The sequence below is a fragment of the Bos indicus x Bos taurus genome, chromosome 9 (assembly GCF_003369695.1).
Source record: "Bos indicus x Bos taurus breed Angus x Brahman F1 hybrid chromosome 9, Bos_hybrid_MaternalHap_v2.0, whole genome shotgun sequence".
Taxonomy (NCBI): Eukaryota; Metazoa; Chordata; class Mammalia; order Artiodactyla; family Bovidae; genus Bos; species Bos indicus x Bos taurus.
The window spans coordinates 18,626,189-18,900,715 of record NC_040084.1 but is presented as its reverse complement, the minus strand read 5'-3'; the positions used below and the strand labels follow the sequence as shown (position 1 = coordinate 18,900,715).

The following is a 274,527-nucleotide window of genomic DNA, read 5'->3' as shown; positions in this document are numbered from 1 at the left end:
TGTTATCATTGCTCTATGTGTCTCCAAATTAAGCTAATTGGACAGTGTAACCCAAACATATAAACCACAATTCAGGCTCATATTCCTTGGAATTAGTGCAAAAATTAAATCATCTTTATTTTGTGTGAAAGTCGCTCAGTCATGACCCCATGGACTATACAGTCCACGGAATTCTCCAGGCCAGAATACTGGAGTGGGTAGCCTTTCCCTTCTCCAGGAGATCTTCCCAACCCAAGGATCGAACCCATGTTTCCCACATTGCAGGTGGATTCTTTACCAGCTGAGTCACCAGGGAAGCCCAAGAATACTGGAGTGGGTAGCCTATCCCTTCTCCAGCAGATCTTCCCGACCCAGGAATGGAACTGGGGTCTCCTGAGTTGCAGGCGGGTTGTTTGTATTTAAACTAAAGCCTTTTAGAATCCAGTTTGGGACTTCCCAGGTGACGCTAATGGTAAAGAACCTGTCTGCCAATGCAGGAGACATAGGAGACGTGGGTTCAATCTCTGGGTTGGGGAGATCCCCTGGAGGAGGGCATGGCATCCCACTCCAGTGTTCTTGCCTGGAGAATCCCATGGACAGAGGAGCCTGGCAGGCTACAGTCCATGGGGTTGCAAAGAGTCAGACACGACTGAAGCAACTTAGCATGCACGCACGGAGGCACATCATAGCTTTAGGAACATCGTTTTTGGTTGTGGTACTATTCTTGGGACAATACTAGTTTGACCTGTGTGCTCACATTTTCTTTTTTAATTTAGACCCAACTTCACTTTTCTACAAAAATTACACCATGTTCTGTGTAATATCTTTCTTTCTAGATTACAAATTGCTTAATAATTTAACAGGAAATATTCACATAGAGATAAATAGACCTAGGTTGATGGGTCTCATTGAGTTGCTTGAAGCCAGGTTATCAACTCTGAAGATGGGAAGAACCCCTGAGATCATCTTACTCCCTTCCAAGGAGGTTTAAATCCCCTTTACAACATGACAAAGAGTTTCTTAGACTTACTGAGTTCCTTCAGTCTTGACATTATCACTCAAACAGCTCTATTACAAAGTACTTTCTTATTGTTGAGCTAAGAACTGTATCCTTGTGGGTACCTGCTCAGTCGCTTCAGCTGTATCTGACTCTTTGCAATACTTTGGATTGTAGCCTGCCAGGCTCCTCCGTCCGTGGGATTCTCTAGGCAAAAACACTGGAGTGAGTTGCTATGCCCTTCTCCAGGGGATCTTCCTGACCCAAAGATCGAACCCACCTCCCTTAAGTCTCCTGCATTGCAGGCGGATTCTTTACCCACTGAGCCACCTGGGAAGCCCTATCCTTGTACCTGCCAACTATTGATGTCAGGTCTCCCAGGATCAGGGATGTACAGAACTAACATTCTTCATCCAGTGACCCTTCAAGTGTCTGAAGACACCTATTACATCCCCTTGGAAACACTGTGGTTTCTCAAACTCCTCTATAAAGATAGGAGGAAAGATCTCTTTTTAAAATATAATGTACTTAAATTAGTCTTATAAATTCACACTGATTGAGAAATGAGAGCAGAACATTTTTAAAACATTCACATTAAACTGTTAAGAACAGAAATTGGCAGTCCAGGTTCGATGCAGGATACAGGAAGCTTGGGGCTGGTGCACTGGGATGACCCAGAGGGATGGTATGGGGAGGGAGGTGGGAGAGGGGTTCAGGACGGGGAACCTGTGTACACCCGTGGCGGATGCATGTCGATGTATTGCAAAACCGGTACAATATTGTAAAGTAAAAAAAATAATAATAAAAAAAATTTTTTTAATAAAAATAAAACAATCACATTAGGCCTAACTGTATGAAATGCCTATCCTATTTTCTCTTTGGACCTTCAGAAACAGCGATTTCACATGATTCAACTGATCCTTTTCCTCAGTCTTTCTCCTTTGTGGAAATTTGATTTAGTGTGTCTTCTGTGAATTCATCCTGATTTGTAATACATATGTTTTCAGGACAAAGGACATATCAGGGTTGCACCAAAGTCTGTCTTCCACATTCATCTATTCATCAAAAACATACTGAACATCTAAATGCTGGGCATTTTGCAAGGTATTAGGGATGCAGTATTGAGAAGGTCATTGTCCTGCTGTTACGGAGCTCAGAGTCTAGTGGGGAAGCTAACATTATTAGTTACTTAGTAACACAAATGTGTATTTATAAAAGCCATTACTGAATCCTAACCTTTTCCACTGTAAAACCTTCATATAATTACTCTAATGGATTTCATTTTGAGAACGGATTTTAGTCACAAACAAACATACATAAAACTAAGTAAGTTAATTTACTGAATAGCACTTTAAAATATTATTTACCTGGTTGCTGTAGAGTGCCTGTGAAAAATGACTTCTTGGACTTGGAATAAATGTTTAGCTGTATTTCCAGGAAATAATTGATCTTGAATAATACTTCTTGTGGCTCCTCCACTGATGTCTTTTTGGGTTGGAAGACTCCAGCCCATCCCACCCAACGACCTGTGGAACTGGAGTGATTTGAAAGGCAAAATGGAATCTGGGGAGAATAGAGGATGGAAGGAAGGAAACCGAGGTGGAGCTGACCTGTATGGGTACCTTTATTTTTAGAGCCAAGTCTCCTTTGAATTCCAAAATAATTGCTTTTTTACCTGTGAAATCTTTAAGGTCTTTTCATAGTAGCGTCTAAATCAGGATAAGGTAAATTTTTATAGTATTCATTCTTTCTTTTTGGTTGAATTTAGCTTGAACAATTGGTAATGAACAGTGCTCTTAAAAACTGGTTTATTTAACATATACAAAGCCCCCAAGAACTACATTTAACCAGCAGTTGCTGAGCTGCTGCTGTGTTCTGAGCACTTTGCTAAAGAATTGATAACAGCCCAAGAAGAGATGTAATCTGGGGCTTCATTCTTACGAGTCCAGACAGACCTTTGGCCATATACACTTCTAGGTTTTTTGTTTTCCTTTTTTTTTTTTTTTACAGTGAGTTGAATAATGATTAATCAAATTGTGTAAAATCTTCAGTTGGTCAGTAGCTGTTGAGTGGCTGCAATGTCCCCATGACGGCAAGAAAGAATTGGACACTTGACTGATCTTTTCAGTCACAATGCATTGCTTTGGCCTTTTGCATTCTTAGAGCACCTTCTTGACCTATATTTTATACTGATTCCATTCTATCTGATACTATAATACCATAAAAGACTCCAGGGTAAAAAAATCAACCATTATATATGTGTGCTGCTGCTGCTGCTGCTAAGTCGCTTCACTCGTGTCCAACTCTGTGTGACCCCATAGACGGCAGCCCACCAGGTTCCCCCGTGCCTGGGATTCTCCAGGCAAGAACACTGGAGTGGGTTGCCATTTCCATCTCCAATGCATGAAAGTGAAAAGTGAAAGTGAAGTCGCTCAATTCAGTCTAAAAAAGACTCTGGGAGACCAGAGCAGGGAACCATTTTGAGTAGCTGTGGAAGGATTATGGTGTATTATGCACATATGCTCCTGATGTTTGAAGGAGGTCTGGACGAGTCTTGAGAGTAGCAGGAGAACTTGTCAGATGGGGAACAACCTTTATAAGGCTGGAGGGAAGTACGTGGAGTCACATCTGGAGTAGGTTCATCTCCTAAAACCATATTTTGGGTACCTGAGCAAAAATAGATTCACTGTTTCCTGCTTCCATTTTTTTCTGCAAAATGATAGGTTGGGTTTGATTAATGGCTTTTAAAACCATTTTTCAAAGTAGTGCATGCTAAGTCGCTTCAGTTGTGTCTGACTCTTTGCAACCCCATGGACTGTAGCCTGCCAGGCTATGTTTTTGGAATTCTGCAGGCAAGAATGCTGGAGTGGGTTGCCATGCCCTGAACTAGGGGATCTTCCCGACACAGGGGTCAAACCCGCATCTCCTATGGATCCTGCATTGCAGGTGGATTCTTTACCACTGAGCCACCAGGGAGCAGTAGGATACCGATAATTCTTTGGGGATGGTGTGAGGGAGGTGGACCCAGCCCGAGGCTGTCACCTCACCTCTTTGGGCAGCTCCTAAGGCTCACTGGGTGAGCCCACGGGACACGATTTGAAGACTAATGAACCAGGGGAATCCTAAAGGCCTGAGTGACAGTTTGACTCCTCCCGGCTATCAGTGTGCATAGACGTGCAGGAAAATGGAAAAATACCATGACTGGAGGAGAGGGTTGCTGGTGGGAAGCAGAGAGAATTGGAGCTGGGCCTGGCACACAGTAGGCACTAAGGAAATGGCATGTCAGTGTCCGTGGGAATGTACTGTCGTAGGCTGGGAATGGGCTGTCCACATGGTCAGAGAGGCCTTGAATTGTCACCAGCAGCTTAGCTTTGAAACATGGAGCCACCCTAGATTCTTCCACGGGAGACTGACAAAATGAACATGGTATGCAGGGAAAAGGAGCCCGGTAATGAACTGGATTCCTCACTTAACTCCTATTTTCCTTTAATTAGAATGTAGTCTGGATATTGCATACTAGGGAACTATAGTTAGTTTTCTAAGGTAAAATATAGTATTGTAGTTATTCTTAGGTAATGTGTGGTGTGCTGCAGTTTTTTGTTTTTGTTTTTTAGGGGTGAAAGCATGTGAGAGCTGCAACTTATTTTCAAACAATTCAGATATAGAAATATACCTATATCTCTACATCTGAATTGTTTGAAAATAAGTAATGTATATAAGTATATAGAGTGTATATAGTATATATATGGGGCTTCCCAGGTGGCACTAGTGGTAAAAAATCTGCCCGCCAATGCAGGAGACCTAAGAAACCATTTCAATCCCTGGGTCAGAAAGATCCCCCAGAGTGGAAAGTGGCAGAGGAGGAGGACAGAGGAGCCCGGAAGGCTGCAGTCCATGAGGCTGTGAAGAATCAGACACAACTGAGCACATAGTATACATATAATGTATCTTTATACATATAATGTTTATGTACATATAATAATGTATATACTATATGAATATATATAATGTGTGTATAATATATATGAATATATAATGCATGTATATACAATGTTTATTATATGTATTCACCCATTCGTACACATATATTTATCTACATGGATACTACAAATATGGCAAAATGTTAATTTTTGGATCGAGTGGTGGGAATACAGGTTCTCCTTACACTGTAATATAATCATACCCATTAGGACAGTACTTAATCTGTGCCAGTAAAGAATCTGGCCTATGTCTCTAGCTTCTGAGGGGTAACCTTTAAACCTTTGAAATAGTACTCTCGCCTGGAAAATCCCATGGTTGGAGGAGCCTGGTAGGCTGCAGGCCATGGGGTCGCTAAGAGTCAGACATGACTGAGCGACTTCACTTTCACTTTTCACTTTCATGCATTGGAGAGGGAAATGGCAACCCACTCCAGTGTTCTTGCCTGGAGAATCCCAGGGACGGGGGAGCCTGGTGGGCTGCCGTCTATGGGGTTGCACAGTTGGACACGACTGAAGCGACTTAGCAGCAGCAGCAGCAGCAGTAGCAGCAGTTGATACTAGTGTCTTTGATATTCAGGGTGAGCCCCCGGGCCACGTGGTTTCAGTCCAATTTGGGGGTGGGGAGAATGGAAACCAAGTTCAACCACAAGGGCAATCAATCACCAAACATGCCTCTATAATGAAACCCCAGTAAAACCTCTGCACATCAAAGCCCTGGTGAACACCCCGGGCTTGTAATCCTCCCTGTGAATTGTCAAGCAGGAGTGCCAGGACTTGAACACTTCCTGAGGACAATGGAAGCTCTGCCTTTGGAACCCTCCTAGGCTCTTCCCTACGTGGCTCTCCCTTTAGCAGGTTCTAATGTGTATCCTTTATCATAAACTATAACCATGCGTGTAATTGCCTTCAGTGAGCTCTGTGAGTCCTCTCAGGTTTATCCCATTAGCAAATCTGGGGGTGGCTTTGAGAACCCCCAAACCTACAGTGTTCAGGGGTGAGGTTGGGGTCAGAAGTGAAGATTGTTTTGGGGACTGTGTCCTTAGATTTTGCAGTTTGGCTACCCAGGGCTCAGGCCTCCTACGTTATACTTGTGTATGAATATTTAATACTCCTAACATGAGCATTAGTGAGTTGTGAAGGGGCCTTCTATTTGCCTGTCTTACAAACTAGAAAAATTTAGGAACAGATAACTAACTCCCTTGCCCAAGGTTATGCAGTGAGTAAATGGTGGAACTAGCATTTAACCCTTGCCAGGCTGCACCAGAGCTTGTACCTCTTGCTAATAAGGAAGCAAGCTCATCTCAGGGAAGTAAGTGAATAGAATTCCAGAGTAGGTAGGTCCAGGTTAGATCCTGTCTCCTCCATTCTCTAACTACAGTTCTGTACAATAATAATGGACCTTTTGGATAAAGACCCTAAGGCATAATAAGACAGCAAGCCCTGAAAGAAAGATTCAGTGATGTTTAATACTACACACTTTGTTTGCTAAGGTCATTAAGTGGACTAATTAATTTTGTAAAGAAGTCCAAGAGTTCTAACAGAATGGGCTTTCTCATAAACTTCTCCCTTGTCCAAGTAACGAGACCTCCACATTCTCTAACCATCTCGGTTAACAGGAGGCTTGCTATAAAATGTCAGTGGCATGGAAAAAATGCTTTAAAGAGAGAGCAGTCCCACACCTCTCTCTACTAATTGATAGTTGACAATAATCCAAATCAGAATGGCATGCTCTTCAGAATTCAAAAATAAGGGTGGTAAAAATTTCAATACCCTAAAGAAAGTATATGAGGGAAGAAGATTTAACAAGTGAAGCTCCCGAACGCTCTTCTTTTGCAGGAAAGGTTTAATTGTAACAGGCCACAAATGTCACAATTTTGTCAGCACGTTGGTAATTTTGTAAACCCAACTAGCTGAATGTGCATTAAATTTTAATCAAATCGTCACAAAAGCTTCCAGATAGATGGTACTGTATAGATGCAAGCAAAAAAATGTGAATGACCCTCTGCAGTAGTCATGAAGTTGGGCATTTGCTCTTTGAATGTGTGCACTGATGCGTGAGCAACGTCCTGACGCAGGTTGTGAGGGTACTGTTCTTCCCTGGCCACCCCCCAAAAAGCCGGAGGTAAGCAATTCACTAGTTGGGGGAAAACTCGGCAATGCCAAGAGCACAGTAAAACAAGAGAAATCCAAGAGATTAAATCTCTCTGCTTTATTCTGCTAACGTGATCCTGCTGGCTGAATGAATCTCTAAGAGTTTTTAGTTTGGGCTCTTCCATGGACTTCCTAAAGTGGCTTATATTTCACCCAAGACAAAATGAAACAAAAAAATCCCTGCAACTTCAAACATTGTGGTTTGAGATAATGCTTTGCTCTGATCTCATTTTCCAGTTTTTTTTCAATGATTACAAAAAGTCATTTTCCAATTTTCTCAATGACTAAAAACTTGGTTTCAAATTTTCCGTTTTCCAAATTGTAGTCATTTTCCAATTTTTTTCAATGATTAAAAAAAAAAAAAAATTGGTTCCAAAGTGTTACTAGGCACAGTCCTAAAACCTTATGTAGGGGAAAAAAAAAAAGAAGCAGAAACAAAAAAAGAAAAGAAAGGAAGAAAGAGAGAAAGGAACCACCACCAAAGGAAATAGGAAATGGTATTTACGTGTTTCCTCATCCATTAAATAAGAATAAAAGTGCTGATCTCATAGGGCTGTTATGAGGGTTAAATGAATTAATATTTTTTAAAGTGCTTAGAAAAAGTGCTGGTCATGTGGAAAACTATATAACTTCATTTAATAAAAATGTTTAAACACAAGTGAAAGAAACTCTGCAGGCACCAGTGGAATGAAGTGACCGTCAGAGAAGCTGCCTTTGTTTTCCGTAGAAGTGATTAAGTACTACGAGGCAGTTCTAGAGGCAGAGAGAATTGAGGTGCAGCGGGAGAAATGTGTTTCCAGCAATTCTTAGCTACGTGCGTTATTTCTGGGTTTATTTTCATAATATGAGTTTTTGATTCCTGCATACTTTGAAGTTTGCCTCAGGGAAAAAGTTGAATTGGGACTCTTTGTGACCAGAATCTTTTGGCCTGGCAGGTTGGCGCCTTCAACTGGTTCTCATGCCAAGCCTGGGAGATTCTGTTCCCATTCCAAAAGCTGACAGGAGCTTCCTTGCAAATTTTTCTGAAAGAAATGAATGAGACTAAACTCCAACAGATTTCTGCCTTTATGGACCCTTAACTAGCCTAATTAGCTTGGTGAATTAGCAGTGCGAAGGCCAGAATACACAGTGCAGTGGGCCCAGCCCTGGGGGTGGAGACTCAGGAGGCTCCCTGATCACGAAGCACGAACCGTCCTGCAGCTGGCCATGGATGCTCACAAAAGGCTGCAGTGAGAAGACTGCAGAAAAGCTGCTGCCATCTTTTGGCTGAGTCCACAGGAATGTGGATTTTGAACGTTGAGCCATGCAAAATTATATTTATACCCAGAAAAGACTTCGCAATGCCAATCCTGGCGAGCGTAAGATATTACATCATTTACACTTTGAGACATAAACAAAGAGAATTTTAAGGTCGTTTTCAGTAGCTCTTTTCCATCTCCAAAGGGAGAGGGGGGAAGACTGAAAATGGAAAATGGCATTAAACTGTGGCAGGAGGGATCCAAGTCTAATACAAAAAAGAACCTTCAGGCCTTCAGTTGAATAGTTGTGTTCAACTCTATGGGACCCACCCACTGTGTATAACAAATATTTGTTAACATTCCTTTTACTGTCCTGAGCTAAAGTTCACAGACAATACACCATGCCTACAGGCATTCAGAAGTTAACGTCATTGGTGGGATTGTAAATTGGTGCAGCCTCTATGGAAGCAGTATGGAGGTTCCTCAAGAAATTTAAACGTGAACTACCATATGATCCTGCAATTCTACTTTTGAGTATTTATTTGAAGGAAATGAAAACAGTATCTTGAAAAGATATATGTTCATTGCAGCATTATTTACAATAGCCGAGATATGGAAACAACCACTGATGGATGAATGGATAAAGAAGATGAGGTATATTAAAATGGAATACTATTTAGCCATAAAAAAGAGTGAAAGCTTGTCATTTGTTGACATGGATGGATTTGGAGGGCATTATGCTACGTGAAATAAGTCAGACAGAGAAAGACAAATACCACATGATCTCACTTATATATGGAATCTAAAAACCAAGACAAGTAAAAACAACAAGAAAAACCAAGATCGTAGATAGAACAGCTTGGGGCTTCCAGGGTAAGGGTGATTTGGGAACAGGTCAAGGGGTCAAAAAGTATAGTCTACTAGCCAGCTATAAAAAGAAAGTAAGTCTTGGGAATATAGAGTACAGCTTTTGTGTTGCATATTTGAAAGAGAGTAGATCATAAAAGTCCTCATTACCAGAAAAATGTCTGTGATATTATGGTGGAAGGACACTAACTAGACTTACTGTGGTCATCATATAACATTGGATACAAATATAGAATCATTATGTTGTGTACCTGAAACTAATATTGTATGTCAATTAGACCTGTTTAAAAACAAAAAACAAAACAAAAAAAACCTTGGTAGGCTGCTCTAACTGTAAAATAAAGAATGATGTAAATCAAAGTCATTTATGATGACCTATGTATTTCAATATGTAAATGTTTGGGTGTGACTTCATAAGAAGATATAATAAACTATAGATAGATGTATAAAATAAGGTCATATCTAAGAAAAGTAAGACATATTCAGTGAGTTATCAGCTTATTTCCTTTACACTTGAGACTTTAAAATAGGAGATAAATATGTTTATTTCTAAGCTTGGAATCACAGCAATGCAACAGCTGCAGTGGCATCAGAGATTCAGACGCTACAAATGGCGTTGCTCTTGGTGATGTGATTTCCTGAAATGGTGCACAATGCTTGTTAAAGTTTTCAAACTAAGCACAACGGTTGCTGCTGCGGCTGCTGCTAAGTCGCTTCAGTCGTGTCCGACTGTGCAACCCCATAGACGGCAGCCCAACCAGGCTTCCCTGTCCCTGGGATTCTCCAGGCAAGAACACTGGAGTGGGTTGCTGTTTCCCTCTCTAATCCATAAAAAGTAAAAAGTGAAAGTGAAGTCGCTCAGTTGTGTCCGACTCTTAGCAACCCCATGGACTGCAGCCTACCAGGCTCCTCCATCCATGGATTTTCCAGGCAAGAGTACTGGAGTGGGGTGCCATTGCCTTCTCCGAGCACAATGGTTAAAACTGTACAAAAAGCAGTCAGAATACTCAGTGTGTAGATGTCAAACCAGAGTTAGATTCTAGGCTCAGAAACTTATAAACAGGATTTTTTTTTAAATCCTGGACTTTATACGTGAAAGCCCAGGTGGACACGTGAAATTCATGAGAGATGCAGAAACAATGTGACGTTGTACAGGACTGTTCACACGTGGCGGAATGTCTGGCATCCCTGGTTCCTGCTCAGGAAGTGCCCGTCCTCCTCTGGGGACCACCCGCACTCTCCTCCCGACTCTGGCCATTGTGACAACTAATGTCTCCACACCCTCTGAAGCAGAGTACAACCCATGGTAAGATGTACTGCTCTGAAACCCCAGTCACCTCCCCCGTGAAGTCAGGGTGAGAGGTCAGGCCCCAAGGGGTGAGATCTGTGCTCTTCCTTGGGAGTAGGATGGAATGAGAGGTTTGAGATCACAGATAAACTTCCTTCTCTATGTTTTTCCATTCTGTCTTAAAAATTTTAATTTACAGTAGGTCCCCTACATATGAACAAGTTCCATTCTGATCATTTTAATTACACACTATATATAATAATATGTTGTAGGTTATTCAAATAATTTGTAATCATAAATATTATCCATTGACTTTCAAATAGGGAAAATAAATTTTCAGAACATGTGTATAGCAGACATTACACTTAAGCTATTCTCATATAGTGTTTTAGAATTTACAAGTGAGTGTACACAGACATTGTATCATGTGACCCTTGCAAAAGTTTTGAGAGGGATATCGTGAGTGTCATTCTCATGTAAAAGATAGGAAATGGGAACACAGATAAGTGACAGCCCAAGACCACATGATTGTAAAATAGCCAAGACAGGACTAGAGCCCAGGATGTTTGCTTTCTTAGGCTGTTTTTAACCTTGCTTTGATAGCTGAAGTGTCATGGGACTATTCTGCTTAGATTCCCTTCTAACAAAAACTTCTTTGAGGTCCCCATTCCCATGGCACCTTCTTCCTGAAACCTTTGGTGATCCTCCCCACGCAGGTCTTTTCTCTGAGCTTCAGTGCATCCATCTTGACACTCATCACAGTAACTCATAAGGTGTCTTTTTCACACTGCCCTAAGTCTTTTTCACACTTCCTCCTCTTTCTGTCTGCAAACGCCAGAAGGTCATCAGCTGGAAGTTGTGGCATCTCTGTGCTGGGTATCAGTTGGAAGTTGTGGCATCATCTGTGCCCAGCTACACAGACCAGGACAGAACACCTTCCCTCCTTCCAAGCCCCCAGCTGGTAAACCTATGAATGTGTGATATACTCTCTGAAATGGAGACAGGACCAATGACTTCAGTAGGACAGCTACACAGAGACCAATGTCTTCTCAGATTTGGCTGCTTTGCACTTCAAACTTGCAAGATTACACAAATCAGACCGAAAGAGACTAACCTGATTCACAAAATCATGAAGATCCTGCTAGGGGACTGAAGTTAAGAGGAGGCCATTAACAGTCTTTTCTTATAAGAACAACGATGGAACATGAGTTTTGGTGAATGGAAGTGATTTATAAGTAAGGCTAACTGGACAAGTTTACTTTAATCAAGGTGGGAAATGGTAACTGTATGAATGGACATTTTTTCTGGAACAATATTGAGTAGTTTTATTTACTTATTATTATTTTATTTTGGCTGCACTGGGTCTTTGTGGTGGCATGCAGGCTCTCTAGTTGCTGCATGTGGGCTTAGTTGCTCCACAGCATGTGGGATCTTAGTTCCCTGACCAGGGATCAAACCCACGTCCTCTACATTGGGAGGCAGATTCTTAACCACTGGACCACCAGGGAAGTCCCCTTTAGTAGTTTTAATAATGGAGAAAATATCATTGGCTTTTTAGATGGTCAAGGAGAAAGAGGGAGAGGAACAATGAAAGTGATCAGGTTAGCAGCAATATGGTGAGAACAAGGAGTGGGATTTAGCACTAAATTAGTAATGGACATGGACTTAAAGGGGGTTGATGAAGTTATCAAGTGCTGTTGAGAAATTATGAAGGAAAAGAAAAGAGACAGTTTTGTAGGGGGTGAGTGATTCTTTCATTGCCCAGTTGGGTAAGAAGTAATGTGATGAATACCTAGTATCCATAGTGCATACTGAAGTATAGTGCATAGTGCATAACATATACTATGTACATAACATATAACATGTTATCCCCATGAAAGACAGGTTACACCATAAATGCCATTGAAAAGTACTTGAATTGCCAGCTTTTCTTTTTCAACCTAAGAAGGAAAACATCCTCATTAACTTTGATAAATAACCACAGTTATAAATAAATAACTGTGAAGGGATAGCCTATTCCTGAAACCAAAGAATAGGCTCTTGATTTTTATCACTTGCCATACACCAGACACGACTAAGTGACTGAGCACGCACACGTTAACCCTCTGAAGGCTTGTATGAGCCAAGATCAATACCTCCTGCAAGCACCTCCTTCCCATGAAAAGACCAGATTTGATGTATGTGATTGGATTAAAAGTTGGGGGAAAAGTAAAACTGTCTTTATTCACAAACAACAGGATACTGTATATAGAAAATCCTAAGGGAAACACACACACACACAAACTGTTAGAACTAAGGAGAAAAAAATAAACTCAACAAGATCTTAGGATGCAAGATCAATATACAAAAATCAATTGTATCTCTACGTACTAACAATGAATAATACAATTATGTTCTAAAACTGGGACTTTTGCAATGGTTGCAAAACTTGATAAACTAACCCCCTAAAAATCATTTTTCACTTAAAATGAATATATTTTATGGTATGTAAATTATTCCTCAATAGTTTTTTTTTTTAATTGGGAGATGTCAAAAATCAATAAAAGGTTTTTTATTTTTTTTCATAAAAAGAGGATTTACTCATTATCTATTCCTGATTTCTATGTTGTAGTCTCTTGTGTCAAATACTCTAGCCTTGAGGGGTGGAGCCTGGCCTGGGGTATTTCTACGTCACACCTGGAGTGAAAGTTGAGGTTTGAAGCATCATAAACTTCAACACTGAAACCAGTGGGCAGGACTTGTTTGTTTGGCAAGGCACTTATGAGCCTGATCACACACACACACACAAAATCAAGGACAGTTCTGAGGGATTAGGATCGGTATTCCCTGGGGTTGGATTGCACCCTAATGGGACAAGAGGCCCTGGTTGTTTGGAAGGAAATCATATCCTCGACTTCTAAGACACAGTCAGCCGTTTATACTGGAAGAAAAGCTATGACAAACCTAGACAGCATATTAAAAACCAGAGACGTCACTTTACTGACAAAGGTCTGTATAGCCAAAGCTATGGTTTTTCCAGCAGTCATATACAGTTGTGAGAGTTGGACCATAAAGAAGGCTGAGCGCCAAAGAATTGACACTTTCAAATTGTGGTGCTGGAGAAGACTCTTGAGAGTCTCTTGGAGAGCAAGGAGATCAAATTAGTCAGTCCTAAAGGAAATCAACCCTGAATATTCATTGGAAGGACTGATACTGTAGCTAAAGCTCCAATACTTTGGCCACTTAATGCAAAGAGCCAACTCACTGGAAAAGACCTTGATGCTGGGAAAGATTGAGGGCAGGAAGAGAAGAGGGCGACAGAGGACGAGATGGTTGGATGGCATCACTGACTGGACATGAATTTGAGCAAACTTCAGGAGATAGTGAAGGACAGGGAAGCCTGGCATGCTGCAGTCCATGGGCTCACAGAGTTGGACATGACTGAGCGACTGAACACCAGCAAGGGGTCCTGACTTTGACAGTCAAAGTGAATAGAACACACAACTCTCAACACTTGACTCTTTACAACTCCGAACATCTTTGCACACCAAGTTGAAAACACAGTCCTGAGCACCTACAAATGATCCTTGCAAAAAGTGTAAATGGCACCATTCCTACCAATGGCCCTCTGCTTTAGGCTTTTCAAAGCCCTACACACTTATAATTCAAATCACGTTTGTAAACATAAAACATTCCTAGGAACAACTGTAAGAATATTTAATACTTTCATGAAGAATGTGTAGTTCCTGTTTAGAAATATCATGAAAACCATCAGTGGAGTAAAGTTACATTCTGGGCTCAGAGACAAAGTTTTTAGATACAATCTCTCATTCTTTGGTGATTAAAAGAAACAGGTGCTCAACAAAAAATTCTCTTTTTCTTTTAATGCAACAATGCAATTCATGAACTGATTCTATGGCATTAGGCCTATATTTAAGCTTGGTTTTGTTCTAATTTTTTTGTATTTCAGAACTATTGAGAGACTTACGATAAATACACTAATTCTTTGTTATCAGTCATATTTTAGGAGTACTATGTTAGCCAAATACTCTGGTTCAAAGAGAGTTGACTATTTGCAAAGAATAATAATAATAATTGTATATAGATAGATAGATAGATAGATAGATATGTATGTACTAGGCCTTGACAAACTTGTCCTAATATTGTGGAAATGTTTCAGGAAGGGGGACCCCTTCCAGGGCCCGAAACTGGGCTCTTTTCTAACACTTGGAAATGAATTGTCCAAGGAGACACACGTGCTGACAAAGCAAGAGATTTTATTGAGAAAGGGCACCCGGGTGGAGAGCAGTAGGGTAAGGGAACCCAGGAGAACTGCTCTGCCACATGGTTTGCAGTCTTGGGTTTTATGGTGATGGGATTAGTTTCCGGGTTGTCTTTAGCCAATCATTCTGACTCAGAGTCCTTCCTGGCGGTGCACGCCTTGTTCAGCCAAGATGGATGCCAGCGAGAAGGATTCTGGGAGGTGGTCAGACATGTGCTGTCTCCTTTTGACCTTTCCTGAACTCTAACTCTTCCGGTTGGTGGTGGCTTATTAATTCCGTGTTCCTTACCAGGACATCCTGGTCGTAAAACAACGCATTCAAATTGTTACTATGGTGCCTGGCCAGGGTGGGCGGTTTCAGTCAGTTTGCCTCCCTGACAGAAAGATATTTTACTGAGGAAACTAACATCTAGTCTGGGGTCACAAGGAGCAGCTCATAGATTTTCTGTGCCAGGTACTTTGCTGAGCATTTTGTTGACATTATGAACTTTAATCTTCATAATAAATCTAAGCAAGAACTTACTCTTATTTTACAAATAAAGAAACATGAATTTAGGAATAATTCTTATCCAAAACTGTTAATAAAAGTTGTAGAAAGAGTCTCACCAGAGTCTACCTGGTTCTAAAGTGTATGCTTTTTCTCTTTTATGCGACATCTTGCAATTCTTATTTTTTGAGAAAGGATGTAAGATTGTCAACATGTCAGGTTCAGCAACGTTGTCAGTGTGAATGGTTATACAATGTCCAAGAAAAGCTAATTGACTATACTCTCTTTTACCAAAAAAGTATCAGCATCATTATTATCATTGATAACAAACATTTGCTATTCCCCACAAAGGTCACACAACTTCTTTTAATGATATTGAACTGTGAAAATTCCTCAAACATGGCAAGTCAATAGCCATTTTGGACTTAAAAAATGAGCTCAATAAGAAGAGCAGCAAAAGGAAACAATTCTTAAAGCTTTAATGCAAAGCATTCACTAAAAATGTAATTTATGAAAAAGGCTACTGAATGAACTTCAGGATGAAGTAATGAATGTTAAATTAGGCTTTTTAAATCTCAAAGGAAGTTGCAGAGTAACCACATACCATACTGTTATATTTCAAATTTTCTTCTCTTATGTAGCATTTGTTTTAAGAATAGTCCATTATTCATCTTTAATGGGCATCCAAAATTAAACAAATTGATTTTAAAAGAGGGTTTTAATAAAATACATCCGTTCCTGATACATTTCTGTCTCCAACAGTGTCCTTACAGAGTCCAAGAGCTTAAGAGTAATTTGGGATTGTTTGCAATCATCTATGTGATGGAGTTAGCACAGGGCCAAATAGCTTTTCCTGAATTCGTGTGTAAAAGGCAAATTCACTGTGTGTGACTGAACTTCACTTTATTTGCTGCTAGATGATACACAGCTAGAGCAGGCAGAGGGTCTTTTTCCAAGGCAGACCTTTTTCCAAGGAAGCCACACAGATGGCCAACCTGCACATGAAAAGATGCTCAACGTCGTTAATCATCTGGGAAATGCAAATCAAAAACCACAGTGAGATATGACCTCACACTTGTCAGAATGGCTATTATCAAAACGACTGAAATAACAAGTGTTGGTGAGGCTGCAAACAAATAGAACACTGTGCGCTGTTGGTGGAGTTGTAAATTGGTATGCCCACTGCAGAAACAGTATAGAGGTGCCTCAAAACATAAAAGTAGAATCACTGGACTAATACAATCCAGCAATTCCACTTCTTGGTATTTACCTGAAGAAAACAAAACCACCAGCTCAAGAAGATTCATGCACCCCTATGTTCATTGCAGTATTATTTGTGATAAAGATGTGGAAGCAACCTAAGTGTCTATCTATAGAAGAATGGATAAAGATGTGATACACACAGACAATGGAATATTAGCCATAAAAAGAATGAAAGCTTTCCATGTGAGACAACATGGATAGATCTATATGGTATTACGCTAAGAGAAATAAGTCAGAGAAAGACAAACACCGTATGATCTGACTTACATGGTGAATCTAAAAAATAATATAAACAAAAGAAAATGAAAACAAACTTAAAGATATAGAGAACAAACTGGTGGTTGCCACAGGTTGTGGGACTGGGTGAAATATGTGAAGTGAATTAAGAGGTACAAACTTCCAATCAGAAAATATATGTTATGAGATATTATACATGATAAGAAATAGCATCAATGATATTATAATAAAATTGTGTGGGAACAGATGGTTATTAGATTTATCATGGTGATCATTTTGTAATATATTTAAATATTGAATCACTATATATTGTATACCTGAAGCTAACATAATGTTGTAGGTCAACTATATTTCAATTTTTAAATTAAAAAATATCCCAACAAGGTGAATCAAGGAAGAGTGAGTCTTCTAGTAAATGTCCTTTTACCCTTTATAATATGAAATAAAATCCACTTACACAGGTATTTCTAGAAAAGCTCTTGGATTTTACTTATTCATAATTGATTTGGGTAGTAGTAGATGTTACTGAGATGATGTTTCAGCCTGTAGAACAAGGAATATATAGGGGCCCAACCTCAGATGAGTCCCCATTAATTACTAAATTCAAACCCAAATCTCAGAATTTATTGCTGAAAGGTGATAGGGAACCTCTCTGAGAGACAATGAAATCAGACCTCCAGAGAGCAATAGAAAATAGCTTTCATCCACTTAGCCAAGAGAGACATTATCAAGTCTTTACCAAACCCATTTTACTTTCTTTCCTCTTGGGCCCCTTAGCAGTTAGGCTGTGGCCATGTGAGTTCTGGCCAGTGGAAATGAAGAGGTAACAGTGGCTAACCTAAACTCTCTGCTACAGATCTTAACAAAGGCAAAGCTCAGTCAAGGAAATCTAGCCTCTGGACAAAGCCAGACTGAGTTGGATTTGTAGGAGAGTATGGAAAAGGGTGTTAGTCTTCAGATAGCTAATTTTCATGACTTCCCATCAACATTGGACTCTTCTCAAAAATTCATTTAAGAGTTGCCATTCCCAGACTTCCCTGGCGGTCCAGTGGTTAAGAATCTGCTGTCAATGCAGGGGACATGGGTTCCCCTGGTCCCATGGCTTCCCTATCCCTGGTCCAGGAAGATCCCAGGTGATGCAGAGCAATTAAGCCGGCTAACCACAACTATTAAGCCTGCGTGCTCTAGAACCCATGCTCTGCAACAAGAGAAGCCACCACAGTGAGAAGCCCAAGCGCTGAAACGAGAGGAGCTCCCACTCAATGTAACTAAAGAAAGCCCGCTCACAGCAAGGAAGACCCAGCACAGCCAAAAATAAATAAGTAAATAAGAAGAGGTGCCAGTTCTCTTTGCTTTGCTTCTGCTTCTCCAGTGAGGGCAGCAAAGCTGAATACAGTGTTGGTGAAGGTAAAAAAAGGACTAAAATGAAATCAGAGAAAAGGGACCCTACTTAAAATTGCTGGACTCCTTTGATAGTTCCACCCCTGGAAAAGTACACCCTTCTACATGCTGAAGTCAGATCGCTGGGATCAGCCCTCCCCCAACCACCTTGAGGGGAAGCAAGCTGTGTAGAAGGGCAGCAGAGAAGAAGACTCATGCTCGCTGTTCTGGGGACCACCTGGCCATCACTGAGACACACGCTGGTGACAATCCCCTTCTGTGTACCAACAAATATGAATAGGCTGAACCAGATTTCACCTCCCTAAGAAGAAAACTCTAAAGCCTTTTAAAAGCACCATTTATATACAATTGCAAATATGTTTATTGTGGATCACTTTTAGCTGTTCATTAAACCAAATCCCCCTGGGGCCATTTTATGCCTATGCTTTGGAAATTAGTCCTTGTTACTTTATGTAATTGAAAACAATAAAGCTAAGTGCCTGTTATACTCTTCTGTAATTTGAAACAGGGATGCCCAACCTCCTATCTCCAGGCCCCTTGATGGCCTCAGAGGTAATGAGGGGAATCTGTGCATTATTTTCATGATAGCAGAAAACCTTTCAGAAATGGGAAATTTAACTTAAAGCTGTATGAGCTATCTGTTTTGTCAAGTTTCAGTCTTTTGACTGAGATTACATCAGCCTAGGACAGTAATTTATTGTCTCAGAGAATAACTGATTGATGATTGATTATCTCAGGCTATTTGGAAACCCTGAAGTACAGCCATTTAATGTTTTTGATTAAAATAAATGGGTTAATCACCAATAAAGCTTTCAAATTTTAAGAAATAAGCTCTATGTAGAAAAAATTATCAGTTTAAGCATCTATCCACCAAATGGAAATATTATAATAATCCAAATGTCCATGAATAAATTAAATATGATATAGCTCTACAATGGAATACTATTCAGCCATAAAAAGAATGAAATACTGATATGAACATGATATGATACAACATACTGGTATGATACAACATGAACAAACCTCAAAGAACCATTATGTTTAGTGAAAGAAGCTAGTCACAAAAGACCATATATTGTATGATTCCATTTATCTTGAAATGTGCATTAGACGTAAATCTTTCAAGACAGAAAATAGATTCATGGTTACCTGGGCTGGGGTGGAGGAGAATGAGAAGTGTCTGTTAGTAGATATGAGATTTCTTCTTGAAGTGAAGAAAGATTTTGCTGATGGTTGCACAACTTGGTATAGGATATATTAAATCATTTAATAATACACTTAAATGGGTGAATTTTATGGTGTATAAATTGTATCTCATAAAAGCTATTAACATTTGTCAGAATCATAAATTAAACTCCATAACTTTCCATTTAACTTTACACCAAATTTGTCTGCATTAATGGAATCTTGCAGCCTGAGTGTAAAGTTGGGTTCTTGAGAAAGAATGACAAAAGCAAACAATAGCTGTATGTCTTGCTTTGGGGGAAAAATGCTGGGCCCTCAGCCGTGTCTCCCCACACTCTCAGAACCTCTCCTGCACCCTGTTTCTTACTCTTGGCGAGAGGCTGTGAGACAAGCCTGCGGTTCAGGAACTGCTTGTCCTCACCCAAACAGTGCTCCACCCCCATAAAGGACCCAGGGCTTCGTAAATCTCTTCCACGCAGAGAACAAGGGCCAGGGCCCTTCAACCACACTGAGACCAATCCTCCTCCTTGAAAACTTCTGATTTTCTCCCTGAAGCCAGTTTTATCTGGCACTAGATTTGCACCTGTGAAACTTTTTCGTTTCACCCTTTGAAGCATTTAATAAAGTTCTACCAAAGTCATCAAGATACACGACAGCACTCTCCTAAAGATGTCATAAGTCGATTGTGAAAATTTCAGAAAATATTTGAAACTACAAAGAAAAAAAGATACAGCCATTACCTAATAACAACCTTAAAAAAAAAAAACATGTTAGCATGTTTCTCTCTAAGATTATATACATCATTTTCTTTACCTAGTGGAGAGCACACTGTAAATTCATTTTTGTGGATTTAGGAATCATGTAACTAGTCACCTTGTAGGCAGTAACTGCTGAAAAGCCTGGCGTCAAATGTACAAAGCCTTACAACATTCGTGCTATGGACAAAACTCACTCCCAGCTTAATTTTATGCTTTTCTATTCAGATTTCTTCTGTCCTACTTTCCATCTTCTCTTATTTCTATATTTAATCTTGTTTTATTATATGTATTTTTATAAAACATTCTAAAGGCTTTCCAAAATAAATAGTTTTTCCATCATAACTATTTCAAGTGTACTTTTTCAGTAGTGTTAAATATATTCACATTGTAATCTTGCAAAACTGAAACTCTAGACCCATTGAATAACGCCCATTCCCTGCTCTCTCTGTCCTCTGGTGATCACCATTCTACTTTCTGTCTATGAATTTGATTACCCTAGATACTTCATACACTTCCCCGGTGGTTCAGCAGTTAAAAATCTGCCTGCAATGCAGGAGACCAGGGTTTGATCCCTGGGTCAGGAAGATTCCCTGGAAGAGGGCATGGCAACTCACTCCAGTATTCTTGGCTGGGAAATCCCATGGACAGAAGAGCCTGAAAGGCTACAGTCCATAACATCACAAAGAGTTGGACACAACTTAGCACGCACACATGCAAATATCTCTTATAAATGGAATGATACTGTATTTGTCTTTTTTGTGATTGATGCTATTGTAAAGAATTGCTTTCTTAATTCCTTTTCAGATTGTTCATTGTTCATGTATAGAAATGCAACTGATTTTTGTGTCGATTTTTATATTCAAAAACTTTGCTGAATTTGTTCATTGGTCCTAATTTGTTTTGTGTCTGGACTCTAGGTTTTTCTATGCAAAAGATCATGTCATTTGCAAACAAATAATTTTTTCTTTCCTGATTTAGATGCAGTAAACATCTTTTAAAATAATAGTTGTTTTCTTGTTTGAGATATAGTTGATCTATCATATTGTATTTGTTTTAGATGTACAATGTAATGATTTGAAACATGTATATACTGTGAAATAATTGCCACAACACAAATTTGGTTAACATCCATCACCTCTCATAAGTACACATTTTTTCTTATAATGAGAACTTTTAAGATCAACTATCTTTATAACAGTTTTCAAGAATACAATACAGTATTGTTAGTCACCATGTTGTAGATTACATCCCTAGAACTTATTTATATAACTGAAAGATTATACCTTGTAACCACCTTCACGCGTCTTCCCAACTCCAGCCTCATGCTTCTGGCAGTCACCTATTTGTTCTCTGTGTCTATTAGGTTGATACAAAAGTAATTGCAGTTTTATATCATGAATTTTAAATCATTATATCTAAGCTCAAAAATATCTTTATTAATCAAAATAGGAACCATTACAACCAACACAGTTTTGCCAACAAGAAATAGCATAAAATCCTGTAGCATAAAAATCCGTTTTTTGGGAATCAGTGAAATCTTGGAAAGCATTTTCTGCCTCCTGCTGGGTGTGGAAGTGTTTTCCCCGCAAAAAGTTGTTGAAATGCTTGAAGAAGTGGTAACTGGTTGGCAAGAGGTCAGGTAAAAATGGTGGATGAGGCAAAACTTCGTAGTCTAATTCGTTCAACTTTAAAAAATATATATATTTATTTTTAATTGATCAATGATTGCTTTACAATATTGGCTTTATTTCTGCCATACATCAACATGAATAGCCGTGTGTGTGTTACTCGCTCAGTTGTGTCCCACTCTTTGTGACCCTGTGGACTGTAGCCGGCCAGGCTCCTCTGTCTGTGGAATTCTCCAGGCAAGAACCCTGGGGTAGGTTGCCATTCCCTTCTGCAGAGGATCTTCCCGACCCCGGGACTGAACCTGGTCTTCCATATTGCAGGCGGCTTTTTCACCATCTGAGCCACCAGGCAAGTGACATAGGTGTACATGTGTCCCCACCCCCTTGGACCTCCCTCCCACCTCCCACCCTTTCCCACCCCTCTAGGTTGTTACAGAGACCCAGTTTCAGTTCCCTAAGTCATGCAACAAATGTCCACTGGCTATCCATTTTACATATGGTAGTGAATATGCTTCCATGCTACTGTCTTCGTTCAACTTTTGAAGAGTTGGTTGTGTGACATGTGGTAGGGCACTGTCATGGAGAATTGGCCCTTTCTGTTGACCATAGCAGCTGTATGTGGTGCAATTTTCGGTGCATCACATTGATTTGTTGAGCATACTTTTCAGAGGTAATGGCTTCACCAGGATTCAGAAAGCAGTTGTGGATCAGACAGGCAGCAGACCACCAAACAGTGACCGTGACCTTTTTGGGGGGCAAGTTTGGCTTTGGGAAGTGCTTTGGAGCTTCTTCTTGGTCCAACCACTGAGCTGGTTGTCATCGGTTATCGTATAAAATCCACTTTTCGTTGCTCATCACAGTCCAATCAAGAAATTGTTCGTTATTGTTGCTAGAATAAGAGAAGATGACACTTCAAAACGATGATTTTTTTTTTTTATTTGCAGTTGCTCAGGGGGCACCCACTTACCAAGCTTTTTCACCTTTCCAATATGCTTCAAATGCTGAGTGACCATAGAATGGTTGATGTTGAGTTCCTCAGCAACTTCCCACATAGTTGTAAGAAGACCAGCTTTGAAGATTGCTCTTAATTTGCCGTTGTCAACTTCCAGTGGCAGGTCACTAACACGCCTCACCTTCAAGGCTCTCCTCTCCTTTGCAAAACCTCTTGAACCACCACTGCACCGTACATTCAGTAGCAGTTCCTAGGCCAAATGCATTGTCAGTGTTGCGTGTTGTCTCTGCTGCTTTACGACCCATTTTGAGCTCAAGTAAAAAAATCGCTCAAATTTGCTTTTTGTCTGCCATCATTTTCATAGTCTAAAATAAATATTAATGTAAAATAAGCAGCAAGGAATAAGTCATTAGCAAAAAACATGAAGTGATAAATGTGCATTACAATGATGTATAACATTTATTGAGAACATACTCCAATATCAAATGACAAATTTCAACAATGCAAAAACCACAATTACATTTACACTAACATGAGTTTTTTTTAGATTCCACATATAAGTGAGATCATACAATATTCATCTTTGTCTATCTAACTTATTTCACTTAGCATAATACTGTCTAGATCCATCAATGTTGAAAATTACATGATTTCCCTCTTTTATGACTGTATAATGTTCCATTATTTATATATATCACATTTTATTTATCCATTTATCCATAGATGAACACTTATTTTGTTTCTGTATCTTGGCTATTGTAAATAATACTGCAACGAACTTGCAAATGCAGATATTTTTTCAAGATAGTGATTTCTTTTCCTTCAGATGTACAGCTAGAAGTGGAATTGCTGATCACATGGTGGTTCTGTTTTTAAGTTTGGGGGAAAATTCATGCCGTTTTCTACAGTTGCTATACCAATTTCCCTTTTCACGAACAGTGCACAATGCTACCTTTCCTCCACATCCTTGCCAGATAAAGGTCTTTATCTTTTTGATAAAGCCTTTCTAACAGGTGTGAGATGCTGTCTCATTGTGGTTTTGATTTGCATTTCCCCGAAGATTATTGCTTTCCCCTTTTCACATACCTATTGGTCATTTTGTATGTCTTCTTTGGGAAAATGTCTATTCAGTTCTTCTGCCCAGCAAATATTAAAAATATTTTGTAACCATTTGTAATGGCCACATATGAGTCTATCATCCAGAACTGCCATAACTGACATGGACATTTCTCATTCCTCTATTGTTGGATATTTAGATTGTTTTAAATTTGTATTATAAAGAACAATATTCCAATGCATATTTTTATGTATAGTTCTTTGGTCATATTTAATATTATTTGCTATGAAAGAGTTTAGACATGGCACCACTGAGTTAAAGATTATGAATATTAAGACTTTTGACACATCTTTTCTCATTTCTAAAAAATTATAACTTAAAAAATATTTTTTCTCTTCTATAATTTCATTATTTTTATTGAAGTATAGTTGAATAACAATGTTGTAAATTAAAAAATAATGAAATAACATTTGAGATACATTATATCTATCTTCTAAAAATTTACATTACATATCATGTTTTAAAATGGTATGAAATATATCACATATGTGGCTTAAAATATACTAATACATGAATTACATTTTTTATAATGTTGAGGTCTTTTTAAGTTCATTTTTAATTGGAGGATAATTGCTTTACAATATTGTGTTAGTATCTACCATACACCAACATGAATCAGCCATAGGTATACACGTGTGTCCCCTGTCTCTTGAACCTCCTTCCCACCTCTCCCCACATCCCACCCCTCTAGGCTGTCACAGAGCACTGAATTTGAGCTCATTTCATCTGATGATGGACAGCTAGGGTACTTCCATGCCCTAACTATTATAAACAGTGTTATAATGAACATAGGGATTCATGTGTCTTTTTCAATTTTGGTTTCCTCAGGGTATATGCCCGGTAATGGGATTGTTGGATCATATAGTAGTTTTATTCCTAGTTTTTCAAGGAATCTCCACACAGTTCCATAGTGACTATATCAATTTACACTCCCACCAACCGTGCAAGGGTTCCCTTTTCTCCACATCCTCTCCAGCCCTTATTGTTTGTAGAATTTTTGATGATGGCCACTCTGAACAATGTGAGATGATATTTCATTGTATTTTAAATTTATATTTCTCTAAGAATGGGCAATGTTGCGCATCTTTTCATGTGTTTATTAGCCATTCATATGCCTTCTTTGGAGAAATGTCTGTTTAGGTCTTCTGCCCACTTTTTGGTTGGGTTATTTTTCTGATATTGAGCTGCATGAGCTGCTTGTATATTTTAGCAATTAATCTTTTGTCAGTTGTTTTATTTGCTATTATTTTCTCCCACTCTGAGGGCTGTCTTTTTACCTTATTTATAGGTTTCTTGTCTGTGCAGAAGTTTTTAAGTTTATTTAGGTCTCATTAGCTTAGTTTTGTTTTTATTTCCATTATTCCATCAGGAGATGGGTCCAAGAGGCTCTTGCCATGATTTATGTCAAGGAGTGTGCTGCCTATGTTTTCCTCTAGGAGCTTTATAGTTTCCTGCATTGCATTTAAGTCTTTAATCCATTTTGAGTTTATTTTTGTGCATGGTATTAGAAGGTGTTCCAATTTCATTCCTTCACATGTAGCTGTCCGGTTTTCCTAGGACCACTTATTGAAGAGGCGGTCTTTTCTCCATTGTAAATTCTTCCCTCCTTTGTCAAAGATAAGGTGCCCATAAGTGCATGGGTTTATCTCTGGGCTTTATATCTTGTTCTGTTGCTCTATATTCCTGTTTTTGTGCCACTACCATACTGTCTTGATGACTTGTAGCTTTGTAGTACAGTCTGAAGTCAGGTTAATTCCTCCAGCTCCATTTTTCTTTCTCAAGATTGCTTTGGCTGTTCAGGGTCTTTTGATTTTCTATGCAAATTGTGAAATGTTTTGCTCTAGCGCTGGGAAAAATACCATTGGTAGTTTGATAGGGATTGCATTGAACCGGTAGATTGCTTTGGGTAGTATAGTCATTTTCACAATATTGATTCTTCCCATCCAAGAACATGGTATATCTCTCCATCTGTTTGTGTGGCCTTTGACTTCTTTTATCAGTGTCTTATAGTTTTCTGCATACAGGTCTTTTGCCTCTTTAGGTAGGTTTATATCTAGGTATTTTATTCTTTTTGTTGCAATGGTGAATGAGACTTAATTTTTAATCACCTTAATTTTTATTTCTGATTTTTCATTGTTACTGCATAGGAATGCAAGTGATTTCTGCATATTTTTTTTATATCCTATGACTTTACTATATTCATAGATTCAGTTCAGTTCTTTCACTCACTGTGTATAATACCATGTCATTTGCAAACAGTGAGAGTTTTACTTCTTTTCCAATCTGGATTCCCTTTATTCCTTTTCTTCTCTGATTGTTGTGGCTAGGACTTCCAAAACTATGTTGAATAATAGTGCTGAGAGTGGGCACTCTTGTCTTATTCCTGATCTTAGATGAAATGCTTTCAGTTTTTCATCACTGAGAATGTTCGCTATGGGTTTGTTATATAAGTCCTCTATTATGTTGAGGTATGATCCTTCCTCAGGATTGATTGAGATTATCATATGGTTTTTATCTTTCAGTTTGTTAGTATGGTGTATCACATTGATTGATTTATGTATATTGAAGAATCCTTGTATCCTTGTTTCCCTGAGATAAAGCCCACTTAATCACAATGTGTGATGTTTTTAATGTGTTGTTGGATTCTGTTTTCTAGAATTTTGTTGAGTATTTTTGCATCTATGTTCATCAGTGATGTTGGTCTATAATTTTCTCTCTCTCTCTCTTTTTTTTTTTTTTGGCAGCATCTTTGTCTGGTTTTGGTATCAGGGTGATAGTGCCCTCATAGAATGTGTTCTTAAGTCTTCCTTCCTCTGCAATTTTATGAAAGAGTTTTCAAGCAGTATAGGTGTTAGCTCTTCTCTAAACTTTTGGTAAAATTCACCTGTGGAGCCATCTAGCCCTGGGCTTTTGTTTGTTTAATGTTGAGCTCTTTTGTTGACTTTTACATTCCTTTCCAAATCCAGCCCGTCCTTGTTGGGGTACCAGACAGCCAGTACTGCAAGTTGGGTTCCAAGGGGTCAGATAGGGGTGGAGTAGCTTCAACGGCACCCAACTCCAGTACTCTTGCCTGGAAGATCCCATGGACGGAGGAGCCTGGTAGGCTCCAGTCCATGGGGTCACTAAGAGTCGGGCACGACTGAGCAACTTCACTTTCACTTTTCACTTTCGTGCATTGGAGAAAGAAATGGCAACCCACTCCAGTATTCTTGCCTGGAGAATCCCAGGGACAGAGGAGCCTAGTGGGCTGCTGTCTATGGGGTCGCACAGAGTTTGACATGACTGAAGTGACTTAGCAGCAGCAGCAGCAGCAGCAGCTTCCTCTACTTGTACCAGGTAGGAAGCAACCATGGAGTTGGTTTTAAACAAAGGTCTAGGGGGCAAAGGCAAGGCAGAGAGTGATTTTTCTGAGGAAATGTAGAACTAGCCTGAAAGGCCTGAGGTAATTTGGATTTAAAATGCATAGCTGTGGCTTCAATAAGGCTGGTATAGCAGCTGGGGGGCGATTGGAGAGAGGGGATATTTGGGGTTGTCACAATGATTGGGAGCGTAGTGCTGGCATTTAGCGGGTAAGGGCAGGAAAGACTAGAGGTATCACATGGCTTGAGACTATTCTCTCAAAGTAATTTTTCAGACCCTAATGTCAGTAACTCTCCCAGTGACACACACTGGGCTAGTTTTGTGTTGATATGTCTAAACTCCAAGGGCCACTCTGTATTCTGTTCCTTTTGCCATTAAGGATCATAAAATCATAAAGTAGCTCTTTACTGTACAGTGGAAATGAACACATTGTAAATCAATTATATTGCAATAGATTTTTAAAAATGTACATTTCAATGATGATGGGTTGAGAATAAAAGGAGAAAATTTATATTTATTAAAAACCTATTATGTACTGCATAATTTTATTAGTTTCCTATGGTTGCTGTGACAGACTACCCTAAATTAGGTGGCTTAGAATAACAGACCTCTCTCACAGTTATGGAGGTCAGACCTCTGAAATCAGGGTGCCAGCTTTTGGAGGAGCTGTATTCCTGCCACAAGCTCTAGGGGAGGATGCGGCCCCTGCTCTTCCAGCGTCTGGCAGCTGCCAGCTTCCCTTGACTTGGGCTCCTTTCCTCCAGTCTCTGACCCCAGTGGCTTCCTCCTCTTCTCTCATCTCACTCTTTTATAAGGACACTCGTCATTGAATTTTGGATCCACCTGTCCAAGCCAGAATGACCTTCTAATCTCAAAGTCCTTAGCTAAATGTCAAAGGCCCTTTTCTCAAACATTTACAGACTTTGAGGATTAGAATGTGGCCATCTATGGGGCTTCCCAGGTGGCTCAGTGGTTAAGAATCCACTTGTTAATGCAGGAGACACAGGAGCCATGGGTTCGGTCCCTGGGTTAGGAAGATCCCCTGGAGGAAGAAATGGCCACCCACTCCAGTATTCTTGCCTGGAAAATTCCATGGGCAGAAGAGCCTGGCAGGCTGCAGCTCAAGGAGTTGCAGAGTCAGACATGACTGCGCGCCTGAGCATGTGTGCAGGCACACACACGTGGATATCTTTGTGGAGTGGTGAGGCATCTTTCAGCCACTACACTTTATTCCAGAATTGCGTTAAATTTTCCAGCAGTCTTGTGATGGGGGGACATCATTAGCTCTTGCTGATAAATGAATAAGATGAAATTAAGAAAGAATAAATACTTGGCGTAGGTGTCCTGGTGCCTTCCAGAGCCGAGATTCACCCTGAAGCTCCTGCCACCTGGATGCATTGTTGATAGGCTCTGCCTGGTGCCTGGTCAGTTACAGGGCGCTGTCCTTACTAATGCAAAGGTAGCAGCCGTGTTCACAGGTGACCCTGTACACTCCACTGATCTTGCCCTAAAAGAAGTAAAAGTTCTCTACTAAAAGAGCATTCCACTTAATATAAGAATAAAACACAGTCGAGCAATTAAATGTATTCTAGAACAATTCCAAATAGGTATCCGACTAACCTAAATTTAGACATTCATGCCATGTTCCAAAAGTGCCTTTTTCCATTTTCTTATCCCCTGAAAAGAAAAAGACACATTTCTTCAGCCCAGTTTAATTTATCCTTTCAACATTTGTTGAGTACCTACTATAATTTATGGTCTAACCTCCCATGAAATCCTTCTTCCCCTATTATGGACATTTTAATTTTAGTGTAAGAATACATTTGAACTCACATGAAAAAAGGTATAAAGATATTCTGGCAGTTTCTACATCCTGAATTATTTTTTAATCTACTTTATGGAGTATTAACTTTTTGTTTTACTCTTTTCCTTTGCTTAAATTTAGGATGTTTTAAATAGCGTTAAGATTTTACATAACTGCAACTGGTTAGTTCTAAAAATTGTTTTTCTTTAAATAAAGCTTATTTTTACAATTTAGATTTAGGAGAGGTTTGTAACGGGTTCAGGGTTCACATTCAAATCAGGTCCATCAAAGCAATTATAAAATAAAGAGAATATCATGATGTTTTCAAAGATAGCTTGTCCTTCTATCAAGGATGAGTTTTTCGACAGATATACATTCCAATGCCTCAGGATTGAAACATCTTACGTATTCAAAAAATTGTAATTTAGAACCATAGCACCTTTTAGGGAAGGGATAGATTTCTTGAAAGGCTTGTGTGTTTAAGGAAATAACATATTTAATGAACGCACACACACAAATAACATCTGTTATCACTGATTAGGGAAATTTAGTGGAACTGCAAAAATTGAAATGACATTAATTTGTCCACACTGGAGAGGATCTGCAGAAGAGACCCGTGTTTAGATGCTTTAAAATGTAAATAGTGCCCATCAGGGAGCATAGCCTTACTTCACATAATGGGTTTTCAGATAAACAAGTAGGGGGAGTTTGCACTAATTCTATAGGGGCATAATTAAAAATAATTAGAAAACAAACCCTACATATTTTATAAAATGACTTCAAGAAAAGAGATTTTGCATTTTCAGAGTGTGGTAAGCATGTAGCACAGGCTTGGGGTCTGAGGTCCCCAGTGACACAAGCTTCCTTCCTTGTGCAAACCTGCCAATACACTTTTCAAAAAAGAAAAGAAGAAAACATTTACAAAGGATAGTCTCCAGGGGTGAGAAGGTATGCCTTTAATGATTCAGACCTTGGCAACCATCAATAAGTATGCTAGTGAAAGGCAACAAAGAGTATAATACATATATTGCAAATCCAGGAGAATACTACTGTAGATAGACAGATGGATGGACAGATAGATAACTCGTGGTGAAATGAAAAAGTAGGCAGAATGACCACTGCTCTAGGTTTTGCTATAACGACAAATAATAGCCAAATCTCAGTGCAACTGCAACTATTCATTTCTTGTTCACATTACATGAGGGCTGTAGGTCCACTGGACTTGTGCTGAATTTGGCTGCACCCTATGTGTCTTATTCTGGGACCTAAGTAGAAAGAGCAGCTGCTATCTGGGGCTTGCAGTACTCATAGTGGGAGGCAGAAGTTGAGAGGTAGAGCCGAACCACACTAGAGCATCATAATTTTCTGCTAAAACATAGTGCGTTTCTCCTTTGCTCATCTTCTGTTGGCCAAAGCAAGTCCGAAGTGCAAGACTTTGCAAACTTTGAGAAAGTTTGTTGCATTACAAGGAAGTGTGGCTAAAGTGGAAAGGAATGAAAAGTTGTGAACAAATAAATATTTATCACACCTAACATGTAGAAAACAGCACAATAATATGACCAATACATTTATTTTAAAGAAAACATTATGATTATTAAACACTTAGGGAATTCCAACAGAAAACTCCAGTCAGTGGTGGACTCAAGTTTTAAATACATGCAATTTTTGTGATCCTCTTTAGAAAATGTGATCAAATACTCCTATTTCAAAACTAGAGACCCTGAAGTTTAATTATCTTCATGATAAATTCAATTTTGCCTTCAGAATATATGTTAGAAAAACTCTGATTCTATTCATCAGTAAAATTGTAGCAAAATATATATTGCTGTTGTTCAATTGCTCATTCATGTCTGACATTTTGCAACCCCATGGACTGCAGCCCCACAGGTTTCCCTGTCCTTCACTGTCTCCTGGGATGTACTAAAACTTGCATCATCCACTTTAAAACTTTTATTGGCACCAATTCTTTAAAGATAAAATACTCTAGTTTTTAATAGGCAAATGGTCATTTATTAATTTGGATTTAATATAATAAAATAATCTCTGTCTTCCTGAGGCCATAGAGGTCACAGACTTAAGGGAAGAATTCCCTAGAGGACTGCATCTGAAGAAAACGATTTTTGTTCATTCAAGGAATCCAATTGGTTGTCATTGTTAAATATATTATGACCCATGATGACCCCGGAAGATAGCTAATGTGAAGACCCAAGATTTTTACTAAAATTAATTGGTCTTTTTTTAGCCTACACAAAAAGTAATTTATTTCTTATAAATTTTCTGCACTCCCCAATATTGTTGAGAATAATGAAGGAATGGTATGATTTTCAAGCCAGGTAAGTTAAAACTGAACAATAAGAAGAGAATAAGGCTGACACATATTGAAATGTATGGTGGTAATCCCAGATCCATCAGTAGGTTAAGACCTAAGGATAATGTGAAAGATGGAGGTTAGAAAGAACACCTCCCAAGTCTGCATCACTCTACTCTTCACTGGGGGTGGTAGGCAATGTCCCCCCTCAGTGTCCAAATCTTCAGAACCTGTGAATATGTTAGGGACCTTGCAAATATGGTTCGGATTACAGACCTGAAATAGAGGAAATTATCCTCCAGACAGTTGGATGGCATCACCAACTCGATGGACATGAGTTTGAGTAAGCTCTGAGAGTTGGTGATGGACAGGGAAGCCTAGTGCACTGCAGCCCATGAGGTTGCAAAAAGTCAAGACACGACTGAGCGACTGAACTGAACTGATCAAGATGACATGCTTAGTCACTCATTTGTGTCTGACTCTGTGATTCCATGGACTATAGAGTCTGCCAGGCTCCTCTGTCCATGAAATTCTCCAGGCAAGAATACTGGAGTGGGTAGCCATTCCCTTCTCCAGGGGATCTTCCTGACCCAGGGATCAAAACCAGGGCTCCTGCATTGCAGGGGGTCTCCTGCATTGCAGGTGGATTCTTTACCCACTAAGCCACCAGGGAAGCCCAGGGAATATCCAGATGGGCCTCATCTAATGACAGAACTCCTTCAAAGCAGAAACCCTTTTCCAGCTGTGCTAGGAGAAAGAGATGTGATGACCAGAGGGTCAGTAAGACTTGGGAGAGAGACTCAACCTGCAGCGCTGACCTCTAAAAGCAAACACAGCCTTGCTGACACGTTGATTTTAGTCCAGAGAGATTCTTACCAGACTTCTGACCTACAGAAGGTCAAAAGTCCCATAAATGTACAGTAAGTGTGTTTCTTTAAGCCACAGATTTTGTTGCAATTTGTTACTGTAGCCGTAAAACACAAAAACACTTGGTGAAGCAGGGAAGTGACACACGCAGATGGTGCCCTCCATTTCCTGGTGTGAATGCTCCAGAGAGCTCAAATCCCCCAAATCTTAGCTCCCAGGTTTCTGGGTTCTCCCAAGTACATACGCCACCACTCTGCTATGGACCACCACTCAGGCGTGTTTTCCAAGCCAGAAATCTCTTCTGGTTTATCTCCTCCAGTTTCCTCAGTTTGTGTTTGGGAAGTGACATTTCAGATCCTCTTAGTCTGATTATTCTGTGTGAGACAAAGTGGGAAAATACACTTTGGCAACCCCGTGGGTCACATTCTTCAGTGTGATCAAGCTGTTTGTAGTGGATCAGGGCAATGTTTGGGAAGGACATTCATTTTCCATTGGTACAGTGTTTGACAATTTGGATTGTTCATGCTGCTGAAACAGAGAGCAGAGAACGTTAAGTGCTTCTGTGGTCCAGGAAATACTTGAACTGTTTGATGGCATTCTGATTAAATCCACTGAAACTTTGAGGCAACGCATGTCTGTATTCTTTTTGTTTGCTTTCTGCTGGACATAATTCTGTGCAAAGCAAGTTATCTGTCTCACTCCAAAGGGGATACACAGGAAAAAACCTTAGCGGAAACTTTAATTAAAAACAAAGGCCAGAGTGAGTCATTTGGGAGAATTAGGAAAAAATATAGAATAAATGCAAAGGTAAAGAATGGGCTGATTCTGAAGCATTGTTTAAAATAGTTTGAATGAAAATGGTCATTGACTGGAGGTAAAAAAAACAGTCACACATAAGCTATAATGAATGGTTTACTTTGCACACAAAATAGGCTGAAAAAAGGATTCAAGCAGCAGTGAAGGTGTGTTAAATAAATGGGCTAACTCTATTGAGAAACAAGTGAATTCCTCCTGGAGAAAGACACTGAAATAATAAAGCCATTTGCCAAATAATGAACCAGAATGATGAGCTTTGTAGTCATTGGCATTATACAGTTGCTATATAATATTTTAATATACCTTAATACATACTCGTTTTCAACATCAAAGGATTTAATAATGCTGAAAGAAGTGTTTAGCATCCTCACAGAGCTTAATTTCTGGATTTCAGCTGTGCATCACTGAACAAACAGAATGTAATATTAATGGAGCTCTGCTTTGCCCAGAATATTGACTATTTATAATATTACATTCATTAAAAAGAAGCACCAGTTTACTGATACAATTTAAATACTAGTGGTTGGAAAAAGAGAAGGTTATTTGTGTTCCTAAATTAGAGACATTTATTCATGCCAACTTTCTTTCCACTATAATGGAAGTGGGAGCGACAAGAATATGTTGTGTATTTCCCCTGGAGAAACACTAAGTGTAACACAGAGCTCTGAACTTGGTACCGGGACACCTGGGTTTCAGTCCCTGTTGCTCTGGTTCTGGCACTGACAACACTTGGATGCCTCCTAGAGCAGGCTCTGTACCTGAAAAACAGAGATAATGTTACCTGTTTTTGTCTGATTCACAAAATGAGGTAACATGATATACTGCAAGGTAAAAGTGCTTTGCAAATTTTAAAGGGTCCTATCCATTAGGGTCCTTACATTAGGCTAAAAAATATATAAAAAATAGTATTTAAATCATTGAAATACCAATTCAGCATAAATATAAATTGTTATAACACTTGGTAGAGTTTTTAAATATTTAATTTTATGATAGTTTCATGATTCTGGCCTTACCATCAACTTAGGCTGTGTTCATTTGTAGTGATGTTAACTATACAAGAATATCTGGAAAATAAATATTGTCTTCTCCGTAGTTTTGCCTAGAGTTAGGCTTTTCCCTTTGTTTTGAGTTCTCTTATATTGGTTGTTGACAGTCAAATCGTATATCCATAAAGGTGTAAGAATAAATGCTAAATTCATTGATTTACTGACCCAGGAAAATTGACCATATATTATGTGCCTAGCACTGTACAAGGTACTATTTAGTAAACTCGCAAAATGAGCAGTTTTATTTTTTTCCTCTTCTAAATTGACTCACTCTTTGTCTGAATTAATCAAATCAACCAGTAGGTTTTGGGTTTCCTGTAGACACAGCTTAAATGTCACTTTCTTTCTTCAAACTGCTATTTTGAGAACTGGTGATGTGTAGGTGGAAAACACTTTACTATTTAGAAATAGAGTACTATACAGTAAGTCTTATTAGACTGTATAGACTTACAAACAAGTTTTTTTCACTTTGTAGGTTTCATTTAACTTTTTATTATGGAACATTTTAAATGTGCATAAGCATATGATGCAAGAAATCCTCATATACCTAACCAAGGTTCAACAATTAATGATTCATGGTCAATCTTGGTTCACTTCTACCCTCATTCAACCCTTCCCTACCCCATATCATTCTGGATCAAACATCAGTGATCATGTAATTTAATCCTTATATTTTTCAGTATATATTTCTAAAAGATAAGGATTCACACCCCCTACCCCAAAATAACCACTATAGCATTAGTAGTAGTGTTGCTCATTCGTGTCTGACTCTTTGCGACCCCACAGATTGTACTTTGCCAGGCTCCTCTGTCCATGGGATTCTCCAGGCAAGAATGCTGGAATAGGTAGCCATTCCCTTCTCTAGAGGATCTTCCCCGACCCAGGAATCAAATCTGGGTCTCCTGTATTGCAAGCAGGTTCTTTTACCATATTAGCTACAGGGAAGTCCCTGCTGCTGCTGCTGCTAAGTCGCTTCAGTCGTGTCCGACTCTGTGCGACCCCATAGACTGCAGCCCACCAGGCTCCCCCGTCCCTGGGATTCTCCAGGCAAGAACACTGGAGTGGGTTGCCATTTCCTTCTCCAATGCATGAAAGTGAAAAGTGAAAGTGAAGTCGCTCAGTCGTGTCCGACTCCCAGCGACCCCATGGACTGCAGCCTACCAGGCTCCTCTGTCTGTGGGATTTTCCAGGCAAGAGTACTGGAGTGGGGTGCCATTGCCTTCTCCAAGGGAAGTCCCTACTAGTGCATTATTACAGCCAAAATAAAATGAACAAAACTCCTTAATAGTATCAAACATTCAGTGTGTATTCCAATTTCAACTATTTTTTAGTATTATGATTTTTGCAGTTTGTTTCATTTAGTATTCAAATAAGGGCCACACATTGCAATTTGTCGAAATGCCTCTTAATTCTATTTTAATCTTCAACTCTCTCTTTTTTCTCCCCCTTGCAAATTATTTGTTTGCAAGAAATAATTTGAATAACTGGGTCATTTGTCCCATGGTCTTTCCTACAGCCTAGATATTACTGAGTGCAATCTGTTGTATAGTTTAATTTGTTTTTCAGTCTTATGTGTTTCCTGAATATTAGTAGTTAAAAATATATCTGCATGTAACATCTTTTTTTTAAATAAACTTTTTATTTTAGAATAGTTTGGTATACAGAAAAATGTGAAGACAGTACAAAAAGTTCACACCCAGTTTCCCCTATGATTAACATCTGAAATTAGCATGATACATTTGTTGTAATTAATAAACAAATATTGATACACTATGATTATCTAAAATCCATGCTTTATTCAGATACTCTTAGTGCTTGTCTAATGTCCTTTCTCTGTTCCAGGACCCCATTTAGGAAACTGTGTTGCATTGAGCTGTCGTATCTCCTTGGCCGCCTCTTGACTATGACAGTTCATCAGACCTTCCTTGTTTTTGATGACCTTAACAGTGTTGAGGAGTACCAGGGAGGCGTTCTGTAAAATGTCCCCTAATTGGGATGTCTCATTAAACTGGGATTTAAGAGTTTTGGGGAGGAAGAGTACAGAAGTAAAGTGCCATTTTCATCAAAGGTGCATCCTATACACATGTTTTATCACTGTTGATAATAACCTTGGTCACCTGGCTGAGGCTGTGTTTTTCAGGCTTCTCCATTATAAACCTACTCTTGTTATCCCCTCTTTCCCTATAGTACCCTTGCGAAGGAACGCTGTTTCTGAAGCCCCTATTCACAGTGGAGATTTAGTCTGCATCTTTTTTAGGTGGAGTAACTACATATATTATTTAAAATCCTTCTTAATTTTTCTATTTATTGAATATATAATCATTTAATCATGTGTTTATATCAGTATGGACTCATGGTTATTTATTTTATACTTTCGGTTATAATCCAAAACTATGTTGTTTACTTTGTTGCTCAAAATATTCCAGCTTTGGTCTTCAGGTGGTTTATTTGTCAGACCCCCGCCATTGTGTGTTGGAGGGAGGAGGCAGGGTGTATGTTTTAAATACTTCCTTACTTTCTGGTACACAAGATACCCCAAGCTCATTAGGAATATTCCCTGCCTCCATCCTGCTGCTGCTGCTGCTGCTAAGTTGCTTCAGTGGGTTGCCATTTCCTCCTCCAGTGGACCATGTTTTGTCAGAACACTTCACTATGAGCTGTCCATCCTGAGTGGCCCTGCACAGCATAGCTCATAGCTTAATTGAGTTACACCAGACTCTTCGCCATGATGGAGCTGTGATCCATGCAGGGGATTGCTGCTGCTGCTGCTAAGTTGCTTCAGTCGTGTCCGACTCTGTGCGACCCCATAGACAGCAGCCCAATAGGCTCCCCCGTCCCTGGGATTCTCCAGGCAAGAACACTGGAGTGAGTTGCCATTTCCTTCTCCAATGCATGAAAGTGAAAAGTGAAAGTGAAGTCACTCAGTCTTGTCCGACCCTCAGCGACCCCATGGACTGCAGCCTAACCAGGCTCCTCCATCCATGGGATTTTCCAGGCAAGAGTACTGGAGTGGGGTGCCATTGCCTTCTCCTGCCTCCATCCTAGAATCAGTCATTTCTCCAAGGAGCCCTGGTTTCTTCTATTGGAAAATTAAAGATCTGGGCACCAAGTTTAAAAAAATATTTTAAAACCATTCTTTTGCTTCCATTTAGTTGGTTTTGAAAACTTTGGATTATTTTTGTTACAGTTTTATTGTAAGTTTTTGATACTTTATAGTTCAATTTTGGAGAAGGCAATGGCACCCCACTCCAGTACTCTGTACATGACTGAAGCGACTTAGCAGCAGTTCCAATTTGCAAAAGTCATTTTTAGTCGAAAATTTCTGCCTATATTGAATATGGAGCCTTTTATTTTAAGCAAGTAATTTGCATGGTTTTGTTTCTATGTATGTGTTTATTAAACTCAGAGTCTGAAAACATTAATTTTTCTACATTGTGCCCATTCAATCAGTTTGAGTGGCTATTTCGTTAAGTGATGCTAAGTGTATGGGACCTTTGACTGTTTTAAAAAAAATTTTTAGTGAATCAACTAAATATTTTGACATCTTATAATTACAAAGTATCTAAAGAAAGTAGATAAATAAGCAAATATCATAAGGAGTGATTATGTTTAGCTCTGTGAAAATCATCCAGTTAAAAATTCATGAATGTTTAACTTCTATGGTAGACTTTTCTGCATAACTAGGTAAATCAGTAGCAAAAATTTTCACTGTAAAATTTATGAAATGCTTCTTAAGAAAATAAACTGTGGACATTTTTGTACCTTATACCAGAAGAATAAAAGAAAACATTGTCAAGGAGTGTCATTTCTATACAAAATATACTAGCTACATTTTTTTCATTTATTGGTTAGAGGTCTCTTTATATAATTTATTTTTTAAAGCTAGGCTTATAAAAGTTATCAGGATTCCAAAGGCAGGCTACCCTAGCAAAAATCTTACCAACTATCTACAGGAGGCAAGTCTCCTCTGTAAAATGAGTTGTAGAGATAAATTGGTTCATATAGATAAAGTGAAAGTGTTAGTAATTCAGTCGCGTCCAGCTCTTTGCAATCCCATGGACTATAGCCTGCCAGGCCCCAGAATTCTCCAGGCAAGAATACCAGAGTGGGTAGCCATTCCCTTCTCTAGAGGATCTTCCCAACCCAGGGATTGAACCCACTGTCTCCTGCATTGCAGGCAGATTCTTCACTGTCTGGGCCACCAGAGAAGCCTCATACATGGAAAGTACTTAACATATACATCTACAAGTATGTGTGATATATGGTATATCTACACAATAGGCATACATGTGTTTTAAATATTTACATATGTGTGCTGTGCATGCTAAGTGCTTCAGTCATGTTCAACTCTCTGTGAAACTATGGACTGTAGCCCACAGGGCTCCTCTGTCCATGGGGTTTTCCAGGCAAGAATACTGGAGTGGGTTGTATGCCCTCCTCCAGGGGATCTTCCCAACCCAGGTATCCAACTTGCACATCTTCTGTCTCCTGCATTGCCAGGTATGTTCTTTACCAGTAGCTCCACCCAGGAAGCCCCATACATATATGTGTGTGTGTGTGTGTATACACAATATGTAAATCCTAGCCCTGGTGGCTCAGACGGCAAAGAATCCTCCTGTAATGCGGAAGACCTGGGTTTGATCCCTGGGTTGGGAAGATCCCCTGGAGTAGGGCATGGCAACCCACTGCAGTATTCTTGCCTGGAGAATCCCTGGACAGAGGAGCATGACGGGCTATAGTCCATGGGGTCACCAAGAGTTAGACATGACTGAGCAACAAAGCACAGCACAGCCCATCCAAATGTTCAATAACAGTAATCCTGTAGTTAATATGCTTTCTCTAAATCAATATTGTAAGGGTATTGTTGAGTTTTTCTCTTTTGCATTTCTTAGTGTGTGACCTTTGCTCATTCTGCCCAAGGCATTAGGGTTATGTTATATCTGGAATGCAAAAATAGAGGCTTTCAATTTACAGCTTTTCATATCCAAAGCAGGAATGCAAAGCAGGGGTTTTGAATCTGCAGGAAGAAAATAATCCTAAAATCCAGGTTTTGTCAAAAGACTCTGCAAGTTTCCAAATTGTTTTAGCTCCATGTTGACTTTGTCCATGGCAATTATCAAATGCCTGGGATAGACAGGATTCAGGACAAGACTTAAGGGAAGACCTCATAGTTTGCCAGCCACAGAGAATTCAGACTATCTCTTGTCCTGGGGAAGATTTGCAGCAAGAGGAGAGAGACAGAGATGACAAGACAGACCCACTCCCAACCATCACTTTGCAGGCAGAAGCTGCTCCAGAAGGGAAGGTGCTTTAAAGATGCTAAAGACCCTTAGAAGCAGAAGGCCTTTGCTTTGCTCCCTCTGCGGAACTCTGGGAGAAGACATGGGATGACAGTGGCACCCACATCAGTGTCTGGTGTAAAGAAGTTATCTAGACCTTTTGGGTCTGGACTCACGGCTCCTCTGGCCTGCGTGTGGCCTGGGCTGTGTGTGGCGAGCAAGGGATCCAGGAGTGAGTGTGTGTCCTGGTGGGGAAAACAGAGACCCAGAAAGGCCCAGTGTAAAATAGATAACCAAGGGAAATTTGTTGTATAACTCAGGCAACTCAAACCTGGCTCTGTAGCAATCTAGGTGGGTGTGAAGGGGTGGGAGGTGGGAGGGAGGTATGAGATGGAGGGGACATACATACACCTATGACTGACTCATGTTGATGTATGGCAGAAACGAACACAATATTGTAAAGCAATTGTCTTTCAATTAAAAATAAATAAATTCATAGAAAACGCACAATAACGGGGTGGTATGGGAGCATAAAGAAAGGACATGGGGGGTGCATTTTTTACCCTGACCCTGCCAGCATGTGTCTTGCTGATCAAACATTTCCTTAATACATATTCATGGAGGGCCTGCAATGTGGGAGGTTGTCCTGGAGAACATAGAAATGAATGGAGGGGGAGATGTTGCCAGAGGGGCTTCTTGGTAAAAGCAATATCTAAATTGAGACCATCACTTCATGGCAAATAGATGGGGAAACAGTGGAAAGTGACAGATATTTTTTTGGGCTCCAAAATCACTGCAGATGGTGACTGCAGCCAAGAAATTAATAGACGCTTATTCCTTGGAAGGAAAGTTATGACCAACCTAGACAGCATATTAAAAAGAAGAGACATTACTTTGCCAACAAAGGTCCGTCTAGTCAAGGCTATGGTTTTTCCAGTAGTCATTTTGAATGTGAGAGTTGGACTATAAAGAAAGCTGAGTGCCGAAGAATTGATACTTTTGAACTGTGGTGTTGGAGAAGACTTTTGAAAGTCCCTTGGACTGCAAGGCAATCCAACCAGTCCATCCTAAAGGAGATCAGTCCTGAGTGTTCATTGGAAGGACTGATGTTGAAGCTGAAACTCCAGTACTTTAGCCACCTGATGCGAAGAACTGACTCATTGGAAAAGACCCCGATGCTGGGAAAGATTGAAGGCAGGAGGAGAAGGGGATGACAGAGGATGAGATAGTTGGATGGCATCACCGACTCAATGGACATGAGTTTGAGTAAACTCCGGGAGTTGGGGATGGATAGGGAGGCCTGGCATGCTGCGGTCCATGGGGTCACAAAGTTGTGTCATCGGACACAACTGAGCAACTGAACTGAACTGAAATTGAGACTTGAAGGAATGCACAGGTGAATCAGAGGGTGAAAGTGATCCAAGTCAAGGAAACAGCATGGCCAAAGACCTGGAAGGGAAGAGGGTTGCTCGCTGGGGAATCTGCACAAGCTTGAGGCACCCTGAGGATGCGCAGAAAGGAGAGGTGGGGATGTGGCAGAGTGAGCAGAGACCCCCCGGTGACTGGGGATTCAGACTGAAGGAGCCGGGGAAGAGGGTGGATGCAAGAGCTCTTCAGCAAGTGCAAGTGACAGGGCTTGGGACTGAGTGGACTCGGGGCAGGTGAAGAGGAGCTCAGAACCAGTCCAGCTTTGTGGCTTGAGCAACGGGTCGTATGGTTTACCTGGAGAAGCAACCCCAGAGACAGAGCGAACAGGTGAGCAAGGCAAAGGCACACCGAGTTCAGCTGGCACTCGCTGAGTTTGAAATTCCTGGGAGAAATCCAAACGGAGCCCTGCAGAAACAGCTGGCTCCTTGGATCTGGGGTTCTAAAATGAGATCTGGGCTCGAGATGCCAATTTGACAGTGGTCAGTGTAATTTAAGATGCCCGACTATTGAAAAACAGTGACCGTGTCCTGTTCTTTGCCTCAATAGAGCTGTGGAAAATGGTCTTTATTTTTCAAATTGCACACCATAAAAACAAAGTTTCAAAGTATAGTGTGACCTAGGAATATCATTCTTAATATTAAGTAGGTACTTAGTAATTGAAAAAAAAGTCAGCTTACTGATTTCAAATGTTAGGTGCTTTTTGATATGACATATTTTCTAACAAAATCATTAAATGCATGTTTACTTTAAATTATATATTATTCATTGTAATCTTATAATTAAAATGCTTTAATTTCTCTAATTTCTTATTAATGTTAATGGAACCGGGATATAGATATTTTTCGAGCCAGAAATCAAGTTTGAATCATTTCTTACAGAATTCAGTCCTTTTGTGAGGTCATTTCATTTATTAATATTTCTGATGTTTTACTGGGATATAATTGGCATATAACATTGTGCAATTTTAAGGTGTATGTGAGTTTATTTCTTTTTAAACAAATTTTAGTTTTTGATTAATTTGGCTGCAGTGTGTCTTAGTTGCTGCATATGGGATCTAGTTCCCTGACCAGAGATCGAACCTGGGCCCCCTGCATTAGGAGCTCAGCGTCTTAACCACTGAACCACCAAGGAAGTCCAGAGGTTATTTCTTTACAGAGTAGCTTCATCCAGGCATACATAGTACCAAAATTTTGAGTCTTTCATTGTCAATAAATTGGGAAAATACTAGCATGGAACAACCTTGATTGGTATGATTGGGGCCTTATTTATAGCTATACAGTAAACTTGCCACAAACCCAGTAAGCTGCAGTACACTGGCAATGTCTTTGATTTTAAAAACCTAATCATTGTTCCCTTCTCCATAGAACCAGGTGGGCTGAAGATCAGACTGCCAGGCTTGAGCCCTGCCTGACCATGAGGCGCTGCATGCACAATCATGCCCTTTGCCCAAGGCTGACATTGCTTGACTGTGAGCCCAGTGTCTACAAGGTCAAGCCCTTACTAAAGCCCTGGACAACATGCCCTGTGTTCACTGTGGGTTTTTTATTTGATGCAAATGGAATAGTTGGGCTAGACAGAGAGCCAACTTATGTAAATGTCTTAAGAAGACAATTGTCTTGCCATGTATGAGTTTTTGTTTTATCATACTGTTACAAAACTTCCAAGGGAATTGTGACATACGCTAAGCACTTGAAATCTGTTTGCCAATCTAATGCATCCAGAATTCCTGTCTGCCATACATATTCATAGCTTGGCATAGTCCCAGAGGGTGAGAATTCTATATCAAACCTGGCGTGTTTGTCACTTGTGAAAGGTGAGTTTGGGCAACTATTATATGAGAATGGCATGAAAATACTATTTGGAGTTTCAACTTTAAATCCAAGTATCAGAGAAACTTTAAAATTGTTAAACTTTGTACAATAGGCAAAATTTACCCTTCTAGATCTACCAGCTGTATTCATTACTGTTGTTGTTCAGTCGCTCAGTCGTGTCCGACTCTTTGTGACCCCATGGACTGTAGCACTCCAGGCTTCCCTGTCCTTCACCATCTCCCGGAGCTTGCTCAAACTCAAAACCATTGAATCAGTGATGCCATTCAAGCATCTCGCCCTCTGCCGTCCCCTTCTCCACCTGCCTTCAATCTTTCCAACATCAGGGTCTTTTCCAATGAGTTGGCTCTTCTCATCAAGTGGCCAAAGTATTTAAAAACCAGGAGAAAGTCCCAAAAGAAAGAAAGGGTGGGGTTTAGTGACATCTAGAAAATGCGGCTCACTTACCAGAAAAGAGATATTTTATTTTTACTTTCTTACGTTAGCGGGGGACAATTGTTTGCTTGCTTTTTAGTTTATTTATTAAAATAGAGTATGAAAAAGATGTAGAAATCTATCAGCTTACATTTTTGGAATAATGATAAGACAGAACCTTTGCAAAGCTGTAATCATGTAGATATACATTTAATTAATCACACAGCATTCATTGGGCTTTTCCTAGGAGTAGACTGACTACTGAAAAAAAAAAATCTATGAAGGAAACAGAAGGCAAGGCTTATGTGGTCAACACTTTTTACACCTAAAACAATTTTTTGATTTAAATCTGACTTTCCTGATGCATTTATTCAGATATGGGTATAGATGGTTAATGTGAAATGTAACTCTGAAGTCACCTATATGAACATAGACTGCCAGACAGTTAAATACTGTTCTTGAATGAATTTTTTAGCCTGAAATTTCCATGTGGCTAAATATCCAAGGGCTTCCCTTGCAGCTCAGTCAGTAAAGAATCTGCCTGCAGTGCAGAAGACCCGGGTTAGATCCCTGAGTTGGGAAGATCCCATGGAGAAGGAAATGGCAACCCACTCCAGTATATTTGCTTGGAAAGTCTCATGGACAGAAGAGCCTGGTGGTCTGCAATCCATGGTGTCACAAAGAGTCGGGCACGACTGAGAGACTAACACTTACTTACTTATCTATGTGGCAGCTAGTTGATCAAATATCATATTAATACATATTTACTAAGGGCCTACTATGTGCTCAGTTATTCTAGAGGATACAGAGAAATCCTCTAGAACATTGTCCCTATCTAGGGAGCCTTTGTATTACAGCAAGATAATATCAGGGCTTCCCTGATGGCTCAGGGGTAAAGAATCTGCCTGCCAATGCAGGAAACCCAGGTTCAATCCTTGGGTTGGGAAGATCCCTTGGAGTAGTAATTGGCAGCCCATTCCAGTATTCCTGCCTGGAAAATCCCATGGACCTAGGAGCGTGCCAGGCTACAGTACATAGGTTTGCAAAAAAAGTCAGGCATGACTTAGTGACTAAACAACAAAAACAAGAACAAGATAATAACAATGTTACATGAATAACAGTCATTTACCATTCAGGCAAGGTGTGATGAAGGTCAGATAGACTGAAAAGAGTGGATATCCTGAAAGTTCAATGGAAGAAAAGGTATCTACAGGTTGTGAGGGTCTAGAAAGAAATCTGAAAGAAAAAGTTCAGGCTTTATAGTGAAGATTTTCATTATTTAGTGGAACATAATTATACAAAGACCAAAGAGTTACTTATCTCTTACCTGAGCTGTACGACTCTGTTGGGCTATTGTGTATGCCATGCTGTTTAATTTTTGATGATTTTAATTTCTAAATTCTTTCAGTTACCAGTGAAAACCCAACAAAACAATATTTGTCACATGACTATATATCTCCAGATAATGAATCTATATAAACTTATAGTTATAAAAACAAGTGGTACTAACAAAAGACTCTATAATGAATAAGAAGTTATATAACTGTTAATGATAATGTTATAGCTTAAATCTGAGTGGGAAAAGGTGACCAGTTTTTCTACAATTGTACATTGATATATTTTCCTTAAGATTTTCTTCACAGTCACAAGATTTTGTTTCTTACTTAGAAATTAGTATGACCCAGAGTCACTACTTTTCATTCAAAATAACCACACTTTCCAATTTTCAAAAGAAGTTTTTTCTAACCCCAAAAGATCCAGATAGATCAGATTTTTCCCAGTGTTTTCCTAGCCAAGTGTTAATTTCTGGCCAAAGATTCTGTCATAAAGGCTAACTTTGGGGAGATTTAGCCTTAGGGTAAAAAAGAAGCAATATAAAGAATATAATAGTGTAATTTAAAGAAGACTATTATAGCTATGGGTACTAATTTATTCTTTTAAACTGCCTTAGAATTAAGAATTGGTCTAAAGCAGACAAACCCAACAAGGTTTGTATTGGATGGTTGTTCAGTTGTTATGTATGTGCAGAGAAGTGACATACCATAGGGGTTAAATGCCCAGACCCCAGACCCTAGAGTTCAACTTGCCTGGCCTCAAATCCCAAACTCATTGAATTTTTAGAACATTACCTTGGGAAGATTGCTTCAACTCTTATCATTTTCTCAACTGTAAAATAGGAATAATAACAGTACCTGTCCAAAAATAAACTGGTACATGAAAAGCACTTAAAATTATCCCTAGCAAAGAACAATCACAAGTGTCAATCGTTTAGTATCATTCAGTTTTCATGTAGTGATAACTGTAGGTATACTGTTTTATTTCTATTTTTACTTTCTGTCTAAAACCTCTTTTCTTTCCTCTCCTCTGCCATCCTCACTCCCATCTCCTAGATCATTTGTCTTTCATTTGCATCGCCTAACACGGCACGGTGTCTTCACAAAGGTGCCCAGTAAAGGCTGAATGAATGAATGAATGAACCAGATTTCTAGTTCTTGTCTCAGTCTCCTCAGCACCATCCCCAGACCCCGATGCTCTCTTGTATTGGAGAGGGAGCCGTCCTTCTTGCTCCCGTAAGCCTTTATGAACACCCAGTAACTACAGTGAACACTGTAGGCTTGGTTGATCTGTATGACACTCTTTTCCCTTTACATTTCTTCAAATTCTCAAGTTCTTGTTTCTTATTTAGGAGTTATTTGAGCCAGAATCTGTGAGCTTCTTGAGAGTAGTAGCTCTCATCTGCATCACCTGCTGCTGCTGCTAAGTCGCTTCAGTCGTGTTCGACTCTGAGCGACCCCATAGACGGCAGCCCACCAGGCTCCCCCGTCCCTGGGATTCTCCAGGCAAGAACACTGGAGTGGGTTGCCATTTCCTTCTCCAATGCGTGAAAGTGAAAAGTGAAAGTGAAGTCACTCAGTCGTGTCCGACTCTTCGAGACCCCATGGACTGCAGTCCACCAGGCTCCTCCATCCATGGGATTTTCCAGGCAAGAGTACTGGAGTGGTATCACCTGATGCTTGGCAAATGATTGATTGAATGAGTGGATGAATGAATGATTGGACTCGTTGCAACTCCTCAGCAGAGCCCTGATAGTCTCTGACCACCTGTCAACTTCCAGGGATTGTAAGCACAGGTCCCTGGCTCCTCTGAAGAGTGGCCTGACCCTGGAAAAGGCTGGTAGGAATCAATAGCAGAGAACTCTGCCTGCTACCATCTGACCACTGAATGAATGCAGTCGCTGGGACTTCCTGTACCCTAATACCTTCGTTTTACAAATGAAGAAGCGAAACCCTCAAAAAGCTTCAACCCCCAACAAGGACCTACTGTGTAGCACATGAAACTCTGCTCAATGTTATGTGGCAGCCTCCATAGGAGGGGAGTTTGGGGGAGAATGGAGACATATATATGTATGGCTGAGTCCCTTTGCTGTTCACCTAAAACTATCATAACATTGTTAATTGGATATACCCCAGTACAAAATCAAAAGTTTAATAAATAAAAAATTAAAATTTTAAAAATTTCTAGATGTCAAGATCTCCTAGCATATTAGAGAAGCAATTGGAAATAAGTTTAGGTCTCCTGGCTTGTACTCTATACATATTCAAGTGCAAAGAGATTTTGCATAAGAGATTTGCATGCTCCGTGGAAAGCTTAGGAAGAAGGAGTTAATGGAGAAGGGAAATTGGATAAACAGGAAATATTCTTGTTTATCTTATTTGTTATTCTTAACAAGTCAGTGCTAGTTACAATATCCTCCTTTATGAATGTTTTAGCTATTAATGATCAAAGCCATATATAGAGCAATTATAAATAAATGTCTTGGTTTTAGAATCTTAAAACATGTACTGCTTTTGCCTACCTAGAATCTTCTCTCCTTTTTTGGTGACCACATCTAGGTGTCCGTTTTGGGGGGTATGTAGCTGCTAGCCTTCTTCATGGTCACTTCAGGGAAGAGGTCCAGATCGCCCCAGTCAAGGTGTGGCCTTGTGAACTTCGCTAAGCAGATCAGACTCTCTCCCAGGAATGTAGATCCTGAGCTGAGAGACAATGAGAAAAGGGCAAACACACATTCATTGCAATAAGCCTTCTATGGACCGTTTTGGATTCCTCCAAAGCTGTGGATTCTATGGATAATCTATGGATTTCTCCTACCTGGATCCTTGGAACTGTTCTAGGGTCTGTCCTCACCAGGGTGGCTTATCAGCTTTATCTTTGATTCTATATGCTGACCCATATCCTTCCAACAAATTTCTTTACTGTTGAAGTGGTAGAGTTTGTTTGCAACTAAACTCTACTGGCGGTTGGACTGCAAGTTGGTTTGTCTACAAAGCAAGCTAGCAGAAAAAGAAAGAAATGTGGAAAAGGTATGTGTGTGTGTGTGTGTACTAAGTATATAACTGCACAAGAGAAAAAGACTTTGTGCTACTATATATACAAAGTGGAGACAGGCCAACTATGATTTTACCATGGAAATGTGTCTGAAGATGGCCTTGAATTTTAATTACTCAACTTTCCTCGCATGTTTAAAGTTGTCATACTCTTTTACAAAAACATATTATGCAGTATTACAGGTTTCTTTCTATAGTTTACATTTTAAATTTAGGTTCTTTGTTAACTGACATATATTTCCCTTACAATTTAATATTGTAAAGAAATTACCTTATTTATATAATAATAGTAAAACAGTAAAACATATCAAATTCATAAATTAGAGAAAATAATATGTAATTGTACTTAATTTATTCATGTTTATTACATTAAGCTACAAATCCATTGCACTTTATGAATACATAGATATATGCAAAATTCTGTGTAAATCTTATGTTAATTATTTCACCATGAACTATGGCTGTTCTTTAATTTTTAATTCCACTTAATAAGCTAGAAAGTTCACTAAAGGTGTTCATGTAAAAAAAATTATGAAAATTCTCTAAGAATTAACCTACAAGAATAATCATCTATGCTCTCTATGAAAAATGATTTTTTTTTTTTTTGAAAAGTGTGACACAGGTCTTCAATAAATAACACTGGGGAATTTTTACCATCTCTCCTTTTGGTTGTGAAATTTTAAGACATGTAATCTATTAACTATTTCTAGGGTGACCATATTTTGCAAACAGAATGTTACATCAAGCACTGGAAATAATTCTGAAGCAGTATTTATAATGGTAGGAAAAAATTACCTACAAATTCACCAAGTATTTATAATGCTTATAATACACATTTATATAATATATATATACATACATCCTAAAATTTTTCTAATGGTTAAAATGTCAGCCTCTCTTGGCAAACTCTGGATATTAAAAAAATGCTTACAAGTCAATACTAGCTTTTATTTCTTCCTCAATACAGGAGCTTCATACATAATATTTACGACTCAGCAGAAAGATTAAAGAGATATGAGGCTGATATTAATACCATCTCCCTCTCCTTTATTTAAGGTTAGTTTCCATTGCCTTTCACACCCTGACCTGTAGAACAAGCTGAAATAACAGTTGTCAGCAAGGGTTTACTTTGAGGTTGTATGTGCAATATTGCTTAGCAAACATTCTCTGCTAGCACTTAGTAAAATGGTTTGGTGAGTTGGCTGAATCTTTAAGAAGACAGTCCTGGATCCCTTGAAATCTGTGCTTAGTAATTTTGTGAAAACTACTAGAAATGTGTGTGTGTGTGTGTGTTCCATTTAATCACCTGCTTGGTGTTGCTCTTTTGTGCCAGTTTTCAACTGAGAGTGGACCTTAAAAAAACTACTTTCTTATTGTTTGTGAGATAGAAATCTTTACTTTTAAACATAAAACATATTTTTAAGATTTTGAAAAAATATACAACAACAAACTATGAATTCATGGCTACACTGGTGGAAAAATGTTTTAGGGAAAGAAGGAACAATGGTCAGGAAGGGGAGAAAAGGAAAGATTTTTACTTTTAACTCAGGATTTTTTTCTTTTTTTTTTTTTGTTTTTCAGTAATTTCTTTTTTTGCATTTCTTGTTTTAAACTGAAGTATAGATGATATACAATGTTATATTCGTTTCAGGTGTAGAACATAGTGATTTGGCATTTATACACATTATGAACAGATCACAATAGTCGAGTAACCATCTGTCACCATACAAATTACAATAATGTTGACTTTTTTCCCTATGCTGTACATTACATACTTATTTATTTTATAATTGGAAGTTTGTTCACCTTAATCCCCTTCACCTTTTTTACCCACACCCACTCCCCTTTATTCTGGCAATAAGCAGTTTGTTCTTTATATGGGTCTGTTTCTGTTTTGTTTTGTTTGTTTATTGGTTTCTTTAGATTCCACACGTAAGTGAGAATATACAATATTTGTCTTTGTAACTTATTTCACTTAGCTTAATACCATCTAGACCCACATTGTCACAACTGACAGTACTTTGTTCTTTCTGTGGCTGAGTAATATTCCCTTCTATATGTATCTCATATCTTCTTCATCCATTCGTCTATTTGTAGACACTTAGGTTGCTTCCATATCTTGGCTATTGTAAATAACGCTGCAGTAAGCATAGGAGGCTGGAGAAGGAAATGGCAACCCACTCCAGTATTCTTGCCTGGGAGAATCCCATGGACAGAGGAGCCTGGCAGGCTACAGTCCATGGGGTCAAAAGAGTCAGACTTGACTTAGCGATTAAACCACCACCACCAAACATAGGAAGCATATGTGGTTTTGAATTGGTGTTTTTGTCTTCTTTGGATAAATACTCAAAAGAGGAATTGCTGGATTATGTGGTAGTTCTATTTTTAATCTTTTGAGGAACCTACGTACTGTTTTTCACAGTGGTTACACCAGTTTATATCCCCACCAAGTGTTCAAGGGTTTCCTTTTCTCCACTTTCTTGCCGGTCTTTGTTATTTCCTATGTCTGATAATAGCCATTCTAAGAGGTGTGAGGTGATAGCACACTGTTGCTTCAGTTTGCATTTCCTAAATGATTAATGATGTTGGAACATATTTTCATGCATCTATTGCTCACCTGTAAGTCTTCTTTGGAATAATATCTATCAGATCCTCTGCCCATTTTTAAACTGAATTGTTGATTTTATTTTTTAATACTGAGATGTATATTTTGGATATCAACCCTTTATCAAATGCACCATCATTTGCAAATATTTTTCCCATTAAGACTGTTGTCTCTTCATTTTGTTGATGATTTCCTTTCATGTGCAAAAGCTTTTTAGTCTGAGGTAGTCCCATTTGTTGTATTTTTGCTTTTGTTGCCTTTATCTAAGCAGACATGTTCCCCCCAGTTATGGCTAAGATCAATGTCAAAGTTTTTTTTCTATTTTCTTCTAGAAGTTTTATGATTTCAAGGTCTTACATTTAAGTCTTTAATCTATGAGTTTATTTTGTACATGGTGTAAGAAAACTGGCCTGGGAGCATGGTGTGGGGCTCAGACCCTGCCCTCCTTGGGGAGAACCTCTGTGGTTGGGATAGCCTACCTGCTTATGGGTTACCACACCAGAAGGGGAGCTCCTGACTCAATCTCATCTCCACCCCTCCTACTTATCCCATTGTGGTTCTTTCTTTATACTTTTTGTTGTGGGACAGCAAAACACAGGATCTTCATCGCAGAGTGTGGGATCTTTATTTGTGTCATGCAAACTCTTAGTTGTGGCAAGTGGGATCTAGTTCCCTGACCAGGGATGGAACCTGGATCCCTTGCATTGACAATGTGCCATCTCAGCCAATGGACCTCCAGGGAAATCCCTCAAGATACACTCAATGTTGGCTTACATGGGTAGGACAGAATTGGAGGTGGTCATGTTAGCTGTTGAATAATAGCATTATAATAATAGCTCAGGGATGGAAAAGAAGTGAAAGAGAGCTGCTCTAAGAAAGTGTCATGTGGGGGCTTTGAGTAGAAGGTTGAGATGACTGATTGCACTTTGAAGAGATCAGGAAATCTCCTGAAAGATATAAGTGAAAGAAAAATATATTGGACAGGTTTCAATCTAATTTGAAGAGCTGCATATTTTCAATCCTACAGTGCTTTGGGTTTAGGGGTGATCCTTTAGGGCTAGTGATTTGGAGGCAGCTTTGAAAGAGCTGCAATGGCAGAAGGCAATGGCAACCCACTCTAGTACTCTTGCCTGGAAAATCCCATGGGCGGAGGAGCCTGGTAGGCTGCAGTCCATGCGGTCGCTAAGAGTTGGACATGACTGAGCGACTTCACTTGCACTTTGAAAGAGCTGCCAGGGTACTCAGTGATCTTTAATTGCTATTCATCCTTAGGTCTTTAGGTCTAAAGATCCCAGCAATTTCCTAGGTGGAAATAGGAGGGTGGAGGGAAGGAAAAGTTTTGAGTCTCATGGAAGTTTACTTTCCTGGCAGCTCAAAAGTTATACTCTTTGGTGAGCTCTGCTTATTGATTCATTTATTCAAACTTTTTCATTGAAGACCTATTTTTGTGAATAGGTGAGAACTAAGGGTGTGGGATCTAGTTCTTTAGACATATGGGATCTAGTTCCCTGCCCAAATCAAACTGAGGCCCCTTGCAGTGGGAGTGTGCAGACTTAGCCAGTGGACCACCAGGGAAGTACCTCTCTTCCATTCTCGATTACAGCGCTGATTTTGTAACAGGAGACTCAAGTTCCATCCCTGGGTTAGGAAGATCCCCTGGAGTAGGAATAGCAATCCACTCCAGTATTCATGCCTGGAGAATTCCATGGACAGAGGCACGTGGTGGCTATAATAGTTCATAGGGTCGCAAAGAGTTGGACACTACTGAGTGACTGAGTGTGCACATTGCCTATCTTTTCTACTGTTCCTTTTCTGCATTCCAGTCATTGTATCGGTCTTCTCTTCACTTCCAAAACAGGCTACAGTCATCATCTTTTTCCCTGAGATGATTTTTTCTCTCTACTCTCCATTTAGACAATATCTACATACACTTTAGGTTTCAAATTAAATATCTCTTTTTAAATGAGTTGTCCCCAGATTCATAAGCCAGAAGAGATTCCCTTCTTATATGTTCTATCATAATAATTTAATTTGTTTTATTGCATTTATTTGTTGAATGTATCTTCTCTGTAAGTACTATGGGGGCAGGAACAGGGGTCTTGGCTTCTTCACTCCTGTCCTCTCAGCTCCCTAAGCTGTAGCCCAGGAATCTACAGGCTTCTAAGTCTCTTTACATTCCCTACCAAAGCCAAGGGATTCTCTGCCTAGTCTGGAAGCAGCTGAGAAAACTTCTCTTCTGACACTTTCTACCTTCTTCCAAATATTTTGTCTTTGCCAAGGCCAATGTTTGTAACTCAGAAGCAAAGAATTGATCCATTTGTTCTCTGCATTCTGCTGTTTCAACCTTCTGCAGAGACAATGGCAGAGAAGTATGGAGTATAGGAATGTGTATGAGGAGAAGGGGACCACTCAAATATTATCTCCACCTCATATCCATAGCCAACACCTGCCCCAGAGATGACACCTTTTCCCCATGACTTCTGGATCCTGTGCTGCACTGCCTAGAGTCCCCTTCCATGACTAAAGGTCTTCTTCTCTGGGGAGCCTAGGAATTTTGCATGCTGACAGCTATTAGCTTGGAGCTTTCTTTGGGAATTGCCCTCAGCTATAGAGAGCCTCCTAGCCTAGGTTCAAACCTCTTCCCTTCGATATCTTATATCCAGTATAAAGGGTGGCTCAATCTCCTAACTTAATCTCATCAGTTGGCTGAAGTCTTGTGATACAGCCCACCTTTTTAGTCCCATCCAGCCTCCTTACCTTTCCCCATTGGTGTCAATCCCAAGACTCATTCCCGATAAATTTTCTGCACACAAATCTCTATCTCAGAGTCTACTTCCTGGAGGTCTTATCCTGCAACAGTTATATCTGCGATTATATGTATTTTTCATCCATCTACCTCTCAATTGCAAACACCTAAAAGTGGGGAGGGGGAGGAGTTTAGATTGCTTGGAATCTTGCGTCAAACAAGTCATGTAGGGAAAGAATTATAGCTTATTTCTGTTGATTTTAGATTTGGGATACAGTCAGTGGGATACTATTGCAAGGAATGGAAAAGAGGAGGGAGAAAAAATTTTTCATATTTACTCTTCCTAGATTGCATTGAGGAGGATTTTATGTAGATAAATTGGGAGAACTTGTAGAATTAAAAGTAAGAAAGGAGTATAAGAGAAAGTTTGGAGAAGGAAATGGCAACCCATTCCAGTGTTCTTGCCTGGAAAATCCCAGGGACGGCGGAGCCTGGTGGGCTGCTGTCTATGGGGTCACAAAGAATAGGACACGACTGAAGTGACTTAGCAGCAGCAGCAGCATAAGAGAAAGTTGCTGATGATTTTTAAAGTACAAATTGTAAAATCCTATCAGATCATATCAGTCACTCAGTCGTGTCCGACTCTTTGCGACCCCATGAGTCGCAGCATGCCAGGCCTCCCTGTTCATCACCAACTCCCGGAGTTCACTCAGACTCAAGTCCATCGAGTCAGTGATGCCATCCAGCCATCTCATCCTCTGTCATCCCCTTCTCCTCCTGCCCCCAATCCCTCCCAGCATCAGACTCTTTTCCAGTGAGTCAACTCTTTGCATGAGGTGGCCAAAGTACTGGAGTTGCAGCTTTAGCATCATTCCTTCCAAAGAAATCCCAGGGCTGATCTCCTTCAGGATGGACTGGTTGGATCTCCTTGCAGTCAAGGGACTCTCAAGAGTCTTCTCCAACACCACAGTTCAAAAGCATCAATTCTTCGGTGCTCAGCCTTCTTCACAGTCCAACTCTCACATCCATACATGACCACAGGAAAAACCATAGCCTTGACTAGACGAAAAAATTCTCTAAAAACCAAAATGACATGTGTCATCTTGAAGAGTAGAGCTGATGTATATATGCAGATTGGGAAATCCCATATACCAAGACATTTAGTGTTAACTGCTTTTCCCTAGAAAACTGAAGAAAATCAAGTTGAAGAAAAGGTAAGACTATAAGAGACAACATTTGTTGTGTTTTTTAGTGCAAAGGAATAATAATAATTTTATTTTTCCCTGAGAGTTGGAAGGATCTTAGAAGTCATGAAGTCCTGGCCAGTGCAGTAATATCTTCTGGGAGTTATTGTACTTTTGCTTAGAACACACAAATATAATATTAATTTTATATTTTATTATTTTGAATAATAATAAATAATCTTTGCTAAATATTAATAATCTTTGCCAAATATTAACTTGAGGCTACAGGCACTACACTGCTTTTTCTTATTCCTCAACTGTGTTAATATTGATGCTTTTACCATCTTCTGTTTAATCTTGCCCCTGGGATCTATTACATTTAGTTAGCACAGAGTGTCTAAAGGAGACACATTGATTTGCTTTGGTTTGTCCTCAAATTCATACTACACTTATACATACTACATCCATGTTCGTGATTGTTCAGGTTTTCCCTTGTTGCTAAAAAACTACAAAACAGAGGTGGACAGTGTTCAAGTGATGTAGTATAATAACTGTCCTAAGCATTGCCTCATTCTGGATGGATTATGCTACCAGAATGCATCTGTAATTTGTTTCCTATGTGTAAGTACATGTGTACGAGGATCAGGGGAATGTCTCCTTTGCCACATGGGTTTTGTTTTTTTTTTTTTGCCTCTTTATGAACATAGAGCGATTTTATTCAGAACATGGAAATTAAAGCAAAGTAATAATCATTGTCACCTTTTTAAGTGGTTCCTATATTCTAGGCACCACGCCGAGTGCTTTACATACATTTGGCTCACTTTGAAGGCTCACAACCCTCTGAGGTAGGTAGCTAATACCCATATTTTACAAATTAAAAAACCCTGAGTCCTCAGAGAGGTTTAAGTAATTTGCCTAAATTTGCATGGCTACAAAGTTATCATAAGTCATAGCTGATTTTTTTTTTAGCCACTCTTTTCAAAACTTTTTTTGAAAAGAAAATTCAAAGATTTTCACTTCAGGTCTTGACTGACTTCTCGCAAAACAACTTCTGCGCCCGTAACTTTCCCTCTGTGTTTAAGTAACTCAATTCCACAGCTTTACTTTCTTTCCACATAAAAATGCCCCGCACTCCTTCCCTCAGCGTACTGTCTTCCCTTCCCCCAGCCATCTCGCTACTCAGCACTTAAGCTCTTTGTTATCTCCTAGACCTCGCTAACTGGATGACTAGCTGCCAAATAAAATCACAGGAGGAAAAGATAAAGCATCTCATCTTTCTCTCTTAAGCCTTTGCTCTCTTCCACTTCCTTGTCAGTGAGTGTTCCAGTTCTCCAGTTTCCCCAGGCAGGCCCAGTGCTAAAAATAGCCCACCCTGCCTGATGGCGCTGGTGGCATTTCCTGGGGTAGAAGAGGCCGAGGAAAAACAACTGGTGAGCTGAGATGATCAGACTGAAGCAGTCAGGGGACACCCCGCCCGCACCCACTGCTGAAATCCTGAGACTTGGGCAGGAACTGGTTCATCGTCGCTCTTGGAAGGATCAGATCAAAAGGAATTAGTGTGTTTCCTCTTCTTAGATGAGAGGGGCGTAACTTTTCATTGTTTCAAGGGCATAAAACAAGTGTAATCATAGAAATATAATTCAAGCCTGTCTGTCCACTCTACTGTTGTTTCAACTAAGTAGAGAAGTTTGATGAGAAGTAAATGTTAATTGAACTGTTAATGTTTAAGAAACCTAAGTAAACTCATTGCTGACTTTTTCTCATACATACATACATACATAATGTTTTGGGGGCCATCCCTCGTGGCCCAGTGGTTAAGACTCTTCGCTTCCACTATAGAGGGTGCAGGTTAAATCCCTGGCCAGGGAACTAAGATCCCACGTGCTGAGAGATGTGGCCAAACTAAGATTAAAAAATAATAATGCTATATATATTTAGGGCCTTCCTTGGTAGTTCAGAGGGTTAAGAATCTGCCTGCAATGCAGGAGACTCTGGTTCAATCCCTGGGTTGGGAAGATCCCCTGGAGAGAGGAATGGCAATCCACTCCAGTGTTTTTGCCTGGAGAATCCCATGGACAGAGGAGCCTGGCAGGCTATAGTTCATGGTGTCTCAAACAGTCGGACACGACTGAGCAGCTTTCACTTTCCCTTTAAAGGAAGATTCCATTTTAAAAAAAGACTTCCTGCCAGGACAAAGATGGAAATGAAATGATTAAAAAAAAAAAAATCTGTGTAAATCCATACTCTCTCCAGCTGTTATTATGAGATACACTTTTTTCCCACAAAAAAATAGCTTTATCATTTTTTTCTGATCGAAGTAATAATATATGTTTACTTCTAAAATTCAATCTGATATTAAAGAAGAAAGTAAAAATTACACAAAATCCTGCACACTGAGAAAACCAAATTTTGTGACAATCCTTTTATGCACACACACCTAGGCCTAAGCCCATGAATTCATTTCCCTCCCCACAGGGACTCAGAAAGGTGGCCAGCTGGGTCCAATGAAGTGTAAGAAGAAACTTGCTGTGGTTTTTTCTTTACTGTAAGCATGGACAATAGGAAAAAAATCTACACTTTTTCTCCCAGCCATTGTCAAGTATAGATGACACTTTTAGAAAAACTACTGTAGCCACCATAATACCGGCCTCTAGAAAGCCAATGGAAAAAAAGAAGGCAAGGATAGGAGAATCACAGAAAATGATTCTGAGGAAGACACTGAGTTGAGGCGCTATAACTCTGGACTTCCCAGCATGTGAGCCTATAAATTCCCTTATTGCTTGTATGACTTGAATTTTTCGAAACTTGAAGCTGAATGCATCCTAACTAACAAAGATATAATATGCCCTAAGAAAAAGTTTAATATTTACGTAAGGTTAATCCTGTATTTTCTTAATAATTTCTGGCTTACTAATTAACTTTTAAAAGTGTCTTCAATATGTAATATGAAGACATATATGTATATATGAAGACAATATGTATATGTATATATGACTGAGCAAGCAAGCTAAGCTGCTTCAGTCATGTCCAAGTCTTTGCAACCCCATGGACTATAGCCCATCAGGCTCCTCTGTCCATGGGATTTTCCAGGCAAGAACACGAGTGGGTTGCCATGCCCTCTTCAGGGGATTTTGCCAACCCAAGGACTGAACCCACGTCTCTCATGTCTCCTGTGTTGGCAGGCAGGTTCTTTACCACTAGTGCCACCTGGGAAGCCCGTACATATATATGTATAAAAAACATCTACTTCTGCTTCATTGACTATGCTAAAGCCTTTGACTATGTGGATCACAACAAACTGTGGGAAATTCTTAAAAAGACAGGAATACCAGATCACCTTACCTGCCTCCTGAGAAATCTGTATGCAGGTCACGAAACAACAGAACCGGACATGGAACAACAGACTGGTTTCAAATTAGGAAAGGAGTACGTCAAGGCTGTATATTGTCACATTGCTTATTTAACTTCTATGCAGAGTACATCATGTGAAATGCTGGAATGGATGAAGAACAAGCTGGAATCAAGATTGCGGGGGGAAATATCAATAACCTCATATGCAGATGACACCACCCCTATGGCAGAAAGCAAAGAGGAACTAAAGAGCCTCTTGATGAAAGTGAAAGAGGAGAGTGAAAAAGCTGGTTTAAAACTTGACATTCAAAAAACTGAGATCGTGGCATCTGACTCATCACTTCATGGCCAAATAGATGGGGAAACAATGGAAACAGTGACAGACTTTATTTTCTTGGGTTCCAAAATCACTGCAGATGGTGACTACAGCCATGAAGTTAAAAGATGCTTGCTCCTTGGAAGGAAAGCTATGACAAACCTAGACAGCATATTAAAAAAGCAGCAACATTACTTTGCCAACAAAGGTCCATCTAGTCAAAGCTATGGTTTTTCCAGTAGTCATGTATGGATGTAAGAATTGGACCATAAAGAAAGTTGAGCGTTGAAGAATTGATACTTTCGAACTGTGGTGTTGGAAAAGACTCTTGAGAGTCCCTTGGGCAGCAAGGAGATCAAACCGGTCAGTACTAAAGGAAATTAGTCCTGAATATTCACTGGAAAGACTGATGCTGAAGCTCCAATACTTTGGCCACTTGATGTGAACTGACTCATTGGAAAAGACCTTGATGCTGAGAAAGACTGAAGGCAGGAGGAGAAGGAGGTGGCAGAGGATAAGATGGTTGGATGGCGTCACCAACTCAATGGATGTGAGTTGGAGCAAGCTCCTGGAGTTGGTGATGGACAAGGAAGCCTGGTGTGCTTCAGTCCATGGCATCGCAAAGAGTCAGGACTGAGCAACTGAACTGAACTCATGTACATATATCTATGGACATACATATATATATGGTCTATATTTTAATCTTTTTAAACCTTTGTTTATTAAAAAATTTTTTAAACTTTTATGACTAATGCAATGTCTTTACATGTTCTGTCACAGCGGTCCCCAACCTTTTTTGCGCCAGGGACCAGTTTCATGGAAGAGTTTTCCACAGACTGGTATGTGGGGGGTGGTTTCAGGATGATTCAAGGACAGTACTTTTATTGTATATTTTATTTCTATTATTATTACATCAGCCCCACCTCAGATCATCAGGCATTAGATCCCAGAGATTGGGGAGCCCTGTTCTATCACATCAACCCTGCCAAAGATGGCTTGATCTCAGACTTCTAGCCTCCAGAACTGTGAGAAAATAATTTCTTCTGTTTAAACTTCCCAGTCTGTGGTACTTCACTATGGCAACCCTGGCAAACTAATATATCCACTCTCACCCTCAAGCTCAAGAAATCAAGGATCTATACAGTATCATTATAACTTTGACCTTGCTTGAACTTTATAAAAATATTGATAGAAGCACACAGTATGTAACATTTAGCATTTGACTGTTCTTGCTTATAATGTTTTTGAGATTCATCCATGTTGTTGCTGTATTCATGTTTCATTCTTTTTAATGATGAAGAGTTTTCCATAGTATGAATAAATCACAGTGTCTTTATTCATCTTTCAGTGGATGTGGCTATTATAAAATAATGCTCCTGTGAACACTGATGTATGTTCATGTGTGGACATATTTCACTTAGAAAAATACATAGAAGTGGGATTGCTAGATTCTATGATAAATATACTATTAATCTTATGAAATACTGCAAATCTGCTTTCAGAAGTTGGTATCTGTGTCATTTTGCATTCCCATAGGAAGACATAAGAATTACGGTTGTTTCTCATTCTTGTAAACACTAGATGTTTATCAGATATTTTATCTTTATTCTAGTGGGTATGTTGTGACATGTGATTGTGATTTTGATTTGAATCTTTCTGATGAATTGTAATATCAACCATCTTTCATATGCTTATTTGCCAGCCTTGTATCTTGTATTGTGCAGTGTTCAGATTGTACACCCTTTTTAGATTAGGTTGTTCATTTTCTTATTGATTAGTTTTGAAATTTCTTTATATATTCCATATACAGTTTCTTTAAGAAGGATGGCATTTTTCTTTCTTTCTTTCTTTTTTACAAATGAGTTGGAGAGTACACAGCTGGAAATAGAAATACTACTTATGAGGTAAATGCAGTGATCAAATTAAAATATCTTCTATCTGTCTAAGAAAATGGTTAAGGAGATGAAAAGACATGAATTGGTTTGAGGGATCTTATTAACAATAGGCAAAATCAAAAGGATTTAGTGATTGGAAATGTGGTCAAGTGGGAGAAATAATTATTGAGGGTACTTTTTAAAAAGTATTCATTTATTTTTATTTTTGGCTGTGCTGGGTCTTCATTGCTGCACAGGCTTTTCTGTATTTGCAGAGAACAGGGGCTCCTCTCCAGGTACAGTGCCTGGGCTTCTCATTGTGATGTCTTCTCTTGTTCTGGAGCAGAGGCTTCAGTAGTTTGGACACATGGCTTAGCTGTTCCGTGGCATGTGGGATTTTCCTGAACCAGGGATTGACCCATGGTGGATATTATACCCACCCATTGAGGAATTTAATGTAAAAATTTGGATGGTAGCACCCAAGCACTAACCACGAGCATGGCTGTTTCGGGAGTGGTTGATGGAATAGCATATGTTTTTGGACATATGGACTTGGTATGTTAGTGAAAATGTGAAATGGGCACTTGAATAGGTATGCCTGAAGCTCAGGTAAGAAGTGGGCATAACATTCTGAGAACTATTGACATATAAGAGTAAATAAAGCTTTGATGAGAAGAAAAAAAATTAATGCAGTGTTTTTATGTATCATGTGAGGTAGTGGTCCAACTGTAATTTTTTTCAAATGAATATCTAATTATTCTGCTTACTAACGTAAAGTGTGCTCATTTGCTAAACCATTCTCTCCCCATTGAAGTGAAATACCACCCTTTTCCTATGCGGTGCTCCTATATATTCTGCAATTTTTGTTTTGTTCTGCTAATCAATTAGTCTGTCCCTATGCTAATAACCAACACTTTTGATTATGCTGACTTTATAACATTTTAATATCTGGCAAGGAATCTCATCATCATTTTTCATGTTTGTACATTTCTTAGCTTCTCATGGACATTTATTCTTCCATATAAAATGTAAGATAATTCAATTTTCTAAGACCATAGAGATTTTAATTGAAAATTCATTAAGTATGTCACAATATGGGCAGAATTGACATATTTGTAAAATTAAATCTTCCCTTGCAAGAACCAGGTATGTTTTTCCATTTGTTCAGTCTTGATACAGCCCTTTAATAAAATTCTATGGTTCTTTTTAATAGGCTTTGTAGCTTTCTTATTAAATTTATTTCAAAATATTTTAAAAATGTTGTATTATTGTACGTGGCTTCTTTTTCCATTTCTAATTCTATCTGATTATTTCTAGTAAAGAACCACTATTGCTTTTGAAATATTGTGTCTACAGGTTTGTTACCAAATTCCCTTATAATAGTTTTAAAATAGATAGAAATTGGTTTTATATAAGTAACATTTATCATATTTAGGTGATTTTCTTTTATTTCTATTTTGATTGGAGTTTTAGTAGAAATGACTACTGATTTTAACCTAATGCCTTTTCAGCATCTATTTGAATCATTTTAATCCATTAATATACTGGTGTAATGGGCTTCATTGATGTCTCAGATGGAAGTTATGTTATTTTAAGAACTCTCTTACTGAAAGAGTTCCTGACAGGAAACCATCTTTTCATCTTGGCAGTACTAGTTCATCACTGACACACTACTGGACTTTATTTGCTAGTTTTTTATTAATAATTTTGCATCTGTATTCTTAAGTGACACCACCCTTATGGCAGAAAGTGAAGAGGAACTCAAAAGCCTCTTGATGAAAGTGAAAGTGGAGAGTGAAAAAGTTGGCTTAAAGCTCAATATTCAGAAAACGAAGATCATGGCATCCGGTCCCATCACTTCATGGCAAATAGATGGGGAAACAGTGGAAACAGTGTCAGACTTTATTTTTCTAGGCTCCAAAATCACTACAGATGGTGACTGCAGCCATGAAATTAAAAGACGCTTACTCCTTGGAAGGAAAGTTATGACCAGCCTAGATAGCATATTCAAAAGCAGAGACATTACTTTGCCAACAAAGGTCCGTCCAGTCAAGGCTATGGTTTTTCCTGTGGTCATGTATGGATGTGAGAGTTGGACTGTGAAGAAGGCTGAGCACCGAAGAATTGATGCTTTTGAACTGTGGTGTTGGAGAAGACTCTTGAGAGTCCCTTGGACTGCAAGGAGATCCAACCAGTCCATTCTGAAGGAGATCAGCCCCGGGATTTCTTTGGAAGGAATGATGCTAAAGCTGCAACTCCAGTACTTTGGCCACCTCATGCAAAGAGTTGACTCATTGGAAAAGACTCTGATGCTGGGAGGGATTGGGGGCAGGAGGAGAAGGGGACGACAGAGGACGAGATGGCTGGATGGCATCACTGACTCGATGGACGTGAGTCTGAGTGAACTCCGAGAGTTGGTGATGGACAGGGAGGCCTGGCCTGCTGCGATTCATGGGGTCGCAAAGAGTCAGACAGGACTGAGCGACTGATCTGATCTGATCTGATCTGACCTTTACTGTTAACATTATGCCAGGTTCATAAAATACATTAACAAGCTTAGTATAATTTTCTATGATTTGGAATGGTTTAAACAACGTTGAAACTACTTATTCTTCAAATATTTTAAATGTGATAAATGTACTTATGTTTAACTTACATAATAAAAGAGTACCATGGTGAGCTCTAGGTTACACCTGAGAATGCTACTGCTGCTGCTGCTAAGTCACTTCAGTCGTGTCCGACTCTGTGCGACCCCATAGACGGCAGCCCACCAGGCTCCCCCGTCCCTGGGATTCTCCAGGCAAGAACACTGCAGTGGGTTACCATTTCCTTCTCCAATGCAGGAAGGTGAAAAGTGAAAGTGAAGTCGCTCAGTCATACACTCTAATGACAGTACAGATGGTCGACGTAGAAAAGAAAATGGATGTGTTAAGTTATATGAAAACCCAAAGTAACTTAACCCCCATCTCTTAGCCCATGATAATGGCTCAGAGTGTGTATTCTTCCATTTCTCTTCAGAAAACTTCTTACGTTTTCTTCCTCCGAAGTGTGCACTTAATGATTCTGCTGAGAAAAAAAAAAAAAATCTTTTCCCATATGACTTTGCAACTCTTCATTCATGAATATCCACAGATTTTGCTTCATCTCCCCTCATTTTCTTTTACTCCTCACTGCGTTGACTAAAACGTGGCTTTTTCTTTCTCTTTTCGTTTTTTTTGTTTGTTTGTTTTGCCTGAGCTGTGTAGCAGGTGGGACCTAAGTTCCCTGGCCAGGGATGGAACCTGTGCCCTCTGCAGCGGAAGTGTAGAGTCCTAACCACTGGAAAGCCAGGGAAGTCCAAAACTTGGATTTTACTTGATAAAAGTTCCTGAAAACTTTTTTTTTCATATTCATATATACACATATTCTTTTTCAGATCCTTTTCTAATACAGTTTACTACAAGATATTGAATATAGTTCCCTGTGCTATACAGTAGGTCCTTATTGGTTACCTATTTTATACATAATATATATATATTTTAATTCCAGACTCCTAATTTATCCCTTCCCCGACCTTTCCTCTTTGGTAACCATAAATTTCTTTTCTATGTCTGTGAATCTATTTCTGTTTTGTAAATAAGTTCATTTATATCATCTTCTTAGATTCCACATATAAGCAATATCATATGGTGCTTGTCTCTACGTGACTTACTTCATATGATAATCTCTACTTCCATCCATGTTGCTGCAATGGCATTATTTCTTTCCTTTTTATGGGTGAGTTTGGGGTCCCAAAGACTTGGACACAACTTGGCGACTAAATAACAACAACAACAAATATTTCCTTGTGTGTGTGTACCACATCTTCTTTTTGCATTCCTCTGTCGGTGGACACTTAGGTCATTTCCATGACTGTTGTAAATAGTGCTGCAATGATCATTGGGGTGCATGCATCTTTTTGAATTAGAGTTTTCTCTAAATAGATGCCCAGGAGTGGAATTTCTGGATCATACAGTAACTCTAGTTTTAGTTTTTTAAGGAACCTCTGTCCTATTCACCATGGTGGCTGCACCAATTTTTATCTTCCCATCAACAGTGTAGGAGTGTTGCCTTTTCTCCACACCCTCTGCAGCAAAGGTTCTGAAAACTCTTGAAAGCAGAGGTTGTCATTCTCTTGTGCTCTCTGTCTCAGCAACAAGTTATAGGGGTGGACAGTATTCCTAAACTACTAAGTTAAAAGTCTTGAAGGTCATGCCACAGTTTGCCATTCTCCTCCCCTCACGGTCATTATCTTATGATGTCACGGCATCAACCGAGCACGGACGTCACACTAGCTCACAATCTTCTTTGTGTCTCCTCAGCATCTTGAGAACACACAGTGCTCACATTCACCAAGTCTCTCTTTCTTCAATTTCTAAACCCCATTTCCATCCACAGTGCTCATCTCCTTACACGTCAATACCCATTTCCATGGCTGCATAATTTCCGTGTGTGTTAGTCGCTCAGTCGTGTCCAACCCTTTGCGACCCCAAGGACTGCAGCCCTCCAGGCTTCTCTGTCCATGGGATTTTCCAGGCAAGAATACTGGAGTGGGTTGCCATTTCCTTCTTCAGCATAATTTCTACCACTATATTAATAACAGGGGCTTCCCTGGTGGCTTAGATGGTAAAGCGTCTTCCTGCAATGCGGGCGTCCCGGGTTTGATTCCTGGGTCGGAAAGATACCCTGGAGAAGGCAATGGCACCCCACTCCAGCACTCTTGCCTGGAAAATCCCGTGGACAGAGGAGCCTGATAGGCTACAGTCCATGGGGTCGCAAAGAGTTAGACACGACTGAGCGACTTCACTTTCACACTTATAGAGTACTTTATGCCAAGCACTACTCTAAGAGCTTTATGTATATTGGCTCATTCAGTTATAACAAAAATCCTTCAGTGGAGCTTAAAATGTGCTATGAGGAGACTGAGGCACAGGAAAAAAACTTGGCTAACTTGGTTTATATCATATATCCCTAGTAAAGGACAGAGCAGCTATTGAGTCCCAAACAACTTTCTCTTAGCCATTATATTACACTACCATCTCTATAATAACTTCATGTCTTTTACCCAGTTCTATACCGATAGTCCAGATTAACTTTCCCTTTAACCACTAAATGTCCAGGTTTTTTTTTTTTTTTTAGGAATCCTTTGCTCTATCAGCCTCCTTCTGGCTTCACTTTCTTCCTGTTAGCCTCCAGTGCTGTTGTCATTCACTTCAACTTTACTTTCTCAAGCCTCCCTAGTTTTTTAAAGATCTCCTCTTCATACCATAACTTTTTTCCCAAGCCCTCGTATAAGCTTAATTGCTTGTTTTTACTCTCAAGTTGGCAATCAATCATTGCTGTATGAAACGACAAACGCCATGTTGGCTGACTCCTCGCTATAAATGCAAAAGCCACAGACCCAGTTGAGCACTTCCTCTGCTCTGCAATTCTTTCCCTTCTATCTGCCTGATTCTCTTTCCTATTCTGTAGAGTAACTGTCCCCTCAGCAACTGCTCAATCATTTTATTTCCCTCAGTCTTGCCACTCACCTCCTCAGCAGAAGACTTAATTTCAAATATCATAGGAATGTAGTGGCCATTATGAATAAACTGTTTTAACTTCTCCTTTGCGACCTCAAAATCATTCTACACTTTGTGCCCCCCCGCCCCACTAAACTTTCCTACATGTTTCAGAGGAAGAAGTAGCTCCATTTCTCTCCATTTCTCTTAACTTATAACCTTGAATCCATTCTCTGACTCCTTTAAATTATATGTTCATTAAACACTAACTTTTAAATTTGTGTTTCGGTCAGGATCAACTGTACTATGCTGCAGTGACAAAACCCCTAAACTCAATGACTTGATAAAAAACATTTTTTTAAATGTATTCTGTCCACCAAACCTACTGTGGGTCTGGGTTACCTTTAGGGCAATTGTCGTTAATATGGTGACTCTTGAATTCAGGCAGCCATAATCTTGTGGTTCCTCATGTCAACAGACGGCCCCCTTGGTTTCCATGACAGGGGAAGAGAGACACTGGAAGAATAACACGGGGGTTTTTCACTGCCAGCCCAGAAGTAACACATTAAACTTCTGTTTACAATATATCGGCCTGACAATTCGTCTGAGCTTGCCTAAAAGCAAAGGAACTGGAAAGGTAGCCTTCCTTGTGCACAGAAAGGAAAAATCTGAAACTAATATGAGAACCATGGAGAACTGTTTCTTTCATCTTTTGTGTTTATCCATCTGTCTCATTTTGCTGAATCTTTTGTCCCTATCACAAGTAGTGCCAAGTCTAAACCATCTTGAAAAGTGCCCGCCCACCATTATACCTGCATGCCTTCTCCTTTGTATTCCCAGCATTTCAGCCGCATTGCACTGCCTGATGTCACCCACATGCCCCTGCATTCACAGACCTCCTTGTCTCTCCTGTGCGATTCCACCATCCACGCATACAGATGCTTCTTCCTGGAACGTGCTTTCTACATCTCTTGCTTCTAGAGTAGCCCTGTTCATTTTTCAGAGCCAGTTCAAATCTTCTTTTCATAGGTCTCCCTAAGTCCTGTAAAGAGAAAGAAGGCTCTCATCTCTGCAGTTTATGAATAACTCTATTTCAACCTGTATCATTGTGTATTGTAATCATTTGCATGATTTCTTGACCTTCCATCTAAACTATGAATAATCATATTTTATTTACCCTGTACTCAGAAACTTGCATGGGCTTCCCTGGTAGCTCAGCTGGTAAGGAATCTGCCTGCAATGTAGGAGATCCTGGTTTGATTCCTGGATCAGGAAGATCCCTGGAGAAGGTGTAGGCTACCCACTCCAGTACTCTTGGGCTTCCCTGGTGGCTCAGACAGTAAAAAAATCTGCCTGCAATGTGGGAGACCTGAGTTTGATCCCTGGGTCGGGAAGATCCCCTGGAGAAGGGAATGGCTACCCACTCCAGTATTCTTGCCTGGAGAATTCCATGGCAGAGGAGCCTGGTGGGCTACAGTCCACGGGGTCACAAAGAGTTGGAGATGACTGAGAGACTAAGCACAGCACAGCAGAAACTTGCATAGTGGTACCTGGCGTGTAGAAGGCTTTCAATAAATGTTTAAATGGCCGAATAAATCAGTAAATACTAAAATTTCTGAAAACTGATACTGGAGGGTGTCTGTTGCAATTTTTGATGTATTATTTATACTAGAATTGTTTCATTTCCAGAGAACATAATAAATAATTATTTAAAAAATTATTTGATAGCAGAAGTAGAATGAGGCAAAGAATTACTCAGAATATTATAGTGCATCATTTATGCAAATTAAATAAACATAGTGTGACACAAAGTACAGATTAGACAAAGTATCCATTTCAAGGAGCTGAAGCATGTCTCCATATTTATGATACAATGCCTTGCAATAAAGGCTGGGGTACTCTGGTATGTCTCCTATGATTGGTGATAATGTTTATAACAGTAATATAAAAGTGAATTTTACTTCTAGTGAAGTATTGATGTTATAAATGAGCATGTCCCCTCCAATATATAATCTTAATGTTGGAAAAGAGTTGACTAATTAATAATTATAATAAGGCTAACCAATTGTTTAAGGAAAGGTCTTTTTAAATATTCTGAAGTAAAGTGAAGTGAAGCAAAGTGAAGTTGCTCAGTCGTGTCTGACTCTTTGTGACCCCTTGGACTGTAGCCCACCAGGCTCCTCCGTCCATGGGATTTTCCAGGCAAGAATACTGCAGTGGGTTTAAAATTATAATTATTAGCCAGAGTTCTTGAAATTTAAATTTGAAATAGATGGTAAGACTAGGGTTATGAATAAAGCTAAAATATTGGAAAATTATTTCAACCACTAATTTTGAATATTTCTATAATGCTTATTCACTTGATTATCACAGTCTTCATTTGAATTGCAGGACAAAATTATTATCTTCTGACCCTTTCTTTTGTCTTAAATTATAAGCAAATAGGGGGCTACCCCAATGGCTCATCAAGTAAAGAACCCGCCTGCAAAGTAGGAGACATGGATTCTATCCCCTGGGTCAGGATGATCCCCTGGAGGAGGGCATGGCAACCCACTTCAATATTCTTGCCTGGAGAATCCCATGGACAGAGGAACCTCGCGGGCTACAGTCCATAGGATTGCAAAGAGTTGGACACAACTGAGTGAGTAAGAAGCACATAAGCAAATAGGCAAGAGGATCCTGGCCAAATAAAACACCATTGTTTTATTCACTCATAATAATTCATCCATATGGAATTTAGCCAATGTGGACCTTGCTTCTGTTAGAAAAAACTTTAAAAAATTCTTAATCTAATTGGAGGATAATTACTTTACAATGTTGTGTTGGCTTCTGAGGCACAACAATGTATATCAGCCATAAGTATAAATATATGCCATCCTTCTAGAGCCTCTCTCCCACCCACCCACCCCAGAAAATGCTTTTTAAAATTAAGGTTTTTTCATAAACTGAGCTCATCACAGTCCCCCAAATGGAGACTATTGATTATTAAGCTTGCCATCCTCCTTTTTGTTGACATATCCTGGAACTGGTTGGAGTTAGCTGGGGAAGAGCCAGGAAGCCATCAGGACAGGTAGCTAGGTATGCAAATATTCATCAAAGGCTTGCCGTGAAATGGGAGTCAGGAACCAAAAAGAATCAAGAGGAGATGCCAAGGATCAAAATCAAGCCCTAGGAGACAGAAAAAATTGAAAAGCAAAAAGAAAAAAAGACCAAGCAAGGAGTCTAGCAAAAACACAGTACAAGAATCAAGAAGGGACAGAGCAGTTAGCTTGGAATGAAGTAGTGCCAGAAGGATAGCTCAAAGAGCAAGGGCCCTTGTTTAGAATTCTGCTGGACATCTCACTCTGCTTCTGCTTTTGTTTATTCTTAATCCTCCCATCCTGGGGCTTTTGATCTCAGGTCTTGAGGGCAAGAAGAACGGCTTCTGACATTTCAACTTTCACAAGCATTTTCTTTCTCTCTAAGAGAAAGTGTAAAGGTCTTAACATTTCAAACTCCAAAGGTAAAAGCATATAACTGAGACCTTTTTTTCTTTTTTTAACACTGAGAAATTGTTTAAAAATTCATACAAGTCTTTTTAGTCCTATACGTTGTTTCAAATTCCATCCTAAAAAAGGAATATATCTATATCTATACATACAAGATATATATCTACACATACATATATATCTATACAGACAAGAGGAATATATTTATATCTATACATCTATACATGCTTCCATGGTGGCTCAGCTGGTAAAGAATCCACTTGCAATGCAGGAGACCTGGGTTTGATCCCTGGGTTGGGAAGATGCCCTGGAGAAGGGAAAGGCTACCCACTCCAGTATTCTGGCCTGGAGAATTCCATGGACTGTATAGTCCATGGGATCGCAAAGAGTCAGACTTGACTGAGTGACTTTCACTTCACTTGATACATACAAGAGGAATATATCTATATGTACACACACACACACACACACACACACACACACACATACATGCTTTTTCTCCCTAGAAGACAGTAATCAAATACTTGTCCATCATTCTATATGTTCTCTTCCTTCTCACTGATTCATTCATCTTCTACTAAGTAGGAATGAGTGGAAAGTATTCAAGTCAACACTTCACCATTTTGTTTATTTTATAAAAGATTTGATGGTGTGTTAAGAATGTGTAATCTACACAACTCATGGTCATATCTTTCAGTTACTATCCTGTGGCAAAATGAAATTTTGGATTCATTTCCAGGAGGAAACTTGGGCCAAGAATTCTTGCATGGTGGAGGCTTCATGGAATTGTCCTCCTTAGATAACAAAGAAAACCTATCCCAGATAGTGTCTGTGAATGCTTAGAGACAAGTGGGCATCCATTTTTCTCTTGTGTGAAGCTGGCAAATCAAAATCATAATGATTACTACGCTATAGCAGGCGCTGACATAGGTTCTTATTTAAATCTTCACAATAGGATCCTGACAATTAGGATCCTATTAAGTAGGTATTCTTATATGAATTTAATTCTGCAAAGTGAATCTGAAAGAGCTGGCTTAAAACTGGATATTAAAAAAACCTAAGATCATGGCATCTGGCCCCATTATTTCATATCAAATAGAAGGGAGAAAGGTGGAGGTGGTGACAGATTTCCTCTTCTTGGGCTCTAAAATCACTGTGGGTGGTGACTGCAGCCATGAAATCAGAAGACATTTGCTTCCTGGCAGGAAAGCTATGACAAACCCAGACAGTGTGTTGAAAAGCAGAGACATTAGTCTGCCAACAAATGTCCATATAGTCAAGGCTATGGTTTTCCCAGTGGTCACGTACAGTTGTAAGAACTGGACCATAAAGAAGGTGGAGCACCAAAGAACTGATGCCTTCAAACTGTGGTGCTGGGGAAGAGTCTTGAGAGCTCCTTGGACAACAAAGAGATCAAACCAGGCAATCCTACAGGAAATCAACCTTGAATATTCATTGCAAGGACTGATGCTGAAGCTGAAACTCTAGTTTTTCGGTCATCTGTTGCAAACAACTGACTCATTGGAAAAGTTTGTGATGCTGGGAAAGATTGAGGGCAGAAGAAGGAGAGGGCATCAGAGGATGAGATGGCTGGATGGCATCACCCATGTAATGGACATGAACTTGGGCAAACTTTGGGAGATGATCAGGGACAGTCGGAGACCTGGTGTGCTGCAGTCCATGGAATTGCAGAGTTGGACAAGACTGGGTGGCTGAACAACAAATAGGCATAACTATCAACATGATTTAAATGCAAGCAGAGGTTCAGAGAGGTTTAAAAGTTTAGTAAAGGTAACAAGGTTAGTGAATGGTGGAATCATAGCCAGTCATAGCCGAACATAGCTCTGGCTCCACTGTTAGGATTCTCACCCTAGGCAAGATAGACATTTACTCTCAGCTTCAGTTTTTTCAACTGTCAAATAGAAATACCCTGCTACTAATTTAAGACAGATCCTGGCACACAGTCCAAGGTTGTCTCAGATGAGATCTTTGAACTTGTGTGAACATGACAAAGATACTGGCCTGTCTCTTCCAAGAGTGGGGAGAGTAGTATATTCCAACCAATTTCCTCTCTAAGGAAGCACATACGTAAGAGGCTTTAAGAAGTCATGATTAAGAAAACAAAGCTTCCACTTCTTCGTCAGTAAAGTGGAGATGATAATATCTGGTTCATAGGGTCGTTGTGAGGAGTAAATAAGATGATATTTAAAAGTGTCCAGTTCAGAGTTTGCATGTAGTAATTGGTTAAAACATGTTAAAAAGTAGTAATCCTATGGTGATGATAATGACTGATGGTGATGAAAAAACTACATCTCAATCTTGGATTAGAATTATCAGAGGCAATAATGCTATTAACAGATTCTAAAAATATAAAAATGCTTAAGTATGTAGTAGCCCACCAGGCTCCTCTGTACATGGGATTCTCCAGGCAAGAATACTGAAGTGGGTTGCCATTTCCTTCTCCAAGGGATCTACTGGACCAAGGGATAGAACCTGGGTCTCCTGCACTGCAGGCAGATTCTTTACTGTCTGAGCCACCAGGGAATCCCTAGTAACTGTAAGTTATTTTCTAAATACAACAGTTCTCATTTACCTAACTTCCTGGAGAATTTTGCTTTGTAGGATCTTTTTAAGTAGAGACCACTCCAGATGGATGAAAATTCTTCCTGACTTGTACTCAAGGTGCTTGATTCTGAATGTATGATTAGCCAGCTTTTGGGCCATCTGTGCACGTTTGTCTGAAGGAGTAGAGTCTGGAATTCAAGGATGTCAAGGAACTCAAGGATGTCCCATTCCCACTCTAAGCCATTATCAAATCGGACATATTCACAGAGAACCCCAAAACCCACATCTTTGACCTGGGCATAATTTTGGCTACAAGAGCCACTTAATCTTAATGAAGGCCTTTTAAAATTATTAAAGCAAGTTTAATAGAAATAATAGGCAAGTGATTTGGTTGTAATGTATGAAGAACCAAACTAGGCTTTGTTTTTATCATTTAGACTAGGTGAGCATACCCACAGTGGACATGTGAAATACAGATGAAGTGTATTTTTGATCTTTTCAGGGCTGTGGACCTCCATATGTAAACCAAATAATGTTGGATCAAATGGCCCATTATTTACAACTCGGTTATCACAGAATTAAAGTCTACCTCATATTGTATATCCACAGTTAATAGTGAAATTTCATGGCTTTAATGAATAAGCAAAAGTGAAATATCTTACTATTTCCATAAAAATTCAAATATTATACTCCTACTCAAATTATTTATTATTATAATGATGCTTTTTATAGAGATCAAGTATGAGTAACCTGAAGAAAAAAACTTAAGCTGTTTCTAAGGGCATAACATTTAGAAACAACATATGGTTCTTGTAGTCAAGAATAGGTTCCTTAAATTAGCCAAAGACATTCACAGAGAGATGAGTTGGAGGAAATAGGATCGTGGGCAAAAGGAAAAAAATCGTCATCACTCTTCTCTCTGCTCTTCATCATCTTTGCCTGGCTGAATGTGGTTTTCATTTTCTACCCCATTCGAAACGTAAAAATAAAACAAGAGTAAGTCTCATAGTGCAAGTTCTTTGAATGCACTTACCTTCTGTTTAGTTACTATTTTAAGTGTTATTAAAATAGAAGAGTACACCATATCAGAAAATGTAATATTCCATTCATTCATTCAGTCAGCAGGCATGGATGCCTTCTCTGTGCCCAGGGCTGCTCCCTAAAGAGCAGCACCTGTTATCTGTTGGCTGTTACAATCCAGATCAAGGGAGAAGGCAGACCTAAACTGGATCCTTTTACTCTCATGTTCTCGACTCTTTTCATATTACTTATCTGCTGAAAATGTTTCAGAGGCTTCCCATGTCAGTAGAATAAAACCCACACGGCTTGCTTTGTTTTATACAGTCCTGTGTGATCATGCCTCTGCTTCTCCAGTGTCAGCTCTTGCTGGAATCAGCCACTGGCCTTCCTTCAGCCTCTCACCTTATTTGCCATGCTTTTTCCCATTGCAGGGCTTTACACATATCTCTCCTCTGGAGCATTCACACACACACACACACACACACACACACACACACACACACACCCCATAGCTAGCTCCTTTTCATTCTTCAGACTTCAACTTAAATATCACCCCCTGAAGAGACTTTCCTGAGGCCCACATGTAAAATAAGTTACTTCACACGCTTTTTCTTACTCCCTATTATTTCTATTACTACAATGTATAATCACACCGCTTACTTACACATTTTTATGTGTGCTTCACATAGAAATCACTCACATTACCACCTGAACCATCCTCCCCATCCATCCCCCGCCATGGAAAATTTGTCTTCCATGAAACTGATCCCTGCTGCCAAAAAAGGCTGAAGACACTGGGCTTACTATAACTGGCTTTGTCTGTTTCTCCTTTCAGCTCGATCACTTTTTGTTCTATGCATTTTGAAACTGTTATTAGGTACATACACATTATGTTATGTCTCTTTAGTAAACTGGCTTTATTACTATTATGTAATGTCTATTTTTCTTATTACGAAGTCTTTGTCTGATAATGTAGTAAATTCAGCTTTCTCTTGACTATGAAAATGAAAGTGTTAGTTGCTCAGTCATGTCTGACTCTTTGTGACCCCATGGACTGTAGCCTGCCAGGTTCCTCTGTCCGTGGGATTCTCCAGACAAGGATACTGGAATGGGTTGCCATTTCCTTCTCCAAGGGATCTTCCTATTTTTCCATTCTTTTAGTTTTTGTCATTTTAACTTACCTATGTATTTGTATTTAAAGAGGGTTTCTTATAAATAGCATTTAGTTAGGGCTTGCTTTCTAATTTAATCAGAAAATCTCTTTCAACTTATGTGGTTAACTGGAACTACAGTGTCAGTAAGATAGCTCCCAGCCACATGAGGCTTTGAAGAACTTGATATATCACTGGTCTGAATCGAGATGTAAGTGTAAGATACACATGAAATTTTATAGAATAAAATTAAAAATATCTCATTAACAATTTTATATTGATTATATGTTGAAATAATACTATATTGCATAGATGCTGTTTATATGATTAAAATTAACCGCATATGTTTCTTTTACTTTTTTAACATGAGTACCAGAAAATTTTACATATTCTATTCACATTATAGTTCTAATGGACTACACAGGGTTTAGACCACTTTTATTTAATTGCTAGTATGATTTTATTAAAATCTACCATCTTGCTGTTTGGTTTTTATTTTGTACTCTTTCCCTTTTTCTTCTCTTTCTCTGCCAGCTTTTGAATTAATTTACTATTTCATTTTTATACATTACTGGCTTATTATTTATAATTTTTTAAAAGTTTTAGTGGCTTCCCTAGGGTTACATTGTAATATATTTAATGTACATTAAGGTACATTGCAGTAAGTTATTTACCGTGTGTGTGCTCAGTTGCTTCAGTCATGTTCGACTCTTTGTGACCCCATGGATCATAGCCCACCATGCTCCTCTGCCCATGGCATTTTCCCAGCAAGAATACTGGAGTGGGTTGCCAGGCCCTCCTCCTCCAAGGGATCTTTCTGACCCTGGGATTGAACCCGAGTCTCCTGCGTCTCCTACATTTTCAGGAGGATTCTTCACCACTGAGCCACTGGGGAAGCCTCTTATTTACCACAGGCTCCTTTAAATTATGTTACATTTCTATTATACAGTATAAAAATCCTATAAAAAGATACTTCCAATTCCTCCCTTCTTTTATGTTATTTTGGTCATATATTATACCTTTACATCTGCTATAAACTTGCAAGACATTGCTTCTATTTTTGCTTTAACAGTCAATAATTTCTTAAAGCAATTTAAAATAGGGAAATGTCTTTTATATTAACTTCATTTTAACTATTTCTGGAGCCCCCATTTCTTTGCACAGATTTAGGTTTTTGCATGGTATCATTTTCCTTCTACATGAAAATTTTCCCGTAACATGTCTTATAGCACAAGTCTGTTGACAATAATTTCATTCAGCTTTCATTTTTATGAAAAAAACCTTTATTTTCTTTATTTTGCTTTATTTTTGAAAAAAATTTTTTCTAAGTAAATATTCTGGGTTGACAGTTTTTTCCTTTATTACTTTAAAAATGTCAACCCATTGTCTTCTGGCTTGCATAATTTCTGATGCAATGTCTGCTTTAATTATCACCTCTATCCCCCTGTATGCCATGTGTGTTTTATCACTGGATACTCTCAAAGTTGTTTCTTTATTTTCAGTTTTACACATTTTGAATATGATGGGTATAGGGTTGTTTTTTTTTAAGTTGGGATTTTTTGGTATTTTCTGAGATTCTTAGCTCTGTGTTTGTCTTCTTTAACTAAGTGTGGCTGTTTTCTTTTCCAAGATGTATTTTATACCATTATCTCATTCTCTTCCTTCTGCAATTCCAGTTACACATATGTTAAACCTCTTGTATATTGCCCTGCAGCTCTTGGATACTATGATTTAATTTTTCCACTCTTTTTTTCTTCTCTTTGTGTTTTAGTCTGGATAATTTTTATTTAACCATTTTCAGATATTACATCAGAAATTATGCAAGCTAAGACAGTGGATTGATATCTTTAAAGTAATAAAGGAAAAAATTGTCAACCCAGAATATTTACAACCCAGATTATTTCCTGTGTTAAGTGAGGAGCACATTGAAGGCATTCTCTATCTCTGTTGCCTTTAAAAAAATCTTCCAGCATTTTATTAGACTGTTTTGTGATTTTAATCTCTGTGCTAAAATTCCCCTTTTGCTCATGTTTGTTGCCCACATTTCATAGTTCAGTTCAGTCGCTCAGTCCTGTCTGACTCTTGGCGATTCCATGGACTGCAGCACACTAGGCTTCCCTGTCCATCACCAACTCCTGGAGCTTGCTCAAACTCGTGTCCATTGAGTCAGTGATGTCATCTAACCATCTCATCCTCTGCTGTCCCATTCTCCTGCCTTCAATCTTTCCCAGCATCAGGTAGTTATTTCATATTTCATAGTAGTTATTTTAAATTCCTTGCATGACTTTCAACCTTTACATCCTATCTGAGCCTAATTCTGTTAATTGCTTTGGCTGTTGAAAATAAGTTGCATTCTCTTCATTTTTTGTGTCTGATAATTTTTACTGAATACTAGACAGTGTATGTGGGGCTTCCCTGGTAGCTTAGCTGGTAAAGAATCCGCTTGTGATGCAGGAGACCTCGGTTCTTCTATTCCTGGGTCAGGAAGATCCCTGGAGAAGAGATAGGCTACTCACTCCAATATTCATGGACTTCCCTGGTGGCTCAGATGGTAAAGAATCTACCTGCAATGTGGGAGACCTGGGTTCGATCCCTGATTTGGGAAGATCCCCTGGAGGAGGGCATGGCAGCCACTCCAGTATTCTTGTCTGGAGAATCCCCATGGACAGAGAAATGTGTTGGGCTAGAGTCCATGGGGTTGCAAAGAGTTGGACATGACTGAGCAACTAAGAACAGCACACAGACTGGGTGTGCAGAACAGTAGAAACTGAGGTAGATAATTATTTAAACAGTTGACCTGTGAAAAACAAGGGAATAATGGATGTCAGTCCTCCATACAGTTGAAAATCTAGTTGGTCCTCCATATCTGCATTCATGATTTAACCAATTGCATGCAGATGGTGTAATACTGTAGGATTTGCTATTAAAAATATTCCATGTGTAAGTGGACCTGTACAGTTCAAACCCCTGTTGTCCAAGGGCCAACTGTACATGGAAATAGGCACAGAAGCCTTATTCTAGAGGCTTCCCAGATGGCACAGAATCTAATGGTGGTAAAGAATCTGCCTGCTAATGCAGGAGATGTAGGAGATGCAGTTTTCAATCCCTGGATCAGAACATCCCCTGGAGGAGGAAATGGCAACTCACTTCAGTATTCTTGCCTGAGAATCCCATGGGCAGAGGAGCCTGGTGGGTTATAGTCCATAGGGCCACAAAGAGTCGGACATGACAGCACACACTCATGCACTTATTCTATAGGATCATGAATTTTGGATGTTGAGCCAATCTAGTCAGAAGTTGAATAGGGTTTTTGGTTTTGCTGTTTCTGTGATAACAATTTTCTTCCCACTGGTTTCAGTTTCCTCTAGCCTTACCTTGTGATTAGAGCTGGAGACTCTGGGCTGAATGGTTTGAATTTTTGTTCCAATGTCCCTGAAATATTCTCAGCTTTTGATCTTTCCTGTGCAACTATGCCACACTGGAGATCTTTCTCCACAATATTGCCTACTCCCCAGTGGTAATCAACCAGTCCATCCTAAAGGAAATTAGTCCTGAGTATTCATCGGAAAGACTGATGCTGAAACTCCAATACTTTGGCCACCTGATGTGAAGAACTGACTTACTGGAAAAGACCCTGATGCTGGGAAAGATTGAAGGTGAGAGGAGAAGGGGACGACAGAGGATGAGATGGTTGGATGGCATCACCGACTCAATGGACCTGAGTTTGAGTAAACTCTGGGAGATGGCGATGGACAGGCAGGTCTGGCATGCAGCAGTCCATGGGGTCGCAGAGTCAGACACGACTGAGCGACTAAACTGAACTGAATCTACTATTCAGTGTTTGCTATCTGCAGAGAGGGCAGGCATTGTCGCTGTTGTCCTGGTCAGCTCAGTCCTAGCTATGCTCCGTGAGCCTGGGTCTTTGTGGTGGGACCTTCTCATGTTCCTGTCCCTCTTCCTTATGACAGCCAAACTCTGCCTTGTATCCTTAGGGGTCTTTTCAGGAGTTTCCAGATTCTCCTGCCCACTCCTCTACCCTCCAGCAATATGATCCTCTAATGGTATCCACCGATCTAGTATCTGTGTCTAAGACTATTTCCTGCCTTTCTCTTGGAAGTAGAGAATATTTTTCGTTTACCCATTCACCAGCCACCGTGGCACTTCACATGTGTCTTGGAAGTATCTGAGTTTGCTGCTTCTACCTCCATGACTTAGGCTCTTATTTCCAGGGGTAAAAGTCTCAGGAGGTGCTTTATACCTCTTTCACAGCAGCTCCCAAACCCCTTCAGTGATCCTGTACCCCTGAAGGAAGCCCTTTCTGGTCTGCTGTCCTGCCCACAATCTTTCTTGTGAGCACCCAGTGCAAACCCATGGAAAAAGGTTTGTGAGTCGGTACAGACTCCTCTTGTGTCTGTGGCTCCCAGGTATCTGTACTGTCATACTAGCCCACAGTCAGCCTTTTTATCAATTTCTTACATTTTTAGCTGCATTCGTCTTACATGGTTCTATGATCCACATCATCTCTTTTTCCTATGCTATGACATTGATAAACCAGTTCTCACGTTCTCTCTCTCCTTGCACGGCATATCTGGTTTTGGATTTCAGACCTCATGGTTGTCCTGTAATCTTAGCTGTCTGATGGAGTCAAGAAAACAAATGAATTTGTAACTCATTGTTAAAATGTTTTCTCATTATAATGATAGAAACAGCACTCTTTCCAACTTTTCACAAATGTACCAAGAGAAAGCAGAAGTTTTCTTCATTATTAAAAGTTTTTTTTTTTTTTTCTGGGTATAGAAATACAGGTTAAAATTTTTTATTTATTTTGGTTTCATTTATTTAATGAAGTTCCTCCATTATCTTCTGAACCATATGGTTTCTGATTAGAAGTCTTTTGTCATTTTTAACTTTGTTCCTTTTTTCTAAATTTGAAAAGCAACCATTTATTAAAACCAATACAAAAGAATGAAAAGAGGGAAAAGAGAAGGGTGGAAGAGGTGGAGAGAATGAAGTCTACATCAGATGTCAATTGTGGAAACACATAAATTACCTACTTTTAAACATCTGCAGTTAAAAGGCAAATACACACACAAATATATGTGTGTATCACTTATCAAAATAAATCAAAAGCAGACATGTTTGCCGAAATAAAACAAAGAAACACAACAGAAACACTCTCGCAAACCAAAAAGTTTATAATGTGTCCTGTATCTCCACATGCTTTTGGTATTTGTCTTATCAGTGATTCCTAGTAATTTGATTGTAACATGTCTTGATGTGCTTTTCTTCATGTTTATACTTGAGGCTCATTGAGATTCCTGGATCTCTGGATGTACAATTTTCATCAGAGCTGAAGAAATTTTGGCCATTGTTTTCTAAAATATTTTCTGTTTTGCCCTTTCTTCCTGGCATTCCAGTTATACATATCTTATTAGATTGTTTGATATTGTCACACAGCTCATTAACCTTATGATTATTTAAATTTTTTCTATTACATTTTGGATAGTTTCTCTTGCTGAGTCATCAAGTTCACTAATTTTTTTCTGCAGTGTGTAAATACTATTAATCTCATTCAGTTACTTTTCATTTCAGATCATGTGTTTTTTTACACCTGGAAGTTCAACTTGTTTTTCTCGAATGCCTTCTATTTCTCTTGTCTTCATGTTCTTGTTTTTTACCTTCTTGAACATGTAGCATATATTCATGACTATGTTAATATCCTTGTTAGCTAATTCTACTATCTTCTCATCTCTGGGTCTGTATCTATTGACTGATTTTTCTCCTGGTTATGGGTTTCACTTTCTGCTCCTTTGCATATCTGGAAATATTTGATCAGATGCTGACAATATTAATGTCTACATTGCTAGATGCTGAATTTTGTAGTACTCAAATATTGCAGGGCTTAGTTGCTGGAAATCAGTTTTAAAGATTTGCTTTTAAGCTTTGTGAAGCAGTCTGAGCTAATGTGTTCCCATTACTGAGCCATCATCCTTCTGCAGACTCTATTTAATATCCATAAATTAGGAGGTTGTTTCATTCTGGTTAGTTGGAATACAAACTATTGCTTGCCTGTGTGAGCTTAAGGATTGTTTAGCCTAGTCCTTCCTAAAGTACTCTTCTTCAGTCTCAGACAGCTCCTTTCATTTATTCGCACATCAGTATTCAGCCTCAAGACTTGTGGGGAACCCTTGAAAGACCTCTGTAGCTACCACCACCACCACCAAAAAAATTCTCCAGTATCTTCAGCATTTTGCTTCACAAATTCTAGCCACCTACATCTCTCTGAACTCTAAACTTTGTCTCTTCAACTGAGCAAGGCTGCCAGCCTGCCTCTCACTCTTCCCAGTCACTTACCTGGGGCAATCAAAGGACTCACATTATTAGTCTGCCTTCTCTTAGGGATCAACAGCCTGCACTGCCTACTGTCTAAATGTCTAAAAATTGTCAGTTTCTAATTGTTTAGTGGAAATTAAGATACTTTCTTGCTCTATCATGTCTAGCAGTGGATGTAACCAATTTAAAGCTTTGAAGGTGTAGAGAACATGGGAAAATGTATAGTTAAGTCACTCTAGTGGGCACATAAAGTATTAATAAGAAGAAAATAAGACTAGGGACCAAATCACGTTAAGATGCTAGTAGTCCAAACAGGACAGCAAGAGTGTGAATTCTTGGCAGAAGATGTTGATAGGGAGTAAGAAGTGATGGATATAGTAATAATAAATATTTAGAGCAATGGAGTGTAGTGACAGGATAAATTTGAGAAAATCAAATGAGATAATGAATACAAAATCATTTTCAAATACCCATATAAACATTTATTGAAAAATTAGTTTGCCCAGCACTATGGGTAGGTTAAAGACCACGTATATAAACCCGGTCTAAGACAGGTAACAGAATTGTAACTATGAAAACAGCATGTGCATGCTTCATGTCATGTCCCACACTTTGTGACCTTAAGGACCGTAGCCCACCAGGTTCCTCTGTCCTTGGGATTCTCCAGGTAAGAATATTATAGTGGGTTGCTGTGCCCTTTTCCAGGGGATCTTTCTGACCCAGGGATCAAACTCAAGGCTCCTGCATTGGCAGACTGGTTCTTGACCACAAGAACCAACACAGGAACTGCCATACTGAAAGCACAGACAAGGTGCTCTAGTACATAAATAACAGAGCAAAAACAGCTGAGGGAGGCAAGGACACCCTTAAAGAAGACGTCATGTTTGAGATAGTTCTTAAAAGGTAGGTAGAAGTTTTCCAGGCAGGTAAGGAAGGAATGGACATTGTAGGAAAAGAATGATAAAAGCAAAGTGATTTCTGGGAACAACAACAGTTTCACTGTGAATGAAGTGCAGAATATGTTAGATAATCAAGGTATGTAAATATCAAAATGTATCATTATTATATCCCTAAAGGATTGATTCCCTAGATATAGACACCATGTGAAATGTATAAATAACTTTTGGTGATGCTTTGGTACTCAAAGTAGGCTCTGTGTCATTATTTACATACAACAGAAGAAGTCAATATTTATGCCAACTTGCAATCCAGGATACAACAAATGCAATTACTTAAAATGTCTGCATTCATGTACCAAATAATATTCAGATGGTCCATGCACTGTAAAAGAAATAGAAGTTAATATGTGAAATGGCTCTAAGAAGTAAAGAAAATTTTATGTAGCATTCATTTCTTAAAGTTCCCTTTATGTGGGCGAATGTCGCTGGCAATCACACATCAAAATAATTTTCTTTTTGTTATTTGCCTCCGTATCCCTAAGCAACATATAGAGCACCTTCTTGATAATTCAGTTTCAAGCATTTTAATGTTCATTTTGACTGAATCTACCTGTTTTGCAGTTGCGGTTCTCATCTTCTTGTGTGCCTCTTGTTCTTCAGTCAAGACCCTCTCTTTAATCCTTTCCAGAAAATAAACCTCCAGTTTGTTGCTGTGTAGGAGAAGGTTAATCACTTGCAATGCAGAACAGAAAAGGTGCTGTGGGTGTAACTGCTTCTCAAACAGACTTTCATCCAAGTCTGTTGTTGCCCAGCACTTATCTCCTCTATCAGAGGTGAAAGTGAAGTAAAAGTTGCTCAGTTGTGTCCAACTCTTTGTGACCCCATGGACTATACAGTCCATGGAATTCTCCAGGCTAGAATACTGGAGTAGGCAGCCTTTACCTTCTCCAGGGGATCTTCCTGACCCAGGGATCGAACCCTGGTCTCCCTCATTGTGGGAGGATTCTTTACCAGCTGAGCCACAAGGGAAATCCTTATCATACACCAAATCCTGTGCCTTGGGGTTGGCGGAGGAGATGAGGGACAGGATTTCCTGAGTAAATCAGGCTGCCTCTTGGCTTCTCCCCATGGGAGCCTGGGCTCTCCTGCAACTGATAAGTTAGTTGCCATTCATCTGTCTTCTTCTAGCTTTCCATATTCTGATGCTATTGTTTTACTCTTGTTTTCTTTGTCCTTGTGGGTTTATACCTTCTTTTTAAAAATCCATTTACTATTACTGTAGTGGTCTCCAGGAAGGAGCTAAAAAATGTATGTATTCAATACTTCCTCTTTAACTGGAAGTCCTTCGGTTCGTGCTTTATTTTAAAAAATGTTATGTCTTGTGTTTTTTATAATACATGTAATATATTTGTATAATAATATGTATATCATTTATAAATAAAAATCTACTATGCCCCTGCTCAATTTCAATTATTATTTTTTCTTCTTAAAGATAATGATATGAGATGATAAAGATTTGAAGACCACTACTTTGCTTGACCTCTAAATGGTGGAGTCTTCCAGGGCTCAGAGCTTGGCATTTTTCTCTTTCTGTGTTCCTACTTCCCCCGATGACCATACCTAATCCAAATGTCAGTGAAGCCAACATTTATATGTTTAGCCTTGTTCTCTGGGACTTCCCTGGTGGCTCAGACGGTAAAGCATCTGCCTACAATGCAGGAGACCTGCGTTCAATCTCTGGGTCAGGAAGATCTCCTGGAGAAGGAAATGGGAACCCACTCCAGTATTCTTGCCTGGAAAATCCCATCGACAGAGGAGCCTGGTAGGCTACAGTCCATGGGGTCACAAAGAGTCAGACACAACTGAGCTACTTCACTTGCTTTTTTTCTTGTTCTTTGCATTCAGCTCCAGAAATACAGATTCCCATTTTATATCCTCACCTGTATGTTTAATAGGCACCTCAAATTTAACATCCAAATCAAAGATCTTGATTGCCATAACCTCACACCCTCCACAGACTGCACCTTGCCCAGGACACCAGTTATTCAGTAAAAAATATGTATTAAATATCTATAGATTCCAAAGCCTGAGAATACAACATTAAACCAAACTGAAAAGAATGCTGTCACACAGCTTACATCCTCCACATTGTAGGGGTGAAGGAAGGAGGAGGAGACAAAGAAACTTTTAAATAGGTACCTTATTTGATGGTTGGATGGCATTACCGACTCGACGGACGTGATTTGAGTAAGCTCCGGGAGTTGGTGATATACAGGGAAGCCTGGCATGCTGCAGTCCATGGGGTCGCAAAGAGTCGAACATGACTGAGCGACTGAACTGAACTGATGTACCTTATGTTTGTATTTATCCACTTTTATCCAGGTTAAGTGCTATTGAGAAAAATAAAGCTAAGCAAGTGGAGTGGATAGTCTTGAGTGTGTGTTTTCTGTTATCTCTTTTTTCCAGCTTCCAAAATGCAGTCATTAGTGTCTCCTCTTTTGCTCTCTTTATCTTTTTGAGTCCATGGGCTTAAAATACAGTCATTAACTGCTGTTTAGTGGAGTTTTGAAGTGAGTGCTGAGGAACATGCATGTGTTCAATCCCCCATCTTCACTTAGAAGATGAAGTGTAAAGGGAATGTCTTTAGGAGAAAATGATATTCAGGCAGAAACCTGCAAGCAGTGAGGAAGTAGTGAGGAAGTAAGCCATGCAGATATCTAAAAAAAGAGCATCCCAGATGGAGGCAGTTGCAAGTGAGAAAGGTCCTGATGTGGGTGTATGCTTAATGTGCTCAAGGAACAGCAGGGAGCCTAGGGATGCCAGAGTGAAGCTGATGATGGAGAGGGAAGGCGATTTAGCAAGGAGTGGTAGAGAGGTGGCAATAGGCTGGGTCATTTATTGGAGGCCATGGTAAGGATTTTGAATTTTATTCAGAATGAAACGAGAAGGCTTTTGATGATTTTAAGCAGACACCATTAAATTATGTTTTAAAGATATCACTCTGACTGCTGTACAAATCTTGTAAGGAGATAAAGGCAGAAACTGAGACATCAGTTAGGAGTGTATTGGCAAGAGATGACGATGACTTGAGCTAGAATGGTGGCCACAGATGTGGTGATGTTGCTGGTGAATTTGAGGTTCTTGCTTCATCATGAAAGAATCTGGAGACAAAGTGATAGGTAAGCAGGCAGAGTGTGGGCCATCACATAAGGCGAGAGAGAGAGAGAGAGAGAGAGCGAGCTTTGAAATATGGCATGGTTAGTTTTTATGGACTGGGTAATTTCATAGACTAATGAGTGGGGGGATTATTCCAATTATTTTGGGGAAGGGGTAGAGATTTCCAGAGATTGAACCAATGCCCATTTTTGGCCTTTTATGGTTAGCATCAGAACTGTCATGGAAATGATGGGTGTGTCATTTAGCATGCTTATGTATTACAATGAGCATATAATGAAGTCAAATCTTCCACCATCTTGGACCTATTTGGTTCTAACTAGTCTCTGTCATGTCCTGTGGCTATATCATTCTTTTAATGATTGTGCCCTGCCCCTTCCCTCCGGTTTCAGTGAGAAATGGTATGACTCTGGATATAATTTGAAGTTAGAGCAAACAGAATTTTACTTCTGGATGCAGCAACAGAAGAGTCAAGCACATTTCCAAGTTTTTGACTTGAACAAATGGAATTGATAGTTACTGAAATGATAATGGCTATAAGTGGAGCAAGTATTTGGGGGTGGAGATCAGGGGGATAGGAGCTCAGCTAGACATGCTAAATTTGAGATAACTGTAAGACAACCAAATGGTGATGCCAAGTGGTAGTCTGGGGTTTGAGGGACTGTGTAGGTGGAAGATACTAATTAAGGCTCATCAGTGTATGAACAGGAGTTAAAGCCACAGGGCTGAATTAGATAAACAAGAGAGGGAGACTGGATAGAAGAAGTATAGAGCTCCAACCACTGAGATCTGAGAGGTTCACATTTACTGATGTCAAGATGATGAACTCACTGGGGAGAAGAAATAGAGTGGCCAGCGAGATAGAAAGGGAAGAGACCATGGTGCCTGGAGGGAAAATGAGGGTGTTTCAAGAAGAGAGTGATGGCCTGTGTTAAATCTGCTAAGAAGTTAAATTCTGCTAAGAAGTATGAAGTCTGGAAAAATGATCATTAGATTAATAGTTTGGAGGTCACTGATGACCTTCACAAGGAAAACTTCAGTGGAACAAAGGGAGTGCAAGCTTAACTGGAGTGCTACAGATGCTAACCGATGACACAGGAAAGACAGGCATTACTTGTTGAGGCAATGTTCACAATTAGGCAAGAAAGATGGGATCCAGAGTTCAAATGGAGATAGTAGGTTTAGCTGGAAAACCAGACATACTGGAGAAAGGGCAGAAGGGGCTAGTTTAAGTAGGTTGGCAGATACAGCCGGAGACACAGAGGCTCACTTTTCACTGAAATAGAAAGCAAGGTCATGATCAGCTGAGGAGAATGGAGAGGTAATGGAGGTTAAGGGAAAGAGAAGAACATACAAAATAGTTACTGAGAAGAGCGGGATGATGAATTACCTAGATAGTAGAGAAGGATTGCATGGCAGGACAAAGGCCCATTTGAAGTCTGAGGTCCTGAAGTGAGATCAGTCAGCTTGCACACGTGCTTTTTCTCCATTCATGTTGCGTTATTCGGGTGCAGGTGAAGAGTCAGTGGAGATATATTCAACCAGGTTTGTGGTTTTTCCAGGTAAGTTTGATGGAGAGGTGCAAGGGACTGGCATCTCAGCAAATGCCCTCTTAATCACTTGGTTGCTCCTCTGTAAGTATGAATCAACTTTCATTCTTTCCTTTTTTCATTTACCACAACCATTTCATCAGTAGATCCTACTGTTACATCCACTATATGTCTGTCTTTATCACTTTTTCTCAAACCCCATGGCAACCACCTTGGCTTAGTCACTCATCTCCTTTTGGTGCCAGGGTCTTGGCTGTCTAACTGGTCTGCCTGCTTCAATTCTTGCTATCCAGCTATCTACCTTTCACACAGCAGCCAGAGTCACCTTCTAACATCTTCATCAAATTATATAGTCCCTTATTTCAGCCTTTACTGACTTCCCACTGAACTTCTGTTTTAATCTAAATGATGGCCACCAGGGTCTTTGCTCCTCTGCCCGGCTCACCAACCTCCTCTAGCACTGCTTTCTCTGATGACCACTGTACTCCAGCCACACTGGCCTCATCTCTGATTTTCAGACATGCATGCTCTTTTGGTCTCAGATTGATGAAATTATTTCTCCTTTTACCTGAAATGCTCTTCCTCTGGCTCTTTTAATTGGTCACTTTTACTCGTTCTTCAAGTCTCAGATCAAATGGTAACTTTCTCAGAGATTTCCCTGAGCTCAATATTGAAAGCATTTTTACCAATAATCACACCACCCCATTTGTTTTAGAGCCTTACACATCTGAAATCATGTTTATACATTTGTTTACCTGTATATCCCCATTGCAACAAGCTCCAAGACTCCACTCTCTTTCATTTTCCTGTTTAGTCTTAGAGCGTCTGTTCTCAAACTTATTCGTCTCAGAGACTTTACACTCTTTTTTTATTTTGTCCCCACACGAAGCATGTGAGATCTTAGTGCTCTGACCAGAGATTGAACCTGTGCCCTCAGCAGTGAAAGTACAGAGTCCTAATCACTGGACTGCCAGGGAATTCCTAGGGTCTCTTCACTCTTAAAAACCACTTAGGAACCCGAGGAGCTTTAGTATAAGTGAGTTATATCTGCTATTATCTACTATACATCAGAAATTGAAACTGATAAATTTAGAAAATTATTTACGTGTTCCTTTATTTAAAAACAACAATAACAAATCTACTGCATGTTAACACAAATAATATTTTTATGAAAAATAATTCTATCTTCTAAAACAGAAAAAAATCATGAGGCGAATAGTATTCTTCATTTCTGCAGATACCTTTAGTGTCTGGTTTAATAGAAGACATGTGGATTTTCATATCTGCTTTTGTATTCAATATGTTGTCATATGTTTTCTTGGTTGAAATATATGAAGAAAATCTGTCTTTATACTGACATATAGTTGGAAAGAGAAGAATATTTTATAGGCTTTTCAGATACTTGTGTACAGATTTCATCAACTTACAAAATGCAAAAAATTCATTATATTGAATTTATATCATTGAAAATATCATAAATAGAAAATGCATTTACTACATCTAACCTCTTGAATATCATAGCTTAGCATAGCCCACCTTAGATATGTGCAGAACACTTACAGTAGCCTACAGTTGAGTAGAATCATCTAAAACAAACCCTGTTTTATAATAAAGTTTATAATGAAGTTAAATGAATATCTCATTTAATTCATTGAATACTGTATGAAAGTACAAATGGAATGGTTGTCTGGTTAGAGAATGGTTTTAAGTGTATCAGTTATTTGCTCTGGTGATTGTGTGGCTAACTCAGAGCTGCAGCTCACTGATTCTGCCCAGCATCTCTAGAGAGTATCATAGGTCAGGTATATCACTGGCTCAGGAAAAGAGAAAAACTCAAAATTCAAAGTATAGTTTCTACTGAATGTGTATAACTCCCCATTGTCATAATGTCTAGAGATTGTAAGTTGAACCATCAAAAGACAGGGACCAACTATATATGTTTAAAGTAGTTCCTTAAAGGATAGTTGCAACATGCAATTTGAAATCATATCAATTAAACTTTTCATTGTGCATTAAAATTCATTGGTCTGTTTTGAAATTTGAATGGATCAGTTGCCACTGAATGATTTTGTAACTTCATGCATTGGTTATTTACTAACTAATTTGTGAAGATTTTTCAAATGTGACACATCTTATTAGGCAATATCAAAATATCACATTTCTTCTAATCTCATCAGAAAGTCTTTAAATATCGGGAAGTCATCAAGCTCATGGTGATGGATAAAAATTCTCAAAAATTCTAATTTTCACTTGGAAGTTTAGCTTTTATTGGCATCATCTAATGGCAACCCACTCCAGTACTCTTGCCTGGAAAATCCCATGGACAAAGGAGCCTGGAAGGCTACAGTCCATGGGGTCGCTGAGGGTTGGACACGACTGAGCGACTTCACTTTCACTTTTCACTTTCATGCATTGGAGAAGGAAATGGCAACCCACTCCAGTGTTCTTGCCTGGAGAATCCCAGGGACGGGGGAGCCTGGTGGGCTGTCATCTATGGGGTCGCACAGAGTTGGACACGACTGAAATGACCTAGCAGCAGCAGCAGCAATGCTTCTTTTGAAATGAAATAGTCACTTTTCTCATTTTTTGAGAAAATATTTGCCAAATGTCAAGTCTGATAATCATAGTTTGTCAACCAGTCATTTTTTCAATTATTAAAAAAAACCTTTATTATAGTATAGTTGCTTTATAATTTTGTATTAGTTTCTACTTACAACAAAGTGAATCAGCTAAACATATACATATGTGCTGTGTTGTGCTTAGTCACTCAGTCCTGTCCAACTTTGTGACCCCGTGGACTGTAGCCTGCCAGTCTCCTCTGTCCATGGGATTCTCCAGGCAAGAATACTGGAGTCAGTAGCCGTTCCCTTCTCCAGGGGATCTTCCCAAAACCAGGGATCGAATCCAGGTCTCCAGCATTGTAGGCAGATTCTTTACCATGTGAGCCAAACATATACATACATATCTTCCTTTTTAAATTTCAATCCCATTTAGGTTACCATAGAGCAATGAGTAAAGTTCCCTCACTGTACAGTATGTTCTCATTAGATATCTATTTTATACAGAGTATCAGTGGGATGAATTAGGAGTTTGGGATTGACATATACACATTATTTTTTCAATTTTTAATGACGTTCTATGAAAAAACTAATTCATCTTTTAAATGATAGCAAAAGTCCTTTTCCTCAAGATGACCATTGTACTTCAATAGGTATACTTTATATTTTGTCACAAAATATGAAAAAAATGCTCAAGGGTCAGATTTGATAAAAATAATCTTATTGTCTTAGGTGCTATGGTCTAGATTCAGGCTAAGACTCTAGTAGTTTTACTCACTGTTGCTTTTGTACCATCCATGTAAATATAAACAGTGGGAAAAGCAAATAAATCTTAGAATTGTTATGAATACAATTTTATTTCACAGACCTCTTCAAAGGGTCTCAGGGATCCACAGACCATACCAGAACACATAATAGCCTGCCAAATTTCAAAAGTAGAAAGTTTTCATAAAAATTTTGTAACATAATATTCCAGTTCAAGATGGTGGAATAGAGGGATGTGCACTCATCTCCTCTTGTGAGCGCACCAAAATTTCAACTAGCTGTTGAACAGCCATCAACAGAAGGATGCTGAAACAAACTAAAAAAAAGATACTCCATGTCCAAAGACAAAGAAGAAGCTACAGCGAGATGGCAGGAGGGGGGTGCAAGCACGATAAAATCAAATCCCATACCCACCAAGTGGGGGACCCAAAGACTGGAAAGCAATAATACAAAACAAGTTCTCTCACAATTCTGAAGGTTCTGAACCCCACGTGAGGCTTCCTAGCCTGGAGATCTGACAAAGGAACTGGGAATCCCCAGGGAATCTGGTCTTGAGGGCCGGAGGGATTTGATTATAGGACTTCCAGAGGACTGGGGGAAATTGAGACTCCAGTCTTGGAGGGCACAAACAAAATTTTGTGTCCCCAGAGGAGGGGAGCAGTGACCCCACAGGAGATTGAACCAAAATAAACTGCTAGTGTTGAAGGGCCTTCTGTGGAGGTGTGGGTCGGCAGGGGCTCACCAGAGGGATGGGGCACTGGAAGGTCCCCTTGGCATGAACCCTCTTGGAATTCACCATTAACCCTACCATAGAGCCTGTAGATTCTAGGGCCAAACAACTACAAGGGAGGGAGTGCAGCCCCACCCATCAAACAGATAATTAGATTAAATCTTTACTGAGCAAGGCCCTACCCATCAGAGCACGACCCAGTTTTTCACATCTCCAGTCCCTTGCATCAAGAAGTTTGCATAAACCTTTTAGCCTCATCCATCAGAGGGCAGACAGAAGAAGCAAGAACCACAGTCTCACAGCAGCTAAAACAAAAATCATATTACAGAAAGTTAATCATGATGAAAAAGCAGAAAGTTATGTCCCAGATGAAGGGACAAGATAAAACCCCAGAAAAACAACCAAATGAATTGGAGATAGGCAATCTTCCAGAGAAAAGAATCTCAGCATAATGATAGTGAAGATGATCCAGGATCTTGGGAAAAGAATGGAGGCAAAGATTGAGAAGAGGCAAGAAATGTTTACCAAATACCTACAAGAAATAAGAAAAAACAAACAAATGAAATGAATAATACACTAGAAGGAAGCAATAGCAGAATAACTAAGGCAGAAGAATGGATAAATGACCTGGAGGACAGAATGGTGGAAATCACTGCCATAGAACAGAATATAGAAAAAATGATGAAAAGAAATAAAGACAGCCTAAGAGATCTCTGGAGCAACATTAAATACACCAATATTCACATTATAGGGGTCCCAGAAGGAGAAGAGACTAGAGAAAAGTCCTGAGAAAATATTTGAAGAGATGATAGTTGAAAACTTCCCTAACATGGGAAAAGAAATAGTCAACCAAGTCCAGGAAGCACAAAGAGTCCCAGGTAGGATAAACCCGAGGAGGAACACACTGAGACACATAGTAATCAAACTGACAAGACAAAGATAAAATAAATATTGAAAGAAACAAGGGAAAAATGAAAATAACATACAAGGGAAATCCCATCAGGCTATCAGCTGATATCCCAACAGAAACTCTACAAGCCAGAAGGGAGTGGCATGAAGCGGTGAAAGGGAAGAACCTGCAACCAAGAATACTCTACCCAGCAAGACTTTCATTCGGATTTGATGGAGAAATCAAAAGCTTTCCAGACAAGCAAAAGTTAAGAGAATTCAGTACCACCAAACCAGCTTTACAACAAATGCTAAAGGAACTTCTCTAGGCAGGAAACACAAGAGAAGGAAAAGGCCTACAGAAAATAAACTAAAAAAATTTTAAAAATGGTAATAGGATCATACATATCAATAATTACCTTAAGTGTAAATGGATTCAATGCACCAACCAAAAGACATAGACTGGCTGGGTGAATGAAAACATGTACAGGTGCACAGTTCCACTTACCACATCACTCTGCTTGACCCCCCTCCTCAAATTGTATGTAATTACTTTATATTGTATTTTATATTATATAATATACACTATATTTATATTTAAATTATTTTATATAAGTTAGTCATGTTCCCATTATGGCTTGCAATTGTAATTACCTTTTATTTTTTGTCTGGCTATTGACTGTGAAAACTGATAAACATCTTTTACTATTGTGATTATGTAACTATTACTCACTTAATACCATTGTATCATGATTGGTAAACAGAAAAATAATAGAACTCTATATTACCAAAATTAGGATCCAATAAAAAAACCTGTAATCACTTTTTAAATCCAGATGCATATCAGAATTATCTTGAAATTTTTTGAAAATTACAAATGCTCAGATACTGCTTTTTTTTCACCAGACCTTCAGATACGTTTCTAATGAGCAGTCATGTTTAAAACCAACTGGCTATATGATGATCTTTTACTCTTATCTAGTCTGTTTCACTTTTTCTATTTCATATTCAGTGCTCCCATTTCACTTAGTTTATATTCTCCAATTTCTCCATCTCTTCATTTTTTTGGATGTTCTTTCTCAAGCCTTTATCAAATGTAGTAGTAAAACTTTCGTATACATATATACGTATGTATAATATATATATATTTTAGACAACTTATGAATTTTTGCCTAACTAAAAAAATTATGACATGTTGATTCCGCTTGTTTGACTTAGTATGAATAGAATGCTAGATTTCTAATTAAAAAATAGATATGCAACAAGCAACAAAGCTTTACTGTATAGCACAGGGAACTATAGTCAATATCTTATAATAACCTGTGATGGAAAATAATTTCAAAAATGTTATATGTATATTCGTATAACTGAATCACCTTGCTATGCACCTGAAACACTGTAAGTCAACTATACTTCAATAAACTATACCTATATTTTTACATTTTGTAATATAAAGGTGGGACTCGATAATTCAAATACTTGAGTGCATTATTATTGGTTCAGCAACTCTTTATTCTAAAAATACTTAGGCCTTAGAATTTATCACTTTTGAAGCATTTTATGAGAAAAAAGAAATCATTTAATCAAAAGTACATATCAATATCTATCTTTACTTGGGTCTGTGTAGACACTGCACAGATAAACAGATCTTGTCTTGAGTTTACAAACACTCCAGACATAAAGGGCATGAACAGGACTAGTATTGAATATGTACATTAAATTAGCTTAATAATGCCAAATTGTAAAGAGATAACTACATGTTAGGGGTGTGTGTGTGTGTGTGTGTGTGTGTGTACTCAGTCACTCAGTCGTGTCTGACTCTTTGCAACCCCATGGACTGAAGTCTGCCAGGCTCCTCTGTCCATGGAATTTTCCAGGCAAGATTACTGGGATTGAACCCAGATCTCTTATGTCTCTTGCACTTGCAGGTGGATTCTTTACCTCTAGCGCCACCTGGGAAGCCCTCATATTAAACGAGATATCATTAATGACTTAGCCCTCTAATACCAAATAGCGTCAAAAGAGATCTGACTAAATGGAGATCTAGCTCATGCATATAGGTGTAGTGACTTGACAGAGTAAAGATGTCAACTATTTCTGAATTACTCTGCAACCCCAAACCAAATGTCAGTTGAAACAGACAAAAGATGAATAGAATAGATGTAAGAATAGATAAAGGAATAACAGCTATAGCAATACTATAAAGAGAACTCCTGTAATCAATAAGACTGAAAGCCCTAGAGAGATGGAAATATATATGAATAAATAACAAGTATATTGTATCAGTTAGTAAAGAAGAAAATCAAGAATGAGATACTATTTTACATCCACAAGATAGGGGAAGATCACCCACTTCTGTAATGCTAAGTGTTGATGGGGAAACAAGAACTGTTTCACACTTGAACACTGCCATCCTGGAGGACAATCTGGCACAGTAACTGCACTTGTACCAATTATCTATGATGATCCAACCACACCCCTAAAGGAAAAAGGAAAGAGAGAAACGTAGAAACACATAAGGGACTATATTTTTCACAACATTGTGGAACCAGGAAATTGGAAACGACCTTGTTGTCTACCACTAGAGGAAAAAAGCTGTGGATGCACCCTCCTGAACAGGACACAGCAGATAGAAACACCACAGCTCTTAAGAGAATAATGTTTGGTGAAAATGGAAGGAAAAGAATGAAATCTATGTATGTAAATTTAAAATATACAGAAAAAACTATAATTGAAAAAGACACATGTACCCCAATGTTCATTGCAGCACTATTTATAATAGCTAGGACATAAAAGCAACCTAGATGTCCATCGACAGATGAATGAATAAAGAAGCTGTGGTACACATATACAATGGAATATTACTTGGCCATAAAAGGCATATTTGAGTCCGTGCTAATGAGAGGAATGAACCTACAGCCTATTATACAGATGAAGTAAGTCAGAAAGAGATATACTCACACATATATATGGAATCAAGAAGGAAGGTACTGATGAACCTATTTGCAGGGCAGCAATGGAGATGAAGACATAGAGGACAGACTTATGGACATGGGGGTAGGGGAGGGAGAGGGTGGGATGAATGGAGAGAGTGTATGGAAACACATACACTACCATATGTAAAATAGACGGTAGGAATTTGCTGTGACAACCTAGAGGGGTACGATGGGTGGGGGGTGGGAGAGAGGTTCAAGAGGGAGGGGATATATGTATAATTACGGCTGATTTATGTAGATGTATGGCAGAAACCAATGCAATATTGTAAAGCAATTATCCTTCAATTAAAAATAAATAAAATATATATATACATACACACAAACAAAAATGACACCACATATTTTCAAAGATGTATTTAAACTTAGGAATATACATTAAACACATTAGAGCCGTTACCTGTTGGGGAGTGGAATATGTGAGTAAGCAATTTGATAAAGGGAGGAAATCCATTTAAAATTGCTTTTTTGCCTTTCCCAGATCAATGATGATACTGTGCCATGAAAAAAAGTTAGATTAACTCAACCTCTGCATCTACCCCACCCTCCTCTAAAAAAGATAAGAAAAGACAAAAAAAGAAAAGAGAACTCTGTACATTATAGGATGGTTAACAAATTCACATGGTATGCATAAATAAGAATAACTACAAAAACTTGCTACCTACCAACTTTATGATCAATCAGGAAAATTAGCCAGAGAACTGTAGAATTCTTGAGAACTAAAACATCTCAGTAAAAGCTTTTCTAGTTTCCTGATTGCAAGTATATCTTTTCCCTGACCATACCAAAGTGATTTGTGTCTATTCATCTTTGGAAAAGTCATCAACAAAATAGCCTCCACATCTTTTAACAGCCTGTTTTAATATTTAACAAATAACCTTATCAGTAAATTCTTTCTTATTCCGTACTGTATTCCCAGTTTCTTTCTAGTCATTTCTTAGAGAAGATGGGTAAAAATGGTCTACATTTTTGTTATGATAATGTCTCATGTATTAGGAGGCTATTATTCTGCCCAGACTAATTAATTCCAACTCCTTCCACCTGTTCTCTTGGGTCTTATTTATTCACCATTTTAATCATATTATTAAAATACTCTGAACTTCTCCACTTCGCAGCATCCTCAAGGTGAGGTGACATAAACTGAATGAAATACTAACTCCACAATGGCCGAATGTGTGACTAATTGAGAGAGAAATGATTTCCAATCATTGCTATTACCATGAGTCCTTAAAGAAAATAACTAGTGGCTGGGAAATCTCATCAACCTTTTCTTTATGCATTTCAATTATAACAACCCCTTTACACATATAAATGTTACTGTTCAAGGCACTGTCTTATTTGATCTTCCAACAACTCAATAATGACTAGAAAGGTGTCCTGATTTCTCATTGCATAGATGAATAATGCAAAGTGTGAAGAGGTTAAAGTAACTTGCCTGAGGTCACTGAGCTCTTAGGCATTGGAAGTAGGACTTCTGATTCTAAGCATGTAGGAAGCAAGCTTGATTTCAAGCCTGTGAAGAGCTTGAATGGGAGGCAGTGTAGAGCAAGAGAAAGAACACTAACTTGCTGCCCGAGGCCTTGGATTGAGACTCGAGCTCTGCCACTGGTAGCTGTGTGACCAAACAGGGATAATAATAGGGTTGATGTGAACATTGTGGTTAAGGTGTAATGAACTCTATAAAATTTTGATTTTCACATTTTCTTTGTTCTGATGATTTGAATCCCTCTGACTTTAAGAAGTTACTTCAAAAGAATCTTCCTTTTCTTCTCTGTTCCCACATCACCAGTTTAATAAATATTTCTTTTAATTTATTTTTAATTGGAGGGTAACTGCTTTACAATATAGTGTAGGTCTCTGCGTGGGTTTGATCACTGGGTCAGGAAGACCCATTGGAGAAGGGCATTGCTACCCACTCCGTATTCTTGCCTTGAGAACTCCATGGACAGAGGAGCCTGGCAGGCTGCAGTCCATGGGGTCACAAAGAGTGGGACATGACTGAGCGACTGACACTTTCACTTTCTGCCATATATCAACATGAACCAGCCATCGGCATACATATGTCCCCTGCTTCTTAAAACTCCTTCCCATCTCCCACCCCATTCCATCTCTCTAGGTTGTCCAAGAGCACTGAGTTGAGCTCCCTACATCATACAGCCTCACTAGTTATTTTACATATGGTAATGTACATGTTTCCATGCTACTCTCTCAATTGGTTCCACCCTCTCCATAAGGAAGAAAGCACTTAAGTCAGTCTTAATGAGGTGGGTGAACCGAGAGCCTAATATAGAGTGAAGTAAGTCAGAAAGAGAAAAATTAATATTGTTTCTTAACGCATATATAGAGAATCCAGAAAGATGCACTGATAAACCTATTTGCAGGGCAGCAATGGAGACAAAGGCATAGAGAACTCACTGCCTGGAAAATCCCATGGGCGGAGGAGCCTGGTAGGCTGCAGTCCATGGGGTCGCTAAGAGTCGGACACGACTGAGCAACTTCACTTTCAGTTTTCACTTTCAGGCATTGGAGAAGGAAATGGCAAGCCACTCCAGTGTTCTTGCCTGGAGAATCCCAGGGATGGGGGAGCCTGGTGAGCTGCCGTCTATGGGGTCATACAGAGTCAGACACGACTGAAGCAACTTAGTGGCAGCAGCAATGGAGACAAAGGCATAGAGAACTCACTGTGGATACAGTGGGGGAAGAAAATATGTTTCTTTTGATGTTATCAGTTGTTTAGTTTTTCTTCCCCTTCCACCTGGAACAACATTCTCTTGCTCCTCTTGTGTTTTAGCTATTCATTAACAAAATTGGGATGCTAGGAAACACATTTGCTTTGACATTTTTGTCGTTCCTTAGATTATGTAATCAGTCTCAAAATACTAATCAACTATGGACAGAAAATGAAAATCATTCGATATTTGTGCTCCCTGATATTCGTGGGTTTTGAAGCAGTAAAAGAGAGGATTAAATGGCCACAGGCATTGAGAGAAAAATAACTAGTATCACTGTAAGTTATGCAGGACAGGGAAGCCTGGCATGTTGCAATCCCTGGGGTTGCAAAGAGTCAGACATGATTTACCAACTAAAAAACAATGACTTTTTAAAACTTTAAAAGTTAGTCATTGGAGAGCAGAATTTCAGAATGTGTCAGTGATCAACTACTACAATGCTTTCTTTATTTCATTGAACATAACTGCAATACTTCACAGAATATAACTGTAGTGGAGGTGATAGAATTCCAGCTAAGCTAGTTCAAATCCTAAAAGATGATGCTGTTTAAGTGCTGCACTCAATATCCCAGCAGATTTGGAAAACTCAGAGTGGCCACAGGACTGGAAAAGGTCAGTTTTCATTCCAATCCCAAAGAAAGGCAATGCCAAAGAATGTTCAAACTACTGCACAATTGCACTCATCTCACAGGCTAGCAAAGTAATGCTCAAAATTCTCCAAGCCAGGCTTCAACAGTATGTGAACTGAGAACTTCCAGAACTTCAAGCTGGATTTAGAAAAGGCAGTGGACAAGAGATCAAATTGCCAACATCTGATGGATCATAGAAACAGCAAGAGAATCCCAGAAAAACATCTACTTCTGCTTCATAGACTACACTAAAGCCTTTGACAATGTGGATCATAACAAACTGTGGAAAACTCATTAAGAGATGGGAATATCAGACCACCTTAGCTGCCTCCTGAGAAATCTGTAAGCAAGTCAAGAAGCAACAGTTAGAACCGGACATGGAACAACAGACTGGTTCTAAATCAGGAAAAGAGTATAGCAAGGCTGCATAATGTCACCTTGGTTATTTAATATCCATGCAGAATACATCATGAGAAATGCTGGACTGGATGAAGTACAAGCTGGAATCAAGATTGCCAGGAGAAATATCAATAACCTCAGATATGCAGATGACACCACCCTTATGGCAGAAAGTGAAGAACTAAAGGGCCTCTTGATGAAAGTGAAAGAGGAGAGTGAAAAAGCTGGTATAAAACTCAGCATTCAAGAAACCAAGATCATGGCATCTGGTCACATCACTTCATGGCATACAGATGAGGAAACAATGGAAACAGTGACAGACTTTATTTTCTTGGGCTCCAAAATCACTGCAGATGATGACTGCAGCCATGAAATTAAAAGATGCTTACTCCTTGGAAGAAAAGCTATGACAAACCTAGACAGCATATTAAAAAGCAGAGATATTACTTTACTGACAAAGGTCCGTTTAGTCAAACCTATGGTTTTTCCAGTAGTCAAGTATGGATGTGAGAGTTGGACCATAAAGAAGGCTGAGCACCAAAGCACTGATGCTTTTGAACTGTGGCGTTGGAGAAGACTCTTGAGAGTCCCTTGGACAGCAAGGAGATCCAACCAGTTAATCCTAAAGGAAATCAGTCCTGACTATTCATTGGAAGGACTGATGTTGAAACTGAAGCTCCAATACTTTGGCCACCTGATGGGAAGAACTGACTCACTGGAAAAGACCCTGATGCTGGAAAAGATTGAAGGCAGCAGGAGAAGGGGACGACAGAAGATGAGATGGTTGGACGGCATCACCAACTCAATGGACATGAGTTTGAGCAAGCTCCAGGAGTTGGTGATGGTCAGGGAGGCCTGGTGTGCTACAGTTCATGGGGTTGCAAAGAGTCAGACATGAGTGAGTGACTGAACTGGGCTTCCCAGGTGGCACTACTGGTAAAGAACACACTGGCCGATTCAGGAGATGTATGAGACTTAGATTTGATCCCTGAGTCAGGATGATGTTACCCACTCCAGTATTCTTGCCTGGATAATCCCATGGACAGAGGAGCCTGGCAGGCTACAGTCCATAGGGTTGGCTTTCCGACTCTAATCGAACACGACTGAAGCAACTTAACACGCACGCACATAGTACTTATACACCAGATTTTTCACCTAGAGTGTCACAAAGCCTTCACAAATTATAAACCATGTGTAAACGTTATCTTTTGCTATGTAGGGAATGTCTGGAAGTGTCTAACACTCCTCTTCTTGAATCTATGATAATATATGTTTCCATGCTGCTCTCTCAATTCATCCCACCTCCCCTTCCCCAATGTCCATAAGTTTGTACTGTATCATTCCCTTCTTCCAGAAAATCCTCTTTTTATTCCCATAATTAACGTTAGCCCAGGGCCTCTGTCTATGTTTCCAGAGTGTTCTGAGGCTCAGTGATTCCTGACTTATGGATGATTTGGTTGTTTAATACTTCCTTGGATTACATGAGCCAGTTTATTTTTTCTTTTGCCTTAATGTGGTAAAAAGTGAGACCTCTCTCACCATCCAACTAATATCTGCTACAACTAAGGTTCACATGGTTGAGGTGATATCTCTCAGATGGGATGCGGAGCTGAGTTGGTCATGTGGAAAAGTGCAGAATAGAAAGCATCATTAGGTTAGCAACAAAGATAAAAATCATGGAGCATGGGAAGATGCAAAAACTTTATCTAGTGAGTATTAAAGAGTAAATAGTCAGGGCACCAGCAATCTAGTATTGAAAGAACCATTAAGCAAACTGTCTGAAAACTGTCTCTGCTTTTATAGACACTACAAGGTATTATTATAAAGTTGCCATTGATTGTGTTGTAATTATTCCTCATATTAACTTTGCTTCAAGTCTTTAACTGTTTCGATGTGCTGCCATAGCTAATATGCAAAAGTGTGACAGGAACATGAAGCCTTGGGGACTCAGACTGACACACAAAATAGAAAAGAAAGAAGCAGAAACGTTACCTTATTTTCTCAATTCTAGCCTTCTCTCTTCCCATTTAATGTGTCTAGAGTTGGAATGTATTTTATAGAGATGTTTTCTTAAAACCCTGCCAGTATTAGGAGGCAAAAAAAAAAGGTATGTTGTCACTGTCTGTGTTAGTTGCTCAGTCACATCTGACTCTTTGCAACCCCATGGACTGTAGCCCGCCAGTCTCCCCTCTCCATAGAATTTTCCAGGCAAGAATACCAGAGTGGGGTGCCATTCCCTTCTCCAGGAGATCTTCCCTACCTCAGGATCAAAACCAGGTCTCCTGCATTGCAGGCAGATACTCTGCCATCTGAACCACCAGGGAAGCCCTGGTGTCATTGTCTGCGCATGTGCAAACTTGTGTTTCAAGAGAATCTGTTCAACTTGTTATTTACTGTTGAATTTTAAGTTAAATGAGGACCTTGTTTATGTGAAGTGAAAGTCTTTCACCGAAGCATTGGACATTTATCTGTCAAAAGCTCCAGCTGGCTTTTAAGAGAGGTAATTTTTAATTTACAAAACACACACACACACACACACAAAACCAAACCCTTATGATTTTACCCAAATAGAAAGCACAGGGAAAAACACTGGTATTCCTTAATATGCCCAAAGAGTCTTCTGACAGGTTTTAAGATGTTAAAGAGATAAAGGTCTGAACAGGAACTATGAAATGTAGTGGGTCACTAAAGCTAACTTCTTAGATGTCAAACCTGATGCAAAGAGCAGAATCATTGGAAAAGACCCTGATGCTGGGAAAGACTGAAGGCAGGAGGAGAAGGGGACAACACAGGATGATATGGTTGGATGGCATCACTGACTCAGTGGCCATGAGTTTGAGTAGGCTCTGGGAGATGGTGCAGGACAGGGAAGCCTGGCAGGCTGTAGTCCATCGGGTTACAAAGAGTCAGACATGACTGAGTGATTGAACAACAACAACAAATGCAGGAGATTTACTCTTAAATTTCTATTTGCTGCCGAAAGAAAGAAATATGTAAATATATGGATAAAAAATATTACTGGCAAGTTAAAAGAAATTATTTTAATTTAATATACTTTTTACCCTTGAAAACCACTATAAAATGGATGAGGTGGCAACTTATAATTGAGGGATTCATGTATTTTTTTCCTGTGCTTCTAACATATTGCTAGTTGTGACTCTAGTACCTGTTTTTCAAATACATGGGTCTAAAAAACATTGTTGGAATAAATATATCCAGGTCCAGTTGAAGTCTCTATAAATAATTTTATTCTCTTCATCCTCTAAAACTTCCAGGATATGATTAGTTAGTAACACATCAAAGCTTAAAGGTTTTGTAAGTTTCTGCTACCATATTTAAAAAATTATCTTTTTTAGAAACAGTTGGAAAACTTTTTATGAGAGGTTTTCACCAGGAAGTCTTTGAAAACAATTGGTGATGACTAAATGAGTTTCATTGTCACTTTGGGAATCCTTTTTAAACTCTCATGAAGATTTGAATTAACTGTGGTTGAAACAAAAAGAAATCACCAACTTTAAAGCATTTGAATGACCTGGCTCTAAAAAAATAGAAACCTGTAGGCTTTGAGGTTAGTGGCTAGATCCCTAACTGAGACGAAGGGATCATTAGTAAGGCAAATAGTAGCTATACCTGACCATGCAGTGGGTCTTGCATACCATTGGTTTTCTTCCATTATCAATTGAACTGACTGAGAACATTTAAGTGATCTTTAGCTCAGAGTTGTAACAGTGTCGAGACTTTTTATTTTAGAATTTCTCATTTAATTGAATTCTATAGCCTATCTAGAATTTGTGGCCCATGTCAAGAATGCATAGCTTTCTTAAAACCCAGAGATAAACCCATGTACCTATGGTCACCTAATCTATGACAAAAGAGGTAAGAATAAACAATGCAGAAAAGAAAGTCTCTTCAATAAGTGGTGCTGGGAAACCTGGACAGCTACATGTAAAAGAATGAGATTAGAACATTCCCTAACACCATATACAAAAATTAACTCAAAGTGGGTTAAAGACCTAAATGTAAGCCTGGACACTATAAGATTCTTAGAGGAAAACAGACAGAACATTCTTTGACATAAATTGCAGCAAGATCTTTTTGACCCACCTCCTAGAGTAATGAAAATAAAAATAAACAAATGGGACCTATTTAAACATAATAGCTTTTGCAGAACAAAGAAAACCATAAACAAAATGAAAAGGCAACTCTTGGAATGACAGAAAATATTTGCAAATAAAGCAACCAACAAGGGATTAATCTCCAAATATGCAAACAGCTCATGAACTCAATATGAAAAAAACAAGAAACTCAATCAAAAAATGGCCAGAAGACTTAACTAGACATGTCTCCAAAGAAGACATACAGATGGTCAAGAGGCACATAAACATATGCTCAACATTACTAATTATTAGAGAAATGCAAATCAGAACTACCATGATGTATCACCTCACAACAGTCAGAATGTCCACCATCAAAAAAAAAAAATCTACAAACAGTAAATGCTGGAGACGGTATCAAGAAAAGGAAACCCTCTTACACTCTTGGTAGGAATGCAAATTGATACAGCCATGATGGAGAACACAGTATGGAGTTCCTTAAAAAACTAAAAATAGAGCTACCAAATGATCCAGCAATCCCACTTCTGGGCATATACCCAGAGAAAACTAAAATTCAAAAAGATATATGCACCCAAGTGTTCACGGCAGTACTATTTACAATAGCCAGGACATAGAAGCAACCTAAATTTCCATCAACAGATGAATGGATAAAGATGTGGTACATATATACAACGGAATATTACACAGCAATAAAAAGGAACAAAATTGTGCAATTTGTAGAGATGTGGATGGACCTATAGACTGTCATACAGAGTGAAGTAAGTCAGAAAGAGAAAAACAAATACATAATATTGCTTATTTGTGGAGTTTAGAAAAATGATATATATGAACTTATTTTCAAAGCAGAAATAGAAACACAGACACAGAGGATGGATGTATGGATACTTGGGGCAGGGGAGGGAGGTGGCAGGACTTTGGAGGCTGGCATGAATATATATATACTACTATGTATGGGGCCTCCCTTGTAGCTCAGTTGGTAAAGAATCTGCCTGCAATGCAGGAGGCTTGTGTTCAATTCCTGGATCAGGAAAATCCCCTGGAGAAGGAAATGACAACCCACTCCAGTATTCTAGCCTGGAGAATCCCATGGACAGAGGAACCTGGCAGGCTGCAGTCTGTTGGGTCACAAGAGTCGGAAATGACTTAGTGACTAAACCACTACCTCTACTGTGTATAAAATAGATAATTAATGAGAACCTACTCTATGGCACAAAGAACTCTACTCAATGGTCTGTGGTGACCTAAATGGGAAGGAAATCCAAAAGAGAGGGAATATATGTATACGTATAGCCGATTCAATTTGCTCCACAGAATAAACTAAGACAATATTGTTAAGTAACTAGACTCCAACAAAAAGAAATTTTTTTTAAAGAATATATAGGTTTCTTAGATCTTTCATATTTTTGTTTTCTGAGTAATTGTTATGATATGTTAATGTTAATATGCCCTTTGTAAAGCAAATTTCATTACGTAAATATTAAAAAAAAAAACTAATTGAATACCTTTGTTTATCAGGATCCTAGTAAAAAGAAGTGTGGATTATTGTAGCTTGATGTAACAGATCAGATTCAATGCCTTTGATCTGCTTAAGTTTCCACAGGGATGGATCTTAAAATAGTCTCCATATCATGCTAAGATATTGTAGCTTGTCACTTTTGCCACCTGTGCCACCAACTGCCTACCATTGTTCAAGGGAAGCCACATAAAAGTATGGCCAGACTTTATTATCTTTATCACTGTTGCTGCTGCTGCTGCTGCTAAGTCGCTTCAGTCGTGTCTGACTCTGTGCAACCCCATAGAGGGCAGCCACTAGGCTCCCCCGTCCCTGGGATTCTCTAGGCAAGAACACTGGAGTGGGTTGCCATTTCCTTCTCCAATGCATGAAAGTGAAAAGTGAAAGTGAAGTCGCTCAGTCGTGTCCGAATCTTGGCGACCCCATGGACTCCAGCCTACCAGGCTCCTCCATCCATGGGATTTTCCAGGCAAGAGTACTGGAGTGGGGTGCCATTGCCTTCTCCGTTATCACTGTTACTATAGTCCATAAGTTAAGAGAACATATTGAAAGCATTTCCTACAATCATATACTACTTTTGAGATAACAATTGCTGGTATTAGATTTACCTTTTTTTGAACCCTGGTTTTTATATCATTATTACATAGGTAAGTGATAATTTCCTTTTAAGGAGAAAAATACTTTACCCAATACAATGGTTACAGTGGGAATAATTAAATAATGATCTAAATTAGTAACTTTAGAAAGAACATATATGAGAGATGGATTTTCATTTTCAAAAAAGACTTGGTATTTTTTAACCAATATTTACTCATTATACTTATAAAGATTTTAAAAATTTAATTCTTACCAAAAGAGAGAGAGAAAGACTTAGTAGAAAAACTCAGAATATCTAGCTCTATTTATTATATTGGATATTTAGCAAGTAAGATATATCCTCAAATAATAATGCACTAAAACGCTTCAGTGATCAAAGAAAGCACTTCTCTCTTGAAATATTTTTGATATTGGTATTTTACAGACTTTGTTGTTACAGTGTGAACTGCTTTTTTGATATACACTGCTTTAATTCATGAATTGAAGAAACCAAAATGAAAAACTGCCAAAGGGAGAGCTGAGTGTAACCTGAGTCTGAGACATGACATGGAAAGTAAAACTATGAATGGATGATGGAAAAAATTTTTTAAATATGACTTCATTATTACCATTCTTTTCACCAGAGAAATATTCCTATGTATCAAAAATTAAACTAAATGGAGTGTTAGGTCAAAATACGGTGCTTAATAAGCATAATTCAAAAATAAGGAAACAGACTTTCTCATGAACATAAGCTGTTTTGGAGGGTCCAGTTTGTTAGTGTTCTTGCCTGGAGAATCCCAAGGACAGGGGAGCCTGGTAGGCTGCTGTCTATGGGGTCGCACAGAGTCTGACACGACTGAAGCGACTTAGCAGCAGCAGCAGCAGTTTGTTAGAAGGCAATGGCACCCGACTCCAGTACTCTTGCCTGGGAAATCCCATGGATGGAGGAGCCTGATGGGCTGCAGTCCATGGGGTCGCTGAGAGTCGGACATGACTGAGCAACTTCACTTTCACTTTTCACTTTCATGCATTGGAGAGGGAAATGGCAACCCACTCCAGTGTTCTTGCTTGGAGAATCCCAGGGACGGGGGAGCCTGGTGGGCTGCCCTCTACGGGGTTGCACAGAGTCGGACACGACTGAAGTGACTTAGCAGCAGCAGCAGTTTGTTAGAAATGTCATAGAAATAACAGTGCTTCCCCTATATAAATAGTGAAGTCAAGATAAAGTGAATTATTCTAGAATGATTAAAATGACTAGTTTACAGCCTGAGACCTAGTATTGCCTGACTGGAAAAAGGACAGTAGGCAAGCAATGGCTTGCTGTGAGAAAGAATGATGTGATTTTAAAAATATTTCAAGTCTTGATAGATAATGTAATTAATCTTTTCAAACTGGCTTCATAATTTACTATGGCATGGATAAACTATCACTTCATTGCTTTCACCTGAAAAGTTGATTCAGCAGATGGACAACTTTTTCTTTTTTAATGTGAGTTTCCTAGAAATATTGTATCGTCTTAAACATAAGCTTTGCCTGATTATATATTTATTTATATTTTATATTATATATTTATTTTAACATGGCAGAAAAAAAAAACAAATACAAGACAGTCATATTTTTAAGGCACCAAAAGATCTGATTAATCTGCTATTAAATTGCCAGCTATAATTTGGTATATGGCAGGAGATCATCAGACCAAAATTGTCTACTCTGAGGCCAGGGTGATCTAGATTCCTAGTTTATCCTCAGAGGATAATTTGATGGGGGTGTCATCCTACAGTACTTTTACAACAGATTTCATTATTCTGTTGTTCTACTCTACATGGAGGACTCATTTAAAAACTCTCTGTGGGTGGATGAAACTGGAGCCTATTATACAGAGTGAAGTTAAGCCAGAAAGAAAAACACCAATACAGTATACTAACACATATATATGGAATTTAGAAAGATGGTAACAATAACCCTGTATGTGAGATGGCAAAAGAGACACAGATGTATAGAACAGTCTTTTGGACTCTGTGGGAGAGGGTGAGGGTGGGATGGTTTGGGAGAATGGCATTGAAACATGTATATTATCATATGTGAAATGAATCGTCAGTCCAGGTTCAATGTATGATACAGGATGCTCGGGGCTGGTGCACTGGGATGACCCAGAGGGATGGGATGGGGAGGGAGGTGGGAGGGGGTTCAGGATGGGGAACACGCGTACATCCATGGTGGATGCATGTCAATGTATGGCAAAATCAATACAATGTTGTAAAGTAAAGTAAATAAATAAATAAAACTGAAAAAATAAAAACTCTCTGTGTATCAAATAAAAGTTACAGATTCCATGTACCAAAAATATGCACACAACTACAAACATCTGCATACACTCACAAGATGTTCACAGATCACAAAGCTCTGTGTACTTGATTCCAGGTTAAGAAATTATTTTGTAATGTCACATATGCTCTGAACTCAATGTGAGCACAGTCTTTCCTCTACCACTGAAGTCTATATAACTTCCATAATATGACAGTCTCGCTTGCTAGTAGGTATAATGCTTGCAGGAGGATAGAACAGCAAAGAAGAGGAGCTTTGTCTGGCAGTAGTAAACTTCAGAAGGGTGCACACCAGCACACACACACACAAAATGAACAAGCCTTTGACAGTCTGTCATCACTGACAGCCCCAAAGAAGTCAAACCTCAATTTTGTCTAATGCTCAAAGTTTAGTTCTTGATTTCATGGTCGATTTGATATACAAATGTATGCTATACATAAGTAACTATAGAATAATTTATATTTTTCTTCTTTTAAATGGTTAAAAAATGTCTTTATGACATTCCAACTAACTAACCCTAGTGGAAAAAAAAAAATACACAAAAAAGAGTATGGCTGGTTTCCAAGCTTTTCTGCAAAGAATAGTGCAGTGATGAAGAAGAATTAGGCACAGCAGTTAAATCTCTTGCTTAGACTTTTTTTTCCCCCACAATTAGAGAACGCATTCATCATACAAAGTCTTACTGTCAAATTGATCCCAATAGCTTATACTGAAGACCTTTTATGAAGCTGATGGGTGAAAATTATATGAGTCAAGTATTGAGATGAATACAAAAGTGAAAAGCTTTTATCCTCCTTGGGGAAAAGTCACATTTTTTACAGTGTCAAAGTTTTAAAATATTACTAAAAAGACAAGCATAAAGTAAGAGACATAAGTTAGTCAAATTTGGGTGAGATAAATATTTTAAAAGTTGAAGAATGGACTTTTGCTTTTAGTTAAGATGGAATAATAGAGGCTAGATTTACTTTCCTGCTGAAACAAATTGAAGACTTAATAAAATGTATGATTCATTGATTTTTAAGAAATTGGACATTAAGAAATGAGTTGATTGTGATTCTAAAAAGCAGGAAACAAATCACATGAGCACCAAGACATTCTCAGTTTATTGCCTAGAAACAGTTTCTAGATTGTGGCACAGGTTGGAGGAATTCAGGTGGAGACAGGGCAGTCTCTTTCAGTTCAGAGAGCATAGTTGGAGTCCAGAGAGGCCAAGGATGCTACAGCTTTCAAGGCACAAGTGGGAGAACTTTATAAACAGAGATATCCTACAGATACTAACAAAGCTCACTTTAGAAGAAATAGATCATTTTAATGGTCATTTATCTGCTCAAGAAATTGAATTTTTACAGAAAAAACTCTAAGTCCAGATGACTCTATTGGTGAATTCTATCCAAAGATTTCAAAAAGATAAAAATCTTGCAAATGCTTTATCAGAAAAGTAAAAAGAAAAAAAAATACTTCCCAATTCATTCTATGAGGCCAGCTTTAGTCAGATATGAAAACCAGACAAACACTTTACAGGAAGAAAACTACAGACATTTTTCGTAAACATAGATATAAAAATTCTTAACAAAACTTTAGTAATTGAAATTTAAAAAGTGGGTTCCAAATGGGTTTTTCTCAGGAATGCAATGTTGGTTTAACATGTGAAACTCTATCAATGCAATTCATCATATTAACAACTAAAAAGATAAATCACATACTTAGCTGGTGCAGAAAAGCACTGAACAAAATCCACATCCATTCTTAATTAAAAAAATAAATCTGTCCACAAACTAGGAAAAAGAGGAAACTTAATCTGACATTTGATAAAGGACATTTTTGAAAACCCCACAGCTAACATCAGACTTCTTGGTGGAAGACTGACTGCTTGTACCCTGATGTCAGCAACAATGCAAGTATGTCTGCTCTCACCATCTCTAGTCAACATTTCACTGGAGGATAGAGCAAGGAAAAGAAATAAAATGTATAGAGATTAGAAAGTAAAATTGACTTTATTCATAGGCAACATGATTTTCCTATCAGAAATATTTTGTGCAATCACGTAAAATGTTTAGAACTACTGGAGCTTAGTGAGTTTGAAGCATACAAGTTCATTATATAAAATTCAACTGTTTTTCTATATACTAGCAATGAAAAATTAAAACCTGAAAGAAACTGACAAAGAAACAGAGGCAATTGACTGGAGAAAGGATTATCTTTTCAACAAATGATACTAGAAAATTTGGATATGCATGTACAAAAAAACTTGATCAACATCTCACATCATACACAAAAATTAATTCAAAATGGATCATAGTACTTAATAAAATCTAAAATTATAAAACTTCTAGAAGAAACATTCAAGAAAATCTTGGGTTAGGCAAAGATTTTACACATATGATTCCAAAAGCAGACTGCATGAAAGAAAAAATTGACAGACTGGGCTTCATCAAAATTACCCTTCAGATGACACTGTTAAGAGAATGAAGAGACCAAGCCATGGGTTGGGAGAAAATAAATGCAAGTAATCATTACATATATCTCATAAAAATTTATATCCAGATATGAAAAAAAAACACCTCTCAGGCCTCATTAATAAGAAAACAAATAACACAATTTTTTAAAATGATTTAAAATCTTTAAAAAGATTTCAATAGACACTCCACCAAGAAAGATATAAGGATAGAAAATAAGTACTACATGAAATGATGCTCAACATCATTAATCTTTATAGAAATGCAAGTTAAAACTATAAGACACCATCCCATCTCTATTCAAAAGGCTATGGCTGATTCTTGTTTCTGTATGACAGAAAACCACAAATTCTGTAAAGCAGTTATCCTTCATTTAAAAATAAATAAAGTGGCAAAAAAATTCTAAGTAAAAAAAAATAATAATGATCATACCAAGTGTCGGTGAGCATGTGGAGGAACTGAAACAAAAAACTCCATAGCTAGGCATATTATTTAGAAACTATAGAAAATCAAAGATAAAGAAAAGATGCTGCAAGAAGTCAGAGGGGAAAAAATACCTTACCTATAGAAGAGAAAGAATTGTAATTACATCTGACTTCTCAGAAACCAAGCAAGTGAGAGGAGAGTACAGTGAAATATTTAAAGCGCTAAGATTAAAAAAAAACCCATTAACGTAGAATTCTGTATTCTGTGAAATATCCTTCAAAAGTGAAAAAGAAATAAAGACTTTCTCAGACAAACTGATACTGAGGATATTTGTTGCCAGTTTTTTATGCTAATATATAAGTGAAATGAATGACAGTAATGATATGAGGAACTAAAGTGAGGAATTAGGATTATTTTGTTATTATAAAGTATTCAGCTGACTTATGAAGTGGTATAGTGTTATGTGAAAATGTATATTGCAAACTCTAGGGCAACCACTAAAAAAGTTTAAAAGATGTATGATTATATCTTATAATTACATAAGGAGGGGGAAATGGAATCATATAAATGTTCATATAGAACCACAAAAGGAAGAAAAAGAGCAGAAGATAAAAACAGGAACAAAGAACAAGGACAACAAAAAGAAGATAGCAACAAATATAGCAGATATTAATCCAACTATATCAATAATCACTTCGAATATCAATGGCCTAAATGCACCAATTGAAAGTCAGATAAAGTAAATTCAACTATACGTTTTACACAAGACATCTACTTTCAATATAAAGATACACATAGACTAAGAGTAACTGGATGGAGAAAAACATACCATGCACTAATTAGAACAAAACAGAAGTAGCTGCATTAATTTAAGACAGAGTAGACTTCAAAGCACAGAAGGTTATCAGAGATAAAGATGGGTATCACATAATGATAAACCCATAATCCTTAATGTGTATTTACCTAACAATATCATGTCAAAGTACATGAGGCAAAATTGACAGAAATTCAAGGAGAAATAGATAAATCTGCTATCATAGTTGAAGATTTCAATATCCCTCAACCAGAAATGGACATATCAGCAAGCAGAAAACCAAAAGGATATAGTTGAACTCAACACCAACAATCAGCTGGGTATAACTGACATCTATAGACTACTTTATCCAACAACAGCAGAATACTCATTCTTCTCGAGCTCACATGGAACATTCAACAAAACAGTTTACATTCTGAGCCATAAAACATACCCTGATTTAAAACAATGGAAATCAGACAATATCTGCTCTCAGGTGATAATGGGATTAACCTAGAAATCAATAACTGAAATATAACTGAAAATTCCCAAAGTATGTGAAACTAGACAATATACTTCCAAATAATATATGAATCAAAGAAGAATTCTCAAGAGAAATTTAAAAATATTTTCAACTAAGGGAAATGAAAACACATAGCTTAAAACTTGTGAGATACAGTAAAAGTAGTGCTTAGGAAGAAATTAAAAACATTGAATGCATGTACTAGAAAATAAAAAAGAGCAAATTAAATCCAAAGTAAGCAGAAGAAATAAGAAGAATTAGAGCAGAAATGAGAGAAACAGAAAATAGGAATTCAACAGAGAAAAATCAACAAAATCAGAAGCTGGTCCTTGAAAACATCAGTAAAACTGATAAACTTTTAATCAGACTAACAAAGAAAAAAAAAGATAGGACATAAAACACTAATAATAGAAATGAAAGAGGAGACATCACTATAGATCCTATAGACATTAAGAGAATAATAGAGGAATTCTATAAGCAACTCTATGCCCACAAATTTGACAAACTAGATGAAATGGACCATTCCTTGAAAGACAGTTTGCAAAATTCATACAAGAAATAGACCAAACCCACGTATCCTGTGTCTCCTGCATTGGCAGGCAGGTTCTTTATCACTGGCGCCACCTGGGAAGCCCAATATTAGTACACAAATGGAATTGACAATAACTTTCTGAAATAGAAAACACCAGGCTCAGATGGCTTCACTGGTGAAGACTACCAAACATCTAAGAAAGAAATTATACCAACGCTCTACAATCCCTTTCCAAGAATAGAAGCAGAGAGAATACTTCTTTTAAAATATGAGACCGACATTACCCTAATAGGAAAACCAAAGACATTGAAAGAAATGACAGACCAATATCTTTAGTGAATAGATGAAGAGGTTTTTAACAAAATATTATTTCTTATATACCAATAATTAAGAAGTGGAATTTGAGACTGAAAACACAATGCCATTTCTACAACACCCAAAATCACACAATATGTAGATATAAATTAACAAAATATGTGCATGGTGGAATGAGGAAAACTACAAAACTCCAATGGAAAAAAATCAAAGATGAATGAAGAACATAGATATTCCATGTTTATGGATAGAAAGACTCAGTATTGTCAAGTTATCATTCCTTTCAAATTTGATCTATAGATGCAATGCAATCACGATGGAAATTCCAGCAGTTTTTTGTGAATACTGACCAACTGATTCTAAAGTTTATACAAGGAAGCAAAAGACCCAGAATGTTGTTCAGTCATTAAGTCTAGACTGACTCTTTGCAACCCCATGAACTACAGCACGTCAGGCTTCCCTGTCCTTCACTATCTCCCAGAGTTTGCTCAAACTAATGCCCGGTGAGTCAATGACGCCATACAACCATCTCATCCTCTGTCATCCCCTTCTCTTCCTGCCCTCAATCTTTCCCAACATCAGGGTTTTTCCAAAGAGTCTGCTCTTCACATCAGGTGGTCAAAGTATTGGAGCTTCAGCTTCAGTCCTTCCAGGGAATATTCAGGGTTGATTTCCTTTAGGATTGATTGGTTTGATCTTCTTGCTGTCCAAGACACTCTCAAGAGCCTTCTCAAGCACCACAATTCAAAAGCATCAATTCTTCGGCTGTCAACCTTCTTTATGGTCCAACACTCACATCTGTACCTAACTACTGGAAAAACCATAGCTGTGACTTTACGGACCTTTCCATACAGTCAAAGTGATGTCTCAGCTTTTTAATATGCTGTCTAGGTTGATCACAGGTTTTCTTCCAAGGAGAGAGTGTTTTTTAATTTCATGGCTGCTGTCACTCTCTACAGTCATTTTGGAGTCCAAGAAAATAAAATCTGTCACTATTTCCACTTATTTCCTGTGTCTTTAACTTATATGCAGAGTAGATAATGAGAAACGCTGGGATAGATGAAACAAACTGGAATTAAGATTTCCAGGAGTAATATCAATAACCTCAGATATGCAGTTGACACCACCCTTATGGCAGAAAGTGAAGAAGAACTAAAGACCTCTTGATGAAAGTGAAAGAGGAGAGTGAAAAAGTTGGCTTAAAGCTCAACATTCAGAAAACGAACATCATGGCATCTGGTCTCATAACTTCATGGCAAATAGATGGGGAAACAGTGACAGACTTTATTTTTGGGGGCTCCAAAATCACTGCAGATGGTGACTGCAGCCATGAAATTAAAAGACACTTACTCCTTGGAAGGAAAGTTATGACCAACCTAGACAGCAAATTGAAAAGCAGAGACATTACTTTATCAACAAAGGTCCATCTAGTCAAGGCTATGGTTTTTCCTGTGGTCATGTATGGATGTGAGAGTTGGGCTGTGAAGAAGGCTGAGTGCTGAAGAATTGATGCTTTTGAAGTGTGGTGTTGGAGAAGACTCTTGAGAGTCCCTTGGACTGCAAGGAGATCCAACCAGTCCATCCTAAAGGAAATCAGTCCTGAATATTCATTGGAAGGACTGATGCTGAAGCTGAAACTCCAATACTTTGGCCACCTGATGCGAAGACCTGACTCATTTGAAAAGACCCAGATGCTGGGAAAGATTGAAGGCGGGAGGAGAAGGGGACGAGAGAGGATGAGCTGGTTGGATGACATCACTGACTCAAAGGACATGAGTTTGAGTAAACTCTGGGAGTTGGTGATGGACAGGGAGGCCTGGCATACTGCAGTTCATGGGGTCGCAAAGAGTCAGACATGACTGAGCGACTGAACTGAACTGATTTCCACTTTACCCCCATCTCTTTGCTGTGAAGTGATACAACCAGATGCCATGGTCTTCATTTTTGAATGTTAAGTTTTAAGCTGGCTATTTCACTCTCCTCTTTCACCCTCATCAAGAGGCTCTTTAGTTTTTCTGTCATTAGAGTGGTATCATCTGCATATCTAAATTTGTTGATATTTTCCCAGAAATCTTGATTCTAGCTTGTGAGTCATCCAGCCCGGCATTTTGCAGGATGTACTCTGCACAGAAGTTAAACAAGCAGGGTGACAATATATAGCTTTGACGTACTCCTTTCCCAATTTGGAATCAGTCTGTTGTTCCTTGTCCAGTTCTAACTGTTGCTTTTGGTCTTGTATACAGGTTTTGCATGAGAGAAGTGAGGTGGTCTGGTGTTCCCTTCTCTTTAAGAATTTTCCAAAGTTTTCTGAGATCCACACAGTCAAAGGCTTTCAAATAGTCAACGAAGCAGTAGTAGACATTTTTCTGGAATTCCTTTATTTTTCTGTGATCCAATGGATGTTGGCAATTTGATCTCTGCTGAGTTTTCCAAATTTGCTCGAATAAAGTCCAACTCTTTAGCAGCAGCATCTTTTGTGGTTTGAAACAGCTTAGCTGGAATTCCATTGACTCCACTAGCTTTGTTCATAGCAATGCTTCATAAGGCCCATTTGACTTCACCTTCCAGGATGTTTGGCTCTAGGTGAGTGATCACACCATCATCATTATCTGAGTAATTAAGACCTTTTTTGTATGGTTCTTCTGTGTATTCTTGCCACCTCTTCTTAATCTCTTCTGCTTCTGTTAGGTCCTTGCCATTTTTATCCTTTTTTGTGCCCATCTTTGCATGAAATGTTCCCCTGGTATCTCTAATTTTCTTTAAGAGATCTCTGATTTCTCCCATCTTATTGGTTTCCTTTATTTCTTTGCATTGTTCACTTAAGAAGGCTTTCTTATCTCTCCTTGCTATTCTCTGGAACTCTGCATTCAAATGGGTATATCTTCTTTTCTCCTTTGCCTCTCTTCTTTTCTCAGCTATTTTTAAGTCCTCCTCAGACAACCACTTTGCCCTCTTGCTTTTCTTTTTCTTGGGGATGGTTTTGGTGATCACCTCCTGCTCAATGTTATGAACGTGCATCCATAGTTCTTCTGGCGTTCTAACAGATCTAAACCCTTGAATCTATTTGTCATGATGAATAGGTTCAAGGGATTTGATTTAGGTCATACCTGAATGGTCTAGTGGTTTTCCCTACTTTCTTCATATTAAGCCTCAATTTTGCAATATGGAGCTCATGATCTGAGTCACAGTCAGGTTCAGGTGTTGTTTTTACTCACTGTATAGAGCTCCATTTTTGGCTGCAAAGAATATAATTAATCTGATTTTGGTACTGACCATCTGGTGATGTCCATGTGGTGATGTCTGACAAAATGTGGTCCACTGGAGAAGGGCATGGCAAACCATTTCTGTATTATTGCCTTGAGAATCCCATGAACAGTATGAAAAGGCAAAAAGATATTTTACAGGAAAATGAGCCCCCTAGGTCGGTAGGTGTCTGATATGCTACTGGGGAAGAGTGGAGCGGTAGCTCCAGAAATAATGAAGAGGCTGAGCCAAAACAAAAATAATGCTCAATTGTGGATGTTTCTGGTGGTGAAAGTCAAGTCTGTTGCTGAAAAGAACAATATTGCATAGGAAGCTGGAATCAATCAAGGTAAACTGATGTGGTCAGGCAGAAGATGGCAAGAGTGAACATTGATATCTTAGGATGTGAACTAAAATGGACAGGAATGGGCATATTTAATTCAGACAACCATCACATCTAGTACTTTGGGCAAGAATCCCTTAGAAAAAATGGAGTAGCTGTCATAGTCAAGAAAAGAGTTCAAAATGCAGTACTTGGGTTAAATCTCAAAAAGGACAGTATGATCTTGGTTCATTTGCAAGGCAAATCATTCAGTATCGCAATAATCCAAGTCTATGCCCTAACCACTAATGCTAAAAAAGCTGAATTGAATGGTTCTATGAAGACCTACAAGACCTTCTAGAACTAACACCAAAAAAAAAATGTCTTTTCATCATAGAGGATTGGAATGCAAATGTAGGAAGTCAAGAGATCCCTAGAGTAACAGGCAAGTTTGGCCTTGGAGTACAAAATGAAGCAGGGCAAAAGCTAACAGAGTTTTGACAAGAGAAGGCATTGGTCATAGCAAACATCCTCTTCTGACAACACAAGAGACAACTCTACACATGGACATCATGAGATGGTCAATAATGAAATCAGATTGATTATATGTTATATTATAGTACTAGTGTTGAATTTCCTAGTGGGATTAATACATGTGATCCTTGTAAAGTAGATACCCTTTCTCTTGGGAGATATATTCTGAAGAATTCAGGTATTAAGAAAAGCAACAAAGTATTTGCTGGTTCTGGAATTCTAGATTTTGTTGAGTAAGTTTGCAGTCACCCTACTCATTTTCATCCTGACTTTATTATATTTTATTGTATCACCTTTTGGGCTTACCTGGTGACTCAGATGGTAATGCGTCTGCCTGCAATGCTGGAGACCCAGGTTCAATCTCTGGGTCAGGAAGAGCCCCTGGAGAAGGAAATGGCAACCCACTCCAGTACTCTTGCCTGGGAATTCCCATGGACAGAGGAGCCTGATAGGCTACAGTCCATGGGGTTGCAAAGAGTCAGCCACGACTGAGCGATTACTTTACTTTACTTTATTGTATCACCTTCTGGTTTTCAAAGGTATTAATAGTTTTAGTCAATTTCTGGCAGTCAACTTTCTATATCTTTGTCATTTTAATTATCTTTCTCTAGATACTTTCTAACTTTATGGCCTAGTCTTCCTTGAGGTGTGGTGACTGGAACCACAAAATAATCCTGATGTACATAAACCATCTAATCCTGATGTACAGTATAATGGGATAATGCTTTCTATTTCTGATATTCTTCCTTGTGGCCCTTTGCATTAGTTTTTGGTACAAAAGCTTTTTTGGACAATGTTTTATAGGGAATAACCTAAAATGACAATAGATCCCTTGTCTAGCAGTTCATTGGAGGAGGAAATGGCAGCCCACTGCAGCCCACTGGAGAATCTCACGGACAGAGGAGCCTGGTGGGCTACAGTCCATGGTGTCACAAGACTCAGATATGACTTAACGACTAAACCACCACCATCACCTAGCAGTTCATCTTAGGATTCCACCATTTGATATCATTGGCTTGGCCCTTTTCTCCATGTAAGAGCTTACTATCAACTGGAAATTGATCAATTTTTATGTATTAATATTTCTGCATGCCATCACCCTCTAAATAGGAAACTTGACTGGCTCCAGTGTTGACTCTGGGGACAGCAACCATCGGGTTCTGCTCTTCAGAAACTTACTAAATTCTTTCTTTTCTATTATTTGCTCTCTGCTAAAATATGCTTACCTATAGGCCAAATAAAACATTGCTTTTATGTATATCTATGCCTCACATCTTAGGTACATACCTATTCATATGCTCAAGTATATTTATGGTACAAGAGGAATAACAAAAGAGAACAGACTGGAACATAATAAAAAGATAGGCTTTGGAACAAGACCAATGTCCCCCCGAATTCTAGGTCTGACTGGGTTGAACCAAGGAATCTCTATAGGCATCTATGGCCTTCCAGGCTGGTTGTAAAGAGAATGCATTATGCTTAAAGTAGGTCTTCAGTCAATATTAGGCCTTCTTTTATTTTTTCCTTCTGAAAAAGTATGAACATATTAATAACTAAACTTATTAAGCCCTTATTACATACCTGGTCTATGCATGAAAAGGGGTTTGTGCATATTAATAACACAGAAGTAAGGTGACTGGCTAAGAGGAACTCTGGAACCAGCCTTCCTGGGTTCAGTTCCTGACTTTACCAGTAATTAGCTTCAGGACTCCCAACAAGTTCCTTATCCATCTTTACAGTGGTAAGTAATAACAGTATTTTCTTTGGAAGGGCTAAGTGAGATAATATTTGTTATTACTTAACAAGCTGTTAGCTTTTATTATGAACAGTATTATTATCTCACTCAATCCTCATAGTATCTCAGTGAGTTAAGCAAAATTACTTTTCTCATATATTATTTCTGGTAAAATGATAAGTGAGGCAAAATAATTTTTTCAACAACACTCAGTAAAAACCAGAAATAGGACCTTATTCTTCATCTACAATATGAACTACTCGAATTTCTCCTTATTTCTCTCCAAGCCAATTTCTTGTGAGGATTTTTTAAATAGTCTGATATAGGAACTTGTCAAAAGGCTTTTTGAAAGTGTAAATATAAATGTTTTCTTTAAATACCCTCAGTCATACTTATTTATCCCCTCAAACAACTCTAGTGAAACCAACAAATATCATTTCTTGTACAGAAATCTTGTTGATTTCTCCAAGCTATGTTATTTTCTCTTGGTTATTCAGCTATATCCTACCCTTTAACCAATAACCTCAGAAAGGTTGCAAGGCTGAGACTTTTGAAAAGGAGACTGTAAGGTTGGCTACATCATTTGCTCTCTTTGAAAGGGAATTTGGACTAGATAATCTCTACGGTTCTTTCAGCTCTAAAATTCTGTGATCCTTCGTGTAGCATCCCCATAATTATGGATATAGTAACACAGACCCTCTCATTTATTTGCTATAGGAGCCTTGCTGATGCACTATTCCACTTATTTGATATCATATTTACTTGTATATGTGTTTTCCCCTTGGTTATTTAGGGCACAAGATATAAGGTGGAGATAAAAGATATGTAAGAAAAGTGTACTAAAAAAAGACAAGTTAAAGTTAAGTGGCAAGGGGGAGAATGACCTGAAGTCATTCACTTTAGGTTAGGCTTCCTTTTTTTGTCATTATTTTGGTATTCTGTGACCTTCTTCTAGTGACCAGTTCATCCCTTCATTTTGTATTCAAATAATACTGGAATAAACACTCTGAAAGGGCAGAGCTGATATCCAAATGTCACATGATGTTCGGGTGTTTCTTTAAGTATTACATTTACTTTGTTTGCTTCCTTTCAATGGGAAAACTATCACTGGTTCATGAGCCTCAGCTAGCCCTGTGAAATCATGGAAACGGGTCAAATTTTGTTTATCTGATAAACATATTCCAAGAAAAAAAAAAGCACTGAAAGTATTAATTGCCTGTTGTTTATTCTGATTGTTGCATATAACGGGGATACAGAAATCCAAAATTCAGAGATTATCCTAAAAAAATCTTGGTTAATGAGTCAAGACAACAAAAAACTATGATATATCTGAAAGCTGTGCTATAGTAGAGACACACAGGAGGTGTTCTGGGGATACAGAGGATGAACACCAAGCCATTTGTTTTCTTGGAGGAAAGAAGTGATGATCAGTGGTGTCTTGAAAACTGCATAAGAATTGGTTGGATTTTGAGATCAACATTCTGGAGAGGGACCACCATGTTCAAAACCTGAAAGGACACTATTTGGGGAGCTATTTTCATACAGGAATTGAGAGTGCTCCTGGTCCTGTGCGTAAAGGTGAGTGTGGACAGATTGAGAAGGTTAGGTTATGAGGGATCTCACACATTATACTCAACAACTGTCCAGGAGTTCATGAAGCATCATTGGATGGGGTTTAAGCAGTTCAGTGGTATGATATTATTTCTTAACAGTTTACATTTTCAATCCGAACTTCTTAGAAAGAGTTCCAAATGACCATATCCAGCCAATCAACTTTCAGGGCTTAATACAGCATCTAGAATAAGGTAGATGCTCGGCTGCTGCTGCGGTAGATGCTCTACAAATGCTTAATTTATGAGGTGGTAAATAAATTAAAGAACCAATCAATGAAGGAATTAAACTCATTAGAATTTGTTTCTGGATTACATACCAAATTATTTAGATGGGCAATAATGACATTTACTTTAAACAAGAAAGGGGGTGGTTGGAGTATATATACTATTCAGTTCAGTTCAGTTCAGTCGCTCAGTCCTGTCTGACTCTTTGCAACCCCATGAGCTGCAGCACGCCAGGCCTCCCTGTCCATCACCAACTCTTGGAGTTCACCCAGACTCACGTCCATCGAGTCGGTGATGCCATCCAGCCATCTCATCCTCTGTAGTCCCCTTCTCCTCCTGCCCCCAATCCCTCCCAGCATCAGAGTCTTTTCCAATGAGTCAACTCTTCACATGAGGTGGCCAAAGTATTGGAGTTTCAGCTTTAACATCAGGCCTTCCAAAGAACACCCAGGATAGGGTTGTCCAAATGTGGACAATTATGAATGCTGGGAATCTGGTATCAGGGGATCATCCTGCTATTTTCTTGACTTTTGGGGGATGTTTGATATTCTTACACAATAAAAAGGTTTTAAAAACTTCTGAGTTAAAGAGATGATGTCTAGACTTCAAATATTAATGTTTTGAAACATAAGTAACTTAGTTAAAAAGAACTAAATTTTAAAAGAATGATACATATATGTGTAACTTTAAGAAACGAAAAAGAAAAGAAAAACCTTGAACATTATAAAAATTTTCGGAGTCAATGCAATTCTTGACTCTAGGTTTGTAAATTTTCAACCTGGCTAGAAATCTTCTTGACTCAAACCTCTTAATAGTTTATACTGTAGAACTAAAACTAATCTGTTAGAAGGTAGTTATTACATTTTTTAAAAATATGGAAATCATATACTCATTTGAAAACATGTTTCCAAAAAATGCTTTCACATTAATCTATATCGCACTCAATTGATTATTTCACACCACTTTATGTTATTTTGTAGTTAATAAAAATAACAGTGGAATTTAATCATGCTAGTATTAATATTTATCAAATATGAACATTTTATACTAAAAGCAATTAGGTTAAAACACAAAAACAGTCTATAAGTAGTTTGTTTCTGTTTCAGGAACATGAATTCTTTGTAGTTAAAATTTGATTGGTATGTACAGCCATTGATTCATATCTCTTGTAGTCCATTCAATAAATTGTTACTGCTGCTAAATAAAGTCAGGTTTTAATAATTGATCATTATCTGGAGATTGGCCAAACTACCACCGAAACCTTTGCTTTTCAGGTGTAGCTATCAAAGCAGGTCTCAGTGACTTCAGGTTAACTCTCATCTCTATTATCAGCCTCTAGTGAACAAGGCATCTCCCTGCACTGGACTACAGTACACAGTGAAGGTCAAAGAGCAAACCACCGTTTAAATGATGGTTCTTCAGCTGATGTACAGAATGCTGCGATGAGGACGCTACGGCCGGAGGAACGGCACATCAAGACCATGGAGAGACTCTAAAGGTGAACTTTGGATCCTTAGATCGACTCAAACAATTCTGCCTGGGAGAAAGAAAGATGGCTTCACAGAAGTAGTACAGGTTGCTGGAACTTGTGACAGTTTTTATTCCCTTTTCTTTTTCATACTGAAAACCAAATGTATATTAAAATATTCTTAACAATAAAAAGGAAAAAGAAGAGGCCACAGGAGAAACTGGTTGATTGAAAGGGGAAATGACCTTTGTAATTATTATCCTAATTAAAAAAAAAAACAAAAAAAACGTGATGTAAACAGACATTAGGAAAAAATATCTTACTGTTTTGCCATGGAAATTTGCCATTGTGTGTTCATAACGGATTTCTTTTTCAAACATTTGTTAGGCATGATGAGATCTGGCCTGAAATGAAGTGAATTTCCATCCTAAATATTTTAAGGAGGTGAAGTTAAGCAGTATTGACCAGAGAGTGGTTTGAGTCAATGTAAATCCTCTTCAGCCACTATTAGATTGGAAACTTTACAAACTAGAGTCTGAAAGATGCATAAATTACTTCAAAAATAATTTTTTAAAAAATCAGTAATTCCTCTCAGAAAATCTAATGTCTTAAAGAGGCCACATTTACCTCAAGTTTGGCAAAAACTTTAAATACGAAAAATTTAGTAACACAAAATTGTATATGTATACTTCATACACAAACAATGTTTACCGCTTGGCACTTCATTTCTTTACTTATGGAGAAGAAAGGAAAGAAGACTTTTTTTACACCAGTTATGTAAATTGTTTCTCTAGTCTTTTGTAAAACACTTGGGGGGGATAAACAGTAGTAGGGGTGTGGAACATTTTAATGTGTGAGTTTCAATTATAAGAAATAAATAATAAACTCATCTTCATACTCTTAGAGCTCTTAGGACATATTCAAATTAATTACATATCTTAATTCCCTTACTTGGTTTACCATTAAAGTTTCAGCAATGAAAGAGAAGGGAAATTTTATAGAGACACCAAAAAAAAACTGAAAAGCTGGGGACTGGGGAAATGTAGAACTCTTACACACACTTACCAAAAACTCCAAAACACTGAATGACAAAACAATCTAAAGTATAACATGTGCAAACCAGAGAGGTGAGGATGGCAAGACAAAAAGGCAACATATTTCCTCCTCATATGATACCACTTACTCAGTATTCTTAAGAAAGATGTTCCTTAATGATATTCAGTTACACCACTTCTGATAACTGTTGAGAGGAAATAACACATATGTTCTTACCAGGAGATTCCAATTAGAGGCTATATTAGTCTTTCTATAAATCGCTGTCGGTTGGTAAGTTTGGATAAGCACTAAAAAATCCACTATAACCACTTAATGTGCCCCTTTGTGTGTGTTCATATGTAAGCAGGAAAACTCTGAATGCAATAGGATTTGTAGCTATCATCTCAAAATCAAAGTCTAAGGTTTTCTTCTTTTCTTAAATTTTGAACACACACACCAAATCTGAAAGATCTACTTGGTACTGATATTATTTTAAATTTCGTAATTGTATCACAGAACTCATTCTTTGGGCTAGTTAGCTAATCACCATTTCAACAAATAGGTATGATTATACCCATTGAAGAAATTAAGCAACAGAGGCATAAGTCAAGGCGATCTTTGCCAAATATATACATAGTATATATATATATATGAAGAAAAATAAGGATAATTTACAAACAAGGTGGTATAATGAGACATGACTTTACAAATTCAGAAACTGGGAATACCATTTTTGATTACAAAGTCAGTTTACATCTAAATTGGCTTCATTCTCAGTTTTTAGTTGGATCTCACTTTTATGTCTTATTCTTATACTTGAGTCTCAAGGCAGTCTTATGGGCACTCTGGTGGTCAGATCTTACTCTTTTAAACAGCCATTCTTCTTTATCAACAGTGTCTACTTTGGTGTCCTTGATTCTGATTATCTAGGAGTCCCTCACTCACTTGTCAGGCAAACCTGTCCCTTTCCATGAATAAAATAATTTTTCTTCTTGAGAGTTCTCAAAGTTTATGAATTCAGGTACATATGAAGGCAAGTGACCGCATTAACTTTTGTTCTCAAATTCCATCTTAAAATCACGTTGATAACATCATGCTTTGTTTAATACACTACCACTAGTAACTTCTCAAGTCTTGCATCCGTTCTCCTGCGTCTTCCTTCTCTTCTTTCACGTTTGCCTGTTCAGTCCAGCCCACTCTCAATCCATCAGACACCATCATATAATAGAACATGCCTACAGACTTCTTTAAGTTTCCTGCCATCTGGAACAGCTTTTTCTACTTCATCCACTGTGTTGCTCCAAATCTTAGGGGAATATGTTCTAAAATTGCTTTTCTCCTTTAATCTTTGTAGTTGTACTGTTAACTCATGAGATACATATATATATATATAGACACATGTTTTTTTCAATTAAGATATGTATTTCTCCTTTTCATGCAAACTAAGACTTATATTTAAAACAATCTAAGCTACTAGAATAATTTAATTTGGAGGAAAAGAATTTAGTGGTAAAATACTAATAACATTTAAATAAGTAAGGGATTATATAGTTATTGACAACCAGCTAATCTTTGTTACAGATGAAAAGGAATTGTGTTCTAATTTAAGTAAAAGTGTTTCTCAGTGAGATATGAGAGACAATGCAAAGTGTTAAAATAATGAATTAGCTTACTAAAGTTGGTTATTTCTGTTCTTCCTGTAGCAGCCATAGTATACATGCTTATATGGTTCAAATCTGATATGTATTCAACGTTCGTGATGGAAAAAGAGCATGTATGTTGAGAGGGATAAAGTCAGACTGACATGGACAGAAACTCTACTGGGGAGCAATCCAAAAGCAGGAGTGTGGTGTGTAAAACTACACTCCTTTGACAATTGTTATTTTGTTGTTAGGGAAGATGTGGATTAAAAAAGAAGGTGGTTTTTGAAGAGGAGTGTTTTCAACTTTTCCATTTCTATACTTTATAGGAAAATTTTTTGCTATTAAAAAAAGCATAATATCACACACACAAAAGATTTAATAAATAATCTTAAAAGTTGTAATTGTGTTTTTGAGCTACATATTAATTCACCATACTAGTGAAGGCAAACTAAATTTCATGAATGTGGTTGAATCTTTTTATTTATAAATTATCCAATCTTGTTTCAGAAAGAACTTGAATGGCAGCGTTTATTTCATTAGAATAGTCTTCTAGAGACTATATCATATAAAAACAGCAGTTGTTGGCTTTCCAAACTTTTACTATTTTTGTTAGCCTGCTTACATAAAAAAAAAAAAAGGTCATGAAAATCTTTTTAAATTGGCATTTTATTTCTGAAGTTCATGAAAAAGTTAAAATAAACAAATAGAAAGGGATATAGATGGAATTTGAACTTATAGAAGTGCAAAAAAGTTAGCTGAGAATGCCACTGCCCTGGGAACTAAAATACAGGACTTCAAAGTAAGATTTTCTTCCTATTTGATATGTGCAGACTTTTTTGTGTACACATGCACAACAAATGACATAATAAACTCTATAGTTAACTGATGATGTCAGATTCCAGAAATGTTTTATGTTTAAAGAAATATTAAAATGTTATAAAGGAGTATTTGTTACATTTTAATAACTTAGTAAGATTCAATTTAACATCTATTGTTAAAAACAAATAGTTTTATTTGGCTGAAAAGTTTTCATTTTTAGCAATTTAACCTACATTTTCTCATAACAGATTGATAGTTATAAATTAGTTCAAAGGCAGGCTAAAACTATTCTTTAAATTAGGTCTTCGAAAAAAAACTATAAACATTGTCAAAGGTTAGTCAAAATGATAGGAACATCATATTCAGAAAATTTACAAGGAAGATTTTCCTTAAAATTGTTTTAGGAGCTAAGTACTAGTAGCATACTTAAGAAAAGCTTATAAATGAAAAGCATACATGAGATAGTCATACTAGCTCTCCATGTTTACATAATACTAACGATATATATAGAAAACTTTACCCAGAGTAATTTTATATTCCATGTCATAATTTGGTTTATTTTCCTTAGCAAGGATAAAACATCTATTAGTAAGAATCAGGGTAATACATGCATTCTAAAACTTCAAAATTCTAACTGTAATTTTTAGTTTCTAAAAATCTGTTTATTTGAAGATCATAATGCAAAAAAAACCACCCCACAGTTACTGAAGAAAGATACTTCTAAAAAGTTAAGATAAAATAGGGAGCATTTGTCATAGAAATAAACAGAATTTCAAAAAGGCATATTAAATGTCCATCTTTTCAAACCTAACCAGCTAGAAGCAAGCTACTTTACCTATAATACATAAAATGGATTAATGTCTTTAAAAATGCAAATATTTTCAGGACTTGAAGGATAGCCATTTCAAGAAATAACAGTGACTCTGATAACTCGGCTGCCATAGCACAAGTCATGGTAACTTCTCTTTTTAAAAACATTTGGTTAAGATTGTTATAAAAGGCAATTTTTTACATCCCATTATTCCAAAGAGGTTTAGGTGTTTTTCCCCCCTCTCACATGTATGGTGATTTCTGGCTGTTTCAGTACAAGGCATCACACCGGTGCAGTCTTGCAATGCAGCCCACGGCAGTTGCAGCAAGTATTTCCCATTAGGAATGTAAGGAGCTTGGAGGGTACAAGGGTTGAGGAAGCAATCTAGAAAAGCACAATGCAGCTTGTGGGTCATTTCCCCACAAATAACCTTTTTAGACCGGGTCCATAAAATGCAGTTTATTATCTAAATTTTTTTAGGGAGCCTCTTTTGTTAAATGTTAACAAAAGAACCACTATGCTAATTCCCTTTAAAATGCAATCCTTAAAAACAAAAATCAACTCTCAAGTCTTTTTGAAAAGTGCTTAAATCATCTGGAGATAAATATCACTTGGTGTCCTTGTTGCCTAACAAATGGCTTTTTCCATTGTTTCCATTAATTTCACCCATATTCGTTTTTTAAAAAACAAGGCCCTTATCCTCATCAGCAAAGGACAGACGTATGATTTAGCATATAAACCCGGTAATTACACACTAATTTACGAAAGATTAATTTTCTTTCTCTTTTCATCAGTTTTCAAGAAGTCTTCCCCTTGAAACTGTAAACAGGAATGGTTTACACCTCAAATTAGAAGCCATTAATTAGCGTGACGAAGTCAACTGCAAGATACACAGATAATTTAAATTATTTAATCACCAATCACCTCGACTAAAGTGTTCTATACTCTTTCATTATCCTTCGGTTAGATTATTGATTTGTCACTACATTACCTCCAGATAAGTTAAGAGATAAATATTAGCGTTCTTGCCTTTCTCTCAGGTTTACATTACTCCTTCTTGTAAACACTTAAAAAAGCTTTAAGGTTCTTCAATCCCAAATCCCTAATTAGCCATTACTAGCCTTTTTGTAAGAGGAAAAAGAGTCTCTGAAGTACAGATCAGGAGTTCGCTGTGCCCAGATAACAATAAAAAAAAATTTTTTTTTAATGTACGCTTAAGGCAATGGCAGTAATAAAAGATATGCAGAGGTGGCTACAGCAAATAACGGGCTCGCAAACGCAAGCGCTTCTAACAAAAAGCGCCTGAAACCTCTATGGCAATATACAGCACTCCAATAAATTACACAACACTTTGCATAGGCTGCAGAAATAACGCAGGACAAGACTTACACAGATGCCCATCCGCAGCATTTATACACATGCACATGGCAAAGAGACAGAAACCAAACACTATCATTCAACTCGGGCAGGGTAGCGCGATCCCGAGTTTGCCCAGCGTGAGAGTGCTCTCTGCGTGTAGTGTCTGTGCGCGCGCGTGAGAGCGAGACCCGTCCTCGGGGCATTTCCCCTCTTTGGGCAGTTTTGCTTCATTTGTTTCCTATTTCTGCTACAGAGAAACTAACTTCCATCTCAGCCCCAGCCAGCGGCCGCTGAATAGAGCCTGTGCTGCGGCTCCGTGTGCGTCAGATTCCTCCGCGGAGCCGTGCCCGGCCCCCCTCGCTCGCTCGCTCGCTCGCTCCCTCCCTCCCGCGATCGGCCTCCACAGAGAAAGCGCCTTCCAGCCAACCGGCGGCTCCGGCTCCGACATCTTCGACTGGAAATAAATAAATAAATCGCACCTTCGGCCCGGGGAGCCGCGGGCTGGGGGTCTCGCCGCGCCGGGTTGCGGGGGGCGCCGGGGCCGCGGGCGGGCGGGGGCGGGGGGTCGGAGGCACTCCCTTTTTTTTGCCTCTGTGCCGGTGGGTGGTGGGGGCGCGGGCCGCGGGCCGGCCGATCCTGGGGCCGCGAAGGGCTGCGGACTCCTTTCTGCGGCGGAGGGATCCGCGGCGGAGGAGGCGGGCGGGAGGGCGGCTGGAGCCGCTTGCCTGAGAGTTGTTGTTTCCTCCTCCTCCTCCTCCGCCTCCGCCGCCGTCGCTTGAATGGTGGAGCCGAGGTTCGGGCTCGTGAACACACACTGACAGCTATAGGGCAGGCGGCGGCCCCGTCCCCGCTTCCCCTCGGCGGCGGGGCGTCCCGCCGGCGGCCCCGAAGTGACCCATAAACATGTCTCGTGAGAGGAAAGGCCTCTCGGAGCTGCGATCGGGTAAGTCGGGGGGCTAGCCGGGGCCGCCGGCGGCGGGGGGCGATCCCGCCCGCGGCCCCCCGCCCCCCGCCGCCGCCGCCCGGCCGCTCAGCCTGTGTGTGTCTCCCCCCCGTGTCCCTCTCTCTCCCGCGCAGAGCTCTACTTCCTCATCGCCCGGTTCCTGGAAGATGGACCCTGTCAGCAGGCGGCTCAGGTAGACGGCGGCGCGCGGCGCGGGCCGGGCCGGCGCTCGGCGCCCGCGGCGTGGGGGAGGGCGGCGGCGGCGGCGGGAGCGGCGGGGCCGCGGCCCGGGGCGCGGGGGGCTCAGCTCTCCCCGCTTTGTTGTTGCAGGTGCTGATCCGTGAGGTGGCCGAGAAGGAGGTAAGGGCGGCGGCGGCGTGGCGCCGCGCGACCGCCCTTGGGCCGCCGCCGCCGCCGGGGCGCCCGGGGCGCGCGGGGCTCGGGGGTGGGGGGGTCCCCGGCGGGGGCGCGGGGAGGGCGGGGGAGGGGCGCGGGCGGGCCGGGGCGCGGGGGGCCGGGCTCACGGGGCGTCCTCTCCCCCCTTGCACCCCACAGCTGCTGCCCCGGCGCACCGACTGGACCGGCAAGGAGCATCCCAGGACCTACCAGAATCTGGTGAGACATTCACGTCGCGGAGCAAAGAAACTTTTCCCCGAGTCGAATAAAAATTGAATTTCCCGCAATTTTTTTTTTTTTTAACCGAGACAAAAACTTGGCCCCAGAACCCGAAAGCTCCCGAGGCCCCCGGGGAGGGTTGGGGAGGGACGGCGCGGGGGGCTTGCAGGGGGCTAGTGGTGCGGGGGGGGACCCGCACCCCGGGGCCGCCGGGGCTGCCGGCGATTTATTTGCGATATTTTGTTAACGTGCTAGAAATAAAGATACGTCATGAGTGTTGTGCAGTGCAAGGCCGGAGGAGGAGGGGCCGGCGCGCGCGTCCGTGCGGCCGCGGGGGCGCGCGCGAGGCGGCGGCGGCGGGAGCGGGAGCGGCGCGAGGGAGGCGGGCGCGCTCGCTCTGCACGCGCGCTCGGCACGGCTTTCTCCTGCCGCACACAATAGCTGGTGACTAACTGCTCCGAAGTGGCATTAGCATTTCACAAGCGGGCTATTCAGCCGCGGCGGAACCGCTGCAAGACGTGTGTGCCTCTTTTTTTCTTTTAATTTTCTCTTTTTTGGGGGAGGGGGATCTCTCTTTACCTTCAGACTTAGGGTTTTTTTTTGATCGGAAGGGTTCGGATGTGCGATGATCGTGGGCCATCGGCACCTCTTGCATCTATCTGCCCAAGGTTTTTTTTTTTTTTTTCCACGGAAGTGGAAAGCCTGTAAACCCTAAAGCCAGGCGTTGAACCATGCTTTTTTTCTCCTTTTGCTAATTCTCGCGTTAGGCCCCTCGTTCAATTAAAAGCTAGTGTTGGAGGCCACTGAAGAGTTCCGATTTTTTTTTTTTTTTTAAATTTTATCCGTATACTTACTGTGGAGTGGAGATGGGCAAGTAAAACTTTTCCAGTTTCTAGCGACACGTCTTTTGTATTTAAGGTTCAGAAATAGCTCTGTCTTAATTTTGTAGGTTTTCGAAGTGAGTGTTTTAGTCATTTCTAAAAAAATTGAAAATGGACCTATCACTTTTAAGTATTGTGAAGGGCGTGGTAGGATATTTTTATTGGCGAGTTTTGTATTCCGTGCTAATTTCTCCTTTTGGACTCAAGGAGGTGGTCTGTCTCTGTGTGTGATGGGCAGTTCATGCAGTCACGGGGGCAGAGCAAAGAGCAAGCCTTTGAAATCTCTGCAGTGCCTTGGTTTTTCTGAGATGTTTGCAGCTGATGTTTTGAGACAGTTACAAGGTTATCTCAAGAGGGCTTCTGAAAGGATTAGGAAGTTGAACTAGCTTTGAATGTCTTCCGCGAGATTGAAGGCATGACAAGATTTTTGATGGCTCTTTCATTTGCGTATAGACGAACATCTAACTTTCATATGTAAATGTGTTAGGATTTAATATAGGTTGTTGGTAAGTGTTCCCAGGTATTGGAATGAACGTACTCAGGTTTAGTTAATTTAATGAAGACTTAATAGCGCATTCATTTCCATACAACAGTTTTCAAGTATGTAGTGATTTCATCTAGTGTTACTCAATACTAGGCTAAAGTGAAAGGAATTTGAAGCAAACTTCAAGGTTCAGTAACAGCAATATTTAATTTTTAGGTTTGTAAATACTTGACAAAACCTTACGTGGGTGTCCATGTTTTACTTATTACTTAAAAGAATTACTAAGATTGTAATACTCCATTTTTAAGAATTGGACAGACAACTCATCTTGGCCTGTTTTAACCAAACTCATCTTTGCATTTCATAAAACCCCACAAACCCCGAGTCACTGAAGGTGGCCGTGTTTTTTTTAATGTGGAGATTATTGGTTAATGTTATGTTTATATTTTCTAAATGAAGCGGCCAATGATATCTGGCCAGATTGTGAGACTGTCTAATCCTTGTAGGAATATCATTTAATTTTCCAATAAAAACAAGGTTACCAATGTTTTTCAACTTTTTTTGAGCGAATTTGTCATCTCTCAAATATTGATGAGTTTATATTCTTCATCTCTTCATCAGATTTGGGATACCATAAATTGTGTTTATCTTATCAAAATTCACCTATTTTGGATGGAATTGGTGTTTCTTGATTAGTGTTGCCAAATGTTTATACCAGAGCAGTCATGTTGGCATGCTCATGAAATAGTTAAGGATTCCCATTAGACTTTAGAGTTCTCTGGCACATTTTTTCCTTTCATTTGCTCAGTCTGTATAATTCGAGGCACCATTTGAGGTGCTTTCCTACCTGTCAAACTGTGTATCTAGGTATGTGGTATTTGGTTTAATTTTGTTTGACTTTTGATTGAGATTTAGTTAGCTCTAAAAACATTTTGGAACCCTAGGTATTTGAGCACGTTTTTGTTTAACAGTAGGATTTTGAAATTATGTGGTGAGCTAGGTGAGCACATGCAATGTCTCTTGTACAGCATTCTCTATTTCTTAATTTATTTTTAAGACTGAAAGTTTTATTTCCTATCAAATTGAATTTAACATTGATTTGAAAATTATTCTGGTGTTTGAAGCCAAAATAACAACTATCGTTTGTGGTTTCAGTAGCATTTGCCTCTACTTGGGAGTTCATTGCTTGTGTTAATTGATAAATTGGGTAATATTTTAAATGTAAGGATTTGTATGTCAAATTGAAATTTCTGGAGAACCTCAAATTACAGCTATTTAGGATGAGGTATAATATTTGTACTTGGGAACTTAAAAGACATAGATCAGCATCTGAAGTCAGGTTACAGATAAAATTCACAGTAGTTGAGTTTTGACTAAGCAGAAAGTGGAGTTTTAAGAGAAGTTTAAAAGTTTCCAGGGTGAAAAAAGAAAATTTAATACTTTTATTTCAAGTGTCATTGATAAAGGTATTGTAAAGGAAGATTGTGATTATTATCCTCTACTCAAGACAAAACATTTTTAATAGTGGATGGAATTTGATAGGAAGTTAAAGCATTTTTATTTTATTTTTAGCCCAGTAGTATATATATTAAATCAGATTTTCTTTTTTTTTTTTTTAAAGGATGGGGTTGCTTTTAAATCAAACAGGCATTTTTTAAAACTTTAATTGGAATTCTTATTTTTCGAATAGAGTCACGCAGGAGGCAAACTTTACAGAATAAGAAAACAACTAATTTTTGGGCTAAGAGACATCTTTGTCATTTATTTTTGTTTGGACAGTGAAATTGGTTTATTAAATTTCACTCTCCAGTCACCTTTAAGTAGTGATGACATATTTAAGTTGCATACTTACGAGATCTTAAGGCAGAATTTTTAAGTGCCCTTGGCAGGTTTGGGACTCTGATTACATTTCTTGCTTGCAAGGTATTTCCCAAACTGTTGTTGTTTTGCTAATCTGTTAGATACAATTATTATAATTTTTTTTGTAGTAGTATTTGCTTTTAAAAAATGATTCCACTCTATTAGAAATCTAAATCTTTGTGTTCAAGGGAAAGCATTGCAAATAGATTGTGTATTGTGATGTTAGCCCTGCCAGCAGTTAGCGTGCAGGTTAACCTCTGGCAAGTCAAAAATTTCTCTGGGCCCGTGTTTTCTCATTCTTATAAATGGATTGAAATCTGATTTTTAACTAGAAGTAGCAGTGCATTGTTTTGAAGAGCTCAACTTTTTAAATTTTGGAATTATTTTGTAAAACACAGAAAAGTAGACCTCGACAAATCATTCATATTAGGAAATTGTATAAACACTTTTTGTAGCACCATTCTTAAGTTGTTGTATCATTTTTCCTTGAAAAGATGAAGATTTTTGAGACATGACCACTTTGTAGACTACTTTTTTTTAATAATTGGTATGATTTCACCATGGTTTAAGTACTAGTTTCACAAATCATTGGTGGTAAATTCAGAGATCAATAGAAGTCTTGAATAGGATTTACTTAGGTACTTAGAGTATGCTGATGAATGTGAAAGTGTAGGTATAAAACCTAGGAGACCAGTTTTAAGTTAAACAAAATAGATAACATGTTAAAAATGATTTTGAATTAGGGATTCATATTATCCATTTTTATATTCATATTATCTGGAATGGGAATTCCTAATTCGGAATCATTTTTAACATGTTATGTAGTACTGTCAAAATTTAACCAGTTTCAATTTTGGAGGGTGGTGGCATATAATGAAGTAAATGTCTTGTAGACTTATTTTCTGTTTTTAATAGAGTGTTACTGAAATTGTAAGTTTTGCTTGGTAGTCTTCGTAACATGGTTTTAGTGTCTCAATCATTATAATGAAGAAACAATGTTAGATGTAAAGGGAATAGTACATTTCCTTGAAGGACTGAAGTGTAAATCTTCATCTTTTTTTGTACATGCAGTTATTGATATTTGTGCCATTATTTTAAAGAGTTGGAGGCATTTACAAAAATTTTAAAATAAGTACTTGTTAAATTCTTAGCACTCTTGAATAATTGTAAAGTGGCATGAATATGAAGGAGGAGTTGGGTCATCCCGTTCCCAACTGCATAGTGGTGTTTTATGATTGCTGTGAAGCAGAAAAACACTGTTGGAGTATGTTTCCCAGTCTGTACAAGGGGTTAATAACAGCTCCTACTTTGTAAGATTATTACGTGAGTGATAACTGACTGGTACAAATCAAGTATTATGTAAGGGCCTGGAAAATCCCATGGACAGAGGAGCCTGGTAGGCTTCAGTCCATGGGGTCGCAAAGAGTCGGACATGACTGAGTGACTTCACGTTCACGTTTGTGTTCGCTATGATCAGAACTTTAGTAGTAGAAGTTGTCCCAACTATAGCTTTATAATGTACAGAATTTTAAGAAAAAGTATTATTTCAGAAACAATATGCATAACTTTCTGAATATAGTATTTACCATGTAAGATTGGCTGCTTAAAACTTTAAAAGACACTATTAGCATAGTTACTTTGTAGATTCAAGGATGAAATAATTAAACCTAAGATAAAAAGAAAAAAGTATAGTAAATGTAAAAAATCATTTTTAAAGCATTGTGGATAGATTTCTAGAAACTGTGAACTGTATTTGTGGAACAGTTAACATTAAGAAATGTTTGGGTGGTTGGTATATGCAGAATTGATTAGAGGATATATGAAGCTCTTTCTTTTGGTAATGATCAGATAGCACTTAGAAATATGTGAAGGGAGCTTGGCTATTGCAGATGGTTCCCTCTGTACAGAGATTTTCATAATTGAAAATCATCACAACAGTTTGTATTCTTTTAGAAATTTTCAGGAGGAGTTGTTTTGTAATCTGGCTAAAAGATTCTGTTTTAAGCCAAGTTTTAAAAAGAGTTTGTTGAATTTATTCTTGAGTATTAGGTTAAATAAATCCTATGAATGTCAATTTTTTAGTCTATAAAGAATTTCTTTGTCAGACCACAAGTTTCTGTTTCTTTTACCTAGAAACTTTTCTCACCTTCTGCATTCTTCTTTCTTAAATTTTGTGGTTATCTATCTTGTCACTACAGAATTAATAGCAAATAAATTTGTACTCTGCACAGTTTATTTTGGATAAGTGATACCAGGTAGGTGAATTTCATTGTGACTAGTAGTTTTCACATACAAATTTTAGAATTCATAGAAAAATATCCATAATACTAAGCAAAGTGGCCATTAGTTAGGAGGGCTAAGCATAAACGTTTAGAATGATTTCCTATTTTTAATGTACTTTTCATTCACTTTAGGAAAGTAAAAAATTAAAAATGAGTGTATTAGAGAAAAAGGATATTTAAGTTGCTTTTGTAATTATATTTAAAAGTGATAAAGGCTGATATATAATAGGAACCAAATTGAAAATTCAGGAAGTTTTAAATGTGTAAAGTTTCTGTTTTGCTTGTGAGAAGCTATGTTGGTGACATGTGAGTGATTTGTGAAAATAAATTATTTTGGAATTAATATGTTATTAAGCATATTGAATATAGAGGACTGTAAGTATTTTCTAACAGGCTATGGAAAATAATCATTTTTTTCATTATGGCATTTGAGAATTCGGGGTATTAAAAAATTGTGTGACATTGAGTGGTGAAATACAAAATTGTGAGAACCTTTGGTCACTACAGAGAATGCAGTCATCAGATGTTAAGATGGTCTACCTTTAGTTACTTGTCTTACACACACATATGTGCACACACAAAAGCAGCATTATTTGAGCTCAGGGATCACAGATAAGAAGTTTTTGGTATTAAGAAAGTTAGGATCGCAATGTGGTTTCTGATGAAGCTTCTGCCTTAGTTAAAACAAATTTAAATAGTAAGAGGAGTAAGATTTGTAGTGTAAGACGTAAGTTGTTCATTGCACCGTGGATGATGGCAGCCTGCTGCAAAGGAAGCACATAAAGAATCCATGTGCTCTGGCCTCCAGATGGCCATGGTCACGGTAGCATGACCCAGTTGGTCTCCATCCGGATAAAGAACAGACATGTAGCCTGTCTTGGCAGAGCTTATAATATAAAACCCCAAAATACTCACCTTTACTTGTGTCACTGGATTCTGGTTTAGTTTTGGGGTGTGGAAGGACTAAGTCCAGGCAACTTGGAGAAACACGCATTTCCTGAAACAGCTTTACACTGCCATTGTATGTGTGATGCTAGTTACTTTGAGTGTAGTGTTTAAAACTGAAACATTACTAAAAATGAAACTGATTTTTCTCTGAAGATTATTTACATGGGTACTTTAAGAATACGTGTTTTAAGTATTCTTAATCTTTAAGTTAGTGGACAGTAACTTTTTTAGCAGAATCATAGATTTTAAATTATGCTTCACTAAGTAACTAATGTTTTAAAGAAGATTTCTTATTTCACAGATTTGTTTTAGCAAGTGACTTGATTTAAAAACAAAACTTCAAAATGTTATTTTAAAAAGTTAAACTTTGTCATTTTGTTGTGTTTTAAATTATTTTTATAGCGCATCCTTTGTGGTTTGTGGAAACCTTAAATCTGGATAGAGTTTTTTTTTAAACAAATACAGTCAGATTGTATAATAATAAAATTTTGAAAATCAGTATTGCATTTTATTTAAATGACAAATATGTATTGATAATACTAACTGAATTATCTAAATGATTTCTTAGGTGATTGATTAAACTGTGAATGTAGGACACAGTCTTTCAAACATGTTTATTCATAGTTATTTAAGAGTAAATAGACCCCCACGATTAATTTTGACTTGTAAGATTATGTATTATTTTTACTATACCCTGAGTACAAGTAAATCATAAGCTTGTGAGAGTCCTTCTGAGACTAGTTACCCAGCTTAGAGCATTTAACTTGAAAAGTGGTTATATAGGTTCTATTAAGTTTGTAATCATAAAGCCTGTTTGGCGATGAGGGAGAAACTCAAGTTTTGAAAAGGAAACTATAACGTAATAGAAATAACACTAAACCTGAAATCAGGAGACCTGGGGTTGAATACTGTTTCTCCCACTTTCTACTGTTTCTCCTATTCATTCTGTGAAATGAGGACAATACTTAACCTTATTTGCTTGTGAAGATAAATAAATGCTGAGAATATAAGTATTCTATATTTTTGTTCTTGGGCTTCCCTGGTGGCTTAGTGGTAAAGAACCTTCCTGCCAGTGCAGGAGATGCAGGTTTGATTCCTCGTGGGGGATATCCCCTGAAGAAGGAAATGGCAATCGATTCCAGTATTCTTGCCTGTGAAATCCCATGGACAGAGAAGCCTGGTGGGCTATAGTCCATGGGGTCACAAAAGATTCCAACACAATTTAGCAGCTAAAAAGAATTTTTTTCTATGTGGAAAAGCTATTAGAGTTTTTATTTATTTATTTTTTATTAGAGTTTTTAAAAGCTCAAAAAATGTAAACTTGTTTTAGAGAGTATAAATATAATTTAATCTGTGCTTTGTAATAATGATGTAACATTTATCAATTAAAAGTTTAGATAGTTTTGAGATTTTTAGGGACTGGGTTTTAGTAATAGGCCTTAGTAAACAATAAAAATTTTTTTAATTTCTGGTTTTGTTTATATGCTAGAATAGGACTAAAAATAAGAACTGTATTATGTTAAGCTGACCTTTTTATAACTTAGAACTATAGTAGAAAGCATAAGAAACTATCCTTTCAAGTCTGAAAAAATTGTGAGGAAAAAATACATGAGAAAATCTGAAAAACTGTTTTAGAACCAATCAGGTGTTCAGTACATTGGAATAAAGTGAAGAGCCTGGTCAGATCATATTGGTGCCAAAGATTAGGTGGATCTTGTTTCCATTAGGACTTCTTAATTACGTCCTGAGGAAGGGCTGACATTTCTAGGTCTCACAGGTATATCAAGTAGTTGGAATGAATATATTGACCTAACCTCATTTTTAAAAGGTCATTAAAAAGATTCAAGTTTTTTTCCTCTGTTTGGGTCTAGAAGGATTTAGTGTTTTAATAGCCCACTCTAGTATCAGGCACTGTGACCAACTCCCGAGTGGTGGCTGTTGCAATCGCAGTCCTAGGGATTAGGACCCCCACTAGATGTTTTCCTCCCACTCAGCAAATTTAAACTGAGGCTCTGGATTTCAGAGTTCTTAATTCAAACTGCTGACCTTTTCTTTACAAACTGAGAAAAGAAATTTTTAATGACAGTATGGCAGGTGGCTTCCAGGTTCTTTACATTTTCTTCCTACCAATAACACCATTTACTATACTTCCCACTGATAACGGCAAAATTTTCTTGGCTGAAAAGGGTGGGCATATATAAAGCAGCATATCAAGCAGAAGCAGATCGGCTTAGCCAGAAATACAGGAAAATAAACACACTCAAAGAGCTCAGTTTCTTCCTTGTACCTTTCTTGCTACAAGTCACAATTTCAGAAGGTTTTGTTGTAATTGATAATCCTAGAAAACGCATGTGCGATCTGAGAAACGAGTGACCCGAGTTGATGATTTGGGCCAAGATGGGCAAGGGAAGAGCAGACTTGCCTTTGTGTCACAAAATTCTGTTCCCCTTCTGTGGCGGATGCCAGGGATCGTTCTTTAGGAATGGGTAAATTCGGGCTGGTGGAGGTCAGTTGTACAGAAGACCTGTTTTTGCAAGGCCCCTGAGCTGGAGTAATTAAATTTTTAAAGAGTTGTTTATGTGTATATATATATGAGATAGTAAACTTCAAAGCCTAAAATACTTGCTGTCTGACCCTTCACAGGAAATGTTTGCTCACCTGTGCTCTAGATAATGCAACATGTTTACAGAAAGGATGCATTTATTTAATGCATGTTTTAACTATTAATTATGGACAATTAACCAAAGATTGTTGATTTTTCTAATTGGGATTGGAGGTGGCGGGATGAAGATAGGAGAAATTTGAAAAAGCTCTGTTTTGCCCCCTGAATTTCAGTGGGTGGCATAAGGGTTTACATCCATAGAGCGGGCTCATACATTTTCGTGGGGAAAGAGAAATGTCTGTTGAAGGGAGGAGCATAGATTTTAAAAAGAGAAGCAGTGCTGATAAGTGTTCACTTTAAAAATTTTAAAATAGTGGTCATAAATTTTATGGTAACCTTTTTAATTGTTTAATCTGTTTATACCTTATTTCTAACTTTAAGATTTAAAAATTTTAATCTTAAAAGTATTGAGAAAGGTAGGGTTGGTCACTTTGATTTCCTTAAACCATTTTAGGAGAGAGTATTTAGGGTTGTCATTATATCATTTATCTTGTATCCTTCAAGTTTTAAGTGTTCCCCTTAATCTATAGGAATTTATGCCTTTGTGCAAGTTTGCTTAGAGTGAAAGTCAACTTCTAAAACATTTATTTCCGGCTCACTTTAATGTGTGTGTTGAAAACTATTCAGGATGTCTAGTTTATAGTTTGCACATATATTTGAGGAAATAAGTACTTTGTGGGGTGTAGGTGGTGGGCAGTATGATTGTGGCTCTGGACTCAGACTGCCTTGGTTTGTCTCATCTCCACCGTGCACTAAGTGTGTATGACCTTGGTAGGGTTGTTCTTATCTTTTGTACCATCATTTCTTTATTAATGGGAATAATAATAGAACATACATCTTATGGTTATCAAAATCATTGACTTGGCTTTTTCATGGAAAACAGCAATTACCATAAGGGCCTAGCACTTAGTGTGCAGCCGATATGTGTCCAGTAGCTTCCCAGGTGGCTCAGTGGGTCAAGAGTCTGCCTGCATTGCCGGAGACCCAGGTTTGATCCCTGGGTTGGGAAGATGCTCTGGAGGAGGGCATGGCAGCCCACTCCAGTGTTCTTGCCTGGAGAGTTCCATGGATAGAGGAGCCCGGTGGGTTACAGTCCGTGGGGTCGCAAAGAGTTGGAGATGACTGAGCAACTAAACCTAACTATGTTAGTATTTTTAATATTTGTCACACTTTACCATTTGGTCATACTTTTTATGTGTTGAATATCTTTGGGAGCTTGAAAGCAGTTTTGGTTGTGAAAAGTATGGGCATATTAAAATTGAGAACGTCAAGTTCTGTTTTTCCTGAATAACAGTATTAGAACAATTACCGAGAATCCAGTAATTGGATGTCTAAATCCAGATATAGACATTTTAGATTAGGGATTTTATTACAGTATCATTTCAGCTTAACCTTTTAATTATTTACTAGTAAATGAAAGTTCATTCAGATGAAAAAGCTTAAGAATATTAAAGATACAGGTTAATATTTAAGTTAAAATTAAAGATACAGGGGTTTTAATAATTTGAAAATTAAAAGTCATGTATATGGAGCCATAAATGAGCTATTTTAATTATTTTTACATTTTAAATATTGACCATAATTACATGAATTAATGTTCTTAAAGAATAATGAGAAAAAGACAGTAGCAAAAATAAGTTTTATTCATTTTTAAAAAAATATGTTTTAGGGGTGTGTGTGTATATATGATGCATTTGGGAATGCGAGGAGATGGTCCCTGTTCTCATATAGTTTATGGTGAAGTTAAGAATAGAAACATTAAACCCATGACATTGTTGAAGGTACAGTCGTGAACTGGTACATGAGTTAAGAACAAGTCACCAAGAGTGTTCAATCAAGATGATAATACCTAGACTAAATAAAGTGAAGGAAAACAAAGTTACAAAGGGAAGATCTGAAGCAAATAGAGTTGTCTGGGCAAGGGGAGGTGGAGAAATGCAAAGCACACCACATGGGAAAAGCCTGACAGGAGACAGTGCGGGTAAAGAACCTGAAAGAAAGCCCGTGTGTCTAAACGTGGAAAGGGGGGGCTGGAGAGTGTAGGACTAGGAGTGTGCCAGAGAAGGCAGAGAAACAGTAATGGACTCCACATGTAATTCAGGGCTAGTAGACCACGTGAAGGATTTGGATCTCCAAAGAGCATGACAAGCCTCTGAAGTGCTTTAGGTAGAGGTGACCACCAGATCTGTGTTTTGGAAAGAGCATTCTAATTGCAATATGGAGAATAGATTTGAATGAGGTGAAAAGGGTTCATAGATAGGGTCCCAAAGAGTTGCACACGACTGAAGCAACTGAGCAGGCAGGTGGGTGGAAGGCACAAGTGGATGTGGGAAAGATGGATGATTTGAAATTGGATTGTTATGGAGATAGAGACAGGTATATGGGTTTGAGGCTAGGAAGGAAACATTCGTTTGGATGTGGTGGGATATTTGGAATGAGGCGAGAGAGAGAAATGGGCAGTGTGAAAAAGGTGACTTCTTGATTTTAGATTGGAGAGACGGTGATAATGTTGCCAGTCACCAAGGTAGAGAACTTGAAGGGGGCTGTTGGCATGAGCATCATGAGTGTAGTTTTGGATGTGTTGAGTTGAGGAGGCCTTGGGACTCTAAGGAGAGGACTCTTAAGAAAGTTCAGTGAGCAAGGCTAGGCTGTAGATACAAATTTGGAAAGCTTTGGCATAAAGATTGTCCAGGGAGTATAGAGAAAGGGTATGAGAGTGTCTGGAACTGAGCTGTGGGATATCAGACCTTAAGGAACCTCTCCACTTAATGGCCAGCGAAGTCAGTTTTTTTCCCCTGTGTATTTTCATGTATTTGTTTATCTTAATAGTTAAACACTTAGCTTAAGTACTCTGTTAGGTTCTGGGCAGACAAGTGAACAAGATCTAATCCCGTCTGTTCTTAGGTAGGACATGGACCAAGTAAATTGGCAGTTTTAGTATAACGTAGAGTCTTATGAACCTCTGAAAAGGGCAAGATAGTGGTAGGGACTATATATGTATTTTTGGGGGGAAGAGGATCATAGCTGTCACTAGATTCCTACATCTTAAGAACAATTAGTATGGTGTGGTAAGTACTGCAGAGTTCTGAAGAGTGGGGTAAAGGACTGGGAAGGAGTTTAATAAGTGTGCTGTGGAAACACAGAATGTCCACAAAAGAAGGGGCAGAGGCAGGTCATGGAAGGCAGTGAAGCCCAGACTGACACGGAGGAGGATTCAGGTGTGGAGGTGCATGGGTAAAGATTTCTTTCAGAGGGGTCAGCTTGCATAAGATCTCGAAGCCAGAAAGCATGAGGAGTTGAAGAATTGGAAGTATCTCTTCTAACTTAAAAATGAAATTTGGCTTTGAAAAATTGAAATATATTAAATAATCAAGGAGCGATGTCATTGGTAAAAGTGGATTCATATTTTATTAAAAAGATAACAGTTCTTCAGTCAAGATTTTCAAGTTTACTACTTGAAATGTATTTTGTAAAAAGACCCTAAAACAGGATCATCACAAAACTAAAGTTAACAAGCAATTAACTTCCTTGTCAAACTAAGAATTGTAAAAAGAATTTTGATCAATTTTAAAAAGTCACATTAGAATAATTATCATGTACAAGTTTTAAACTAGAAGGGACCCTATAAATATTGTAGACTTTGCTTTCAATTTTTAAGTAAATTATTTTAGGAAGGATTAGAGTAAAAATACCACTTAAAATTTTTGTATTTTGGTGTACTTTCTTCTGAATGCTTTTTCTGTTTATATCGTACTAGTGCTTGGAAAAGTATGTTTTGAGTCAAGATAATATTAGGGGAAAAAAGGATTCTGTAACTAGGGTTTGTGTATTTGTGCATTAAATAAAATAAATAGATTTATCAGGATTTTTCTGAGGCTTTAACATCATCGTGCTTTTGTGAATCTCGAAAGCTGAGAGGTAGTATGTATTATTTGATTTAGAACTTCTTTTCTAGAAGTGTTCGTTCTACCAGTAATGATAAACTAGACTCCGTATTCTTTTAAATTGTCTAATCAAAGTGAGACAATATGGCTCCATATTGTCTCTATGACAGTATATTAAGATAAAAAGTAAGATAGGTTCCCCTTAATTGGCTTCAATCTAGAGAATGAATATCAGCTAATTTAAAAAAATAGCATTTACGTTCTTTTGCAGTTAGAGTATAACGGATACTACAAGATAGATTGAGATCACTTAATCCCTCACTTCCTCAAAATCTATTTTATAAGAATTCATACTAAAATTGCCATTAATAAGTGGACCTTTTAAAAAATGTGGTCTTGTCTTTTTAGGCTCTTTGACATTTTCTCAGACTTTACTTTTCCTGTTTTTTTTTTTTTAAATTGAGGTGAAATTAACATATAGCATTATTTTAGTTTCAGGTGCAAACATAATGATTCAAAATTTGTATATATTGTGAAAGATCAAAAGAAGTCCTGTCACTATACATACTTAAAGCATTTTTTTTTTCTTGTCATGAGAAAGTTTAAGATCTGTTAAAGCTTTCAGTTGTACAGTACAGTATTATTAACTATAGTCACCATGCTCTTCATCATACCCTTATGGCTTGTATATTTTATAACTGTAAATCTTAAACCTTTTGACTCTTCCTACTTGGGTGCGAAATGGGTAAAGAGTCAGAGGGTGCAAGCTTCCAGTTACTATTTTTTTTTTAGTCTAAATGAACTTGAGTGGCAGTTCTCAAACTTTACATCGGCACCTCTTTACATTAATGAAAATTATTGCAGTTCCTTTGTGTGTATTATCTATTCATATTTACCACTTAAAAATTAAAACAAGTTTTAAAATATTTTTATTCATTTAAATATAATAAACTCATTTCATGTTAATATAAGTAAAAAAATTTTTATAACATCATTATTTCCCAAAACAAATTTATGAAGTGAGTGGTATTGTTTTATCCTTTTGAGGATGTTTAATCTCTGGCTTAATAGAAGGCAGATTTCTTGTATCCCCTTAGACATGCAGTCTGTTGGGACATTGCTGGAAAACTTAGGCAAATAACATCTTCATATTATTCATTTTTAAAAAAAATTTTTGGCTGTGCTGTGCAGCATGCAGGATCTTAGTTCCCCTGACAAGGGATTGAACCTGTGTCCCCTGCAGTGGAAGCATGAAGACTCACAATTTTTACTTGAGAAATCCCTAGGAGTCCCCAGAACACACTTTGAAAACAGCTAAACTAGAATATTTAGGTACTGCCGTGAGAATTTTTTTGTAACTTGGTAATCTAAACATAAAGTGAAAACATAGTGTACTTTTTCCCCCTAATTTAATATCTTTACATTATTATGCAAATATTATCTATTTAATAAAAGACTTTTCAGGATGGATAATAAACATAAAGCATTTTACATCTTGGTTTTGAATGCTAATCTAAATTAAGCAATATTTTGAAGTTGTTCCAAAAACAGCCCAAACTTTGTAGTTGGTAGATTTATAGTCAAACTTGTTTCATTTAACAGTTGGAATTCGGCCTTTCTCTCTGTGAAGTTTTTGGTAAATTATAAATTTCAGCATAGAAATTATATAGATGTCTTTAGATTTTGTAATGAGAACATAAACTGTGTAGTTTTCTTTAATCCTGAACTATTCTGGAGATTTTTAAAAATATCATTGGTGATAAAAAGTGTTTATAGTTAGATGATTTTTTGTTTATTTTGAAAATTAAAATATTAGACTGGAACATACCATTTTAGGTTATAATATATATTTTTTCATTGTTCAGCATTTGCATTGACTAGCATCTGTTAGTTTATAACTTGCTGTATTTAGGTTCCATCAATTCTTTTAGCATTTTTCCTCTTCAGTGGATTAAATCATGGTTGGGTAGTTGTTTTATACTGTGAATCAAGGGATTTCACTGAATGAATGTGAATTTTTCCCCCCAAGTAAAATGAAATGTGACTAGCAAGAACAAATTACTATGTTTTTAAAAGTACATTTTATTTACTGTAAATAATTGTATCCTGTATCCCCACTGTATTTAGCAAACATTTTATCTGTGTCTTTCACATAATAGGTGAAGTATTACAGACATTTAGCACCTGATCACTTGCTGCAGATCTGTCATCGACTGGGACCTCTTCTTGAGCAAGAGATTCCACAAAGTGTTCCTGGAGTACAAACTTTGTTAGGAGCTGGAAGACAGTCCTTGCTACGCACAAACAAAAGTATGAAAAATTTCTAACAGCATTTAGATGGTCTTTTTCTCACTTTTTGTCTTTGTGTCCTATCTTTATATCCAATAAAAAATGTTTGTGTTTAATAGGCTGCAAGCATGTTGTGTGGAAAGGATCTGCTCTGGCTGCATTGCATTGTGGAAGACCACCAGAGTCACCAATTAACTATGGTAGCCCACCCAGCATTGGTGAGTTGTTTGAGTTCATTACCAAGTTGATAGCCTCTTAGTAAAGAGCTTTTGAAAATAAAAATGTTTTTTACTTGCTGTGAAGTCAGAGAATTTTCATTTTTTGTGTATTAGCCTTCAAAGAGGAAAAAGCCCTCAAATTTTTTTCTTATGTTAGTAATCTATAATGAAAAAGTCATAAGAATGTGTAATTATGGATTATAAATATTGTACCTATCTAATGAGCTCATTGGTATTTTTATAGAATATTGTTTTTTAAAGATATATGTCATTCTGTTGATTCAGTAGGCAATTGTATCATAATACAGATTAGTTGTAATAGTGTGGTTATTTTTATGAATAATTGTGTACTTTTTGGCCTTTAAAATTTCAAGAAGGAAAACTGATGTAGATAGATCTTCTTGAAATGCCCTCTAAATTCATCCTTTTTAACTCCACTACTACAGGGTGCTTACCTTACCTGAATTACTATAGCCTCCTTCACATAGTCTTGCTTCCGGGATCTTCTCCCTCTCTCCCTTTCAGGTTATACTATATGTAACCCTGTAATATTACTCTTATTTAATTCTACTTCTGCTATGTCTCTCTTCTGCTCAAGGTAGTATGAGAGGTAGCTTATGGTATTTTAATGGAGTTGCAGTTCCTCTACCACCAAGTCTTACTTCTGACTTTCATAGAGCTTCGTATTTTAATCATAGCCTCTTCTGTCCCTACCCTCCTGCTTAGTTAGAAGTGTCTTCTCCCTCTTTCTTCTACCTGTCCAGATTATACTTATTTCTCTTCCTTTTCTGGGTAATTACAGTCAGTATTACCATATTATAATTTGTCAGTATTATGGTTTTGTATAACTTGTTTAATGTTTATATAAAATATGCTTTTCTATTGTTTTACTTACAGAAGTACTTTCTAAGGTTTTGTGTTTTATCTGGGGCATTTTGTATTTCATAGACAATTTTGATGTATTTGGGTATAAATCTAACTGTTAGTACTGGAAAGATGATCTCTTTTACTTTAGATTTTTCTCATTGGTTTCATGAAGTTTGACTGTGATATTCCTTGGTGTCATTTTTTTCTGTTTATCAAGCTTGAGATTTATTAGGCTTCTTGAATCTGTAATGTCTTTTATTGGCATTGGAAAATTGTCAGCCATTATCTTTTAAAATAACATGTCTGCTCCATTCTCTCTCCTCTCCTGGAACTCCAGTTAAACAGATGCTAGGCTTTCTCACTGTCTTCTCTCTTCCCCTCTCTTGTATGATTTACATCTTTTTTAGTTTTCTCTGAGCTGTTTTCCAAAGTTATCTTGTGGTTTACCCATGGTGGGTAATCATGGGTGATCTTTTTTTTTTTTAATATGATTGTCCTGGTTAAATAATGATTCCTATGTGTTCTCAGTATAATGAACAACTATAAAACAACAAAGGATTTGAGACACGAGTATATTTTCACCTAGAAAATTATACTAGGAAGTAGAACAGTTTTCTTAAAAGAAGGGGAAGGTAAATTTATTAGAAGTGTCCCCTCTAGGGAAAAGTCTATCCTTTTTTTGAAAAAATGCAGATCCATTTAATAAGGGGAATATGTTGTTCTTTCAACGCATTGTCAGGCAACACTGTGGAAGGCAGTGAAAGTGCAAAAATGATTGATAGTAACTTTCCTCTTAACATTTGCTATGTGAGTAATTACTCTGTTCAGGCACTATTCTAACCATTTTCCATTTATTTTTATCTTTTAAAACCTTAAGTGATCTTTAGGTAGGAAATACTTTTACTTTACAGAGAAGGAAATTGAGGCATGAAAAGGTTTGGTGACTTGACCAGGGTTACATGTTTAGTGAGTCGTGAAAGTACAGTGACTCCCATTATGCTGTTCCTTATTCTTAATAAACTAATAGTTAACAGTTGGTTAACACTTGGCTACTCAAGAAAGTTGGTATTAGTCATATTTTGGAAAAGGATACCAGATTATATTTATAAAGTCAGATAAAGTATTTTAGGCCATGTCATTAATCATCAGATCAGTAAATATTGCTGACGTGGTTATAGGGGATTTAAATATGGCAAAAATAACTTGAGCTTTGTGTCACATCAAGAGAAATGCCGCTGGTATATTCAGGTAATAGAATTAATTACCATGCAGGTAATTGTTGTACCTTTCTGAAAGAGTTTTATTTCATTTTTAAGGTTTATGATAACATTTTTCCATTCAGATTTTCAGGAAGTTGCTCTTCATATTTAAAAAACAAAAAAACGCCTGTACTGGAACGCTGATTTTACCTGATGTTTTTGTATTCGCATATAATTTTTGACATCTCTAAAGAGAAGCTGGACTAATCAAAATGACTCTACTTACTAATAGTCGTAGTTTAGTGCCGTGTCTCTTCAGTTCACCTTGGTGACAGTCTTAAATGTCTTGTCATTATTATGAAAGTGTGATTGGGTGGTAATGGGAAGAAAAAGTCATTAGGTTTTTTGGCAGAATAATTTGCCTGCATAGTGATACAATATTCATTTCAGGTTATCACAGACTATGAGTCAGAAGATTTTTATTTTTAAATATGAGTGTTAGTATCTTATTTTGTTGATTCCTCTGCCATTTCTGTCTGGCTGCCTCTAAAAATTTTCCTTGTTCTTTTCCTGGATCAATGTAGTATTACCAAAGACCCATGTAATAAAAAGATCTTAGCATTATAGCTTTTCTTAAAATACAAATGGGAATGTTTAGTGTAGATTCAAATATTTAAGGTTTGATACATTTGGGAAATAGGCTTTTTAAAAAAATTTTTGAAATAAATTACTTACTGGAAAGTTGCTCAAAAAGCTATTATAACCCGTTGCGCAGTTTTTCCTCATGTTACAGTCCTATATTATCTAGAATTCCTTAAAACTGCTCCGCCAATGTTATTATTAACTAAACACCAGACCATATTCATATCTCACCACATTTTCCAACTTAATTACTTTTTCTTGTTTCAAGATCTGGTACAGAATACAATACTGCATTTAAGGCTTGCACAGTTTTTTTAATTAAACTTTTTACTATAACTCAGAAAATCATTTAAGATTGGGGTGATGGTAAATTGGATTTTCCTTTCTTAGATTTTTTTTTCAGTAAGGCCTGTATATTCTGTTCAGTCCTTTGCATCTGTTTTCCATTGCCACAGCCACATGTGGGCCTTGTGCTCTTTGCCTGGAGCTCTGCATCATTCATTCACTTCCCAGGTAAATATTAGTGTTAGTCACTCAGTCGTGTCTGACTCTTTGAAACCCCTTGGACTGTGGCCCGCCAGGCTCCTCTGTCCATGGAGTTCTCTGGGTCGGAATGCTGGAGTGGGTGGTCATTCGTGGGTGGTCATTCCCTTCTCCAGGGGATCTTCCCGACCCAGGAATTGAACCCAGGTCTCCTGCATTTCAGGCAGATTCTTCACCATCTGAGCCACCAGGGAAGCGTGAGTAAAGACTGCATCCCTGCATCATGTCCCACACTGGCTTAGAGCTGGAGAGTAGGATAATGAGGAGCATGGCCTCTGCTCTCCTAGAATTACAGATTAAATGATCTCCTGCCTCCAGTCTTATTCCTCTACCCTAGAACTTAGCTCTAAACCAGGGTTTCTTAACTTCAGCACTGTTCTCATTTTGAGCCACATAATTCCTTTTCATAATTGACTGTCCTATGCATTGTAGGGTGTTTATCAGCATCCTTGTCTGTAGCAACTCCAGTGGTAACTACGGAAATGTCTCCAGAACATTCCCAGATACCCCTGGGGTAAAATTGCCTCCTGTTGAGAACTGCGGCTCTGAACTTTCTAAAATGCAGATGTGATCACGTCATGCCTCCTTTTCCCCAGTGACTTTGAATAGTCTCAGCCCTGTAATGTGGCTCACAAAATGGACCTTCTCCCGCCTTTTCCTCACTTGTACCTTGTGCTGCAGCTTTGTACAACTATTTGGCAGTTCTTAAAATCAGCCAAAGTCTTTTCATCCCTTTCTCTCTGCAGTGTCCCTCATTCTATGAACATTTATCTATTCATGCTTTAAAACCTTAATGTAACCAAGCAGAATTAAGTACTTATACTTACTCTGCTATAGCTTTTGTCACATAATCATGGCTATTTATTTACCTTTGTTTTTTCTGCTGTACTGTTAGGTTCTGGAAGTTGGAAAGTATGTGTTTGTGCTCTGTATACACCCAACTCCTCAGCATTAGTATATATTTAATAAAAAGGCAGTAGGTAATTGATATAATTGGTGACCTCCAGTAGAACAGGAAAAGTTCAGAAATGGGTTGGGGGTAAAAAACAGAGTAGATGGTTGGAAGAAGAGAGAGACTCAGTCTTCAAGGATAGCTGTGAGGTAAACAAAAACCCCAAAACTGACTTTTAGGAAATAAAGTTTATTAGTGAACTGGGTTATTGGTTCATTGTACCTGGAATATTAAAACTCATACCTGTATAATTTCGAAACCAACTCTGGAGTTTATCTCAGTGCTTTCTTACCCTATTTTATTGTATTATCTGCTTTTAAATCTTGACTACTTTGTACCTCCTATTATTTGATACAAATTGTGAAAACTGCTTGAATTTCAGTCTCAGGGCAGAATAACCAATGTGAGTTGGCTCCTTTCCAGCCCTTTACAACCTCCTGTAATAAATGTTTTTGAGAGGCAGAAAAATAAAAAAATTCCATTAATCTGTTATCACTAACTTCTGACAATTTTCTGTGGAAGAGTTGTGAATGTGTACTTGTCATGGCAACGTTTACTTTCAGAGGTGCTAACAAATCTCTGATATTTGTCCTTTCTCACCTCCTTACCCATGTTATGCCTCTTTTTGAATACAGTTTATTCTGTATTTACCTATGATAAACAACCCTACTTCAATAGTAAGTGACATGGTTGGGGAAGAAAGTAGGAGAGGAGATAAATACATTAAGGCTGTTTTTAAAGTTAAATTTGGAGACTGTGAAGCATGTTTATCTTGTGAAAAAGATTGTATTAAATTAAAGCAGTCATTTGCTAATTGCCTTGTTTGCCTTTTTCTTAGATTTAACATGTCAGCAAAGTAAACTCCTAATCTCTAGGTTTCCCAAGTTTTCATCTCTTTTGTTTGCCAGATGCTACCATCTCTTTGTTATTTTACTTGTTGCTTCTGCAGCAAAGTTGCAGTCTTGGTGAGTGGAAATAAGGAGTATTGGAGAACCTGATTCTTCAAAATGTTTGTGTGTAAGGAGTCAGCTTTGCCTTTAAAAGCAGCTTTACTCCACAAATATCCAGTTAAGGTTAAAAAGCCTATACAGTAGTTCCTCTCTTTTGATGGTGGATATGTTCTAAGCTCTCCTGTGGATATTTGAAACGGCAGATTGTACCAAACCCTATATATATTGCTTTTAAAGAAGTATCTGATAAAGTTTAATTTATAAATTAGGCACAGTAAGAGATTAACAATAACTAATAAATAGAACAGTTATAACTATATACAGTTGACTGTTGAACAGTCCAGGGATTAGGGGCACTGATTTCTCTGTCCCTTGCAATTATGTAGTACTGTAGTATTTATTGAAAAAATCCTAATATAAGTGAATCCATGTTGTTCAGTGGTCAGCTATACTGTAATGAAAGTTTTGTGAATGTGATCTCTCATTTTCTCTCTCAAAATACCCCATTGTACAAATTTAATGCCTTTTTTTTTAGCCTCAACTACGCACTTATCACAGAGTGCTGCTGTAGTTTTTGTGATTTGAAGTGCAACAGCAAAACTAGCACACATTCTTTTTCCTTCATCACAGTTTCACAGATAAAATATTCATTCTTTTATTTATTTATTTTTTGGCCTCACCTTGCGGTTTGTAGAATCTTAGTTCCCTGACCAGCGATTGAACTTCAGGCCCTGGTAGTGAGAGCACCAAGTCCTAATCATTGGGCTGCCAGGGAATTCCTAGGAATTTTTTTTTCCCTTTGTTTACTTAGCTGAAAACTTTCACCTTTTCACTGAAAGGATACATTTTACAGCTTCTCTTTGGCTTATTTGAATTGCCCACATCACTACTCTTACACTTTAAGCCATTATTAAGTAAATAAAGGTTACTTGAACACAAGCACTGCAATACCAGGAACAGTCAATCTGATGACCGACATGGTCTGATAACTCAAATGACTGCTAAATGAATGAACCGGATATGCTGGACTATGGAGAAGGCAATGGCAACCCAATCCAGTATTCTTGGCTGGAGAATCCCATGAACAGAGGAGCCCAGCTGGATACAGTCCATGGGGTTGCACAGAGTCAGACACAACTGAGTGACTAACACAACATGCTGGACTAAAGGATCCTGGGTAGCATGGATCATCGATCACACTACTCAGAATGGTGTGCAGTTTAAAACTCAGAGGAGTTGTTCATTGCAGGAATTTTCCATTTAGTATTTTCAGACTGATTGACCACAGGTAACTACAACTGCGGAAAGAGAAACCGTGAATTAGGGAGGGACTACTGTATGTTAAAAGGAGTCTTAAATCTTGTCCACATTTCTAGTTTTCTCAGAGGAAATAGTTTGAACAAAGGCACCAAATATTCACTTAAAATTAGTTATGAATCTTGACTGCTCAAGATGTGTGGCCTTAGGCAAGTTGTTTATTTTTTCAACCTCTCAATTTCCTCATCTGTAAAGTGGAGATAATATCTACCATATCTAGTTATTTGGAGGCACCATGAAATTAAAAGACGCTTACTCCTTGGAAGGAAAGTTATGACCAACCTAGATAGCATATTCAAAAGCAGAGACATTACTTTGCCAACAAAGGTCCGTCTAGTCAAGGCTATGGTTTTTCCAGTGGTCATGTATGGATGTGAGAGTTGGACTGTGAAGAAGGCTGAGCACCGAAGAATTGATGCTTTTGAACTGTGGTGTTGGAGAAGACTCTTGAGAGTCCCTTGGACTGCAAGGAAATCCAACCAGTCCATTCTGAAGGAGATCAGCCCTGGGATTTCTTTGGAAGGACTGATGCTAAAGCTGAAACTCCAGGACTTTGGCCACCTCATGCGAAGAGTTGACTCATTGGAAAAGAGTCTGATGCTGGGAGGGATTGAGGGCAGGAGGAGAAGGGGACGACAGAGGATGAGATGGCTGGATGGCATCACTGACTCGATGGACGTGAGTCTGAGTGAACTCCGGGAGTTGGTGATGGACAAGGGGGCCTGGCATACTGCGATTCATGGGGTCGCAAAGAGTCGGACACAACTGAGCGACTGAACTGAACTGAAATGAGTAGTAAAGTGAGGCACAAAGTAGGTGACAGAAGATGTTATATTCTAACTTTGTAACATTCAGTTAATTATTTTGCAAAAACATCTAGAGTACATTTTTAAAGAGGAGATTCTAGGAGATTCTTTTCCCTTCTCATTTTCACTGTTATGTTTTGCCATATTTTCAATACTGTATTTGACTTATTCTGAAATGGCTCTTAGCATATCTGGCACTGGGCTAGGGTCTGCAATTGTAGGGTTAAATTTTTTTCTTTTATGACTATATTTCTTTAATAGTTCTTAGAAAAAGCTTTTATATTATTATAAATCTTGGAGCTTTAGCATATAATGTCTAATTTAACAATTGGCGTATAATTCAGTAAATTTTAAGATTCTATTCATTCTTTCCCTAATACTCTACTCAGTCTTGTACCTTTTCCTGCCTTTTATACAATCCATATTTTAATCCTTAGTTAGGTGTCTACTCATCACTTATTTGCATACATTTATTTTGATCTGCTGTTTTCTCAGTAACCATTTTTCCTTCCAGAATTTATTTTCTTTTGCCATTTTAATCTTCTAGCTAGGAAATAGTTATATGGTTTTATAATTTGTGTTGTTCTTTAACCATTTACATATTTGGGGGGCAGTCCTTGGTTTTGTTTTTTAATCTGTCCCCTGGATGATATTTACTGCTTTTAGGGCTTGAGGATAGAGGTTATTATTGTATTATTCCTTATAGATCCAGCCCCTCAGCATCAGTAAGTATTAAATGAAGAGATAATATATAATTGCTGTAATTGATGAACTGGGGTAGAATAGGAAAAGTTCAGAATAATATTCATATTTTCACTTGTCACAGATTTTTGTTTTTTTATCTCCCTTCTCCTTCACCCCTCCCCTGCTCACCTCTTCCTTCTTTCCTTCCTAAAAACAGGTAGTTAATGAGAGACTACTAAAATGTATTGCATTTTTGTTTTTTAAGGGAAATAAAACTAATGTTCAGTATGCCAAAGCACCACATATATAAAATAGACATTCATATTTTTCTTTTGTTTAAATTTCTTTTCAAATTGTGATTGACCAAAAAAGGGGAGGCACTTTGAAGAATGACAGTTTCCTTGGGTGAGTTTAAATGGTTGCTCTTGTGGCTGTGTTTATTTTCTTTTGTAAATCGTACAGTAAAATTTGTTTTTAGGTTATGGATGTGATAAGAGGTGCCCCCCTGCCCACCATATGATGTGTCTGACATATAATTTCAGAACTAATTAGGAAGCACTAGCCATTTCCTTTTTTAGTTTGCATCATATCTTTTTCCAGATTGATTATTGGGTTTGATGTTAAATCTCATAGCTCTCTAAGTGAAGCAAATTATCATATTTTCTTCGTAAAGTCTCTGACTTTTTATTTCAAATTTCTTCAGGGAAACTTTGAAGTTCAGGATTGAACATCTAACTAGACATCTTAAAAACTGGGAAGTCCATGATTAAGCTGAGTAGATATTTACATAAACAGCAGCAATTTGTTCAAGCATCTTTAGGGAGATGCAAGGGGAAAATGATCTCACATAAAAGTCTCTTAAAAAAAAGTAAAGGAAAAAAGTAAGATCCACTTTTATAATATGAAGATTTGACTGTTTAAGGACTGTCAGTATAGATGTTAGTACATAATGCTGTCAAGTTTATAAAAGGTTTTTATTTGCTTTTTATAATAACTGCAAACTACCCCACCTTTATTAATGAGAAAACTGAAACTTAAGAGAGGTGGTGAGTAACTCAGTTATATCTTTGGATATTTTATTTCTCATCTTATGCATTTAGCTTTGATCATATTTATATAGCACCTTTTTACCTTTCCTGTGAAATTCTATATTCATTAGTCTTGTACTACCCGTGTCCATTTTATTGATTTGGGTATAGGAACTTTTTGAATCATGCCCCAGTATATGAATTCTAGAAACAGTAAAACATGGTGTGTTCTCTCAAGTTTGTATCTTGCCTGATAAATACTTAAATTTGAGAGAAAATATTCAGTTCCTTGAGAAGGCCTTCATAATCTTGTTGGCCCACTGATTAAGTTTTTCTAAAATGAAATTTTGTGTTTTGAACCCTCTGATTTCTTTTGTAAAATCACCTTTTGCTTTTAGTTACATACCTTCAGATCTGTTCTCATTGTTCTCAAGAGATAAAACTGCAGTTATCCCAAAGCAAATCTTTTACCATATTATTCCCACTTTTTTCTCCCTAGAAAGCTTCAATTTATTGTCTTTGGAAAATAGCCCAAAATGCCTGGCATAGCCTAGAAAGCACTCTGCAGTCAGCCTCTTCCTCCTTAGTCGTTTTCTCTGATGCTGCCTCGTTTGTGCTCCAAGGGCTGGTCACACCTGACTTCCTTCTGTTGCTTAAATGTTGCGCTCCTTCCAGCCTCCGACCATTGCACACGCCCTTCCCTCCACCTAGATAGATTATCACCTCCCTGCCTTCCCTGGCTGTTCATTTTCCAGGTATTTAAATATCAGTTTTTAGGGAAGTGTACTCTGACTCCCTGATATCCTCCTGCCCTATACGTTTAGGATCCTTTGGTGTATATTTCAAGATTTCTCTGTACCTTCTATTTGATGGAACTTAACATTGTTGTAAGTCCTTGTTCATGTCTTTCTTCCCTGCTAAACTGCAGTCTCCATGATGGTAAGTTCTGTCTTTTGTTTTTCTTTGTTATATCCTTTAGTTCATACTTGGCCGATATAGGTGCTCTATAAATGTTTGTTGACTCAAAATTGAATGGTTAAAATGTTTGGGGGGAAAAAAAAACCCTAACTTTTTAAAAAATGAATTTTTATTGAAATAGCTATTAAAATATTTAAAACTGAAAATATTATACCATTGTATTTTCTGTATCATCACATGAGTTTCCAGGAAAGAAATGAGAAGGAAGAATCATACAAATCAGGGATTGTACAGCTCTAATAAATTACAACTTGTAATGTCTGGTTTTTTGTTTGGTTTGGTTTTTTAGTGCTTATTTTTGTATTTGGTTGGTGAATTTTTTTTTTTTTGCTTAACTCTTGAAATCATTTTTTCATCTTCTGTGTTTTATTTCCGTTAGTATTTGAGTTCTTTTCAGGCATTATTCATATTTGTGACATCTGCTAAATCTTAAAAACATGGTGTCTTTCAAATGGGAATTACAACTAAACTTGAAATTAAATAGGTAGAGATTTGGAGGGCAGCTGCTGTTCATACTAATTATTTTAGATATGTTATAAAAGAGGGAGGGAGGATCTCTTGGGTTTTGTGTCACCCATGTAATTATTTCGCTTTGCTTTTCTGTTTTCTCTTGCCTCACTCCCCATCCTTTTTTTTTTGTGGACAGATAAGCTAATTACAGGATTATTCTTCAAATGTTGCAACCCTTTGCACTTTAAAGTTGGCATTTTTGTTCATTATGATTATTGTTATAGAATTTTATTTGTCTTGTTCTTATGTCGAGTCGTTACTAGTTACTTGTGTATTGTGATAGAGACCAGATGATGCTGTGGAAATAAACCAACCTGTGTTGAATTATTTCCTAGATTATCTCTGGCCCTCAGATTACGAATATTTGGTTGTAATTTTCTACTAATAGCTATTTGTATCTAATATCTGTTAGAATTACTGTGGTGAGCTTTTCACTCGTGGCTCTATAGAGAATTAAATGTTACAGGTTCCTTCGTATATATGTCCTTAACAAATAAAATTGAATCTAAACTATCTTTACCATCTTTTACTTTAAAAATTTAATGGGAAAGATTTAGAAACAAACATAAACAAAGTTGATGACCCATTGTATTTTATGGCTTCTGAATCAAACTAGACGTGAATACTTTGTAGTATATCCATTGTCAAATAGGCAATGGTTATTCTCTGTAGTGTATACATTCATGTACTTTAATATGCTTAGTCTTTAGGGTTTCTTTTTTTTTTAATGATTAAATAAATTTAAATTCCTTGAATCTTTATCCCTGGATCTGTTTTTATCAGTCTTTGAATTTAAGCTTAATCTCTTTAGACAGTTCATATCTTTCATATTACTCTTGAGCTCCTCAAGGTAGGCTGAGCTATACTTTATTTAATAAAATATTAATCAGGATGTACATATGCTCAATGCAGAAAACTTGGAAAACAGAGCAGCTGAAAAATTAACCAGTCTCACTGGTTATCTGTTACTAATACGTCAGCATGTTTCCTCTCAGTCTTTTTTTCCTAATGTTTGTCTACTTAAGCAGTATGGTAAGAGTGCACTCTTTGGAATAAGCTTGAATTCAAACCTGGGCTTCATCTCTGGGATTGAATGGGAAAATTACATTCTGCCTTTCAGTTCTGTTATTGGTAAGGAGTGTCCGCAGTACGCGGATAATTGTCATACCCATTTTAAAGATCCATGAGGATTAAATCAGAATGTATATGAAGTTCCTTGAACAGTGTCAGGTACATAGTAAAAGCACTCAGTAAATATTAGCTATTATTTTCCAAATCTGCTACACATCATAATAGTTTTCTGTTGCTTTTTTCCCCTCCACAAGAATAGCAGATAAGACTTTTTTGTACTAGATTCTTGAAGCCGCCCCCATAAGAACCTCTCTCTAGCTTCAATCACTGTTGACTTTCATCTTCCTTAATAGGTACTTTCTCAAGATACTTGATTCTTGGTTTTAGCGTAAGTTTTCTTTTAGGGAATTAGATAGCTGTTTTTTGTGACCTGCACAATTGCATCATCTTTTCCATTCAAACATTTTTGTGATCCTTTAAAAAAATTTTTTTATGTAATTTTATGCATTAGCAAATACTTTATTACCACACAATACTTTATTTAGTGGAAATCACCAATGCCGTGTAGAGAAAACTTTTTGGACTTGTTGTGAATTTGGAAGATTATTGCTATAGAAATTGGCCTCTGATCGTGGATGTAGCATTATTTTGTTGGGCAAGCTAATTATTGTCTAAAGAGGTAGATCATTTTACAGTTGATTTTCACGTAGTTTTGCTTACATGATTATCATTATTTTTGTACAGGCAGACTTCAGAGGTATGATGGGGTTCTAGACCACTGCAATGAAGTTGATATCATAGTAAAGCGAGTCACACCAATTTTTTGGTTTCCCAGTGCATGTAAAGGTTATTCACACTGTACTGTAGTTTATTAATTGTGCAATAGCATTATGTCTAAAAGGAACTGTAGATGCCTTCGAAAATAATACCGTTGGAAAACCGTGCCAGTAGACTTGCTCAATGCAGAGTTGTTACAAACCTTCAGTTTGTAAAAGCAAATAAAGCACTCCAGTATCTGCAAAGTGCACTAAAGCAAAGCATAGTAAAATGAGGTATGTTTGTAATTTACTCAAGTTTAATTCTGTAGGTTTCCAAACTCTGACAGAGCCTTTATTTAACAGAGATTGTGGAGATTAAAATGAAATCTAGATACTGATTCTGCAGAATCTACTCTTTTGTACTTTAATTTAGGAACTGTTTATATGGTTATTAATTACAAGTTATAACTAATTCTGCATTTTATGTATAGAAACTCTGGAAGCTTTCTAAGTGTTTTTTTAAAACCAGAATCACAGAATAAAGTTGGTCAAAATATAGTACAAAAATAAAGCTGATAAAAAATTAAAGTCTTTTGGTAAAATATTCTGATGTTTCTTATCTGAGTACCCTTTTTTTGTTACCAGAAAAGGGTCTAGTTGCACCTTCTGAAGTACATGTTCTTTCTTCTTTTTGCATCCTCCTTTAATTCTTCTACTGGCACAAACCTTAATTCTCCAGGTTTTGGAATCTACTGCCACCTGCCTCTCTTTTGCATTCATTATGCTGCCAGCATGGCTGTGCTTTCATATGTTGGCAAAAGTGGTAGACACTAGTCCTGGCCCTCTAGTTGCAGTAGCTAACCCACATTGGACTAGATACTGTATTGTTTTATGTTTTTCATAAGAGTTGAAACTTCAACAGCAGCAAAAGCCCAGCTTCTTTCTGCATTTTTGTTAATTGATAGTAAGTTTAATTTTTTTCTTCAATTCATCTTTCTTAACATGACTTATTTTGACCTTGGGTAATTCATTGCAGTTACACCGTGTGCCCTTGTCCATTTTTTTTTTTTATTGGCTACACTGTGTGGCTTGTGAGCTTTTAATTCCTCCACTAGGGACTGAACCTGGGCCCTCAGCAATGAGTGCGCAGAGTCCTAACTAGTAGACTGCCAGGGAATTCCTCCATTTTTTAAAGTACTTAGCCAGTTGATCTTGTAGGGTATTTTGCTAAGTGAAATAAGTCAGACAGAAAGACAGATACTGGATTATGTCACTTACATGTAGAATTAAAAAATTCAACAAACTGGTGAATATAACAAAAAGAAGCAGACTCATAGATATGGAGAACAAACTAGTGATTACCAAGGGAGAGCAAAGGAGGGGGCCCAATGTTGGAGTAGGGAATTAAGAGGAATAGGGTTATAAAGTAAGCTATAGGGTATATTAGACAACACAAGGACTATAGCCAATATTTTATAATAAGTGTAATTGGCGTATAGACTTTAAAAATTGTGAATCACTGTTTTGTAAACCTGTAACTTACATAATACTGTATAACAAATACGCTTCACCTTCAAAAAATTGGGACAAAAAGTACCTATTAGAAGGGGGGGCCTTTTGGAGGGAGGTGATGATATTTCTGCCTTAGTTCTTTATTATCTGCAGAGATTTTATTATATGTTTTTCTAATATTCTCAAAAATATAGTCACTAAGGTTATTGCAGATGCTCTTTTTTGGCAGCTATCCATTTTTTCCTCATAAACTTGGTTCATGTGATAGAGATTTGTCTACAGATTTCCCATGAACTTGATTCACATGGTACAGATTTGTATAGTGAGGAAAACTGAGGTAAATCTGCTTATGTCTATCTTTTTCTAAAATATCTGCATTGGAAACTTGGCCCATTTGTGGGATGAAAGTACCATGTTCCTGGATAGACAGATGGCAACTGTTTATAGGTAAATGAAATTAAGCTTATATTTCCAACAGGTGAATTTTTAAAAAACTTCTCAGTAGTCTTCAAACTATATAATTATAAATCAGGAGTAAGATATTTTTTAAAGGACATGAAGAATAGCCACATTCATACTAAAGTGTCACTAGTAAATTTAAAGTTTTGCTGCTGCTGCTGATGATTTAGTCGCTACCTTATGTGCAACTCTTGCGACTGCGTGGACTGTAGCCCACCGGGCTCCTCTGTCCATGGAACTCTCCAGGCAAGAGTACTGGAGTGGGGTGCCATTTCCTTCTCCAGGGGATCTTCCCAACTCAGGAATCTAACCCTGGTCTCCTGCACTAACCTGCAGGCAGATTCTTTACCAACAGAGCTATGAAGGAAGCCCAAAGTTTTGCTGCTAAGTCACTTCAGTCGTGTCCAACTCTGTGCAGCCCCATAGATGGCAGCCCACCAGGCTCTCCGGTCCCTGGGATTCTCCAGGCAGGAACACTGGAGTGGGTTGCCATGTCCTTCTCCAATGCATGAAAGTGAAAAGTGAAAGTGAAGTAGCCCAGTCGTGTCCGACTCTTCACGACCCCATGGACTGCAGCCTACCAGGCTCCTCCGTCCATGGGATTTTCCAGGCAAGAGCACTGGAGTGGGTTGTCATTGCTAGTATATAAATAAACATGCCTTCAGTAGGTTAGTACAGAAATATATATACGATAATTAAATCACAGTTTATTAGAATAGAGAAGGGTTAGTTAGTGGAAAGATTGGAACAAATAGTTGATTATTTAGGGGAGAAACAATATCTTTAGAGACTCACCTAGTAACATCTACCAAAACTCTGAATATGTTAAGGAGTTAAGTGAGAAATTTAAACCACAAAAACATAGAAGAAAATTTAAGTAGATATTTATTATACTGTTGGCTGGTAGAAGAACCATTCTAAAGCACTATACCAAGTTACAAAAGAAAAGAAAAATATTGATAAAATTGGCTGTGTAAACGTGTGAAATTATGAGATGTCAAAGAATAGCCAGGTATGAAAAGCAAGTATATTGTGGAAAATGTTTCTGGATGAATGACTTGAGAAGTTGAAGTTGAGAGTACCTTGCTTAAAATCTCCACAGTATCATGTTTAAATACAAGTCCATCAAACTTAAAGCCTAGTTTTTATTTCATTAAGGAATATGGATGGCATAGCTATTAAAATTCTGTTTATGAGGGAAATCTCTGCAAAATTTTGTGTAATTGCTTTAGGTGGTAGAATTATGTAAAGACAGTATTCTTATTTTCTACGTTAAGTATGCATTCGTATTATGATTAAAGAAATAAATTAATTCTTAAAAGATACCTTGGTGTGAACTACAAAGAAATGACTTGTGGGGAAATTTTATTTACCAAGGATGTATGCACAGAAGTAATAGTTAAGACCCTACTGGCTAGATCTTTACAGAGTTATACCTGTTAATAACTTTAAAAATTGTGGGTCTTTTGTTTATTTTGTTTAGTAACTAGTTCTAAATTGTGCACAAAGACTTTGTTTCAAAGGCTGTTATGAATGATTTGCTGCTACAAATGACACTTATCACTTTTTGCTCCTTTTCTTTCTCCATAGATCATACAAATGAATAGCAGTGATTTCTGGAAATTTTATTTCACTTTACTTGTCCATTCACTCAGAATGGTTGAATAAATATGTTTACCTATCCCTTTGCTTCCAAATTAAGTAAATTTAGCAGGGCAGTTGAAAGGAAGAATGGTATGGAATCTTTGAATCTGTAATCTGTCCAATAAGGAAATGCATTTTTGTTTTATTCCTAAACCTAATTGTTTTTTGTTGTGTAGTTAATTTATTAAGTCCACCAAATGCATAGCTTCTACTAAGTGCCAGCCACCACGGTCAGCGTTTAGACTAATCAAAGAACAAAACAGACAAAAAAAATTGTGCCTGTGTGGAGTTTATTATATTGTAGTAGGGGGAGATAGAAAATAAACAGTAAACATAAATAGCAAATAAAAGGTGATGATGGAAAAAGAGCAGATACTAAGCTCCATAGGGGCATCAGGAGTTAGCAGTGGTGGTAGGGGATGGGTTGTAATTTTCACTAGGCTGATCAAGTTAGGCTTCATTGAGAAGGTGACAGACTTTTGAGGAAAGATATGAAGAAGGAAGCCTGGGAATTAGCCACGTGGGGCGAGAGTGTTCTGGCCAGAGGGAATAGCGGGTGTAAAGACCCCAAGTTAGGAGCTTTACCTGATGTGTTGGAAGAATGGGGGTGATTAGAATGGTTGGAATAGACCAGTCAAGGGGTCAGATAATGGACACAAGATTGTGCAGTCTTGGTAGGCTGATGTATGATGAACTTGGTGTTTATTGTGAATCAAATGAACACTGCAGTTTTGAACACAGGAGTGGTACTATAGGGCAACTGGTTAGGTTGCTTTTAAAATTAAAAAAATTTTACTTTAAAAGTAAAATTCACTTTTTACTAGAGGAGGTGGCATTTAAACTGGCCCTGAAGGATAAGAAAGAATTTGCCAAGTGAAGAAGATAGAAATTTGCTTTGGCAGGCTTAATTTAAGAACATTTCCCATCACCATACTTGGGAACATAAATGTACTTTTAAACAAAAGTCATATATGTTACTTGATATAAGGTTAAAACTATAATAATGTCATATAAAGAACTTATTCCTTTGTGACCTCTTATATCTGCTTAACCATGGTCATTTTAAAAATTGATGTTCTGGTTTAATAAAATTTAAGGAGTTCCTATAATCCAAGAGACATTTCCTTTTTCCTCAAAAATCCAATTACTGTTAACAATTTCTTGAGAAAGTGAATGATTGCCATTTGCTTTTCTGCCATAAAACTGTAAATTTAATTGAACCATCTTGTGTTTCTTCTTATTAACTAAGATTCACTTATATACTTTTTTATTTAAAAGGCACTACACTCAGTTGCAGGAAATATGAATAAGGCAAAATTTCTGTCCTTAAGATACTTAAGATCTGGTAGGAGAGACAAGATGTTACGCAAATTGTGTAGTAAAAGAATATGTGAGTTCATTCAACGGGAATCCTACCACATCTTCTCTGCCTAATTGACCTAATTGACCTGGTCAGACCTTCTTCAAATCCAACCTCCTCAGTTGAACTTCAACTACTGAAGCATACCTGTATTTTTTCTCTAACCCCCCGTGTCAAGTTTGAACCACCAGCTTATTACCTAGGAACTCTACATCCTGTTTTCCCTGTATGTCATATCTTTTAGTTCTGTTGTACAAGTGTGTAAATTGGTTGACAGCAAGGACTCTGTTTGATACCCTTTCCCTTAGGATGCTGATGTAGTATCATGAAAAATACTCAGTAGTTAATTGGCAGCCAAGCATAACATAGGGTGGTATGGAGTACAGTATTTGACTTAATGTTTCTAAAAAGGTTTTCTTGAAATGTTGACTGTAAGGTAGCTTTTTGAAAGGGATGTTCTTTTTCTCAGTTGACGCTTAAAGTGAAAATAAAGGTTTAATCCCAGTTTAGGTAGAGATTCAGTAAAAACTGTTTAAGAGAGTAGTAACATTTTCTCTTAAGGGAATTAGTTTTTGCTTTATCAACTCTGAAGTATAGTCTTCATTAAAAATCCATCTTAAAACATTCTGACCTATATAAAAGTGCCTTATCATAATTAAAATAATAGTTTTGGTATCGTAGTTACCTCCAAAGACCATATTTTTGTACCTGAACAGTGATAGAGATTTTAAGAAAATTTGACATTTTGAGTTTGTAAATTTGGGGTGGAGAGAATTAAACTGTATTGGTAACACAGTACGGTCAACATCTGTGCTCTATGTCATCACTTAATTTTCTATAAAACAGACAATAAGTGAGATGTTATTGATCCTTAGTGTTTGGATAAGATCATTTGAGTTCTCATTTGGCAGGACAGATGATGCCTGTGGTTTTGTGTGATCTTGACTCCAAATCAGTTGGAGCTAAAGTGCAGGTGGTCGTCTTTCACCAGGCCATTTCTGTGCATAAGGCAAAGTATATCAGGGTTTATTAGAAACTTACCAAATCCCTGTTACTGTATAACTAGTTTCAGCCTAAATATACTAATTAACAACTTTCAACAGTTTGTCTTAGGTAGCAGAGATGTTGAAATAGATTGTATCCTAGAGTGCTTGCTTCAGCAGCACATATACTAAAATTGGAACGATACAGAGAAGATTAGCATGGCCCCTGCGCAAGGATGACACGCAAATTCGTGAAGCATTCCATATTTTTACCTAGATGCCCATCAGCAAATGAATGGATAAGAAAGCTGTGGTACATATACACAATGGAGTATTACTCAGCCATTAAGAAGAATACATTTGAATCAGTTCTAATGAGGTGGATGAAACTGGAACCTATTATATAGAGTGAAGTAAGCCAAAAAGAAAAACACCAGTACAGTATACTAATGCATATATATGGAATTTAGAAAGATGGTAACAATAACCCTGTGTACGAGACAGCAAAAGAGACACTGATGTGTAGATCAGTCTTATGGACTCTGTGGGAGAGGGAGAGGGTGGGGAGATTTGGGAGAATGGCATTGAAACATGTATAATATCATGTGTGAAACGAGTCACCAGTCCAAGTTTGATGCAGGATACTGGATGCTTGGGGCTGGTGCACTGGGACGACCCAGAGGGATGGTATGGAGAGGGAGGAGGGGGGAGGGTTCAGGATGGGGAACACATGTATACCTGTGGTGGATTCATTTCGATATTTGGCAAAACTAATACAATATTGTAAAGTTTAAAAATAAAATAAAATTTAAAAAAAAAGATAGAAAAAAAATAAAAATAACTCATAAAAAATTGTCAAAGGAACAACAACAACAAAAAGATTGTATCCTAGAACTTGTCCTCTAACAGCAGGAGATGCACTCTTATCAGAATATAAAATAATTGATGTAGGAAAAGATCATGTAAGCACAATGGAATTATTCCTTAAATTATATTTTATTGCTTTAGAAACTGCAAAGTATTCTACCTTGTCGCCAGTCCCCAATGTTTTCTTTTTTTGCTTGTAAATGTAGTGTAAGCCAAACATTTATTGTATGTGAATAAGATAATATTCTGAGATTCTTTATGATGCACCTGAGAGATTTATATTTCATAAACTTTAGGGCATAATCGTAGGCTCTAAACCGGAGTTAAATATTGTTAATATCAATACTTTGTATATATTTAAATTGGGGGTTGGCGGGGGGGGGGGGGACTAAATTTAAATGTGAGAAACTGCAGTGCTTATTATCCAAAGTAGATGGCAGTCACAGTCAGAAAAAAGAAAGCCTTGTATTAAAAGATAATCTACAGGTGAAAATGTGCCTGCAGACCAGTCAGCATGTATTTATTGAGCACCTTCTTTGTTTATAATTCTAATTCCATCGTAATTATTGGTATAGAAAACAAAGAACAGTAGTAAGTAAGATGGAAAGGAACATCTTCGGCCAAATTCAGCATATCAGGCTTTGGAGCAGGAGGTAAATTTCGTTCATATCTTGAAATGGGCGTTAAATGGGGGTTAAAATGGGCGAGGTGAAGAAAGAGGGCTAATAGGTTCTAGAAAAGGAATCATTGTACAGGTCTTCGGCAGGATTCCCAGCTTTTTTTTTTTTTTTTTTTTTAAATTTATTAAATTTATTTATTTTTGGCTGTGCCGGGTCTTCATTAGTACCCTCGGGCTTTCTCCAATTGCAGAGAACGGGGGGTTTCTCTGTTGGTGGTGCGTGGGCTTTTCATTGCTGTGGCTTCTCTGGCTGGGCTCTAGGCTCTGACTTCAGTAGTTGTGGCGCGAGGGCTTAGTTGCCTTGCTGCATGTGGAATCGTCCCAGGCCAGGGATCAAATCTGTGTCCCCTGCATTGGCAGGCGGATTCTTAACCACCAGACAACCAGGGAAGCCCTTAATTGTTATTATTATTAATGCAACAAGTTATTCCTCTGTCTTCATTTGTTGCAAAGTTTTTAGAAGTGTCATTCAGCGTGTCATATTTAGAGTGTTTAAGAATTGCTGTTTGTGGAAAAGAAAAAAGCACCGGATCCAGTTTCAACTGCTTTTATGAGAAAATCTATCTCATAGGAGACTTTTAAAGAAATAATGTCATACAGTCATTCTGGGTTTTAAAGAGCCTCTTTAGGTGGCTCAGAGGTTAAAGCGTCCGCCTGCAATGCGGGAGACCTGGGTTCGATCCCTGGGTGGGAAGATCCTCTGGAGAAGGAAATGGCAACCCACTCCAGTGTTCTTGCCCGGAGAATCCCATGGAGGAGCCTGGTGGGCTACAGTCCACGGGGTCGCAAAGAGTCAGACACGACTGAGCGACTTCACTTCACTTCACTTCACTTCAGACAGAGTAGAGAGTAAAGAAGCCTGAGTTTTAATTCTAGCATCATGCCTTACTTTGTGACTTTAGGCAGGTTATTTAACTAGATTTTCTTGTTTGTAAAGTGAAGATAATAGTGCTTTTGACTTATTTCAGGTAAAATAACGGGCTTTACTATTTTGAAGACTTTTAACTAGGAGTCATATGCATTAGAAAGCATCTTTATTTTTACCAATATATGAGAAATTGAAATACATGAATTCTTAAAAGAGGATAATTAAGAAAATTAATTTCTGAATTATACTTATTTCCCCCTTTTCTTGGTAGCGGATACTTTGTTTTCAAGGAAGCTGAATGGAAAATACAGACTTGAGCGACTGGTTCCAACTGCAGTGTATCAGCACATGAAAATGCATAAAAGAATTCTTGGACACCTGTCGTCTGTGTACTGTGTAACTTTTGATCGAACTGGCAGACGGATATTTACTGTAAGTTTTTAAAGCATTATGTTAATTCATATATGAGATTACAAAAATGTTGCTTATAGTTGAACTTTGAAACAAAACCTTTGTTTTTCCTTTTAATTTGAAGAACTAGAAATTCACATAATACACCTGTCTGTAACAAAAGGTTGCTTAAAATTGGACTTCAAGTTTGGAATGTTTTTGAAAGACATGTTGTAACACAGTTACATTATTGTCCTCATGGATGAGTGTAATTCCCAGCATTATATCAGATAATGCAGTTGACATTTTGTAAAATGTCATACAATAGTTTTAATTCTAAACTTAAGGACATTTTATCCAAAGTGTATTAAGCACATTAGAGTCTGAGAAATGGCCCTTAAAGTGGTGATAGGGAAAAGTCTGAGCATATGTAAGCTTATTACCTTTTATCTTTAGAACCTCATCCTTCAGTATATCTGGCGTTCAAAGAATCTCTTTGGGTTTGTTACTGTTTTCTTTTAACTTGTTGAATGGAGAAAAGCAGAGCTTTTCAGGTTTTAAGTGAGAAAATTGCTTTTGGAAGTATTTCAATTTCTTTTTAGGTGCCTTAACTATTATATCCACTAAGGGTAATACTACACTACAGTGGTTGTACTTATAATTAAATATTACTTACGTGAAATACTGGGCTGAAGGTATGCACTTATTCACGGGGTTCCTATGGGAAATTGAAGTTAACATGGAAATTCCTATGTCTGTCTTTGAAGAGAGCAGCTGCGAATTTTATACAGTCACAACAATTATAGATTCCTCTTTTAAGTAGATATGCTTGTAAACTGAGATTTATTTATATCTACTTTCTCTCCTTTACCCATACACTCAGTCATCTGTAAAACAGCTAAATGGCAGGATGTGGGAAAGGATTTCCATACTTATTTTTTTCCTGGTTCTAGAATCCTCTTCAGGCATTTGCAGATCATTTCGTATATGTTAGTATTCTCCCTTTCATTTCCTCTTTTATGTCTGCTATTCTTTATGAAGCAGAATAAAAGTGAAATTTTCAAAATTTTCTGACAGGTTATTATCTTCAGAGTGAGGAACAGTTATCCCTATATTTGCTGAAGTCCTTGATATACTTGCAACAGTAACTTGCTCTCAAATGGTAATGGAAAATTATCTTTAGAGTTAGTTCAACATATTATTATTTAAATTTAGCTCTCAAAACATATAGTAAATTAGGCATTTCTAATGTTAGAAGGATTCTTTCAAAAATAATAATAAATAGAATGAATGAGAAAGAAGCATTACATTGTGTTTATATTTCATTTTGGCATTAAGTTATGCCATATACTGAAATTATAAAAAATATCTATAACTTCTTAATTTTTTGATGTCTTTGAAAGGAATTCTTTGAAAATGAGAGAGATGGTAGGCATTAATTTGTCATACTTTATGAAGCATTGTGTGTATATTGATTTGAATTAGACACATAATTTCTTATACTTTTTTGAGGGAAAAATCCAGTGAGTAATAATGCTGTTGCTATCTTACAGTAGTAGATTAGTAGGCATAGAGCTGGGAGAGTGTTCTGAACCTGGCTTTAGTGAACTACTACCCATGAGTCAAATCTAGCCCACTGCCTGGTTTTGTATATAAAGTTTTATTCAAACACAGATGCACTCAGTTTTTCACATTGTCTGGGTTGCTTTTGTACCACAACGTGGAGTTGGGTAGTTATGACAGACTGTATTGCCTACAAAGCCTAAGATAATTGTTATCTGGCCCTGTACAGGGGGGGGTGGAGAAAAACTGCAGCCCTTATTCTAAAAACTTAATTCCTAGTTTTAAGAGCATTTGATTTTGGGGGAACAAGAATGATACGTTAAGAAGAAACTGTTTTCTGATTGTTTTCCTTTAATTGAAGATACATAAATAAAGGGAAGAAAATTATCACTGTACTGTTTTATGTGGTCTTATCAAGAATCTAAAAATGCTGATGTTTTGTGTATGTGATATAATTTTCAAATTGTGCCAAACTTACAGTCTCGTTTGTAATTTTTTACTGGTGATTTGCACTGACAAATTCCAAAATGTTACCTTGTGATAAATGCCAAAATATGAGATCATTGTTATTTAAAATTTCTTTGTATTTTTATCTTGTTATCACTTCAGGTGGAGTTAGAGAATATATGTGTTCACATTCTTTTATTCCCCTGGAAACACACTAGCCACTAACTAATGCTTTGAAATCCAGTCTTAAAAGCAAATAGGATAAGACTTCAGGATCGTAGGTTTTGACTGAACGATGAAAGATGCCTGTGAGGGGCCGCACACTCTTGTTACTTCCTAGAAGAACAATTCAGTAGTGGATGACTCAGTATTTTCTTCTTATGTATTTGGTATCTTAGACTTTGTACACTTGTCATTAACTTCTAGTGTTAGATGTATTTGAAAACTTTTTCCAAGGGACTAATTCCAATGGACTTTTGAGTGCTTTTGGGCAAGCACAACTAGAGGTGGTATAGTCCTGTGGTTCAGAGCATCAGCTTCAGCATCAGGGGACTCTCGGTTCAGCTCGCAGTGTTGCCATGCACTAGCAGTGCAGTTTACAAAGGCTGCCTCACCCTTTCACCTACAATGTTCTCAGCTCTTTAAAAAAGGCAGGGAAATAGATAATACTAGTAAAGTAGATAATAGTAGTATCAGTCCCACAGGGTTTTTTTGTGGGATTACATGAAATGGTGTATGTAATTAGTATAGAACAGGATACAAAGGGAGAAGCTGCTTTTAATTCTATAGATAGATTTAAATAAATTGTATCCATTTTATTTTCTTACCTAAAATCTTTCTTTTTAATAAATGCTATACAAGATTGAAACTGAAATCATTGTGATTGATAAGTGAAATTCTGTGTTAGGAAAATTATCCAGTATTTTGTACTAGAATATTTTAATAATGGACGTTTCCCAGTAGAATAATGAGAAGAGCCCAGGGAGGGAGACCGTGTAATCGCCAAGTCTGACTGTTCCCTAATTCTCTTAGTTTTCTAAATCTGTTTACTTGGTTTCAGAATCATTGTGTCAAATAATATTTACTAAAGAAAAACAGAGTTAATTCTCTCAAGAGTAAGCCATTCACTCCTAAATGTATGTTGAGGACCACGTAAAAAGATTTCGTTTCTCAAAAACATAAAGTATATCTCTCCAAATTAAGGCAAAAGAGCATAAAATATTTCCATACTCAATAATTTGTAATAAATACTATGAGTTTATTCACTCCCTTAATGAACTTTGGTCTTTTAGGTGGTGTACACTTTTCTAAACACTTAGAATATTGAAATGGCAGCTACAGTTACTGATGAGAGTTCATAGATGATCAACAACACAGTGTTGATGTGGTGTGATGAGAGGCTTGATAGAGGCAGCACAAAATGCTGAGGTATCCTAGGAGAGAGGTACCTAATTCAGGGGGTGGTAGGAGATGGTAAGGGGAACTTCCTTGAGAAGTGACACTTTGAACTGAGCCAAGCTGGATATTCCACAGTTTAAGGAAAGGCATTTACAATCATTGGAAGAATATAACATACAATTGTGTATTACTTGACATGGCGAAAAATACATATAGACCACTGTTAAGCAAGAGTTAGAGATATTATTGGAGGACAAAGTCAAGATTCTTTTGTGACATTTGAAGGGGATTCTTCCCTGAAGGCATGGAACAAAAATGATGGCTTTAGAGGAGTGAGTAGAATTTCTCTTTTTAATGTTCTGTTGAGCATTTTGTAGCTGCTACTGCTGCTGCTAAGTCGCTTCAGTCGTGTCCGACTCTGTGCGACCCCATAGACAGCAGCCCACCAGGCTCCGCCATCCCTGGGATTTTCCAGGCAAGAACACTGGAGTGGGTTGCCATTTCCTTCTCCAATGCATGAAAGTGGAAAGTGAAAGTGAAGTTGCTCAGTCGTGTCTGACTCTTAGTGACCCCATGGACTGAAGCCTACCAGGCTCCTCTGTCCATGGGATTTTCCAGGCAAGAATAGTGTGGGGTGCCATTGCCTTCTCTGGCATTTTGTAGAGGATGAATTAAAGCTAAGTCGATATCCAGAGGTATTGGTAAAAAGGTTTTAGGAGTGATCCATGAGAGTCACAGTGGGAGTAGGGATGGAATTAATAGGTTAAAAATAGAACTAGGGTTTAAGAGGTTTATTTGCATATGGGGAGGAATTGAGAGGCAATATGAAGTGACATGTGTTTTAACTTGTGCAGCTGGTTAGAAAGCCATGTTATTTACTGTGGTAGGGATTTAAGTGGAGAAGTTCGTGAAGATTGGGACGTGTTGAATTTGAGATCCACACATAGATTGCCAAGTAGAAATGCTCAGCAGGCAGTGGGAGTGCAGGAGAGATCTAGGCTAGAAGATTCAAGTTGGGAATCATTGAATATGGAAGTTGATCATTTTACCTCATGTATGTAATGTAAGAAGTCTGAGTCTTCAACTTTAAAGCAAACTAAACAAGAAGAGGAGTCAGTAATTAAAACTGAGAAAGAGTTGTCTTAGAGGCCACAGGAGAAAAAAAGATGTGGTGTCTTAAAAGCCAGAGGATTTGTATTTTACTAAAGATAGAAACCTAAAGTAAAATTAGAACTGAAAGGCATCTTTTGGATTTGGCAAGGCTATTAGTGACCTTAAGGAAAAAATCTTTATTTGTTTTAAGTTTTAGGGAAAGGAGTGAGATTGTAGTGCATTAAGGAAAGATTGGGAATTGAAAATTTAAAGAGACAGTATAGAGTAGTCTTTCAAAAAGCTTGACAGTAACAGGCTGTTTTCTGAATGTGGGGTACTCCCCTGGACATACTGTATGGTCCTCTGTTGCAGTGAATTTGTTTAGGGGTCGGTCTCTATTAAGCTGTGAACTTCCTGACAACAAATCCTTTTTCTCAAACCTTTTTAGATCTGTAGTGCATTGTATCTGGTGTATACAGTAGGCATATGACAAAAAAGAAAGATGAATGAATGAGCCAGGCAGTTAGAGATCCAGAAGTGAATAATGTCCTTTCTTGTAAGAAACTTTTGTTAAGGAAGATACATGTATAAAAATGTCCATAAGATGAATTCTCTCCTCCTACGGTGCTTCATTTACAATAGTCTTTCCTGTGTTTCAAACTTGCAAAGCCCATTTATGGCTTAAAGACTTTGTACTATCTATTCCCTTTGCCTGGAATCATCTTCTCCGAAATATTGTTGTGGCTTATTCCTTTTTTTAGCAGCTCTGGTCAAACACTGCATAGACTTCGCTGTCTGCCTTCCCTCCCCATACTGTATCATTGTCTGTCACGTTACCTTACTGTGTTTTTCTTATAATATCTATCACTGTCTGAAATTCTTAATTTTTAAAATTAGCTTTAATTGTATTTTCTTATTAAAGAAGTTCCATGAGGACGGGTAGGACCTTGACTGAATTATTTATGACCACTGACTAAAGTAGGCATCCTTGAGTCTATACTGATGTAAATTTGTAAATAATTAAGTGAGAAAAAGGGAAACTGCTTATTTACGGTAGAATGCCAACTGATAGTTACAGAAAGCATGCTGGTTTGGCAGCTATCATAGTGGTCATCGATGGAGGGTAGATTGGTTGATACTGGTTTGAAGATCTTGGCGTAATCTAGCGTATGTTCCCACAAGATACTAATTTAATAGAAAGGGGGAAATTGGAACTTTCTAGGGGGGAAATACGGGAAACATTTCACATGACAAAGTTACTAACTTCAGTAGTGGTGGGATGGGGGTTGACATTGCATATCCTCTGAAGTGGTACATGGAGGAAAACACAGCATCTTGTCTGTGGGGTTCCTACCAAGACAGTATGATCTGACAGAATATAAAGTCTGTGTTTTTAATAAACTTCTGAGGACATGAAACATAGAGAAAGCCTCAGGAAATACTCCAGATTGAAGAGATTGAAGTGACGATATAACACGTATTGCTATATGGGCTGCTGCTGCTGCTGCTAAGTCACGTCAGTTGTGTCCGACTCTATGCGACCCCATAGACGGCAGCCCACCAGGCTCCCCCATCCCTGGGATTCTCCAGGCAAGAACACTAGAGTGGGTTGCCAGTTCCTTCTTCGATGCATGATAGTGAAAAGTCAAAGTGAAGTCGCTCAGTCGTGTCTGACTCTTAGCAACCCCATGGACTGCAGCCCACCAGGCTCCCTGGGTTTTTCCAGGCAAGAGTACTGGAGTGGGGTGCCATTGCCTTCTCTGCTATATGGGACCCTAGGCCAAAAAAGAAAAGGGAACAATGTCAGGATAGTTGACAAAATTTGAATGGGGCCTGTGGATTGGATGGCATTTTTATCAGTATTAATTTCCCCAGTGTATGGAGATGTGTGTCCTTGTTTTAGAGGAATGCACACTGGGATATTTAGAAGTGATTGGGCATCAAGTCTGTAGGTGTATTATATGGAGAGAAAGAAAAGAAAGGCAGTGATGGAGCAAATGCAGTGAATTGTTAATAGTTGATGTGTCTGGGTGATAGAAGACATTGGTACTGATCTTGAAATTCCCATAAGTTTGAAATGCAAAATTGCTTTTTCAAAGTACATGGGAGGTAGTGTAAGGATGATACTATATATTTAGTAAGTTTGGTAATAATGGAAAGGAGAGCTAGAATATGGTAATTTATAAGAAGATAAATTTTTGAAAACTGGGTCGGGGTAAGGAACTAGAAGAGCAGATATAAGAGGAGATAACTGATGTGCAGTGGTCTTTCTGGAGGATAGATAAGTGAATAAATAGATTAAGAGCAGTTTATGTGGACGGTTTAGAAAGATAATTAGGTTTACAATGAACAGATTCTGCTTTTCAAAGTGAAGTATTTTACATGGTGAAGAGTGTTGGTTGGGGAATGGGACTGAGTTCCCTGGAGATGAATGATAAAACCTGGTAATAGGGAAAGTGTGATGAATAGGGGCCAAAAAGGGTTGCTGATTAGCCTTAGCCATCCAAATAAACAGGAGCTGTGAATTTGCAGTGCTGCAGAATTAGTGTGCTTGTCTTCTTTTCCATAATGGTACTTGGCATCTGGGAGCAGGATGAGAGCAAATGATGATTATGTTGATAAAAGGTTAGTCAGTGGTGGTTTAGATAGACAAGGAGTAAGACAATTCAGCCTGTGTTGAGATGATTGACTCCAACGTTTAGGGTGATTTGTAAGGGAAATGAAATATAGGTCTGATAGATTGGTAAGAAAATCAGTGGCCTCTTCTAGAAAATACATTGAACTAAATTTAAAGTATAAGCAGTTTTTAGCTGCCCAAATAAATGAATTGTTATTCAGATAAATAAAGACTACTAAGGGCTTCCCTGGTGGTTCAGATGGTAAAGAATCCACCTGCAATGTGGGCGATCTGGGTTTGATCCCTGGGTTGGGAAGATATCCTGAAGGAGGGCATGGCAACCCATTCCAGTGTCTTTGCCTGGAGAATCCCTATGAACGGAGGAACCTCGTGGGCTACAGTGTGTGGGGTTGCAAAGAGTTGGATACAACTGAGCGACTAAGCAGACAAATAAGGCTACTTTTTCTCTTGAAAACAAAATGACATTATAGTATGCATAACCATATACATGATGTTTTTAACATTTAATTCTGTTTGTTCTGATGACATCAGGAGGTGAAATCTGACTCATAAGCCATGTAGCAGTAGCAAGAGAAATTAGAATTCTCTTTGTTGATTCTGCCAAGGACTCCCAGATTCTCCAAGATACTTTAAGTTTAATAATCACCTGATTTCTTTTATCTTCATGCCAGAGCAGTAATCGTTGGTTGGTATGTTCAATTGATGCTTCTCTTTTAGCAGGGAAAAATTTACAGGTCTGCTTTTTAACTCTAAGGTGGTATGACCACAATTAACCTTTTTCTGTACTGTTGCCCAAGTGTGTGTGGTTTTCTCCTTGCAGAAGTCAACAATTCTTTGTCATTTACTGTTCCATGTTGTAAAGTACTTTTCTTCATCATTAAATAGTTCATATAGTAGTTAACAGCTAATCTTACAGGTTTCAGTTTAAATAAATGTTTACATATATACTTAAATAGTTTAATTAAGCCCTTTAAAACTTGTCTTCCAGAAACTTGAAAGTTGACTTCAGATTCTGCTTTAGTTTTTACATAGAATATAGATGATTGAAGACCCTGTATCTGAGTTGTTTCGTAAAGCTTTCATGTCAGTAGGTAGGACATTTTTTTGTAGATTTTAAGATGAATTTTAATACCCAAGTGCTCAACAAAGTAGAAAGCCATGTCACAGATCTGTGGAATTTTTCTTGATGAGAATACAAAAGCAAATGTATATACATATTGCTTTTGTATATACATATTTAATTCCTGGGCTTTAAATATGGAGAATGTCAGCGTTCATTTTTATTTGCGGAGAATGTCAGTGTTCATTTTTACTTATCTGAAATTTGCCTCTCACACTTTTTATTTTGATGAAACTTTGTAGTTTCTAAAAGGGATTCACAAAATAGGGACTTCTTTGGGATAGACTAAGAAGGAAAGGGCGGGTAGGTGATTACCTGCTGTGTAAGAGATCCAGTTAAATTCTAGAAGGAAAGGTCATTGGTGCCATTTCCATAGTCCGCTTAAAAATATTAAAGAAATAACAGTGATTCCAGAGTAAATGTCTGATTCAGTTTCCTTCCTTTGCCCTAAGCTACAGAGCATGTTGATCGTTTTTAAAGGCACTTGGCTTTATTACTGTGGCTATGGAAAAAGAAAATTTATAGGGTACTTTAAATTCATAAGTTTAAGTTCCACCCTTTATCAAGTCTTTTTACAAGTGATAATCTGCACTGTTGTTTTTTCAGGATAGAGAAAAGTTACTTTTTCAGCTTTCTTGGCATTATCTTTTCATTGACAGGATATCTTGACATGTAAGAGAAAACTGTAAATTTGATATAGCTCATTTGGGGATTTATGTAAGCTAAAGCTACATGTTCTTTTTGATATCTTTATACTCAGTACACAGATAATTGATAAACATGTCATTTATCTATATATCTATATATCATGGTAATTATGACAATTTTACATTATTGAAAAGTGAAACTAATGATCCAGTGCTACCTTTTATATTTGTTTGGCATTAGCCACTAGCATAATAATTTGATTTAAAAATGAATTCCAAAAAAAGCATCTTCAGTTTTCACCCGCTTATATATTTCTTAACACTTGCGGTTAAAATATTAGAGTAACCATGTCTTGGCAAAACTCTATTAGCCATTGCCCTGCTTCATTCTGTACTCCAAGGCCAAATTTGCCTGTTACTCCAGGTATTTCCTGACTTCGTACTTTTCCATTCCAGTCCTCGATAAAGAAAAGGACATCTTTTTTGGATGTTAGTTCTAGAAGGTCTTGTAGGTCTTCATAGAACCATTCAACTTCAGTTTCTTCAGCATTACTGGTAGGGTCATAGACTTGGATTACTGCAATATTGAATGGTTTGCCTTGGAAATGAACAGAGATCATTCTGTCGTTTTTGAATGTTGGTACTTTTGATATTGTCCCAGAGGTCTCTGAGACTATCCTCAGTTCTTTTCATTCTTTTTTATTCTGCTCTTCAGAAGTTTATATTTCCACCATTTTATCTTCCAGCTCACTGGTTTGTTCTTCTGCTTCAGATATTCTGCTATTGATTCCTTCTAGAGTATTTCTAATTTTAGTAATTGTGTTGTTTGTGTGTATGTTTATTCTTTAATTCTCCTAGGTCTTTGTTAATTGATTCTTGCATTTTCTTCATTATGTTTTCAAGGTTTTTGATCATTTTTACTATCATTCTGAATTCTTTTTTATTTATTTATTTATTTATTTTTTTCTGAATTCTTTTTTAGGTAGTTCCTATATCCTCTTCATTTATTTGGACTTCTGTGTTTCTAATTTGTTCCTTCATTTGTGTAGTCTTTCTCTGCCTTTTCATTATTAATTTTTTTTAACTTATTGTGTTTGAGATTTCCTTTTCCCAGGCTTTAAATTGTTTCTTCCTTTTGGTTTCTGCCCTCCTAAGGTTGGTCCTGTGGTTTGTGTAAGCTTGTAGAGGGTGAGATTTGTGCTGAGTTTGTTTTTTGTTTGTTTGCTTGTGTGTTTGTTTTTCCTGTAATGGGCAAGGCTGAGAGAGGTGGTTATCCTGTCTGCTGATGATTAGGTTTGTATTTTTGTTTTGTTTGTTGTTTAGGCGAGTCGTCAGGCACAGGGTGCTACTGGCGATTGAGTGATTCCAGGTGTTGTAACCAGGTGGTTTCCTTTGTGTGAGTTCTAACTAGTTGATAGTCCCTATGGTTAGTTCTCTGGTAGTCTAGGGTCTTGGAATTCAGTGCTCCCACTCCAAAAGCTCAGGGCTTGATCTCAAACCAGATTTTTAGTCCCAACACCGGCAACTTCCCATAAATCTGCTCTGAAATTATATCCTATTCGCTGAGCCTCTGCTGGCTGAAGGCCAGTGCAACATTCCTGTTTTTTTAGGAGTACAGATAACCTTTGCTGTGGCAGAGCACCTAGGAATGGCATGGGAAGGAGTGTCACGTGGACCAAGACCTGACCTTTGCCGGGGCTTTCACAGCAGGCCCTGGGGCCTGGACTCTGCTGGTTCAGAAGTGGCTCATTTTAATACGCTCTGACCTAAAGTTACATCTGGTTTCTGGAAAGGGAACAAAAATACTGCATTTGAAAATAGCAGCTAAGCCCTCCCTTAATCTCGGCCCAATCCTAACTTTTTTAAAAAGAATATAGTTAACTTAGTTTTATTTGTGTTTGGCCTTTCCATTTCTTCACTGGGTACATTTTGCATCAGGTTCCTATTTTCCATCTTTGTTCTCACATATCAGTTTTTTAAAAAAATATTTTCATTTATTTGGCTCTGCCAGGTCTTAATTGTAGCATGCAGGATCTTATAGTTGTGTCATGTGAACTCTTAGTTGTGGTCTGTGGGATCTAGTTCCCTGCTGCTGCTAAGTCACTTCAGTCGTGTTCGACTCTGTGCGACCCCATAGACGGCAGCCCACCAGGCTCTCCCATCCCTGGGATTCTCCAGGCAAGAACACTGGAGTGGGTTGCCATTTCCTTCTCCAATGCATGAAAGGAAAAGTGAAAGTGAAGTCACTCAGTTGTGTCCGACTCTTCACGACCCCATGGACTGCAGCCCACCAGGCTCCTCCATCCATGTTATTTTTCAGGCGAGGGTACTGGAGTGGGGTGCAATTGCCTTCTTCTCCTGCAATGGGAGTGCAGAGTCTTAGCCACTGGCTACCAGGAAAGTCCCTCTCATATACCAATTCTTAAAGGAGCATTTCCTATGCTATAATACTTAGTACGGTGGTCACCCTTATATGGTATTAGTTTAAAATTAAATATGAGAAATTTCCCATTTACTAAAGAAGAAAGATAAAATGTGTCTATGTACCAATTTAGACGTGTTTAAAGTTTTTTTTAGTCTTGAAATAATTATAGACTCACACGAAGTTGCAAACATAGTACAGAATCCCATGTAGCCTTTCATGTACCTTCCTTCAGCTGTCCCCACTGGTGACATATTACATAGCTGGAGTACAGTATCAAACTAGGAAATAGACATTGTTGCAGCATTGTTAACAAGGCTACAGATCATCCGTTCTCAACATTTGTACACGTGTGTGTGTGTGCATGCATAGTTCTATTCAAATTTATTCCATGTGTAGGTTCATGTAACTGCCATCACAACCAAGATGCAGAACCGTTCCATCCCCACCAAGTAACTCCCTTGTGCTACTTTTTATATTTGCATGCCCGGCAACTGCCAATCTGCTCTGCATCTCTCTAGTTTTATCATGTTGAGAATATTATGTAAATAAAGCACATAGTATGTAACTTTTTAAGAGTGGCTTTTTTCATTAAGCATAATACCCTTTAAATACATTTAAGGTATTGCATTTCTAGTTGGTACCTTTTTTATTGTGGAGGAGTATTCCATTGTATGGATGGACCAGAGTTTATTTAATCATTATTATTCCATTCTCTCCATTTTGAACTTACGTTTGTTAGGTTTTGAAGTGCTGATTTTCTATTGTATCTTCTACACCTAAAGAAACTGATACAATTCAGTGCATTGAAATGAAATTCCAACAGATCAGATTTTACATGTGAGAATTTACATTTCAGAATATTCTCAGCTGTGGATAGTAATCTTTGTAGTATGATTTGGGTTTGCTTTACGTATCTTTGAATCACAGAATGGATGGTATTTTCAATTATGACCCATTATTCTAAAATCTCTACTTGCCATCATAGATTCATCACTTTCCATCTGCTTTTTTCCTATGTACTCATAAACCTATCCTGTATTTGTGGGATGATAGCAATTTTTTAACATCAGGTTCTTTGTCCAACCATCATTATTATAATAATATTTTAAATAACTTAAATTTCCATTATTACTATATGGAAATCATACTCCTTATAGAAGTTTTCAGTGAACAAAGAGAAGAAAATTGAAAAACCACCTGAAACCCTGCCACACAGGAATATTTAATATTTTAATATTAAATATTGGGATTCCCTGGTGGCTCAGATGGTAAAGCGTCTGCCTGCAATGCAGGAGACCCGGGTTTGATCCCTAGGTCAGGAAGATCCCCTGGAGAAGGAAATGGCAATCCACTCCAGTACTCTTGCCTGGAAAATTCCATGGACGGAGCCTGGTGGGCTACAGTCCATAGGATCGCAAAGAGTCAGACACTACTCAGTGACTTTACTCACTTTTATGTCTTGTCTGCTTAAAATTCTTCATTAACTTCCCTTGCCAGGTTAAATTCATACTCCTTAACAGGCATTTAAAATTCTACCCTCTATGACCTTCCTCAGATAAAACCTTTGCAGCTTAATTTTTGTTTTTAATTTCCCACTTATACTTCATAGTCCCAGCTTTTCCCACTACCTTGCCAATCCTCAGTCCTAGCAGCAGTATCTATGTATTACTGAAAATAAGTGAATACTTCTCTTTCCCCTGGGCATTAGAACTTTGTTTAAAAACCTTGTCAGTTCAGGTTTTTTTTATGAAATCATGTTGTCTAATTTTAGCTGAAAGTTCACTGTTGCTTCCAGGATTTTTCCCTTATTGCTTATAAGATTCTACCACATTTTAAAACTTTTCTCACTTTTTTTGGTTCCTTCTTTTGTTTCCCTCTTCTCCACTTTTGGGAAATAACCCTCAGATGTTTGGCTTGGTGCTGAGGTTAGAATCATCAAATTTCTTTGCTGCTTGCTTTACAGTTGCCACGTCCGCCATAACTCTTCCTCCTCCATGAGGCCTCAGAGCCCATGTGTCCTTCCTGCCGAGGCCGACGCCTGCGCCTGTGTTTTCCAACTCTTTCTTTTCTTTCTCCATTTAAGTGACGTTACTTTTGCTTTCATGTCTGTAACTCTTTTAACGTTTTGATTGAAAGACTGTAATGTTCTATTCTTTGGTTTATTATAGACTTTACTAACATTTGACATATGCTTCTGTAAAGAATGATCATCTGTTCAAGTTCTTCTTTACAGTTTGGTCTTTTTGGTCTTTTATAAGGAATAGTTTTATCAGTCCTCACGTGCAACTTAAACACATTTATGGTGCTTTTAAGAATATTTTCCTGGTAAATTTGATTTTTCTCCTTGTCTACACTGCTTTTCAAGCAATTATGTGTACTTGTGTTTCTGATGGTCTTCCCTTGTGGCTCAGCTGGTAAAGAATCCACCTGCAACGTGGGAGACCTGGGTTCAATCCCCGTGTTTCTGATAGTCATTTTAAAAGAACTTAGTTGAATTTGTCAGATCATATTTAGTTTCATATTCACATAAAAATAGATGATCACAAATAATGATTCATGAGATAGAAATTGCCTGAGGATGCTTTCAGATTTTGTTTGAAATTCTGCCAGGAGTTCTGGGGATCGGGGATGAGGGTTGGGGACAGTGTACTGCTTTATACCATAGAAGAGGACGGTGAAGAGAGATTTCCCTGAAAGTAAGATGAAAACTTTCTCTCCTGTAATTTAATGGAAGAAAAGAAAGGTTAATTGGGATAGTACACACTAAAGCAAATTGTGTACAGTGTTTTTTTGAGGGGGGGCAATATTGTGGGGGATTTTTTTTTTTTGTATGTGTCAAAATAAAGCAGAATTATAAAATAAGGTTCAGTTCAGTCACTCAGTCGTGTCCGACTCTTTGCGACCTCGTGAATCACAGCACGCCAGGCCTCCCTGTCCATCACCAACTCCCGGAGTTCACTCAGACTCATGTCCATCGAGTCAGTGATGCCATCCAGCCATCTCATCCTCTGTCGTTCCCTTCTCCTCCTGCCCCCAGTCCCTCCCAGCATCAGAGTCTTTTCCAATAGTGAACTTAATACATTCATAATATAGTGGGACTTTCTGTTCAGTTTTATTTGGTGAAAAGTCACTGGAAACTGACTTTCAGATAACAGGTTGCCCCCTGTCTTTTTCATAAAAGCTCGCATTTTGGTCAAAAAGATGTGTGCATTTTTTTGTTTGTTTTCTGTTTGTTAACATGGAAGATAGAATATAAAGCAGACTTATTCAGATACATAAGAAATAAGGGGATGACATGATTTTATTCTTCGTGTGCATTCTACCTGTGTTGGTATACCTAAAATTTTTTTTTTTGTTGGGAATGTAGGTCAGAGCCAAATGGTGCCTTAGTTTTTAGAAGCAGATACTTCTCTGTGCCCTTGCTGTTTTAGATTCTCTAAGTACTTTCTAATGTCAGATAAAATTATGTGTGTGTGGATTTTGTAACAAATTAGATTGGAATATTTGTAGAGTTCTAACCTACAGCCTTTGAAATGTTCTAATAAATTTCGAATCTGGGGAATGGATATATGCGGTTAATGGTAATATATTGTACTCTTTGTATATTTAAAACTTTGTAATAGTAAAAACTATGGGGGAAGTAGGGGGAGGTTGGTAAAAGAGTAAACTTTGACCTATAAGATGAATAAGAAAAATTAGAGAAGGAAAAAAGTCTAGAAGTTCTTACTGCTGCTTTGGCTAAGTAAAAGTGAAATGTTTATTTGTAAATATAGATATTCATAGGAAACTGTATTCTTTACATTTCTCTTTGAGCTTATGCTTCTGCAAAGGGTAAACAGGTAGTATATGTATTTTTAATGACATCATGCAGCTAAAATTAACTTTTTTCTTATAACTGATGTTGAGTGACTTTGTAATGTATTTAGCTGAAGATAAATGGTGGGAAACTCATGTGTTACAGATTTTGGCTTTGTAGGAGGAAAAAGCATCAATAAGCTTCCTTTCATTTTTATAGTAATGTAGATAGGATTAGTCACTATTGCATGTTACGTTTGTTTTGCAGTTATAATTTTGTTATTTTAGAAGTTCAGCTTCTTTGACAAGATTCCATATAGAGGCTACCTTGGGTAGTGGATAGGGGCCATAGGTAAATGTTAGTTATTGCTAACATCCTACTTTTCCTGTTAAATGGTGGGCATATACAAGTATTCTTTATAAGTGAATAATTTATAAAATAAAGCACCTTGTGTAGAGGAAAGTTTCTAACACAAGTATATAAAACATTTTAGTACTTAAAGTTATGAATATTGGGAAGTGGCTATAACAGATAGGATTTTTAAAAAATCTGTTAAGTATTTGAACTAAAATTTATAGTTAATTCAATAAATATCCATTTTTATTTTAAGGGTTCTGATGACTGTCTTGTGAAAATCTGGGCAACAGATGATGGGAGATTATTAGCTACTTTGAGAGGGCATGCTGCTGAAATATCAGACATGGCTGTCAACTATGAGAATACCATGATAGCAGCTGGCAGTTGTGATAAAATGATCCGAGTCTGGTGTCTTCGAACCTGTGCGCCTTTGGCTGTTCTTCAGGGCCACAGTGCATCTATAACATCACTACAGGTAATCATTTTAATCCTTGAAAAATCCTCTGTGGTTACAGTTTAAAGTAAATTTTAAGAAGTCACCTTAATAATCCATTGTATAAAGCCATCTAAAATAAAGAAAGGAATATTTCTCTTTTCTCTATAAATACATGGACTTTAAATATGAAGGAGAAAAATGTCAAATTGGAGCATTTAGCCATTATTGTTACTTGCTATTTGTATGTAAAAATAGGTTTATTATTTGGACTATGTTACTCTTCTTATAAAATTGCTTCTTCTTTCTTTTTCAGTTCTCACCATTGTGCAGTGGCTCAAAGAGATATCTGTCTTCTACTGGGGCAGATGGCACTATTTGTTTTTGGCTCTGGGATGCTGGAACCCTTAAAATAAAGTCAGTTGCTCTTTTATTTCTTAGAATAAATATGTTTAACTTAATGGTTGAAATTGCAAAAGTATAAAGTAATCAACAATAGGAATAATTTTATTTTTCTCCTTGAGTAACATTAATCTTGGCTCTTCAGTGACACCTCACTCTTATCCTTTCCTTTTTGTTTTCATGCTTTAAAGAAAGTTATATGTTAACATGTTTATTTCTTTTTTCTCTTATTGTTTTCCCTAGCTCTTGCTTTTTCAGAATATGCCTGTTTTATTACTACTTCTTTTTGTATGCTGCAGTAACTCCTTTTGGTACTTAGAATGTAATCTTCAGAGTTCCTAGTTCTTTAAAAGAATTGCAGTTATTTTTGTTATCGTATCTACAGAATAGATTTTATTGTGGATCTAGGGAAATTTAGGAAAATGGAATCATTAAATTTTCACTAAACTATACCAAGGTAGATAGATGCACCCTTCCTTCTGCCCCATAATAGCATTTTGCACTTATGCTTTTACCTATAATGATATTTTGGTTTATCAAAATAAGTTGTCTGGACAATACTATGTTTGGGTTCAGGACACTGAGGCAAAGAAAGGTTAAATGACTTTCCCACAGTTAAAACAGTATTTAAAAATGGCAAGGCCAGGACTGTAACATTTCCTTGCCCTCTGGTTTTGTGCTATTTCATGCTGCCTCTCAAGTGGATCTAGTGGGATAAGTGCTATATTTACCCCATGGACAAATCTGTGAATGGAGAGGTGATGTTCACCTCCATTTTACAGATGAGGACACTCAGGTACAGAAATGTTAACTTGCCTGATAATGTCACACTGATAAGTGGCAGAACTGGGAACTGAGCTCAGAGGGTCTGAATCCTAGGCATTATCTTAAAATATTTCCTCAGATGTACATTTAAAAGTAAATTATGTGTACCTGCTTATCTGTTTTTTTCCCTTTAAAAATACTAGCATTTGTTTAAAATGACAGTCTATATAATTGCTTACATATTCTGGTTATGGGTTCTAACTAACATGTGCCAAAAATTAATAAAAATGTACCACAGTCTATAAGATATTAATGAAAGCAGTTCTTTTTATTGCCTATGTGATTTCAGATAAATTTACTTAAGAGTTAAATTTTTTCTCTAAATAGGTTTCAAGAATGTTTTAGTAACTTTCTCTAAGCTGTATCAGTTACGCTTAGCTATATCAGAGCTAATGAATATTAATAAAACTTGTTAAAATGTCGGTTAACAAAATATTCTGTACATTTTTCCCCTAAATGATCACAAGACTGAAACCATTCTGTGTTCAGTAGCTGTGGATAGTGAGAGTTATGCAGTGCACTCTGATTGAAGGCTCTAATTATTTTTTATATTTTTCTCTCCTAATATTCTGAGAAAAACTAGGTTGAAATATATGTTAAGGGCTTTAAATGTAATCACTGTATTGGAATATTACATATATATTGTATATGTATTGGAACTGGTATGGGTAAAATCCATAATTTAATTTTTCTTCAATCTGGTTGATTGTAACCATAAGCATATAATGTCAGTACTATTAATATAAACATATAGTCTGTAATATAATTATGTAATTAATGTGAACATAGTTAAGTGTGGCCTGTTGTCTATAGATCACTATTTTAAATGAGCGATATAGTTGCTTGTATATTTGTGACTTTTATTTCATTATATATTTGTGCATTGCTGTTCTACTGTATGAAACTGAGAACCTGTTACATTTGATTAGAAGTGAGTGTAACAACTATGTGTCAGGTAGGACAGTGACTTTGTTTCATGTATAGATTGTTATATAATCAGGAACTCCTATAAAAATCTATATGTAAAGTTTCCACATGATCCTGCTGATCATGACACACAATGATTTTGAACTTGTTTTTAGAAAGGGTGCCATCTGTTGCTTCTTATTTTGTCCTTCTGTAGTTATTTTTTGAGGCAGCTGAGTTCTGGTGGTGGTGATCTCTTTGGGATATTTTTAATTAGTTATTTTTTGTATTACAGTCCGAGACCTGCAAAATTTACAGAGCGCCCTCGACCTGGAGTTCAAATGATCTGTTCATCTTTTAGTGCTGGTAAGATTTTTTTCCTTCCTGACTCTCCACTTAAAAGTTGTATATTTGAAGGCTTCTAGTGGAACACATAAAATTTTGGAATATACCTACTGTTGTAATGGAAATCATATTCTCTTGCACGTACCAGGGGGTGCTCATAAATTAGTTTATAAATATTTGAACTGTGCTAGAGTTTAGCTTACATACTCATTTGGTTGAGTGTTTTACTAATTAAGTTTTTCTTTAAGAAGACAATAAATCTTTTGTAGGAGGAAATAGTTTCAAATTTTACTGTTAAAGAATAGTAAGTCTTTGAATAATTATCTCATTGAAAGAAAAGTATTTTAAATCTTTTGTATTTTCAATGATTTTGGGGGTACTTATAGCCATAAGTAAATAATAGATTGATAAAAAAAGTAAAATAGATTGATAGACATTCATACATCTTTATTACTTATTTTGCTCAGATTGTTCTTATTTGCTCTTAAAAAAACAGCTGTATAGCAGTGATGAAATTCCAGTTACATTTTGAGTTTATGTAGCAGCATTTTGAATGGATATTAGAATCTTGATAAACAAATTTGATCTGGAGATTTTAAGTGAATTGATGAGAAAATGAAACATGAATTAATGTTCCTGATAATAGTTCTTTCCACAGTTTACCTTTTCTTTTCCTTCATAATTGTGGTTAGCAGTAGTACCAGAGACAAGTGATTGCAAACTGATGACATGAGTCTTATTTTTGCTGTACCAATATCTAAACATCTTTAATTTCTAGCTTCTTGATTTCCACTGCTACTGCCATGTAGACGGTTTTACTTCTAGTATTAATATAAATATAGGCTCTGCATATGCTTCAGGGTACTCTAGATGCAATTTTATATAGCATTGTTTTCAACACTGTGGGAGGGTATTGAGTCTGAGAGAGTAAAACTGCATGTACAAATAGCTGTAATGCCTAGTAAAATGTATGTGCCCCACAACAAAGTCATAATGAGAGTTCAGAGGAGAGGAGGCTTATTGGATTGCAAACCTGGAAGGCCTGTAGTGAAGGAGTTGGGCTTTAAATACTTGGTAGGATTTTAGCAGATGGGAAATAGGGCAGGAGAGGGATTTTAGCAGAATTAAGACATGTTTTCTGATAATATTAACATGATTATGTAATTATTAGTAAAATCATTTGTAGAAGATAGCTTCTATAAATACTGAAAAATTCCAGTCAAAGCTTATGTTAGCAGACTCTTAATTTCAGGTTAGATGTATTATGTTCATTAGGATAAATATGAATAGTTGTAGAATGAAATATTAGTCATTCAGTATATATTATGATAATGTTTATTATGATAATGTTGCTTACATTTCTTATTTAATTTTCAGAGATTTTGAGCTTGTATTTTACTCATAAATGTTTGCTGTTATTCCTCAGGTGGAATGTTTCTGGCCACAGGAAGCACAGATCACATTATTAGGGTTTATTTTTTTGGATCAGGTCAGCCAGAGAAAATATCAGAATTGGAGTTTCATACTGTAAGTATTGTTGAAATGACTTAGATGAGTATGATGTAAATGAGTCTTAACAGTTTATATTCAGGATCCTCTTTTCTGTTCATTTATTTGTATATAGGACAAAGTTGACAGTATCCAGTTTTCCAACACTAGTAACAGGTAAAATAATTTTTTTTGTCAAATTGAATCTAGTTTTCAAATATGAAATAAAGACAGTTCCTATGGTCAGGTTATAATTAGCTTTGTATATTAATTAGCCACCTAGAATAAAGATCTTGACCAGTTATGATGAAAGGTCAATTTTCATCACATTCCTGTTAATGTGTATTTATGGTTTATCTGTAATAATTTATTTGGCCACTTTTTTTTTTTTTTTTTTAAATAATAGGGACTTTCATCCACCCTCATATTTTCTACATATCAAGGTGTAAGGAAACTTTAGTAAAGACTGGAAATACATTATAATGTAATATTTGAAGGAGAAGTGTTTATTGATAATAAATGTAGATGATATTGTGTGTGTTTTCTCATATTCTTGTTTTAAATTTAAAATTATATTTACATCTTGAGTAAAACGTTGAGAGGAAAATCAGCATTTTTCTCTTGGAAAGTATCAATTCTCTTTCTAAGGTAGTAAATAGTGGCCTTGAATCACTTTTGAACGTTAGGAGACCTAGCTACATACATTAGAATGTGTGTATGTATATAACATTTTAAAAGCCTCTGGCGTTTCAGAAATTCTTAGATTTGCAGAAAATATCAGGTAGAATAATCTATTATATTAGAAGGCTGTGTAAGGAAAAGTGAAAGGTTTTTTTAGCGTTTTTAAAAATATAACTATTGGAAAGTGCATTTTGGTGAAGCACATGTGATTTTTTTTTTTTTTTCTTTCTTTGTGGGGTGGGTTCCTTTGCAGGTTTGTAAGTGGCAGTCGGGATGGGACAGCACGTATTTGGCAGTTTAAACGAAGAGAATGGAAGAGTATTTTGCTGGATATGGCTACTCGGCCAGCAGGGTAAGAGATCACATTTGAAATATTACATAGATATATCTAGATCTTTTAAAGTTTTAAAGCTGTTTTACAGGTTAGTGTGAGACTCTATAAAAGCATGTATCATAATCCTATGTTAAACTGATTATTTTTCTGTGATAATTGAAGGCACTTTTGGAGATGAAAATGTTGACTTTTATAAAATGAGTTTTTGCCCTGTATGAATTAATGATACTCTGCAGTTCAGTTTTGTTGACAGTATGATAGTACTATAAGAATAGCTGTACCTTTTACTACTTTTTAAAGAAAACTAGAACATACAGTGTTCCATCTGATGCAGGGGTGATGTAGTATATCCACTGGTCATCTCTAGCCAAGAGAAATTATACTACATGTTGAAATTATCATTTTAGTTTTAATATTTTAACCTTTTTTTTCTATTTGTATTTATGAATAGTAGTCTTGGATGGGGAGCAAAGTATCAGGGCATGACAGCAACAATAAAAGATGGAGAGTGAGCAGCATGGCACAGAGGTCTTAGACCCAGAAAGATATTAAAGTCAGTCATACTTACTCAAGCTCATCTGTTACTAAGTATCATAGCAACACTGCAATCCTGATTTTGCTGACTCCATACAGTGATTTTTTGCCATTGTTTTTTGTTGGTTCAAATTATTCTTAAATACTGTGTTAGGTAATAGTTATCCATATTAACGAATGTAAACTAAGGAAATACATTTAGGTTTTGTCATGCTGATATTTTAATAAATAATATCATTGTAAACAAATACTGCTTCCATCACTTTCAGCCAAAACCTTCAAGGAATAGAAGATAAAATCACAAAAATGAAAGTAACTATGGTAGCATGGGATCGACATGACAATACAGTCATAACTGCAGTTAATAACATGACTTTGAAAGTTTGGAATTCTTACACCGGTCAACTAATTCATGTCCTGATGGTGAGAAAAAAGACTTAATTTTTATTTGGTATAAACTGAAGCTGGTTGTAAAATAGAATACTTTTGTTAAATCTCTTACTTGCTGGCTAACAGGTCTTTTTGGGAGAATGGAAATAATTTTAAAATGCAGGTAAACACGTTTAGCTTGGAAATGTAGATCTAGCTATTTTTTTTAATATTCAGGGCTGGATCAGTAAATAGTATTCTCAGGTTTCACTCGATGATAGCAAATCCCTGGACAGTGATTTTAGCTCAGCTTTTTTATTATACATTTGATAAATTTGAAGATTTTTACCATTTACAGAAATGTCATATTGGTGTTTGTTTGAATTTTTTTTTATCTTTTAATATTTATAATTCTTTGACATTTATAAAATATTTCAGGGTCATGAAGATGAGGTATTTGTTCTTGAGCCACACCCATTTGATCCAAGAGTTCTGTTTTCTGCTGGTCATGATGGAAATGTGATAGTGTGGGATCTGGCAAGAGGAGTCAAAATTCGATCTTATTTTAATATGGTAATTATCAGTCTCTTCATTTGATAGCTGTTAAAGATTTTGGGAGTTGTTAATACAGGTCCCCTGCATATCACAAAGGAAATCCATTTAAGAATTGGGGCAGACATTTTCACCTTAAGTTTCAAAAAAGTTATTTATTCCATACTTTTATTAAATGCTAAATTTAAAATAAAATTGCTTATATTACAATACCTGTTTATTGTGATATAACTAGTTTAGTTTTTGAAATAGTTTTAATAGTGAAACTTGGAAAAACTAACAAGTATGAAATGACAATATAGATAAGAAAAATGTTTCAAAAACCATGTGAAGAAATTATAAATAAATACTGTGTCATTGTATTTTATCAGCAGTCCTCCAGTACAACAGAATTTGATTCAGATATATCAATTTTAAATTAAAGCCAAAGAAACAGGTCTTCTTGCCTTTTATCAATATGGTATGAAGGCAATGGCACCCCACTCCAGTACTCTTGCCTGGAAAATCCCGTGGACGGAGGAGCCTGGTAGGCTGCAATCCATGATGTCGCTAAGGGTCGGATACGACTGAGCGACTTCACTTTCACTTTTCACTTTCATGCATTGGAGAAGGAAATGGCAGCCCACTCCAGTGTTCTTGCCTAGAGAATCCCAGGGACGGGGGAGCCTGGTGGGCTGCCATCTATGGGGTCGCACAGAGTAGGACACGACTGAAGCGACTTAGCAGCAGCAGCAGCAGCAGCAGATATTTCTTTGGGTTAAGCCCTTTTACCCTCTACATTTTGTTTCTTTCTTTTTTTTTTTAAATTGTTTCTTGTTTTATTTTATAAAATAGCTTTAACTTTTTTTTCCTGTTATTCTTTTTATTTTATTTTATTTTATTTTTAAACTTTACATAATTGTATTAGTTTTGCCAAATATCATTAAAAAGAATACATTTGAATCAGTTCTAATGAGGTGGATGAAACTGGAGCCTATTATACAGAGTGAAGTAAGCCAGAAGGAAAAACACCAATACAGTATACTAATACATTTTGTTTCTTAAATGGATATTTGACGTTTTCTGCTGAGTATTTAAGTTGCAGTGGTTTAAAAATATAAAACGTAATGTGCAGTATTTCACACCTCTAACTACTCTCTAAAGGCAGAAATGCCCCTCAGATGCTGACTTTGTGTACCTAGACATTTTTTTTTTGTCCCTTACCATATATTAGGGATGCCTTTGAGCAAAGCAAACAAAAAGGCAGGCATATGCCTACTATTTTAATATGATTAAATTAAAAAATCAATCATAAAACCCTCTAGTAATAAATCATAAAGCAATAGCATTAATATGTGTATAACCAGAATTATTTTGCAAAAAAACTATTTGACAAAACCAGTCATTTGTAAAATATAATGGCTTGTGAAATTTTTCATAAAAGTGACACTCTACTTGATTGATAATCATTGTAAAGTTACTTCTGTGTAATAAGCAGAATAGGAAAGAAATTTTTATCAGTGAAGAAATTAATTGTAGCTGTTGTCAATATGCCTTAGTCTTCATAAGGTAAGATATAAGATTGGTCAGATTCTTTCCTAAAAGTGTTAATTATTTAGATTACAAATGTTAGTGATAGATGGATTTCCTTTGTGATTATGTATATAGAGGAGAATTTTTTAAAAAGTAAATCCTTAATTATGCGCGTGAAGAATTTTTTCTTCTCTCCTTCTCTGTCCTTCTGTTTCTGATTTGCTCCTTTTTGGAACATCTCTGTCAAATAAGGAAGTCCTGTCTCAGTTTGCCTTTATATCTTCAAATGAACACAAATTGTGGGCTACACATGTTAGTTTCATATTTTCAAAGATCTCTGATGTATTAGTAGAGTGTGGAGGGAAAGGTTTCTCTCATACTTGAATATTACTCTCACCTTTCAGTTATGAAGGTGAATTTTTCCTCATCAGGTAAGTTGATCACAATAATACTCCACCTTGTCCATAGATCAAGAATTACAGCTTCTTAAGTTTGAAGTGACTTGCTCTTAGACCATTAGAAGTTAGTGATATAACCAGGAGTAGAAGTCAGCCATATTATGTTATATACTCTGAAATTAGGCAAGGGGTTAGTTTCATTACTGCCTTAAAACGTATTATTTATTTAATAAGAGTTTTAGATAAAGCTATTTTCCTGTTCTTTCTATGAATAAGATAGAAAAAAGCCTATAAAGGATGGAAGAAACAGATTTTTATAATAGAATTGGATGATATCTATAGAATCTTCAAACTATGAGAAAAGAAATAGGCTTTTTAAAAAGGGTTAAAATACCTTGCATTTAAAAAACTGGAACTTGAGCTACCCTTCATTTTGTTAAAATACAGATATTCCTTTTAACTTTTTGCATGATGTTTACAGCTTCTAAAGTATTTCTACTTCCAAAATGCGTAATACCTCATTTGGGTCTCATGAAACCTCTCAATATAATTGGGGTAGGTTTTATTGTTATTGGTTTTATGAATGGAGAAACTGTACAGAGATGAAGTGATTTGCCCACGTTTACCCAGATCACTAAGCTATCATATGGGCACTTGGAGTTTAAACCCATGTTTTTTGTCCCCTGCTAATGTGTTCTTAATGCTATGCTGTCTCTAGTTACGGTTGGTTGTTTATATATAGCTAACTTCCAGCTATGTCCAGTTAGTAATATTTCCAGAAGGAAAATATTTTCATAATGATAGGTTTGAGGTAGATCTTTTGAGATCTTATTATTTAGCTTGATGGTTTTTTCTTGTCTCTTAATTTATAAGGTATCTAAGTGCCCTACTTTTTGCTCTTCACTCCTTTGTTTATTTCATTTTTTTTTTTAATCTATAGGCAGATAGAAGATAAAGCATCCAGCATTGCTATTAAGAAAATAAAAACCATTTGAGGGAGAAGTAGAAGCTTGTGTTCACTATCTGCTATCATGAATGTTGAGTTTTGGCTATAGTTATAATCTTTGGCTGTGTGTAGCTAATCAGTAAGTTTTTGAGTTACTAAAATAACATAAAAGTTGACAAGTACAAATTCAATCCATGGTATTAAATTGTATGTATTTAATTGTATTAGATCATAAGTTCAATTTACTAAACACTTTTTGAACACCATGTAGAGGGACTCATTATAGGGCCTTGGATGATTTAAAGGATGAATAATTCTAGTGGAGTATACCCCATTTTTAGACTAGAAATGGTAAAAGTTAACACAAAGTGTTGACATTAAGTACTGTTTCATGTGAGTTTCAAAATTGAAGCTTAGAATTTTCCATCAAGCCAGAAAATAAGGGATGTAAGTTGTACCTTTAAAAGAACAAAATTTCTGTATACAAATTCTTAAAAATATCAAGTATATTTTGAGACTACTGCTTTGAATTTTGTACTTGAAATTTATACCTTTACAAAATGTAATGAAATCATGTGACAAATAATTATTTTGTATTAATCAGCATTTTACTGCCCTTTTCTCGCCTGTTAAGAAAAATTTAAAAAAATTTTTTTAAGTAAAAAATCTTATATCTTCAAACTATCTTTAAAAATCCACATTTCACATAATTATAATTTAACAAATTTATTAATAAAGGTAATAGATTTTAAAATAAGAAAACATTTTAGTATGGCACATGCTATCCTTCAGATAAATATTCTAATTCTTTTTTTTTTTCTGTATCAAGCAGTTTTTAAAATCTTTTTAAGACCACCTAAATCTGTAAACAGATTAAAAGATTTAAGATTGAGAATTGAGATAAAAATGTTTTAATTCCTTGTCTGCTTACATAATTCCCTAACTTATTTCAAAATCTTATAAATAGATTCTCAACTTGCTGGTGGTATTGTCTAGAAAAACTGATGGGGTTATTTTCCTTACTTTTATTGCTAGCTTTCCTCTTAATAGAGGATCTGCATGATAAAAGCACTTGAAGGGGTGTGTGTTGGGTTTGTTTTTGTTACTTCTAAGATGAGTGAGATGGTTTAACTCAGGACAAAATGGAATAGACAATACATGCTCCGCTCTCTCCTGCCCCTCTGTTTCCTCTTTTAACTAAAAATAAAATAATCTTAACATAAACTTTAAAAGTATTTGTTGAAAAAGCATACTGTGTAAGGCGGAAAGTTTGAGCCCTTTTGTGTTTTTAAAGAACCAGAGAAAGAAGCTGAAGAGAAGATTAACATGAGATAACTTTATTTTTCAAAGAAAAACAACAAAAAAATACTAATTCTAGGCCTTAAGCTTTACTTATTTATGTTCATCTAAAAACTTAGTCAGTTATTCATATTTCAGCTGAACAGATCCTATGTAACTTAAGTATTCTGGGCAAAGCTTGAGTATTGTGGGATATTTTATTGAAGGTTGATAGTAAGACTATTTCAAACTAATTGCACAGAGTTGAGCAAGCCCACATTTTGTCTTTGGCAGTGGCAGGAGATAAACTTTATCTTGTTTTGATAAGGGTTGTTCTGAATTCTAGTTAAGAGGCTCTAAAGTTCTATTAAATGTGAAGAGGCAGATAAATTAATCCTCCAAATAACTTGAAAATGTGTACAAACTCTTAACTAAAGTTGAGGGCTTTTGTAATATTCCCCATTCTCTGAAAGAGATAGGCAAGTTTAGAAGTTTTAATATGACCATAAATGTTCCTAAAAACAGAGTTGTTTTTATACCCCTTTAAGTTATTACAGTACAGCTAAGTTTTAAGTACAACTTTAACTAAATGAATATTACGTTGATATGTAAAGATAGGAAAAGAGACTTTGAAATTTCTTAGTACTAGGACATTTGGAATTTGTAGATCCCATTTTAGTAGCTTACGTTGTATGTCTGGCACTTCTGCTGTATCTTTTCTGCACTCTTCTCTCTATTTCTGTTCTAGCTTTGTCTGTCTGTCTTTTCATATCTTTCTATTTCTATAATGTTTTTCAAAGCTCTAATTTTTGCTCTTTGTCTGGTTTTGATATTGAAGAGTACAATGTCTCTGGCTAGAAAGCAATTTTACTGAATTTGAGTTTTGCTTTGCTTTTGTTGTTTACTGGGTAAATTCCAAATAACAGTTTTCATTTATGTAATCAAATTTTCCTTATTTATATAATTGTTAACCTTTCTTTTACTTAAGAGATTTTTTAAAAAAATGTTCCAGTGTCCACTAATCCAGAACAATGTATTTCTCCTTGCAACGTTCCAAACAAGCAGAGGCTGCCAATCCACCACTCAGAATTTTTGCACATGCATACTTCTGACATTAACATGTTCTCAGTGTGACTTCTGTTTTAGTTTTGGATAATTGTAGCTACATGTATCTAGGAAAGGGAGAAATAAGCTTGAAATAGGTGTATCTCATATTGTGTTCTCTTGTGAATCAAGATTTTAAGACCTTTCTCTTCCTCTCTCTTCCTTCATCTTTTTCCTTTTTTTCTCCGTCCTTTGCTCTTACCTCACTACCTGTCATCTAACAAGATATCATATACTTGTACTCTGTTTGTTAAAAGAACTTTTTATGCTTCCAGTCTTTGTTTCAGCCTCTCTGCATAAGAAATTACCTTCAATCTTCTGATTATAAACTTTAGTTATTGTCATTTTCTTTCAGATTTCTGGGATTTTTTTGATTCTGTCTTTCTCTTTCTCATCTATATCTTGGTATGAAAAACATATCTTAAAATTTGTCGCCATGAATGTGAACTTGTCTCTAGCTTGTCATACTCTATTTGGTGAATTACTTCTACATAGTAATTTTTTGATGTGTTTCATGATTTGCTATCACAGGGATATTTGAGATTTGATAGTTATAAGGGAAAGTATATGAAATCATAGAATGTGAATATGCAGGTATAACCACTTTGATTAGCAGATATTGGAGTGCTTATTTTGTACATAAGCACAAAATGTAGACTTCGTCCCTCTTTTTGTCTTTTTACTCCACCTTGCTGCAGTTTTTGGAGAGAGAAAATATACCTGAAAAGGTAAAGGTAGCTAAATAGTTAGAAATGATAGATAGCTTATGAGGAAAGATAATTGGTACATCTAAGGATATGAGGATCACTTCAGGGTGAATGGTCAGAGGAGGAAGAAGTAAGAGAAATACATCAGTAACCAAATAAAAAATGTTAAAGACATGTTCATAGAGTAATTTAGAAAGTTTTTCTGGAATAGATTTTGAAAAATGGGTAATAAAACGAAAAACATAAAGTGAAGTGGCTTGTTGGTACCCTCATATTACTTGTAAACATAATATTTAACCTAGTGTGAGTTAATTGGTAAATTAATTTATAAATTACTTTATATTCCAAAAACTTAAGAGAAAAATAGGTTGGTTGCCAGTGGTAGTATTTCAGGTATGAAATTGGATAGGTGGAAATCTGCTTTCATCAGTGAAATCATAATGAAATATTGTAGGAATGGGTAGTAAATTTGTGAAAGAAAATTATGTAAGACTTGGTGTTTTGTGATGATAAAAAGGTTAGAGCTAGAGAGTAACAAAACTTAATGTGTGGAGAGTGTTGAGCTTATGTAATCTTGACAACAATAATACTATTAATGGAAATAGGAAAGATGTAGAAGAAAACTGATATTTTCATATGTTGTGACATAGTGTTGGGCTATCTTTGTGTTAATGGACAGCCAGCACTGGAGATAGACTACTTGGAAAGGCTAGTTATAGAGAGAAAGAACTATGCTCTTCCATGTAGAAGAACACTGTCTTAACTCATAGAGACAGAGAGGACAGTGTAGCAGGTTTAAACGTTTAGAAGTACAGTTGATGCTTGAACAACATTGGCTTGAGCTGTGCAGGTCCACTTATGTGCAGATTTTTTCATTCATAAATACTACGGTGTACTACCCTAGAATCTGTGGTTAGTTGAATCCATACAGTGCAGACTGTTGGGATAGAGAAACTGCATATATGCAGGGCTGCTATAAGTTATATGTGGATTTTTTGTGCAGAGGTTTGGCAGCCCTCATCTCCTTCATTGTTTAAGGGTCAACCCTTGAACATGTTTAGCAGAATGGGGAAGACATTAGTCTCTAGAAAGTGTGTTGTAAAGACAGTATGCTATTATTGTGTCAGAGAGGCCAGAGGAAGAGAATAAATTTCAAGAAGGACTTGATTAAGAATTTTACTTCCTCAGAGAAATCAGAATATGGGTAAACAAAATAGTGTTAAATTTGAAAATGAGTTATTTATTTTGGTAATATATTTTTCTTTTGGTGAATGTTAGAATTCCTCAAAATCTCTTTTATATATTTACTGGTTTTATCAAGCCAGTTACAACAGTTTTCTTTTTTATATTAACTTATTTATCTTGGAGCCATTTATTCTAAATAGCTATTTTTAATTCATATGTAATAATGTTGCCATTAATTAAAGAATTTTCAGTGTTAAAGTAAATATTTAGAAGTAATCTTTTAAAGTAATTTGATACCTGGATCATTGGAGTGTGATAGTTTCCCTTAAGATATATTATTTATTTACACTTAACTATAGTTGTAGTTAGAAGGTGACCAAAGCATATTTTAATCATAGGTATGACAGCGTCTGTCTCCAGTATCTCATGCACATTCTTAATTAAGTTTATTCTTTTCTGGGTTGATAAGCTTTAAAGGTTCTTTAAACATAAGGAAGGGCTTTCTACAGGTGAAAGTGAAAGTGAAATTGCTCAGTCATGTCTGACTCTTTGTGACCCCATAGACTATAGCCTACCATAGATTATAGCCTACAGGCTTCTCCATCCATGGGATTTTCCAGGCAAGAGTACCGGAGTGGGTTGCCATTTCCTTCTCCATTTCTACAGGTAATTCTTAGCATAAATTTAGTTTCTCAGCTGTTTGATTCTTGGGCTATGAGTCTATCTCATAAAAGTATTAGGGTATTTTTAAAAATTCATAATTTTAAATTGTGGAGTATTTTCTAGGTAAGATACTTGTTCTCTTCTAATCAATAGTATATTTTTTAAAAATGATATATTTTAAAGTGAAAATGTTAGTTGCTCAGTTGTGTCTGACTCTTTGGGACCCCGTGGACTGGAGCCTGCCAGGCTCCTCTGTCCATGGGATTTTCCGGGCAGGAATACAGGAGTGGATTGCCATTTCCTTCTCCAGGGGATCTTCCCGACCCAGGAATCGAACCCAGGTCTCTTGCATTGCAAGCATATTCTTTTCCAACTGAGCTATGAGGGAAATACTAGAGTGAGTAGCCAGTCACTTCTCCAGGGGATCTTCCCAACCTGGGGATCGAACCTGGGTCTCGAACCTGGGTCTCCTGCGTTGCAGGTGGATTCTTTACCATCTGAGCCACCCAAAAATAGACCCTGGTCATAGACTTGGGGTAATTCCATTAAGATGATTCTGCCTAAGAAAGCCCATATTTTAACCATCCTGATTGAGTTCCTTTAGGAATTCATACTTCTTGTACATCTCTGTATGTGTTTCTCACAGTTGATGTAACCTAGACCCTGTAATTTTAGTCTGCATCCTGGTGCTTTTAGGGTACCTCATTTCCAGATTATCCAATTCTTCCACTTCTTGAAAATTAGGTGTAAAGGATTTTAGAATTGGGTAGGACTCTAGTGATCATTTAAATGATCCCTGTCATTTCCCAGAGATACTAAGTGATGAATCCATTACTAGAGGAGAGGTCTTCTCATTCTTGGGCCTCACTCTTCTGTGTCCTTTAAATTTCATCTTTCTACTTCACAAGAATTATGTTAGAAGTTCTGGATTGTATTCTGCCTTGAAAAGGGTATTAGTATTCTTCATTAAGGGCTTCCTGTTAACTCAGTGGTAAGAATCCACCTTTCCATGCAGGAGACTTGGGTTTGATCCCTGGGACAGGATGATCCTCTGGAGAAGGAAATGGCAACCCACCCATTCCAGTATTCTTGCCTGGGAAATCCCATGGACAGAGGAGCATGGACGGCTACCGTCCAGGGGTTGCAAAAGAGTCGGACACAACTTAGCAACTAAAACAACAACATTCTTCATCAAATATGACAGTTCTGTCATCATCAAAGCTCTTAATTTATAAGTTTTTATATCGATTTAATTTTTTCCAAGTTTAATATAAGCCTCTAACAAGATTGTGCTGCTCCTTTCTTGAAAATATTTCCAGAATCCTTCAGTCAGTATGAGAATTTTCCTACAAAGGAGTCATTTTAACTTCTGATCTTTTCATCTTTTACTTTAAAAAAAAACAGAACAAAATATCCTTCGCATAGTTCAACTCCTGTTCTTTAAGTTTTTGCTTTAATAAGTAAATATTGTCGCATTGATTTTCTCAGCTAGTATGAGTTTTATTGTGTGGTCTTTGTTTACGTATGTCCCATAGTGTGTAGCAAGCATGCTTGATATTATTAGGGGAATAGTTCATCTAAACTTTACTTATTTTGAAAATTTGGTGGTTTTCTTTTTCTTTTCTGTTTTTAAACTTATTAGAGCATGATTATAAGTACTAAAATAAGTATATGTAATATTAAATTTTATGTTGACTTACTCTGTTGAGCATTAATATTTCTTAAATATATTTTTTAATTGAAGTATAGTTGATGCATAATATAGCTTCATTTAACTTTATAGCTTTAATATGAATAGAAAGGAAACTTATTTTCTCCCATTTGATTTTTGAATGTAGGTCTCATTGATTTCTAGTTAAACATGCATATTCCAACACTGCCTTTATTATTAAATTTTTTAAGTATTCTTAATCATACATATTCTGACCCTAGTTTAAGAAGAATCTGAAAAAGATTTCTTTTCAGAGAGAAGTATTGAACTCTTTTTTGTGGTTGGCATAGTTAATCATAGCATAAATCATAAAAATAGCTAGAGTATATTTAGTTATATATGTGTGTGTGTGCACTCCATCATGTCCAACTCTTTTGCGAGCCCATGGACTGTAGCCTGCCAGGCCCCTTTATCAGTGGAATTTCCCAGGCAAGAATACTGGAGTGGTTCGCCATTTCCTCCTCAGAGATTCTTCCAGACCCAGGGATCAAACCCACATCTCTTTTGTCTCCTGCGTTGTTAGGTGGATTTCTTAACCACTGCACCACCTGGGAAAGCCCTATTTAATTATTAGGAAAATATTTTCCTACTTTGTTTCAACTAGAAAGCCTAGACGGCATTTTGTAGTTAGAATTGTTTATTATCTGAGGACCTTTTCCTAAAGATAAATTTGGCATTTTAAATAAGATGGTGATGGGCACCTTTTCTAATTGGTTTGTAAATAGAGCAGATCTATTTTCTTTAATGAATAGTTAATCCAAATAATGTACTTTTGAAATACAATTTCATATTCTCCATAACTCTGGAGTTATACAGATGGCTTATCCCAAGAAAATCAGTACCATTGTGCCATATTCATAATGGCATGTGTTACTGTATAAGAAAACAGTGATCTTCAATAGGATTGCTATTTTTTTCTTTCCTTTTTTGAAAGTTCACCTCTCCCAAGTATTCTTTTAGAGATCTTCTCCTAACTGTAAACATTGGTAGATAGCACGGATATAGGGTTGATTAATCCTTGTGACAACTTCCCTCCAAGCACCCCAAAAGAAAAATGTAGAGCAGGATTGCCTAAATGTTATATGAAGGATGCTATACGTAGGAGTGTCTGTCAGATATCCTTTAGCATTGCTGAGTCAGACTTGCAGATCTTTTTCTTCCTCTGTTCTACTGCATACTTAGAATTGGAAGCATTTATTATGTAAGATTTATAGAGTAGTTGGGGTTTTTGGTTTGTTTTCTTTTTGTCGTCTATGAAATTTTGAAGGAATTGAGGCAAATAAAATATCACAACACATGATGAAGACATTTTTAATTCTTTGGTCTTGATCCTCTTAGTAAAATTCTATTTGGAGGTAAACTTTGTTCGTGTGATTAGTTATGCATTTATAACAGTTCCTGTAACATTTTATTTCCCTAGACAGCACTGAAAAATAGAGATGTGAATCCAGTCATTTCTACTTGTAGCCTTTCATGTTGTAGAAAATACAAAGCTGTCTGGCTACTAACACACTTAGGCTGATTTGGAGAAGTAGTTCTTCTCTTTCTCAGTTTTGAATAGTTTTAAAGGAGAGTTAGAATCAGTTCTTTCCCTCTGTTATCTTATCCTCCAGGATTCTTCACAACCAGGAAATGATCCTGTTTCACTCATTCATTTTCTTGCTTTCATGTATATCTTTTAGTGTATTAGACATAGATTGTTTCACCAAGTTTCTTTCATGTGATTAAATTTTAAGGAAAGTTATTGCTTTTCCATTATTATCACCATTTAAAACAGCATTAGTAAGCACCAGTGTCCTCATTCCTTCTTTTCAACAAGCCAGAGGAAAAACCAGTTTTCTTTATGAAGTAAATAAACCTGTTTGTTGTACTGTGGAAACTTCTTAGGCAGAGCCCTTCCTTTTAGAACATTTTCTCTTTTGACCAGAATGCAAACTTGCCTCGAGAAGTCAACTGTTCTTCTGTGAGAAGTCAACTATTCTTCTGAGATTTAATTTCATTCTGTACTTGGTGAACTATACATTCATCCCTATGCCATATTTTTAACACTACAGAAAATTACCACTTCTCTCTTTTCCAAGCATTTACTGGGATTTGGGGATATTACTAATGAAACTCAATTTGTTCTAGATCAGTGGATACCGGAACAGAGAGGAGGTATTTCTTACCTGATAATGTGTGTGTGTTCCGATTCTGCTAATCCAGAAATCCAGTCACATTTGTTGAAAATCATCCTTAGTTGTTATTTGTTAGGGAGTCAACTCCCTATTTTAGTTGTTTTCTGAAATTCAGTCCCTAGATGTGCTTTAGATAGGGTAGAATTTTTACTCTTTCAGAACACTGCTAAAGAAGTTTTCAACTGGAACATAGTCTGAAGAAGCACTGAGAGCAAAAAATTCAGAGTGGTGATTGGCCACCTCTGTTTGATTGACAGGTTGCAGGGAGAAACCCATTCGTTCTGGATTAATGGAACTGGAAAACAGAAAACAATTATCAGGTAAAAAAAACCTTTTCTTTAACCTTTGAAATTCACCATTTAAAAAATGAGTCAGACCATCAAGGGAATTTATTACCAAAAATAAAAATTTAGTGTCTTGTGAGCAGTGATCTCTGGCTATTACTTCAAGAGTTACAAAAATCACTACAGTTACTCCACATTGTCAGCCTTTGCTGAAACGGCTTGATTAAATACAGATAAGATGGACTGTAAGGTGCAATTACGTTTTAAATCTGGGTTAAAGACATGAAGCAGAATTCTATGGGTGGGGGAGAATGGTGGTGTTCTGTTTCCTGACTTGTGTCTGGTCTATGGATAAAGCTAATACATTGGTTTTCGAGGCTTTTAATCTGGCACTTTTCATGAATATTCACAAATTTTGTACTATACTGTGTTTTATCTTTACTTCAATAGGATATATACTTAAATATCTTTTACCATAGAATTTTAGTAATAATAGTCACCAATCACTTCTTTATATTTTAATGGCAGTTTTCTGATTGTTGGTTAAATACATTTCAGATTGAAGGCCAAGGACATGGTGCAGTATTTGACTGCAAATGCTCTCCTGATGGTCAGCATTTTGCATGCACAGACTCTCATGGACATCTTTTAATTTTTGGCTTTGGCTCCAGTAGCAAATATGACAAGGTAGAGTATGATGATGCCTCTATATATCTATTCCTTATAATTGTTTGTTTGCTTGCTTTTAAATCCATAGATGTATAGGGATTATATTTCATGGAGGGAAGTTATAATTTTTATATTTCAGAAAAAATAACTTTTACTTAGCCAGCTAGAACAATCTAGATAGCAGTTCTTAGGTTGGGGTATATAAGATATATCATATATATATATATGGGAGATGTTCATAGAGGGATTTGTTGAAATTATGTAAAATGTTTTACTTACGTGGATAATATACATTTATCTGGGTACAATTTTGTGGCTTTTATGTGGTTCTCAAAAAATGTATGGCCTACTTTGATGGTAGCTAATTTTTAAAAAATAAAGATCCTATCTGAGATTAGTGACTAAAAGATTTAAATTGTTTATTTGTGGTAGAGTGGTTTAAAATGTTATAATAAAAATGGAAGTTCAGGTGTAAGAAGTTCTAAATTAAATGATAAAATTTTGAAGTTAGATGTGTTAGGTATGAATTTTTATTTCAGAAATTTTAGAGATGTTAGTTTTTAATATTATTATATAAACCATGCTTACTATATACTTATGGATTTTCTTAAATTGTATTAGTTTGGTTTCATTGAAGAGTTTAATTCAAAGAATAAATTGATTTTTCATTGTAAAATACTAAATCAAATGACCATGCATAGTCATTTTAAAAAACAAGATAAATCATGGTAGCTCTGGGAAAGTAAAGGTACTGTTGAAAGATTTATGCCTGCATTTAATTTTACTATCTAATTTCAAATTACGTTACTTTTAATGTTTTTTATGAATATAATCTCTTCCTGCTCAAGGGAAAATTCATAGTATCTACTTTCCTAATCATAAAATTTAATGCAGAAAGTACAGATAAAGATTTATTTAAAATTAACTCTAGAAAATATTATTCTTTTATATTGTTTAATACCATGATTTATATTTAAATGTTTGCCTTCCATTAAAAATCTATAATGATAAATTTTTCTTTGTCCAATCTTTTATGGGTCTTTCTTTTTATAGATTGCAGATCAGATGTTCTTTCATAGTGATTATCGGCCCCTTATCCGTGATGCCAACAATTTTGTGTTAGATGAACAGACTCAGCAAGCACCTCATCTCATGCCACCCCCTTTTTTGGTTGATGTTGATGGTAATCCTCATCCATCAAGATACCAGAGATTAGTTCCTGGTCGTGAAAATTGCAGGGAGGAGCAGCTCATCCCTCAAATGGGGGTAACTTCCTCAGGTAAATGATCATTTGAATAGACATGCAAATTTTCCTTTTGAAATCTTTTAAAATGGATAATTGGGTAGAACTTTGTTTTTAATTGTTTTGAACAAATGAGTAAAATGATTTTTTATATTCTTTTAAAAGTTCTTTGAATAATACTTAAGTATTGTAAGACAGTTAAGCAACACTGGAGGTTTAATTAATTTGGGGCTGTATCTATTTATAACCTTCTGGGGACTAATAGGGTACTAATAGGGTAAATCTGTATTTGGTATGGGATGAGTCAATTCATTTATTCATTTCGCAACATACATTGTAAATCTCTGTCCCTGACACTTGCTAAGCTGTGGTATTCAGTAGTGAATTAAATGCATTCCTTGTTCTTATGGAGTGAGATAGGTTTGTAAACAGTTAATAAACAAATATATAGTTAATCATGATGAATGTTATTAAGGTGAATAATATAGTGTGGTGTGAGAGAGCAAATAAGACTAGATAGCCTATTCACATTGAAGATTGTTTTAAGAAGTGATCAACTTTTCAAAGTTTAAAAGCAAGGTAGGAATGAAAAGTGTTGCTGTTTTGGAGAGTGAAAGTTAACATTAGTTCAAGATTCGAATGGGAGTTGATTTTCTCATCACTTTCCTCATGTTGACAATAAGAAATTTGTTGAATGAAGCAGTAAAGGTTTTTGAGAAAGTGAGTAATCAGGTTTGCCTTTTTTTAAAAGAAGATCTAAGATTAAATCCTTGTTTAAATCCTTAACTGGATATATGACTTTGAACAGTTATTTTGGTTTTCACTTACAATACCACTAATTCTACTTTATAGATTACCACTTTATAGGTATTATTAGTTCTACTTTATAGACAAAGTGGAATTAATAATACCTATGGACCTGTGATATTGTAAGGATTTTGAGTACCTGAATCATGGTAAACACTTAGTTAAAGTTACGTTGTCATTGTTATTTTTAATAAATTAAATTTGAAGGGAGTATGTTTCTTTTTTTTTTTCTTTTTTTCCTCTCTCTCCCCTATCATTTACAGTTGCTCGTTTTAGGTCTTTTATTCAAGCAAAATTTGTGTTTAATTCTGGACTCAAAGTGAGGTTGATGAATGACATGGTTTGAAGTATCCTTAGCATTTTTGTGATTTACATAGGACTGAATCAAGTTTTAAGTCAGCAAGCAAACCAGGATATCAGCCCACTGGACAGTATGATTCAAAGACTACAGCAGGAGCAAGACCTGAGACGTTCTGGTGAAGCAGCTATCAGTAATACCAGCCGTTTAAGTAGAGGTAAGCAGGGACTATTTTAAGTGCAATATTTAAAAAATTAAAACAGTCTAAACCTACAACACTAGAGAAACAGTTTAACAAATATAGTAAATCCATGATATGAACTATTTGACTGCCAAAATAAGCATAATCATGATTTTGAAGAATATTTAATGACCTAAGAAAGTGTTTATAATACATGGTTTCAAACTATGGACAATGAGTTTTTTAGTAGGTATATCCTTACAAATTTCTTGTAATGAACATGTTTAACTTAGAAAAATGTTTAAGTTAAATAAAGTTCTTGAATACATTTCTTTGATAGTGGAATACATTCAAAACCACATTCTTGAACATCTCACCACTCTTATTGTTGTATATTACTAAATTTTAGAGAAATTTTAAAGCAGACTTATGAACTATGAATGTCCTTGGGTTTGTCTGTTTTTGCTTCTTACATGGTTTTCCCCAAAACATACAGTGGGCATTTTTTAAAAACAGTGATTTTACATCTTTGGAGATAGTCAGTAGTTATGATTCATTAACTTACCTGATCAACTAAATAACCTTATTTTGTTTTCATTAAGCTTTGCTTGTGGTTTAGTTCCTGATTTGGTAATTTGATTATTTGCCATAGTATGAAGTTTCATGTGAAAGATAGTATGGATTTTTTTTCTCCTGGTATTTTTTTTGGTTTGTTTGTTTCCTGTTACAAGCTAATGGAGAAATATCTCTAAATAGAGCTTTCTATATTAATTTTTGCTCTTAGGCTCTACAAGTTCTACCTCAGAGGTTCATTCACCACCTAATGTAGGACTAAGGCGTAGTGGTCAAATCGAAGGTGTACGGCAGATGCACAGTAATGCACCAAGAAGTGAAATAGCCACAGAGCGGGATCTTGTAGCTTGGAGTCGAAGGGTGGTAGTACCTGAGCTATCATCTGGTGTAGCCAGGTAAGGGGAGTTACGAATTTGTTTGTATTCATTTTGAGTTGGTCTTCAGAGTACCTTTCCAGCTCTAATTTGTCTTAAATTTATCTGAAAAGAGCTAATGTTTTAAACTATTCATGACTCTGGAGAAAAGTTAAATTTCAGTAAATGTCCCTTCCTAGGATGATTCAAGTAAATGACACTTATGGGGGTAGGAGTTTTTAAGGTGAGTGGGAGGAATTACAAATTTGGCTTGAACAAATACATGAGATTTTACCGAGTAGCATATTTGAACTTTAGTTTGTCTTGCTTAATTGTATCTTAAAACACATTTCATAAAGTTTGTTACAACTGAATTTTTTATGGATTTTACTAATCATTCACACCAAGTCATTCACAGGCATAGTGAAAATACATTATTTATTGATAGGTTATTACTGATTTTTTTTTACTATTGAAAAATATATGTGTGTGTGCTCAGTGGCTTCAGTGATATCTGACTCTTGCAACACCATGGGCCGTAGCCCACCAGGCTCCTCTTGTCTATATTTTCAAGGCAACAATACTGGAGTGAGTTGCCATGCCCTCCTCCAGGAGATCTTCTCAACCCAGGAATCAAACCCATGTCTACAGCATCTCCTGCATTGGCAAGCGAGTTCTTTACCAGCTGAACCACTGGGGAAGCCCATTTAAAAGTATACCTGTAAAATTAAAAAGTCTTGATTTAATGTAATCCTATTCTCAAGGTCATTGCTGTGAGAGAAGTTTATATCCAATTCCTTTTGATTCTTTAGTAATGAAATACTCATGAAGTAGGTCCATTTGAACCCCAACTAATACTTACTGTATATTTTAATACTGTACTATAATAAAAAAGATTAAATTTGATTTTAGGATTATCTAGTTCTTAAGAGAGTAATTATATAGTTAAAATATTTTAAATCTGATTATGCTTTTTTGATTGGATGATACTTCAAATTTGTTTTAAGTTTTAGGATTATACACCTGAAGTTTAAATTTGAACCATAATTTTATCTGATGACAAATACACTCAGATGTTCTTATTAAAAATTAACTCAGTGTATTTTTAGTTATATTGATGTCTACTTGTTAATTACAATGTTAAGGTTTGAAGAGGGTACAGTAAGTAACACCCATCATTTTAAAAACAGATCTGACTACTTGAAAAATGACTCAGAAGAATAAAATAGGAAATCAGAATATTACTTCTGTTATTGATATAGCTGTGAAGAACATAACTATCTGCATGAACGTTTGCTTCCTTATACTGAACTTCAGTACAGGTAGCACTGGGCCACGGTATTTCTCTCCATGTGAGGCAGTGGTTTCCCTTTTTAAAATGCAGAGCAGAATGTATACATTACAGGCAGGCGTAGAACTGGGCCATTCTAAAATGGATTTTCCTTCTGGAGCATCCTAGTGAAATTGGTTCACTCTTCCTACCACCAGCAACGCATGCAAAACGGTGCAGCCCCTCTGGAACAGTTTGGCGTTTTCATAGAAACCTAGACTATCACAAGATCCATTGATTGCACTCTTGGGAACTTAACCCAAAGAAATTAAACTTATTTTAACCCAAAAACCTCTACACAAATGTATAGCAGCTTTATTCATAATAGCCAAAACCTAGGAATACCCTAGATGTCCTTCACTGAGTGTATAATCAAACAAACTACAGTATATCCACACCATAGAATACGACGTCATTAAACAGAAACGGCCTGTTGGTACACATCTTGATTGAGTCGTGAGGGCTTTATGCTGAGAATCCCCGTTTAGGGACTACTCTTGACATGTCAAAAGTATAGAGATAGAGAACAGACTAGTGGTTGCTAGACACTGTGGGGAGCAGGGGCTGAGGAGAGGAGAAAGGTGGATATGATCATTAGCAGGGCACTCAAGGGAGCTTTGTGGTAATGAAAATGTTCTGTATCTTGACTGGGGCAATGGATACAGAAACCTGCACGTGTGATAAACTTGGATAGAACTAAACACACACACACATATGAGTAGCATAAAACTGGGTGATTCTGAATATCAGTGGGTTGTATTCAATATCCAGATCCAAGTTATGATGTTGTACCATAATTTTAGAAGATACCACCTTTGGAGGGCACTGGGTAGAGGATACAAGGAACCTCTCTGTATTATTTCTTAGAACTGTGTGTAAATCTACAATTATCTCAATAAAAAGTTTAATTAAAAAAAAAGAAACAAAATTAAATCCAAGGCTGTTCTTTTCACAAGATTTAAGTTCATTCATTTCCACTCAGAATTCCAGCTAGCTGCATTAGAGGTTCTGCAGTTAAGTATAAAATGACAGCATTAATTCACCCCAGTAATAAAATATCAACATTATAGGGCACTTCCAAATTTGAATATTAACTTCTTTCCAACTGTGTTAACTCCAGGGAAAAATTAAAGTTCAGAGAATAAATACCCTTACAGTTCAGAAACTTTGAAGTTTTAAGGAATTAAAATTCTAAAAAAATTCTCTTGTCCTTGTGAGTTCAGGTTCTATGAAATTAAACTTCACAGTTAATGTTCCTAAAAACTTCTGTACCTCAAATTCAGCTTGATACCTGGATAGAGTTGAAGTTTTTTCAGTGACTGAGGCCTGACCTTCCTTTCATCAGAGAGAATGCAGTTCTTTCAGGGCTTCAGGAGTTAATCGTAGATCTCCCTCAAAGATCTGTTGTGCCTCTGTTTGTTTGTTTGTTTGAAGATTCCAACTGTCTCTGTGACACATTAAGATTATCACAGCATAAGCCCAACACTGTCATAATTAAATTCTGTTTTTAATGTTTGACAGTGTTCTGAGATCCTAAAACTTTATTTGCCAAAGACCATAGCAGAAAATGGTAGTATCAAGTTCAGGTGGACAGATTCTTTCTTTCCTACTGGAAAGACATCCAGTCATTTAATACTAAATGTCCAGAACTCACAGTCTCTGAATTGAAGCTCAGAAATCTTTATCACATGCCTAATCTGAAAAGAAAACATTGATGCCTGACGTTTCCTTTGGGGAGAAATCGGTTACAGAAATTATAGATTAGGATATGTGGCTTTGAATTCTCTTTCAGTAGGCAAGAAGAATGGAGAACTGCAAAGGGAGAAGAAGAAATAAAGACTTACAGATCAGAAGAGAAAAGAAAACACTTGACAGTTCCGAAAGAGAATAAAATGCCCACTGTCTCAAAGGTAAATAGTGATTACTTGGATGTTTAATATTTGCCTCATTAATATAATGACCATTTAAAGGTGGTTTTGTAATTAAAGATGTGAACATTATAGACAGGCTATTTACCTAATGAAATAAAGTTAACATAGTTAATTCTCAGTTACCTTTAGATTATCTTTGAATCTTTATACATGTCATACTTTCTAGTGTACATTTGTCTCAAATTCCAATTGTAATATGCCTGTTAAATCCAATACATTTATACCTTAATCCTAAGCAAGATCCTTTTTTAGTTTTGCCTTTGGTGGCACACTCTAAAACAGTGTTTTGGTTTAATTTTTTGCCTTTTTTTTTTTTTTTTTACTGTTTTGCACCAATGTGTTATTGCAGATAATCAAGTCAGCTATGCTGCTATAAATAATAGTTCTAATTTTCTCCATTAAGAGAGGTAAATTGTCCCTCTTAGTTTGCCCTATTAGTTTTTCTGTCATCCTACTGTGGAAAAAATTTTCAGTCCAGTGGATTTCAGTCGGTTATGCCCTAATCTGGAGGAGAGACGGACTTAACTGCTGGAGTATCAAAGGATGACTGGTCTCTTGACCCAGCTTTGTACTTGGTCCTCTTATTTGAGCTCCTCAGATGTTCTGAAGTAGTCTCCTTTATTATAACTCTCTCTTCTGTTTTGTAACCCTTCACAGAACTCAAGTAGTCCTTTGCCACTTTATGTTTTCCTGTAGGTAAGAGTATCCTATAAGAGTATCCTACCTTGGCAACAGTAGGACCCCGCCCTGCTAGAATTTCTGTTAGTATAGTTTGAAATAATTTTTTCTTTTTTAAGTTTTTTGTTGGTTGTGGTGGTGGTTGTTTTCATGGTGGCCTGAAAGCATACCTATTTTTAGTTTCCTTTCTTCTGACTCCAAAGATGTGGGGACATGAATTCGTATAATGATTGTGAGCTAGTGCTACCACTTTTATGGATAGGATATGGTAATATCTATAAAATTAAAAGGATGTGCTTATCTTTTAATAGTGCTTCTTCAGAGACTTTTTTAGAAAGGAAAGGATTGATGTGAATGTATGTATGTTTGTGTGCATGCAGATATTTATTGTCTCTGGTGGCAAACACTGAAACAACTTTAGTGTCTCTTGGTAGAAGAAAGGTAGGATGTCATGACATATATACATGGAATATTATACAGTTTTGTTTTTTTTTTTAAGAAGTTAGAGTTCACTCCATTGCTGTGGAAAAATACTCATGATGTATTTGTTTAGTGAAAAAAAGCAAGTGTAACAGTAATATTTATAACATGACCTCATTTTTGTTTTTCACATTTTATGAGAATGGAGAAAGGTTTGAAAGCACTTACCATGCGACTAATAACATTGATAATCACAGATGTACAAATTGTGAGATGCTACCTTACACCTCAGAGTTGCATTAATTTTTTCCCTCTAATAATAGAGGGTACTGACTGTGTAGGGGAGTTGTATAAGTTAATGCAGAAAAACTGTTTAGAAAGCAGTTAGAAAGTTGATTTTGACAATAAGTATGGATGTGAGAGTTGGACTATAAAAAATTGATTCTTTTGAACTATGGTGTTGGAGAAGACTTGAGAGTCCCTTGGACTGCAAGGAGATCCAACTAGTCCATCCTAAATGATATCAGTCCTGGGTGTTCATCAGTCCTGGACTGATGCTGAAGCTGAAACTCCAATACTTTGGCCACCTGATGCAAAGAGCTGACTGATTTGAAAAGACCCTGATTCTGCGAAAGATTGAGGGCAGGTGGAGAAGGGGATGACAGAGGATGAGATGGTTGGATAGCATCACTGACTCAATGGACATGAGTTTGGGTGGACTCTGGAAGTTGGTGATGGACAGGGAGGCCTGGCGTGCTGCGGTTCATGGGGTTGCAAAGAGTCAGACAAGACTGAGCGACTGAACTGAACGTGGTCCCCAAATGAGTGTCTTAAAAATATTTTTCTTAAATATTTATTTCCCTTTAGGGAAATGTATTTCTCTGATATAAAAGCCTTGGTAGGTGGTCAAGGTCTGGTTTGATGGCCTCTGTGTTAGGAACTGAAGCTCTTCAAATTTTTCTGATTTTCTTGTGTGTGAATTTGACCTCTGGCCTCAAGATAGCAGCATTTTCATATAAGGCTGCAGGAGGGAAGGCAATTTCATTAAGGAAGGTGCAGAAGGTACACGTGCTCTCCTGATGAAAGTTTTTTGAACTTTTTCTGCAGCACTGTACCAGATAGCCTGTTGCCCAGAATTTAGTCACTTGAAAGTCTGACAGTGAAAATTTCATTTTCTGTGCAAGAGGAGGGGAACAGATGTTGGTTGACAGCCGGCTTTTTCTTCTGCATTAGATATAAGTCATGTTCTTTGACTTGGAATTTATCCTAAAGAAATAAGAACTGTGGATAAAGCTTTACAAAATGAAACAAAAAGCATTTTTAATGAAATAGTTTTGAGTAGGTAAATAATATTTATGTTAAATGAAAGAAGCAAGATCTATTACATTTTTAACATACTCAAAGCATATGAGATACAGTTGAGCATCATTTCCTTTTTTATAGCTTTTACATATTTTCGCAGAACTACAGAACCCTTCAGTAATTCTTTTAGAGAATATACGTGGAGTAAATTTTGAATGTTAGCATGAGAAGATTCACTTGGCTTTTACAAGTAATAGCCCCAACACAAGTAGAGCTACAGTGCTGGAAAGACATGACAAGACTGGTTGTGGGGAGAGCTGCAAAGTGGAAGGGATGGAGGGGCAGGGATGCTTGGACTTGGGTTTGCAGTATCACAAGTCTTGAGGTACACACCCATCCCCCCATGCATATATACAGATGCTTTGTTTAGAAGACAGAGCAAGACCTAGATTATTTTTTCTTTTTCCTTCCCTTCGAAAGTGCCATCCAGCACAGTTGTGAAACCAGAGTCAATCATATTCAGATACTCAAAATAGCATATTATTCTGAGAGAGAGAAGAGACGATATTGGAAGCATGATATAGCAACAAGCTGTTTTGGGGAGTGTTCTGTTGGAGAAATTAGGATGAAACCTGTTGTCCTTGAAATGGAGAATTCAGTGGAAGAGTTGAATAGAATAGTATCAAACACTGAAAAATGAGTTAGTAAGTTGGAATATGAAGTTGAAGAACTCTTCCAGAATGTATCAACAAGGGATAAAATAATGGCGAGAATGAGGGAAATGTGAGAACCATATACATATATGTGTTTTTGTAAATGTGTGTGTTGTATACACACATACATACACACTAGAGGTATGTAGTAAAAAAGCTTTATTTAGTAAGAATCTTCGAAGAAGAGAAAGACATACAGAGGGAGCAAAGAGTTGAAAAAAATAATGAACCAAAATTTTCTAGAAATAATCTCCAAGCAAATGCATAGTATGCCAACTAAAATAAAGAAAAAATAATGTAAAATATAAAAATATAAAACCTCAGGTGAGCATATTATAGTGAGATTTGAAAACATCTAAAAGGAAATATCCTGGAAATTTCTGGAGAGAATAAGAGAATTACCTTAAAATAACCCTGAACTTGACTGATTTAGTTTTTGTTTGGTGTTAACAGAGTGGGTTACACTGAGCACCCTACAGCAAGAAGAGTTAAGAAGGCCTTAAGGAATTGATTCACATTAAGAAAACTATCTGCAACCCCAACACAGTAGTGTTTGTGCCAGTTTCTTATTGGAATGGTGACAATATGCTGGAGCCACGTGCTAATAACATGTCTTGGTTCGAGGGTTGGAAAGTCACCTGTAATGATGGTAATAGCAGTGGAACAGTGAAGCTTAAAGCTCTGAATGGCATCCTGCCACCAACTTGTCTGACTGACAAGCCCTTGGTGCCTGCCCCTCCAGGTAGAACCAGACCTGTCCCTGTGGGCCAGTCTCAGACTGGGGTTCTCAAATCTGGCATGTGGTCACCTTTGCTCCAGTTGTCATTACAACTAAAGTGAAAAAAAAAGGTCTGTTGTGCAGTTAAAGCCTTGAGTGAAGCTTTTCGGAGGACAGTGTAGACATCAGTGTCAAGAACATGTCTGTCAGAGATGCTTGCCATGGCATTGTTGCTCCTGAGAGCAAAAATAACCCATCGATGGAAGCAACTAACTTCACAGCTGAAGTGATTATCCTGAGCCAGCCAAACCAAGTCAGCTGTTCACCTGTTCTGGATTGTCCACAACTAACATAGCTTGCAGGATTGTTGAACTGAAGATGACGATGGTCACTGTTCTGGGAAGAATCTTGTGAAAGATAGCCCCAAATTCTTGAAAGGTGTTGATGCTGCCTGCCACTGTTGATAGGGTTCCGGGCAAGCCACCTGTGTGTTGAAAACTCCTCTGACTATCCTCTGGGTCGTTTTGGTATTTGTGAATGAGACAGAGATTTACTATGGTGTCGTCAAAGCAGTAGACAAGAAGGCAGCTAGAGCTGGCAAGGTCACGGTGTGTGCCCAGAAAGCTCAGAAGGCTAACTGAGATCATCGCCAATACCTGGCACTCCAGCCTTCATCAGTGGTGGAAGAACTGTCTCAGGGCTGTTTTGTCTTGATCAGTCATTTAGCAAAGAACAATTAATGATAGCAATGATAACAAAACCTTGAAGGAAAGGAGAATGTTTTGTGGACCATCTGTTTTTCTCTGTGTGGCAATTTTAAATTAACTGCTTTTTAAAGCAGTACTTTTTAATGGAAACAACTTGACCAGAAATCTGTCACAGAATTTTGAGATCCTTGTAAAACAATGAGGGGGGTGGGGGGGAGGGGGGAAAGTGAAGATATAATTATAGGTTCAAAGGAGTTAGGATATAAATAAGAGGTTCAAAACTATTTTCTGTTAGCACTTTGAAGATAATGTTCCTTTTTTATTGTATGATTTATTGCATGGTGTATGTATAAGTCTGACGTCAATCTTTTTTTGGAGGTAATTTTTAGTATTTTCCATTTATTTTTTATGTTCTTTAGTTGGGTTTCTTTTTCAGGTGTAAATTCTTGAGTTTGTTGAGTTTTTTGATGTCTGTAACTGTGTTGGACTTTCATTTATTTTGATTATTCTTAGTTGTTTTCTCTGCTGCAGAAGACTTTCCCCACATTTGCTTCCCACATTTGCCTGCAGCAGGAGAGAGAGAGCCAGTTACCTTGGTATCCAAGCCTCGTAGCGACCAGTTAGCTTTGTGATCACTGTTTTGTTTCCTAGTTTGCTTCTGCCTGTCACTTATGCCTCACATTCTGAGGTCCTCTTTCCTTTATCTGTTTTACAGCTTTGATGTGGATATAAGAGATTTCAATGTTAGACTTAGTCTGTTTTTATGAATCCTCAATCAAAAAAGGTTTTTATAACCTATCAATCAGCAAGTGAATTTCAGCCTATCACTAACCTGTGTTTTAGCTTAATGTTAAAATACTTGAGCTGGTATTACAGTCTGTTGCTGCTGCTGCTAAGTCGCTTCAGTCGTGTCCGACTGGGCGACCCCATGGACAGCAGCCCACCAGGTTCCTCTGTCCATGGGATTCTACTTATGTGATAATCTTAAACATGAAAGAGAAAAAAATGTAACTTTTAAAAAGCATTTTCTTTAAGCATACTGTAAATAAATTGAATTTACTTTTTTCCAGAATCATGCTCATGAACATTTCGTGGATCTTGGAGAATCCAAAAAGCAGCAGGCAAATCAACACAATTACCGCACAAGATCTGCATTAGAAGAGACTCCTAGACCTTCAGAAGAGATAGAAAATGGCACAAGTTCTTCAGATGTGAGAGCTCAGCACATTCATAAATTTCTGTTTTCATTTTGATTTGTTTTTTAAAATATAACCTGTATTCTTTGCATCCATTGATATATTTGTAGATGTAGCTCAAACATGGTATGTCTAGGTCTTAAAATGACAGTGATAGCTGAAGACCATAGTGTGTGTTCAAGGCATGGCATAGTTACTCATAACCTCAGGTCCACAAAACAAGTGCATCTGAATTAATTACTCCCATTATGAGGACTCTGAAGTGCAAAGATGTTTAGCTTACACATTTACCTAACTATTAAATGGTAGAGTAAGGAATTAAACCTGGGTTCCTTTTACTCCAAAACCAAGCTTTTTAATACCATAAAGCTCTAGTCTGTATAATACAACTGATGAATAGACAGTCAGCAGTTTTAGTTACTTTATAATCTCTGTACCAATTTATAGCTTTCTCAATGTAGATTTTAAAATACTCCTTATGTATAAGTATTTTCATAAATACCATTGTCCCCACACAATTGTATATTCTTTCAGCAAAGACAGTCCATTTGCCTTTATAAATCAAGCTTGCTTAGATGTACAACTGTCTTTCTTCTGCCCCACTCTCCTTATTACCCTTCACTCACAGTTAAGTCAAAGACTGATCTGAAGTGTTGACAGCTATATGCTTTCGAAGTCATGTTTTGCAGTGGCAGGCATGCGTGGGGATTCTCCACATATATTCTCTATGGACAGGGTTATATTAGCTCAAACTGAGAGTTTCTAACCATAATTTAAAAGTCTCCGCTGGCTTTAGGTCCTAGTATAGCCAGAACAAAATGATATTTTTAATCTGGCAAAAAGAGAAAACATACTCTTTATATAAACTTGACATTTAACAACTTAGATATACCACAAAACATAAAATATGTGTGTGCTAGTTGTTTGCATTATAAAGTGTTTTATTTTTGAAAGATTTATAGTATCCTCTTAAATAAAAGTTTCTATAAAATTTTAAAAATACGAATCAAGTAAAACTGGATTTCCAGGTACAACTGTTACATAAGAAAATTACAAATTCTTTCATTTGTCTTCAAAACTAATTTGTTTTTACCTTAAGTTTGTAGAGGAGAACAGTGAGAACAGAATATCACCTTTGGCACAATATATCATTTAAAAATGAAACCGTCTTGGATTTCTTGGTTCAAATATTTTGTAATTCCATATAGTACCTTTTTGTATTTAGAATATAGAAGTATGTTTCTGTTCTTCCTCTTTAAAGAAGTAATATACTAAAGGTGGGAAAAATTAGATAATTTGTTTAGTTTCTTTTCAGTCCGTGAGCAGAGATTGTTTGCTAAATATAATTTGCTTTTAGATTTTGATCTTTACATATTTGCTTGATTTTCAAAGCTCTGTGAAAGTTGAGGAATTACATTCTTCATTTTTAAGACATGATAATGGGAAAATTTTTCTCCCCAAAATGTTATATTTGATTAGTAGAAGAATATGTTTCATTATCCTCATGAAATCTGAATACGCCCAGTAATTTAAACATGAACCATTCTTGTTAGAGTGGGTTTAATTAAGCTTTGAAGTAAAATGACCTGAGTTCAAAATAGGCTTTGTTGCTTATTAATTGTGCTGCCTTGGATAAATTTCTTAGCCTGTTGAAGTTTTAGTTTCTTTTATTTAAAAACCTATTTCCCTAGAATTAGTATTACGCTGCTAAGTTGCTTCAGTCATATCCGACTCTGTGTGACCTCATAGACGGCAGCCCACCAGGCTCCCCGTCCCTGGGATTCTCCAGGCAAGAACACTGGAGTGGGTTGCCACTTCCTTCTCCAATGCATGAAAGTGAAAAGAATTAGTATTATACTTGCTGGTTAATAGAGAACCAAAGATTTCAATATGTTAAAATAATGAGATAATTTTTAAAATGGTAGGATAGTGTAAATAGAATAAAACAATGAAACATATTTCAGAAATCACTTATAACTGGGGAAAAAAGATCTGTTTCCTCTCACCAGTCACTGTTTTGTCTAGATCAAATGGGATGATATATACAGAGTGCTTAGAACAGTTTCTGACCTATTAGTAAAATCTTAATTAATATAAATTGCTATTTTTATTGAAGCAAGATTTTGTGACCACAAAACAATTTTTATAAAGAAAATGGCTTCACAGGTAGTAGCGTGTGTTGACCAATGAATATTTGCTAAAGAGAAACAGAGTGTTTGGGTAGTTTTTATCTTCCTTATGTGTATAAAATAATACCTGAATTGGAATATTCTTTTTTACATGATAAAGCTATTTTAATAATAATTATAATAAAACCTAAAAGTTCCTAAATTTAAGTTCGGTATCACCCAATCTAGAAGTTGTGTTTGGAGGCTTTAAAAAGTTAATCCATCCAAGAGATTGCTCTGAATCCATTATTAATAAGTATTTATCTTTGAGACTTGTATTTTACAACTAATTTAAATCAGATTTTCATAAGATATCCTAATATGATTCATACTACTGGATATCACTGATATTTTCTATTAATATAATCATATAGAATGTTATTCTGTAAAACTACACAGTAAAATATGTATTCACTATCTCTTAGGAAGGTGAAGTTGTTGCTGTCAGTGGTGGAACGTCTGAAGAAGAAGAGAGAGCTTGGCACAGTGATGGCAGTTCTAGGTAATTTAATGAATTTTTTTTTTCCCCACAATTACTATAAATTCTTTAGAAAGGTAAAGATTCTTTTCTACCAGAAACATAGTTCAGAGTCCCTTTGGGTTTAAAATTGTAACTAGATCTACAAAATGATGCTTTCAACTTTTTTCCTCAGTTGATATTTTATCTTCTGAATGCTGTTATTATTTGTAATACTGAACCACAAACTAGTTTCATTACTGGTTTTGAGAAATACTTATGCATTAAGTTATGAAAGTAACGAGATTTTGTAGAATTAACTATCTTTTATAGTGAAATTTGTTAAATGCTAGTAGTATTTTCTTCTGGCAATGAGAATAAGCTTTCCCTTTTTCCTGTTTTTCCCACCCCATTTGATCGTTTAAGCAAGGATTCCTTCAGCCCATTAACTGGTGATTCATATTGTTACAGAGCTTAATGGCTTTGCCTGACATTGTGAGGTCTTAGTAACAAGGAGGAGTAGAGCCTTTGGGAATGCTAATTATGTTTAGCCCTTGATACTTATTCCTTGACAGCATTAGTTCTTAAAATTCCAAAGAAACCAGGAGGCTATGTGTAAAAATTCTTCACCTCTTATTATCACGGACATTGTCACAGGACATACTATCCTGTTTCCACAGTAGTTGCTCCTAGTAATGATATGCAAGTGTTCATCATTATGTCTGGTAGTTTCCTATATTTAAAACAAGACAGCAGAAGAAAAACCTGCTTTCTTTTGGTTTAGCAGTGGAAATAGAGTATATTTATATTTTGGAACACCTCAGGTTTTACTCCAGACCACCAAAATGTATATTGCAGTAAAGCAAGTCACATGAATTTTTATTTTCCTAGTGCATATAAAAATTGCATTTTCACTGTACAGTGAGGTGTGCAGTAGTGTTATCTCTAAAAAAAATTCAACATTTAAAAACATCGTTAATTTAAAAATAATGCTATAGGGAAAGTGGCACTGATAGACTTGCTTGATGCCAACTTGCCACAAACCTTGAATTTGTAAAGAAGAAACGAAAGAAGAAAAACCACAGTATCTGCAAAGCACAATAAAACAAGTTATGCTTGTATCTCAGACCATGCAACAGCATAAAAGTTCTTGTTTTGAAAAAACAGTGTTCACTTCAGCTGTTGGAGAAACTATTGTAAAGAACATAGGCCTCTGGCATTTGTAGTTCTGTGCTGGCAGCAGCAGATTTTCTGTAAGAGCTGAGTGTTCCATAGCATAGCAACAGTGAGCAGTTTGGCAAGTGCCATTTACAGTGATCATGGCTGAAGTGAAGTGACTCAGTCGTGTCCGACTCTTTGCCACCCCATGGACTGTAACCTACCGGGCTCCTCTGTCCATGGGATTTTCCAGGCAAGAGTACTGGAGTGGGTTGCCATTGCCATCATGGCTGAGGTCAGTGTAAATAAATGCTGGTAAGTTCAGTATAGCCAATTGGATGGCTGTTTGCCCTGCAGATATATTCCCAAATATCCAGAATAGTTTCTGCACATGTTTTTTATGTAACTTTAAAATTTTAAGTTTTAAGATGAAGTCATGAAAATCATACTAGAAAACACCTTAATTATTTGACTTTTATCTGCAATGATTATTCTTAGGGAGATAACAGGTAAATTGCCCATAAAAAAAGACACTTGGACCAGAAGGATGAGGTAGTAGAATAAAACTCCAGAAAAATATGACTTAAGCCTTGTCAGTGATATTTTTAGAGAAGTGAGGATATACATTAGTAAGTCTAGGCAACCTGATAATTGATTTTAACATAGTACAATTTAGATTCCATTAAGGCAATTATATTTATAAAACTAAAAAGTCAAGTACTAAATATTCTCATGTTCTAAAATTAAAACAGAAGACAACTTAATTGGATTCTTTATTTTGCAGCATCAGTTTAGTAAAGCTTAGATCTGTTAGAGTTTCCAGTGAGATACAACCAATGGCAAACATGATTGATAGTGATACATAAGATACTAAGGCCTGCATTTTTCTGAATCTTACTATGCTTTGAAGCATAATCTATACCTCGAGTGTGTGTAGATGCTTAGTAAGTTTGCAGGCAGGGTCTTCCCACTGGATAGAATACTTCTGACCCTTGCAGGTCGATATCTAGCTACGGTGATGCCACCAGTGCTCTACCATGGGAGATCAAGAGTGTCCACCTACCCTCAACAAGGGAATTCTTAGGCTTCTTCCTCAACGTTGATGCCTCCTATGCTATCTAGAGCTCTCTTTCTGTTACTAGAATTGAGGAAACTGACCGTCTCTCTGCTCCTTACCTTTGTGACCCCACAATATTTTGAACACATGTGACACTCAAATCTATATTTTTGTTAAAATTAAAAATGGTATTTAAATTCATTGTTTAATTAGAACTACTTTAATTAGGCCTCATTTATCCTAAAAAATTTTGGAGATATTTAAGTAAGTTAAGCCTGCAGACTTGTAAGAACCTAGAAGATGAGTTGAAAGTTAGGAAGTATTTTTAGTTCATTTAGTATGTACTATTCTGTCATTGTCTGTTAGTCACTCAGTCGTGTCCCACTCTTTGTGACCCCATGGACTGTAGCTCGCCAGGCTCCTCTGTCCAGGAATTCTCCAGGCAAGAATACTGGAGTGGGTTGCCATTTCCACCTCCAGGGGATCTTCCCAACCCAGGGATTGAACCCGGGTCCTCCTGCATTGCAGGCAGATTCTTTACCGTCTGAGCCACCAGGGATGCCCATTACTTTTTATTATGATCTTTCTTTACATGTGCATACAGCAAGTCTTAATGCGTATCTTGTTCTGTATATTTTTTAAATCCCTCTTTCCTTTTAGTGACTACTCCAGTGATTATTCTGACTGGACAGCAGATGCTGGAATTAATCTGCAACCACCAAAGAAAATTCCTAAGCATAAAACCAAGAAAGCAGAAAGCAGTTCAGATGAAGAAGAAGAATCTGAAAAACAGAAGCAAAAACAGATTAAAAAGGATAGGAAAAAAATAAATGAAGAAAAGGATGGACCAGTATCACCAAAGAAAAAGAAGCCCAAAGAAAGAAAACAAAAGGTTGAGCTATATACTTATATATATATATTATCTATATTTTTCTATATATATAATTACATAAATAGATATTATACATATTATATATATATATATATGTTTTTTGTGAAAACAGACTACACATTTTAAAAGTGCAGCGGATAAACATAAACATTGTTCAGGTATACCAGCTAAGTATTAATAGAAAAAACATGGAGTTACACAGTAGTAAAATAAAGCATATAGAGATCTATTTAGTTTTCCTCAATTTTTAAAATGTTTAATGTGTGAGAGTATTTACTTGTAGAATTATCATATTGTTATATATTGAGCATTTGATCTTATGAGCAGAGTTTTCTTGAGACTCCAGTAGAATTTGTTTATTTATGTAAAAAAATAATGCTACAAAACATATTTTATTAGCCTTTAATTGCCTTTGTCTTTCAACCATCCTTACAAACTATCACTGCTGAAAATACTACTGTGGTAACAAGCCTTCATTAATTTACAGAGCTTGTGAGCCATCACTAGTCCTTAGGGCAGTAGTATTGGTTTGATAACTACATCTTTAGTCTGTGGATAATTTGAGACGGATCAAAGACAAGGGATAAATGTTATGGGAATAAGATCTGTTAGTTCTTACGGAGTCGGAATATTTTTTTTTTAAAAAACAGGAACTGTTTAACTTTTGCTCTAAAGGAAATGAAATACAAGGGACATATTGTCTATTCCCCAAAAGACTGTAAGTTCGAAGCACATTTGGTGAAACAACCGCAAGGTTTTTTTAAAAACGATGCCATTTTTAGAATTAAATGGAAGATGTTATCTGTAGAATTAAATACTAGGGAGACTATAGGATGTTTATCTTTAGAGAGCTTTGAAAAATTTCAAGACTGCATCTGTCTTAAGTGTTTATTTTATCTGCGTCAATTGAGCTTTTGTTTTGTTTCAGCTATATAATTATGGATTACTTTAATTTGGATTCTGCAGCCTCCTTTGTCACCTCCTTTGCCTTTGTCTGGAGAATATTTACCAAAGAGAATGCCACACATTAGCCACAGTATTCCTCCTCTTCCTTGCCTGTGATGGTAAATGTAGGCTGACCCCATTATTTTACATGATAGACATATAAAGCTGATTAAGCCATGTATCTGGCAAATGAGGTAAACATTTTTTTTTTTTCCATCTCAAGACGGTTTTGGAAACTTTGGAGGTTTGCAGTGTTAAGTCCCATAATTCTTTTGTCCTAAGAATGCAGTTTACTTCACCTGGTCCCCTTTTATTTGATAATTATCCATAAACTAATACCTCAGGCTTCTTCTTACATGCCACATTTGGATCCATTGTTACTATTTGGCATGTTTTAATTTCACTTTTTTGCTTAAAGTATTATCCCAGGGTCTGTTTGCCACTAATTTGTTTGGTACATGTTTCAAATAGTTCAAGGTTCGGATATTATAAGTTACTCCCTGTAATTTGGATTTTGTTTACATGGTTTTTTTTCAGCCTATCAGTGTATCTGACAGTAGATAGAATTGCTCTTATTCTTTAGTCATCTTATCTCAGGTAAACACAGTAACATTTCCTTTCTTCTGCATAGAGTTGTAAAGCTGAAAAATAACTGAGACATCATTAGTTGATGTTTATTGCATCTGTGAAAAAGTAAAATATCTTCCATATGGTTAATTGTTTGAATCAATAGAAGAAAAAAAAACCTTGTTCGGCACATGCTTATTAGAATTCTCCTGAGATGCAGTACAGTTATCCCAGATAGTATCTGACATGTATCCCTTATGTTGTTTAGGAGCTCTGGAAATCAGAGCAATGAATTTTCATCTAGTGCCTGCAATACAGTCAATAAAAAGAAGTGTAAGACAAAGTACTTACTCCAAAAACAATGTGTGACCAACAAGTTGTTTGAATCCCCTCTCCCCAAAACAGGAGAAATACCACATGATACATTTAATTGGCAAACCAAAGGGAGACATCGTAGAGTTTCAGATAAGCCTTCCAGAAGAGGTCAGATTTTAGGTGGGCCTAGAAGAATTGCCATGGATAGAAAGAAAATAGATTAATTACCTTTATCTCCAAAATTAAGTCTCAGTGCATGAGGCTGGAAATTTAGAGAACTATCGATATGTTTTAATTATTTATTATTATTTAATTATTGTTTAAATAACCATAAATGATTATTAGTACTGACAGAAATCTAACCAAAACTTCAAGGATCCCCAGGATCTGAGTAAGGTTTATTATCATAATGATTCTTGGTTATGCCATAGTCCTACAGTTATAAATATGATTACTTCTATTTAATATCCAATTTACCTGACTTCATGTAAGAGCTGTTAGCTGTCCCACTCTGGGAAGAAATACTTGAGTAGTGTAACTAGTAGTTTATATTGAGGCTGGAGTTAGTAATTTTTAGCCTTTTCCTGCCTTTTTTCGTTTTACCTAGGTCAAAGGAAGCCTTTTTCAAATACTTTAACTGAGCACCTCATTATATGTAAGACTGATACAATCTGTGGATCTCAGTACATGGGATGGATTCATCTCATGTATAGTAAATGCCAGAGTCCTTTATCCCTCCGTTCTTCTCCACAGAGTTCTTCTAATGTATTTTAACAGAAATATAAAGGTGGTTAATAGGAAGAAGAGTTCGTAGGAAGATGAATACCGAGTAACAGCTAAAGGAACCTGCTGCAAGTAGTATTCTCTCATATCCCATTATGACTGTGTTTCTTTTTATGAACTTTCATTAACTCACGGTGATAACTGCCTTATAACTTCCCTTTTCTTAAGCAAACACAAGAGAATAAAATTTAGAAGTCTTAGTTTACAAACACTGAACCAAAACATTTCTAATCAGCAACATGGTGTTTCTCTACTTATATATGTTAGGTTTCAGCTTTTAGAAAATTGGTTTTTCCAAAGTCTAAGGTAAGAGTTTCCAGCCTATCATGGCCACTTGTAGGTGACCAGAAATTTTAAACTTTTCTTAAAGGCCTATTCAGAAAGTTACAACGTAAGAGACCTGGCTTGAGAGCATTCTGATTGAAAAAAAAAATTTTTTTAGAAGCTTACATATGAAATGGCTACTTTAACAGGACTAGGGAATATTCTTGGGCTTTATGCAAGTATAATGTCCAGCCCATAAAAGTTAGCCTTCTGTATCCTGGCACTGCTCAGCCCATATAAGAATGTCTTTCTTAGTTCTTAGCAACATGCTATGCCTAGGGTTTTTTAAAGAAAAACCTCAAATATGTATTGGTTTGTTACATGGACAAACCAATGTCTGTGAAACTGAGAGAATGTTTAGAGGAAAGGCAACTACACAGAGCTTCTGTTTTGTTGTTTATGGGAATATCTCATCACCTACTTTTGTTTTGAATATTGTCTTTGGAGCTTTGGTTGATGTAGTACTTTTTTATGGAGTGAGTTGGTGAGATTGAACGTAACTATTTTGCCACTACTACCATCTTCCCAGAATAAGGTTTTTTAATACTTAAAGAACATACATTTTTATACAAAGATCCCTTTCCCCTTTTGTGTTATTAACTACCTGGGCAGACTGATAGATGAGTGCTTTCATGATAATATTATTTGATATTGTTTTACACTCTTAGAGATTGGCTGTGGGAGAACTAACGGAAAACGGTTTGACGTTGGAAGAATGGTTACCTTCAACATGGATTACAGACACTTTACCCCGAAGATGCCCATTTGTGCCACAGATGGGTGATGAGGTATTTTTTAACTTCTAAAAAATATCCTTTGTTTCATTCAAATAACTTTAAACACTTTTTACAGCTCTTGAAACAGAATTCTAGAGAATTGTAGCAGTTTTATGAAGTATCTCATATCTCAGTTTACGTTTTGTAGCTCTGTATGGAAAAAAGGAAAATTAAGAGGAAAGCTTTAATAATGTTTTTTTATGGCTGCTATAAAAATTGCGATAGAAAATTAAATATTGTAAGAGAATAGAGGTTTATTAGCGTTTAAAAAACCAGTATGTATTTTTTAGTAAGAGGATGTTGTGGCCAATTTTCTTTTTCCTAAAATATATGGTAAAGGAAAAGCAAAATTTAACATTTGTTTATTTTTAATTGAAGGGTAATTATGTGGGTTTTTTTTATTTCATAAAAGTATTTTATCAATGTTTAAATAACTATAATGTTCATAATGTTTCTTAGATCTTAAAAAAAAATGTTATCTTCCAATTACCATTTAATTTTTTAAGAAAATGTGATTAGTCCTGATCAGTCATCATTTTGGACTATGTTTTTGTGAATTTAAAATGAAAATATACTAGACCAAAGTTTTCCACTCAGGAGTACATGTCTCCTTGTTTTTTGTGTAAATGTTAAGAGACAGGGTTATCTGGTATTCAGTAGGTTTACAGTGAAAAGTTAGGATAAATTTGGATAGCATTTTTCAACAAGCTCAGCTGTTTTAGTTGTGGGAAGAACACTTTGTATCAGAGTGCTGTATTCACGTACCAGTTCTAGCGGTAGTCAGGAGTCACTTAAATTTGACCTCCATAAATGAGAATAAATACATGTCTTGCTCTCTTCATAAGGATAAAATATATTTGAAAATAGATTATTCATTTTAAAGTTCCCTGCCTTTGTATAAACTCCTTGCTACAAAATAGGTAAACAGTAAACTAAACATGACCCCAAGTTACAACATACTTTATTATACAACCTAAAATAAAGTGGTGAGACCAAAAAGCCAAAAAGTTACTGCTTATCCTTAACCTTTTAATGTTATTTAGAACACTGGGTATTATTAATTGATAGTAGGACAGCTGAAGGAAAAGGAGGAAGGATAAAATCAAAATATTAGAATTTCTTTTCATTTACAGGACATTAAATCTCCTACAGTTTTAGCTGATACTGTGCATTTTGGTTAAAGGAAACACATGCAAGTTTTAAAATTGTGACACTATTTACTTTTTAGGTTTATTATTTCCGACAAGGACATGAAGCATATGTTGAGATGGCCCGGAAAAATAAAATTTATAGTATAAATCCCAAAAAACAACCATGGCATAAAATGGAACTGCGGGTATGGTGTTTATGATTTAAAGCCCCAAAAGATGTGATTATAGAGAAAGTTGTATTTAATGTTATTATTTTCACTGTAAGAAACTGTTTCATGAAGATAGCTTTTTCTTTTAATTGAAATAATTCATAGGCATAGATTTTTAAAGAAACTTAAGATTGAGTTATATATATTCTAATAGTTTATAAGTTGGGACTAAAATGTAATTATGTTGAGAATTGGACAACATTAACATATTAAGGCAAACTTCATCTTTGTAAATTTGAAAGTATTTCTAGATTTATCAGTAATAGTTCAAAATTATTTCTCAGTCTCTGGAACTGTATTAGAAAATTCTTATTTCAATAAGGTTTTCTTTTTTTTAAATTGATATATAGTTTGCATACCATCAAAGTGCACCAATCTTAAGTACACAGCTCAGTGGGTTTTTATACATACATACAAAATAGTCACCTAGTGTTTAACAGATTATTTTGTGAATATGGTTTCTTATTTTCTATATCTTCTTCAGGAACAAGAACTGATGAAAATAGTTGGCATAAAGTATGAAGTGGGATTGCCTACCCTTTGCTGCCTTAAACTTGCTTTTCTAGATCCTGATACTGGTAAACTGACCGGTGGATCATTTACAATGAAGTAAGGACTGTTGAAAGAGGCAGTAGTTTCTTAGTATTGTAGATTGTTTTTCAAGATTTGGGTACATTTGAATGTATTTTAGATATCTGTAGTTATGTGACCTGATCAATTTGTTTCTGTTTTAATAGGTACCATGATATGCCTGATGTTATAGATTTCCTTGTCTTGAGACAACAATTTGACGATGCAAAATATAGGCGGTGGAATATAGGTGCGTTATTTATTTGGAAGTTGTAATGATCGTTTTATCTAATAAATGATTTATGTTTTTCATTATTTAGATAATCAGATAAATATTGCCATTTGTGGCAATGTCAATAGGAAAGTAAGATATTGTATCAGGAATTTGGGGTATTTTTTTGTTTGCTTGTCTGTTTTAAAGAATAATAATACTTTTAAACTAGATGATGTTGAAATCTGAATGTTTTTTCTCATATTTCGTAACTATGTATAAGATTGTTTATAACTATTCCTTTTGTTAGTATATGTACTGAAATAAATTTTTATCCAAAAGAAGTAATGACAGAATTCAAACTTGAAACAAAAGATGTGTTCCATTGAAAATGTTTAATTGTACTGGGACCTAAACTAAACTGACTTTTTTCTTTTATTGGGTACCTCTGTTAAAACTAATATTGTAACCAAGACTCAAAAAAACTTTAGAAAACCTTAAAAGTCTCCAGGCATTTAAGGTACTTTATATACAGATGGTTATGCTATTTACTAGAGTATTTAAGAATTTCTAAAAGGACCACTCTGAAGTAGAGTATCATGCCTATATGCTATATTTTGCTTTGAGAAAGCACCTCACTTGATATAGCATTTCATTCCTCCTCTAGTACCATTGGAAGGGATTAGTGTGGTGATTTGTTTGTTGTTTGGTCTTGGTAAATACAGAGATTTACATGTGTGCTATAGTGAAAGTCACTCAGTTGTGTCTGACTCTGTACGACCCTATGGACTGTACAGTCCTTGGAATTCTCCAGTCCAGAATACTGGAGTGGGTAACCTTGCCCTTCTCCAGAGGATCTTCCCAACCCAGTGATCGACCCAGGTTTCCTGCATTGCAGTCGGATTCTTCAGCAGCTGAGCCACAAGGGAAGCCCAAGAATATTGGAGTGGGTATACCTGTGTGCTATAAAAAGAAAAATTATGGAAGTGTAGTCATTAAAAATAGGGACATGCAAGCTGTAGAAAAAAATTTGCATCCCATGTCCCATTTCTCTGAAAGCTTTGAAAGATGTGTTCCATCAAATTTTGTTATTCAGTCGCTCAGTTGTGTCTGACTCTTTATGACCCCATGGACTGCAGCATGCCAGGTTTCTCTGTCCTCCACCATCTCCTGAAGCTTGCTTAAAGTCATGTCCATTGAGTCGGTGATGCCTTATCCAACCATCTCATCCTCTGTCATCCCCTTCTCCTTCTGCCCTCAGTCTTTCCCAGCATCAGGGTCAACTCTTTGCATCAGGTGGCCAAAGTATTGGAGTTTCAGCTTCAACATCAGTCCTTCCAGTGAACACCCAGGACTGATTTCCTTTAGGATGGACTGGTTGGACCTCCTTGCAGTCCAAGGGACTCTCAAGAGTCTTCTCCAACGTCACAGTTCAAAAGCATACATATTTTGGCACTCAGCCTTCTTTATGGTCCAACTCTCACATCCATACATGACTACTCGAAGAACCATATCTTTGACTAGACAAACCTTTGTTGGTAAAGTAATGTCTCTGCTTTTTAATACACTATCTAGGTTTGTCATAGCTTTTCTTCCAAGGAGCAGGCATCTTTTAAATTTCATTGCTGTAGTCACTATCTGCAGAGATTTTGTTTGGATCCCAAGAAAATAAAGTCTCACTGTTTCCATTGTTTCTGTGTCTATTTGCCACGAAGTGATAGCACCTGTTGACATGACCTTACTTTTTGAATGTTGAGTTTTAAGCCAGCTTTTTCACTTTCCTCTTTTCACCTTCATCAAGAGGCTCTTTAGTTCCTCTTTGCTTTCGGTCTTAAGAGTGGTGTCATCTGCATATCTGAGGTTATCGATGTTTCTCCAGGCAGTCTTGATTACAGCTTTGTGCCTCATCTAGCCTGGCATTTCACATGATGTACTCTGCTTATAAGTTAAATAAGCAGGGTGACAATATACATCCTTGACCTACTCCTTTTCCAATTTTGAATCAGTCCATTGCCGTGTTCGTTTTTTCTATCAAATAAGGAAATAATAAAGACTAGGAATCTCAGTAAGAGACAGGAAATTCAGAACAGGAAATCGCCAAAAGAAATTCCCAAGTAATAGTCAGCAGAAGTCTCAGAATACTATCTGTCTGGCAAGTCTGTAAAACAGTCCAGAAGACACTGTCCTCTTAGAGAGAAATCTTCAGGAGAAAAAGTAAAACTGATAAATTGTCTAACATGTTTGACTTTGACTTTATTGTCATTATTGTGGGAAATTATCTATTGAAGACTGTTTTATAGTTTGAGTTGTTAGAGAATGTGGGGAAATTATTCATAAAATTCAGAGAAAATGAAGTGATTATACAGATTTTTGCAAGAAAGGAATTGTGTGCTATTGGACTCATTAGTGAACAATATTTATACAGTATAGCCTGACAGAGGACAACTGAAAATGGATTAAACAAAATGCACATACCCTTTATATACAGTTATATGGAGACAGGCCAATACTTAATGTCTGAACTTGATGAGTAAAGGAATAGCTATATACTCACGTAGAAAACTGTAAGTAAATTCAAGAAGAAAGAGTTAAAAGTTCTTGGTTTTGGATATAAGCCTTTGGTACATGTGATTTTTAAAATTATTTCCATGTGTTGATAAGATTAATTTCATCTCTTTTAAAAATTTTATTTATTTTTGGCTGTGGTGCATCTTTGTTGCTACATGGGCTTTTCTCTAGCTGTGGAGAGCCGGCTTACTCTCTGGTTGCGATACACAGGTTTCTTGTTGCAGCAGCTTCTCTCACTGCAGAGCACAGGCTCTGTGTCACGTGGGCTCAGTAGTTGCCGCTCCCAGGCTCAGGAGCACATGCTGAATAGCTGTGGCTCTCAGGCAGGCTTAGTTGCTTTGCGCCATATGGATTAGGAATCAAACCCCTGTCTCCTGCATTGGCAGGTGGATTCTTTACCACTGATCCACCAGGGAAGTTTTCTCATCTCTGATTTTTAAGGACATGCATCTGCCAATAAGTTGGCAGAACAAATATTACCAGTTAGAACCCAGGAATATTCCAGAAATGTACTGACAACGTAAGTAAGGAAATAATGGCAAGCATTGTTCATATTGAAGAGATAGTCCAAATGGATGTACATCAGAATGTTCTCATTTGGATCTTATAATTTTAAATGTATAAATTACTGTTAATGTTTCTTCTAAAGTTGGTAACTAGTTAATCTTCTATTTCTGAAGATGTTTTTACCAACTGCCATTTAAAATTACATCAGTAATAATTACTTCGGCCAGTCCTTAAGGCTTACTCTGGTAGACTCTGCTGCTGCTAAGTCACTTCAGTTGTGTCCGACTCTGTGTGACCCCATAGACAGCAGCCCACCAGGCTCCCCCGTCCCTGGGATTCTCCAGGCAAGAACGTTGGAGTGGGTTGTCATTTCCTTCTCCAGTGGATGAAAGTGAAAAGTGAAAGGGAAGTCGCTCAGTCATGCCTGACTCTTAGCGACCCCATGGACTGCAGCCAACCAGGCTCCTCCGCTGGTAGACCTTATTCTAATTTTATTGTCATTATCGTACAGTATCATTCATTGTGGTACGGCACATGTTATCCAGTTCTTCTTCTTTAGCATAATGTCATCAGTCTAAGTAGGATCACAAGAAATAGCTTTATGAAACTCAGTACTGTGTTTACTCTTCAGGTGTTGGTGATGTCAGTAATGCTGCTTCTTAAATTATGTAATGTCTTCTCACTAAGTATAGTGTCACTAATATGTATCTCAGGAGCAGTTAGAGACTCTCTAGTAATAGCTCATATTTCCCTGTTAATATTTGCTGTTTGAATGCTTGAATTTGAACCTAAATTTGATCTCAGTGCATGCTCACCCAGAATATGTATATACATACATATATATAACTCAGCAACATGCAGTTGTGTTCTATTAACAGCCTGGTTCCAACTTTCCTTTTTTGTCATTATATTTATTTTTTTCAAAGCATTTTATGCTCCTACAGTTGGCCCTCCATAGCTACAGATTCAGCCAACCTTGCAGCAAAAATATTCTGGAGAAAAAAAATTTCCAGAAAGTTCCAGAAAGCGAATTTGAATTTGCCTTATGCTGGCCAACTATTTACATAGTATTTACAGCTATTTTGATAGCACTTACATTGTATTAACTATATTATAAATAATCTAGAGATGATTTAAAGTATGAGGGAAGGTATACGTAGGTTACATGCACGTACACGTGATTTTATATATGGAAGTTGAGTATCCACAGATTTTGGTATCTGAAGTGTCCTGCAGCCAGTCAATCTGCCACAGATATTGAAGGACGACTACATGTCTTTGTACATTGTTAAATCCTTTTTGGTAAAAAAATGTGAATATAAACACTTTTTAAAGTGGGTTTGAAAATGAAACTGATTCAGATAAGATTAATTTGTTTAAAGTGACATGGATAAGTTATTTGAACTCAAATCTTTCAGAATTAACCAGGAGAAAAATCACTTAAGTACTGTGAGAGCTTAGAAAGGGGAAAGCATGGTAAAAAGGCAGGGAGTAGTTAACAGTTTTCATATGACATGGAGGGAAGGTGAGGAGATAGCTTATCAGAGTCTTTGAGGAAAGCAGTTTTCAGTAATATGACAGCTGAATGCAGTTGGTTAAGGAAAAGATTATAGAGTGCTGTCTGTTTTACAAAGGTTAGTTTTTGTTTTGTTTTTTCTTTCTGTAGGAAGGAAAAGTGAGTGTAAAGTGGTAGATTGGTAAAAATGTTTAAAATAAGAGTGAATTTCTCCTTACCATAATAAATGGTAAAAAATGGTCTGAAAGGTGATAAGTCACACTTCAGGTGTGCTTGTTATATAACTTTTCCTCTCAGTATTGCTGATTTTATTTATTTACTAATTTATTTTGGAGTGTGTAGGTCATTTTTTATAGGTCTTTTAATAATAATACAGGCTTTTTAGCATCTTAAAGGGATATTTTGGGAAAGAGGAGCAGCAGCAGCGTTTCATTTAAGAGTAATGAAATGGCTTTTATTCTTGGCCAGGTGACCGTTTCAGATCAGTCATAGATGATGCCTGGTGGTTTGGAACAATTGAGAGCCAGGAACCACTTCAGCCTGAGTACCCTGATAGTTTGTTCCAGTGCTACAATGTTTGGTAAGGAAGTATTGTGTTTTGGTTCAGCCTGACTTGCTTTGAATGTTTTCCCCATCTGTTAAAATGCTAAAGATACTCCTTTTAAACACTGAAGTAGTTACTTTATTTTTCAGTGTGATTTTATTGAAATTGCAATGCAGTGTTTAGATTTTTTAATATAAAGGTTTTCCTTTCTTTAAGCTGGGACAATGGAGATACAGAAAAGATGAGTCCTTGGGATATGGAGCTTATACCTAACAATGGTAAGTGTAAAGTTTTTTGTGTCTGTTACGGAATTCATTTCTTAAATAAAAATCTGATTTGATAACTTGTAGGTACAAAGAGTTCTTGATGAAGAGCAAGTAGAAAATATTCATTCCACATGCATTTTTATTGACCCTGGAGGTAGGGGAGGCATAATAGTGACTAGACTAAACATAATCCTTGTCCACTTGGAATTTGTAGTTTAAGAGGGAAGGTTGAAGATAATTACAGCAAAATATACTGATTTGCTTGTTGTTATTCACTGTAGAAGATGAGCACTTGGGAGCAAAGATATTTTTACAACTCCAGCAAAATACATAGAATACAGCATAATACTGAGAGGTCAGGCTTTTTTGAATGAAGTATAGATTCATATCCTAGCTCTGCCATCTTTTCTCTGTGTCATCTTGACAAGTTCCTTTACGCCTTGAAACTCGAGATGCTTAGTATTCAGTCTTTGGAACTATAAACTAATACTTTTCTTACAGGACTGCTATGAGAATTAAATGATATCATATGTGTAAAGTGCTTATTATAGAGCCTGACACATGTAAGGTCTCAATGAGTAGGTAATTATAATAACTGTCATTTTGCATATGGCCTGACACATTGCCTTAGAATGTGGGAGTTAGCCGTTGGCAGTAAGAATGACATCTTCCTGGAACTGAGAAAAGACCAGTGTGTCTAAGCCTGGATATTGCATTTTCTATGTCATTGCCCATATTTGTTTCAGTTTAAGAAAATAAAACACATACAACTGTATATGTCTAAAAAGTTTTAAAGGATGGGGATATGAGGACTTCCACAAATTATCTTTTACATTACTGTTTGTTTTTTTTAATAGTATGTTACTTTTACTATCAGATAAGAATTTTTTAAAAAAGAAAAACAACCTGACTTGTAACATAGTAGAACTGATCATTTACAAATGGAATTCCTCACTAATTATTATATTAAAAAAATTCAGAAAAAAGATAATGTGAAAAAAGTAAACCCAATCTGGTAAATCTTAGAAATGAGAAAATGGTCATGCGGATTTTGATTAAGACTAGTTCTTTCTAGAAATTGTCACTTTGAGAGACCAGTACCAATAATGTCTTTTTCATCTCATTGCTAAATTAGAGTTGTTTAATACTGTACAATGTGTTAATCGGCTTGTAAATGTGTTACATGACTTACCTTCCAGTTTTATTTCTCTCCTTTGTTAAGGTTTGAATTTGAACTCATATCAGACTATTGTGAATGTGAGAGAAATGAAGCTAATAGATATAATCCCTGGGGTACTTCTTGAAATGAATGAGTAACAGTAATACACTGTTGTTTCCGACCTCAGTATATTGCTGTGTGGAGGGGGTGATTTTTGTTGTTTCTGTTCTATTCCGTTATACGTATATAGGCACTCAAGAGTTTAATTACATTTCTAGAGGAGGAGGAGTTTCGTGACCAGATAGTAGCATATTTCCAAATGTTTCTCTCCTGAAGTCTTGTTCAAAGAAAAATTGCCTTGGCAGATTTGTAGTTTTTATGTCACCACCACCCCCTAATTATTTTATTAAAGATTCAGACGTGCAGAAAGCATACCTTCATCATTTAAGAGCAAAAAGCCTAAGCATCATCTGTCATTATTCATAATTCTGACTGTCCCTACACTTTTAGAAAAACAGTGAGGCTTTGATTAAAACATTTCTGAAAAAAAAAAAAAAAAAACACTTTTGTTCAAATTCACATGGCATGTTTTATCAGAGTAAATTAGAGATTATATATTACGAAATTACTCAGAAATTTTTTTAATTTTCATGATTTTATACGAATACTTTATCCTTCACATGTAACTGATAATAAAGCAAGTTGTGAGGTATAATTTTGGAGAAGTAATTACATGCTCATCTAGAAAATTAATCATGAAATTAATGTTGTAAAGAATAAATTTTATTGACTCTTGAAACATAACTTTCCTTTAATGAAAATAAAGACTAATACTTACCAAATCTTTACAAAGGTATAGTTTAATTTTATAAAAATATCAACTCTGATTCTAAAGGTAACTTAAATATTACTGATATTACCACATATTTTCATTAAATCTCATTTCTTTCTATTTCAGCTGTATTTCCTGAAGAACTAGGTACCAGTGTTCCTTTAACCGATGTTGAAACCAGATCATTGATCTATAAGCCTCTTGATGGTGAATGGGGTTCCAATCCCAGGGATGAAGAATGTGAAAGAATTGTTACAGGAATAAACCAGTTGATGACACTAGGTAAATAATAACAACATATGAAAAAATATATATGTATATACTCTCTCTATGTGTGTGTGTGTGTGTGTGTATCTATCTATTTACATATATATGCATGAAGATAGCTAGAAAATGTTGCCAGTAAGCAAAGGGAAAAAAAAAATTTATTCAAGCAAAATTATTTTTTGTTATAAGTCAGTGTTTTCAAATATTTTTAAGTGATTTTTTTAAATGCAGTTTTACACAAGACTCAAATATCTGAAACAATTATAAATGCTTTAGTTGAATTTCAGTGCCTGCCCAAGACTGTTTAGACTACTGCACAGTTACACTCATTTCACATGCTAGCAAGGTATATGCTCAAATCCTTCAAGCGAGGCATCAGCCAGTATGTGAATCAAGAACTTCCAGATGTGTAAGCTAGATTTAGAAAAGGCAGAGGAACCAGAGATCAAATTGCCAGCATCCATTGGATCATAGAGAAAGCAAGGGAGTACCAAAAAAAGTCTGCTTCTGCTTCATTGACTATGCTAAAGCCTTTGACTGTGTGGATCACAGCAAACTGTGGAAAATTTCTTAAGAGATGAGAATACTAGACCACCTTACCTGCCTCCTGTGAAATCTGTATGCAGGTCAAAAAGCAACAGTTAGAACCAGACATGGAACAGACTGGTTCCAAATTGGGAAGAGAGTATGTCAAGGATGTATATTGTCACCCTGCTTATTTAACTTCTATGCAGAGTACATTATGAAAAATGCTGGGCTGGATGAATCACAAGCTGGAATCAAGATTCCTGGAAGAAATATCAACAACCTCAGATATACAGATGATTCCACTGTAGTGGCAGAAAGCAAAGAAAGAGGAGCTAAAGAGCCTCTTGATGAGGGTGAAGGAGGAGAGTGAAAAAGCTGGCTTAAAACTCAACATTCAAAAAACTTGAGATCATAGACTACAGTCCCATCACTTCATGGCGAAGAGATGGAGAAAAAGTGAAAATAGTGACAGACTTTATTTTCTTAGGCTCCAAAATCACTACAGATGGTGACTGCAGCAATGAAATTAAAAGATTCTTGGTTCTTGGAAGAAAAGCTATGACAAACCTAGACAGCATATTAAAAAGCAGAGGCATCACTTTGCTGACAAAGGTCCCTGTAGTCAAAGCTATGGTTTTTCCAGTAGTCATGTTATGGATGTGAGAGTTGCACCTTAAAGAAGGCTGGATGCCAAAGAATTGACTCTTTGAAATATGGTACTGGAGAATGCTCTTGAGAGCCCCTTGTACTGCAAGGAGATCAAGCCAGTCAGTCCTAAAAGAAATCAACCCTGAACGTTCATTGGAAGGACTGATGCTGAAGCTCCAATACTTTGGCTTTGGGGATCAGCTGACTCATTGGAAAAGACCCTGATGTTGGGAAAGATTGAGGGCAAGAGGAGAAGGGGGTGACAGAGGATGGGATATATTTATAGTATCAATAGTGAGGGACAGGGAAGCCTGGTGTGCTGCAGTCCTTCGGACACAAAGAGTCACACACAAATTATCAGTTGAACAACAGCAAACTGAATTTCAGAGTGAGAGCTCTAGAAATGCCAAGGGTACCAGTGAAAAATGTAAATCCTCCAGAACCTAATTTTAAAACCCTTGACATACTTAGGCTGGAATGATGTAAATTAGAGGAGGAGGGTTGAAAGCTGAGTTAGATGGGTAGGTATACCATTTTCCCTCTTAACTTGATATACATATACACAATAGAATATTGTAAAGGGAGAGATGAGGGTATATGAACTGCTTTGCTTTGTTTGAAGAAAGAACAGTGACCATAGAACATAATTATCTGAACTCTGGGTAGACTAAATACATACTGAGTAGGTATACATTTGAGTAGGGAATCTGCTTCAAAGAATCTAAGGCAGAAATTACTGTGAATAAGAGCTGAAGACATTGGAGACACATATTGGATGATATTTTCATCTGATGTCTTTTATAAGATGGCAGCTCTTAATGAATTACTGTCTCACATACTATCTTAAGTAATTTTAGTAATTATGTCAAAACAATTACTACCAAACACATAGATTCAGGAATGACCTGGTTTTAATTATGGAAATACATGTGGATGTTCTTTAATAGGTCAGATTTATATATTGTCTATCATCTTTTCTAAAGAATCTTTGAATAACATTCCTAGAATTTTGCAGTACAAATGCAGACATAATAAAAAGTGAGTCTGTGTTAGCTAAACTGTATGTTTTTTCTGTCAAAAGATAGTGGTAGACTTTATGTGGATTTGAACTTAAGGCTTATATCAAGAAGAATTGTGAAGTACTTTAAGCAATAAAAAGATGAATTTATAAACTTACTTGTTCATTTATTTTAGATATTGCTTCAGCATTTGTGGCCCCTGTGGATCTGCAAGCGTATCCTATGTATTGCACTGTAGTGGCATATCCAACGGATTTAAGTACGATTAAACAGAGACTGGAAAACAGGTTTTACAGGTTAGAATCATTTGCTTGCTGTAGCTACTGCCAAAGGAAAGCTAAATGATTCTTTCAGCCATTTACTGATCCTCCTAGCAGTGTTTCTCAAATTTTAACACACATCCCATTTAACAGTGGGATCTTGTTAAAAATGCAGAATCTGGTAGTAGGTTTAGAGTAAACCTGAGATACTGCCTTTCTAACAAGTTCCCAGTGATGCTGGTGCTGCTGGTTTGTGGACCACACTTAGAAATAAATATGAACAATGGTCACTCTCTTCATACTGTATTTTATGAATTTATCCAACATGTTTTATTTTCTCTTAGATACTACATTGAGATATTTGTTCACGGATTTTTTATAGAATAATATTAAATATTGTTCTCTTATTAATTTAGCTTATGAATACTTCTTAAAAGTGAAATTAGGAAAATTTGGGCTACTTTATTATAGTTGTAGCTTAGTTTGAAATATAACTAGAGTTTTTAAAAGATGTAATTTCATTTAATTTGCATCTGCTGGTTAGCAGTTTTGATAAACATTGAGTTCTAATCTTGGGCAGACTTTGTAGGTTTATTGGCTAACATGTCTTAAATTTTTTTTGACATAAATGAAATCATTCTTTTAGCTTTTCATCTTTCTTAATGACTTTTGCTTAGCAGGCCAATAGCATTTTAACTTAACTAATACTGCATTAAAACTTAATTTTGGTGACCTGTTCTATGTTACTGCAATTATTTATACTGCTATTTACTTAAGTTACTATTTAACTTAAGGAAATTTTTCATCATATTTTGTATTCATATTTTTTATGTAAATTGTTTTCTACACTCTAATAGTTGGACTATATCTAGAAAGATAAATTTCTGCCATCTCCAACCATTGTTAAAAATGTACTTTCTCATAGAAATTCTGCTCAGCATAAGAACTGCTAAGGTGTACTCTTTACATTGCAACTTAATTAGGCTTTTTGGCTTTAACCTAGCTTAGTAATCAATTGAGGAAAAGAACTTTTGAAACAGAGTCCTTACTTAAATTAGAAATGACCTGATTTTTAACCAGATAATGTAGTTATAGACCTGCTGCTGCTGCTAAGTCACTTCAGTCGTGTCTGACTCTGTGCGACCCCATAGACGGCAGCCCAGTAGGCTCCCCCGTCCCTGGGATTCTCCAGGCAAGAACACTGGAGTGGGTTGCCATTTCCTTCTCCAATGCATGAAAGTGAAAAGTGAAAGTGAAGTTGCTCAGTCGTGTCCGACTCTTAGCAACCCCAAGGACTGCAGCCTATCTGGCTCCTCCGTCCATGGGATTTTCCAGGCGAGAGTACTGGAGTGGGGTGCCATTGCCTTCTCCGGTTATAGACCTGAGTTATGTTCTTATTTCATAATAATGAAGCCATCATGAGCTATTTCACTGTTTCAGGCTCTTTTGCTTCTTCTCTGTTCATTGGCTTCAGACTTCCTACAGTTTATAGTGCCTCTTTGGCACTTCTGGTTCAGTCTTAAACCACTATCAGTTTGCTCTACTGATATTAAATCCTCATGCCTTACTTTACACACAGTTTCTATAGGGTACTTTGAAAATAGCCTGTGATTCTTTCATTAGAATGAGCCATGGAGATGCTATTGGAAACTTACAGAAGCTTTTCTGTATGCTTCTATATGCACAATTACATTTTATATATATGTAGTTTTTAAAATTCCATATAATTGTTTTCTGTTTACACATCAGTAAAGTTTTTTGAGTATTTTCTTCCATGTCATTTTAAGCTGGTTGATATTCTAAAAGTAACTTTTGGATTTTTCTTTAGTTAAAACTGAAATAAAATAAAACTTCAAAATTTTAGTACAGTTGACTCACGAACAGCATGGGTTTGAATTGCATAGGTCCATTTACACATGGATTTTTTCCCAATAATATGTGTACTGTGCTAAGCTTAGTCACTCAGTTGTGTCTTGACTCTTTGTGACCACATAGACTGTAGCCTGCCAGGCTCTTCTGTCCATGAAATTCTCTAGGCAAGAATACTGGAGTGGGTTGCCACACCCTTCTCAATAATACCTGTAGTACTACATAATGCATGTATGCAGAACCTTGGATAGGGATAGCCAATTCTAACATTGTACTCAGATTTTAGACTTGGAGGAGGGTCAGTGCTGCATTGTTCAAGGATCAACTGTATCATTAATTTTGTGTAAAAAAAATTTTTTTTTAGATAGATTTCTTAGTATACTTTTTGTCCCTTAAGCAGGCTATTAGTTAGCTTTTCACTTTTAAATGTTACTTGATTACTAGCAATAAAATTAGATTGAAATTGGTTGTTTCCCTTTTTATGAAAAAGTTAGATATGTTTATTATTAAAATTGACACCATACATGAAAAGGATATATAAAGGAAAAACTAAAACTCCACTGTTTCTCTCCTCCTCATGCTCTCCTTTCAGTCTCTCTCCCTAAATGAAGGCCCTGTTGATAGTCTAATGTGTCTAATCCGGATATTTTCTATGCCAATATATAATATTGCTACTCTTTTTTTTACCCTGTGACACAACTGAGATTCAGTTTTTTTTTTTGAACAGTTTTTTAAGGTGTGAGTTTTATAATTGATTTAAGACTGCAATTAAAAAGTCAGAATGTCTTGGTTTTAAAATGTGTTTATGTATTTCTAAGTTTATTCTAAAGAGGCTAATAAGAGTTTTGCATTTTGTTTGTTTAAAGGCGAGTTTCTTCCCTAATGTGGGAAGTTCGATATATAGAGCATAATACACGAACATTTAATGAGCCTGGAAGCCCTATTGTGAAATCTGCTAAATTTGTGACTGATCTTCTTCTACATTTTATAAAGTGAGTTATTTTTCCACATTTAATTATATTACTGTAATAATTAATGGTGGTATTTTAAAATGTAAAATGTCAAAACATAGAATGCAATCATTTTTTATTAGACGCCTTGTCATACTACACAAATATGTGCTGTGATACAACCACAGGTCCTCTCCAAATAGGAAGCATATGTAAGTTCATTGGCTAATAATAATTATGAAATCATAGAGATTGTATTACAGTTGTGTTCTGATTTACATAAGAAAACATGGATGTTTCTCTAAATCTAATGTTGGATAATAATAGCAAGCTTTTATTGAACATGCAATGTTTTAGCTAAATAAGCTCTTCTAAGTCAAATAAAAATCTAACAGGTGGGAGAGGTCATTATCTGTAATTTACAGTTAAGAAAATTAAATCTTTTAGAGGTTAACTTGTTTGATTTTCACAGTACATGATTGTCTGCCATTTTATTTGAGAACCTTTCACCTTAATATTGTATTATCCCTGTCAGGTTGATGAAAAAGTATTCAAATAGGTCAGCAGGAAACTGAACTTGAACATTCAAGGCTTTTTTCTTCAAAGTGAAGTTTATTTCCCCATTAATTAATCCCGTACCAAGAGTGATAGCTATATTTCAGACAGTAGGGTTTTTATTTCCTTGTCTTATGGATTTTATGTATTCATAGAATGAGTTGTCTTCTAAACTGAAGCTAGAGGAGTGGATCATATGTTTTGTATAAAATACAGCTCTGAATTTGTATTAAGGTTATTTATATTTGATAATTTTTTTCTCATTAATCGAATAGGATATTTTATAATTTAAGTTTCAATACTCTCCTGCTATCAGCTTTCATTTTTATATAAAGGGATTATTGAGGCTTTTTATTTAAACATATTCAGCTTCATTCTCATGACTCAGCATAATCATAGGGTCCCTTTTCTTGGTGTTAGGTGGGTTTGTTTTTGTTTGTTTTGCTAAGGAATGTAGGTAATTCCTATATGAAAAACCACCAAAGAAAATTAGTACAGTAAGCTTAATGCCCTTCCTCTACTTTATTCTCTAAGGAAATGCTTTGCATTTCAAGTAGTGAGTAGTTCCAGGGCTGCTGTTGCTAGGCTTTTGCTGATTTTCAATAAAATTGATAATCAAGATAATAAAAATTTAGTTATCCTCAGGAAACTGTTTATATAACTTGGTTATAAAATTTATAATATCTTAACTAAAATTTTTAATTTTGTGTTTTATCATGTATGTTATGAACATCTACTTTTCCAAAGAAATAGGGATCAGTAGAATCACATGATCCATTGATATTTTAGCAAATTAATTTAGATGAAGTCACTATTTTTATGTTTGGAATAGGCTTTGGAATTGTATTTCTTTCAAATAGTTATTTTGAAATGCCTTATGAAAATAGATTAAAATAATAGTGCATTATGTTGTATATATCTAAAAGTGGTTTTAGATATATACAGTTTTTTAATGGTATATAATTTGTTGAAAACCACTTTCGGCTGGTAGTACTTTTCAGGATGTTTTGTATGTCTTGAAATTTTGGTAACTACTTTTTAATTGAGTTATTTGGCCAAATTTCAAGTAATAGATACATACAAAATGTTGTAATAGATACTTGGAGATAGAAATGCATAATTACCCTGTTAATACAGCTTTATAGGGTAGATAAATCTGTGGCTAATTGTAATACAGGGAAAAGGTAAAAAGAGTTTGTGTGAATGTTTAGATGAAGGATAGGGTCACTTCTGGCTATGAGAGTGGGATTTCAGGCACAGGGAGATACGTGTTAAGATGTATGGACAAGGTAGATAGTGATTCAAAAGTTAGATGGGAACAAAGAACTTCCAGGGATGGGGAATGGCATGAGGGAGAGAAGTAAAGATTTGTTAAGGGAATTGAGTACATTGAAATCAGGTGAAGTAGAGAGTACATGAGCAGAAGTAATAGTGGTAGAAGTGCTAAACTTGAGTTTGGACCATATCACAGAGGACCTCAAATGCTGATCTAACAAATTATACTTAAAATAGGAGCATAGGAAGCAAGAGGCTATTGAAAATATTTGTGCATGAGAATAGCATGAGGCATGCTGTGCCTGAAAAATACTAATTTGAATGCAGTGTCTAGTGTTAACTGATGGGGAAGAGACAGAAAGCGAAGGACTATTGAAATTATTTTAACATGAGAATAACATGATGCAAATTGCTTTAAAAAATACTAATTTGACTGCAGATTGACTTCGATAGCTGACCAAGTAAGAAGTGAGGGAAACTTAATTTATGAAAGTGAGAAGCAGGCAGATGTCAAGAGATTTTGAAGGTGGAATCACAGAACTTGACCGGTGATTGGGTATATGAGGAGGAGGCAAAGGAAGAGATACAAAAAACCATTCCTTACTGTGTGAATGAAAAAAAGTTGAAAAGGGAGAGTGGGAAATGACAGTTGGATGTAGACATGGGAATTTTAGATGATGGTAGCAATCACCTGAAGAGTCAAACCAAGTTATAGGAATTTGGAGTTCATTAACACAGAAAAACTGCAGATATATAAGATGACCTGGGCAAAAGGTATGGACGATAGCTAAGGACAAAATTTTAGGGAATGCCTATGCTTAAGAATAAAAGGAAGAAGGAACAGAAGACAGGAGGTAAACTAGCTATCTCTTGTAGACCGAAGAAGGAGGGAAAGTATTCTAGGCACAGCAGTGACCTGAGCAAATCCTGAGATGGGAATTGGGCTTGGTGTGATGAAATGGGCCAGGGTAGAGGCTTCATGTGGAGGGGAGGGGAGGGGCAGGGGCAGATGTGTGTGCATAGGGTTTTGGAGTTAACTGATGAAGAAAGTCTTCAGCTCAAAAGTTTTATCTTAAAATCTGGTTTTAGTAACAGGTTTAAAGGACAAAAATCTCGTGACTCCAGTCTTGTATACTAACATTTCCTTGTTATTTAGGGATCAGACTTGTTATAACATAATTCCACTCTACAATTCAATGAAGAAGAAAGTTTTGTCTGACTCTGAGGTATTTAATATTTCATTACGATTACTACATTGGTTGTGTCCTATATATAAAAAGAAATTTACACATAGTAGTTTTCAGACAACTGCTATTATGAAATTTTTTTTTGCCTAATGCTCTCAGTTAACTTAAAAAAAAAAAGAGTCAGAATTGTTTCAGTTAAAATTGTTTTAAACAGTGGGTGGAGGGAGACTTTTTAAAATGAGTCAGTTAAGTGTTACAGTATCATATATACTATGGGTTTTCCAGAATATAAAGGAGATAATTGCTATTAAAAGACTGTAGAATATAGTGGAACCTTGAATATTTTATTAATCTGATAAATTCTTGCTTCAAAGGAAGAAGAGAAAGAAGATGCTGATGTGCCAGGAACTTCTACCCGGAAAAGGAAGGTAATAAATTTTTGTTTTAGCAAAGTACTTTATATGAATTAAAATGTATTGAGCAGTTTTTTACTTTTAGTAGTTTCAAAGATAGATTAAGTATTACTTCCAAATCAACTTCCATCACAAAAATGCATGGTTTTCAGAACTAGATGAGTGATGCTTTCTTTTATCTGAATTACTCTATTATTACCTAGTTATCCAAGATTAAAAATGAAAATTGTATTATATGTTATTTTATTGATATATTTGAACATTTAATTTAGGACCATCAGCCTAGAAGAAGATTACGTAACAGAGCACAGTCTTACGATATTCAAGCATGGAAGAAACAGTGTCAAGAATTGTTAAATCTCATATTTCAATGTGAAGATTCTGAGCCTTTCCGCCAGCCAGTAGATCTTCTTGAATATCCAGTAAGTATTTCTGAGAATACTTGCCACTTTGATTTTTGTGTATATATATATGTATCTTATACATGGCAGTTTACTATTTATTTTTATGATTATAGTTTATTTACTTTTTATTTGAAACATGTTCCCATTATCCATCTGATTATGTAGAGCATCTAAATTGAACAATGTGGTAAAAAAGAAGTAGCCCTGGACTAAGACTCCAAAGAATTGAGTTATTGTCCCAGCTCTGCCTCTTACCAGTTCTACAGTTTTGAGCAAGTCACTTAGTTTTTATATCTGGTATATTTTTACCATATCCTTTTCCATTCTCTTTTTATGGATTTATTATGGAAATTATCTAAGAAACAATAATACTTATTAATAATAATTATAATCTCTAAGATTAATAAAAATCTCTAAATCATTATTACAGAGTTATAGAAATGGAATGAGACTATTACTACTTATTATTAAACATTAAAATAGATTTTAAATTGAAACTATGTAAATGTAAAGTGGTGTTATTGTATATGTAGGTTATGCCAATTTAGGATTTTTATGGAATTCATGGTAGAAAGTTTGAGTAAACATGTTACAAGTATTTATTTTTTGATTGCAATCTTAGCAATCTAAATTTAATTTTGAATAATTTTTGTATTCTTTGTTTTAGTTATTAAAGATTGCATGGTTTCAAATGATAATTAAATTTTTTATAAGAGATCATGACCTGGTTGTGGTATCTGTTGTGGCTTTTATAATAAGTTTTGTTATATATGTATTCTAATTTGCAGTGGTGAAATAGAGAAATTTCATTGATAGATACCATAAAATGACTCTTTTCTTATCATTTAAAAATCAAGAAACATGTAATCTTAAATGTAGAAGATAAATCTTTAATTCTGACAGTGTGATAAATTAGACTAATTCAAACCCTACCATCTGAAAACCTCTAAGAAGAAATAAGCTAATGCTGTAGTGCTCTGATTTTCATTTCTCTTTGTTTTTGGAACCTGTGGATTTCCCTTTGTTTCTTGAAAGCCCAAGTATGTATTTCATAATTTCTAAGCCCAGGTGTCCTCACTGAAAAATTCTGCCAGATGTTTAAAGAATTAACACAAATTCTGCACTCTTCCTCAAGATAAGGAATGCTTCTGTACTCATTCTATGAAACCAGTTATTATCCTGGTGTCAAAAACAGTACTAAAGAAGAAAATGCAAAAATTCCTAATAAAATATCAGCAAATAGAATTCACCAGTATATAAAAATGGTTTTGTACCCTAAGTGGGTTTTTTTTTTCTCAGGGATATAAGGCTGGTTCAGTATTTAAAAATCAATCATTGTAATTAATTACTAAGGGAAAAATGACATCATATCAATGCAGAAAAGGGATTTGACAAAATTCAGAGCACATTTGTTTTAAGAATGTACACATTGGGTATGGTACACTGTAATCGTTGTGGCCATGGGAGGAAATGAGAATGAGTCTTGGAAGGAAGAAATTTATTATACTTGCATGTCCCAGAGAGGGGTTCACCAGATGCCACTTAAGGCTCAGGGCGAGCATAAGGTTTTAGTCAGGTTGCAGAAAATAGGAGGAAAGGAAAACCTTAGGCCAGAGATTTCCGTGAGAGGCAAGGCTGGGCCTAGTCACCAGCTTAAGATGGGCTAGTTTGAATTACTCCAGTGGACTTCAGGGAAGGAGGGTGGTTTCTAGTTGTCTTAATACTAATTCCTGACCCAGGATGATTCAGGGCAGAGGAAATACTGGTTGGTGTGTGAGGATTGCTTAAGGACATGGTCAGTTTGCATATGAAAGATATATTCCTAGCACAACCCTTTGCTATTTCTAAGAATTGCCTAGCCCTCGGAAAGAGGCAGTCTCTCCTTAGGCCTGTATGGCTCCCCAAGTGTCAAAAGAGTATCAAGAATACAGAAAGATAATTAGTATAGCTGGCCCTATGATGAATGAATATCAACTAGATCTACATAATGTAAGAAAACAACAACATTAATGATAAAAACAAACTCTTAAAAAAACTAGGAATAAAAGGGAACTTCCATAACTTGATAAAGAACATCTGTTAAAAAACCTACAGCAAACCTCATGCTTAAACATGAAAAACTGAATGCTTTCCCCCTAAGATTGTGAGTGATGCAAAAATATCCGCTGTTATTCTCACCACCGCTATTTAACATAGTACAGCAAATGGTAGCCAGTGCAGTTAAGACAAGAAATGAAAAGAAAAGGCATTGCAGATTGTAAAAAAAGAAAGAAAACTGTCCCTGTTGGTAAAAGGCAGTTTTACTGTTTGCTTTATGGTCAAACATACTTGATCATAATTTAAACTTAATGGGGTAGAGTCAAGTTACTATATTTTAAAAAATACAATTATATATTCTGGGGCTATGGAGAAGGTGTAGTATTATTTATTCCTCTTAAAAGATAACCATATTCAGATCATTTTATACTAGTTTGTTGCTTTTTACTCATTTCATTTGTCTGTTTCTATTACTTCTAATTTGTTGCTTTATTTTATACACAGTTGAGTACGGGAGATTGAGTGATTGTACTTTCCTCCATAAAATGAAGTGTAAAGACTTTGTGACAGATGTTTACATTCATAATTCTTGATTTGTGCAAAGTTCCCAATTGTACTAATTGTATTACTGAAGTTGAAATTAGCAGAACTAAGCCCTTCACGTTAATGTGATGTTATATTTCCGTTGTTTTTATTGTTTGTATGTCGGTTTTAAAGATACAATTATGTTTCAGTGAATAAGCAGCCTTAAGAGTTTATGTGTAGCATAAACTTTTGGGTTTTTTTTTACATCAAACTTGTAGTTTTAGAACTGAGTTTTTCAATATTGTTTTAATCTCCTTTTCCCAACACAACTCGATGCTTTACCTCTTTCTGAAGGCCAAAAAAAAGCAGAATTTATAAGTTCTTGAATGAGAGAAATCTTGTGTTGATTGCAATAGAAAGTTAGGGACATGAAAAAATAAAAATAAAAAATGACTTGGGAAAAAAGAAACCTTGAAGAGGGAAATAAGAAATGATTATTAATAGTTCTAGTAGTTGCAGTCATCACAGAAATTGTATATGAATCTCTTTTATGAGAAATAATGCATCATCATTACTATTAATAATATGATCTGTTTTCCTTCTCTTAGGACTACAGAGACATCATTGACACTCCAATGGATTTTGCTACCGTTAGAGAGACTTTAGAGGCTGGGAATTATGAGTCACCAATGGAGTTATGTAAAGATGTCAGACTTATTTTTAGTAATTCCAAAGCATATACACCAAGCAAAAGATCAAGGGTATATAATTTAATTGCTTTTTTTCTGTCTGAATTAAATGAAATTAATAGAAATGTATGTTAAGTAACTAAATCCTATGTTTAATTAAAATTTAGAGCTAAGTTGACAAACTTTCTATTAGGTTCTTAACCTAGGGGAAAGAAGAATTCACATCTTTCTGTTTTATTTCTTCTGTGAAAATTCCTGATGTCATTTAATGTTTAGGAATGTTACTTTTCTTGAAGATCGTGTAGTTGAATAGATACTGTCCTGATACATGTTAGAGGTACATGTGCTTAACTTTTTCAGCGATGTTCTACTTTCTGGAAAGGAGCATTTTTTTCCATATAATGCTCATATAATTTAAAAAAAAATGAGTAAAACTTTCTTTGGCCAAATACAGAAATAATTTGTCATAATGCTAAATAAAAAAATAATTTTAATAATGCTTCAGTTTTAGTGTTTGTCAAAAGAGATTGAGAAAAAGCAACATTTTAAATTCTAAAAAAGTTTTGCTAGAAAAATATTTAAATTTATATGTTAGTATTTTCTGAACAGCCATTTTCTTTGCAGAATGTTTGAACGGTTTTTTTTTCTTTACAGATTTACAGCATGAGTTTGCGCCTATCTGCTTTTTTTGAAGAACACATTAGTTCAGTTTTATCAGATTATAAATCTGCCCTTCGTTTTCATAAAAGAAATACAATAACAAAAAGGAGGAGGAAAAGAAATAGAAGCAGCTCTGTTTCCAGTAGTGCCGCATCAAGGTATTTGATTTCTTTTAAATATCATCAACTGATCTATATAACTTTGTCATCTAAGTGGTAGAACTTGGTGTTTTTTAATACTTCCTTTACTATTCCCTATATTGCAGAATGATATATTTGACATGCAAGTTCCTATGATGTGGAGGATTTTTAATCTTTTAACTAAAGCTATACTAGTGTAAGTGCTTAAATTCAAACTGCTAAATCTGTACAGTTAAATAGCATTTTTAGGATAGTGATGGCATCATGCTTTCTGTCATATAACTATAGCATTTACAGCAATCCTTCACTAAATATTCACTTTTCAAAGGCTCACAACCATATGAAATCCACTACAAATCTCATATTTTAACATATTTCATAACAGTACAAATATTGAATCCAGCAGTATTATAAAACTATTTTATTCATTCCCATAGAATTATAAGAATGACTAATGATACTATTTTATTTACAGCCCTGAAAGGAAAAAGAGGATCTTAAAACCCCAGCTGAAGTCAGATATTACTACCTCTCCATTCTCTGCACCTACACGGTCAATACCACCAAGGCACAACACTGCTCAGATAAATGGTAAAACGGAATCCAGTTCTGTGGTTCGAACCAGAAGCAATCGAGTGGTGGTAGATCCAGTTACCACTGAGCAACCATCTACTTCTTCAGCAGCAAAGACTTTTATTTCAAAAGCTAACACATCTGCAATGCCGGGGAAAACAGGTAAGAATCAGCTACAGTTTCTAAACGGATGTGTGTGTGTGTGTGTGTGTGTGTGTATATATATATAATGCATTTTTTAAGTAACTTACTTTGCCAAATGGGATATATTAGATTAAGTAAATTCCAGCAGACACCAGAATTTTACTCTTCTTTATTGTTAGTTTTCCTTTTCTTTATCATTTTTGCATTTCTTAAAAAATTTTGTTTTATTGACAAAAGATACTGAGGTTTAGGAGTGTCAGTATAAGATAATGCTTAAAATGGTGGGAAAAATGGCAAATCTGATCCAGACTGCCTGAGTTTAAATCCTGGAAGCCAGACTTGATAGCAGTTTGCTAGCACTTGCCTTGATAATCTTTTGGTGACTGGATAGCTTCTGAAAGGACTGAAATTATTATGTAAGCCTTTTCCCTTTTTGAAAGTAGATTTCTTACAGAAGGTTTAAGCATCCTCCAGGTTTTGTCTTATTGGCTAATTCACACAATTCACATTAAAAGTAATCGTAACCTTCTTGCTTGTTTGAAGGTTAAATAATTTAACTCTTAGCTTGTAATCTCCTGTATGTGTGTTTTAGTTCTAGAGAATTCTGTGAAACATTCCAAAACCTTGAATACTCTTTCAAGTCCTGGTCAGTCCAATTTTAGTCATGGCACTAGGAATAATTCTACAAAAGAAAATATGGAAAAGGAAAAGCCAGCCAAACGTAAAATGAAATCATCTGTGCTCTCAAAGACACCCCCTCTCTCAAAGTCATCACCTGTCATTGAGCAAGGTACCGTAGACTTACAAATGATGATTCTATTGGAGATAACACATTCATTTTTTTAGGTTGCTCATTTAAAAGTCACATATTCTGTATCAGTTGATAAATTTACTGAGACATCTTTTGATTCATACCAAAAGCAAACGGTATTATTATTAAATTTTAAAAGCCAAGAAAAACTTGCTGTATGAAAAATAAAATCATATTCTAAAATCAAAGGCTTTTTAATGATAACAGATTTAATAGTTTTAAACTTAATTATTACAGAACCCAAAAAAGTATCTCCAATAAGTTTAAATAAGTTGAATTTAGCTAACCCAGTATAGCATTAAAAAAAATTTTTTTTTTCAAGTTTTTTACATCACAAAATTCAACATATTGATCTTTAAATAATCCATATTCTTAAATATTAAATTATTCCAGATTCTTTTGTCTACACATTTTTCATTGTAAAGCCTTTATGTTTGAAGGATGGAGAAAGTAACTGATAAAATACAACATATGACATGTTAAAACAATTAGGTCTTCTTGGTAGCAGACAGCTCAAGGATATGCATTTTTTGTCATGACTTCCAGAGTATGTCTAGACCATTTCCTTTTCAGTATTCCCCCAAGAAACCTCTCACAATTTAATTTTTGTACTGAAACGACCCCATTTTGATTAATGATTTTGGGATCTACCCACCTAAATAAGCTTAAAATCAGTGAGTCATCCTAGCCTTCTCTTCAGCAACCAAATCTGCTTGTTTCTTTCTGCCTCCTTAACATCTCCTGAATCCATTTCCTCTGTTCCATTTTCATTTCCACAAACTGTCATGCTCTTGTAACTGCTATCCCTGCCTCAGTTCTCAACTCTTCCTTACTCAGTCCATCTTCCACCGTTCAGTGACCTTTCTCATCATGTGCACAAGACACACACACACGCAGAATTAAGATCCTTCCCTTCCTTCAAATCATACGTGGAATCAGAATGTAATGTTGTTTATGTCAAGCAGTGAAGAGTCTTGTATAACAACGTTGCCTAACATTGCAGCTGTCCTTAATTTTCTTTCTCCCTTTTCTGTCCCAGCCATCCTAAAACACTTGAAAGTCCCTAAATATTCTTGTCATTTCTTCCTTTTTTTGAATTTTTTTTTCCCTTACTGGTTGTTTCCTATTCATTGCCTTTGTGGCCCTTATAATGTTGATAGAGTTATTCTTTTTTACATTGTCTATCTCCAGTAGAATCCAAACTCGTGTTTGCTCATATTTTAATTACCTGTACTTAGTATATAGTAGACAATGTTTAAATAAATCAGCAAATGACTTTATATGTGAGTGTTTTACATTTTTATACTAGCTTCCTTTCTGAACTGAATTCAGAGTTTTGAATGTTTTATATTGGCCTTGCTTCTGTTAGTCCTGAATTCTGGAGAAATCAAACGTATGTAGAGAATTGGTTCTAGCATTATGATAGGGGAGGTTCAGTAGCCAGTTTGATTGATAGGTTTTGGGTATTACATATGCCAGTACAGTAAAGAAATATGATAAGCTATTACATAACTCATTAATGATGACTTTGTTGGTACTTGAACACTATTAGAAACAAGAGCTGCTGCTGCTGCTGCTGCTTAGTCGCTTCAGTCGTGTCCAACTCTGTGCGACCCCAGAGACGGCAGCCCACCAGGCTCCCCCTTCTCTAGGATTCTCCAGGCAAGAACACTGGAGTGGGCCACCATTTCCTTCTCCAGTGCGTGCAAGTGAAAGGTGAAAGTGAAGTCGCTCAGTCATGTCCAACTCTTAGCGATCCCATGGACTGCAGCCTTCCAGGCTCCTCCGCCCATGGGATTTTACAATTGAAATACAATACAAGCCACATGTGTTCTTGTAACCACATATAGCAACAGCAAACAGGTGAAATTATCAGTTTTAACAGTGTATTTTATTTACTCCATTATATCCAAAATATCATTTCAGTGTGTAATCAGTATTTCAAAATGTATACTGCCTCAATATTCAAATTTAATTAAAAATTCAGTTGCTCAATTGCAGTTACATTTCAAGTGCTCAGTTGCCACATGGTTAGTGGTAATACTATCACAGGATAATACAGGTCCAAATGAATGATTTCAAAAGCTATTTAGCTCTTGAATTCCTTTTTTAAAGAACTGCATTGATTCTTAACCTTTTTAGGTAATGTATTTTGTCAAGTTTGAAGACCTTGTAGTTTTTTTCCCCAAAAAATGCACATAGGCATATCCACACAAAATTTGGGCCAATTCAAGGGCTTCCCTGATAGCTCAGATGGTAAAGAATCTACCTGCAAGGCAGGAGACCTGGGTTCGATTTGTGGGTCGGGAAGATCCCCTGAAGAAGGGAATGGCAACCCACTCCAATATTCTTGCCTGGAGAATCTTACAGACAGAGGAGCCTGGTGGGCTACAGTCTGTAGAGTTACAAAGAGTCAGACACGAATGAGCGACTAACATACACACACACCTACCTACTACACCCCATCCCACCCCCTTACCTCCTAGAGTCCTTGAAGCTAGTCTGTAGAACCTTTGTAGGATATATTCACTGGATATTTATTTACCAGTAGTCTTATGTAAAACAAATGGAAAGATAGCACAGAATCTTAAAGAGTCCTCAGGCCAACTAAGGGTTGTTGTTGGAAAATACCTGATTACTTCATGCACACACACATTCACCACTCCCCTGTTATGCAAAACCACTAATATGAAGAAAAGTTATTAGTACTTTGGGGTCAGGGTTTGAGGGCTTTGCCTTTTTCCCCTGCTCTTGGCTCAGATACTCCACCTCTGAGACAGTTACTTCTTGAAATTTACAAAGCACTCTATGATTGAAGCTCAGGACAAAAAATGAAGAAGCATTCTCTTTAATGGCACAAAGTATAGAATTTTGGAAGAAAAAAGTAGTAGTGCATGTTTGTCATCTTTTTCTTCATCTGAAAGGGTAATAAGCATTTTCTTTTTTTTTTTTTACCATAGAAAGGCAGTTCATGATTTGCAGTTCCTACAAATCTAGAATTTGATCTTCAGATTTTTTTTAATAAAGCATAATAGCCTTTATTACAGAGTTTGTTATAATGGGATTTTAACACACATAGTGGATTTGATTGATACATGCAGCTAGTATTGCTTATGATGATAAATCAATCATTTGCCGTTCAGTAACATAGGAGATAGGACTGTTCCCAAAAAAAGAGCTTGTGAAGAAAACTGCCATTTAGCTATTTTTCTTAACCCTCTTTTAAAAATTCTGTGAGCAAGAGTAATTTATTTCTACTTCTGTAAAAAGGATAGATGTATCAGAGCCATAGTAGTGTCTGTGGAGAACAACGGGTATAAATTATTCCAGTAGATGTATTCTCAAACCTTTTGCATAGGAGTTAGTAGAAGAGGAAATCCTTTTTTACTTCTGAGGAATGTAACGAAATATTTAGAGTATAAATTCTTCCCTGACATCAGAGAGTCATGGTCATCACATCCAGTAGAGGGTTAAATAAGCATTAGACTCATTCCAGTTTTGATAGTCCCTTTTTCCACTTCCATCTGTAGTAACAAAAATGATTAGAGGAAAGTAGAGGGGATGATAATGCTTATTTATTCAGATTACAAAGCTTAAAGGCCATAGGTTTTATGCTAAGATTATTTTCCATAATTGAACTACTTGATAGTAGGAATATAGGAAAATCCTGTTAATGGAGTAAACCCTAAAATGTTTTGTTATGGTGAAGTTCCATATGAGTAAACAGGGTTACTTTGTATAATGAAAACAATGCTTATACATTAGAATGTGTAGTAAAGGTAGTAGGAGTAAGAAACTTGGCTAATTTCTAGCTTTATCATAATTTGCACTATTAGGTCATTTATTTGCTGATTTTGATTTCTCTCTTGTCAAGTCGTCAGTGACTTCATTAAGGATGTTTCTCCTCTGTGAGTTTTAAATAGAAGATCAATAATATCTTTAAGCTATTAACTTTTTGTCAGTTCTTTTTCTCAAAGTAGTAAAAAAAAAAAATTAGGATTATATCATGATGTGTAAGTATAGCAGTGAGGCTTACTGACTAGTTCAAGGGTCAGATAAGAGAGCAATTTCATATATTAAGTGTACTGTTGTTGCCTTTCAGCAGACTGTAGAAACAATGCTCTTGTACCTGGAAGCATTCAAGTAAACGGCCATGGAGGGCAGCCGTCTAAGCTTGTGAAGAGGGGACCTGGGAGGAAGCCTAAGGTGGAAGTTAATAACAGCAGTGGTGAAGTTACACACAAGAAGAGGGGTCGGAAGCCCAAAAAGCTCCAGTACACAAAGCCTGAAGTTTCGGAGCAAAATAGCGTGCATCCCATCAGGGATGAAGTAGTTCCTTCCTCAACCTGCAGTTTTCTTTCTGAAACTAATATCATAAAGGAGGATTTGTTACAGAAAAAGAGTCGTGGAGGCAGAAAACCCAAAAGGAAGATGAAGACACAAAAACTAGACTCAGATCTCATAGTTCCTACAAGTGTTAAAATGCTAAGGAGAAGTAACCGAAAAAAGACAGATGATCCCATGGATGAGGAGGAGGAGTTTGAGGAACTTAAAGGCTCTGAACCTCACATGAGAACTAGAAATCAAGGTCGAAGGACAGCCTTCTATAATGAGGATGACTCTGAAGAGGAGCAAAGGCAGCTGTTGTTTGAAGACACTTCTTTGACTTTTGGAACCTCTAGTAGAGGACGAGTCCGAAAGTTGACTGAAAAAGCAAAAGCTAATTTAATTGGGTGGTAACTTGCACCAAAATATTTTACTTCAAAATCTATAAAGCAGGTACAGTTAAGGAGTATGTAGAACTAAGGCTTCTGCTTCCTTGCTGCTATGACGGATATGGGAATGTTATGATTTGATTTGCAAAAAAACAAACTTACAAGACGCTTCACTTCTTTAAATGAATATATATATATAAATATATACATATATATTTTAAATGTTTGCTATTTATTGCCCTTAGATAGGTTATGCATTTCAACATTCATTTCATTTACTGTTCAAAGCAAAAGAAATTGAGGCTCTATAATGAACTCCCAATTTATTTCTGGAAAAGACAGTTCTGCTACACTCTTAAGGAGCGTATAATATTCCTTAGTGATAGAGCATTTTATGTTAAAATGAATTATTTTTGACCAAGCCAGGTACATTTCTGTTTATACAGAAGTCTTGCCCCTAGGAGGACAGGTGTTAACCAGAGTAGCAGTGAATTAAGAATTGTGTTTCCTCTAAAGATAAATTTAAAATTCCCACCATTTGATACCCTGAAAAGTTTAATTTTAATTATAGAATGTTCATCTACAGAGAATCTAGAGGAGGCTTTTGCTGTATTCCATTTCTGCCAAACTTAAGAGAAAAATGTACTGATAAAAAGGAAACATATCCACATTGGAAAACATTTGACTGTCTAATTTTTCAGACCTTGATTCTTATGTCAATCACTCAATCTCTGTTTATTGTGCCAAAGACTGAGAATCAGTGCAGTGGAAAGCCTGTTTTTGACTGTCAGGACAGCATACACTTTTTCAATATTGGAAAGGCTATATATTATTCTAAAGAGCAAGTTATTAAAGAGTTATGCTGAGATGTATCTTTTTTTGGTACTAATAGTAGAAAATAATGCACTGGTGGGTCCTTTGACAGAGATGTTTTAGAGAAAATGTTTAAGTGGTTAAAGGATTCAAGGAAAATAACAGGAAAAAGGTATGGGATTTGATGTTTACTTGTTAATCTGGATTAATGTCATTTCTAAACTTTAGACATATCTAATAGGCTAAAATGACTTACAAAGAAATGTGTCTGTGTGTGTATGTGTATATATTGACAAATGGGTATAATTGAATATATATACAAACACATACTTATATGCTATTACCCAGGTATAAATTCTTTTATCAGGATTTTTTAGATAGTGGTAGAATAAAAATAATTTTAAAAGGTCATACTTTATAGTTTAATTTTAAGGGGAAGATTGGTTATTTTCAATTATTAAAGGTTTAAAAATAGGCCAAATCACTTTTTATGCAATCATGTTTTATACAGTGGTCTCATTGCACATTGTGTTTTTTCTGCACTTTTTATGGTATCCTTCACGCTGGTATGTCAGTATACACCCAAGAAAAATTCCATTTAATGATTGTGCCTTGTATTCTATTATTTTTTGCATCATTAGTAAAATTAAGTTGTCTATTGTAAATGATAACTATATGACTTAGGAGAATGTATTGCTATATGTACTGCTATGGAAAAGGAAAGCAGTTATTTATTTGTTTATGGTACAGTTAGTTATTTTATACCTTAAAAACCGACATAAATACCATTTCTATTGTTTAAAGATTATTGTCCATTTTTTTAAAAGTTTAAAGAATGTAGTATTTTCTGAGGACTGGTATGGTACAAAAATGTAACCAAAATTTTCAGATACTACATTTTTAAAAAGCGAGGATGGGGAAAATATGTATCAGCATGGCCCTGGTGTAGAAGAATAATGTCTTTAATTGAACCTTGGCAAAATACATTACATAATTACTTGTGTAATATTTCTGGTAGGGATAAATGTTAGCTGTCAGTTGATTATGTCTTGAAAAAGAATGGAAAGTCACACATTTGGGCTTTTTAGATTGTTTGTAACTAAATTTGTACAGAAATTCTCCTGTGAAATTAAGTAAACCATTTTCCAGATCTTAACTGGATTGCTGTGATTTTGCAGTTGAAAATAATTTCAAATTTTTCAGGTTTTTTGTATATTTATTTTTTTCTAACAAATATATTTAACTATATAATTAAAGTTCAGTAGTTAAACTCTTCATAATGCAGAAATGGATGGCTTGGTTGTATAGTGAAACGAGTCTCTCAGTTACACCATTACTGGATATAATAGTGTGTATGTTTGAAATTTAAGTCATTAATTTGTTGCTTTTGAAGGCAATCTATTTGAAACATGTAATTTCCTGATGGTATCTGCATTGTATTAGAAAATAAGGCTATAAAATCCATTTTTGTAAAAAATATGTGTATAGTTTTAAGGTGTGTACAGAGAAGGGAAGAGCGTACACAGTCTTAGGAGTGAAATTCACTGCTAGTAGGGTGTATTAGTTCTAACACTTGAGCAAAAGAAACGAGTATTTACCATCTTACCTGCAAGAAGTAAATATTATTCCAGTGCATTCTAAAGGCACTATATACTTATGACCTTATTTGCATATTATTAGACACTGGTTTCCTAGGCAAAAATGACTTGGATCAGCTTCTTTGTAATTGAAACACTTAAAATGTATTAGTAATAACCAGATATATCTAGATTTTATATTTTTATAATTTAACTTCTATACACTGCAAAGTTGAATTGAGAAATTTAAGTTATCACCATAGTCTTGTTCTGTGTTGACCATTAGAAAAATCTCTTCTTGGAGTCATTTAACACCAGGTATATACTGTTTATAGGTCAAAGGAAATGTTGGCGGTTGTCTTAGGTGAGCAATAAAAGAATACTAAGTTTATTCAAAGTTTCAGAATACAACTTTTGGTTACATTCTTAGAAAAATTGTATTTTTAAGTACCTAACCCTAATACTATTCTCTCCTTTGACCCCAACATTCTCAAGTTCCAGTGAAATGTTATAAAATTAGAGAATGTTGTAGATGAGCAGATAAACAGTCTGATTACAGTCCGATAACTCTGGGCAGTAGAAATATACTTTTAAAAAAAAGTGTATTCTTTTCAGTCTACTATTATGGCATTGGACCATTTTATGCATATATTCATGAACTAAAGATTTGGCCTTGTTTTCATTGTTTTTATTATTGCACATCACAAATTTGAAGACTGATAGTATTGTCACAAAATGATCTTCCTCTTTAAATTTATTTAGAATAAATGTGCAGAGTATTTGTGAGCTTGCTTAGGTCACATCTGAGACATGAAGTTTGGCTGAATCTAGTATCACTTGGACATGAATATGTAATATACACTGATCAACAAAAGATCCTTGTAGCATGTATGTTAACATTTTAAACTCTTCCTTATCTGCAATGCAGTAGGTTAATCAGACATTTTAACAAAAGTATTCAAGTAACATTTTTAGTTTATAATGCTAGTAGCATTATTTACATGTTTTGATATATGATTTGTAATATAAATTAGCTTCTCCAGTTTATAGTGTTTAATTCTAGCATTCCATTTTATACATGCATATATACCTCTCTCTCAGATGTCAACTGGAAGCAATTTTGACTGTTTTCTACCTAATGAAGTCAAACTGTTATTCTGAATGTTTTTGTTCACCTGAAACTTATTTTTGAGTAGGTTGAAAGGACCAAGATACTTGAGTGTTAAAAGGGCTACAAGTGTCCTCTTTATATGCGGGAAATACATGATTGTAAAAGTCACAAAAGGGGAAGTACTTTTATGCTCTGTGGATTATCCAATATTTAGTTTTTTTAGATTGTTTTAAAACAGGTTGAGAAGTGGTTTAGTTAAATTTAGGTGACAATTTATTTTCCAACTAAAATTGAAAAATACACCTTTTCCTCACTTCCCTCCTTGCAGTTCCTCTCAGGTCCCAAGTTTCCAAGTGATTTGAACTAAATATTACATTTATTGAGAAGCTGTTTTTGTTCTTAATTATACTGAGCTAAGCACTCCAGATGGAAAGTCATTTTGTACTATGTACAATACCCAAGAAGCGGTCACATTGAGTCAGAAGACTGTAAGTACCACTTTTGACGCTCCAGATATTAACCTTGTACACACTGTAATAAAACAATTAGAAAATATTATGAGCTATAAATATATATATATTATTTTTAGTTTTGATAGCTCTGTGTTTAAATACTTTTTTAATGCAGATAAAATCATCAGGAAATTAACCTTATATGGCACAAACCAAATACATAATAGTGGGTGGCTCTGAGTTTCTACGTTTAAGGAGCTAAGAAAATAGGTTTGAGATGATAAATAGTACACACACCTATGATGCAGATGTACACATGCTCGTTACTTTTAAGATTGTGCTGTGTTGATTGATCACAATGAAATGTTATAAATTGAGACAAAATACAAAGTTACATTTTTGGACCATATTAAAACTGCAAGAAGATGGGGTCTTACTTAAAGATCTTTTAGACAACTGTTAAATCCTGTCACATGATATTTAGACGTGTAGAATGTAGCTCAATTTTTGAAAAGTAACTGACCTAGAGGGTTAATGTTGAAACTGACACATTTTCAAATTAAAATGCTTATTTTGTACAGAAAACAACGTTAAACACAAGCAAATCTGTTGTATGTAATAAGTAACAGAGTTTTAAAAAGAAATTAATTATTTAGCTTTATTGAGGTTTTTGGTTTTTCTTTCTGGAAACCTGAAGTATCATGTTATAAACGGCAGTCTCACACCAGAATAGCAGTGCCCTTTCTTTTTGTACATATTGATTGGACCTTTCTTTACTGTTAGGTGGACACTTTCTATGTTAGTTTTGAAGCATAATTCTTTGAATCCTTTTATACAAACTAGAATGTATGTGTAAGAATTCCTGTCCCTGCAATGTAGTAACTACAAACTTATTTTTAAATAAATAGAAAACTTGTTTTTCTAAGCTATTTTGTAGAGCCTGCTTTCTTTATTTTTATTTTGTAACACGAAAAACACTCAGTACATAGTTTCAAGAGGTATTACATAAATGCTGTTACATTAGTGTTCCCAATGCCTTGTCTCCTTAGCAAAATGTTAAAATATATTAGCTAATTAAAGGATTGTGGGTCCCCTACTGCTGCTGCTAAGTCACTTCAGTCGTGTCCGACTCTGTGTGACCCCATAGACGGCAGCCCACCAGGCTCCCCCGTCCCTGGGATTCTCCAGGCAAGAACACTGGAGTGGGTTGCCATTTCCTTCTCCAATGCATGAAAGTGAAAAGTGAAAGTGAAGTCGCTCGGTCGTGTCTGAATCTTCGCGACCTTGCCATTTCCTTCTCCAATGGGTCCCCTAATGTAATTAATTCCCCAAAAACCCAAAGGTTAGAAATGTATTTGCTTTTCATTGTGACAACTACATTGATTTGCTACTATGAATAAGTTACCATACAAGGTATAAATCTTTAAAACTTTCCTGTGAGAGATATTTCAAAGGAATAGTTCACTTAAGTATTTTCTCAAAAATATGAAGTGAAATTTCTGGGAAAATTAAATGGAGGCATGATGAAAACATTTCATTTGTTAAGCAGTTATACAAAATGAGATTTGTAAAGCTTTGGCTGTTTTTCTAGACAGATCAGTATACATTTTTATTGACATCCTGAGAATTCCAATTTTAGTACAAAGAGTACAAGACTATAATAAATGCAACTCCAGTTAAGCACGAGATAGTTTGTTTTTAGTGATCATTTCTCCTTAAGTAATTTTGTTTAAATGACTTTGTATAAAACAAATTTTTAAGTTGAGGAAAGCAGATAAATGTTTCCAGGTACCTCTTCCTGAAGCATGCTGATACTAATACTTAGTTTATACTTAGGAGAACCAGCCAAGAAAAAGTTTATTTTTAGCAATCACATTTTACTAGTTTCTCTTTTGTAGTAGTACCAACTGTATGTTCCAGGCTAAGCTTGTCCATTATTTCAGAACAAGAAGATGAAAAGCCAAAGCTCAAAATTTCTGTTCTTTGCAATAGAAAACCTTGTATTTGTAATCTCTTTGCTTTTAACATATTTACCATATATTGATTGCTCTTTTGGGGTTTTGTTGGGTGGGAAAAATAGTGGAAAGGTTTCAATTCCGTACCTTTTTGCCTAATATATTAGGCATGTTGATAATAGAGTATTGTTGGTAACACAATTGTCATGGGAAGAACTGGGTTTGGAGTTGAATCATTTTACCTCTTGAATTTCACTCTTCTCATCTGTAAAGTTAAGAAAAACAAACACTGATTAGACTATGTGCAAGGTACAATTCAAGTCAAAGAGTTCACGGTTCTTCCTCACGTGTATGTTGTCTGGTGTGCTCTCAGCTCAATCGTGGCTTTTCTATTTGGTCCCTGAATATGCGATTTAATGTGTAACTTGCAGGCAAATGTCTTGTGGCCATGACACGATTGTAGTAAGTATGAGATCTTTTTACCCTTAGTTTCAATGATACTGTTGTAACACACCATAAATTGTGAATTGAGTTCAAATATTTGTGTACTAGTAATAAGTACAAAAGTTTATGATTTTCCAAAGGGCTCTGAGGAATCTCAAAGACAGTGTAGAATGCATCCTGAAATGTCTATTTAAGATCCAATCTTTGGAAAGCAAAAACAAAAGATTTTGAGGAAATTTAATTGCTTGTGTCTGAGAATAGTTGGTTTCCCATTTAATTAAAAATGAAATAAAATATTTAAATACAGAAGGCAGAACTATTTTAAGGAAACTTACATCTTTGACAAATGGAAACGTTTGTTTTATTTTTGGTCTTCCTTTTAGTAAAAAGGACATTGTAAAGTCAAAGCAAAGCAAATTACTCTGATGAGATATGGAAAATCCAAGCAGATTATGTAGAAGTTAAAGAGCAACTCAGTCTCTTTTCAAGCTCTTTAAGAACATGATTATTGTAACAGAAAACCAAATTCTAGTTTGGTTTTGAGAAGTTTTACAAGCTCTTCCTTCCCTTCTTGTGAGTAAGTACATCAAAGCTAGGGAAATTGTCAAATTTTTAACACACTGTAGTTTATTTTCTGGTTCTTGTTCTCTCTTCTTAAATGTACTTCTTTTTCACATTTTGGAGCATATAGACGCTTCAGGACAAAACTTTGTCCTAGAAAAACTCATTCCATTATCCTGATTCTCAGTTTTATTTTTCTGTCACTATTTTTTCTTGGTCAGCTACCAATATTAATTATAACTTTTAACCAAAATAACTTTGATTTCAGAGAAGATTGAAAGTAACTTGAAAACTATCATATGTAAGCATTTTTTTTAGAGTGCAAAGCTCACGAATACACATAATTTTGAAATCTTAAAATTGGAAAAATAAACATGTCCGTTACATGTATGACCCAAAGATAGCCCCTCCGTAGTACATAAATACAAGCAGATATATATGAACTTAAAATTATGCATGGCAATATTTCAGTATTGAATCTTACAATTAGGTGCTCAGTGATTACAAATCATTGCAAATAGGTACTCAATGATTATCCATTGATTTAGTTTAATATTAGTCCAAAGTTTTAGGTTACCTGAAGATCTTGAAGATTATGTTCAAGCTGACATACTGCAGGACACAACTGATGTTATAAAAACATCTGTCGGAATTATGATTCCGCTTGCCGCAAAGTCACTTCAGTCGTGTCCGACTCTGTGCGATCCCATAGACGGCAGCCCACCAGGCTCTTTTGTCCCTGGGATTCTCCAAGCAAGAACACTGGAGTGGGTTGCCAGTTCCTTCTTCAATGCATGAAAGTGAAAAGTGAAAGTGAAGTCACTCAGTCGTGTCCGACCCTCAAGCGACCGCATGGACTGCAGCCTACCAGGCTCCTCCATCCATGGGATTTTCCAGGCAAGAGTACTGGAGTGGGGTGCCATTGCCTTCTGATTCAGTTTACTTGAACACATATTTTATGTTTCTAGCTCTTCCAAATATTATGTAAGAGTGATGTTAACTTACCTAGTCAGACCAGCATAAGAAATTTAGGGGCTTCAGATTAACATGTCTCTTCATGAGACAGCAGACTGAGTTCTCACTTAGAAAAAATACCCTTGCATTATACTCCATATAAGTTTAATTGGTCCAAGATTTGCCTTGTTTTTAACTCTTACTTATTTATTCATGGCTGTCGTGGGTCTTCATTGCTGTGTGTGCTTTTCCTTCGTGCTGAGCAGGGGCTGCTCTTTAGGTGCGGTGTGCAGGCTTCTCACTGTGGTGCTTCTCTCCTGGCAGAGCATGGGCTCTCGGACGCCCAGACTTCCGTAGCTGGGGCTCCCACGCTTTAGAGCACAGGCTCACTACTCATCGCGGCACATGGGCTTAGTAGCTCCACGACATGTGGGATCTTCCTGGATCAGGGATCGAACCTGTGTCTCCTGCATTGGCAGGCGGATTCTTTACCACTGAGCCACCAGTGAAGCCCAAGATTTGTCTTAATTATATGAATTGAAATTCTTAAAATACTTGTGTTTGTTGCTTCTGTAAGATTGTTTTTAATGTCTTACTTAAAAGTAATAGAAATTTAGTTTCTCTTATTTTCTGTTAATTTGGGAAATAGTTTATAAATGAGTGAAATTGTATGGTAGTTTGAGCATTCTTTGGCATTGCCTTTCTTTGGGATTGGAATGAAAACTAACCTTTTCCAGTCCTGTGGCCACTGCTGAGTTTTCCAAATTTGCTGGCATATTGAGTGCAGCACTTCCACACCATCATCTTTTGGGATTTTAACAGCATCATCTTTTAGGATTTAAATAACTCAGCTGGAATTCCATCATCACTAGCTAGGAATGCTTCCTAAGGCCCACTTGACTTCACACTCCAGGATGTCTGGCTCTAGGTGAGTGACTACACCTTCATGGTTATCCCAGTCATCAAGACCTTTTTTTGTGCCTGTGTATTCTTCTGTGTATTCTTGCCACCTTTTTTCAATCTCTTCTTTTCTATTAGGTCCTTGCCACCTTTTTTCAATCTCTTCTACTTCTATTAGGTCCTTGCCACTTCTGTCCTTTATTGTGCCTGTCTTTGCATAAAATGTTCCCTTGGTATCTCCAATTTGTTTTGAAGAGATTCTAGTTTTTCCCATTCTATTGTTTTCTTCTGTTTCTTTGCATGGTTCACTTAAGGCTTTCTTATCTCTCCTTGCTATTCTCTGGAACTCTGCATTCAGATGGGTAAATCTTGCCTTTTTCCTTTGCCTTTGGCTTCTCTTGTTTTCTCACTATTCGTAAGGCCTTCTCAGACAACCACTTTGCCTTCTTGAATTTCTTTTCTTCGGGATGGTTTTGGTTACCACCTCCTGTACAGTGCTACAAACCTCCATCCACAGTTGTTCAGGCACTCGGTCTACCGATCTAATCCCTTGAATCTATTGTCAACTGCACTGTATAATTATAAGGGATTTGATTTAGGTCATACCTGAATGGTCCACTAGTTTTCCCTACTTTCTTCAATTTAAGCCTGAGTTTTGCAATAAGGAGCTCGTACTGAGCCACAGTCAGCTCCGGGTCTTGTTTTTGCAGACTGTATAGAACTTCATCTTCAGCTGCAAAGAAAAGAACCAGTCTGATTTCGGTGTTGACCGTCTGGTGATGTCCACGTGAAGATTCATCTCTTGCACTGTTGGAAGAAGGTGCTTGCTATGACCAGCGTGTTCTCTTGGCAAAACTTTGTTAACCTCTGCCCTGCAAAGCCAAACTTGCCTGTTATTCCAGGTATCTCTTGACTTCCGACTTTTGCATTCCAGTTCCCTGTGATGAAAAGGCCATCTTTTTTGGTGTTAATTCTAGAAGTTCTTGTAGGTCTTCACAGAACTGTTCAACTTCAGCTTCTTCAGTATTAGTGGCTGGGACATAGACTGAAAAGGGCAGGAGGAGAAGGGGGCGACAGAGAATGAGATGGCTGTATGGCAGCATCACTGACTCAATGGACATGAGTTTGAGCAAATCCGGGAGATAGTTGTGGGGAAAAAGTCTAGACAACGTGACATCAGTCAGGCTCTCCCTACTCCCTCACCCCCTCTTACCTTGTGTTCAGTAAACAACAATATTGCTGACCTTGCATGGTTATGCAACAGCTATAGCACTGCGCCTGTGTGCCCGCTTGGCCATGGGCTACTTTTGCTCTGTCTTAGTGTATCTGTAATACCTGAGGACTCCCAGCAGCTGCTGCCTGGAGAGAATAAACACGTCTGCAGTCCCCAGGGCTCTTCGAGTCTTCTTCCAGCTTCCCTGGTCGTGCCTTATCTACCCCAGGTTCAGTGAACCATGCGAGCAACAAGACAATAGTGAAGGACAAGGAAGCAGAAGCAGCCAGGTGGGGTCTTCATCCCTTTTCCACAGGACTGTGGATGGATCACTGACAGTGGGGAATTGTAATACGGAAGATCCTGTGTATTCTATCACTTAGCATTTACTATACAAAAGAGGTCTTGGCCAGAAAGAGTAGTTGGACATTTTGGCATGTATGAGAAACTATATTTCAGAGTGAGGTCTATCAGAAAGTTAATCAGCTCATTCCCGACTGTCAGTTGTACCCAGGGCTCCTATGGGGAAATTAGAATTGGGTACCTCAAATCCAAGGGGGCCCCTGGGCCTGTTCATTCATCAGTCTTCCTCTCGTTCTTCCCTGTGAGAGGCTCTTGGCTTTCTCCTTTTGTTTCTTCTTAAGTTTTAGCCTAGAGCAATCTTTTTTCTGATGACTTTCCTCCCCTCCCCAATGGTGACTAACTTGTCTTTTGGGTTACTTGCTTCTGAGAAGTCAATGATGCTTCCAGAAAAGTGTCTTTTGGTTTAGCATCTTTATTCTGTTGCTGTTCCCTCTTGAAAGCAACATCTTAAAAGCAACATCTACCAACTGATAAAGTGTTCATTCCAAATGCACCATCTAATTGTTGCAACTTTCTACTGATAATCTGAGATTATCAAATTTACCCCCCCCCCCGCCAAAGGTCAAATTTACCATTCTAGTATGTTCAGGAGCCTTGGGATCTGCACTCATATGTCTGTAGGCCTGATAAATCCAGAGGGGACTTCATTTTTTTTTTTTTTTTTTAAATTTTCTGTGTTGCTTGGATTTTTTTCAAACACTTTCTTTGGTTCCCCTTTTCAAAGCTCTGCCAAGATGTTCTAACAAGTAGAACTCTAATAAGGGACTTCTTCCCTCCTTGGGGCCCCAGTTTGGTTCAGCTATGGGTACTTCCAAGTGGGCTTCAGATGTAGAACATCCTCTCTATAAGGAGGTTGCAACTTTTCCAATTTAAAAAGCCTAAGAAACCCAGCCCACTGGCTGTTTACATTTAGGACCCCTACAAGGTAACAGTGTAACGGAAACTGTCCACCTTGGGAGTGGCTCTGACCCAAATTGGGCGCCCTGTCGGGTTGGGTCTCAGATGGCAATGCCAGATCAGGTCCCTGTGCCCCAGAAACTAACAGGCTTTTCTTCTTGCTTCCTAGAAGAAGGTGGAGTTCCGAGCCCCAGTGTCAGGAATAGGGCTTGGATAGGAAGGGGAAGTGGTGGAAGGGGTGTATATAGTGGCATGGTGGCCAGGGAAGCTGAGGCATCCAGATCTCTGGAGGAGTTAAGGTCTGAAACAGCGTATCCTCACTGTCTTATTTCTCTTGAAGTAATAGCACAAATGCTTGTATGTAAAGGATTTCATCATTCTTTCCCGCCTCTTTGCAGAATAGCTACAGAGCCATTCAAAAGCCACCATAAAACTGTAAGTAGCCATTGACAATCTCAAGCAGAGTACATCATGAGAAACGCTGGGCTGGAAGAAACACAAGCTGGAATCAAGATTGCCGGGAGAAATACCAATAACCTCAGATATGCAGATGACACCACCCTTATGGCAGAAAGTGAAAAACTAAAAAGCCTCTTGATGAAAGTGAAAGTGGAGAGTGAAAAAGTTGGCTTAAAGCTCAACATTCAGAAAACGAAGATCATGGCATCTGGTCCCATCACTTGATGGGACGTAGATGGGGAAACAGTGGAAACGGTGTCAGACTTTATTTTTTTGGGCTCCAAAATCACTGCAGATGGTGATTGCAGCCATGAAATCAAAAGATGCTTACTCCTTGGAAGGAAAGTTATGACCAACCTAGATAGCCTATTGAAAAGCAGAGACATTACTTTGCCAACAAAGGTCTGTCTAGTCAAGGCTATGGTTTTTCCGGTGGTCATGTATGGATATGAGAGTTGGACTGTGAAGAAAACTGAGCGCCGAAGAATTGATGCTTTTGAACTGTGGTGTTGGAGAATGCCGGGGCCAGCCGGCAAAGTCGATCAGGTCCCAAGAACTTGCACGGCAGGGCTAAGAAAGAAACTAAAGCAAGAGACTACAACAAAGATGGGGTCGAGAGGTTCAGACACGTCTCCGCGAAGGGACGCAGTCTGACACCAACTTTATTCAGCATCTCATATTTACACAGAAGAGCGTGAGAAAGACAAGACAGTTGACTTTTTTCTTGGTTGGCCTATACATCTTACAAACAGTCATAAGAAATCTTGAGAGCATGGGAATGGCTCCCTGTTATTATTTCTTAAACCAGATAACTTTTCCCTGTGCGTGAGAAGTTTGCACAAAACTCCAGGTGCCTGCAGTAAATAAGCGCCTAATCTCTGGGGTGGCGGGACAGAGAGCTATGTTTGCAAGCAAACCCTCAAGGACTGAGGCAGCTCCCAGAGCTGTGTCCTTCGGACAAAGGACCCCATTCTCACGGGCAGCTCCCCACAGGAGAATACTCTTGAGAGTCCCTTGGACTGCAAGGAGATCCAACCAGTCCATCCTAAAGGAGATCAGCCCTGGGATTTCTTTGGAAGGACTGATGCTGAGGCTGAAACTCCAATACTTCGGCCACCTCATGCGAAGTGTTGACTTACTGGAAAAAACCCTGATGCTGGGAGGGATTAGGGGCAGGAGGAGAATGGGGATGACAGAGGGTGAGACGGCTGGATGGCATCACTGAATCAATGCGCATGAGTTTGAGTGAACTCCGGGAGTTGGTGATGGACAGGGAGGCCTGGCGTGCTGTGATTCATGGGGTCACAGAGAGTCGGACACGAATGAGCAACTGAACTGAACTGAACTGCACTGAACCATTAAAAGCGTGCCTCTTTGCCCTGGAATCAACCCACCAGGCTGAATTCTGGGATGGGGCTTTTGGTAATTTTAGGAGTCAAGGGGGATCTTTCCTTTCTCCCTTGGGAAAAGAAACAGACAAGGACAGTTGTTTTTTTTTTTTTCCATGTTTCTTTCCTCCATTTGACGTCAGTAGAAGTTTTTAACATCATCAAATTGACTTGGCTGTAAATGGAGAAAGGGCACAAAACAAAATGAAACAAAATCCCCAAAGGAGAAACTGAAAACCCTAAATAAACCCTCAAGTTGTTTCTTGGGAGTTTTATATATGCCAATGACGCAGGAGACCACAAACAACATAATTCACACAGCAAGACTGACAGTATATGGTGCAGGGGCTCCCAAGATAACCCAACCTAAACCCTTATCACTCATGAGTTCATAGCTGTAATCAGATCACTTATCCAAAATGGGCCTAGAGGACTTTCTTCAGGGATTGTGAAACATTCTGCATTTTTTAAAGACAGAAATATAAGATGAACAAAACAAAAATGGCACACACAAATGCTAGCATCCAAAGAAATAAACAAACTGGTATATAAATTGGGTAAAAGTCCAGCAACTGTTTCCTCTCTGTAACAGTTTACCTTGCTGAAATCAGGGGGAAATAAGTGGCTTATTCTGGACAGAAAAACCCCAAACAGAGAGGAAACAAAATTTTGGCCTTATTCATGGGAGCAACTTACCCTACTGTGTGGAACTCATCAGCTCCCAGACTGCCAAGTGCTGGAACAGGGGAAGTTTGAAGGGAAGATCCATAGGACAAGTGGTCCTGGCAGTTGCTGGGGCCTTACTCAAAAATTCTCCAACCGGGGCCGGCTGGCCCTGAACACCAAGGCTTCTGGCTGGCTTCACCAACATTTGTTACCAAGTTCAGGCCAGTACTGCTTGCTGCAGGACAGGCCCATATCAAGAGATGAATTGTCGGGGCAAGGAATGGCAACTTTATTCTGAAAGCCAGCAGACTCAAGATGGTGGACTCATGTCCCTAAGAATCTTCTTGTGTAAATTAAAATTCATGCTTCTTTTACACTAAAAGGGGAGGGCATAAATTCAAACATTTCCTGTTTCTAGTCAGCCTCTGGATATGATGTATTTACTTCTTCTTTCCTGTAGTCATTCACAGATAGGCCTGGTCAGGATGTTTCCTGTGAGCTAAACAAAGCTTAATGCTGATTAGTGTTAGTTCTAGAAGGTCTTGTAGATCTTCATAGAATTGTTCAACCTCAGCTTCTTTGTCATTAGTAGTTGGGGCATAGACTTGGATTACTGTGATGTTGAATGGTTTGTCTTGGAAACAAACCGAGATCATTCTGTTGTTTTTGAGGCTGTACCCAAGTACTGCATTTCAAACTCTTTTGTTGACTATGAAGGCTGCTCCATTTCTTCTAAGGGATTCTTGCCCACAGTAGTAGATATAATGGTTGTTTGAATTAAATTCTCCTATTCTGGTCTATTTTAGTTCACTGATTCCTAAAATGTCAATGTTTACTCTTGTCTGACCCTGTCAATTTACCTTGATTCATAGACCTAACATTCCAGGTTCCTATACAATATTGTTCTGTACAGCATCAGACTTTCACCACCAGACACATCCACAACTGAGCGAATTTTCTGCTTTAGCCCCACCTCATCATTCTTTATGGAGCTGTTTCTCTGCTCTTCCTCAGTAACATATTGGAACACCTACTGACCTGGGGGCTCATCTTCCAGTGTCACATCTTTTTGCCTTTTCATTTTGTTTGTGGGGTTCTCAAGGCAAGAATACTGAACTGGTTTGCCATTTCCTTCTCCAGTGGACCGCGTTTTTCAGGCCCTAATCAGCAGGGACATACCCTATCTTCCACATAGATAGGAGACATGCCCAGTGCCTTGGTTGTTCCACTGCTGGTCCTCACTGAGCCTGTAAACCTTCACCTGTCAAAGTGCCACCCAGGCCCTGAGCAAAGGCCCTGCTGGAGTCCCCAGGAAAGGGGTCTGGGGAAGACTGGAGCCAAGGTTGGAAGACCCCCTGGAGCGGAGGGCTCCCTGGCCTCACTGCTGCTACTGGCCACCCTGGGGCTGATCTGCCACCCCCATGGCCCACCTTTCCTCTCCTTTGGCTCCTAGGCATTATTGTCCAGGCCCAGCAAGCCCTGCCACCCTGAGGTGGACATGCAGTGCTTCTCGGCCTCCTGCCCCATGGCACTAGCAACTTGGGGTGCCGGTCATTATCCTGCTCCCACCTCTGCCTCTACCATGATACTAGCAAAGCCTCTTTTCTTGCCACTGCTGCCTCTGTGTGGATCACAACAAACTATGGAAAATTCTTAAAGAAATGGGAAAACCACATTATCTTACCTGTCTCCTGAGAAACCTGTATGCAGGTCAGGAAGCAACAGTTAGAACAGAACATGGAACAACAGACTGGTTCCAGATTGGGAGTACATCAAGGCTGTATAGTGTCACCCTGTTTCTTTAACTTCTATGCAGAATACATCATGCCAAATGCCAGGCTGGATGAATCACAAACTGGAATCAAGATTGCCGGGAGAAGTATCGACAACCTCAGATATGCAGATGACACCACCCTTATGGTAGAGAGCGAAGAGGACCTAAAGAGACTCTTGATGAAAGTGAAAAAGGAGAGCGAAAAAGTTGGCTTAAAACTCAACATTCAAAAAACGGAAGATCGTGGCATTTGGTCCCATCACTTCATGGCAAATAGATGGGGAAAAAGTAGAAACAGTGTCAGATTTTATTTTCTTGGTCTCCAAAATCACTGAGAATAGTGACTGCAGCCACAAAACTAAAAGACACTTGCTCCTTGGAAGAAAAGCTATGATAAACATACACAGCACATTAAGAAGCTGAGATATAACTTCGCTGACAAAGGTCCATCTAGTCAAAGCTATGGTTTTTCCAGTAGTCATGTATGGATGTGAGAGTTGGACCATAAAGAAAGCTGAGCAACAAAGAATTGATGCTTTTGAACTGTGGTGCTGGAGAAGACTATTGAGAGTCCTTTGGAGAGCAAGGAGATCAAACCTGTCAATCCTAAAGGAGATCAGCCCTGGGATTTCTTTGGAAGGAGTGATATTGAAGCTGAAGGTCCAATACTTTGACCACCTGATGTAAAGAGCCTGATGAAAAACCCCTGATGATGGGGAAGATTGAGGGCAGGAGAAGAAGAGGGCAACAGAAGATGAGTTGGTTGGATGGCATCGCCGACTCAATGGACATGAGTTTGAGCAAACTCAGGGAGATAGTGAAGGACAGGGAAGCCTGGCGTGCTGCAGTTCACGGTGTCACAAAGAGTCAGACATGACTGAGCGACTGAACGACAACATCAAATGCTGACCTGGGAGCAGGGTTCCCAGAGATGGGCCATTATGTGTAATTTTAGCATACAGGCAACATACCTTTAGTGATTAACTTGTAATAGAATACAAAGGTTCTTCTTTATAACACTTTTTATTGAATACCCAACAGATATTTCTAGACATATGTATTAATCCAGATCATCCAAGAAGTAGGTGAGAATATGGGATTAAACATAAAATGATTTGAATAAAGGAAGTGCTATTAAAGAGTCAACTCATTGCCAAAGACCCACTGGGAACGATTAAAGGCAAAAGCAGTAGGGGGCAGTGGAGGATGAGATGGTTAGATACCATCACTGACTCAATGGACATGAATTTGAGCAAACTCTGTGAGATAGTGGAGGACAGAGGAGCCTAGAGTGTTGTAGTCTGTGAGGTCACACGAGTCAGATGCAACTTAGCAACTGAACAATGAAAGAAATTGGGAAGGAGCCAGGAAAGGCTGGGAGATCCATCAGACTGCAGTGTAAGTCTGACCCCAGTGAAGGAGAAAGTGAAGTAAAGTTGGGTGATAGCATCCCAATTGCCATGTAGTCTAAGAAAGGTCAGCAGGACAAGTGGGGAGTCCTTGAGTCAAAGCTGACTAGAGAGGTGTGAAGTCATAGCACAGATGCAGTGATGGAATTCCGAGTGCAGTTACTGGGGCCCCTAGTCTAGGCTCCCTGTAGATGCAATTCTTCCAGCCCCATTCTCTATGGCCGCTATGACATGCTTAAGAGTTTGGGGCTTTATTTTAGACTTGAGGTCAGTGTAACATTTCTGCTTATATGATTGCCATTGCTTCAAACTTCTTGATGGATTACATTGTTAGGAATGCTGACTCACAGTCCTTGAATAATTTTCTCTACCTAATCTCAGTTATTTATAATTTAGTGCGTGATATGAAATCTGGTCCACCAGGATCCATAAGATGTGGTCAGAAGCATACACGTGAATCATAATAACAATTCTGCCAGTAATACCTAAGCTATAAAAGCTTTAACTAAATTGTTAATGTTAATTGGTACCAATAAAATATATTCATCTTATTAAACCAACTAGCATAATTACCTGACAAGGGAGTCTTCCATGGTCACATAGGTTATGAATGATTCATTGAAAATCTTGAAAGCAGTTCTATATATGTCATATTTTACAGAAAACTTTGAAATTGTGTAGAAGTGTTGCTTTGAATTAATTTTTTACATGAAAGAAGGTCAGAAGACTACAAAGAGGCAATTTAGGCAAAATGGCTCCATGAACATAATACAGAAATGTCAGATTCCAACTTCATAAATAGAACTTTTTAGCCTGAGAAACATTTTTTTTTTTCCCTCACAATTTGGATACCTGTCCACCAATAGTCCTGGTGTGCAAAAGCCAGATGTTTTATTTTGGAAACACAAAGTGTTAAATGACTTTAATGCACTGAATATTGTGATACCAGTTCTCAGATGACAGCTTATCTATAAATGAACATTCATTTCAGGCAAGACTTTAAAAGAAGCTACCCTCTGGGTTACCATATTCATAATTCTTGGTACTTGAGAGGAAAGTTAAGAAAGATACAATTTTCCTTGAATTTTGAGAAGAAAATGTTATTTTCTTATTCCATGTTATTCAAATTACCTAGGAGTTAGTCAACAAATATATTCATTAGTTGAAAGTGAAAGTGAAGTCACTCAGTTGTGTCCAACTCTTTGTGACCCCGTGGACTGTAGCCCACCAGGCTTCTCCATCCATGGGATTCTCTAGGCAAGAATACTGGAGTGGGTTACCATTTCCTTCTCCAACAAATATATTCATTAGAGACCTCTAATTAAGTAAAGTTTCTTTTCATTTAGAAGAAAGGTTAAGATGGCTTATATTACAAATGAAATTTTATTTGGGAACATTTAGTATGACTCAGGCTTTTGGCATAGTAAAGTAATGCTCAAAATTCTCCAAGCCAGGCTTCAGCAATATGTGAACCGTGAACTTCCAGATGTTCAAGCTAGTTTTAGGGCAGAGGAACCAGAGATCAAATTGCCAACATCTGCTGGATCATGGAAAAAGCAAGAGAGTTCCAGAAAAACATCTATTTAAGCTTTATTGACTATGCCAAAGCCTTTGAATGTGTGGATCACAATAAACTGTGGAAAATTCTGAAAGAGATGGGAATACCAGACCACCTGACCTGCCCCTTGAGAAATTCGTATGCAGTTCAGGAAGCAACAGTTAGAACTGGACATGGAACAACAGACTGGTTCCAAATAGGAAAAGGAGTACGTCAAGGCTGTATATTGTCATCCTGCTTATTTAACTTATATGCAGAGTACATCATGAGAAACGCTGGGCTAGAAGAAACACAAGCTGGAATCAAGATTGCCAGGAGAAATATCAGTCACCTCAGATATGCAGATGACACCACCCTTATGGCAGAAAGTCATGAGGAACTAAAAAGCCTCTTGATGAAGGTGAAAGAGGAGAGTGAAAAAGTTGGCTTAAAGCTCAATATTCAGAAAATGAAGATCATGGCATCTGGTCCCATCACTTCATGGGAAATAGATGGGGAAACAGTGGAAACAGTGTCAGACTTTATTTTTGGGGGCTCCAAAATCACTGCAGATGGTGATTGCAGCCATGAAATTAAAAGACGCTTACTCCTTGGAAAGAAAGTTATGACCAACTTAGATAGCATATTGAAAAGCAGAGACATTACTTTGCCAACAAAGGTCCGTCTAGCCAAGGCTATGGTTTTTCCAGTGGTCATGTATGGATGTGAGAGTTGGACTGTGAAGAAAGCTGAGCGCCGAAGAATTGATGCTTTTGAACTGTGGTATTGGAGAAGACTCTTGAGTGTCCCTTGGACTGCAAGGAGATCCAACCAGTCCATTCTGAAGGAGATCAGCCCTGGGATTTCTTTGGAAGGAATGATGCTAAAGCTGAAACTCCAGTACTTTGGCCACCTCATGCAAAGAGATGACTCATTGGAAAAGAGTCTGATGCTGGGAGGGATTGGGGGCAGGAGGAGAAGGGGACGACAGAGGATGAGATGGCTGGATGGCATCACTGACTCGATGGACATGAGTCTGAGTGAACTCCGGGAGCTGGTGATGGACAGGGAGGCCTGGCGTGCTGCGATTCATGGGGTAGCAAAGAGTCGGACTTGACTGAGCGACTGAACTGAACTGAATACTATTGTAATTACAAATATAGATTTAAAATTTTGTCACTGCATGGTTACTAAGGAGCATCTGCTGCTGCTGCTAACTAAGTTGCTTCAGTCGTGTCCGACTCTGTGCAACCCCATAGACAGCAGCCCAGCAGGCTCCCCGGTCCCTGGGATTCTCCAGGCAAGAACACTGGAGTGGGTTGCCATTTCCTTCTCCAATGCGTGAAAGTGAAAAGTGAAAGTGAAGTCGCTGAGTCTTGTCCGACTCTTATCGACCTCATGGACTGCGGCCCACCCAGCTCCTCTGTCCATGGGATTTTCCAGGCAAGAGTGCTGGAGTGGGGTGCCATTGCCTTCTAGACGATGTCAAAAGATATAAGGTTATTTCATCTGCTCATTTCCTATTTATTTCTCCCTTTTTGTCTTACTGTTTTACCTAATGTCTGTATTTCTTTCAAAAATCTAAGAAATGCCATTTTTTTACTCATTTGATAGAAATTGTTGAAATATTGCTTAAAGAAGTAGAAATCTCATTTTAAATGTATGTTAGTCATTCTCCTCACTTTTTGATCTTTATAAAATAAAGATCAAAATTTTTATCTTTAAACTCTATTTATTTTTAACTCTATTTTACGTTTTCTGAGACTTATTGGAGCTTCCCTGGTAGCTCAGCAGTCAAGAATCTGCCTGCCAATACAGGAGACACAGGAGATACAAGTTTGATCCCTGGGTTGGTAAGATCCCTTGGAGAAGGAAATGGCTACCCTCTCTGGTATTCTTGCCTGAGAAATTCCATGGACAGAGGAGCCTGGTGGGCTATAGTTCATGGAGTCACAAAAGAGTCAGACACAATAGAGTAACTAACACACACACATAATGAGGGAGATCATACAGTATTTTTTTTTTTTTCTGGTTTATTTCATTTAGCATAATGTCCTCCAGGTTCATCCATGTTGTCAAAAATAGCAGGACTTCCTTCTTTTGGGTGGCTGATTAATACCCTCTTGCATATATGTACCATATTAACTTTATCCATTCATTTGTTGCTGGGCAGTTAGGTGGCTTCCATGTCTTGGCTATTGTGAATAATACTTCAGTTTTAAGCCCCTGGAGTAGGAAGTGTCAACCCACTCCACTATTCTTGCCTGGGAAATCCCATGGACAGAGGAACCTGGTGGGCTATATAGTCCATGGGGTCACAAAGAGTTGGACACAACTGAGCAACTGAGCACTGCAATTAACATGGAGGTGCAGATGTCTCTTTGGGGTAATAATTTAATTTCCTTTGTATATATACCCCAAAGAGGGATTTCTGGATCATATCGTGGTTCTGTCTTTAATTTTTTGAGGAAGCTCCATACTGCTAAATTCTATTTTAAAGATGCAGTCATCTCCTCAATAATAACATTTGTGCCATCAACATGCTTTCACAGTCCATTGTATACCAGTTGTATAATGTGTTTATATAACATGCATATATATGTGTGAGTAGAGGCCTTGTGAGTTATAAACATCCAAATGTTTGTGAAATAAATTCCATATATTGTATACACATCCAAATGTTTGTGAAATAAACTCCATATATTGTATACAAGTGTATACATGGATATCACATTTTTCTTTAACAAATAAGGAGCCTGAGTGCTGTCTAGTATCTTTTTTTCCTACAGTACTACATGTTTTCCCTACATAAAATGATAATTTTGTAATATTTCTAAAATTTATTCATGTTTTATACAAGGTATAATTCATTCATTTTCACTGCTATATAGTATTTCTTGTGTGAACATCACAACTGAACCATTCTGTTTATCAGTAGACGTAGTGGATATTTCCAGCCTTTTGCTATTATTCAGTTCAGTTCAGTTCAGTCGCTCAGTCAAGTCCAACTCTTTGCAACCCCATGAATCGCAGCATGCCAGGCCTCCCTGTCCATCACCAACTCCCAGAGTTCACTCAAACTCATGTGCATTGAGTCGGTGATGCCATCCAGCCATCTCATCCTTTGTCGACCCCTTCTCCTCCTGCCCCCAGTCCCTCCCAGCATCAGGGTCTTTTCCAATGAGTCAACTCTTCGCATGAGGTGGCCAAAGTATTGGAGTTTCAGCTTTAGCATCAGTTCTTCCAATGAACACCCAGGACTGATCTCCTTCAGAATGGACTGGTTGGATCTCCTTGCAGTCCAAGGGACTCAAGAGTCTTCTCCCAACACCACAGTTCAAAAGTATCAGTTCTTTGGTGCTCAGCTTTCTTCACAGTCCAACTCTCACATCCATACATGACCACTGGAAAAACCATAGCCTTGGCTAGACGGACCTTTGTTGGCAAAGTAATGTCTCTGCTTTTCAATATGCTGTCTAGGTTGGTCATAACTTTCCTTCCAAGGAGTAAGCATCTTTTGATTTCATGGCTGCAATCACCATCTGCAGTGATTTTGGAGCCCCAAAAAATAAAGTCTGACACTGTTTCCACTGTTTCCCCATCTATTTCCCATGAAGTGATGGGACCAGATGCCATGATCTTCATTTTCTGAATATTGAGCTTTAAGCCAACTTTTTCACTCTCCACTTTCACTTTCATCAAGAGGCTTTTTAGTTCCTCTTCACTTTCTGCCATAAGGGTGGTGTCATCTGCATATCTGAGGTGATTGATATTTCTCCCAGCAATCTTGATTCCAGCTTGTGCTTCTTCCAGCCCAGCGTTTCTCATGATGTACTCTGCATACAAGTCAAATAAGCAGGGTGACAATATACAGCCTTGATGTACTCCTTTTCCTATTTGGAGCCAGTCTGTTGTGCCATGTCCTGTTCTAACTGTTGCTTCCTGACTAGCATATAGGTTTCTCAAGAGGCAGGTCAGGTGGTCTGGTATTCCCATCTCTTTCAGAATTTTCCAGTTTATTGTGATCCACACAGTCAAAGGCTTTGCTATTATTAACAACCTGCTATAATGGACATCGTTTCCTGCGTTTGCTTTTGTCCCTTGACAATCCATCCCCCTCACTATTGCCGGTGATGAGCGTGTGAATCTATATGTTCAATAAACTCAATTCTGATGATGTCACTCTTGCTTGAAAACATTTCAACTAGGTAGCTTAGCAGAACCTCCTAGGATAACATTCCATATGACCTGGAATGATCTTGAGATAACCCCAGTAACTGAAGCAATTCATTTTAAGGATACATACCCAAAGGGCAGTGTTGCTCAGGAGGTTGGATACTCCTGTTTCATTTTGATATCAGAACCTGCCCTGCCTTTTCCTTCTCTATATCTGCACTAGGGCTTCCCACATGGTGCTAGTGGTAAAGAATTCACCTGAAAATGCAGGAGACATAAAAGACATGGTTTCGATTTCTGGGTTGGGAAGATCTCCTGGCGAGGGCATGGCAACCCACTCCAGTGTTCTTGCCTGGATAATCCCATGAAGAGAGGAGCCGGGTGGGCTACAGTCCATGGGGTCTCAAAGGGTCTGCTGCAACTGAAGCAACTTAGCATGGAAGCATGCACTCTGGCATTACAGATGCCCTCAGTCTGATCAGAGGTGAAAATGAATCTCTTAACAAACTTTTCCAGGAAGAATCAGAAGGAAATCTTTTTGGAGGCTGTGCCAGAAAAAAAGCTACGATGGTGAAAAGAGCCCAGGGGAGTCAGCTGTTCCTGGTTTTCAGCATGCACTGCCATTTCTGAACCACAAAGTCACTCAACTTTCTGGATCCCTTTGCACATCTGAAAACAAGGTAGCTGTGATGTCTGAATGGCCTGCCTTCCAGACTGATGTAGAGGATCAAATAAAACCTCCACAAACACTCACTATGTCTCGGTTACTGGGTCAGCTCCAGAAGCACAGGTGGCCCCTTGTCCTAAGAGACCTCACAGGTTAAACAGAGGTTCTCAACCAAAGCTGCACAGGGACTCACCCAGAGTGCAAGTTCAAAAAGTATGGATGTCTGAGTGCCCTGCATTCTTGCCATGCCAGACTAGACACGTTTCTTAAACTCTTAGTCTATGCCGCATGTGTAAGATGGCCATAACAGAAGCTACTTCGCAGGGCGGTTGTTAAGTATTAAGTAATTCACAACACTTGCTTAGCCCTGTGCGGGGTACAAAGGTCCCGGTGATAAACTGTTGGGAGTGAGGTGGAGAAAATCCATTAACTGCGTAGCTGGAGTTAGTGACGTTTGCTACAACCCAGAGAAGCACGCAGGGGCCCTGGGGGTCACCCCACTCCAGGGATGGCCGTCCTGGAGGGTGTGATGTCAGAGGCGACTTTTTAACTCACGGATGAGTAAATAAGCCAGACAAGCCCTGGCAGGCCGTGGGAGGGAGTCCGTGGAATTCTCTTGGAGCCTGCGAGGAGAGGGGGGAATGAGATTAGGGGAAGCACCGGGGTCAGAATTTGAGGGGCTTTGAAACCACGCAAGGGGGTGGCCCCTCTGCCGGCCATCAGGAGCCACCCAAAGATTCTACCCTGGGAAGAAGGCGATCAGAGTCGCGTGGACCTAGGGTCGCTGCATCCCGGCGTGGATTTGCGGTGCTCCGATTCTGAGACCGGGAGGATCGGGGACCACGGCCTGGTCTCAGTTCAGTTCAGTTCAGTCGTTCAATCGTGTCCCACTCTTTGCGACCCCATGAATCTCAGCACCCCAGGCCTCCCTGTCCATCACCAGCTCCTGGAGTTCACTCAGACTCACGTCCATCGAGTCAGTGATGCCGTCTAGCCATCTCATCCTCTGTCGTCCCCTTCTCCTCCTGCCCCCAATCCCTCCCAGCATCAGAGTCTTTTCCAATGAGTCAACTCTTCGCATGAAGTGGCCAAAGTACTGGAGTTTCAGCTTAAGCCAGGCAGATGCAAAAAGGAACGGAGTAAAAGGCCTGAGAAAAATGTCGAAAAAGAGATTAAAATCTTCAGCCTTTGTCAGCATGAGGAGGGTGAAGGATGCGGACGGGGGACACGAAGGCCATCCTGACCTTTGCACCCACAGAGCAGGGCCTAGGGATGGGGGTCGCAGCTCGCGAGAAGCCCGCCCGGTGCGCCAGCCTGGACCCCGGCGTCCCCGGGAGAAGCCCGCCCAGTGCGCCGGCCTGGACCCCGGCGTCCCCGGGAGAAAAGCCCGCCCGGTGCGCCAGCCCGGGTCCCGGCATTCCCGGGGAAGCGCCCGCGCCGCCGCGCGTGGATGGAGAGCCCGGGACGCGGCCTCCGCTCCTGGACGGCTCGCGGGTAACACGATTGATGGGGAATCCGGGCGAGGGCGGCTGCCTTCGCCTTCGCCTTCGCCTTGCGTCAGTTTAGTTGTTCTGGGGCAAGGCAGGGGCTTTGCGTCTATTAGCCTGGGAGAGGGCAAGTGTTTGTTAAGATTAGTTTTGGTTTGTTTTGTCGTCTGCACTTTTCTCTCTTTTGGTTGCTGTCGTTTCCTCCTTTGCTCTATTTTTCACTTTATTTAGGGATCTGAGAGCTGTTGCACAACCCCAGTTTATATTTGTGTATTTATGATTCTTCACACGGTAACTATTGACCAGAAGTGGGTTTTTTTTTTTTTTTCCGGACAA

At 37.2% G+C, this 274,527-nt stretch overlaps 2 protein-coding genes and 1 non-coding gene across 7 annotated transcripts; 2 read left to right on the top strand and 1 right to left on the bottom strand.

Annotated features, from left to right (window-relative positions):
• Positions 1 to 46,408: 46,408 nt before the first annotated feature.
• On the bottom strand, positions 46,409 to 126,080 carry LOC113898881 (wiskott-Aldrich syndrome protein homolog). Its single transcript, XM_027552191.1, has 5 exons — positions 126,027 to 126,080; positions 125,655 to 125,975; positions 65,817 to 65,962; positions 65,323 to 65,436; positions 46,409 to 46,974 (listed from the first exon to the last, which is right to left on the bottom strand). Exons 1-4 carry the CDS (start codon positions 126,078 to 126,080, stop codon positions 65,361 to 65,363), a joined length of 597 nt encoding a protein of 198 aa, XP_027407992.1. The 3' UTR covers positions 46,409 to 46,974; positions 65,323 to 65,360.
• PHIP (pleckstrin homology domain interacting protein) lies at positions 125,864 to 254,270 on the top strand. Of its 5 annotated transcripts, none has more exons than XM_027550982.1 (40): positions 125,864 to 126,118; positions 126,253 to 126,311; positions 126,449 to 126,478; positions 126,674 to 126,733; positions 141,894 to 142,044; positions 142,143 to 142,241; positions 163,190 to 163,350; positions 179,045 to 179,266; positions 179,541 to 179,641; positions 181,653 to 181,723; positions 183,129 to 183,229; positions 183,327 to 183,367; positions 184,125 to 184,223; positions 185,009 to 185,162; positions 185,547 to 185,681; positions 198,184 to 198,312; positions 199,348 to 199,573; positions 200,722 to 200,859; positions 201,608 to 201,791; positions 204,872 to 204,989; positions 210,619 to 210,759; positions 213,338 to 213,414; positions 216,245 to 216,476; positions 220,079 to 220,198; positions 221,415 to 221,522; positions 222,031 to 222,155; positions 222,284 to 222,366; positions 227,387 to 227,498; positions 227,679 to 227,740; positions 229,846 to 230,001; positions 232,357 to 232,477; positions 235,177 to 235,302; positions 238,247 to 238,316; positions 238,652 to 238,705; positions 238,963 to 239,112; positions 242,265 to 242,417; positions 243,000 to 243,163; positions 243,621 to 243,880; positions 244,455 to 244,652; positions 248,779 to 254,270. In XM_027550982.1, the coding sequence occupies exons 1-40, from the start codon at positions 126,079 to 126,081 to the stop codon at positions 249,411 to 249,413; spliced, it is 5,466 nt and encodes a 1,821-aa protein (XP_027406783.1). In that variant the 5' UTR covers positions 125,864 to 126,078; the 3' UTR covers positions 249,414 to 254,270. The 5 variants fall into 5 exon arrangements, with proteins under 5 accessions (XP_027406783.1, XP_027406782.1, XP_027406786.1 ...); XM_027550981.1 differs by having other exon boundaries at positions 248,776 to 254,270; XM_027550983.1 differs by having other exon boundaries at positions 125,915 to 126,118; positions 204,875 to 204,989; positions 248,776 to 254,270.
• On the top strand, positions 160,669 to 160,775 carry LOC113898924. Its single transcript, XR_003512781.1, has one exon. It is a non-coding gene; the product is annotated as a U6 spliceosomal RNA (small nuclear RNA).
• Positions 254,271 to 274,527: the final 20,257 nt, after the last annotated feature.

Excerpts from the sequence above, each read along its gene's own strand:
- PHIP (XM_027550981.1), top strand. The coding sequence starts at position 126,079 with ATGTCTCGTGAGAGGAAAGGCCTCTCGGAGCTGCGATCGG. Across the intron at positions 220,199-221,414 it reads TGCCACAGATGGGTGATGAG|GTTTATTATTTCCGACAAGG; the intron begins GTATTTTTTAAC and ends TTTACTTTTTAG. Across the intron at positions 232,478-235,176 it reads CTGGAAAACAGGTTTTACAG|GCGAGTTTCTTCCCTAATGT; the intron begins GTTAGAATCATT and ends GTTTGTTTAAAG.
- LOC113898881 (XM_027552191.1), bottom strand. The coding sequence starts at position 126,080 with ATGTTTATGGGTCACTTCGGGGCCGCCGGCGGGACGCCCCGCCGCCGA. Across the intron at positions 65,963-125,654 it reads CGCGGCTCCCCGGGCCGAAG|GACTTAGGGAGACCTATGAA; the intron begins GTGCGATTTATT and ends TTCTCTTTACAG. Across the intron at positions 65,437-65,816 it reads CGCACAGGAGAGACAAGGAG|TGTCTCTCTTCCCCTGTCAT; the intron begins GTCTGTGAATGC and ends TTATTCTTCCAG.